Here is a 220,000-nt window from a genome sequence, read left to right as displayed (position 1 = left end):
AGAGAGAGAGAGAGACAAAGAGAATATTCAGCCCTGATTCAGTAAGAACAGGATGTAATGGCCACTGCATCACTAATGCACAACACAATTTACAGTTCAGGGATTTAGCAAATGCTCTTACACAGAGAAACTTGCAAAAAGCACAACAGTCGCTGTGCTGACTCAACAATCATAGACTGTTAACCGCAAACAAATATCAGATTTTTCTCAAATACCAGTAGGTTGACTTTTAATGATACACTGTCTGTGCAGAATACTAGCACATTTCAAAACACACTTCTCAAGGTTGTGCTAACTGGTATTGGAAAATGAAAGACTTGATTAGTAGTAAAGATTTTTTCACATGCACATGGAAAAAAAAACGTTTTTACTTTCATATCCCACCGTAACTTTTACAGGTCTGTTCTACAAACATTTCCATCTTAAAATACATGTATGAACATGTTTAGCCATCAAATACTGTCGGTCAATTTGAGCATAAAATGTCTTAAATCCAATGAATTAACTCATAAACAAAGCCAGCAAAAGGATGACACAAGATTAGTAAAGATTAGAGACACCCACAACAGCCAATGTTTCATCAACAGGGCCCATGAACCTAAGCGTCCTAAACTGAATCTAAACTGAACCCCAACCTGCTCCGTCCCTGTAAACTGATCTGGATGAGAGTGTCAGCTGACTGGATGTAAATGTAAACGTGGTGCCAGACTGTTATTACAGCTCGGACCTTGGAAGAGAGAGAGAGCATGTTGTGACTGATGCAGGTCACATTCCTTGGCCTTGCATGTGATGTGTAGCACTGAGAATATGAGGTATATGCCAGGCTGTGATCTGTTGTCATGTGCTGTTGGTTTTACTATAGCTCAGACTAGAGGGTCAAGGTTACGCCCTTTACTGCCTTTTGCCTCCCTCACGGAGGTGCACACCGCAAGCATTCATTCATATGCAAACATACACATGAAAACACAGGCACACAAACATACATACAGACTACAGGGTTAGTTTGCAAGTTGATTGGCTCGACTATACATGTATATATGAGTGTTAAAACTCAAAAATCGACTGGACATAAGAGTGGTACCCTCCTACAAGAAGGATCAACTGACAACATAAATTTGCTGTCGTTAGTAAATCTTTGTTTACATGTGTTGCCTTCAGGTGCACACACAATTTACAGATCAGAAAGAGAGATGAAGTGCAATTACTTTATTGATGTTCTGTTTTTACCAGGTTGCCAACATCTTTAAAACTGATGATCAGTTATGCAGCTTTGAAACAACCTCTAGTGCTGATATCTTCTGGTATTTCAGAAATGCTGGAGGGTCACATGGCTGCCTGAATTAAGCAGCCTCAATGTTTTCCCAGTAAAGTGGTGAATTAATGGTGTGTGTGTGTGTGTGTGTGTGTGTGTGTGTGTGTGTGTGAGAGAGAGAGAGAGAGAGAGACAGAGAGACAGAGAGAGAGAGTGAGTTACAGCCCCCCCATGAAGGGATATCCCACTACTGAGTCTGTAGAGGTCATTAAAGCAAAAACCGAAACACATACACACAAACACACACCTTTGCAGCCTCACTCTCATTTATCACCTTTATTTATATCCAGTGGTTTGTTACAACTGTGGGGGAAGGGGAAGAGTGGGAGAAAGGAGGAGGGGGAGGGAGGATGGGGAAGAGAGAATGCAGGGAAATGGGACAAGAGGAAGGGTGGGATAAACAGGATGGCAGAGGAGAGGGAGATAGAGGGGAGAGGGGGGAGGAAGGAGTGAGAAGAGTGGGAGGGTATATTGGGACAGAGAATATGAGACAGAGAAAGACCAAGAGACACAGAGAGACAGAAGATAGATACAAGGAGAGGCAGAGAGGGAGGGTGAAAGAGAGCGGCAGAGATGGAGAGAAGGGTAGCAACAGAGAGAGGGAAAGACAAACAGAGGCAGAGAGAGAAAGAGAGAGAGGAGAGGTCTGTAGGATTCTGGGACAGCTAAGATCTTGTGGTACAAGATGACATCCTCTGTTGCTATGACAACTGCTGCCTCCACGTGAGCGATCACTCTGTCCCATGCTTACTCGCCCACACACACACACACACACACACAACTCTCGAAAATGCCCTCAAACTCCCACGCTGCCTGGCAACTTCCCTCTCATCCGCCCACCTTCCCCCCACCTCCCTACTCTCCAACCTCCCACTCTCCATCCATCCATCCATCCATCCATCCATCCCATTCTCTGCCTCCCACCTCCTTTCACACGATCCTATGGCCCATCCATCCTTCCGTCTCCTATCACACCACCATCCCTCCTTCCCTGTACCCCCGTCTGCCTTCCTTTTGATGACACATGCAGGAAGTCCTCCTTTCCTCCTTTTAGTAGCACTTTAATACCCTTTACCCATTTACCAATTATATTATTATTATTATTAGTGGTACTAGTAGTATTAGTCATAGCCAACACAGTAGTAGTAGTATCAGTAATGGTAGTAGTATCAGTAGCAGTAGTAGTCTAAGTATCATTAGTATAATTAATATTATTATAGTTAACTATACTCTATATACCCATAGGAACTCTGTTAAACTACTCTAACTGTATTAACTGTTCTTGTTTAAGTGTAAGCCATAAAAAATAATGAATTATATGAACACATACATGAAATCACATCCACATCTCTCTGTTTGGTAGATGGGGGTGGTGCTATGGAAAGCCAAACCAGGGTCTGACAAGATTAGTAAATTAACTTTGGCAAAAATACATTTGTGAAATGGTTTTAAATTAATTACTATGAACCTTTCTTGACTTATCAGACAGCTGTGATAGACAAGTTTATGCTTAAGTGCAGGTCTGCTAAAGCATCTTTCATATTGTTATACTATTCAGTTATAGAAAACAGTGCTGCCATTAAACTTTTTATTGTACACCAATAAAACGATATAGTGTTGTTGTTTGGTATTCTTATTCATGCTTTCAATATATACATAGTATAATATAATTGGAGATTCAGCACTGGTTGGAGATTAGAAAGGCGAGGTGAGGACACCATTTCTTTGTTTTCTATACAAAGGATAGAACATGAACAGTTTTAAGTTGTATAGCGTATCTGACCATGCAATATGTGCGTGTGTGTGTTTGTGCTGCTAGTGTGTGATCAGAGCTGCATGTTGGTGTGTTTGTTGGTAGTGTGTGTGCAGTGCTACATGTGCACTGCTAGATAGCGCTGTGAGGCAGAGCTGACAACACAGAGAGGGTCACAGCTGTTAAACTGCATCCACACATACACACAGTTTTTTGTGTGCGTTGACCCATGTAAATAAAACATGCACACACACAAACATTAACACACAAGAACAAGCATACAAACACCCACACACAAACCCACTGGCACTTACCATACTTAATAATTGCTAAACTGAGAGCAAGGGTAGAACACACTCAGTGCAAGGTCACATTACACACTGAGTTAGAAACATGACCTTGTGTGTGTGTGTTTCTGTGTGTCTGTGTCTCTATGTATGTGTGTGTGTGTGTGTGTGTGTGTGTGTGTGTGTGTGTGTGTGTGTGTGTCCACATCCGCCAGAGGAGAGTCAGTTGGCACAGAGGGGAAGGGCATTGCTGACCAATACTCAACGTACCCTCTTCTCTGCCAAGGCGAGCCAGCAGACATTCTATTACCACACACACAAACACACCCACACACACAAACACACCCACACACACAAACACACCCACACACACACCGTGGCCTTGGCCAGAAGACCCATCCCAGGGACAGATAGGTTGCAATAACAATTAACTTCGTGAGCCAGAGAGATACTTGCTATAAAGCGGTGGAAGCATTAGAGCATTAAAGTTATACTGACTCTTTCCAACTTCTTCTTTTCACAACATAAAGAGGGTAAACTGGAAGTACTGAGAGTATTTGTGTGATAAAATTAGATTAAGAGAAACTTTATTGCCCCTACAGAGGACACTGTAAAAAACAGTGCATGAAAAACAGCAGCATAAGATAGAAATACATCATGTACACATAAAATCAGTCCAGTAGGTAAAAGACACATCATACACACATTTTGGGACAAAAACAAACAGATCAGTCCATGGAAATATACACATAAAGGACAAACAAGATACCATGTCAGTGGAGGGGATGTAGGTGAGGGAAGATCCAGGCTGTAGTTTTGTGCTAAATCAGTTTTATTAACAACAAGGGAGTTTTAATATCTGTTGAACCTTCACCACGGGACACTATCGTGTCTACTTTAGCGAGGCTGGTATTCTGCTGTGATTTCCATGGCCTGATCGTTCATTTTCTTTACCCACTTATGCCTTTTCAGGGACACGGAGGGCAGGAGCCTATCCCAGCATGCATTGGGCGAAATGCCACCAGTCTACCCCAGGGCTAACACACATAGACAGACACTCACACCTAGGGCAATTTAGAGTCTTCAACCTGCCTGACTTGCACGTCTTTGGAAAGTGGGAGGAAAGGGGGCACCTGGAGGAAAACCATGTAAACAGTACATGTAAACTCACAGAGAGAACTGGGGATCAAACCTGGGTTTTTCTTGCTTTCTTGCTGTGAGGTGACGGTGCTAACCACTGAGCCACTGTGTCACCCTGTGTAGAGACAGTCTGTTCAAATACTTCTTGTAGCGAGACGGCTGATCTTGTGGCAGAATGGGCAAGAGATAAAATTTGTCACTTTTGGGGAGTTGCCAAGTTTCCAAACCCGGCAGTGATCCAAGAGCACACTAGGCTGTCTGAGGACTACAGGACAGCCTCTGATGCATCGAGAGCACAAGCTCTCCACATGCACATTCCAACACAGCTTCCTATCTATGTGAACCCCAGGGTATGTGACTACCTGCTCTATGCCTGTATTGTAGATTGCCACTGGCTGGTTGTCTGCCGTTTACATGTAAATGTACTGAACTGAAAATCATCTCGTTTGTTTTGCTTCCATTCAGCAAATTTGTGGAAAATTTCAAATCAAACATTTAACTTGGCAAAAAGAGCAATGATACACTAATCTCCACTGAATTTTCAGAGATTATTTTTAACAATGCCAGGTCATGGCATTTCTTCCTTATTGTAGAAAGTATACTGTTATCAACACTTGTAATGATCACACACAAGGAGGCAGTTCTTGTAGTGGTATTCCCTAGGTCTATAAGCTATGGTCTATGTGGTTAAAGATGCAATGTAATGTAATGTAATGTAGCCACCTAGCAAACCCTGGTTCGGACTTTAAAAGGACTATTATAATGTGAAAACGCCCTAAGACTTATTGGTGCCAAAAAAATCGGAACAATATCAAGTCCTACTTAAACATATCAAAGGGTATCTAAGAGTAAACACATCTGGAAGTCTGATCAAGTGTGTTTGTGTGTGTGTGTGTGTGTGTGTGTGTGTGTGTATTGAACTGGATTCTCTCTCTGAGAGAGTCTGGCCAGAGTGAGTGAGTGAGGAAGAGGAAGAAAACAGCATTTATGCAAACGAGACAGAGAGAGAGAGAGAGAGAGAGAGAGAGAGAGAGAGAGAGAGAGAGAGAGTGTGTGTGTGCGTGCGTGTGTGTGTGTGTGTGTGTATTGAACTGGATTCTCTCTCCGGTCCAGTTGTGAACGATGAGTCATTCAGAATGGGGCTTTGATATTCCACATAGCACTCCATTTAGAACCTGGGTACCCTTTAAAACTCACTGAGACTGCTGCTTCTGCTGCTAGGTCACACACACACACACACACACACACAGATAGACACATGCGCTCACACATGCACAGACATACACGCATATAAAGGTGCATACTCACTCTCATCGATCAAAGTTGGAGGTGCAGTCGCTATTTTCATTCATTCAGAGTCTCCCCTGGCTCCTGGTATTGATTCTCTTTTAGTGTGTGTTTAATTCATAGCCAGAGTATTCCTGCCACAGCCTCCACTTCCCACACCTCTCTCAATGTTTATCGACCATATAGTAGCACTACAGCTGCGCTCAGTGCTTGTATTTTTACTATGGGTGTTTTATTGCAATAGTGATAATATTTTATTATTTATACTTAAGTATTACTGCTCTAAGTTCATGCATTTTTGAAACTCTACAACAGGTTTTGAATGGGTTTCTTGGGGCCTAACTTTTTGGAGGTTGCTCAGTGCCTGAAGGACAATATACACTTTTAATAGCCTAGCAGTGTGTGTGTATGTGTGTGTGTGTGGTTGCGGTTAAGTCATAATGAAATCACGTGTAGCTGATTCTCTATCCTGTATAACTGAGAAGTCTTGTGATTATACCCCCTTGTTATGATCTCTCTCTCTCTTTCTCTCTCTCTCCCTCTCTGTAAAGGAATCAAGGAGAACTACAAGGACAGGGTCTGGAAGAAAAAAGAAACTATCACTCTCTCAGAAGCTTGTTGCCGTAGAGACCAGCAAGAGATGAATCTGTGGAATCTTCTGATCGTGTGTGTGTGTGTGCTGAGGGGGTTGCATGTGTGGGTGTGCAGAGAAGGGGGTCGGCTCCTGACACATAGCAAAGGAAAATTCCCACATAACTCCACAGTGCACAACCTGTCTCCCTTTCCTCCTGCCCTCCTTTTCTCGCACAAATTTTTACATGAGCACTGAAATTCACAACCAATTATTACCAATTAGCAAGTGGCACCATCCTTCTCCCGCATGTGCTCTAACCTCTAACCAATATCCAACAGAGTTTCAACAAAACAATGAATTTTCTCTTTCTCTCTCGGGGACCAAAAACCCACAGTGTTAAACGAGGCACAAAATGTTATCTTTGGAAGCATGCAATTAGACAGAGAGTGCATCAGAGACAGAAGGAAAACAGAGAGCGCTGATGGAGGCAGAAACAGACTGATAAAAGGGGTTGGTTAACAGGACAGCAATGGGGTTTTTTTAGACTATTTTTTGGGCTTTTTCGCCTTTACTTTGATAGCTGACATTAGAGATAGACAGGAAAGATTAGGAGAGAGTAGCCCCAAAGGGATGCTAGATGGCATTGCTTCATATGCCATTACTAGTGTGCCAAAGACTTCCATACAAAACAACCTACCAAGCCCTTTATTTTCGTGTGTGGTTTCTAAACGGCTACTCCATGGTGGCTCAAACTTTCACCCTTCCTCCTAGGCCATAGCATCGTTTTCTTTTTTCCTTTCGGAAATTTTCAATGCAGGCCTACCATGGATAAAATATCAAATGTAGGTCACATAGTATCAAGGTTATAAATTTTTGCCATGCTTGCCAGTGGCTATTACTAAATTTGAACTGAGGTCCACGGAGAAAGCAGCAAAATAACCTTACTGCACAATTCTTTAAACCAACAAGTTCCCTCCCTGCAAAGGATAAAAAAAATCTGATACATCTTGAATCCAGCCTTTGCTACTATTAGCTAATGCTAGGGCAGGAACAGGTCCGGGAGTGATGCAGTAAAGAGAAAAGGAGAAGAAGATAAGAGGAGTGGAGAGGGGAGGATGAGTACTTTAAAGCATTCTTTAAAGAGAGCCAAGCAAATTGAAAAGGGGATAAGGAAGGATGTCACTTTGATCCCCTCCACTAGAACCACTCAGTCTGAGGTATATAAAAGGAAAGACAGAGGTACAAAGAGCAAGATAGAGAAGGATGCCTGGGAATCTCCATTCCTGCCAACACTGGCCCCATCTTCATTCTCCCATTGGAACCAATTTACCTATAGTAGATGTAGAAAGATGAGCATTTTAACCATTTCCAGGACCTATAGTAGAACTCACCCCAACAAAGGTGCAGCTTTCTGGAGCTAGGATGCAACTCATAACCAGAGAGTATTTTCCTAACTCAGAGATAAGATTTAGAGATTTTTAAAAAAAAGTAGCCTATCTGAATATTTAAACCTTCAATAAGCAATATCAGACCTTATAACCAATCCTGAAACTAATGTGTGCTATGTGGAGATTTCATTGAGACATAATGATATAAACCAATATTCACACAGCAGCCAGCTGTGAGTTTTTCATAAGCGCCGGCTGTCGGCCGGATGGCCGGACATTAAAACATTTCCAGCCGACTACTTTCTTACTGTTTCAAGTCACGTCACCCTCACTTTTTAGATCTTGGTCGATTTTAACTATATCTTTTAACCGGATTAAGGATTTTAGTCATTGGATTTCTGGATCTTAAGTTATCGGAGAAACAAGTTGAGCAAACAGCTCAGCTTGCTGAGCACCTAGAAACAAGCTGAGCTAACATTAGCGGCAGCTCGGCTTGCAGCCCCTCCTGACGTCCTGTGTCCGCCGAAGATCGTCGGAGAAACACTGATTTTGAACGTGAAACTGCTTTATTCAGTGTTTTTACCGGTTTTAATTATTGGGTCCATTTGTTTTGGAGAGGAGGAGATCTCTGCGGATAATTCGGCTCCCGGTAAAAACCTCCTGAACAATGAACACTGAAGGAATCCTAACCTAAAAATAAAACGGCAATGGTTGTTGTTTAACAATGAAGACAACAACTCCCATGATCCCACGCTACTTCACGACATCATCAAACTCTGTCTTTTGTTATTGTTTTGATTGAGAGACCCCTAGCGGCAGAAAATTACATCGGTGAAGCCCATGTATTTTTATTTCACCTGTCATGCTCTCAAATATGTTGCCTTGCTTGTTAGATTATATTGACTGGAAAGTCTTCCTTTTTCTGAACGAAACGAGGTATAGCACTCCAAGGTTTGATATACATTTGATTTACAAAACAGGCGTTGTAACCATGAATGCTTGTGATTCAATGCCGCAAACTACGTGGGAAAATCGCCTCGAACCATTTGGAAAGGCACTCAGAATTATCCATGCACTGTGTAGTCTATAATTTAGCCTAATCTATGAAAATTTCAAGGAAAGAAAACACCCCTCATTATATTGCCAAGTACCACATCAACCAAGCCCTAAAAGATCTGGCTATGGATGATGATGATGATGAGGAGGAAGTAGATGGGGAAGATGACTAAAGGCTGAAGAAAATTGAAAAGAAAATGCAAGTTAGTTCAAATTGATCCCCAAGTCTTGGGGGGTCCCACCCAGAAAGAGGGGTGGGAGGACTGGCAGATGCCTCTCATGAAACTCAATCTGATGATTTCTGAAGGAGATTAGCTACAGACGCAACAACAACGGTATTCATGGATGGTATTAATTTATGAGGAAATTACTTGTTCATGCTAAATTGGAACTAACTTTACCCTGACCTGCCACAGCACACAGCATTATATCTACAGGGCTGATGCAGCAGCTGATCCTGCTGCCTATGGTCATATAAAAGGTGAAAGTCACAAATCCCAAAAACCACAAAACTTACAGTATTTATGTGCTGTTGCTGGGCTAGGAGGGTCTGGTCTAGTGCTACTCTGTACTGCCCTGATGCTGAAGTGTGTTGGGTTGCATTACAGAGCTAAGATGCTGCCGCTAGGTTGAACTCTACAAGATGAAAATTAAATATGTTTTAATGAGAGTGTTGGTTAATATTCATGGTCCATTACATTGTTTAAAAAAACCCCACTACATTCATAGCCTAACTGAAGCATAAATACATAGGCGTAATCAGCGGGGGGAGGGGGGACACGTCCAATGTTCAAAGTAGGCAAAATTGTACCCCCCCCCCAATTTTATTGGGGGGGGGGTACAGAGACATGAGAGACACCACTATACTGTTGCTCCTGCTCCATCTTTTGGTGTCTCGTTCCGGTTTTTTATAGGATTGCGATCATTTGAAGGCTTGTTTTCACAGGGTCCTCATTTCTCTCAGAAACACATTTCAGTGAACTATTAACTTAATATAAGAGAAAGTTTCCAAACACACCCATCAAGCATCCAATAGCTATTGGTCTGAAATGAGGACCATGTAAAAATGTTCCCAAAGAGAACCTCTTGCCGTGGTCCAAGCAACAGTTGTACCAACACCCAGGGGAATATACCTTACCACACCAGGGCTGTACAATGCGACATATATGTCGCACGTGCTACGAAAAAATCAGTCTGTGCGATGAATGAATTTACCGCAGTAGCACCCGTGCGATACAGTTTTGCATGTGTGTGTGGAGCCGCTTGTTTGTGTGAAGTGAGGGTTTGTGTGCTTGTTTGTGTGTGAGGCGAATCGATGGCGCATCGCTATTCTACTTGGTAGTTGTAGTCTATCATGCGACTAAAAATCATGTCCGCGGCTGCGTAGAGGGGGACTGCCCATTGTTCCGACGGCCCATTATTCCGAAACCCCAATAGTCCGAAAAATGTACCATTGGACCGCAAGCCCGTTATCCCGAAAACAAACGCCCATTGTTCCGAAAATACACACTGTCCCTGCAGTTAGAAAGATTCATGGTCTGCAATCAGTCAGCCCTTCCTCCTAATGTTTCACACCCTCTTTCCCCCGGTTGATTGGGAGCATCTGTGTATATATACTGTATATGGCTGTCGGAACTGACGTCCGGTAAGGTACCAACTACACCACTCGGCTGCTCCAAACATCAGACCATGTGCGCCCATGAAGAAAACATGAGTAGCTTGTTCTTCTTAGGGGATTAAGCCCTCACTACTATCACTGCTGCATGGAACGCTGCAGAATTCTAACCAGGGAAATAGGATTGTTAAGCCCCTTTCACACTGGTCAAAAAACCCACTAACACCCGCTAACATCCGGCTTTTGTCTTCAGTGTGAAAGGGTCCAAGCGGCATTAATAATTCCGTTGCACTCGTCCGATGACGTCATTATGCATAATAATTAGCCATGTGCTTCTGTTTGTTTGAGAGGGGGAGAAAATTCGGAATAATGGGCTGTCGGAACAATGGCATGGCACCATTCAGTCGGCATTGAGTTTGAAAGAGAGACTGAAGTAAAAGATATAAAAAAAAGTAACCACCGTAACATTGTCACAGGCCTCCATGCTTTCTACTGTTTGCTAACCCTGTTTTCCGGGGCGCGTTCGTGACGTCGAACGTGACACAGCAGAAAAAAAACAGAAAGGCAAACTCGTCTACTGGCAATGTGAAAGGAGTCAATCGCCTATTTTTAGCGAGTTTACCCGCGTTTAAAAAACCTGCATATACGTGCTAATTTTGGGTGCTTCCTTGCACCCGGGAAGGTCCGATGACGTCATTCTGCATAATAATTAGCCATGTGCTTCTGTTTGTTTGAAACCTCTCTTTCCCATTTCCCATCCCAAGTTAGCCTTAGAAAATACAACCTTCAGTAGTTAGTTAGCTAGCTAGGCTAGACCTAGCAAATATTAGCTGTGTACCCCAGTTGGTGTATAACAGTTAGGTGAGGTAGCTAGCTACTTTAAGGAAAAAAATAAATTTTTTTAATCAATATAAAAGTACTTACTAAAGTTATTCACGCGCGCCAAACAGTAAGCTCGACTGGCCTTGTGTAGAGAAGTAGTCACACTCGCACAAGAATTCGTGCGATGGTGCCACTTCATTGGTTTGTTCATCACGTTACCGACGTGGGAGATGTATGTTGCATTCATTGAAACTCGGAAATTTGATTGACGCTGCATGCTGCATTCGCTTAGAAATCTAGGTTCTATCTGATAACGTGACATGGGACACCCGTGGAAAGGAAATTCTTTGAAAGGTGTTTAGTACCAGGCATTGTATTTTAATCTTCTGAGCTCCACAAATTGAGGTTTAACAGAACTAATAAGATTATTTCTGCCTCAAGAGCAGCTCTGCCTCTGAGAAATGTTTGAATAACTAAAATTCCAATCTGCAAATAGCCTGATCTACCAGATGAGATTTTTTTTAACTGTGTTTTCTAATAACTAAAAGTAGGCTATTTAACCAATAAGCACCAGACTCTTGACATCTTCTCCTTCCAGGCTTTTTGCATTTCCATGTATCTCTATGACAATTCAGCTGTGACTATGTGGCTCTAACTTGTAGTTGGGGTAAATTACAACCAGTAAACATAGGGTCTGAGTTATCAATCCAGCTTCAAAACATCACGCTCCTGCTGCAGAGGTTCATTCCTAGCATTGACAGCTGGATGTCAACAGTCTGCATAAACAAGGGTCCACTATATTGAATTATACTGGAACAAATATGATCTAAGTGCCTAATGACTTTTGGGAAACCAAACCACTGTTGTGTAAAAATCTAATGCTGTTTGACATTGACTGTTTGCATTTGACTTCTATCAATTAAAAGTTGATGGAGCCCTGAGTTTGTAACATTTTTATTGATTAAAACTCTAATTTCCAACAACTCCACATATTCCTCTGATTTTATAGGTTAGGATTAGAAAAATACATTAAAAAAATATACTGATGTACTAGAGTGCTGCCTTCATTGAGAGGAGTCAATACATTACTTGTGGTGTTAAAATGTGATGATAATACAGATTAATTTAGTTGTAGCTGTGAATTTAGCCTACTGTATGAGAGTGAAATAGCTATTATAAGGTTGAAAAGCACAATTCCTGGTTTCTACACATGTAGGACTCAATTATACTTAATTTAATATACTCAATTATATTTAATTTCATAAAGTCACATCCAGGCACAAATGGACAAACAAAATATAGGCACTCAGTTGGGAAAGCTATGGTTTATTCATATTAACATGTCTACCACTGGATACATTTTTGGTTCTATAATCTGGCTAAATATATAATATGTACATGTGTATATATATCTGTATCATCCCATAATTACAAATATTACAAATTATGAACAATGGTGTAAAAATTGGAGGTTGATATACAAAACCATAGAATTAAAATGGATAAATTGGACATGTCCTTGTTTTACCATGATGTTCTTTGATAAGATGTTTGTCACAGAATTTTGAGTATGTTGCCATGGAAATGAGTTGATTTATGTCTACACAGAATGTTGACTTGGGTGTTCTATCCATTCTACTTCTGTGTCTAAAACAGAGACTGATGCAAAGTAAGGCGGTCATATAGTTAAGTATTGCAAGTGCACTTATAAATAAAATATATAGTGAACATATCTATTGAAGACATTAAATAAAATGGTTTGCATTATAAAAGCCACTTTAATTACATCAATATAATCTGCTATACATTAAGAACATACAATACTGGAGCCAGACGTTGTACACAAGTAAAGACAAGGAAAGACTGGCCCCTCTCTGCAAAATGACAGTGCCATAAAAAATGACCATGTGGAATAAAATGAAGCCAGTTCTAATGCAACCATAGCTACAGTAGGAATGTAACTCAACACTGTAAGGACTGAGAGGGAATTACTTTGGATTATCGGACTGGAATGAGATACAGCTTTGTTTTTTGTCTGCTGATTGACCCAAAATGACACAAAACGAAGGAGATGCGGGGAGAAATGGGAGGGATGAGGAGAAAAAACAGGCAGACAGAAACTGAGACATAGAGATAGAGAGAAAATGAGTGGGGGGAGAAAAAGAGAGATTAGAAGAGCGTGAGAAAAAAGGGACAGAGACGGAGAGAGAGAGAGAGAGAAAGGAGAAATGGTGTGGTTTGGAAATAGAGATAAACTCCCTTGAGTTTTACTACGGATACTGTGTGCTGCATTCTGTGTGTGTGTGTGTGTGTGTGTGTGTGTGTGTGTGTGTGTGTTCATTAACTGTGTCTCCATGGTTACTGAAGTGGCAGAATCAAGGCTTCAAGTCGCCTTGAGGGTGACCTTGCCTTTGACAAGCACACACAGCTGCACCCATCTCTCTCTCTCTTTCTTTCTTTCTTTCTTTCTTTCTTTCTTTCTTTCTTTCTTTCTTTCTTTCTGTCTCTCTCTCTCTCGCTCTCTCCATCCATCTGTCTTTCTCTCTCTCCATCCATCTGTCTCTCTCTGTTTCTCTCTCTCTCCATCCATCCCTTGAGCTGGTTCTCTCTCTCCCTCAAAATTTCATTTTATCTCAGTCAAAAGAGAAGCACATTCACATTCATATACACACACAACACACACACACGCCCACTCACCCATCCATCCACCCACACATACACACACACACACACACACACATACACAGAAATAAAAAAAGAAACTTAAGCAAAGGAGTCAGGCTGTCAGAGGAGGGAGGTGGTGCTCCTAGATTCTTCCTAACAGCAAAAGTTGTTCTCTCTCTGTCTCTTCCTCTTTCTTTCTACCTGCACACACACGCATACCCACACACTATTTTGTGTGTAATAAGATACAAAAAAAGGACATCCGATTGTCACGAGCTGTTACTGGGATCTGTAGCAGGAGGAGCAGGTCCCGCCCTTGCCCTTCTCTAATTGGGGGGAGATGGTGTCGGGGACTTCTGATTGGAGCATGTCGTTCTCACTGGCGATGATGTGCTTCACCAAGCAGTTGGCTGCTTCATCGATGTTGATATTTTCCTGAAAAGAGAGAGAGGGGAAAAAAAGGAAGGGGGAGAGAGGAAGACAGGGGACAGAAAGAGAGAGATAGGATGATGAAGAGGTGAAGGGAGAAAGAGGAAAAGAGAGAGGAGGGGTGGAGGAGACAGAAAGGGTGAGGGGGGGCAATTAATGTAACATATTTTGAAGGCCTTGAATAAGGAGCAATAAAATGGGTGCAGCGAGAAAAACCTGCATGGGAGAGTAGGTGAGTGAACTAAATGAACCATTACTAAACTGAATAGATGGTACCAAGTACCAACCAATCTTTTTGATTAATGCAATGTAAAAAGTCATAGGAATATTAACACATTTGCAACTCCAGGATGCATCATTTTACTTTATAACTGTTTCATCTGTGTTCAACTTTATAGATCTATTTTCAACATCCCAATTTAGGATATAGGGGCTTGTTTGACTAAATAAATAAACATTACTAAACACAATGACTTTTTGTTAATTACATAAAACAAAAATTACATGCTTGAAGTGCATTTTGCTCTATTCATCGGTGCCACTACATTATCTTCCTGCCTCCAGTGGAAATATTCTTATGAGATTTTAATTATTATGAATCAGTTATTAAATAGTTATTATGAATAAACCAAATTAATATCTAAAATTAATATACATAACTTGTTTTTAATCAGTACTTATTATTACATTGAAAAGTGTTGTGGCCTCTTCCAAATAGATATCGAACATCTAAGAAGAACTTTGCAAGTCTGAATTAGGAACATCTATGTATGGTACAGTATTTTGGGAAACCCCACCTCATGTGCAGCTGCCTAAGAGATTTTCTACCAAAATAAGTCAGAGATTTGAAATCTGACAAACAGTGACATGACTTAGAATGGAGCTGAGACAGACTCAGAGCGGAGTTACACTGGGGAAACGGCCCTGGGCGTTAAAGTGAAGGTTCACATGAGGAGAAAATCAGCAGTGATGTCGCTGTGCTAATATATTGATGAGACACACACACACACACACACACACTTTCCCAATCTGTGAGTTGTAAAGCAGTAGCAGCAGGAATATTGAATATCCATAAGGTCTTTTATCAGTGTGCTCAGCAGGATGTGACATGGTGCCGTCTGCAGCACACTAAACCCCACACTGCTAAAACACAAATACACACACATACACACACTACCTGTCTGTTTCACATGCACACACACACACACACACACACACACACACACACACACACACACACACACACACACACACACACACACACACACACACATCTGTCTCTTCCTCACACACATATGCACACTCACACAGAACTGTTGTGATCTATAACTCTTTCAGTGTGGAATTGGGACAAGAGATTTTTCCAGTACAAATAAAACACAACAAACAACACCTTCACTAGACTTCTACAAGGTTTACTGCATGCTGCTGACACTCTTGTGCATGCTGAGCATGTCCAACGTTGTTTAAGAAAATGGATTGGAATCATTCCTCTGGCAGAAATATTCTCCCCAGCTCATTTAGGAGTGGGCTTTTTAAATGGCTGAATATATCAGCTATCTATCATGCTGAGGACTCTTGGGTTTGACACTCGCCATACACTCACTCCAAGACGAATCTGTATCCTTGCTAAGAATAAATGATTGGATTATTGATATTGTTATTTATTTTTTAATTATCATTAGATGACAACTCTAGCTGCAGAAATTCTATGAGATGCATTAATTGAGAGTAGAGTCTGAGTTGCCTGACTATAACCTGTGTGTGGGTGTGCACATATGCACGTCTCTGTGTGTTTTGCTCCCTCACCATCCAGCTGTGAAATTCCCGATCCCTATTACGTGCTATAATCAGGGCTTGTGGTGGTGTGTTAGTGTGTGGGCGAGTCCTCAGCTGACCTCACTCTCAGAAGCCCATCAGTTCATACTTTCATCTCTGTGTGTATGCATGAGCTTCAGCTTCCTTATTTTGTGTGTAATATATATCTTTTGTCATTAAAATTTGCGATGCATGTGTTCTCTGTTTTTATTTGTATTTATCTGTGTGCTTTGTTGCTCTGTTTTACATAGAATCAAATGAAAAACATGAATTGACAACATGCCTTTGGGACATTAATTTGATTACATAAATGATACAAATAGAAAACATATATATATATACTTTACAAAATCTGAAATAATTTAAGATATTTTTTTACATCAAAAATAATTTTTATATCAAAATATGAGTTTCTTGACATCTGCTTTCTACTGAAGTCACCGACAAACCACTTTCCAACTGCATCGCTCATTGCATTGAAACTTTGCACAACCGCTTGTTATAGCCACGTCTGCATCAAATACTAATTGAATGTCCATAATATGTTCAATCACTTCATGATACTGTTGAGATCAACGTTTTTCACCTCTGAAAGTAGATTGTACATACACTATTTAGATTCCATTAGGCAAGAAGAATCAACTTAGTGCATGATGCATGTTTTAAAGGTGAGTCCTATGATTACGTTCATGAAATCTAATCAGTTCTGCGCTGCTCCCATCCGTCAAGCTCAGCACACACACACGTTGACCAGTGTGTTGTGTTTTTGATTCTTGTTTTATTGAATGTATTTTTTATTGTTGAACTGTTATGACTATTGATAGTCATTATATGATGGAGTGCAAACCCAGCACACACACACTCACACACGCACACACACACATGCACACACACACACAGACGCACACACACACACACACACACACACACGCACACACACACTCTGTACCTTCATGCTTTGGCAACATTGTTTGTAAACTTTCATGCCAATAAAGCAAATTGAATTGAATTGAATTGGGAGCGTTGCCTTTTCCTAATCAGATTCCTGTATTTTTTTATTGTGCACTCTGACGGTCACATGCATAGAGTCGACGGCACTGATGATGTTTGGAAAGCAACATGATAGAATCTGTCCTTGATGATGCATCTTTGCACATCAGTGTCTGACAAATATATTCTTTGGTGCCTCTGCTCAGTACCATTAAGAGCTCTGCCAGGCAGTGGGAGACAGCAGACTGAGATATTCCAACATCCCCGTACACCCTGTCTAGCTGGTGCAGCACCTGATGCCAAGATGGAAAGGGTACAGTTTACTCAACACAAGAACAATGACCGCTGTGCGATCTGGCTCTGCAAATAAACAGCGCAGCTCAATGGTCAAGGTCCTATTCATGTGCAAAACGCTGGGCATACTGATAGCCTGTTAAACTCAGCAAATTTAAAGGATTTCTTCACACCCTGAATGTGCCCCTGTAGTGCCACCTCCTTTGATGATAAAACCTTCAGAACATAAATACTAGGACACATCTTGTTTGCTTTGGTGTGTAGATTTGTGAAATTGATTTAAATCCAATTTCAATGAAGAAAGATACTAAATAACCGCAGGCCCAATGGGAATGCTAGACATATTGGGTGTAGCGGGTAAGGAAAAGAATATACAAATGGACTCAAGGCACATTCAGAATCCACATAGCATAATGTGAAGGTTGACATGCCTTAATTTACATATTCATCACTTCAAGTGTGCATCTTGCAGGAGGCCGCGCATCCCCATGTGTAATTCCAGAGTTGGAGGCGGTGGAGTTGGGCGTGCATAAAAAAAAAATGTGAAGCATGAGTACTTAATAAATGAATTTAACTTGATGTGTGTGTCTGTTCATACATGCATGAGTGAACACTTTAAAGTGTGAGTGTTCCTTTATGTATGTCTGCACACATGACAGTTTATATCTACAAACCTGCTTGTATGCATGAGCATTTCTCCCGTTGTGCATGCTTCTGTGTTTGCATGGATATCTTCCTGCCTAGGTGTGTGAGTACTTGCCTGTGTCTGCCTGATTGCATTTTTGCATTCTGTATGTGTGCATGTGTATAAGTGTGTTTGTGTGCCTTTCTTCCTGCTGTGCTTAATCATAAGGTGATACTTTATTGATTAAAGCAGGGATCTCACTCCACAGGAACATCAGAGTGCAGGGTGAGCTACAGAACAGCTACAGCTACAGCTGGTAGGGATTCAGTTCTTGCTGAAGGACACTTCAGCAGGGAAGATATATTTGCTGACACCTCAGTACTCTAGTTGAAGGGTGGTCTCCCTACTAGTCTAGTCTTGTTTATTTATATATATATAGCGCTTTATCACAGTCAAGTCTCAGAGGGCTTTACATACCATCATATACATGTTATATGCCATACTACATCATACATATACATACACAGACACAAACACACAGACATCTTACACTAGGTCATATACACACTTCATATACAATATATTGTTTATTACATCATATACATACTACACATCATATACTACTAGATTATATACATCATATACCATACTACACACAAACGCCTATCGGTAGTTTAGAGTCTTCAATTCATCTGACCTGCATGTCTACTCACAATGCCATCCTCCTGCCCATGCTACTGTTGTGTGCCTGTGTGTGTGTGTGTGTGTGTGTGTGTGTGTGTGTGTGCGCGCGTGTGTCCCCTCTCTCTCACCTTAGCGGACGTCTCGTACCATCCCACAAAGCCGTTCTCCTGGCAGAACTGCTCCATCTTTATTCCGTTGTTGGTCAGCACGTCCCGACCCTGGTCACATTTATTAGCCAAAAGCACAGTGGCCACGCGATTCCCGTTGGCAAGTGTCAGTTTGGAATCCAAGTCCTCCTTCCATTTGGTGACGGCCTCAAAGGAGGCAGGCCTCGTGACGTCGAACACGATGAAGGCGCCCATGGCCTCGCGGTAGTACACGCGGGTCATGTTGCCAAACCTCTCCTGGCCTGGAGGACAGAGACAGACAGACACAGACAAACGCATACATAGACAGGCGTAGACACACACAGACAAAGAAAAGGATTATTACCTGTGTGCAGGTATACACACTATACGCGATACTTTTGTCAATCCCTATAGGGAAATGAATCTTCTCACTTCAGACTGCAGTGTCAGCAGCAAAACAGTGCCCCTAGAGGTGAAAGCGATGCAGGGCGGATGCTTACCAACACAGGGGCTTGAACACGACTCCTCCGATTACCCTACTGCCTCTTATGCATGCACACACACCCTACGCCCCCCGCCCCCTCTCTCTATCACACATAACACACACAAATACACGCATGCAAATACATGCTCAAAGTAACGTATGGGTTGGACTGCTGAAACATGAATAATTACTATGTGAGAGCACTAGTCTAATCAGAGGAAGTGAGAGCACAGCAGACAGAGAGAGAAGCGGGACACAAAGAGGATGAGAGTTATGGAAAAAGCAACAAGAGAGGAGGAGAGCAGAGACGAGTGTCTGCATTTGTGTGTGTGTGTGTGCGTGCCTGCATGCTTGTCTGTAAAAATTCCTGAGGGTAAAATTAATTTGATAAGCCCAGTTGGAATGTTCTATCCAGACTGATTTTCCTATCCATAATTTCAGTGAGAACACCATCAGTACCAGCAATTCAAAGTCTTTACTTTTTGAGGACTACATTGACTACACTCACTAGCCCTAACCCATAAGGTCCCTTTCCAAACTGCAGACCAGCCAAAAAGTCCTCACTTCAAAATCCCAAAACCCAAACTGGTCCTACTAGTACACAACCACTAAAAGACAGCTGGTGTGGTGGTAGTGGTCAAGGGCAGATTTGAGAGGGAGGTAAAGTTAATATTAGGTAGGAAAGTTCTCTTTTAGCTTGCTTTCCTGCACAGGGAGATCAGACAGCAGGTTCAGCTACAGAACAGCTGGGAGGGAGTGTGTGTGTCTTGCTCAAGGACACATCAGCAGGGCAGATGCTTGCTGAAACAGGTCTTGACCCCGGTGCTCTTGTTGAAGGATGGCCTCCCTTCTCACTATGCTGCCTGTTGCATGCACGTTAGACCGAGTCATGAAAAGTCACAATGAAGGAAAATCACGACTTACCAACCCATCATTCCCCTTGTTAAATGTGAATAAAATCCACCTACTGGAAATGGGTTTACTGTGATCCGACTGTGTAAGTCAACTGTAACTGGACTGATAGCTTTGCTCTTTTATCCCCAGTGAAACAGGTTTACATATTCTGTCCGTATGTCTGTGCATACAGTGCTGGGGCTCCATAAACGGGGAAGAAAGGTGATAATTAGTTGGAGCCAAGCTCGACCGGGCCCCAAAAAGTCTGGATTAATAAGGTCCTTTCATGGTTCTATGAATAATATTGTGTGTCTGCAGACCTTGCCAGGGGCCACAGAACTCCATGTAAAGTCCATGTATTCATGTGATATGTGAACAATATTCACATTGAGGGTGCAATACCTTCAATAAGCCCCAAACTGACCTCGCATCCACCCCACTCCCACATCGTCTTGGTACCAGGCCCCAGCGACTAGCCCTTTCACCCTTTGAGCCCAGGCCATAGAGGGATGGCAGACAAAAATAGAATGGTCTGAATTTGTCTTGGTAAGCTCACAGAAACAGGCAGTAATTTATTATATCTGAAGCATGGGAAAACTTCAGTCCATCATCAAATCCCCAACCAACCCGCGTGCAATGAATGAGTAAAGTAAAATGCAAAAACCACAGGATATTGATTGGATGTGCCTCATAAATGCCCTGCCTCAAACATAATTATTTCTGTAGAAACCTTTAAGCAAGATTCTTCATAGATGCCTCGTCTTTAACCAGTGTTTCATCAACTTACTTACAACAACCAATTCCCAGGCTGTGTGATTAAAACCAAATGGAGCACCCATATGATACTGATGAATGAACCACATACAGTAACAGACCGGTTTTCTCTTAGGGAGTCTGCCATCCTTAGTTCACAATAAAACCTTTCTGTATACAGGAGCTTGGGCCTCAAATCTCCCTCACATGAGTTTGAGACACATGACCGCTTGCACTCACTGGGAAGGACGCACGGGAGGGGAGCGAGCAGCAGGTCAGAGGATTCTTCTAAACCTCAGCCGACACTCATGTGAGATGAGACCGCTGTAGCCTGTAGGTTTATATCATTACCCAACGGTAGCCCATTCTAAGCCTTTATTATTTGTGATTTCTGTGTTCCCCAAAGGCAACTGAAACATTAAATCTTCCCAAGAACAAATAATAGAACTTGTCATGGTGGAAAGGCCAAGGCATTTTCTATTTTCTTAGAAAGAGCTTTACAAATTTGCTAGTTGTGCTCCTCAGTTCTGACTAGATGAGGCACATTTGAAGCCGTTGTAAAACACCCAATAAATGCAGACTGTATAATTTAAAAACTGCATTAAAAGTCACCACTCATACCAGTGCTTGTGTCACTTAGCAACCACTTTGTTTAGCTACTGTTCATGAACTAGCTTTTTATTTAATTACTATTTCATTGCTATTGATTAGAAATAAAATATTTCTTGAACATTTGCGTTGTACCTTACACTACGTTCAGACTGACCACACAAATAAGCGAGATGGAAGCAACTTCGCTCTAGGTGGCACGAACTGAAGTGAGTGAAGAGAGGTGCTGTAAATTTCTCCCTCCACCTACAGCAGTATTTACATATGTCCACTGGGTAGTTGTGACCAATAACACTGACCAATGACATCTGCTCAAAAACCTTATGAAAGAAGACATTAGTTCTGCTGGCTGCCAAGCCTGGAGCAAAAGATTAAAATGCAAGCATGATAGAAAAAACAAGCACATAATTTGTGATAAGCTGCGACCTATTTGGCTCGGTGAAACCAAATAGGATTAGAACCCAGGACCCACGCATGACACTCTGCTGCCCTACCAAGGGAGCTAAAGTGCCAGCGTGGCTACCTGATAAACCTATAGGTATCGTATCTGTATCCCTGCACAGTGGGGATTTTTGAGATTTGACAGACCAACCAACCATACCAACAGAGTTATACTTATACTAGCTGATAAAAAATATAATGCTGAAGCTTCAGTTTCAAGTAATCTGCAATGTCTCATCATTCCTCACCTTTAAAAAATTAAGTCAAGAAAGATGTTGACCAAAAACAGTGATCATAATGGCTGTGACTGTCGCCCTGGCTGCTTGCTGTTGAGTCATGTGGTGTTATCAGACGTGCTTGCATGCCGTCACGAGACGCCACTCGCTCGCTTTCTGTCAAAACGCTAATGACGATTCATTCTTAGCCGTTTCAAAATCTTTGTAAATCACAGCCTCAAGTGGCTTATTGCTTAAATAACACCGGTAACTGCCCTAGAAAGGCAAGCAGCAGTAACTATATTTAGTGTTTTTAAGGTCAAAGGTCACAATTAGGGTTTAGGTGTCATATCAACAAAATATTACACCCTTAAATGTTATGAAATGATCTATAGTCCACTTGTGTACCACCAATAGTTTTTGTGGGGCAGGAGATAAACTCTGAAGACATTTTTCATTTTGTGGCAGTAAAATAAGAGTTGGCCTATGCTCCTTTATGAATAGAATATGAATGAGGAGAAAAATGCAATGTCTGGTCTGCGTAGCCAAGTGATTTGAACTGTATAATGCAGACAGGTCAGCTGATGCACATGTGGAACACTAACCCCTAACCCTAATCCTCCATCTCAACACTCCCTGAAAAAATAGGTTATATGACAACTCTGGGTTTCACTTTTGTCAATATATTTCTGTTCGTCCAACACAATCAGATATACCTTTTCTGGACCACCGTGTCTTCATCCCTAACCTCAAACTATGTGTATAAGTAATGCGTCTAGAGTCTGGCATTCAAATCAAAAATCAGCAGTGTCTTATTTCCTGGGCCCAGTGCTTCTCCATCTCTAACATTAAACTATGAGTAACTCATCACCCTCCCTGAAGGATAAACTCAACTAGTTTCCATTTGAACAACCTTAGTCTGGTAAAAAAAAATGTCATTCATCATTTGGAAAGCTCTGTATGTAACCTAAAAAGTCATGCGTAAAGGTTGTGAAAAATGGAGTGGAAAATAGACTTTCATAATAGCCACCTCATCATGTGCCCATTGAGCTGGTGATGCAGTAGGCCCACCTGCAAGCACGTAATGCTTGAAGAAAAAAAAGAAGACAACTCTAGATCTCATCTGAACAACCAAATTATTGTAAAAAAATATATTTTCATCCAACACTATAATCAGTTGTTCGACAGGCACTGGCACTAATGGATTTCCAAATCTTCTTCTTCTGCTGCTACTTTATAAACCATTACCAATAGACTATATGCATTTTAATGCATTTATAGGCCAATGAAATATTTTCCATTCCCGAGGTTTTCGTTTAATTTGAAAAAGCTATTTTCTGGTTAATTTCATCCAGCACTAACACCTATTATTCTGTAGGCACTACAGCATTTTCCAAATTTATCCATAAGCCTTGCGTCAAAGCTGATCCTACTTTAAAAATCAATGAATTGCTATTCTTTTTTATTTACTAAACACTAAAAATAGCTTATTAATATTTTGTCCACTTTCAAGGCTTACTTCACTCTCCATCTTACGTCAAAATCCATGCGTAAAGTCTAGATTGTGAAAATAAACGGATAACACCAACCAGCTTGTAGTGGTAATTTCAATTTTGTTAACTCTAAAAAAAAAAAACCCACAACGCCCATATTCGTTAGGCCTGCTGCGTATCCGCCTTTTCACATGCTGTGCGTAAAAGTTAAGACTGTCTCCTATACCTGCAATGTCCCACAGCTGCAGGCGCACCGTCTCCTGGTCCCAGTTGAGCACTTTGAGGGCGAAGTCCACCCCGATGGTGGCGCGGTAGTTAGGGCTGAAGTTGTGGTGGACGTATCGCTTAATGATGCTGGTCTTTCCAACCCCGAGGTCCCCTATCACCAGAATCTTATAGAGATGCTCCTTATGGTGGTTGTTCTGCATGGCGACCGAGGAGGGCGAGGGCTGAGCATTAATACACCGTAATGGAAAAGGAGCGAGGGGTGAAAGGGGGAAAGCGCAGGACAGGGAAGAGGGAGCTGGAAAGCCTTGGAAGTGAGTAGGGCAGTGGAGTATGAGAGGGGGAGGCAAGGTACGCCCTGGCCCACAGAGGGAAGTGGAGCAGACAGATAAGAATCCCTCTTGTGATATTACTAAAAGACCTGGAACGAGCCATGTCCTTTATTATGCTAATATGAACTTCTGAAAGGCAAACTACAAGATTTACTAAAGAGAGGTCCTTGGGTCGTTTTTTATATCACTTATGACCTATAGGCTTCCTTTAATATGAGGTCTTATGCTATTTATATAGTTTTTACTCTCTTGTGACGCATTGTTTTTTATGAGAATGTTTTGCATTTAGTTGATTGAAAGAAAAAACGAACAATTTTAAATAAGTGCGATACGAATAGTTTGTTTCAAAGTGAATGAATCTTCTAATTCCCCCCGCCCCTCCACACAAAAAAAGTACATCTTAATTGAAAACCAAAGCTCCAAACTGAAATTATCTTTATGGTAGTGGTCTTGTCATGTGACACATACACACACATACACACAAAGCACAACAGCAAATATTTCTAGAAGATTTTATTTTCTCTCAAATTTGAATTCAAACATCAGAATGGGAAACTCTGCCTACATTGAGATGGGAGGAGGTATTGAGGCACTAAAATCAGTTACATCCCTTTCACACATGATCAAGAAATCCCTTTTAGATGCTCCCCAGAGAGCTAACAATTGTCCCACAAGGAAATATGGCAGTCAAGAAGGCTCTAAATTGATGCGAGGACAGATGATATGACTCATCTCCATTGTGCTTCCCTGAGACATGGAATTGAGGCCCTCAACCTGACAAGCAATCAAACAAAAATGATAACACTGAGTAGAAGCTACCAATTCCAGTTCTTTACACCCACATCAATTCCCTTTAAATGTTAATTGAAAGAACTTATTACCCGTCATGATTTAGGTCACAGACATGCTAGTCCATTTTGATTCCAAGTATAGCTTGTATCTGCAGTTACAGCTTGAAGAAAACAGTCCACTTCACTGCCAACAGAGAAGTGGTTGCCGACATCAGGAGCCATAACAGCATTTGGCTTAAAGCAACAGGTTATGCTGACATGGTAAATTTGAAATTCAGTCTGGTACCAGACTCAGACATTGCATCAAGAAGCAAGAAGAGAGTGGGACCGAGAAAAAAAAAAAAAAGAATCAAGAGTGCAGAGTAGCTTCCTCCCTCTAATTCAGATGCATTCTAGGAGCTACAGACCCAGAAGCATGTGTGAATACTGAAAGGGGAAATGGACCCTAAAACAAAAGTCTCCATGTTATGATTTTGGCAAAAAGGCAGCAGCAAGGCTTTGAAATAATGTAGGTTTATATTAGCCTTGTTTTAGAATCTCTGCAGGGGTTGCGGTTAATAATAAAACTGATGCTCAGCTAGGTCTTGCCCTGAGTTACATGTTTTATCCCCATATTAGCCAGAGTGCCACCTGACACAAGACTCTCCTAATCAAGGTCTAGGTTGACTAGAGGTGACTGGGCAGGTTTCAGGTTTCTACCCTTTTATGAATCTAGACTAATCCAAGAATGCTCAATTGGATCTACAAACACTGTAAGGATTTGACAGCTGCTGGACTGACAATAAATCAGAGAATTTAATAACATGCTACTTCTGTTTTAGGGTGGATTTCCTTTTGAAAGGCAGTTCATGGCCATGCAGTCTGGGAGAATGCTCCTTGAAGGGACATTTAAAGATCAAAAAGATCCATGTTCTTTTTACGACTGGAATATGGGTCATTACATTTCTAAGCTCCCCAGGAGACACGGGAAGCCTGAAATCAAATAGGGAAGAAATCTATGCTGCACTATTGAGACTCAATCAAGATTTCCCCCCTCCCACCTTGTTCCTCAGTTTACAACTTCTACAGTTTGGGGATGGGCTTGGCTGCCACGGCGAGGCTCTCGATGGCACACTCGTCACTTCCCCTGCGGGTTTGGAAGAAGCCTTCCTTGCCCCAGCCGGTGCCCCAGCTGTTCTTCACAATCCAGTACTTCTGCCCAGTTATGTTGTTGTGGCCATACCCCACCAAAAGCACAGCATGGTTGGTCAGCTCGAAGGGGTTAAAAGCGCTTCTGACAAACGTGTGGTGGTAGATGCCCTCCTGATAGTTCATGAAGTCAGGGTACGCCTGCAGGGGGGGGGGGTTACGACACACTGAGTTGAGTGTCTGCATGAAATCTCTGTCAAGGCTGTTGTAGTTTACTGAAGCTGAACCAGATGTAAAGTATACATGAAAACACTAAACTGACAAAATTAGAGTGAGTATAATTTCTTTGCATTTACTGTGTTCTTTGAAGTCTTCCGTTAAATCAAGCTACACCTATAGAACATTTATGTAAAAGGTCAGATTTACTATGGAACACATTACACATGAAACAGCTTAGAAACCCTTTAACCGATTTAGAAAACATGTGCATGCATATAGGAGCAGCATTTAGGTGTAAAATAGACTGAGTGTGAGATACTGAGCAACTGTTGTGTTTGTACCCACCTGAAATGCCACTGCCATGGGTCCATTCTGGACCAGTTCCAACATCATGGCCTTCTCGCTGCAGCCACCATAAAACCCACCGACGTAGCTGTACTCTGCTGTGTAAAGACGGCTGCAGTTCTGAGGAACGCTGCATGGAGAGTTCTTTCCAATATACGGGAAGCATGACTCATCCACAATGCCAAAATCCTGGATGTACTTCCCAATCAGGTATGGGAACCCACCATCACAACCTTAAGAGGAGAGAAGTTGAGCAGTAAATCCGGTTTGAGCAAAAGCCATGGGATTTTAATTGAGACTTGCCATTGCTGTGGAATTCTTGGAAGTTTGTCTCAACCTTTTTTTTAAGAGTGAAATCTCTGAACTAGTCCAAGATGAAGAAATTCAAAGAGAATTTTCCAGGACTCTTTAAAATAATTAATCAGAGTCAGAAATACCCTAATCAGAGCAGTTATGAAAGGCTTCACTTTCCAAAAACATTGAGTGCTACTTGGTCTGATTAGGCAGAAAGGGGGCCAGAGTTCTCTGCACGGTTCAGCACTTTTCCATTATTGTCATGACTTGCACCAACAGGATCCCAGTCAACTGAGTTAAATCAAATTAGCATTTTCTAATTGTCTAACTGTCCATTTGCCACCTGTATTGACACCTGTTTGGATGTAATGGAAATTGAATCTGCTCGGGAAACCAGATGAATTTTAGACATATCCGATGTTAAGTCCCATATCAATTTCAAAGAAACCTGTTTGAGGGAAAGATGAAGTTCGTTACCTTGGGAATACTGGGAACAGGAGACCACTTGCTGTGGGCTGAAGATGGGCGTCTCACTGTTGTTGGTGAGGATTCGGACGCGAGCCTCCAGCATTCCCATGATGGCAAAGGAGTAGCAGCTGCCACATGATCCTGAAACAGAACACAGAGGTTTACACTTGGGTTAAGAGAAATCACACTGCTGAGCTCGTCATTTTACATTTGTTTGTAACGTAGTAGTACATTAAACAAGTTAAAGAATACTTACTATCAGTCTGTACTCAACTTTTTGCCATGTTCCTAATGTCCAAGATAGTTCTCTGTATGATCGCCATATTGCATGACAATGGAACAAGGCACTGGGAAATTACAGAAGGCCTGAGAGACATACTGTATGCACTGCAATGAATGTGATTTTATATTCAGGGCCTGTTATAAAGACCCTGGTGTCTTACACTATGGATTGGGAACCACATTTGGTTACAGGCTTAATGCTGCAGGAGGGTAGGGGTGGGGGTTAATTGTAATTGTAGTCATGATTTGTCTGGGTGACATGGTGAGAACACAATTTTCATTTGGTCACAAACTTTTTAAAAAGGGAGTTCCCTTTTTAAGAGTGACATCTTATGTAGAGACAGTTCAGTTCTAGAGCTCCACATGCCAGAGTGAAATCTTAATTAATGGCCTAATTGTTGGGCAAATTAATGTCCACCTTTATAATGGCCTTAAAGGATGTAATCAGTACATTCAGTTTCTGAAAGGAAGATTCAGGAGAAAACAGCATGATGGCCAAAAGTTTGTGCTATCTGACCCACAAAAGATTAAAAAAAAGTCAAAGCCATCTCACAGGACTTGTGCTGAAGCATCAATTTTTAAGTGCTGTTACAATGCCATCTACTCCTGCAGCTTCCCATTACAGGTCAAATATCATATTATAGGGTCAAACCTGGGTAGCATGTGATGTTAAAAAAAAAAAAAAAAAAAAAAAAAGGCAATGTTCCTATGCAAGTTCAGCCTAAGACCAGTGAGGTCGCCTTGTAAGCCATCTCAATCTTGTGAGTTTTCATGAACCGAGATGGAAATCCACATGATTCATAGGGTTATGGCAGAATAATAAGCTCCACATACAGTGGCTTTGAGGGGTGCTATTCAAATACTCCAGCCCTCTCCAGATCCTTAAATCCAGCCCTGCAGAGGCCCTCTCAGACACTCCAGCTACTCAGTACGCGTAATCTCTCCACTCACACACTAGGCTGTGTAGAAACACTGGAGGAGAGGAGAAAGCATTACTGAGGCAGACCCTGGACAGCCAAAAGGACAGCAAAGTAGCTGGCGAGCTACTGTTCACTGTCTGCCTTTATTGGCAGCTGCTCAAGTGTAAAGGTGCTGCTTTGTGCGTCATGGATCCAGCAAACTGTTTAGAACATTTGCATCTTTGGTGTTAGTCTTTGTAATCTCTTGTGTAGGTGTACAGATCAAATATTGCATCTCCAAAAAGTCCGCCTTTTCAGGAACTGAGAGAGGCAGAGTAATTTTCTCCACAGACAAATATTACAATGCTTTGGCTGGGTCCCAGGGCCACGACATTTCCTGCATGTCAGTTTATAGTAAGAAACACACTGGACACTACTCAACACACTGCTCAGGACCCTAATGAAATGTCACCTTGGTTTCGGACGGGGCTGATGAAGTTGACACCGTTGACGTCTCTCCAGTCCCAGTGCTCAGGTAGAGCTGCTGCCTTCTTTGCTACGTCATCTGTCACTTGGGCGGGGGAAACACGACTGGGGTATAAGATAAAGAATCATATTCAAGTGCATTTTACTTCAGACAATTGAAATGGTCTGAAAAAGCTCAATTTTATAATAAAAATTTAAAAAAAAACACTAAGAGCTATGGAGATTAAGGTGGGATTGATAGCTACAGAAGTAGTGTTAAAAAAGTACTGAACAAATGAGTTTAGTTTCCGCAGATCTTTGTATGCACTGGTTGGGTCCTCCATTGTTGGTATGTGTACACTGTGTGTACTCAGATTTCTTGGTGGGGTTGAAAACTCTCTGAAACAACATTTAGAGCCCATCACACAAACTCTACACTGAAACTAATACAAATGGTATTTAAAAAGGAGAGTGGTGGATCCTCTTGGAAGAACAGCTGCCATCTTGCCATAAATCAGGGGTATTCAACCGTGAAACATGAGGGCCGGGTGTATGCAGGTTTTCATTCCAATCAAAGACAACAGCAGTTGATTTCACTGATTAGCAAACCTTCAGCCAAAGATGAGGAAGTAATCAGTGAAATCACCCGCTGTAGTCTTTGGTTGGAATGAAAACCTGCATACTTGGCACACAGTTATGTTGAATAAGGGTGCTTTCACACCAGCCTTGTTTAGTCCATTTGAATCTAAGCCCGGAGCATTTACCCCCTTGGTTCGGATGGTTTGGGGTGGTGTGAACACCCTAATCGAAGACTGGTGCGGACCAAACAACCGCTCTCTGGTCCGCCTCAAAGAGGTGGTCTCAGGCCGCTTCCAAGTGAACTGTGGAGCAGTTCATTTCTGGTGAGAATACCATTCGAACCAATTGTGTCTTCTGTTATAAGATTGTCTGATTGCAGAGCATCTTCCTCGAAATGTCCATATTATTAAATTATTTAATACCCGCATTCTTGACAGTTCATATGCGTAATCCTCTAGAGTCTGCCAATCTGGCTCCAAATCAAGACCGACATGAACAGAACCTGACGTTGCTCCATGATGTAAGATATAGTATAGTAAACGAACTATGTATCATTCTCGCATCAGGTGCGAACCAAGGAAGTGGACTATCAGGTGTGAAAGCGCCATCGATATTGGTTTTGGCATCACATTGTCTAAATGCAGTTTCATACACCTCCCCACCTAGTTAACAGCATGGGAAATACTGGTCTAGATACTCACATGGGGATACGAGAGGCAGGCCCTCCAGCTCTGTACAGCAGCTCCTCCAGAGTGTAAGTCTCATGGTCTGGGTTGGAGGCAGCCTTCCAGGAGCTCTGGGCTGAGTTGATCGAATCAACAAAGTCAAGGTTGTTTTTGTATGGACTCGGCGGCGCCGTTGCTAGTAGTGATGCTCCTAGCTTACACATCTCTCTCTCTCTGCAAGCGGGCGAAGGACCCGAAAAGACAACAGCATTCATTGTAAACATTGTAATACAAAGTTGAAATACAGTACGACTACAAGCACAATGAAAGGGAATGCAGCAAGATTCCCCAGGCTGGCGAAATTGGCGCGAAACTATTTCTGCCTCCCGACCCCGAGACATTTGTTCTATCAGAGCGTGTGTTTCAGCGGCCAAACTTACTGTCAACAGGCTGCCCACTGAACTCATCCCTGACCATGTAGATATGGTGTAATTCTTAAATAAATAAGTAGTTTATGGTGCCATTGTTTCCAATACATAAACTGTGGCGCAGCGCCAGAATATCGGCACGGCCATTAATGCCTCTGTAATGTGCCTAATGTGTACATCTTGTCATTTGGCGATGGACAGTCCAGTAGCATTGTACTTAATCTAACAGTCTCCGTTGTGAAAATGAAAAAAAATTATTCCAGTTTTCTCCAAATTTGCATATTTTAGGTATTTGTAAAGAGTAACTTGATGTCCTTGGTTAAAATGAATATATTACCAAAATTACTATACCCTATTCAAATGACTCCTGTTATATTTTCAAATAAGGTAATGAAAGACCTAAATGGCTGGCTAAGCTCCTTTATATGGAATAAGCGTAGACCGAAGCTTAAGATGGATGTATTAAAATTACCTGGTTGTGTTGGGGGATTAGATTTACCAGATATTGGAAAATATCAGCTATGTGCTCATATGAGATATATTTTTGATTGGATTACTAGTGACATTGACTCTATCTGGTTGGATGTTGAAGCCTCTTTGTCAACAGTTCCATTGAGGGATCTATTATTTTTTAAGGATTTTAAAATTATAAAGTAAAATTGTGATAACCCTATCACTCTTAATACAGTTAGAGCATGGCGATTGGTGTCTCGACTTGAGGGAAGGTCAAAATTGACATCAGTGTTTACTCCAATTATAAACAACCCTGATTTTCAGCCTGGATCTACTGATGCTGGTTTTGCACAATGGAGGGATAAAGGCATTAATAGATTGAAAGATCTACTTTCTGAAAATACTGTAATGTCTTTTGAACAAGTAATTGAGAAATATGGTGTTTCCAGGCAAGACTTCTTCCGTTATCTACAGATAAGGCACTACATAATATATAGTACAACGTTAATTAACAATCCCGAATCATCATCTATTGAAAGAATATTATTTCATACAACCAGAAAATTAACAATGAGTCTGTGCTATAAAACCTTATGTTCAGTCTCATCTGTGGGTAAAGAGGGAAGTAAGGGCAAATGGGAGAAAGAGCTATCTATCAAAATTAATAATGAAGATTGGGAAGATATTTGGAGACATGCAAACTCAATTTCAGTTTGTAATCGTAACAGAGCAATACAGCTCAAAATTTTACACAGAATGCATGTGTCGCCTAACCGTAGACACTACTTTAACTCTTCTTTTTCTCCCATGTGCCTTAAATGTAAAACAGATATTGGTACTTTAACCCACTGCTTCTGGTCCTGTTGTAAATTGCAACTATATTGGTCCAATGTGTTAAATGAAATGGAAAAAATATTGGGTTTAGAATTGGAATTGGACCCAGTGTCTTTGATACTGGGCCTTCCAAGCAAGGGTATAAAATCAATTAATAAAAAAAGATTATATTGTATCCTTACCTTTGCGGCAAGGAAAAACATTCTGTTACAGTGGATTAAAGACAAAGTACCAACAGTTAAAGGCTGGCAGAGAGTATTGTTTGATTTAGTACCATTAGAATACCTCACATGTATTTTACATACTAAAATGGACGCTTTCTTTAAAATATGGGAACCATTTCTGAATTATGTAGAGCCAGGTGTGGCTGCTATACTGCTGCAGGGCTTTTCGTGAGCTACTAATTGTACATAACTGTGGTTACTGATTTATTAAGCTGAGCTTTGTTTTGTTTTGATTTGGGTTTTTTTTTTTTTTTAAAAGAGAAAAAAAAACCTTTTTAATCTGAGATTTCTAACACTGCTCAACACTCGGAAAGTTAACATGAGTGCAGTGCAGAGACTTCATTGCATACTCCTCCTGATCACCAGTTGGATTCCATTGGACAAAAGGTAAAGACAAGTAATTAACCCTAAACAAAGTAAATTGTCAACCTGTGGGAAACACAGAGGTCCATTGTTGGGAGTCCGGATTTTATTTTTTAAGTTAATATAAGCCTCAGTTGTTAGATGGCTGTAAATAGAAAAATGTATGTTTATTCTTTGTCTTTATGTTTAGTGTTTACATCCTCTAACTAGAATCTTTTCAAATTTGGCATGGACATTGATGACCCCTAGAGGAAGAACTCTATTAATTTTTATGTGTTTATGATTATTATAACTATTATTAGCGCTATAATTAAAGGTAAAAAAAATATAACGTTTAAAGGGCTGTATCTCCCACACCGTTTGTCCGATTTACATGAAACTTGGTACACATGTCCACCTAACCGTACACTACAAATTTGCCATCAGGACCCTCAAAGTTCACCTGGAAAATTTTGAGATATTTTGAAATATTTGAGAAACATTTTTTTTTCCATATGGATATTGATGACCCCTAGAGGAAGAACTGTATTGATTTTGATATGTTTATGATTATAATAACTATTATTAATTAACTGATTAAATTAATTTCCATGCTATTTGGACCCATATCTCACCAATGATGCATTATATTTTATTGAAATTTGTCAAGAGAATTGCTCAGGCAATTATGGAGATTTGTATGAAGTTTGCACGTTCTGTGATTATTATTAATAAATTAATCAATACATTTTTGTACTGTTACTTTTTATTATTATTATTGTTGTTCTCTTTTGGCTCAATTTGCTAGAGCCATGAAACTTTGCACTATGGTCTAGTATGGTTTCAATTAGACCCACAAGACATATGACCCCCATCGGCCTGATGGTGGTCTGAAAATTGGTCAGCAGCATCTATGGACCAAGCTTTTTAAATTCTGTTTATAGATTGTTGATATCTACTGTAGTTTTGAAGATATTAACTCTTAAAGTTGTGAAGGAGGCGTGGCCTATAAGCTAAATTGTTATAACTTTGTGATGCCCCGAAGAGAAAAACAACAATAAAAAAAGTACCAGTACAAAAATTAAACACATAAACACATCAAAATCAATAGAGTTCTTCCTCTAGGGGTCATCAATGTCCATACCAAATTTGAAAAGATTCTGTTCCAACAGAAAACTGTTCCAACTCGCGTTCACACGAAGGATCTGCGGCGGATGCGGTGGGAGTGATGAATCCATAATATCCCTGAAATGAGTTTCAGGGATAATAATTAGGCCTATACGTTCTGCATAATTATTACGGCTTCTTTTTTTAATCTTGCTTGGTTAATTAACTTGTAGGCGTAAAGACAGGTGGAAAAACACACATTTTCTATTTTCTATTTTCTATGTCCAAAACTGTTTTTTTACATGATGATTAATTGGTTAATTGGTCGTTAACGTGACTGCCGATCGATTAAAGAAATTGATTCAAATGCCCTTCTTCAGGGACACTTCAGTATTAATAAAATGGGTACCAAGGATCAAACCAGCGACCCATTGACAACTTGTCAGCAACACGCTGCTTGCAATCGCCTGGTTTAAATCAAACTTTAACCAAAGAGTCTGGGAAGCTCCTTTTATGTTGCCAGTAACTCAGTCAGGAAGTTCACTGAGCACTGCTTTTTCAAATCAAGCATTTTTGTATTGCCTGTGGATGAGTCCGGTGTTGAGCAATGATTGTACTTTAATCTCAGATTTCTGATGTGAATTCAGTTTGCCAGGCACATTTCCACAGGACATTAGAGGGTGAGGTCTGTTCACATCAAAAAAGGACAAGCAAGAAAAAAAAGGTTAGATTAAAGCAGAGATGCCCAAAGTACATTGTACACTGAAAGGAAGGATCATCAATACAGTCTGCCCTGACATTATGAGTACAAACAAGACACTCTTGTGTGTCACAGTCCACTGATGTCTTGCTTACTCTGTGTTTGTTAGCTTTTGTTTCTCCATTGCACACTTTGGGGATGTACTGTTACTGCTATCAGGCCAAACCCAGGCTAAAATACAGGCTTGTTTTGGGACATTTTCCTGCTCTGTCTTAAACACAGTGGTAATTTTGGAAATTTTCTAAAATGGTACAACATAACTATTAACCTGCCAGTGAGGAGCATGTTGTCCTCTGTTCGGGATGGCAATGGCTCCACTTTCTTGGCAACAAAACAGGCCCAATTGTGTCCCAGGACGTCATGGACCCACCCTGGCAGAGTCTGGTCACAGTAGCTGGTCACCTTACAGCCCTCAGTAGTGTACTGGAAGATGTAAGGACACAATTAGTCATAGTTTGTGTATTTGTAAAAAGAATGTGTGGTGCAAGTAAGGGAAGAAACATGAAGTTGACAAGACTCAACGTTCAGAAAGCAACAGACTACTTGAAGTCAAATTATTCCACAAGGCGAGCTAATTTCATCAGATAATGCAGTACAAGTTTTGAAAATAAATGTAAAGAAAAAGCAACAGAATCTCAAAAAAAAAAGTGAGGAGAAAAGTAGCTGTCAAACATTGAAATGTATAGGAAGAAGACCACACTAATTAGATGCATGGTGTACTACTATTATGACCCCAGTGTCACTAGGGACGTCATCCCTGTCATCTCTGAATTTTTCCAGAACTACTTAAAGGATAACGCTGGTGTTTTTTAATACATTTCTTACCGTCAACAAATCCTATGAAAATAACAAATCAACAATGCGTTTGCCCTACTCCCATTACTTTCTGACTTCCCACGTACCATTTTTAGCCGTCAACCCAGAAGACATTGGCTCCAATTGTAAGCTAAAAACCTTGAAATACAACTCACAAAGACACAGTTTCAATTTTAAAAATCGCTAACTGTTACCACAAAAAGTCAGGCTGTTGTAGTTATTACCAAATCAAATTCAAATGGGAACAAATTTTTCATTAGGCCGGGGACTATTTTCTGTGCTATGGAACTACTTTCCTGAGATCGTGTTTACAGCCGGCTTTATTAAGTTGTTTGAGGAAAAGGTCGGCTGGCCCGGTGCATCGCGATGATGAAATATGCTGCCCAGAGCAACGGCATGGCTCTTTGATGTATTTTAGACTTGTTGGCAAAACAAGATCATTGCTGATTTTGTTATTTTCATAGGATTTGTTGACGGTAATAAATGCATTGAAAAACACCAGCATTACATTATCCTTTAAGGCAGCAACACCATTAGGGCAGTGATGAGTGAGAGGGTGAAAAGTTTGGGGGCTTTCAAATCCTACAAGGAAGAACGGGAAAGGAGAATTATCATAGGCAACAAGAAATAGAAGTAGACTATGAGTCTTCTTGGTCTTCTGGGATTCTCATAAATATTCATTACTGGGGGCAGGTCTTCAGGTCAACATGAGCTGTGATTAATCAGTCCTCAGTGCAGGTAATTGTGCCTGGAAGCCAGACCCCCAGTCTCGCTCACAGACCACAACACTGAGCTCAGCCAGGTCAAGACAATGAGGAAGTTGAACTAGATGTGAATAAGTCATGTGTCACGTGGGTTTTGTAGGCAAGACAGGCCATGACACTTGCTTCTACAAAGCATCATGTGAGTGAAGGGGAAAAACACTAGACAGCATTAGAATAAAAAAAAAAAGGATAAACTAGCCTTGAATGACACAGTTGCTGAATATTGTATGGTTCAAACAAGTTTAGTTTCTGCCTTGTGTAAATGCACTGTGCTCATGCTCTCTCTCACCATTAACTTATCTACTAAGATCTCTATACTCAGCTATACTTACCCTTACGTCACATGAGTGGAGAGGAAAAACTATTCATTTTGAAAGTAAACCTTGAATGCAGCAGCACTCTCAAAAGTAGGTTTTGTTTAACAATGTAACTTGTAACTTGGCACTGAAGTCCACAGCGCAAATTCCTTCCCACGTTTTTTCAAACGCAGTAATTTGCCATTGCTTAGAATGAGGAGTTGAACTGTGACTACACAAACTAGTTTAATGATTAAGCTAGGTAGCCTGATATTCAGACTGAATCGCCATTTCATTTCCACTCCATTATTCAGTCTGACATTGTCTCCATGGTCGTTTTCTGGGTGGAGGCAAGGACGGGTTGATTTTCCCTGAACCAATCAGTAGTGACTGATGTTATTTTCAGTTATTTTCACACTGTTGCTGGGCGTAATTACTAACATTATCAAAAATGTTGGTAGTTTTTGACAAAATATCGTCTTTGAGACAATATATTGGTTAAGGAATGATTCCAACAAATATTATTATGTCGAAGCCAATGAAAAACCGTTGCATGAACGGTTCAAACGAGTGGGCGGGTCGCGATTCAGATGCCTGGAACCAGGCTAAAAGCTAGGCTAATTCATGAAAGATGAGTGGTACCATAATACAATAATTGTCTATAATATAGCTCAAATAGTTGTGGGAATGAGAGTTTCATTAGCCTGCAGCGAGTATTTTCAATCTAGAACAGTGCAAAATGTAACTTCACCAGCCAAAATGTGAAAAAGGTAGCCACAGGCTTTTTCTAGTGATGAAATATAAGTAACTGGGGCAATACCAAGGCAAAATGACATAAGCCAAAAATGAACTTCATGTCGTCCGTGCATCTTTTACCTTGAAGAAAGCAAACCATTTGTAATTGTTGATGACCACTTCAAAGCCCTGGTTGTAGATGAGGGTGAAGAAGCCGCTGTTTCCCAGGTTGTCTTTGGCCGTAGACATTTTCTCCAGGGTCAGCGTCACCGTACGCACACCTGTGGCTGCAGAGAGGAGCAACACAACTAAGCATCAGTGTAAAAGAGGATAACTGAATGCAAGTGATTCACCTATGTACCTCATCTTGTACTAAAACAGCCAGCAGCTTTCAGATAAAATTAAACTGCAGTGCACTGTGTATTTAATTGTGTATTTCAGTACCTAGTTAGACTGATGCAATTTACACCAGTGTTGCCAAAACTGGGGTTCAGAGACCCCCAGGGATCCCTGCAGAATCTGCAGAGTTTTCATTCCAAAAACAGAGTCTTTGGCCCGGATCTACTAAAGGTTTGCGCCAGTGCAAATGGCATTGCGGGTGCTAAAAACCTTGTTTTCTTATCTATTTCTTATCTAAGACAGCGCACAGGGAATTTGCGCCTTAAATCATGGGTTGATCTGGGTGCGCCGTTTTTTGCAGTTTGGTCTAATTGCATTTGTGGGTGTTCCAAGGCTGAGGCGCAATGTAAAGGGAGGGATTTGTGGAAATTGGCAGTGGATGTGATTTATCAAGAGGCGGTGGCCGTAATCATCTGTTTGCGGACGGAATTTAAGACCTAGGGAAAGCATGTCTTGGCCAGGTGTAACATGTCGCAATTCCAGGCGCAGCTCAAAAGCAATTGTGGGTGCAGTTTGTACCACCAGCGCATGGTATTTACTAAAGTAGCGCACGCAAATGAGCGGAGGCGCAGAAAATTAATTAGAATTGCGACTGCGCAAATTTACTAAAGTAGCGCACGCAAATGAGCGGAGGCGCAGAAATTAATTAGAATTGCGACTGCGCAAATATAAGGGACAAATGCGCACAATAGCCCATTAGCGGCAACATAATGATGGGCAAAAGAACTGCAAATGTCTCTCCAGTGGAGCTGGAAGTGTTGGTGGCAGAGAAAACCCCAAAGAGCTGCAGAGAAGAGATGTTTTACCAGCGCGTAAAAAGTCACTCTGGAACGAGATAAAGTGAAGTATGCAGTAGTGCAGTTTGGCACCACAAGCGCGATTTAGCGGAGGTAAAACGCGCTGGTATGATATGAGGAGCTGAGCCAAAATGCTCACCACAAATGAAGCCAAAGAAGAGCCTTAATTCCCTTGGAGGAGCAGCAGGAGAGCCTGACTGATACACAGGTACCAGTGTGTGAGGGATGGAGACCTGGTGAAGGTATGAAGCCGCACACACCTCTCCACTGTCCCGACAGCTGCATTGTTTTCATCAAGGCCGCTCAGATATTGGCTCATAATAAGCGTCAGCAAATCCAGAGAAGAGCGTGCGTTTTCCTTTTTGTATATTTAGGTAATAGTCTGAATATTGAGTGCGCATTCTGCTACTCTGCCAATGACGCTTAAATTGTGTATTTTTAAATCAGCATACTTTAATTATTATATCGAATAGGGATGCCATCTAATGGCTGCATGTCATGATGTGTAGATGACTGTGTCACCTTGATCTTGGAGTCGGTTCAAGAGCCAGTGTCAATGGAGCCATTCTGTGCGCAAAATGATAAGACATGCTTTTCCTGCGTCTTAAATTCCGTGCGCAATCAGCAGCCGTTAACAGCCACCGCTTGATAAATCACGTCCTCTGACAATTTCCATAAAACCCTCCCTTAATTTTCCGCTTCAACCTTGGAACACCCACAAATGCATATGCAATTAAAAAAAAGCAAAAATAGGCGCACCCAGATCAACCCCTGATTTCAGGCGCAAATGCCCAGTGCGCTGTCTTAGTAGATCAGAGAACAAGATTTTAGCACCCGCAATGCCATTTGCACTGGCGCAAACCTTTAGTAGATCCGGGCCCTTCTCGTTTTGCGCACAGGGTGGCTCCACCGAGACTGGCTCTGGAAGAGGAACACCGGTCCGGCTCCAAGATCAAAGTGACACAGTAAAACGCACTCAGTATTCAGAATATTACCTAAATATACAAAAAGGAAAAGTCGCAGGCTCTTCTCTGCATATTCTGACACTTGTTATGAGCCAATGCCTCCGCGACATTGCCTTGATGAAAAAAGCTAAAAACGTGTGCGTAATAACTGTCACGACAGTGGAGAAGTGTGTGCGCGGCTTCTGTAAGTACCTTCACAAGGTCTCCATCCCTCCCCTGGCACCTGCGTCCCACTCAGGCTCTGCTGCACTTGCTCCTCCAAGGGAGTTGAGGCTCCTCTTTGGCTTTAAGCATTTTGCTTCACCTTCTCATATCATACCAAGGCTCTTTACATCCGCTATATCGCGCTTTTGGTGCCCAACTGTATTCACTTTGTTTGTTATGTTGTTCCAGAGTGACTTTTTACGCGCTGGTAATTAACGCATCTCTTCTTTGCTTTGCGTTGGGATTTTCTCTGCCACCAACACTTCCAGCTCCACTGGGGAGAAATTTTCACTTCTTTTGACCATCATTACATTGCCGCAAATAGGTTTTTGTGCGCATTGTTTTGGCCCTAATTAATTGCGTGCCCTACTTTAGGCCTACCTTGCCTACCAATTTCAATTGCTTTACGTGGAATTTCGACATGTTAGTAGATCGGGGCCTTTGGAGTGAAACCCTGCAGACTCTAGGCTCTCCATGGCACACAGTTTCCTATCTCTGCATTATTACTTCATTCAGGATAACTTAACCTGGGAGAGAATGATGACTATTATGATTAGAGGTGTCACTTTCTCTGTTATCTCCCCACCTACAGTATATACACTATTGTCAGTTGGGTGTTCCTGGAACAAAACTTTGGTGGTCTGTGGTGTTCAGTGTCTCTACCTTCACTGGAGCAGTTGACAGTCTTGTCGTGGCCTCCTCTAGACACCTGGAACTCCCATGTCCCCAGCAGCTCCTCATAGGTGCAGTTGGCAGGTGTGTCACCCAGGGACCCCTCTACCCACAGCAACAGCACACACACCAGCACACCACTCACCCTCATCATAGCGACACGCAGCTACACACACAAGAACTACGCAGCTAAGGAAAGGCTTCAAGTCTTCCCGTCGGTCTGTATTTTGTACTACCTGTCCGACTTTAGGTGTAGTTGTGCCCCCTGTCCGCTATTTATACAACCTGCTTGGTGAACATTCTCCAAAGATCATTGCTTCAACCGTCAAGATAGTTCACTTCCTACTCAGGCCTGTGGAAACGCAACAGCATCATGCACATGCGTACAACTACCTACAGTTATATTCTAAACGAATAATCAGCTAGCAGGATAGCCAACGCATCCAGCAGTTAAAGTAGGATGCAAAACAATGGATATTCTGACATTACACCACCTAAGTGCAAAACAGTAGGTCCTGTTAAATGTTTTTATTTATTTAAGCGAAGGCGGAAGTAGGCAAGGGTGAAACCTACCCCTCTCCGGTCCAGTCGTTGCTGTATAAACTCGCCTGCTAACGTGTCAGATAGCTACCGTTAACATTAATGGGCAAAGGCTGTTGCGTCCATGTTTTCCCGAGAAGACGCACTTGAACGCGTTTAGATCGGAGGTCGGTATAGTTCCAACTCGGAACTACCGACCTCCGACTTCCAATGGAATGCAGCATATGACTCGACGTCTTCTTTTGTAATTAATAGGCCTAATCACAAAGCCAAAACATACTTGATGTTATTATGATTATTATTATTATTATTATCATATTTGATTTTCAGGTGTGGGTTGGATTAAGTAGACTATGTCTGTGTGTCTCCTTGGAAAACTGAAACTTCATTAAGTTAACACGGCTACTCTCCAATTCCAGAGAGATGTCTCATGTCTTTGTACTCTCATATATCATATTAAACCATGGATTATTGATCAGATAGATACTTCTTGGCTCCAAGTTTAATTCCTTTGCTACACATATCAAATTCCAAAAATAACAAATGTAGCTTCCACTTAAGGCATGAACAGACGCACCAAAAATATAGTTTTCATTTAAGGCATGAATGGAAGCACCAGAATAAACGATGGAAGCAACTCCCGCACTTGCAATGCAACACCTGTTTAATACAAAGTAACTGTTGCGGTCCAACAGGACCTTCCTCAGACTAGTAAGTGGATCTTGTCATGGGTGTCTTAAAGGATAAGGCTGGTGTTTTTTAATGCATTGCTTACCGTCAACAAATCCTATGAAAACTACTTTCCTGAGATCGCAAACGTGTTTACAGCCGGTTTATTAAGTTGTTTGAGGAAAAAGTCGGCTGGCCCGGTGCATCGATGATGAAATATGCTGCCCAGAGCAACGGCATGGCTCTTTGACGTGTTTTGAATCTTTTTTTTAATACAATGGAGTTCTATGGCTGCTGGGACATGGCTTCATTGAGCATCGGCTACATGGACGAGACTTGTTGGCAAAACAAAATCATTGCTGATTTTGTTATTTTCACAGGATTTGTTGGCGGTTAGCAATGCATTAAAAAACACTAGCCTTATCCTTTTAATAGATGAAGCCCCACCCCTCTCTGTGTCCTCAGCTGTGAAGCAATCATGGCAACAGTAGGGTACAGGGTCAGTCAATACAACATCTTATGGAATCCAGTAGTCAAAAGTGCAACAAATTATCCCAATAACTGCATATTAGATACAGAGCTATACACAGTATGTATAGATACGATTGTAATGGGACACGGGTCATACTTGACTTTCATAAATCATTACAAGGGTCTAATCTAGCAACACAGAGAATGAGACTCAATTCTTGTTACAGCATCACATGTCATGGTATCTCATCATTCAGTCAGTTCGGTGGGAGGGTTTGTCCAATATACTTCTCTCTGGTTTAAGATCTTTTCAACTTTGCCACCTCTATCTGGTGGGTTCAACTTTTCTATACCACAGAACCTGAATGATGAGATGCCATGTTTACATGCCACTGGGTATTCTCTATCATTTATCCTGATAGAGCTCTTATGTTTGCTTATTCTGTGTTTTAGAGGATGAGAGGTTTCCCCACTTCATCATATAGATGTCATGAGAAGTAAAGCATGTTATTACATCATTCATTGGAAATATTTTGCCAGTATGAGGATGACAGAAGTATTCACATTTTATCATGTTGTTGCTTTGTGCACATCCTCTGCATTTGTAGCAACCATTGCAGAGTGGGCGTAGAAGAGTTTGAGTGACACCCTTCCTTGGTTTGCTGTTGGCATGTGTCGTGGAATTTCTTCAATAAATAACTCAGTTGACTGCTGTTGATTATGCTTTTATTTTACATGCACAGGAGAAAGGTAATCACTGAAGTAGTGAAACGGTCCTTTTCCCCGGACATCGGGTATTGGGCAGTATTTACACTTTGCTCGGGGGTGGAGCTAAAAGAGGAAGAGTAGAAACTTACATACAACCAGCCTGCAGTGACACCTGCAGGCCTAGTGACACAGAGCTTATATAGGGCTATACAATTCCACACATGCACCAATCTACCCTTTAGATTACGTCTCCTTCTATATACTATAATGGGAGGCTCTCTGAGGTCAGCTGACACTGTAGGATCTGATGACAGTATATGGCTGTATTTTTTTTACACTAGTGCCCAATTTGTGAGCATTTGGGGTGTGTGTAGTGCTGAACATTACTGAATGGTTCTTCTTTTTGGGAAAAGTCTTTTGCAAGAGTTCTTCACAGGGTCTATCGAGGGCCATTTTAAGGGCCTCATCCAGCAACTGAAGGGGATAACTACGTTCAGTAAACCTGTGTTTCATGTCTGTAGCTTTTGCTATGTAGTCATCAGTGGTCTGGCAAATCCGTCTGAGCCTGCAAAACTGCATCTTGGGAAGACTTCTTTTTAATGGCAAAGCCTGGAAACTATTTGCCACCAACAAATTGTTTCTGTCCGTTTCCACCTATTTTTTTTCCGACCCACCTGAGATTGGGATCTTTCATTCAGTAACCTTGTAAATTCATGTAGTTCATCCGCTGTTCCCAGAAAAAGGCAGTAAATGTCATCAATATAGCGATACCATTTAAGAATATTCCTTTAGAATGGGGTCTCAATAGAGTTATATACAAATCTCTCTTCAAAAAGACCCCCTCATACAGATTAGCTTGGTGCTAGGGGGATCCCTATAGCTGTGCCACCTACTTGAAGATAATACTCATCCTCGAATTTGAATACCAGAGAGAAGTACATTGGATATATACATTACAAGCCCCATCACCAAACGGACTGAATAATGAGATACCATGGCATGTGATGCTGTAACAAGAATGGAGTCTCTTTCTCAGTGTTGCTAGATTAGACCTACTTAAAGATCAAACACATTGCATTGCAAAATGAAATTATGTATTTAGTCATTTGTTGTAGTTTGTTGGAAATATTGCTCTACATTGAGGATTTCTTTAAAACTATAAAATTAACCTACTGAACTCTTATTTTGACAAGGGAAGGTTGGATGAACCGGATGTAGCTATGACCAATCATAGGACTGGCCAATGAGTGGCCATGGGTATTGAGCTGTCTCTCCCCGAGACAAAAAATTACAGAGCTGGAGGGTAGGATTACCTTGCTACATCAAATTAAGGAGGATGAACAGCTTTTTGACTCCCTTGCTGCTACTGCTGAATCCCTGGATGTGACCCGGAAGAACGGCTTGGTTGGGCAAAATGAAACAACTGTTCCCTGGCTAGGCAACACTATTGGGGACACTGAGGACCCTTAGGTGCATCTTGGTGCTAAACCTGGCCTGCTCCACACCCCTCATCCAGGAGCCTTGGACCTGTGTTTGGAGTGGAAATTGGAAGGTCAGGTGTTCCTTTTGGGCCCCTCCAGCAAGTTCCAGGCTTTGGACAGGCTGTGTCAGCTGAACCCCCTCAACCCTCAACTAAGCCCTCTAAACCCACTTCTTGCTCTACATCGCCTTGCATACAATCCTCCTGCACTCCACCTCCATCCTCCCATGCTGCAACTCCTTCTTCCCGATCTCCCCCAGCTGCTGTGGAGCTCATTAATAGGACTGCCTCAACCGTTGGCCCACCTCCATCCCATCTGCACTCAAAGTCTCATCCCAATGGATCCAATAGGCCTACTCCTCCCCCTAAAAGTGCTCCTCCCTCTATTCTCATAATTGGGCCATCTATGGTCCATCACGTCACCCTCCCCAAGGCAGAAAGATTCTGCTACCCAGGTGCTAAGGTCTGAGACATTGACGCCAAAGTACCATTGGTACTCTGTGAGCACCCTTCAGCATCAAATGACTCTAACCTCAAGTAATCTGAGCAGCTCAAAAATGACTTCAGAATTCTCATTGATACTCTCCTGGTCTCAGGGACACAGTGCATCATCTCTGGACCAATGCCCTCCCCCTGCTAATGGTGATATGAAATTCGCATCCGTCAACTCCACATATGGCTGAAGGGTTATTGCAGTTCTTTGGGAATTTGTTGACAATTTGTTGACTCTGCATTTTGGAACAGGCCGGAGTTATTCAGACAGGATGGTAGTCATCCCAATAGAGCTGGCTCTCATCTTTTAGCCTTGAACATGGATCTTGCACTGCATTCTGGTAAATCCTTAAGTACCTGACAGCGTACATGTCTGACCCATAATAGTGATGCTATAAATTCACCTGTATCTAGTATTCCTGTATTACTGAATCATACGCCTTCTGGACATTTTTCTGGTGCAGTAGTCAGCAGGAATCAAATTGCGGTTCGGACTACATGCTTAACCCATACTGTACAGCATAATCCCACTGTCAAACCAGTTTCCATAGATAATCCTGGTATTTTTAAGTCAACAATTGAAGAAGAATCAATAGAGCCGGTAGAGGAGCTGGTGTAGCCATCTATGTAAAATCCAGGTCCACTGTTGCTGTGCTCAAGTTTGTCTCACTCCCCAAATATTTTGAATTCATTGCACTGAAGCTGGACCTGGGTCATAAACCTTCTATAACAGTGGTGGGGATCTATAGGACCCCTTCGCCTGTAGCTGATTCATTGCATTTGTTGGCTGAGCTGCTTTCTCCCTTTGCCAAAACAGAATTGTTAATCCTTGGGGATTTCAATTTGGACTGGTTGACAGATTTATCTAATGGTCTAAAGGATATCTGTGGTGATGTTAACTTAATACAACTAATCTCTGAGCCAACTAGACCAAACCTTAAAAATCCATCAAAATCCACCCTCCTTGATCTCATTTTGACCAATAGGCCAGATAAATGTACTGCCAATGGTGTATTTGGTCTCGGCATCAGTGACCATTGCCCTATTGCCAGCATCAGAGATGAGAGGCTGGATAAATCTACACCACGAATTTTAGTCAGGGCATGGGCCCTGGCCAGACATTTAGGGGACCCCTCCCACTGGCTGGCATTCAGACAATTGTGAGAAAAGCAAAATCAAAGTACTATGTAAATTTACTTGATAGTCCTCACACAAACCCCAAAACCCATTGTGTTTTTAACTTAGGAAATAAGCACAGCCTTCAATAAGCACTCTGTTGCAGCAGGTCACATCTTCGATAATTTGTGCATGAAAACTAATGCCACTGTAGATGGTGAGGGGCTATCTCCCGTGACTATGGACAGCTCTTCGGCTGTAGTATTAGATGCTCTTTTTACAATAGATACGAAGAAATCAATTGGTGAGGACAGTCTGGATCCCTTCTTTCTGAAGGTCTCTGCCCCCCTGATTGCAGAATATATTGCCCATATTTTTAACCTATCTATTTTATCTGGTATAGTACCCCTAGTCTGGAAAATAGCATGTTTTACCTCTGCATAAAGGTCCTAATAAAAGTGATCCTAATAACTATTGCCCAATCTCTAAATTGTCCTGTCTAGCCAAAATCTCGGAATCCCTGGTGAACAAACAACTAATGGCATTTCTTAACAGTCACTCTGTTCTTAGATCTTATCAGTCTGGTTTCAGGGCCAATAGTATATCTCAGCCACTTCCTTAGTTTTAAATGACATTGTATCTGCCCTGGATAAAAGTCAAGACTGTGCCGCACTCTTTGTTGATTTATTTAAGGCATTTGACACCGTTGATCATTTCCTTCTTATATTGGATTTGATTCTGCTGCCTGTGGCTGGTTTGAAAACTCGAAACTTCGAAATCCTTGACAGCTTGTAATGTCCATCTCTAAGCAGATGACACTATTCTTTATTGTTTTTCACATCTTGTAATGTCCATCTCTATGCAGATGACACTATTCTTTATTGTTTTTCACATTCTGTACAAGCTGCCATTCTTCATCTGCAACATGCCTTTGATGCCTTCCCAAAACCACTGTTACATCTTCAAGGAATAGTTCACCCAAAAATGAAAATTCAGTCATATACTCACCCCCATGCCAGTAGAAAATTGGGTAAAGTTTTTTAGTCCATATAACAGTCCTAGAGATCCCCGGAAGAAGTACATTGCAGCTTTCTCCAAAACAACTGAAGTTGCTGGAGACCTGTCTTCAGTCTTTAAAAAATAATAGAAAATAACCATAAAACGGCTCCATGCAGCTCTTACAGCATACTCCAAGTCTCTTAAAGCCAACCAATCCGAAAGTGACTTGAAAAGACCGACATTTACACCATTATTTAGGTAAAATCACCACTCTAGCTGATTATTTCAAAATACGCGGCCCAGTAGGTAAGATTAGCTTGAATTAGCAGAAACAAGATGTCCGGTTTGGCAGTTTAGCCTTCAAAATAAAAGCACAAGATTTGAAAATGGATAGAAATACTGTTTTAAACCAATTACTTTGTATTTAATCATCAAATTCAATAAGTGAGCACACATATTAATGTTTGATGTCATAGTAATAATACAAAATGCCATAAATGTGCAATTTTTAACGCTGCATGTATTACACTGTGCAGAATATATACAGAACAGAGACTAAAGTGGACATCAAACATTAATATGGGTGCTCACTTAAACTTTACCCAATTTTCTACTGGCATGGGGGTGAGTAGATAATGACTGAATTTTCATTTTTACGTTATTTTTTAGAGCAAGAGATACTGATTATAATGACTTTAAGATCTGCACCTTGAATGGCACATGTATTGAAGAAGTTCCCCATTATAAATACCTTGGAATTTGGTTGGATGAGAAATTTTGGACTTGGCTTCTATCGAAACAGATCCTATTTTGGTCTGCTAGAAAGAGACTAATAGAGGTGCTATTCTTTTCTGTTCTGGATTATGGGGACATAAGTGTGGTAGCGGATGCATTTCTGAAGATTAAGCCATTAGATGCAATTTATCACTCAGCTCATATTATAGCAGGCGATAGTTACAGTACCCACCATTGCATCCTCTAGAAAAAATTTGGTTGGCCCTCCCTTTGTATCAGGAGAGACCAACATTGGTATACGTTTATGTACAAAGCCCTCCTTGGGAATTACCATTTTATTTTAATTCACTTTTACATTGGAATATTGGAGCCTACCACACACGCTCCCAGCACTGCCTAATGCTTGAGGTTCCACATGTCTCCATGGACCTCGGAAAGACTGCTTTTAAGTTTTGTGCTCTGCATACTTGAAATATCTCAGGGTTTGCTGAAATATGATTCCCTTGTTCCCCTGGGACTTTTTCAGTCGAAGATATCAACTCTGGTTAACCTTAATTGCACTTGTTTTAAATTATGCATCTGTGAGAATGGACCGATCTGTGTGATTGTCTTTTATAATTGTCTTTGTTTATTTATTTGTAATCTCGGCACCACTGGAAAAGAGGGTCCCAACCCTCAGTGTGTCTTCCGAGAGCTAAATAAAGGTTGATTGATTGATTTAATCCGACCCACACTTGAAAAGCAAATATTCAAGGTATGTTTTGGTTTTGTGATTATTAATTACAAAAGGAGACTTAGAGTCATATTATCGTTCCTGCGTCTTGTTAAAAACGAGCCGTAATCTCAATCTCTTTCCAGTCTAATGCAGAAAACAAACCTCCCACACGGGAAAATCAAATAATCAAGTTGTGTTTTGGTTTTCTAATATGAACAAGACAAGTGGTATTATAGTATTTTCGTTTCTGCATCTTGTTAAAAACCAAAAAAAAAAAAGTTCTAGTTTTGCCCACTTTTGATTTAATGCAAGAAACAATCTGTTAAAAACGTACACGGACCGTAGTTTTGCCACGTGACACCCGCAAACACACACACACAAAGCCCAATAGCAAATATTTCTAGATTTTATTTTCTCTCAAATTTTAAAACATAGTGCAAACATCAGAATGGGAAACTCTGCCTACATTGAGATGGGAGGAGAAATTGAGGCACTAGAATCCATTACATCCCTTTCACATATGATCAAGAAATCCCTTTTAGATGCTCCCCAGAGAGCTAACAATTGTCCCACAAGGAAATATGGCAGTCAAGAAGGCTCTAAATTGATGCGAGGACAGATGATATGACTCATCTCCATTGTGCTTCCCTGAGACATGGAATTGAGGCCCTCAACCTGACAAACAATCAAACAAAAATGATAACACTGAGTAGAAGCTACCAATTCCAGTACTTTACACCCACATCAATTCCCTTTAAAATGTTAATTGAAAGAACTTACTACCCGTCATGATTTAGGTCACAGGCATGCTAGTCCATTTTGATTCCAAGTATAGCTTGTATCTGCAGTTACAGTTTGAAGAAAACAGTCCACTTCACTGCCAACAGAGAAGTGGTTGCCGACATCAGGAGCCATAACAACATTTGGCTTAAAGCAACAGGTTAAGCTGACATGGTAAATTTGAAATTCAGTCTGGTACCAGACTCAGACATTGCGTCAAGCAGCAGGAAGAAGAAAAGAAGAAACCAAGAGTGCAGAGTAGCTTCCTCCCTCCAATTCAGATGCATTCTAGGAGCTACAGACCCAGAAGCATGTGTGAATACTGAAAGGGGAAATGGACCCTAAAACAAAAGTCTCCATGATTTTGACAAAAAGGCAGCAGCAAGGCTTTGAACTAATGTAGGTTTATATTAGCCTTGTTTTAGAATCTCTGCAGGGGTTGCGGTTAATAATAAAACTGATGCTCAGCTAGGTCTTGCCCTGAGTTACATGTTAGACCTTTTATCCCCATATGAGCCAGAGCGCCACCTGACACAAGACTCTCCTGGTCAAGGTCTATGTTGACTAGAGGTGACTGGGCAGGCAGTCCAAGTTTTTCACATCTCAAAAACATTTATGAATCTCGACTAACCCAAGAACGCTCAATTGGATCTACAAGCATAAACATACATAAGGATTTGACAGCTGCTGGACTGACAGAATCAGAGACTTGCATAACCTGCTACTTCTGTTTTAGGGTGGATTTCCTTTTGAAAGATAGTTCATGGCCATGCAGTCTGGGAGAATGCTCCTTGAAGGGACATTTAAAGATCAAAAAGATCCATGTTCTTTTTACGACTGGAATATGGGTCATTACATTTCTAAGCTCCCCAGGAGACACAGGAAGCCTGAAATCAAATAGGGAAGAAATCTATGCTGCACTATTGAGACTCAATCAAGATTTCCCCCCTCCCACCTTGTTCCTCAGTTTACAACTTCTACAGTTTGGGGATGGGCTTGGCTGCCACGGCGATGCTCTCGATGGCACACTCGTCACTTCCCCTGCGGATTCGGAAGAAGCCTTCCTCACCCCAGCCGGTGCCCCAGCTGTTCTTCACAATCCAGTACTTCTGCCCAGTCATGTGGCAGCGGCCATACCCCACCAAAAGCACAGCATGGTTGGTCAGCTCGAAGGGGTTGTAGGAGTCTCTGAGGAACGTGTGGTGGTAGATGCCCTCCTGATAGTTCATGAAGTCGGGGTACACCTGCAAGAGGGGGAGTGGGAGGGTTAAGCGGGGATTTGAGTGTGTGCATGAAATCTGTCACGGCTGTTGTAGTTCACTGAAGCTGTACCAGATGAAAAGTATACATGAAAACACTAAACTGACAAAACTGGAGTATAATTTGTTTGCAGTTTCTGTGTTCTTTAAGTCTTCTGTTTTGTTTTACAATCAAGCTACATCTATAGAAGGGGAAAGTCTAGTTAGTTTGAGAAGAGCAGAGAACATTTATGTAAAGGTAAGATTTACTATGGAACACATTACATTGGAAACCCGTTAACAGATTTAGACGTGTGCATGCATATAGGAGCAGCATTTAGGTGTAAAAAAGACTAGATGAGTAGGAGACACTGAGCAACTGTTGTGTTTGTACCCACCTGAAACGCCACTGCCATGGGTCCATTCTGGACCAGTTCCAACATCATGGCCATCTCACTGCAGCCACCATAAAACCCACCAACGTAGCTGTACTCTGCTGTGTAAAGACGGCTGCAGCTCTGAGGAACGCCACATGGAGAGTTCTTTCCAATATACGGGAAGCATGACTCATCCACAATGCCAAAGTCCTGGATGTACTTCCCAATCAGGTATGGGAACCCACCATCACAACCTAGAGAGAGAGAGAGAGAGAGAGAGAAATTGACCAGTAAATCCGGTTTGAGCAGAAGCCATGAGATTTTAATTGTGACTTGCCATTTCTGCGGAATTCTTGGAAGTTTGTCTCAACCTTTTTTTTTTTTTTTTTTAAAAAAAAGAGTGAAATCTCTGATCTAGTCCAAGGAGAAATTCAAAGAGAATTTTCCAGGACTCTTTAAAATAATTAATCAGAGTCAGAAATACCCTAATCAGAGCAGTTATGAAAGGCTTCATTTGAGTGCTACTTGGTCTGATTAGGCAGAAAGGGGGCCAGAGTTCTCTGCACGGTTCAGCACTTTTCCATTATTGTCATGACTTGCACCAACAGGATCCCAGTCAACTGAGTTAAATCAAATTAGCATTTTCTAATTGCTGTCCATTTGCCACCTGTATTGACACCTGTTTGGATGTAATGCGAATGGATGGATCTGCTCGGCAAACCAGATTAATTTTAGTCATATCCCATGTTAAGTCCCATATCAACTTTAAGAAACCTGTCTGAGGGAAAGACTGAAGTTCGTTACCTTGGGAATACTGGGAACAGGAGACCACTTGCTGTGGGCTGAAGATGGGCGTCTCACTGTTGTTGGTGAGGATTCGGACGCGAGCCTCCAGCATTCCCATGGTGGCAAAGGAGTAGCAGCTGCCACATGATCCTGAAACAGAACACAGAGGTTTACACTTGGGTTAAGAGAAATCACACTGCTGAGCTCGTCATTTTACATTCGTTTGTAACGTAGTAGTACATTAAACAAGTTAAAGAATACTTACTATCAGTTTGTATGTTTTGCCATGTTCCTAATGTCCAAGATAGTTCTCTGTATGATCGCAATATTGCATGACAATGGAACAAGGCACTGGGAAATTACAGAAGGCCTGAGAGACATACTGTATGCACTGCAATGAATGTGATTTTATATTCAGGGCCTGTTATAAAGAACCTGGTGTCTTACACTATGGATTGGGAACCACATTTGGTTACAGGCTTAATGCTATAGGGTTGAGGGTGGGGGGTTAACTGTAATCATGATTTAATGAGTCTGGGTGACAAGAATACATTTTTCATTTGGTCCCAAACTTGAACCCCCTTTTTAAAGAGTGATATGATATGTAATGTAGAGACAATTCAGTTGAATTCTAGAGCTACACATGCCAGAGTGAAATCTTAATTAATGGCCTAATTGTTGGGCAAATTAATGTCCACCTTTATAATGGCCTTAAAGGATGTAATCAGTACATTCAGTTTCTGAAAGGAAGATTCAGCAGGATGACCACAAGTTTGTGTTGTCCAACCCACAAAATACAAAAGTCAGAGCCATCTCACAGGACTTGTGCTGAAACCTCAATTAAGTGCCGTCAACAATACAATCTACTCCTGCATCTTCCCTTTTAGGTAAAATATTATTAGGGTCAAATCTGGGTAGCATTTGATGTAAAAAGGCTATGTTCCTATGTAAATTCAGCCCAAGACCAGTGAGGTCGCCTTGTAAGCCACCTCAATCTTGTGAGTTTTCATGAACCAAGATGGAAATCCACATGATTCATAGGGTTATGGCAGAATAATAAGCTCCACATACAGTGGCTTTGAGGGGTGCTATTCAAATACTCCAGCCCTCTCCAGATCCTTATATCCAGCCCTGCAGAGGCCCTCTCAGACACTCCAGCTACTCAGCACGCGTAATCTCTCCACTCACACAGTAGGCTGTGTAGAAACACTGGAGGAGAGGAGAAAGCATTACTGAGGCAGACCCTGGACAGCCAAAGGACGGCAAAGTAGCTGGCGAGCTACTGTTCACTGTCTGCCTTTATTGGCAGCTGCTCAAGTGTAAAGGTGCTGCTTTGTGCGTCATGGATCCAGCAAATCGTTTAGAACATTTGCATCTTTGGTGTTAGTCTTTGTAATCTCTTGTGTACGTGTACAGATCAAATATTGCATCTCCAAAAAGTCCGCCTTTTCAGGAACTGAGAGAGGCAGAGTAATTTTCTCCACAGACAAATATTACAATGCTTTGGCTGGGTCCCAGGGCCACGACATTTCCTGCATGTTAGTTTATAGTAAGAAACACACTGGACACTACTCAGCACACTGCTCAGGACCCTAATGAAATGTCACCTTGGTTTCGGACGGGGCTGAGGAAGTTGACACTGTTGACGTCTCTCCAGTCCCAGCGCTCAGGTAGAGCTGCTGCCTTCTTTGCTACGTCAGCTGTCACACGGGCGGGGGAAACACGACTGGGGTATAAGATAAAGAATCATATTTAAGTTCATTTGACTTCAGGCGACTGAAATGGTCTGAAAAAAGCTCAATTTTATAATAAAAGAACAAAACAAAAAAAACACTAAGAGCTATGGAGATTAAGGTGGGTTTGATAGCTATAGAAGTAGTGTTAAAAAAGTACTGAACAAATGAGTTTAGTTTCAGATGATCTTCAGATGTTTGTATGCACTGGTCGGCTCCTCTATTGTTGGTATGTGCACACTGTGTGTACTCAGATTTCTTGGTGGGGTTGAAAACTCTCTGAAACAACATTTAGAGCCCATAACACAAACTCTACACTGAAACTAATACATATGGTATTTAAATAAGGAGAGTGGTGGGTCGTCTTGGAAGAACAGCTGCCATTTTGCCATAAATCAGGGGTATTCAACTGTGGAGGGCCGGGTGTATGCAGGTTTTCATTCCAACCAAAGACAACAGCAGTTGATTTCACTGATTAGCAAACCGTCAGCCAGAGATGAGGAACTAATCAGTGAAATCACCTGCTGTAGCCTTTGGTTGGAACAAAAACCTGCACACTTGGCCCTCCATGACACACGGTTGAATAGGTGTCATCGGTATTGGTTTTGGCATCACATTGTCTAAATGCAGTTTCATACACCTCCCCACCTAGTTAACAGTATGGAAAATGCTAGTCTAAATACTCACACGGGGATACGAGAGGCAGGCCCTCCAGCTCTGTACAGCAGCTCCTCCAGAGTGTAAGTCTCATAGTCTGGGTAGGAGGCAGCCTTCCAGGAGCTCTGGACTGAGTTGATCGAATCAACAAAGTCACGGTTGTTTTTGTACGGACTCTGGAGCAGCCTGGGGAGGGCAGAGGAGATAAAACATGTATGTGTATGTGTACAGCCACATTACAAGTAATTGGCTGTTATCTTGGATCACAGTATACAGCAAACATTATCTGGTTAACTCTACCTGTCCGAGGAGCAGTTTGGTATACATACACTGGGGGGGTACATGCCTTTGCTCAGGGACACTTCAGTGTTAATAAAATGGGTATCAAGGATCAAACCAGCGACCCATTGACAACTTGTCAGCAACACACTGCTAGCAATCGCCTGGTTTAAATCAAACTTTAACCAAAGAGTCTGGGAAGCTCCTTTTATGTTGCCAGTAACTCATCAGGAAGTTCACTGAGCACTGCTTTTTCAAATCAAGCATTTCTGTATTGCCTGTGGATGAGTCCGGTGTTGAGCAATGATTGTACTTTAATCTCAGATTTCTGATGTGAATTCAGTTCAGCCAGGCACATTTCCACAGGTCATTAGAAGGTGAGTGAGAGAGCAACTCAAAAAAGGATGAGTGAGGAAAAAAAGGTTCGATTAAAGCAGAGAGCACTGCGCTCTGCATTGTACACTGAAAGGAAGGATCATCAATACAGTCTGCCCTGACATTATGAGTACAAACAAGACACTCTTGTGTGTCAGTCCACTGATGTCTTGCTTACTCTGTGTTTGTTAGCTTTTGTTTCTCTACTGTGTACTTTGGGGATGTACTGTTACTGCTATCAGGCCAAACCCAGGCTAAAATACAGGCTTGTTTTGGGGAATTTTCCTGCTCTGTCTTAAACACAGGGGTAATTTTGGAGATTTTCCTAAACATACAACAAAACTATTAACCTGCGGGTGAAGACGATGTTGCCCTCTTTTCGGGGTGGCAATGGCTCCACTTTCTTGGCAACAAAACAGGCCCAATTGTGTCCCAGGACGTCATGGACCCACCCTGGCAGAGTCTGGTCACAGTAGCTGGTCACCTTAGGGCCCTCCTCAGAGTACTGGAAGAGGTAAGGACACAATTAGATTTGGGCTTGTAGTGTAGCTCACAAGTCAATATAGTCATATTTTGTGTATTTGTAAAAAGAATATGTGGTGCAAGGGAAGAAACATGAAGTTGACAAGACTCAACTTTGAAGAAGCAACAGACTACTAAGTAGTCAAATTATTAAGTTAATTATCAAGTTAATGCAGTTCAAGTTTTGAGAAGGAATGTGAAGCGCCTGCATAATACAGTACAAAGTCAAAAGCAACAGAATCTCAAAAAAACAAAAAGGAGAAAAGTAGCTGTTAATTTAAATGTATAGGAAGCAAGACCACACTAATTAGGCGCATGGTGTACTACTATTATGACCCTAGTGTCACTAGGGATGTCATCCCTGTCATCTCTGAATTTTTCCAGGACTACTTAAAGCAGATGAGCAAGTGTGTGAAAAGTTTGGGGGCTTTCAAATCCTACAAGGAAGAACAGGGAAAGGAGAATTATCATAGGCAACAAGAAATAGAAGTAGACCAAATAGACTAGTCTTCTGGTCTATAAATATTCATTACTGGGGCCAGGTCTTCAGGTCAACATGGGCTGCGATTAGTTAGTCTTCAGACTATAACACTACATATATTAGACCCTAATATGCAGGCAATTGTGCCTGGAAGCCAGACCCCCGGTCTCGCTCACAGACCACAACACTGAGCTCAGACAGGTCAAGACGGCACGGTGGCTCAGTGGTTAGCACTGTTGCCTCACAGCAAGAAGATCCTGGGTTCGAACCCTGGTCCGTCCCAGGTCCTTTCTGTGTGGAGTTTGCATGTTCTCCCGTGTTTGTGGGTTAATACTCCTGTCAGTGCCCCTGACCAAAAGAACTGGAGTTGGTCCCCGGGCGCTGTACTACTCCTAGTGCTGTGTATAGGATGGGTCAAATGCAGAGGACAAATTTCTCCATGGGGATAATAAAGTATACACACAATGAGGAAGTTGGACTAGATGTGAATAAGTCATGTGTCACATGGGTTTTGTAGGCAAGACAGGCCATTACACTTCCTTCTACAAAGCATCATGTGAGTGAAGGGGAAAAACACTAGACAGCATTAGAATTAAAAAAAACAAAACAAGAAAACTAGCCTTGAATGACACAGTTGCTGAATATTGTAAGGCTCAAACAAGTTTAGTTTCTGCCTGGTGTAAATGCACTGTGCTCATGCTCTCTCTCACCATTAACTTATCTACTAAGATCTCTATTCTTATCTCTATACTTAGCAACCTTATGTCACATGAGTGGAGAGGAAAAACTATTCATAGTGAAAGTAAACCTTGAATGCAGCAGCACTCCCAAAAGCAGGTTTTGTTTAACAATGTAACTTCGACACTCGAGCCCACAGCGCAAATTCCTTCCCACGTTTTTTCAAACACAGTAATTTGGCATTGCTTAGAATGAGGAGTTGAACTGCGACTACACAAACTAGTTTAATGATTAAGCTAGGCTAGGCTAATTGATGAAAGATAAGTGGTACCATAACACATACATTTTCTATAATACAGCTCATGGGAAGTGGGAAGTAGTTGTGGGAATGAGAATTTCATTAGCCTTCAGCCAGTATTTTCAATCTAGGTCAGTGCAAAATTTAACTACACCAGCCAAAATGTGGAAAAAGGTAGCCACAGGCTTTTTGCAGTGATGAAACATAAGTAATTGGGGCATTGCCATGGCAAAATACTGTACATAAACCAAAAGTATCGCTCAAGTTAATGAACTTCATTGCGTCCGTGCATCTTTTACCTTGAAGAAGGCGAACCACTTGTAGCCGTTGATGACCACTTCAAAGCCCTGGTTGTAGATGAGGGTGAAGAAGCCGCTGTTCCCCAGGTCGTCTGTGGCCACAGACAGTTTCTCCAGGGTCAGTGTCACCGTACTCACACCTGTGGCTGCAGAGAGGAACAACACAACTGAGCTTCAGTGTAAAAGAGGATAACTGAATGCAAGTGATTCACCTATGGATCTCATCTTGCATCAATACAGCCAGCAGCTTTCAGATGAAAATCCAACTGCAGTGCATTGTGGATTTCAGTACCTAGTTAGACAGATGCAACTACACTAGAAATTCCAAAACCCCCAGAGATCCTTCAAGGGGTCCCCAGCAAAATTATAAATATTACTATCACAGGAATAGACAATCATGTGCCATGTAGGGCAGAGAGTCTACAAGTTTTCATTCCAGCCAAAGACTACACACTGGTGATTTCACGGCTCTAGTCTTTGGTTGGAATGAAAACCTGCAACCAGACTCTCTGCCCTCCGTGGCACACAGTTTCCCATTTCTGCACTATTACTTCATTCAGGATAACTTAACCTGGAAGAAAATGACTAGGAATGACTATTATGATCAGAGGTGTCACTCTGTTATCTCCCCACCTACTACAGTATATAGAGTACTCTCAGATGGGTGTTCCTGGAACAAAACTTTGGGGGTCTGTGGTGTTCAGTGTCTCTACCTTCACTGGAGCAGTTGACAGTCTTGTCGTGGCCTCCTCTAGACACCTGGAACTGCCATGTCCCCAGCAGCTCTTCATAGGTGCAGTTGGCAGGTGTGTCACCCAGGGACCCCTCTACCCACAGAAACAGCACACACACCAGCACACCACTCACCCTCATCATAGCGACACGCAGCTAGCTACACACAAACAAGAACTACGCAGCCAGATGTGCGTCTTCTAAGGAAAGGCTTAAAGTCTCCCCTAAACCCGTCGGCCTGCTAATTTGTGCCACCTGTCCGACTTTAGGTGTAGTTTGTCTCCTCTGCCCGCTACTTATACAACCTGCTTGGGGAACTTTCTCCAAAGATGCTGGCTTCAACCGTCAAGATAATTGACTTCCTACTCAGGCCTGCGGAAACCCAACAGCATCTTGCACATGCGCACAACGCATTTGGCAGTTAAAGTATCCAAACCATGGATGTTCTGGCATTTAAGTGCAAAACAGAGGCTCCTAGTCAGTCTCACAAGAGTATCAGTGGCTTACCGAAACGTTACATGTTAAGCTGTTTCGCTAAATCAAATAAACCCCTCGTAGAAGAAAAGATACTGGACCACCGAATGTGAGAAACTTTCACTGATTCACAGCCAAAAAGAAACGGTGTAGTCGGTCTAACGGGATTTAAGCGAAGACGGAAGTACGCAGGGATGAAACCTCGCTTCGACTGGTGTCCTTCTCGCTTTCTGGTTTCGCTTCCCTGGTCATATGACCCGCCGGCAGTTTGGAGCATGCGCGGCACATGCGAGACTCGAGGAAAGGGAAAACCGTTAATAATACTGGTCTACCCGAGTGGGTGGAGTTTGTTCCTAATGCTGTGCTTCTCTCGGCCTGAGATCATAACTCCACCCACGCAAGTTGCCGTGGAAACAAAAACGTGCACTCGCGTCGAAATGTCCAGCCTGTCCAGTTGTTAAATCAGAGGTAAATGCAACCCAGGTGTGGTAAATAAAATCTAGTCGAGAGGTCTGTGCGCGGAAAATGGTTTGTAGACATTTTTTCCAGTGAAGGTCATACAATTTGAAGATGGTTATATAGATCTATAGAAGCCTAATCCTGTCGTGAATTTTAGAAGGACATGATACAAATATCACAGCAAAACTGTATGATAGGAATATAGGTCCACTCCTGCTAATATTTAGAGCAATATTATGGCACCATATAGCAGATACAAATTTCCGTTACCTGTAACACTGGTTAACTTGGTCTAGTAAAGCAGAGAAATATAGGACTTGATTATACTGAGAGGATAATATCATAAATCTACTCAATCAATCTACTTAACATGTGAAGTTAAACATTAGCCCACTCTGTCACTGTGGAGGGTAGTGTAGAGCTTCCTCCATAGAGATACTGTTAACTGTTTTATCTCTATGACTTCCTTCCTGAATGACTCACTGAAACACAGTTTTTGGGCTGGGCCATATAGAAATCCAAATCCAAGAATGCCAAGTCAATTCTTGTGTCCTTGTTGAGAAAGTTCTTCCCAAATTGTCTTGGAGTGAACAAACTTGAACTAGACCTCTAAAAAACAAGCACAGAGAAGCATCCTTACAGTTTGAGATGGACTGTGTGCTTGACGTTGCGTGCATGATCAATGTAACGGTCAAGTCCCAATCCAGTGCATCCTCAGGGAACAAGTAGACTTCCAGGATATTTATCCATCCTCTGTCTTTGCATTCTTCAGTGGGAGTAAATTTAGAAAGAGACAGCTCAGTTGGTGACAAGAAAAGTGTTTGGATCTAGTTCATAACGACGGGGGGCCTACTGATTTGATGCAGGCCCGAAAATATTTGCTTCTGTGTACACAAAACCAATTGGTGGCAGGGCACTTCAGTCACAAAAAACACCTCCAGAATTCACAGATTTTCCACAGATGTTTAGCCACAAAAAACACTAAAACTGAATGAAATGTTAACAGGTCTGTATTAGTCAAATAGCCATTACCCAAAGCTGAAATATTATTGTTATGCTTGCTGGTCGGTGTTGCCCTGTGGGACAAGCCAGGAGGACCAAATGACATCACATCAGGGGCTTGTCATCTTGATGGAGTAGCAGCAACTTGTCCTACAGGTGGAGAGACTGACAAATAGCCCAAAAGTGAGCTGGTGGCTGAGGAGGGGTGGGGGGTAGATTGTATAACATGTATGGTGTGGTATTGTTGTTGCAGAAGTGCCCTTGAGCAAGGCATGGAGCCCCAAATCTGCCCCGCAGCTGCTGTATTACAGCCAACTCTATACTTCCAGGTACTTCATGTCAATTGGACAATAACGCTGCTGCCTTCATCTGTTTTCCTTGCTCATAAACCTTGTCCGTACAGTTCATGTCTGCCACTTTGTAATCTTGTTTACAATGTTGTGGTACTTTATTGATCCCTGTAGGGAAATTGTGTTTTCACTTGCCTCCTCCCAGGGGAGATCAGAGTGCAGGATCAGCGACAGAAGACTTCAGCAGCTCTTCTGGTTGGAGGGCAGACTCCACCGTGTGTGTGTGTGTGTGTGTGTGAGCGTGCGCCCGTGTGTGTGTGTGTCATTGTGTCGTGTCTGATAGGTCTGTAGTTAAAGGGCTTAAAGGGCTTATTTTAGCCAGTGGGCACGTTAGGGAAGTGCTGGAGGCTTTGATCACCATAGTAACCATGGCAGAGACTGACTCATCTGCTTGACAGACCATAATAAGCACTCATCTGAAGAAGCGACTGAAGAGGTATTAGTCATGTAGTCTCATTAGTGCCATTACACTGTGTTTTTGTGTGTGTGTGTGTGTGCGCATATGCGTCTGCTTTCCATTTATTTGTGTGTGTTATTGGATGTTAGTGTGTGCACGAACATGTGTGTACAGAGCATACACAAGTGCATGCCTATATATATGCATGCATATGTGGTGTGTGAGTGCCTGCAGTAAGGCAAAAGAAAGGAGCAAGGGACAGGGAGAAAGAGACGGAGGGATGATGTTATGAATGTTAACAGCCTGAAGCGAGTGAGCTCCCTCTAAGAGTGACTCATTGAAACCCCATGTTTCAATCTTGATATTGTTCTCGCTTCCATTGGCAGGAAATTAAAACTCAAGTGACTTTCAGTCCTGCTACAGTGGAACCCACAGATTCAGTCCACGCTTGCTTGGTTTCTCTTTCTCTCTGTCTGTCTGTCTGTCTGTCTGTCTGTCTGTCTGTCTGTCTGTCTGTCTGTCTGTCTGTCTGTCTGTCTGTCTGTCTGTCTGTCTGTCTGTCTGTCTGTCTCTCTCTCTCTCTCTCTCTCTCTCTCTCTCTCTCTCTCTCTCTCTCTCTCTCTCTCTCTCTCTCTCTCTCTCTCTCTCTCTCTCTCTTTCTGTCTGTCTCTTTCTCTGTCTGTCTCTCTCACTCTCTCTCACACACTCTTATTCTCTGTCATTCCTTTTCATTTTCTCTCTTTGTTTCTCTCTCATTCTTTGTCTTTCAATCCGTCATTGTCTCTGTATTCTCTGATTTTTGATCTTTCATTCCTTGTGCAATTCTTCCTCTCTCACGTACACACAAACTCAGTATCTATTTTACATGTGCGCTATTGCAGACATGTGGTAAGAAACATTTGTGTACCTGTGTGTGAACCTGTGTTCAGGTACACCTATATACAGATCTGTTTACTGTTTACTGATCTGTGTGTGTGCGTGTGTGTGTGTCTCTGTGTGCACGCGAGCATAGGCATGCCTAGATCTGTGTGTGTCCCTTCTTTGTATTCTCTGCACATTTCCTCATCCTCCACAACACTTCCTTAGAATTTTCTTCCCCATACTATGTACTAACAGTAATAATAATAAAAAGAAAAAGAATACCTATTTGAATTAGGAGACCAATCAAAAACATTATTTAAAACAGGTAACACATAACAACCACGACTAACAAAAAGTAGCAATAACAGCAATAACAAGAAGTTGTAGAAGAACACAGAGTTAATACATTTATGCAAAATGTATAGGTAGAATGAACTACGAAAATGAATGTTAGTGGAATGTTATGATAAAAGTAATTTATGAAACAGATAGTTCCAGTCTTCAGTACTAATTAGCTGAGTCACATTCAAAGCTGTTGTAAAATACCTGATAAAAGCACACCTGTGAGCAATCACTTTGTTTAGCTACTGTTCAACAAACTAACTTGACGGAAGAATGAATTATAATTGCAAATTAGCTATCATCGATTAAAAATAAAATGGATTTATTGGTGCGTTACCGCCGTTTTAAAAGAGCAGTCCACTTGATGCAGTGCTTTAAAAGAGCTAAGAGGGTTTTACTCCCCTTGTATCTTAGCTGCTCTACAGTCACCGCCTTTCACTGCTTGTGTGTGTTTGCGCCCACATCGATCCGTCTGAAAAGCAGGCGAGAGCAGTATTCCATTAAATTGCAGGTGTGGGAGGAGCCACTCCAACAGAGAGCCTTGGGGTGTTAATGTTACATCCTTCACATTTGAATTAAGTCCTCTGGAGTGGCTTCACGGTCAGTTACTTCAGCCATACACTCTCTGTCACACTCACACACACACACACACACAAAACTGAACCTTGTGGACGGAAATGTCATCACTTTGCTCATACTTATGTTCATGCCCACACATATGTAAAGTCATGCAGGATATATATACTGTATATGCACACACACACACACACACACACCACCATACATAACCACGTGCTGCCATGACACTCCTCGCCCACACAGGCTTTATATATAGGCCCCATCTGACTGTACCAAACCCACAACATCCCATTTACTTGGAACAAACAACACCAATTACAGGCATGGTATGGGTATAATTTGGACACTATATGTGGATTATCCATTATATTACCTGTTTGTTTGTTTTTTCTTCAGAAATGTGATGTAAAAACTCAACTTCTCATATGAGGCATATTTACTGATTTTCAAATGTAGTAAGTGAAGCTACTGTTTGCGTATGGATTGGACATAAATCCTCTGATGCATTTTGAGAGAACAGTTGTACTGTATATAACCTGGGTTAGTGGGTCTTTTGGGTGTCTTCAGCATCAGACACACTCACCCAGGCGACCCAGCTAGGGTTCGATCAGCCTTGTGTTGAGCAAAATAAGTTGAAAGTGTTTTTTTAATCACTTGAAATGTGAATAAAACATGCCTGGTTTGCTCCAAAAGTCTGAAGCAGCACTCTGACTTCTCTGGTTAAATCAAGTACAGTATATGTTGAGACAAACAACACAATATGCATAATAAGACAATTCAGGGATCTAAAAATTTTGAAGGAAGGTGTATGTGTTTAACCTTGTGGAAAACCACAAGCCGTGTTACATATAAAGTTAAATTACTTTAGATGAACATTTTCACAGTTTATGCACACACTTCATAACAGTTCAGCAGCAGTCAACCCCTAACATGAGGGGGTCTGTGGTCACCAGCATTAAGGTTTATTCCCAAGTTTTCAATATCAGTAATTGCGAACAGGCAGAATTACTCCCTGAAATGTTTGATCCAGGGCACGGACTCAAATCACTTTACCTGGATCTTCTTTTAACATTTTAAGTCATTTGGAAAATGAAAAGAATGTGTATTGGGAACTACTGTATATCCCAATATATCAACGGTCTCAAAATGCTACGCCTTTGTTGAAGAGAGTTGTGTCGTATAATGATGCCACTTCTGGTCTTAAAATACATTAATAATATAAATTATCCCACAACAATTATCAGTGAACACAAGACTTGTTTACGGTGCTGGTAGTGAATTAGCAGGTTGGTGGATGCTTAAGGATGTAGACAGAACTCTTGAGATGCAGTGGCAACTATGGCTATGTTTGAGGGGGTAATCAATACACAAACACACACCCAAGAGGCTAGTGAACTAGTTATCGATGCAGCCGTGAAGCTTAGATAAACCCAACAATGATTGAGCAGCAGCACCAGTGTGTGTGTCTGTGCACATGCATTTATTTGTGTGTATGTGTCCCTGTCCCGATTGACTCCTGTTGATAGCGATCCATTTTCTTCCTGCTTGTCTTTTCCTCCTGTTTTTTTTTCTTTCCTGTCTAGCTCCCTCTCCACTTCCCTCTTTTCTTACTGCCATTTTCTCATTGCCGTTTTCCTCCTTTCCATTTATTTCAAGTGGCCTCTCAGTGAGCCGTCTGCAACAATATCACGCCGAATCCATTTTGGAGAGACCAAATAGCTGCATTGAGATGTGGAAAGAGAAAGAGAGAGAAAGATAATGGGCGGACAAGACTGAGAGAGGGAAAGGAGAGTTGGAGAGAGAACAAGGTGGAGAAAGATAGAGTGAAAGACAGCAGGGTAATTCCATTGTCCTCTTAAATTGAATGAATGAAATGTATTTTGGGCTGATTCATAGCAGAGCCGTGTCAGTCTGTCATATCAGCTGCCATGTCACTGTGACTGAAGGCAAAGGTGGAGGAGGAACAAATATCATTGTCACAGTATCTGTCAAGGAGCCGTCCATCAGCTTCCACTGACTGGGTTCAACACACAGGCTACAGACCCACAGACTGTACAGTTCATTCATGCAGGAGGCAGGAAAATGGTATTTTTTAACGGTTGGATGCAACATCAACGTTGACCTAACCAGCAGAGACAGCTAACACAAAAAGTTGAAGAGGACAGGAGTCAGTAAATTGAAGGGTAAAAAGGTATGGCTTAAAATGTATGGATATTAAGTCCTAACAGCCACTTTTCCCCCCACATTTCCCCAGATTCCTCCTTACCATCTATGGACTAGCTAGCCTCTCTTCACCCAAACCCTGTAGAAGGTTTTATGAAATATATCAATTCCACATATTTGTTTCTAACTTTTCCAAGAGGATCTATCTGCTATCTACTTCTATCATCTTCTATCATCTCAATTGTTATCATATTAAATAAAATTATATTGTGGTGAAACATAGGACGGAACCCAGTAATATATTTTATGAATATGATCCTTGTACAACAGTTATTTCTTAACTCTGGTTTGGCATTCAAAAAGTCATTTATAGGCGAAGCCCCGTATGACAAGAGTAATATTTTGTATCCACGAGCCTGAACCTCAGAGCAAGAGAATACATGTCTTATTTAAACTGAAAAAAATGAAAGATCCACTTACACCGAAGTACCTTCACTGAACATGGGGGAATTACTGACTAAAGACAGGGAAAAGACAACAAGGTCAATTCCAGGTTTTTTTTAATAATGATTTCAATAATGATTCAAAGGTACTCTGTAGTACACTTACACAATGGTTTATCAATGGCAAGAAAACAAAAGCAAAACCTTTTTTTTTTTTTTTTATACCACATCCCATCTCCTGTCTGACTCCACAGCACTGCTGTATGTTGGTAAGATTGGCCGGAGGCTTCCAGAATTCTGTTGTGTTACGACCCAGTGAGAAAAAACGAGAAGAGGACCGCGTCGTCACGAAGAGCCAGAAATTGGATATGATGAATGCCCTGTGACATTTTTCAACACAGTGGTTCATATTTTCCATAACAAGTATGCTAGCGCTTTCTAGGTGCCCGGGTGGAGTGTGTGTGTGTGTGTGTGTGAGAATCTCCATCTGCACAGTGTTGTTGTAACTAAGAGAATAGCTGGACAAAATATTTAATTAAAGCATTGACTTAGCCAATACAGTTAGAAAATCTTCCTGATATGTGAACGCATCGCACACCAGCCTAGCTCATGCTTGTGTGACTTCTACCGTACTGCCTGGTGTATGAGCGCACACTGTATTTCCCTTATACATGGCTCTTGCCAGCTCTGCGTGACCTAAAGAGTGCATACCATAATTCCCCTAAGCGCTGCGCATTGCAGAAAGTGTTGCGCATTGCAGAAAGTGTTATGAACGAACAAAAGAACCAACGAACGAACACACAGAGCCCGGTTCAAACACAGTGCTCCTAACAGCTGTACCCAGAGCCTGCGTCCACTGAGCATCTATTTTCTGTTGGGAGTGCAAACGCCTGGCTGAAGCACTAGTCTCGTCTCCCACTGTTGCTATGAGACTGTTGAAAGTACAGTTGTGCAGATGTAGCAGATGCAGCTTTTCCATTTTAAAACAACAAACAAAAGAGGCTGACACTGTAGAGGTCCCCAGTGGATATGCAGGCTGAAACATGGCATGATGCATGTGTCCTACCCACAGTTCTGGGCTCCGTTGACGTCCTGTGACTGTCTTTCTCTTGTTTTTCCCTCTAGGTCTTATCTGTTGTGACCCACCAAAAAGCCTCTAACAAGGCCCCAGTTTCAGTGGCAAACTATTAGGAATCCAATTGGCTCCCAGCACCATTTGAAGTGAATTAATTTAGTTATTATACCATTCTGGGAGTGAAACATCTTGAATTGCCCCCACAAACTATGATCATCTGGCATTCCAGGCAGGTTTAAGCAACTGTTGGATTTGTAATCAGTCCAGCTGTGAGGTTAGTCTAAGGCTAGTTAGTGGGCAAAAACACTGATCGGCATAGAAAATCTGCCCGAGGCGTAAAACCCCCCCACCCTCACCTTAAGCCTCCCCACCACCCCACCCCGCCACCCCCACTAGAAAGCCACTTACAAACATACTTTCCAAACAGCTAGAACCATATATTCTCACATTTCACATGTTACAAAGCTGAATGAAAATATTAAATAGATCATCAAATATCAACATAAAACCATCTTTCATTATCACACCAATATAGCATCAAATTACATTCTACAGTTCTGGACATCAGAAAAAAAAAGCCAAACCAAAACAACACAACTCAAAAGAAAAAGCTCAGAAGTTATGTTCTCAAAAATAAAATTGTCTTTCAGCTAGCTATAAAATGCCCACAAGGGTGGATAAACACTGCAAGGTTTCTTTTACAAAATGATGAATTAAGTCATATTTGTCAAATTTACAAAAACAGGGTGCTGTGAAACAACTTGTGAAAATTGAAATTTTCACATCAATCTTTTGAATTTGTGTTGAGCAGCTCATTCGGGTCTAACTCCAATCAAATAAAATGTTTGTAGTGTTCATCCACCCTGACTAAGAAATGTGGAAGCAGTTGAAATAACCAGGTGAGAGACTATAAAGTTGGCACTGAGTGGAGGAGCTTATGTCAACGACACTATGATGAAACCCCACTGGAGTCTGGGCCTCATTTAATCTGGTCTTACACTGATGTTTAAGACTATGACTCTTTTGCACAAAATTTTCAATAACGGGCTCTTCTACAAACGTTTTTTTTTTTAAATAACAGGCCCACAATCTATTGCTATAAATAAGAATATGTTTTCATCATCAAGCCTGGTGAAATGAGGGTTAATAACACACAGAAGTACTAATATGTGAGTAAGACTGAATCTAAACAATTCTCAGGACAAGAAATTCATGTAATTCTATGCTACTAGTGATTTACCTGTAATGTTTTCTGGTGGTGGGTGACAAAGATTTTGGTCTTGGTCTTAGTTTTAATTGTGGTGTAGCTTTTAGCACTGTTTCAACTGTTCTCATTTAGCTACTATATTAAAACAAATCTCAAATTCTAAACTACTATATTTTGGGGGGGAAGTTTAGCAAAATAATGAATGATTATCAATGATAATAATAAAACTGTTTATTGTTTCAAATTTTTGTTGCAGTGATGGTCATTTTCTGTCCGGGGTGGTGAAATGCTGCTCAGAGAATATTTTGGGGAAATAAAGCCTTCTACATTCAGCGTAGTGAATTCGGCACATTCCACCATTAGCTTTACATAAATAGCTCCTTTAAGTAAGTTTTTGGTAACTTGTCATCATTTTAATTTTATCAAAATGAGGCCCAAAGTAAGCGCTCCAGTGAGCTCAGTTGTATTAGTGTTTTGATAAATCGTCCGGGCCCTGAAGAGATTGGAACACAACACAGTGCCTTAATTTATATGCAGATGAGCTGCCTTCGTCTAGAATGAGTGAAATTTGCATTCTAGTCAGGTCATCCACCTCAGTGTTCCTGAAAAACACAAAACACGTATTGTATGTTTGCTTACAAGCTTGTTAAATAATCAGCACAACAGAATTCAACAATAAACATTATAACCTTGATTATCTCAAGTGAGCAGTAAGAATGTAAACATCACTTCTATAGGCAACATTCATCTCCTTATTGACATCTCTAACACTCTACTGAAAATAGAATCTCATCAGAATTAAAAACAGGGTTATAAGGGGATTTTTGTTTGTGTTTGTGCGCACAGCAGTAATCCAAACGAGACAATCTATGAAGAATATAAAACACACACAGCATAAAACCATGATTTCTGACTTGCCAAAGAAATCACCCATTGAGTATTTCTCTGAAACTTCGTCACGCCCTGTAAGGACATTTCTGTGTCGTATGGCATGACATCACAGTTGAGTTTGGTGTTACTCTCTTATGAATAGAAACATGGGATTAATTTGTATAAATAAATATATTTCACAAACCCACGATAGGCAATACTGGAAATCCTGCAACGTGCCTGCTCTGTATGTAAAATACCAAATCCCCACTGACACTGACAGACCTGCTTAATAAATTATTCCACTTTAACATAAGCACTCATAAACTCTGAAATCATCTAGATGAGTCCACAAACTCCTCTCTTACCTCTAATCAATATAATACAGAACCTAATTTAATATGCAACTCCCAGTTCTGTGCAATATAACCTATACTGATTACCTTGAATCAGTAGTTTTAGTCTGTTGGCTGAGGAAACATAACTGCATATCAAAAACACAGGTGCTCTTTACTTGGTTATAAAAAGCAACATTCAGATCAGCAGCTTGAGACAAACATACAAAAATACTGTTGATGAGTTATAAGACATCTAGTTTCCTTCTGGCCCATGCTCTTCCAGGGCCAAGGGTTTCATGAAAACCAGCTGCAGCAGAAACCCCCGAGGAATTAAATATTCAGGATACTGATACAAACACATCCTGGAATGGTTTATATAGTGTCGTTTGTAGTCTAAATGCCTTTAGTCATCTCACATATCTAGAGAACTCAAACAGCACAACCACTAGAGCACACTTTCACAATGCCACCCTCTCCTTTTGTTCATTCAGTATATCGGTTGGTTTGGAAATACTTGGTTCTCTCTTAAAAAGGATGTTTTCAACACCTCTCTAAGTGTAGTTTGGGATGACACATCTTGTGTTACATTTCAATCAAGCTAATGGTGATAACATATTGTGTTAACATGTGGTTATTAACTCATATCACACATGATGAAAGGTAACAAAAGAAAAGTGCTCAGCATGACACATTATTTATAATGACTATGTGAGAGTCTGTGGCAGTGGCTTGAACAAGCTTCTCCCAGCCCGTCCTGACACAGTATGAAATCATATGTCCAGTGTGGTGTTTACACAGTAAACATGGTTCTGTCGTCTGTACCGAGCTAAACAAACAGGCAGGCAGGACGGGGGGAAAGTTGTTCCATCTCACGGGACAAGAGAGACCTCTTGAGATGGACAGTCAAACTGCTAAAGCCCTAAACCACCAGTTTTTGAGATACTTTTGTGATCCCCAAGGGAGAACTTTCTGTTTTCACTTGCGTCCCTCCACTGGGAGGTCAGAGGTCAAACTCAGCTATACAACAGCACTCCTGGAGCTGAGAGGGATTCAGTGTCTTGCTCAAGGACACACAAGCAGGGCGGATGCTTGCTGTCACAGGGAATTGAACTCGGGTTCTCCAGTTGAAGGACAATCTCCCTCATCACTACACCACCCTGCTGCCCACAATTTGCCCAATATTGGGATCCAAAATTGAGGAAATAGTACTGCACCCTGAGACCCAGCCTCTTAACAATGCAGTAATAAATAATACTTTCTTGGAGGGAATCATGAGAAACAGGCCGTGACCAATTTTGGATCCTGAATCATAGTTTAAGGACCAGAGGAGCCTCTTGATCGCCAGTGGACTGTTTAAAGCCCTGAATATTTATGTCCCTTTATTTTGATCCAAAAGATATAATAAATGACCTTGGGTCTGTTTTCCTCCGATCAGCAGATGAGCATGTTCGGATTAAAAGTCTGTTTGAGCACAGGGATTATCAATCTAATTCTTTAGAGTGCATTTACTAAAATAAGTCAGCCAACTGCATTTTGGGTAGACATTACCATCAGGAGATCATCTTTCTGGCGAACATAAGATTTTACTCTCATCTCTGTTGTTTACTTTAGATTTTGGATAAAACGTGAGGGGGAATAATAATTTAGCTGAAATCACCCCTGATTGTTATGACCAATAGCTTCCTGTGATCCTTGAGGTAGAGTTACAATGAGGATCAATAGTATTAGTGCAGATTGGTCACAGTTTGTCAGAAAACTATCCTGTCTGCATTCCTAGCTTGTCTTCTTTCATATCCAAATAGGCTCTATCACTACACATTTTCTATGGAAGATGTAATAGCCCCCAGGTTCACCTTGTATCAAATTCCCATTCCAGGTAAAGATGACTGTAGATTGTGTCTGGATTCAAATGCAGCCAAGACTGCCTGGAACTGTATTTTGCCAAAATACTACAATAGATTAATTGGCAAGATTCGTTTTTAGCCCCTCCAGTGAGTTCACATTTCTCTTTAAAAGTGGCATGGTCCTTCTTCTTTTTTATCTGCACTGTTGTTTAATGGCAAATATAAACGAGACCATAATGCTTTTTAATGTTTCTTGCAACTGCAAAATCCCAAAACAAGCTTGCTGAACTCTCTTAAAACCAATATTCTTGTTAACGACAATATATATCTGTTAGATCCTAATTTGGTCATGTTTGATTCTACCATAAAGTGATTTCACAGAATCGAGCCCTTAAAGAGAATAAGATAGTAGGAGATGTAAGCGTTGATCCTGTCTTTTTCTGCACAGGCAGCACACAACTGTCGAGCATCACCCAAGGGGCCGATAACACACGGCTGAAGTGCTGAAGCAAGCTCCCTGTTACAATCTCAGCACATTATAAACACTGCCAGTGACAACGCACAGACAGTAGCACGTAAACTAGCTCCTTCCCAATAAAACCTCCACAAAGCACCGGCTAGTACTCTGACAACAGATCTGGGCCCGGTTTCCCAAAATTAGATGAGCATTATGAAGGCAATGTTTTTCATTATTCTTTTGTTCCTCATAGCCCACCATTTTAACCATTTTAACTTTATCCCTGTCGTAAGCAATAGTGCCCATCTAATTATCTCAAATGTTGCTTGTGTCTCTACCTTGCTTTATGTGTGGAATGTTTTCAGTCAGGCACCCAAGAAGAAATGCATTCTCTTGCCCTGGGATGCAGAGTCATTAAAACATATTATGACTACTAATGGGGGACCCAACAGAGCTTAATTTTGGATCCTAACCCGTAGATTGAAAGAAAACATACTGTCATGGCGACATTGCCTCATTATGTGTCAATAGGGAGAGATGATTTGCCATTTAGCTGCTTTGAGAACACGAGACCCAGTTTGGTTCTTCATTAAACAGCGCAATAGCAAAAAAGAAAATTACACTGCACAGCAGAAAGAAAGTTATCTCCCTATCTATCTCAAATTGCAGCTAAGTCATCAGTGGATCAGACTCTAGTCTGACCGGGGGTTCATGTTAGAGAGTGAACTGGGGAAATATGCAGTAAAAAGCTACAGGCCCAAAGTGAGACGATAATGAGACTACAGGCAATTGCAACTTCTTTGTTACCACAAATTCTTAAATGCACCCCTCTCATTAACAACAGATTTTAGAGAGAATGTGATTGAAAATGTCAGTTCATCTCCCCACCACCCTCCTCATTTGAACTAATTGCCCACTAGAGATAACAGAAGGACAGTGAGGAACAAGAATCTAAAACATTGTGTTTATGAGTTAAGAAACCCCTCAGATGTACACCATGGATACTTATGGATAGTATTGCTTTTACGTTGGAAAATGTGGAATATTTATATAGAAAATATCCAAAACAATAAAAACAGTTTTACATACAGTTTTTTTTTTCTTTTTTTTTTACGAAACCACTTATTTACCCACAAGCTAGTTAGCTATACCCTCCCTAACCCCTTTGGCACAATAATCATATTAATGTTAATTGTTATTATATTGTTGAATTACAAGACGTTTGAATAGGAATGGTCACTCACACATTCAGCGTAGTAACACAGTTTTTGTAGTAGTAACACATATTGGTACTGTATGATGTTATAACATAGTTCAAAAACATCTCTTGATGTACTTTTTTTTCCTTTTTTCACCTTTGTTGATATGTAAATAAATTTACTTTCATCTGAAACAAAACAGAACTGTCTTTGCATGCCCTTATTATTTACAGAATCACTTTGTCTGAGTTTGTTCTTGCTGGCTACCATAGAGCAGTAATACTACACTCACAAGATATCAAACTATGGAATAGTTGCATCAGTCAGTTGTCATAGTGGACAAATGCTTATGCTATGGAAGTTATGGAGATCAATATAGACCATAATACACAGGAAACTTTTTTTGAAGCATTGATAATGGGTAATGTTATCAAGAATTACAACTAAAATGATTATCGATACCAACAGTCCAGTTATCCGCATTGATTTAGTCATATACACCAATCCCTGTCCCTTGCTGCAGACAACATTGCCAATCTACAATGTCTCAAAAAATGTGTGTATGTTATGCATCGCAACCTTTTGACTTTCAATTTACCGTTTTTTATTACTTGTTAGTATTTCTGCTCTAGCCAGCTCAGTGTTTTCCTCTGTGGAGGGAGCTGGCACAAAACCAAGGCCCCATTTCTCGAAAGCATCTTAGTGAAAATGCATTTACCGGCACATTTACATTCCAATATTATTCTGAGTGCTCAAGTACAGTATTCTTTTTACGTGTTGGCACATGTAAATACCGTATCCCATTTAAAATTGCTGGGATAAACTCTTAGTCCAAATATTAAAAGGCCAAATTTGATAATGTAGGTTTTTGCAGTTCTGTTTCCATGGTAATATTTGAAATACTCCATGAGTACAGAGACCTTTATGATCAGGATATGAAGATACATATAAACATCTAATCCTGAATTTCACTTCAATCCTTATATTAGCTAGTAATACTCTTACAGGTGTCATTCATGCTGGCAAAGACTATAGCCAAGGGAGGGAGAGGTTTTCTCCCTGCTTGAATCTGCCAGTCCTGCACCTGCAAGCATTATAGATGGATGTGCTATCAATTAATCCAAAAGCACTAACAATTAGCACTGAGGTCAGATTAATGCCAATAATCCAACTGCACAAGACTTTTATCACTAAGATGGTTGATGGTAAAACCAGGCCTGGTCTTGTCAATCCCTCCTCTCCCTCTTTCTAGAGTCACAGACAGAGAGGTACAAAAAGGTTTGGTCCCAACTGCTTCAGGAATCATGTAGAAAATATACATTCAAACTTCTCAAGAAAACAAACAGAAAGAGTAGAAAATATCAAAGAAATACTGGCAGGATAAGAGAAAGGAGCGAGAGAAAGAGGACTGAGGAAACGAAAGAGCTGTGTGGAGGCAGTGGGAATGATGGGTGAAAAGAACAAACGGAGAGCTGAATCAATAAAAAGATGCTGTGTGAGTTTTTCATAATAACATACTGCATGGTATGTTAAACAATGCACTTTTGTCAGAAGCATGTTGGATTTTATCACTCAAGAAAATCCATAACCTCTCATATATTTACATTGTTTATCCGATAGAATATATGTGTTGGTGTGTGAGCGCACATGTGCGTGTTTGTGTGTGTTAGTGTGTGTGTGTGTGTGTCTGTCTGTGTGTGTGTGTGAGCAAATCTATATGTGCCCTTGATAGCCACTACTTAGTCCGCACAGGCTCTAGGATTCTTACATACAGTACCTCATCAGTACCATTCATTGTCATTGTTTCATTATCCGTCAATAGCTAAGATACACCAAACACTGTCTCACACACTCTCTCTCTCTCTCACACACACACACACACACATACACAATCTCTAATTAGTTGATAGCCATGTTACCTTAAGGCCACTACCCAGTCCTACATCATGGCTCTAGACTTCTAGAGAATGATTTCTGGCATTACAGACACTGAAAAGTTATAGTGGCCATTTTTGTAGTCCTTGAATCCTCGCTCTTAAAGAGACAACACTAAAAAAAAAAACTACAATGCCGGCGAGGGTCTTCTACTTGCATCTCACTGAAAACATGTAAACACAAACACAGCAGACTGTCGCCGTTTGATGACCTCACAGATGAGTCCTTTGCTTCACAGTTTTGCCTTCGCCGAGTGACGAATGGATTTCAGTCTGTCCATCTTCCCATACTCTTTTTCTCGCATTGGCCTATGACGTCTTTTCAGCTCTCCTCTTCACTCCTGCCTTTTCCTTCACCTGTCCCCCCCTCCCTCACAGTGAGGAGGAACTCTGGCTGTAGTTTCTGAGGGTCAGTCTGCTGTACCTGGGCGAAGGAGGAGACGGGGGCGGGTGGGAGGGGGCCGGGGGCAAACACAGGCCCGACTCCGAGATCGGTGAGCCGCTGCTGGACGCCAGGGAGTCGCGGAAGGGCGACGGAGGAGTCAAGGCCATAAGCTCCTCTTCTAGCTCCGCCCTCCTCAGGGGGGAGTCGGACAGGCAGGCGACCAGGCCTCCTCGCACGGGAGAGAGGGAGGGGGAGGTCTGGGGGTGAGGAGGCGGCAGGGGGTAAGGAGAGTGTGGAGGCGGCATGGGGTGGGCGAGGCAGCCGCCCCGCCCGCCCAGGCTGGACTCGACGGGGGGCAGGGGCTGGACGTCAGCGTAAGTGGTGAGGGTGGGGGGCATCTGGAGTTCACGGGGTAACAGGTACGGGTCGGCGGGGTGCGGGGGGGACGGCGCGTGTGTGTGCACGTGCGAGTGCGAGTGCGTCGGAGAGGGCGAGAGCATCATGCTGTTGAGCTCGGTGATGTGGCGGTGAAGCGGTTGACTACGCAGCTGATCTGATCCATCAGCGAACTCTGACACTCCCCTGGGTTGTCGCATCCGGTAACTATGCAACCGTCGCCCCCGACAATGACAGCACCACCGTTTCCACCGCCACCACCAGCGCCAGCACCGCCACTGACACCGCCGCAACCGCTGCTCATGTACTTCGGCATACCAATCACCTGGGGCTCCTCCACCAAACCCGCCCCCAGTCTCTGGCTGACCGTGCTGATTGGCGAAGGGGTATGGGGCCGGTACGTGATTGGATACCTCTCTTCGGCCTCTGAGAGCTCGTACAGCGTCTTGTCGGCGTCGGGATGGGTGGGCAGGATGGGCAAGGAGGGCATGGAGGGGAGGGAGGGCAGAGGGACGTGGGGCGGCAGGTCTCCCCCTCCGCAGTAGCGTCCCTCGGGGGTTTTGGAGAAGGGCTTGATGACGGCAGTCTGGTTGTTCTCCTTCTTCTTGATGTGGAAGGACAGCCGCTGCCACAGGTGGTTGCCACGTGAACCGCTGCGTTCCGTCTGTGCCCAGGACACCGACTTCCCATTGGAGCTGGAGGACAGGAGGGAAGTGGAGATGGGGAAGTTAGCGTGGAACAATACGCAGTGTTGGGGAGTGGGGAGTAGTTTCACCACATGTATTTAAAGTAGGTTAACAAAAAATGTTTTGTTAACTACATTGATTTTATTTACATATCAGATGCTACAAACACTCTTTAATTTCTTTATTTTCAGTTTACATGCAAGCAAAAGTTAACATTCCTTCCAGTTTTTTCTGAATCCAAATTGGGTTGCTTGTTCAGGTTTAGGTCCAGACTGTAGTCTGACAGCCAGCTGTCTGAGTGAAAATGTAGGAGTGATGGACATTACATTCAAAAGAAAGTTAACACTCCTTGCACTTCTTCCTGTGACACCTAAATAGGGTTATTTGGTTTGCGTTTACATGCAGACTCTAGTTTCTGGCAGGCAGCTGTCGGAGTGTGGACAGTATAAGCACAATGAACATTTATTTCCAAATAAAATTCATTTTTATTAACATACTAATCAGTGGGATGGTTTGCAGTCATGTGATTTTGCATTATATCATATGACATTGCAGACATTGATCTGATTCATTGTTTATAAAATAGTTTGTAAAAAATACTTAATCTATGATTGCTTTGCATTTAGGCTAATTTAAGATCTAAAATAACTTCTTCAAATGGAGGCTGGACTCCAATAGACTTTAAGTAAGAAAATACTTTAAGTAAGAAACCACATGGACTTAATATGCTGAGTATTTCATTACAATTAATTTTCTGTTCTATTTTTACCCAACTTCATATTTCTCTGTCATTTTCTCTCTTCCTTTCCTCTCACTCTCATTTTCCACTTTTCACCACTTCCCATCAGTCAGCACCCACCCCAACCTCCCCCCAGTCCTTCTTTTCTTCCTCTCATCCCTTTGTAGGTTAATTAGTGTGATTAATCTATAGTGGAACTTCTGATTAAACCACACACCACCGTGGCTGGGGGTGAAAGAAACCTCAAATGACCCAGGAGACACACACACACCCACATGCACACCCACACACAGACTGCGTGACACTCACTCACTCACACACACACACACACACACACACACTGCACATTTCCACATATGTCTGTATGCTGCACACACCCACAGGTGCCTATTCATTCGTCCGGTGCTGTGATCTTCAATGATTTCCAATGTGATCTCTTCCCCTGATCCCAGCGGAAGAGTCAGTCCTCTGGCGCTACAGAAGGCTGGGAGTGAGACCGTAGCCTCAGGCCAGACCTGCTAGGCAATGACTAGTGGAAATGCATGTTGCATCTGCAGGAGCGCTTGATTTATCTTATCTTACAAATGATGTATCCACTTCTGAGGCTGATTTGAATGTCTGGCAAGGTGAATCAAACAGACCTCGGTATAGTTCAAACATTTGAAACCATATATATGTGCACTTTCTAAATGTAAAATATTCCGAATTGGAAACATATTCAGATTTAAAATTCTGTATGTCTTTCTTTTTCGTTCGCTGGCCTGCTGGCTTCATGTCTGTCTGTACAATGACAGCATCTCAAAAGCAGCAGCCTCCAGTCCCGCACTGAGGAGACAGACAGCCCTGCCAATTACCACCGCACACAGAGGAAGACAGGAGGAAAAGAGATGGAAAGGGGAGGAGAGGAACAAAAAAACCCAAGATGTGAGCATTCCTGACACTTCTCATAAGGGTGTGATTGAAATCTTGCTTGCCAAGCGGGGTGAGCTGGAGTAACCTGCTGACAAACGAAAATTTGTTCTGTCTTTTTTCTCTCTCTCTCTTTTCATTCTGGGCAAGTGGCCGGGCGTCACTCCCTTTGTGTCCGTTTGATCGGTTAGTTGTCGCTGTAGATGACTTGGGGATGGTGTTAAGATGGGCATGAAAGCTATTATTTCTCTCCTTTTCACACTATTCCTTTTGCCTTTTCTCTCTCTTTCTTTTCCATCGCTTCCACTCTTCATCTCTCTACTCCCCGCCTCCGACCTTCCCTGTCTCTATGACTCCTCTCTCTGTCTCTATAGATTTCTCTTTTAATTTCCTCCTTATCTTTCCCTCACTTCCTCCCCGTATCTGTGTCTTTCTCCATACACTGCCCTCTTTGCATCATCCCTCTCTCTCATGCTCTACCTTGTTTCCATTAGGCCGTTGTCTGCAGTTCACGCTAGGGTCAGAGGAACAGTCAGAGAGACTCGGGGGAGTCCAGAGAATCAATCTTTCAGAGAGCTCAAACACACATACACACACACAGACACATACACATACACACCGTAAATGGTCTCAGAGAGGGACCATTACTGAAATGGTCCCTTGGACAGTTACTGAGAACTAACCAGGCATTAACCTGGCCAACAAACCTGTAGCATACACACACACACACACACACACACACCTGAGTGTCTCTCCAGCAGAGCCCCTGCGTTTCCAGAGGTTGACCAGACTAGAGGAGCGGCTGGCGGCCGAGGATGATTTGCCGTCACCCACGTGCATGCGCACCACTGTACTGGTGGTGAAGGCACTGCGCACGTTACGCTCTGGCTTGGCCAGGATGATGTACACCTGATATGAGATAAACACAAAGATAATATAAACATAGCTAAACCGTCCTAAAGCAGAATATTCATTTAAGTATTTAATTTAAAAATTTACAGAAAGACCTTTTTCTCTAGTTGCTTGAGCACAAACTGTCTCCTTGAAGATCCACAGGAATATGTAATATTAATATGTATCAACGAACATGATAATATTTTAAATGGAATTTCTTTCTCCACTTCAATGCATAAATTTCATACAGTGTATACTTGTGTATACTTAATGCATTGCATGTGCATCTCCAATCCAATGGCAATCTCTTTACCAGCACATTTTAGTATACCTGCACCAAAACAAACTGTGCTGTACTGTATTAAACCAAACTGTGCAAACAAATATGATTGAAAAACATACCATACTGTGGTAGCATTAATATTAAATGGTACAGTTATGCAGTGGAAAACCATAAATGCTTCCTTCTTGCTTCTGGCTATGGGAAGAAACAGTAAATATTCACAAACACAGACTAACCCGCTCAAGAGTAAATTCCCATGACCCTTCTAACCAGTATCCAAATGGTATTTTCCTCGAACCAGGGGCAGCAGTAGCTTAAAAGTTAGAGAAACTTGAAAACTCTGGATTCGAACAGTGAATGAAGTACTAACAGTGGATGTTAGCTCCAGCCTTACCTTGGGTACGAACATGCAGCAGAGAGCCACGGTGGCGCTGAGGCTGACACTGAAGCACATGGTGATAATCTTGTAGTTGGAGCCAAAGTAGATGGGGACAAAAGCCAGCCAGATGATACAGGTGGTGTACATGGTGAAGGCTATGTACTTAGCCTCATTGAAATTAGCTGGGACGTTACGGGTCTTGGAGAGAGAGACAGGGTGAGAGACAGAGAGAGAGAGACAGAAAGAGACAAGGTATATTTTTTGCTGTTGAATTATATTGATTTAGCCTCAAATGATGAACATACTATAAGGCAAAAGAAGACACTGTTAGCTTTTGATTACGGATCTTTACAGACCCAGACTAGAGACTACTACACTGCTACACCACTGCTTTTACACTGTAGCTGTAATTTGACTGCTGACCCTTAACATTGTGTAGAGAGGAAGTGATGTAAGTGAAAACATGGCGTCATAACCCCACATCACCAAGCGTGTTACCAGAGTTCTGTCGCTTGGCTCTGTCACTACTGCTGTCTTCACTGCTAATTTATTTGCATGAAGTGCAGTGGATTTCTCTTTTAGCTCTTCACCGCTGCTGCCGTGCTTTCTGCTGCTGTCATTATACTCTACAGAAAATGGATGCCAGCAGGCTGCTGACAATCAAACATTCACTTCAGAATGAGTCTGGTGTAATGGAGTTTGATTCGCTGCCATTGAAAGATTGCAGAGCCCCTCCAAACAAAAACAGCGTGTAAATCATGTCTCTTCATAGTCCTGTTTTAGTGCGTTTAGTATAACACTGGGATGCCAAGGGTTGGACTCAATACCCAGACGGTCTTAATTCATATTGCTCATGTAATGCGAAAATGTGACTTTATGTGCTGAACAGGTTTCATGTCCCTAAGCTGAAAACCCATTCAAAGCATATTGTATAATACCAAAAATGCATAGTCATCAATTACAAAACACATCATTACAGGATATAATGTCACACAGGGTGTCTCACCAGCAAAAAACATTTAAGGATGAAAATAATCCTTAGGGTTTTATTATGTTTATCCTTTGAATGATATCTAATAGGAATATTGGGTGCGTGGCTTGGAGGACACATTAATTTATTTTCAATTGCCAAAACCACAATCAGTCCAGCTAGTACCTTGAAGGCATAGAAGGTGCAGCTGAGGATGAGCAGGCCATTGTATCCCAGTGGCGCCACCACCCCCAGGTTATTGGTATTACAGATGAGGTTGACCTGGCGGATGCTGGGGTAGTCATGGATCACCTGGAGAGACAGAGGAGGGAACGTCAAGCACAGCCATTGGGAGAAAATAAAATTTAGAAGTTATGGTTCAAAATATGTAACAATAGAGCCATTAAAAGAGAGAGTTTGACCAAATCACTATGTGACACTGCCATCCATTATACTGCCAGTGGTATTTTCAAGTCTGTTGGCATAGAAACATTACAGACAGCCTTAGAGCAGGACTGTGGGCCTGCTACTGAAAACTGGCCAAGCTGTCATTCTGTGCCTTTGCATAAACAGAACAAAACTTGGGGTTGCATTAATAGAGCTTCCATAACTAAATCCCCAAGGGAAAATCCCCATAAGCATTCACGTTGTCCACAGCTACTCTAGTTTTGTTCAGTGTACCGATGTGGATCATTTCTCGTTTATCCATTGGCGTGTAAACATGTGAAGTATAATTCAACTAGAAATAACCGCCTCACGGTTGTATGCCTCCGCCAATAAACTTTGTTTTATCATTGCAGGACAGTCTTTATTTATTGAACATATATAATTAATGTGATTATTAGGTCAACTTAAAGGATTTTGGTGTCTGCAAAAGTAAGTGACAGCACTTCCACCGTTTTTGTAGAATGACACAAGATTGTTTTCTCAGCTACAGTGGTAAGCAAAACATTATGATGTCACAGTGAAGTTGACCTTTGAACTTTTGGATATAAAATGTCATCACTTCATCATTTTATCTTATTAGACATTTGTGTGAGTGTATGACTTCTTGACTTAAAAACGTCTTTTGTGAGGTCACAGTGACCTTGACCTTTGACCTTTGACCACCAAAATTGAATCAGTTGATTCTTGAGTCCAAGTGGACGTTTGTGCCAAATTTGAAGAAATTCCCTCAAGGCGTTCCTGAGATATCGCGATCACGAGAATGCCTCCGGCCACGGCTGTCGCCTGCACAGAGGCATAAAAACTATGATATTCTCCCAAAATATGTAGGGTACAAGAGTGTGTACTGACCGTCACCGGCCAGAAAACAACATACAGTATATCCTGGATATCCTGGAGCAATGAGGCAGCGTGTAGACCAATCAAATAACTTGGCACGCAAATTTCGCATCTTACAAGTTAGCTAAATTTCCAATGTAGCTGCAATGATTTTTACGCCTCTGAATACTCCTCATCTTGTCCTTAAAAAAAAACCACATTAGGTCACTTCAAGTAAGAAGTGAAGTCCTGGGTGCTGGCAAATTTAGATACGTTTAAAACATAGCTAGACTGCATGGCTAGCTAGAGCACACCCGTGTGCGCTCACTGTGCTAGATATAGAAGTGAGCTATTTGATGACGCCCTAACGAGACCAAAATTGTAGCTCGTTAGACAATAACAATATTATGATTCAACCTACAATCTGGAAATTTGAGCGTGGAAAAAAATGTCTATTACAGGTTTGAATGAGAAATTTTATTATGGCACCAGTGTGACGTCAGACTCCTTAAGTCTATATGATACCTGATCTATTAATTGATCTGCTATGTCATATGGCCAAAAAACACCAATGTGACCTAAAAAAAGAAGAGGTCTCTTAGATAATTCATGAATATGTTTTTTTAACTGCCATTATTTTTCCATGTTTAAACAGCCATAATCAGTAACACAGGGTCAAACTCAGATTTTTTTATGCTTGGGTAGATTATGCTCAAAAGGACAATTGTCCAAAAGGAAAAATTAGGAATACAAATAGCTTGGGTGAAACATCACAGAGAGATATGCAAAATAATAGATAGATGATGTAATAAATTGGGAATCATGATTCTTTGGAGATTAAGAACGTTCTGCATTATATGGTAACTTTGATTTTTCCAATTCAGCTCGTGTCTCGGTGTGTCTGTGTTTGTCTGTCTGTCAAGGACCAGACCCACCCATGCACACAGAGAAACGCAGACACAGGGACACACACCGATTCACACACACAGGTCTACCTGCGGTGGCTCCATGAGGAAGAGAGCCACTATGATGCCCAGCTGCAGCAGTATGAGAAGGAAGGCAATGATGAGCTGAGCGCAGGCAGACATGAAGCGAGGTTTCTTTGTGCAGATCTTCTTCTTGCTGCCTGCCAGGATCCGTGCTATGCGGTTGGTCTGGAGTCACAAAATATACACCATCAGCACCCATTTTATAAACAATGAATTGAACATATCTGTACTCGGCCCTGTGCTTCCTGATACTGCTACACTGGAGATTGATACAAATTAGTGAGAAGCACATAAGACATAAGTGCACAAACACAGCTCCTACTCCCAACACTTCATTCCGATTTCACTACCCCTCACCCCGCTCCCTACCTTGGTGACCAGGGCGGAGTAGCTCATGGCAGGTGACAGGCCTATTCCCAGTCGCTGGAGGTAGCAGTGCATCACATGGGGCTTCGCTATGAGGCTGAAGGTGCACAGGTAGCCCAGACAGATCCCCGCCAGTATTATATAGCACAGCTCCCTGCTGGACGATTTCACCACTGGGGTGTCCCGGAACCTGAACACACGCACAGAAATGCACACAGTATGTATAGGGGATAATATCTCTGTCCAATCCAGTAATGTTTACATTGTTCTCCTCATCTGCTATATTTGTGAAGACAGACAGGAGAGAGATTTGCTACCTGATGAAGATTGCGGTGACAAAAAACGTGGCCATGAGGCCCAAACAGGCAAAGACCACGGCAGCAATGGGCTCAGGGTCGCCCCACCGCAGGTACTCCACTGGGATGGGGTCACAGCCTGGGGGAGGGGGGAGGGTGAAATAAGTAAATAAAGTTTGTTGAGAGAAAATGACAAAAAAGGACAGCTGATTGTACTTTTACCTGCTTTGTGTGAAACCTAGCTATAACATAGAATCTTTTAGACTTAAAAACATTTCTCAGACATTTCTGTTTTTCTCTATTCTATGGTATGTTCATCTGTTCTTCTCTCTCTCTTGCTCTCTCTCTCTCTCTCTCTCTCTCTTTCTCTCTCTCTCTCTCTCTCTGTAAAAATGTGAGAGAATAATTCCATTTGATTAGTTACCCTGAGTTTGTAGTCATTGCATTAATAAGATTTTAATATGGTACCCATTACACTTCATGTCTCCCTCATGATCAACTGTTGCCCTTCAAGGCAACATCTCACTTTTTCTTTCACATTGTTGCTCTCTCTCTTCTCTCCCTCTGTTTCTCTTTCCCTCCCTCCCGTCCACCCTCGATGTCCATCTTTGCCTCTGTCTCCCTCCGTCTTCCTGTCCATCTCCTCTCCCTCCTTGTTTCCCTCGCTCTCTGTCTCCCTCTCTCCTCTCTGTCCTCTCTCCCTCTCTGCCCCCCCGCTGCCTCCCTTCTTCCTGTCTTCCTTCTGTCTGACTTGCCTCTCCTTCCTTCAGTCTGTCACTGCATCCCCTTTTCCTTTCAAGATGTTTCTCTAACTTCCTCTCTTCTTCTTTCTTCTCTCTCTCCCTCTATCTCTGTATTCCTCCCTTTCTCCTCTGTTCCCTCTCTCTCCCTCACTCTATTTCTCCATAGCCCTCTCTCCACCCTTCAATCCCTTTCTGCTTCCCTCACTGTCTCCCTCATCCCTCCTCATCCTCAGCCCTCCCTGCTTGTCTCCCACCTTTCTCCCTAATTCCCTCCCTCCCTCCATCTCTGTATTCCTCCTAGGCGAGGAGATAAAGTGTCATTAATTAAAGGGACAGTTCTAATTACGATCCGTCGTAACACTCGCTGAAATTACCACCCAGCTGTTCGGCCTAGACATAGCACCAGGGACACACACACACACACACACATACAGACTCTCTCTTCCTCTCTCAAACTTTCTGTTCCTCTCCCTTTCTCCCTTCTTGCTTCTCTCTCTCCCTCTGTCTCTCTCACACACACACACACACAAACACACGCACACAGACACGCACACACACACACACACACACCTCAGAGACAGTAGGAGAGACGGTGCAGTCATTAAAAAGAATGTAAGTGAAGTAATTTAATGACTTTGTCTTTAACACGGTCAATAAAGTTTATTAAATCAGTGATGTCGTTAAGTTTAAGGGCATAAACAACAGCCTAATTGCTGAATGGGAGCCAAGGGGCCAATAAGAGACAGACAGAAACTAAGTCAGGTGCCTGCAGTCTGGAGAGGATGCGGCTCGCTTGCGGGCATTAGTCATTATAAAGCTGAAGGATCCATTTGGTCAAAATTGTCTGAAATATAGCTAAATCATAATCATCTAAATTGTTTAAGGTGCTGAGCAGTTTGTCACATCATGCTGTGTGCAAAACAGAATAATCAGCCAAGCAATTTTATGTCAAACCAGAAAATGTGCCAATATTCCTGCAAAATGACCCTGGGTGCTGTTGGCGTATACAAAACAAGTTTCTTATTCATTTTAAATGGAGAAGCTCCAGTATAAATTCATTGTTCACAATCTTTGCCTCTCTTTTTGCTGACCTGTACATAAATTTCAATAAAACTGCCCAAGATCATGGAAGTAGCATGTGAAAGCTATTTTAAGAGATGGGAACTAACTGTCCTGCCTTGTAGTCGGGGGTGGGGTCCACTCTAAAAGTTAAGGGTGGGAGGACACTAAGGAACTTGCTGAGACTTTAGCTCCAGTTAATCCTGCCCACATAAATTTAGAGATCGGGGTTGAAAATCCCTCATCAATTTGTTCTCATGGGTTTTCTCAAAGCAGTCTAAAAGTATTAGGTCGGCAATTTAATACTTAATTAGTTCACAGAATCTGCAGGAAATCTTGTAGTGTTTGACCCTAGGCCAAACTGCTGCACTGAAGGGAGGGGACCGCTTGGAGGGTTTAGTCAATATAAAGTTTCGAGGCAAACTCCTTCAAACATTCTCAAACTCAGACTGTGGAACTTTACCGATCAGTGGAGAGGCTCAAATCCCAGAGCTAATCCTCCTTTTTTCTGCTCCTTGCACTCTCCCTGGCTGCTGCTTCTGTCAGAGTCTCTATTCATCTCCATCCCCCCCCCCCCCCTCCCCCCCTCTCTCTCTCTTTCTCTCTCGGACCCACTGTTTCTGAGTCACTCTTCGCTCACTCTTTTTCACAGCATCTTCTTTTATTGTGCTCTGTCTCCCAAACCGTTTCTATTGCTCTCTGTGGTTTCCACTTCCCCTTTACCTTTATCCCTGCCAGCTGAGACCCCGCTGTATCTCCTCTATTCCCCCTCTTTCTCTATCTCTCTCTTTCCCTCTCTCTACCTCTCTCACTCTTTCTCTCTTTTCTTTTGGCCTAAGGGAGACACATCAAAATATCTGCTGGAGGAACGGGGCAAGCAGTTTGTTTACACCTAATTATTATTGTTCCATTCAGTCCCGTTGGGGGACACACACGGCACTTATTGTTGATGGAACGACTCACACATACTAACACACACATGAACATGCACGAAAACACACATGCACACACACACGCACGCACGCACAGTAGTGCACCGATAAGCCTGCTCACCCCTTCTTTCTCTTCTCCTCTGTCATCTGTTTCTCTTTCTCACTTCCTCACTAGTTTGCTCCCTTTTTTACTTTAAGGACGCTTCCTTCTGAGGCGGTGACGCTAAATCTGAATTTTCAGCAGGGCTCAGTTCATGTTTTAATCATAGAGCTTGGAGAGAAGCTAGCAAGCAGTATAATGAGCAGTTGAAAGCATAACAGAGCAATATCCAACAGCTTCGAAAGCAATGGAGGGGAAATAAATTTTCATTGCCACTGAAATGTATTTGCATTGAAAATTGCTCTTGATGCAGAATAATTAAAACATTGGTGACCATGTCGGTAACAAATTAAAGGGATGGGAGGAGGAGGAGAGAGGGACGGGAGGGGAGGAGAGGGTGAAGAGCAGGCGCTGTCTCTATTTCTCTCTCTAATATAATTGGTGGAGGACTTATAATAATAGGCTCTAATGGTGAACTGTATCAGGGAAAAACACAGCTATCTCATTCTGCTAAACACCATTTATCCTATGACAGCACACACACACACACACACACACACACACACATACATACACACACACACACACACGCACACACACACATACACACACACACACAGGCCTCTGAAACTGCAGTTAGGCGTTATGTGACACTTAAACTCTCCATTGAAACCAACACAAATGAAATTATTTTATGTTGGGCAGCTAGGCAGGAAGGACTAATCTGTAAGAGCAGGGGAAAGAATGCAAGAAGTATACACACACACACACTTACACACACACACACACACACACACACACACACTGACCTGTGAGGTCGTCAGTAGGCCAGGAACCGAGCTCACAGGCTCGGCAGGTGTACTCATCAAATACAATCTCGTTCTCTTTACAGGGAGTACAGGTCCAGCAGCAGCTCACCTCACCTTTACGGATCACCTGGAGGGAACAGAGTGAACACACACACACACACACACACACAGGCAGACATACAAACACACGGACATTCACACATGCATGCACAAGTGAGTGTTTCTACAAGGGTGTGTGTGTATATGGGCATGTCTGTGTGTGAGTGTGTGTCTACTATGTTTGCACTGATGTACATGCCAGCTCATGTGCTAGCACGCACATGCTTGCATTACTGTATCTGCAGTCAGCTACCTTGATCTGGCCCTTGGCACAGGGTTCACTGCAGACTGACTTCATGATGCCTTCTTTGCTGGACCAGATTTCATCATCATCTATCTTCAACCCTCTGTTGTCCCAACTTCCCACGTTAATGTAGTCATAGTAGTCCTTCCCCATCTTCTTGAAGTTCATTATTTCATACCTGGGGATGAAAGACACATCACATCGTAAGAATACACACAAAACACATAACACAGACACATGTACACACATACTGTACATACACTACACTGCATTGCTCAGCAGAGCAGTTCCAGGCAATTAATCTAACTGGTGAAATAGGCTTTTAATTTGTGCTTTATAACCGTGTAGGCGTATAAAGTATACGCCCTTTTTGAAAATTGAAATTGATTACTATTACTTTGTTAACTAGTGAGCCGGTTAACCATCTTTTTTGCTCTTCACTGTTTTACTTGTATCCTTATGCATCAACAATACGACAAACATACAGGACATGCATTGGCAATCATTCTGTAGAAGCCATTAGGTACTTTGGTCATGTCAGAAATATTTGGTGCTGGTACCTCTTCTGCAGCCGTATCGCCTTGGCAGCCATAAAGACCACACTATCTCAGGAATTGGAATGACAATGTTTTTGCAGAAATAAAAGTCAGTGGCATCGTTCTTGAATGACATCATCATTCCTCAACCCTCCTCCATCCAATCACAGTGCCTACCTGCCAGGTGAGTCTCCGTTCTCATCGAATAGGATTCCCTCCCCAGACACGCCTGTGAAGTTGGTTTTCATCAGGAAGTCCAGCAGCGTGGCACCATCTATAGGTCGCATGGCATCACACAGGCCCTTCCACCCAACAACAGAACCAATCAGAATGATCATTCAACACAACATGCAACGCCTAGGTTCTTCATTTTTCTCCACACTTGAGAAATGAACAACTGAGCCACACCGAAAGCGACGTATTCGCATGGAGCCACGGCTGCTCCCTCAAATTGGTTGCTTCTGGGCATGCCAACTAGTGGTAGCAAGTTATATTTTGAAAATATATTCAAAGAGTTTAGATAGCTGTGTAAACTTTTAATTACCAGGACATGAAGTTGGAGAAATAACATTCAATCAATCCAAATCAACTGATGAAAAAATATTACCAATGATTACTGAATTTAGTAGTAAATCTGTCTTAATAGTGGATGAAAGCCAGTAGAAGCATTGCGCTATCAACGCCATCTTCTTTGGCCAAATGGATTGGTTCCCACATGGCAAACATCACACGCATTTGCATAAAAGTTAACTGAATTTCAAATGTTGTCCCACACCTTTCCCCCCCATCGCGTGCTTGGTTTTGCACTGCAAGCTATCCCAGCATGCACTGAACAGAGAACTGCTCGCTTCACAGAGAAAATGAACGGAGGCCCATGGAATATATTGTTCCATCTATCCATCCCTCTCTCCCTCCTCGGCCCCCTTCCTTTGTCCCACTGTCCCTCCATTCATCCATTCATCCATCAGAGCAGTACCTACCTGATAGCCAGGGCAGAGGGCCCGCTGCATGTTATGCAGGCCGTACGCCATCGAGTAGATGGCATTGATGACAAACCCCATCTTAGTGTCCTGAGCATATTGCTGCCGAAGAGATTCACGGTCTGCAGAGGTGGGTGGAGGGGGGGTTGGTGAGGCAGGATGGAGAGAAGGCAGGTGTATCAGAGCAACACATAATTTCACGTTTCTCTCCTGCTTTTATAAAACACAATTGTTTTTTTCCTAACATCAAAGTCTCTTTCCTCTCATTTCTTCTCATCCTCCACTTTCCACCTCCGTGTCTCACTCCTTCCTGCCACTCTTTCTCTCTCTCCCTCTCTGTCCTGTTCATTTCCATTTCACGTCTCCTTTCATTAGAATACATGAGACATGAGTCCCTTTGAAGCGGCTCTCACACACTGTTTTGCCTATGAATGGGAGGAACGAAACAGAGAGAGAAGCAGGGGAGGAGATGAATAGAAAGAAGAAAAGAGAGAGTACACTCACAGACATAAGGGATATCTCCAGATGAACTGGAAATCTGTCCATATGGTCTGTGTGTGTGTGTGTGTGTGTGTGTGTGTGTGTGTGTGTGTGTGTGTGTGTGTGTGTGTGTGTGTGTGTGTGTGTAAGCCAGTCAGTATGTATGTTTGTGTGTGTATGTGATTTGCATTAGTATTGGCTGTTATGAAAGCCTGCAGATAAACATGCAGATTCATCTCAGCCCCATTATCTAGACAGCAAAATGATGCAGCCTCTCTCTCTCTCTCTCTCTCTCTCTCTCTCTCTCTCTCTCTCTTTCTCTCTCTCTCTCTCTCTCTTTCTCTCTCTCTCTCTGTCGCTCATGGCTGTTTTGATAAACCATTTGAGGTCATAATTGGCCATGGTCAAAACAGCTGTTGTACACCTCTGACTCATAGGTCCTGTGTGTGTGTGTGTGTGTGTGTGTGTGTGTGTGTGTGTATGTGTGTGTGTGTGTACATGCACCTGTATTCATGCCTGTCTGTCTGTTGAGTTCTTCCACCAACTGTGTTTGTACACAAATGTACTTGTTGCTCTTACCTGTGCGTGTTTATGTGTGAGGCTGAAGCTTTATCTTTGTCTATACTCACTCCTGCAGGTGTGATTTTACATGTATGTTTATCTGTGTCTATACTCACTGCTACAGGTGTGATTGTACTTGTATCTTTATCTTTGCATCACTGCTACAGGTGCAGTTGTCCTTGTATGTTTATCTGTGTCTATACTCACTGTTGCAGGTGCGGTTGTACTTGTTGCTCTCCTGTGTGGAGCCTTTCAGTCGGCAGTGGAAGCGATGCTGCCAGAATTCTGGGAACCAGGGGTTCCTCTGGTTGTTTTCGGGGCGAAGTTTAAGGTAGTATTCATCAAACCACTTCACATCAGCAGACTGGAGCTTAATGGTAATACCGCCGGCTGCTTCCCTAACATATCCATCTGTCACATCATACCGGTCCGCCCAGCCATCACTGCAGGAAGAAAGAGAGACAAGGAAAGATGGAGGGAAGGAGAGAGGGAGGAATAGGGAGAGAAACAGAGAGATATGAGCAATTTATAGAAAGAATCTGGCTCGGTTGTCATGATCGGACTTCATCGGGGTCTTATTCACAAGACAAGGTAAAAGGGATCATGAGATTGACCGCTACTTAAGTGCAGCGGCTGCAGTAATGCGGACGTGAAGAGAGAATGTGTGCTCTCTCTTCAGAGAGAACTGAACAACGAAGTAAAGCTCCTGAATTGATGATCTTCATTCTGACCCACACCTGTTGTAGGGTCAGGAGCTTTAGGTAGTGACCGAAAGAATGAGATTGTGTATATAAGCGTCTGGTTTATGACCGATTGGGAGGAGACCCCGGGGCAGACCAAGGACACACTGCATCTCCCAGCCGGCATCGGAGCACCTGATGATCCCCCAGGAGGAGCTGGAGGAAGTTGCTGGGGAAAAGGACATCAGAGCTACTCTGCTTGGCCCGTTTCCACCAACCTGACCTGGATAAGCGGCTAGAGGGATGGATGGATGGATGGATGGATGGATGGATGGATGGATGGATGGATGGATCTGAGCTCAAATTCCATCCTTGGATAACACGTTATGTCTCTCTCTCGCTCTCTGTCTCTCTCTCTATCTCTATCTCTCTCTCTCTTTCTGTGTGTGTATGTGTGTGTGTATGTGTGTGTGTGCGTGCACGCAGAGGGCAGCTGATGTGCCTGTTATTGGGTGAAATTAAATGTTTGGGTTGAGAGGTGAAGCGCAGGGCCACCAATATCTCGCTATAAAAAATAAACTCTAACACATACAGACACACACACACACTGATGAAAACATTTACTTGCTGAGTGCTACAGTTTTCTCAGAGGAAAGGCCCAACATGAAGAAAAAGAGCGAGTGAGAGAGAGAAAAGCAGAAATAGAAAACCAATGAGAGGGAAAGGAGGCAGAAACAGAATGATTGGCAGGGAGTCAGGGAGAAAGGGAGGACATGTGGGACGGAGCTCTTACATCATTATGGGCAATGTCCAATTTTCATCAAATCACTGACAAATAGGCATAAACACTATGATATGCACACACTCACTCACAAACACACACACACACACACACCAGCCGGGTGCTGAGATAATCTAGGTCAAATGGAGCATTTTGGCTGCAGCTCGGCAGCCATGCCCTGTCAGATACCAACAAGATGAATATAACTACCTCCCAACACACACACACACACACACACACACACACACATACACACACACACACAAACTGCGAAAACATATCACTTTTGTTTGGTGTTCTATAAGGATTTGGGTTTACTGTTCCACAAGGAAGCACAGATGGCAATGTGTGTGTGTGTGTGTGTGTGTGTGTGTGCGTGCGTGCGTGCGTGTGTGCGTGTGTGTGCGTGTGTGTGTGTGTTGTGTGTGTGTGTGTGTGTGTGTGTGTGTGTGCGCGCATGTGTGTGTGTGTGTGTGTGTGTGTGTGAGAGAGAGAAAAAGAGACAGGTGGAAGTGAATGAGAAATCTTCTCCCTCAACAACACCTGCCAAAGTGGCCTTGAGCAAGACACTGATCCCCAGCTATTCCAGCAGAGGGTTTCGGCAGCCAACAGTACAAGACTGTGGTTGTACTGGTCAGCTCCCTGTTGTGAATGTGTACTCACCCTCCCTCCTCCTACAAAATACTCCCTCACACTTTCTCGCTTTCTTTCCTTGCTTCCTTCCCTCCTTATCTCTCTCTCTCTCTCTCTCTTTCTCTCACTCTCTGAGCCCCCAGAGAACAAAAACTCATTTTCTCCTACAGCAGTCCCGCCAACTACAGGCTGATTGGAGACCCAAAGAGTGTGTGTGTGTGTGTGTGTGTGTGTGTGTGTGTGTGTGCGCGTGCGTGCATGCGTGTTTGTGTGTCTGAGTGTGTGTAAACCACCTTCTCATCGTCTGTCTGCCTCTTTTGTCTGACTAACTGTCCCTCTCTCTTTCTTTCTTTCTTTCTTTCTGTCTTTCTCACTTCTCTTTCTTAATCTCTCCCTCTGACTCTCTCTCTCCGTATCTCCCCCACCTGGCTCTCATCACTGACCCCACCTCTATCTTTCTCTCTCTTTCTATGTCTCTCTCTTTCTTTCTCTCTCTCCATCCCTCTTTTTCTCGCTTTGGAGCTGTGGTCATAAATCATGGTGGTGGCGTTTCTAGAAGGAGAGATCCATCACATGTTAGTCCATGCCTGTAACCACCCAAATACATGTCTGTGTGTGTGTGTGTGTGTGTGTGTGTGTGTGTGTGTGTGTACATGATGTGTGTGTGTCTGTGTGTGTCTGTGTGTGTGTGTGTGTGTGTGTGTGTCTGTGCGTATGTGTGCTGTGGAATTGGGGTGGGGTGGGGAGGGGGATTCTGTCACCAAATTCGTTGTTAGTAGCACTCCTCCCCATCCTTCAGCAAAGGAAAAAGACGTTGATGGATGGAGAGCAAATCAAGAAATGGATAAATATCTGTGATTGTCTTGGAGAACTATAAGCAAAGAAAGTCAATACGTCACACTACATTATCTCTGGACACCTGATATCTGTTCTACTGTGGGTTCTACTTATGGAAGGTAGTTTGAACATTGTGGACGCCTCTAGCTTTGACAGTACCAAGGCATGTACCAATTACATTTCATATTGAATGTGATGATGCTTTTCTGACTGTATGTGTTACCAGTCATGCAATAGCAGAATGTAAACACAATCAGTCGGACTACATAATAGGATATTTTACTTCACAGTATTCCCATGATGTCACATGCATTTCCTATCAATATGGTGCTTCACCATATACACAGCTCATTGGCTGTAGCTGTCATTTGATTATAATCACCTGTTAGTTTATTACAATTACCTGTTATTTTCCTACCAAGATGGCTGTTTGGTGATGTAACAGCATACTATGAATATACAACTGTCAAACTGGGATTAGATGACAAATGCACTTTATCATGTAATGATCTCTATTTCTCTCCTTTGGTTAGAAGATATTGAAAGACTTGAAATATGTTCCAGAGAAGCTGGATTCTGCATGGCAAAATGTATCAACCTAATCAAAACTTTTCAAACCGCAAAGCCTGGATAAACCGCCAATGGACTTTGCGTGATACCTGAGTTTATTAAGAAATCTGTTTGTTCAAACACATATTGCAATGTGATGTTGCTGTGCTATGCGCTCATTTGGGCTGATGACCTAGAGTGCACTGAAATGATGAAAAATCAAATCAAATCAAATCAAATCAAATCAAATCAAATCAAATCAAATCAAATCACTCAGATCCAACAGAGCAGCATCACTGGCAGGCAGGCATTCGACACTGCTTGAAACCAAATCACATCCACATTTCTATTCACCATGAAATCATTCCTCTCCTGTATTGTTGCTTAATGAACACTGGGAATTTATCACAGCAATTGTCAAGGTGGTTGTTGATGCTTTCTGAACCATTTCATTAACTGTGATAGTGTTGAATTTGTTACATTAACGTTGCCACTCGACTGGTTGGCTGATCACATAATGCTGTATATTTTATGTCAGGCTTAGAGTGAAAATTAGTATGGGATGTAAAAAGTGAATCAATAATGTAGTTCTAGACCCCTCACTTTTAAAGATCCACTTTGTTGCTCAGGCTATTGACTATTATTGTGTCTGGTCCCATGTAAAGGACGGCGTCCCATGCAGAGCAACAAAGTGCTGTCATCACTGTAAGCTGAATGTCCTTTTGATGGATCAATCAGTAGCTCCCCTAAGGGAAGAATGAATGGGATGTTTGATACTTGCTCCTAGTCTGTGTTTAACACAATGTTGCATTGACATTATGAGACAGAGTGGGTGGAAGAGAGAGAGCGAGTGAGAGAGAGAAAGAAGGAAATTAAGTGAGAAAAGGAGAGAAGATAGGAGAGATTCTAAAAGTAAGCAATCAATGATCATTAATCAGTGTTCTCTCTCCTCTGATCAATAGACTTCTTCTCTCTCCCTCATACACACACAGTTTTCTCTCTCCATCTGTCTCTCTCACCCTCTCTCTCTCTCTCTCTCTCTCTCTCATTTACACCTTCATCCTTCCCTTGAGTCCCCTCCGTTTTTCTATCCTTCTCTTCTTCCCCGTCCTCCAATTCTGTCACATTCCACCGCATCCGTCTGTCAATATGTCCTTTCTCTCTTTTGCCTGCCTTTCTCTCCTTCTTTCTCATGCACTCAATGCACTCTTTCTCTCTCTCTCTCTCACATAAACATACAGCGCACATTTTCTCCTCTCCCCATTTCTCCTGCCACATCTTGTTTTTTTCATTTTCAGTTTCTCAGTAGTTTCCTCTCTCTCTTCCTCTCTCCATCTTTGTCTCACTTTCTGTTTTATCTCTCTCACTTTCTGTCTGTCTCTCACTCTGTCTCTATCCATCCCTTTCTCTCTGTCTCCTGCCATCTGTTTGGCAGGCTTCCCAGCAGGTCACACCTGCAGCTCCTCGGAGGCCAAACTAATACAACACATTGGCAACACACAAACACACACACTCAAACAGCACACACTCACAAACACATACACACACCCACTTGAAAGTAGATATCTTTCTGAAAATGTCTCCTACATGCTATAACCCAATATATAATCCAATCTGTGACTTTTGTCATGATTCATCTTCTCACTCTCACCAATCATCTTCATCCCCACTGTATTCTATTGAGTATGACAGAACTGCCATGAAAATATTCATTTAAAAAGCGTGTGACTCAGTGCCAAATGTGAGGGGGGAAAAAAACAGAGTCACTGCTGGAAAAAATCATGTTCTACTGGCAAATTCCTAACTGCCACCTCTGGAAAAGTAATCTGTTTAGTTAACTCTCCAATATAATCACTGCAAATTGTATCTGCTCTGTCCCCTCTGCCTTTCACAAATGGCATGAGAAATGTAATAACTTGCCAGTTAGCAAGTTATTAGCAGACAATAAATCTCAGGTCTGTGCCCTGTGGTGCTTTTATTTGGATAATATAACATAAAATGACATGTTTCGACTCTTCATTGTGGCTTCTGTTTTGAGAGGGTTTGTTTTGTTGAATCCTCTTTTCCTAACATTTCTTCAAACAGCAAAAATTCATTTACAGTCATGACCCACCAGTGCCAGATGAGTGTAAAGATCACTGATATAGGGTAATATCAAAGGAATGTTTTCTCCTATACCAACAAGATACACTTAAGTGTACTTTACATATGTGCCTTTTGTGCTGTAGGTACAGACACTGCATACAATACACACACACACACACACACACACACATACACACATATACACAGATGTTTATGGATCAACACTTATGTAACTGTGTGGGCGATGCTGCCATGTGAAGGGCTCCAGAAAAGGTCTTCAATGCATATGTGTATGTGTGTATGTGTGTGTGTGTGTGTGTGCGCGCGCGTGTGTGTGTGTGTGTGTGTGTGTGTGTGTGTGTGTGTGTGCGCGTGTCAGGGTGTCTGTGGTTGCTTGTGCCTGTGTGAACACTCATCATTGCTAGGCTGATCAATCACTCACTCTCTTCTTGATCAAAACAATTGATCTTAATGACATCATCTCTCTCTCTCTCTCTCTCTCTCTCTCTCTCTCTCTCTCCCTCTCTCTCCATGTCTAGGAGCCCAAGGCCGTTGCCATGGTTTCCAGCCCACGCTCAACTTGCCGTCTGTGCGTTGTGTCTCGTTAGAGTACATTGCATTTAAAAAGCACGCACACGCGTGCGCGCACACACACACACAGAAGCACCAGAGCCACACACCTATGCATTTACTTTTCAATAATCTCTGTGCTGGAAATGCTACCCACATAATAATACAGTATGCCAGTCTTTTAGGGCAGTGCAATATCTTAATCAGAACTTTACAAACCAATTCTACATACCAAGGCCTGAGGCAATTGACTTTCCATTCAGTTAATTCAGAATATAAATAGAAAGTAGAACTCATTTGCGAAGGAGCATTCATTTTCAATTAGTTCTTTCTTGGTTATGAAATCCCTCTCAAGCCTTATGTTCTTGAGTCTTTGAATTCCAAGGAAATTCTGCGATGGAAATTTGCTTAAAGTGATGCTCAACACACTTAACTGATGCAACTTTAATAAAAAGGGTATTTTCCTGCCCCTATTCCTTCAATCAGTTATTAAACAGCTGCAAATGCTGTTTGTTCAACCAGCTGTTATCACAACTGGAGACAAGAGCATTCCTGTTGAACATTTTATCTGAAACAAAGACCAGGTTGGTCATATTTGATCAGAGAAGGAACCAAAGGGTTTTGGATGTTCCTCTGTGTTCTCATATCATTTTCATTAGACCCCATTCACACTCTGCTTAGTGAGGACACTGCTGTAGTTGCCCTGGCAGGAAAACACAGCTGTTTTTTTGTTGAGCGGTGGCATGCAGTTCAAGTTCAGTGTGGTTTTAAAATAAGTTAGAAATTCAGAATGCTCTGCTGTCATTGCAGTTGAATTGGTTTCAGCGGGGAAAATAAGGTCATAGATTTTTTATTGCCAAAATATTTGGATATGATCTGGAGCCACACTGCCAATAGGTCACTTTAGTAATTAATGTCTGGGTTCAATTACAGCATGCCACCCGACCCCAGCCCACCCACTCTCTGGCTGCCATGGCAACCTGGCAGACATTCTAGATGAGCATCTGCTGCTTACAACCATACATATTGTGCGCACACACCACACACACACAGACACGCAGACACACACACACACACACACACACACACACACACACCAGCGCTCCACCAACAGAACCTGAGAGCACTAATGAGCTGCAAAGACAACACAACTATGAAAAGGGAACACAGAGCACACACACACTCCTCCGCAAATCGTACACAAACACACAGCCACACACAAACACACTGCAGGCATGTCAGAGTTTAGCTGTGTCAGATGTGTCCTCTGTCCTTAAAAAAATCATCAAAGATAATGCTTGTGTGATATCCCACATACTGTATATATCAATGTCAAATGAATTGTGAAAATGCCCACCTAATGACTGCGTTCTCTTGCCTTCGTGAGCTTTCCATTAGCATATTTATTTGTTGTCCCTGCTGTGACTCCCATTCCTTTAATCTTAGATGTGATTCAATTTTAGTGATGATTTATGTTGCTATTACCAGAGGTTGCGATGGCGGCATTGGAAGCAGTGTGCATGGTTATTCTTTTTATCCTACTTGAGCATCTGTGGGTAACACTTTATTTTCCGGGTCCACTGCTTCCTAGTAATTTCCTAGAAAGGAATTGATATGTAACTGAATTTCTTAGGAAGTTTCCTAGAAAGAACCGTGACATTATGTACTAATTATAAGGAACACAGCTCAGTTGTGGGAGCTGATAAATTCCTTGGTAATTCTTCTTTATGAGTTTCCAAAGAAGTTGAAAATGGAAGAGGTCAGTTTGGTGGATTTGATAAGATACTGTAAATTTCTAACTACAAAATTATAAACTATTTATTGGGAAAATAGAGGCAGAGACCAATTTGGGAACCCAAGTAATTATTCACTTAGAAGGAAATTAGAGGAGGATGATACTGTACGTATATGTTGAATTATTTAATTATCTGTAATTTATTATTATTATAATTATTAAACCTTATTTAGACAGGTAATCTCATTGAGACACGGGGTCTCATTCACAAGAGAGACCTGGTCGGGCAACAGCAGCAGCACAACACAAAGTTACAGACAGACAGGACATTCAATACAGAGACAAGATAGAACACAATCATAAAAGTGATAAGTGCCAAAGTGCCAAAGTGGTAGCCAGATTTTAGGCACTATGTACAAGAGCAAACCCCCACAGACGCTCTCTCCATATTTCTTACAAGTAGTTTGGCGTGTGTGGAAATTGCGAACCCACAAAATAAAGCATTATCCATCTGTGTTAAGGCACCTGGTAAAAGTTTTTATGGGAAAATGCAATTCTCCTCTTTTCTCACAAGAGGTTAAAACCATGCATTCCCTTTTCCATAGTCCATTTACTGCTGAGACAAGTCTTGATATAGTATTAAAAAATGTGATAATCCTTCTATTCAGGGAAGGTTTATAACTTCATATGGTTAGGGTTCGGGAAGAATATGATGAACGTTGACATTTTTTTTGCAATTTTTAATTTGAACGGAAAGTAACAAGCGGACTCAAGCCACAACGCCTCATCCATCAGCCTCAGACAAACGGAGGGCAAAGTTCACCATGACAACAGCAAAACTCATTAAGCCAAATGTCAGAACTGTCTCACACACAGACACAGTGGCGCTAAACAGTGTGTGTGTGTCTGTGTGTTTGAGAGAGAGAGAGAGAGAGAGAGAGAGAGAGAGAGAGAGAGAGAGAGAGAGAGTCTAAGGCCTGTGTCCATGTGTGTACCCAACTGTGTAATTATGTGAGTGATCTGACCACTTTACACGCCTGTCATTCAATAACACACACACACACACACACACACACACACACACACACACACACACATACACACACACACACGCAGCATCCCACGCCTGCTTACCTTGACAGCAGACTCATCTATCGATGTCACACTTCATTACTCTCTGTTTCTCTCTGTCTTTCTTTTTCTCTCACTCTATCATCCTTTTTTCCATTTTTCTTTTCTGTCCGCATCTGTATCATATCTCTCTTCCTTCCTCTCTCTCCCCATTTCTTTCACTCTATACATCTCCCGATATCTCTCTTACTGCTCTCCCGTCTTTCTTGTATTCTCTCTTCATCTTTCTCTCCCATCACTGCTCTTCATCCTCCCTCTCTCTGTCTCACTCTTTCAGTCTGTCTTATCTTTTGCATTCTTCCTATCTGTCTCCATCTCTCTTTCTCCTATTACCCCTTTCTCTTCCACTCATCTGCCTCTCTCTCTCTCTTGCTTTTTATTCTCTCTCCATTTCTCCATCGTTCCCTTTACCGAGCAGCCTTTTCTCTGTCTAGCCGGTGTCTCTGTCTCTGTCTGTTTATTTGGTCTTTCACAGAACCATAATTACGTTGGCAGACAATCATTGAAATTCAGTTAGTCTTCCTAACTGCCTGGGAAAAATGAGAAAAATTCAACTAATGTGTGAGACAGACAGCCACACACAAACAAAATGCACAATGCACAGACAAAACATATCGCTGTTGTTGGGTGAAAGTCTCGTATCTCCAAAATGTCAACTCCTCAGGGACTAAAAAACTGCCTTGTTTTTGTCTTGATGACAATGCATTTTTGAGTTTATCCAGTGGGTTTTAAAAAGGTTTCATAAACACAAGGTTTGCAGAACTTTCTCAACCCACAGAGCAGCATGTAATCCTTCAACTGAAGTTACAATAAAACATGAAAATCATCAAAATTGCAGTTAAGAGGTTTTCAGCCAACAGTGACAATATTATTATTCTTGTGAGAATATTCCATTTACCTAACAGTCAGACAGTGTTACACCTAAACTACGCTGCATGTGTAATATTTGCGTATCGGAACTTTAAAGCTTTTTAAACTTTTACGCATTTTAAGCTGCTACACCAGGTCCGTTCTTCTGCTGTGGTCTGCTGGTTGTGTTGTGCCAATCTACATTTATGGGTAAGTGAACACAATTATCTAGTTTTGCTTATTTTTCCATTAAACAACTCAAGTTGTACCTGAGGAACATTAATGAGCCATATAGGAGTGTAGGCGTACTGTTGCCAAATAGAAGGCTTCTCAGATAACCTCATCTCCAACATTTATTTAATGGTTTATGTATCCTCTATTTGTTTACTGACATGGTGATCAATGACTATAATGAGCAAAATCTTGCCATTTATATACATTTATATGGCTCAAATATGCAACAGACCATTGCGTGGTCCAACAAATAAAAAAAAAAAATAGAAGCCATGCATTTCTCCAAACTTGCAGCTCCGATTCGGCTTAGTTTCAGATCCGGGAACATGCTGCATACCCAGCCAGTGCAGCAGGCTGCAGCTGAAGTAAATAGCGTATCAGATCTGACCCTTCCAACACAAACGGACAGAACAGAAACTCATCTGGTGTAGTTGTTGAACCGTCCAGATTAATTTATTGACAAGCCAAAGTGCAGTTGTGTAAGGTTCCTCCTGTAAGAGTGAAATGTTATCTACTTTCCTTTTTCTGAAAGATCGTTACTTTGGTCTTCTCCATGTTTATTGACAACTCCCACTTTTTACAGCAGTCCTCGAGTACAGACAGTTTTGCTGCAAACCTTGTTAAGTAGGTGACAGTATTACAAGGTTGTCTGCATAAAAAAGACATTTAATCTCTGGGTCTCCAAGAGGGAGTCTAAGGGATGTTGATTTTTCCAGATGCTCAGATTGCATCCCTGTCTTACACCTCTATTTTGACAAAAAAAACTGCATTCTTTATCATCAATTTTTAACACAGTATTTGTTTTCATTGTAGATCCCTTTGATAATATCGTAGACCTTACCTCCCACACCGTTTTGAAGGAGTCAAATCAATGAAACAGGAAAATATTTCAGGTTCATTTCATTAATGTGTGGAGAGCATATATGTGGTCTGTGGTTCTATGTGTGGGGAGGAATCCAATTTGGCTTTTGTTTAAGGTCTTCTGCTCAGAGAGGCAAGAAAGCTGGCATTGATGATGCTACAAAAAACACTGCCCAAGGTATTATTTACACAGACACCTCTGTAATTACTGGGGTCCATGTTGTCACCATTTTAAAGAAGTGTTAAAGAAGGTGTTATAAAGCCTGCTATATATTCCAGATCTCAGGAAAGTAGCGTGTCCTCATCACCATGTTGAATAGTCGGAGAATGGCCTGTCTCAATTTGGGGCTGCTGTGTTTCAGCTCTCTCTCTCTCTCTCTCTCCTTCTCTCTCACACACATACAGACACACACATACACACACTTTGTTCAGGCTAGTTTAGGCATACAGAGTGTATTTCAGAATAGGATAACTCTAGTGATTTCCCTGGGCTTCAGACACCAGACACTGATTTGATATGTGACAGGGGGACAGGAACAAAACTGTCAAGGAAGAAGGGAGGGAGACAGACAGAGAAAAAAGACAAAAAGTTAAGGAACAGAGACGAGAATGTGCAAGGGGGAAAGTCAGAGAGAGAGAGAGAGGCAGACAGATGGATAAGCACAGAGAGGATAGGAGAGGAAAAGTGGACACATGATAACAGACAGGGCAAGAGAAGAGAAGAGAAGAGAAGAGAAAGAAGAAGAGAAGAGAAGAGAAGAGAAGAGAGAAGAGAAGAGAAGAGAAGAGAAGAACAAAGCAGACCAAGGAAGGACAGGACAGGACACGGAGTGACTGCACAGGCAGAATAGTAGAGCACTGGCTCCTGGATTAGTCTTTGTCTTCCTTCAATTCACACACACAGCAAAAAAATTGCTGTCCATACATCCAATTCAATCCATTCTCACTGCTGGACTGACTCAATGGAGCAAATTACCGCTGAGAGGAGGACACAGCGTGAGGGAACGGAGGGGAGAGGTGATGGAGATTCAGAGTAACAGAAAGCTCCATCCTGGCCTAATGGAGAGTAATGACTGAAGAGATTTGTGGAGGCAATATTACACTTTGGTACAACGATTTCATTTTCCAGCATGCTAACCTCAAGCAATGTGTATTCACCTTCAGGGCCTGTTCAAACTGTCTCTATCAACGTTTGCAATTAGGAAAACTTACCTCTTGGAAAATATGTGAAAACAGTTGTTTAGTATATGTCAGAAGTAGGATTTTCAGCCTATTAAATTGTAACAAAAACACATTGGGTGTCATCACTGCAGCTGGAGACTTTTCATGAGCCCACAAGGACATATAGCTTCCAAAAACTATAAATGTTGCACAAATGTGAAATTTTACAACGGTCTGGTGAAGCAACACAATGGAAAAAATTATCCCATTCAATTTGTTCACGTTACTGGAATGATTCTTCAATGGAGTGAACTATGGCTTAGAGGAAGCTAGAAAGAGAGAGGAGGAGGAAAGAGAAAGATAAAGAGGGGAAGAGAAACAGAGACAAGCTACAGCAAGAGAGAGAAAATTACTATATGCGGTTTGGTGGACGCTTTCATCTAGAGCACCTTACAGTACTATGAATGCATACATTTTGATCATGGGTGGCCTCAGAGGGAATTGAGCCACAAACTCTGACATGCTCTACCTATTGAGCTATAAAGGAAAGAGAGAGAGAGAGAGAGAGAGAGAGAGAGAGAGAGAGAGAGAGAGAGAGAGAGAGCAGGAGGTAGGAGTTAGGAGGGATAAAGAAAGACAGAGAGAGAGAGAGAATGAAGATAAAAAGAGAGGAGGGAAAGTGTCAAGGGTGGAGAGGGAAATGGAAGGAGGGTATAAGGGAAGCAAGATGGATGAGTGCAGATAACAGACATTACTCCTCTCCAGCTGGGGTCTTTGTCTGGACGCAGTCAGCTGTGAGAACACCACACACACACACACACACACACACACAGATATAGATACACTAGTACACACATACATCAGTTCCCTAAAAATCTCTTCTTCCGTTGAGTGTGTGTGTGAGAGAGAGAGACTTTCACAACACACTAAGTTCAATAGTGTCTACTATGACTTTTTATATCACCATAATATTTTGGGGGCATCAAGGTGGCCTAGTGTTTGGAGAAATCAGAGAAACCCGTATCTAGCAGGTTCCAGGTTTGATCCCTACAACAGCCAATTTTGTCCATCAACTGCCACATCTTGTTGCCTGGTGTCCAGCCCCCATGAATCACAGTCTTTAGCCCTTTTTCAATTTGCATGGTGATTCATAGGGGTCTGGACTGGCAGTTATTTCGGACAGATACTGTCTGACATAGCTGATTGGATGGTCGATGTAGGCGGGACAAACCTAATTATGACACACACACTTCCAAAATGGCAACACCGGAAAAGGAATTAATGGCATCAATGAATTAAAACAGGAACAATCAGTATGTTTAAAAGCCCAGAAGTGAACGCCACCATGATGTTGCTCTGAGGCATTTCCAGATTACGTCAATCTGCTTTGCTGCTGTGATTGGTCAAAGGCTTTGATAACTGACGGCTAACACCAACCAATCAGTTGTGGATAGACTTGCGTCCAGACTTTTATGAATCGCCAAGCAAATTCAAAAAGTGCTAAAGACTGCAATTCATGAGGGCTGGACACCAGGCAACATGTCTCCTGCCAAAGTCTCTTGTTAACTAATTTTGGATAAGAAAATCAGCCAAATGCCTTAATTAATAGTAGGCTTGTGATTGGAAGGTCGCTGGTTCAAATCCCTGAGCCAGCTTGGAGCGCAGATAAAGTACATAAGGACTGTTCTCCCCTCCAGTTAAACCCCATTTGCTCCAGTGGCCAACCATAGCCCACAAGACTGTGGTTGTACTGGGCAGCTCCCAAGTGTGAATGTGCGTAACTGTATGAATGTGAAGCAGGGCGTTGCAGAACAAACCTTCTACGGATATAGAGAAAGATGTGGAACATTAACAAATATAGGTCAACCTAAAATGCCTAAAATCAGGGATGGAGTGGGGGAGACTGAAGAAATGGCGAAAGAAGCAAGACAGAAAGAGAAAGAGACAGTCCGAATCATGAGAGAGAGAAACACTGGAAGGAGCGGTGAGGTTAAAGACACTTAAATCCGGAGAGATAAGGAGGGATTGAGAGAAAGAGGGAGAGAAGATAAAGTGATACAGATAGGATCTCTCTGGGAGAGATAGAAAGACTGAGAGAGGTATGGAGCCAGAGAGAGAGAGAGGGGAGAGAGAGGGGAGAGAGAGGACAGTGTTTCAGGAGGTGGGATAAGCGGGTGGTCTTAGTGAGGTCAAGACAGAAAAAGAGGAATAGTGTCAGGGTGAGGAAGAGAGAGGAGGGGTGGAGTAAGGAACAGAGAGAGAAATGAAGAAAGAGGAATGATGTCAGGGAGAGAGAGACAGAGGCTGTATATCCTGCCGATACCTCCTGGACCTGCCTCATCACTTTTTATCGCTTCACACATAAAAACGTCATTTCTCATATTCAGCACAGCGGCCAATGTATCAGCGGCTAAGGTATTACACCACCAGTGTAACATTACTCTCTCCCACTCCCTCATTTCTCCTCTATCCCTATCGCCACAAGGGCCTTCCTGTCTCTCTCTGTCTTACTGCCCATTCTACTTTCCCATCCCTCTCTCCATATTTCTCTTTCTCAGCACCCCCCCTCTGTCTCTTCTGTCTCTCTCTCTCTTCATATTCAGATTCAGTTTTTCAATACAATTATTCAAGTTAAACAATAGAAATTCAAATTATGTGATTCAAATTCAGTTTTTTAATGCAATTATTCAAGTTATGCAATTCAAATTCAAATATAAATAATTCAATTTCATTTTCTAGTGACACATATTTCTGCCCATAAACAAAAGAGTAAACCAGCCACGCGTTAAAATGAATTAAAGAGGTGAACTTGCCATTAAATGTTGCTCATAAGATGATGCCTAAACAACACTAACAGGTGAAAATGCCAAGTTGAACAGTTCAGTTGAAGTCCAGCCACAAACCATCCACATTTGAGACAATGTAATGTCTAATGCCAAGTCTCAGCACACACACACACACACACACACACACACACACACACACACACACACACACACACACACACACTAATGGACAATCTTGTATAACCTAATGAGAGCCCAGTGGCATAGAAGCAGCAGTTGGGAGCTATTCCCTGCTCTACAAGATGGCAATAATTATACTGGTTGGGCCTACACACACACACACACACACACACACCCAGCCTGCCTGTTTGACAGCAGGGATTAGCAAGAAGAGGTGCAACTAATGCCCAGTAACGAGACCTCCAGCTTATCGCCCACAGAATCGTGTGTGTACATTTGTGTGTGTGTATATCAGAGAGAGAGAGAGAGCGAGAGAGTGAGTGAGAAAGAGAGAGAGAGAGAGAGAGAGAGAGAGAGAGAGAGAGAGAGAGAGATCTACAGTAAATTAGCTGCATGTTATTCTGAACTTTAATGACTTTCCCACATCTCACTGGTGCTACATACCTCAACCATTGCCCTCCCTTCTCTCTCTCTCTCTCTCTCTCTCCCTCCATGTCTCTCTTTCTGTACCTTTCTCGCTCTCTTCCTCTCTCTATCTCTGTCTCCTGTGTTGCTATGGTAACAAGCTGTGCGGGGGCTGTGATGCGGCACACATCACACCCATCTCACTGAGCTCACCGGAAGAGAGAGAAAGCGAGAGATAAAGAGACAAATGGGTTGGTGGGTGGGTGGGTTGGTGGTGGTGGGGGGGGGGGGGGGGGGGGGGGGGGGCTGTGATGGACTGGATGAGACGGGCAACCTTAACTGGTCATTGTTGGTTCCATTTGAATACCAGCTGAAGCCATTTCAACCTGTCCCTGCAAACATTTTGACATTGAATAAATGTTTATTCGACAGCCTGCGCCAACGTTGAAAACCTGTGTAAATATAGCAGCAAAGTAAAAGCTGAGGAATTCAGTCAGGACCCAAGTATCTTCCTGATATCATTATAAAATGGTTTCCAAAGCAAATTTTTAAATTATTTTTTACTGTGCCGTAATATAATATTGTGAAAAGTTTGTGCTTGTTTGGGTTGACGTTGAACTTGGCCACCAGCTGCACATCGGCATCTGTCAAAACCTTGCTAAGGTGCATAGAGGCACTGCCTCTATACATTGGACCAGAACTTTTAAGCTGCCATAAACTTAGCTTTATGGCACTTACTCTCGTTGTTGTCTCCTAGATCATTGCTTATGTTGTATTAAAATCTCATATGTACGTCGCTTTGGAAATTGTAATTGTAATTGTAATTGTAAACGGTTCCATATTAAAACCAACCACACAGTCTGACAGAGCTTCATTAGGTCAGCCCACACAGATCGGCTTAATTGTTGATTAGAGGATAAATAGCTCATGAGTCAGAGTTCTACATGTTTTACATTTAAATGCAGTGTGATAATGAACTGGGTTATCCTGGCTGACTTTGTTTTAATCAGAATCTTTCATCAAAGAGTTTTAAGTTACGGACACCAAGTTGTCGCTAACATCAAAATGTCTTGGTGAGAGCCTAGGAAGTGCTACCTTGAAGGTTCACTTTGTTCCTTTCAAAGACTGGAGGTGCCTTGATGCAGGAGATAGGAGCATCTCTTGGGTACACCGGGAAGAAAATATAATCAAATGTGCTGCTCTTTGATAGGGATTAAATATGTATTTACCAACAAAGAAAAGATCCAAGGCACTCGCCCAAAGTATATTTAAAATGCCTTTATTTAAATGGCATATCCAAATGGACTATTAAAAACATCTGGGAGTGGAGGTACCTTCTCAATTCCCCTTGGTCTCACAGGCTATGTTGTCATGGTAAAGTCTCCACTTCTTCTTCCAGACTTGGTGCACATATGACTCATATTACCACAGCAAGTTCTGATAAGGCTCTTCCTTGCACAGTGGGTTACTACGCATTGCATTTTTATTTAAAGCTATATGCAGGAGCTATGGTGACCCATGCACATACAGTGCCATATCTGAACTGCATGGCTTCACATCTCGGCTCATGGTATTCTGTCCACCTTTCCTGTATTTCTCTGCATGAGTGACTCGTGGCTCATGAGAGATTTATTAATTTTGAACCGGACAATGTCATGCTAGAAGCCAGAGTGCAGTCGGTCATTGCTTCAGACTGAACAGATTTGAGAATGACTGAATGACTGAGAGCCAAGGAAAACCCATTTTCATGTATTGATGACCCAATTTCTGCCCTAACCCATAAACATGTTAGGCAGCTGAACAAAGTGACTATGATGAATCAATGAAATCCTCCCTTTTACTAAGCAAAAAGAGAAAGGGAAAGAGCAGCTCCTTAACAATTGGATGATAAGACAAAAGCAAAAAAGTTAATGAAATACTGAGCGAGTTTGGGTCTGTTTCTTGGCTTGTGTTGCGTACAGTAATCCAATTTCTTCAATTTTTCCTGTCTTTTCCTGCTGTTCACACTGAAACAAAGCAGAAAAATAATCTCAAAATATGGTAATTGACAAAACACCCAGCAGCTTCTCAGCTTAATTTTCCCTCTATTTTCACATCTTTTGTTTCACCAGGCATCTGCCTTTTCTCTGCTGCACCACAGTTCATATTGCTCTTAATTACCTTTGCCTAGTTCGGAGTCTAGCTGAGCTAAATTAAGGGTCAATTCATTTCCTGTCCAGGCGCTTCGGGAGAGAGCGGTGCCATTCTTTACTGATAGCCTTTCAAATGTGTGATGGATGAAAAGCAAGTGCATTTAATGGAACGAGATAAAGAAAGACAGAGAGAGAGAGAGAGATAGAGAGAGAGAGAGAGAGAGACAGAGACAGAGAGCGAGAGCATAGACAGTAGAGACGGACAGATAGAGAAGGTCAAGTGTAGAGAGGGAGAGACTGAAGGAGGGATGGAGTGAAGATGGAGGAATGCAAATATCAGACATTACTCTTCTGTTGGGATTCGTTGTCTTGGTTCATTTATATAAACACAGGAATCAGTGTAAGAAAAAAAGTAAGAAGAAAATTAAATGAATATTAAAAACATTGCAATTTTTTCAAAAATGAGCAGCAAAGGGAAATCAAAGGGGATATCCTTCAGATTCCTGAGTGGAATACTACAAAAAATATTACATTTGTGTGTGTTCGTGTGTGTGTGTGTGTGTGTGTGTATGTGTGTGTGTGTTTGTTAGTGTGTGTGTGTGTGTCTGAGCGTGCTGAACCAATGCTGACATAAAAATCGGTTTAATTCTGCAGTGTAAATCTCAGAGAATGAGCAGCGAAATGCTGAACTGAGAGCTCACAACAGACTAACCGCACAAACAACATAGTTTATCGTACAAGCACACACAAATTCACACAAGAACAGAAATATAGACACTCGTTAACCTTCTCTCTCCCTCTGTCCCTTTCCCTCTCTCTCTGTCTCTCTCTCTCTCTCTTTCTGTCTGTCTGTCTGACTCTCGCTGTCTCTCTCTCTCTCTCCCTCCGATCCTCTCTAATTCCCAGCACTTCCCATCGGAGTGCTGTAAGAGGATAAGGCCATTCCCTGGGAGAGCAATAAGAGGATGAATGTGTGTGTGTGTAGGTGTGTGTGTGTGTGTGTGTGTGTGTGTCTATGTCTGAGTGTGTGTACACATGCACTTTTTGTATGTATGTGCACATGTTGGTCTGCAAATGTGCATTTCAGTATGGGTGTGTCTGTGTGTCTATCTCTATGTCGTTTCTGTGTGAGAGTGCATCTATATGTGTCTATGTGTGTTGTCGTTTCATCTGTGTGTGTGTGTGCGTGTATGTGTGTGTGTGTGTGTGTGTGTGTGTGTGTGACACTATACATGCCCTGGGTCTGCCCTACATATGGAAAACCTCTTAATTCCCTGTCAAGAGACTCTGAGAGTTGGAATACCATGAAAAACTCCTCTGCATGCTTTTTTTCCCTTCCTTCATGTTTTCCTCATTTTTAACTGCAGAGTGATCACTGGCAGCCATTAATCAGCCCATCTCCTACAATGGGAATAGAAGAAAAAGGTGAGGTGCTGGGGTGGCAAAAGCCTATTAATTTTAAGAATATTTTGAAAGCAGTCAATCATATATTGATGTACTCAGCACGTGGACTGGTATGGAAGCAGGCTGTCTTCAGCCTTTTGAAGGTCCCACTAGTATTAATTTGAATTTTTATTCATTGATTCATTTTCTGGATCACAGAGGGCTGGAGCCTATTCCAGCATGCACTGGGACAAAAGGTTTCGGTCATGGTCAAATAAAAAAAACTTAAGCAAAAATTTTAAATTAAAAACTTGATCCTTAGCAAGCGTTGGGAATCAAACCCGGGAGTTGAAGGCAAATGTTTACACCCATCTACCACCACACTATGTCAGACTTAACTGTTTCTAGTTGTGTCTCCTTCACATAATCTTTTCATGGTGGGAAAATTTATTTCTCTCACTTTTCGTGCACGAGGCATGTATTTGCATTTTAAGACGTGCTCATTTCACAAAATTTCAGGAGATGGCACTGTTTTTTTAATAATGTTACAGTAAAGTGTCTTATGGTAGGTCTTTCCTTTAAAGTCATAATGAAATGAAAAATTACTTTTTCACTTTGTTAGCTATCATAAAGTACACTTATTTCACAATTAATGCCCAAACTACACCAACTACAGTGGGTATGCAATGGACTTTGTTGTGGTCCAACCTGCCCACTTTTGAACATCCCCTCTCCTCGTGTTATGTCCCACCCAAACAGCCGGTTTCAACCGGAAATATGTTATTCCATCAAAATGCCATTTCCTCGTGACTTTAAAGAGATTCATGGTGCACTGTTCACATTGTAAAAAAGCTTTTGGCATTGTGAGGTAACAGTCAACCATATCGGCAAACTGTCACCTTGTTGCAAAGTTGATTTTGATAAACAAGAGGTTCCTCAACTCAAAAGTTGTTCTGTTAAATAGTTTAATATTTCATTTCAAAATGAGGTTATATTTTGCAGAAACTAAGTATGACTCTCACTGTACAGTAAATGAGTAGGAAGCCGAGCACAGAATTGGAATAGTTCAGCCAAACCTAAATTTGGCAATACACCTTTTTTCTCCTGGGCTCCACAATGGACAGTCAGAGTAAAAAAAGCTCTGGTTTATTCTGTACTTCATCTTCATTGGAAGAGGAGACAAGAACAGCAGGTGCACAAATATATCTGGATACATCCATTTTGCTACTTGCCAATATGTCCTCACCAACTCATTTTTCATCAGCATTTGTGGAGTTTATTTACATTCTCCTATTGAAAACAACCAACACCCAGTTTGCATTTTTCCACATCCTAGTACAAGGAGAATGCAGCATTAGGTTCACTGAAGGTTTTGGTGTCACGTGGTATAATGCCATTTCATTGGCTCCTCCATCTCAATAACAAACAATTCAAGGCGGAAAAACTGCAGCAGGCATTCACATATTTATATCCACATGAACACACTGCACCCCTGGTATAAAATACTTGAACGGAGCTGAACTGTCAGCCTCAAATACAGACACACACACACATACACACACACAAACGCACACACAAGCATATCTCCCTCTCACAGCAAAACAGACAGAACAAGATAAAGTAAACAAGAAAAGTAGAGGCAGGAGAGAAAAGTAAAGAGTCAGAAAGACACAGAGGAGGAGAAAAGGGACAAAAGATACACAGACAGGCGCCGAGCGCAAGAGACAGACAGAGAGAGAGAATGACAGAAAGACCTGACAGACATCTGAGAAGAATGTCTTTGATACTCTGTAGTTTCAGTTCAGCAGCCTTTTGATCGGCTGTCTTAGAGGACTTCACCCGAACTGACAAAAGAAAATGAAAGTCAAGGTTGTGTTTCATTGGGGTTTAAAATGTAAAGACAAAAACCTGCTGACAGTGCTCTTTGGTATGTGGTTGACACTTTTGACACCAAAGAAGAAAAGAGATCCAAGGCACCTCGCCTCATGAATTTCTTCCTTTGTCAAATTCACAGAAAACGTCTTGACGTTGTACAACAAATGAATGACAATAAGGTTGAGAAAAACAATGATTCTGGGTGTAAAAAAAGGAAAAGAGAGAGAAAAAGAGAGAGATCAATATACAGAGAGAGGGGGAGAAGAAGAAGATGAAGAAGACAAAAAGTGAAGATTAGAGCAGAGCAATGATGAGATATCTAGAAGAACCAGACCATGGTGTAATGTCAGACCTTTAACAAGAATTTTAAAACTTTAACAAGTAAACATGCCGACATGATGCAGACACACCTTGGACCAGTCAATAACAAGAAACATCATCCCTCCACGTTTCATCAAAATGGGACTGGTAGTGTAGCAGTTCCAAAATTTTCTGTTCAAATTTTGAAATTTTGCCATTTAATTATAGTGTCCCAGTCAGGCAAAAGATGCATCATCCCTCTATGTGAGAATCAGACCAGTGGTGTCTGAGATACCATGGACAGACAGACACAGTCCAAGATTTTTTGCCGTGTAATTTTCACACCCCAGTTACTTTACTTGCACTAGCATTGCTAACACATTCTAGCAAGAGGCTGGTGCTGACTTTGAGGAATACAAACCCTGTTGGGAAAACGTTTTGAACATCCTAAGAGTGGGCTGAATTAGTGATCAATAGGATAGGCTTCCAAAATCCTGAGCCTTTCCTTTAAAGGCAGAGACTAATCCAGTCCCAGTGGCAGATCTCCCTACTCACAATGGGCCTCATGCAAGAACATTTTCGTATTCTTATCTTAAATTTCTCTTACTTTTTTCGTGAGGTGGACTCGTACAAGAGTGCCACGTCAGATTCACCAAACGCTCATATCTTCAGAAAACAGTTGTAAATGACCTGCGTAAACATGATGAATTCCACCTGTTCTAAATGAATGCGCATTCATGAGAATTGTGAATTTGCATAATTGACGCCCCAATAATGCCATATAAGGTTAGGCGTCCGGCCCATATGTCGGGAAGCTTCATTCATAAAAATGACACGGAAGACTAAGAAGAAGTCTCCCAGCTCTGAGACTGAAGTCAGAAATAAGTCAACCAAAGCATATATTATTTAATATAATTCAATAGTGGCATCAAAGGCCCTGCTAAAGCCAAGGAATGGGAGAAAATAACTATGCGTTCCCTTATGAAAAACAACTATAGTATTCCTATACATTTTAGATGAATACTAAATAAATATCCCAACAAAGCTATAATTCCCTGTAGGAATATTATAGTGATACTACAGAAGACAAAAATACCATGATAAGGTCACTATAAACTCACTATTGAGTATCACAGACACTCTAAGTCCATATCGGAGTATTATAGGAATATTATAGGACTATAGTGATTTGTCGTTAGGGCACCGTCACAGAAATAAAAAAAAAGAAATGGCTTGACATGAAATTAGATGCAAAAAGCAAAGTGATCCATGACTGCAACAAGAGGGGGCGAGGAGGAATTCTCCGTTACACAGACAGATGAAAGAATAGGCCTACACCTGCCATAATTGGCGATATAGCAGTGTCAGGTGGACAGCGACTTGCACCTCAACCTGGTAACCTAAAGCCATTTCTCTTTTTAAAGTTTAGATTCACTTGCACCCACATTAACGTTATCAACTGGAGTAAAATAGCCTAGAAATCAGATTTATCTCCCTCTATAATGTATTTCCTCCATACAATCTAATCTTGCCTTTGTCTCATCTGAGTGTTTGTCAAACAACCTGGCAAATTAGTGTTTTTTGTTTTGTCTTTGTATTGAGCGCACTTACAGGCTATTATGTAACCCACATGGATACATATGAGATTTTATGCGGCTCTGGTAAAATAAATTACGCACTACCTTCTTTTGAAAAAGCCATCAGTGCTCCTTTGATATTTTCCCTGTTGCTGTAACCACTGTACTGGTTAATCTCAACATTTTTTTTTACTTTACAGTGTCATTTATATATTCAAACTCAACATTTCTTCAAAGTGACCGAGATACAATCCATTAGTCAACAACAAAGTTTTTTTTTTTTTGCTTTGGAGAACGGCAGGTTGATTGTATGTGACTCGTACGACAGGTCTGGACCACTCGTACATTTTGTTCATACCTAAGAGAAAACTGCAAATATGAGAAAATTGGTGAATGCGGCAAGTTCTCTTAAATCGCTCGTACGAGTGATTTAAGAACGAATCTGTGCGTACGAGTGGTTCTTGCATGAGGCCCATTGTATGGAACTGGAAATTATGCAAGAATTGCATTACCAGGAAACAAGTTGGAGGTTGAGCACAGTGCTTCAACCTGAAATTAATTTTCACTGTTATGTGTGTGACAGAAAAGGTGTTTGAGTGTGTGTGTGTGTGTGTGTGTGTGTGTGTGTGTGTGTGTGTGTGTGTGTCGTGCGTGTGTGTGTGTCCTTTTAAGTGTCTGTCTCTGTGAGTCTCCAGAGAAAAGCCATAGAGACACAGACCTTCTATTGATTGCACAACCTTTACAGATGAGACCACACCACAGGGAGACAGTCTCACTCTCAACACACCTATGCATGTACAACATACACAGACACACACACACACACACACACACACATGCATGCATACATGTACGTACTGTACACACACAACCAGCACTATCATACGCACACGGTCACATTTGGTCACACACATACAATAATACACACAAAAAACACAGCAGCACTCCTTCCTTTTTCTTCCCCCCCCCCCCCCCCCCCTCCATCTCCCTCTCTCCCTCCCTCTCTATCCATCCATCTCTCTCCTACATATTCCCCTGTGTTTAATTACAAGCAGTCTTTTATTGCAATGCAATGAGTAGAAAGAGCAGAATGAATTTCCATCATTTCACCAATTAAATGACATGAAACAGCTCTTGTTTTAATCAAGAGTAAAAAAAAACATGATACTAGCAAACATTACACAACCCCATTGCCACACAGGCTAGAACAGACCCTGTGTGTGTGTGTGTGTGTGTGTGTGTGTGTGTGTGTGTGTGTGTGTGTGCGTGTGTGTCCTTATGTGTGTCCACGGGTGCCAGTGTGCATGTGTGTGAATGTTTGTTTGCAAGTGTAGCTACATCCCACACCCAGCAGTGATGTGAAAATTACGCTCCTACTGTGAGTGATTTGCTTTTCATGTCTGACAAGAAATATTTTATTACCATGATATATGAATGCCACACACAGACACACACACACGCTAAACCTGTCTCCTCTCCTCACCCCACTGCTAATCTCTCGTCTCTCGTCTCTTCAATCATCCTCTTCCCTCGTTCCCATTCCTCTCCGTTCTGTGTCTCTTCACTCCTAAGGCTCTTCATTTCTCTGCTCTCCTCTCGCTTCCACGCAGGTGTACTGCAGGGATGAATCCACTGAAAATCAATTTCAAAGACGGCTTTCTTTCGAGACAGCGTGAGCCCTACAAAAAGCCACTCTTCTCGGACAGTTGTTTGACCACGAGATGCCGTGTAACCTCTCTCTCAAATTAAGACCACAAGGAAGCGTGGCCTTAATAAACAGCTGTGGTGTGAAGCGGGGCGCTGTGGGGGTCTGACCTCGGTTAAAAGTTCAGTTCAGAGTGTCTGTTGTCACACACTTGTACCTTGGCAGAACGCAAGCAGCTGGATCCAATGAGAGAGAGAAGCAAAGGTGGGGAGAAGTAGGAGAAGAAGAACAAAGAACAAGAACAGGAAGAAGAAAAGAGAAAGAGAGAAATAGACTGAGAAGAGAGCGACAGAGAGGCTGTAACAGAGATGAGAGATGTGACAGATCCAGACTGATGGGAGATGTTGAGACTCTGATTTGAAGTTCACTGAAATGGCCATTAGCAACTGACCTCACCAGCTCACTGTCACTAAACCCTTCCTCTAACAGCGCAGAATGCACTTCAAAGAGCTCTCAATACGACTTTAGCCACCGTCACACACAAGCCGCACATTTACTGACACACACACACAGACAAAAACACAAATACAGATGCACCCACGCATGCACATACCCATTCACATAAACACAAGCGCATGCGCCGCATATCACCCCAGCTGTATGCTGGATTGGTCCAAATATGGTAGGGGATATTTCCATGGCAACAGCAGGCAGAAGGGGTGCAGAGTTGTGCGGGATGATTTCCAGAGAGATTCTGCGAACACTTTTGATTCAAACTATTCACCTTCTATTCATTCTATTATATGTCTATTCATTCTTTTGACACAGTGAGGGCATCTACCTCTGATGAAAACACAGACCCTCCAGCCCCTGTTACTGGCTGCCTTTGCAACACAGATAAAAAGCTAGTTTGAGCTCTAATGTTGGAGAAGATTTGGTATTTATTGATTTTAACCTATTTGTATGTGTAGAATTTGCATTTAGCCAAGTTTATAACCAACAGTTGCAAACCAGACAGGGAAAATACAGCCATTTATTATTAGCACTAGTGGAGTTGACGTAACACTTAAAAGGCAGACCGTGATTGAGAGGGAAACATATATTTCACACTGTAATGACTGACCAAAAGATACAGAAAGATGTTACTGCTGTGAAACCAACTGTACGGCAAGTTATAACAAATATTATTTAATGCACTACATGGTTTCAGGATTTTATATTAAGGAGGGAAAGAGATATGTTGTGTGCACGTGTGTGTGTGTGTGTGTGTGTAGAAGAAGACAAATACGATCTAAATCTCCTCTTTATCTGGCCCAGTTGTAATGAACCACAGACTACAGCCTAACCCAATGAGCCGTGCAACTACACACCCACTCCCAAAAGTAACACACATAGTGTTGACCTATACACACAGTGTAAACACATATGAACACACACACACACACACACACACACACACACACACACACAGACACACACAATCATTCACTAATAAAGCAAAGAGAGATTCAAACTGAAAATGCAGCCAATCTATTGGCATGACAAATAATTTAGAGCCAGACAGAACAAGGTATTAAGTTGACGCAGAGAAAAACTAGAATAACAGAGAGAGAAGGAGAGAGAAGGAGAGAGAGAGAGAGAGAGAGAGAGAGAGAGCGTACAAATCACTGTCTTTTAGCAGCTTGGTCAGTGGCGTCTTCTGTCTCTATGCTGTGTGTGCTGTCATGCACTAATGTGCATTTGTGGTTCCATGTATCCCTATATGCACTCGCTTGCATGCTGCTGGTGTGTGTGTGTGTGTGTGTGTGTGTGTGTGTGTGTGTGTGTGTGTGTCCCATGTGGCTATAGATCTTTATCTCAGCCCAGCTATTCATTAATGGGTCTGTAGCCTGCTGGCACCATGAGGAATGGTAGGACAGAAGCAATCAATACATGCAGGCTCCAAACGCAGACAGTGTGTGTGTGTGTGTGCGTGTGTGTGTGTGTGTGTGTGTGTATGTGCAGGGTGATTTGACAACTGATTCATGACCTCTAACCAAGCCACTATACACACACAAACAAACCCACAGGCATGTGTCAGACCGAGAGTTTCCTTATGATATGGCAGTTAGCCCCAGGACTTAATGTGGGAATCCAGGAACATTTCTAGAAGAATGACATCTAAAGCAAGAAACGCCCTGGAAGCACCAGACATGTTTTCAAAAGCACCAGTTCTTTTTAACGGCCAAACACACACTCAAGGTGTCCAGTGGAGCATCAAACTGTCTTGATGCATCGCTCTGAGCTCGGTTTGATTTGGGGCTTTGGACATGACCGACGAGAACAAAATGGAAACCCTGGAAAGATTCATTGTGAGAACAACACATCACGTCCAAACAACGCCATAGTCATTAGCATGGAGACGGTTGAATCAGCTGAGAAAATGATTATCTGTGTGTCTTGATTGATCATGCGACATCAAGCGCACAGCCCATCTCAAACTGATTTTGTTCTCACTAAGACAACCTGGGAAGAACGTTTTCCACAAGGACGCAGTTATCGACTCGGCATTCTTGGAACACAACATCGACTTTTCCAATTTGTGTCACCGTCTCAGAATGATTGACAGATTGTTCAGATTCAGAGCATCTGATCACCAGAGTCGAGAGAGATCAGAGTGCCAGGTCGGCCTTTAGCGGCAGCCCTGGATCAGGCAGGGGTTCAGTGTCTTGCTCAGGAATTAAAGATGAACACACTGACTGTGGCGAGGATCATTCAGGTCACCAGACTCTCTCTCACTCTCTCTCCTTCTCTCTCTCTCTCTCTCTCTCTCTCTCTCCCTCTCTCTGTCTCCCCCCATCACCACACAATACCTGAATTAGTATTGATCTTAACAGAGGATCCACTGATGTGAGGGAAAAGAAGTCACTCTATGGAGGACTGAATCCTGATTGACTGATACCACTCATCTCCTTCTTTTCTATTCTTTTCTGTTCTATTCTACTAAATTCTATTAACTCCCATAGTTTTCTGCCCTAGGTAACTGAATCATCTTCTTTGTCATCATCTGTGTGCTCTTGTGGTAATGTAATTATCCTGGTGTTAAACAGAGTGTGTGCTCAACTGGGATAATCAGAAGTTCCTTGAACAGACCTCCAGTGAGCAGAGCACCCACCCATGACCATCTCCAATTTACAACCGGGGCCGTTTGTAATACTGATGCTAACGAAGGCTGATATTCAATTAACCAGCCTAATCAGAACTGACTCTGGCCAGAGACAGAGCAGTAGAAGACTATACTGCAATAAAAATCAATTTTAACAAGTCATTTAGTTTTGTATTCAGCCGTAGAAAATGATTTTTCTTCACACAAGTGGAAATGCCAATAGTGTGAGACAGCTTCATTTTCAATGTTTTAAATGCAGTTTCACTTTCTTCAAGAATTTTAATGTGACAAGTGACCATACAGTGTGCTTGAGGCAAATGAGGCAGATTGCTTCACTAATAACAAGATGATGTTACGTGATTCAAGACAATCCTTGAAATAAGTTGATTTGCTTTGGAAATTAGCTTTTTGAAATTGGCATACCTTATTGGACAATTTTTAATTGGTTCTTACAAAAATAAGATATCAAGACTGAATACCAGATAAAATGGCTATGTTTTGCAGTGTAAGAAGAGGAACCAATGGTATTAGTTGTGTGGAAGTTCAGAAATTACCTACCAACCATAAGTGGTTGGTACTGCCAAGGTAAGTCAACATTTTTTTTATCGAGGGAAGGTTGGCTGAGAATGGTTGCTCTTTTCCAGCAACACTCTGCCTTACATTCAAGAGGTTCCACACAACTGGGAGCTTCCCAGTACAACTACAGTCTTCTACTGTTGATCACTGAGCAGCTTCACTGGACCAGTTGGGGTTTAAGTGCCTTGCTCAAGGGCACATCAATCATAGATGTTGAGGGAAGAGAGAGCGCTACTCTATCACTTTCCACACCCACATCAGTTTAGTGCCTTTGGACCAACACTAAAACTAAAACAGATCTCTTGCTGTGTAAAATTATTTGACCTTACTCTTACCATCAAGACCTTGGCATAAAAATAGTCACAACTTAGACACAACTTAACCCTTGACTGGACATCAACGTTATGCAAACTCTACCTGGTGCCACCCATTCCAGAAGAGGAGTTGTGAGGACGGACCTGTCTCTCTCTCTCCCATCTTTCTTTACCTGCTACTGTTTTCTTTCTCTCCTTCCACTGTCAAACATTTCACATGGCGAAGTAAACACAATTAACAACGTATTCAGTACGGCTCTAGACTTTACCTCGCTCCCTCAGTGGACAGCATGAGGATGACAACGACGAAGGTGATGAAGATGATGAAGATGACGATGATGTGCGTGATGATGGCAATGATAGTGATGATGATAATGATGATGGCGATGATGACACAATGATGCTGCCAGTGATGATTGAATTACACAGGGCAGATAACTGTGGGAATAGAATAGAATAGAATAGAATAGAATAGAAGATTTGTAGCATTTTAATGGTAATGATATGATAATGATCCCAATCTATTCCAAGTCTATTTTTTCTCTGCATGTTGGCTGCCATAGGTGCTAAAATCATTATTCATCTTATGTTAATTACACAGTCGGCATGGCAACCAAAACTCAAGAGGCTTAGAAGTAAGTTTAACACACACACACACACACATACACACACATACACAGATGTAGATACAGAGAGTGCAATTGGAAGGTTATTTTTGCCAGCGAATTGTGGGAGGAATTCATCTAAGTGAGAACAGAGCTTAATGTGAAAACCACCTCCAAAATTGTGTGTGCATGTGTGTGTGAATGTATATTAAATGCCAACAATGTTTGCCACTGTACAGTATGGATGTACAGTTTTGTTAGTGTGTAACAGCATTTGGCACGCATCTCTGTGTGTCCATGCTGTTGGGGGATTACTGCTCACCAAGGCATGAAACTAACTTTTTCACTAGCCAGTCACAGTGGTTTCTCGGCTCTGAATTTCAGCCAATTAATTTTGTGGAAACATAGCTTTTAAACAAAACAAGACTGATCAAACACAAGTTGGAAAGTACAGGGGAATGGGCAGACTTAAGACATTTTGCTGATGGGTTACTGTTACTGGTGGTAGCCCTGGCTACCACAATACACCACTGTAAATACAATACAACAGTACAAAACTTTGTCACTCCACTGACCTGCCGATAAGCAGGAACTCTCCCACCAGCCCCTGGCGTCTCATGGCCATGAGGATGTTGCGGACGGTCATGCCTTCGCAGAAGCAGGCCACCACCCTGGCTTTGGGCAGGTGGGCCCGCAGCCTCTCCAGCAGCCGGTCAAAGCTCTGCTCCCCGGCATTACTCCAGATTTTGCCTGGAGCAAACATGTCAAATAGACACAAACATGGGAATAAGTTTGTGACTCTCTTGTTATAGGCTTCACCCTCTGTTGCTTCATGTGATACCCTGGACAAAGTGTCAAGTTTCATGTGTTTTAAGTTGTCAATAAAACCAAAATGTGAAGCCTCTCAAAGTGCATATTATATGTGCTGTATGTATAGTTCACAATCTTTTCAAAACCCTGGTACACACAGGATAATACCGGTGTTTTTTCTTTCAGTTTGTGTCAATTGTCTGGGTTGCCCTTCTCCTTTACATTATTCCTGTACAGTATGAAAAACAAGTTCCACAGACTTGATAATTGCCCAAGGTTGGTGATCCATCACAGTAAACATGAAGCCTTAATTTGGTTTTGTCACAATTTCTCTGTTTTATCCTTATTTCATTGTGCTCAAGTTGAGTGTTTTCATATCAGTGTGTCCATGTCTTCTTATTTGGAGCGTCTCTGTTAGCCAGGACAGCAGTTAATTTCAAGCTAGGTTTGACACTGTAAAATTTGTATTATGAAAATGTCAAGAAAGAACAAAAACAACAAATCTAATTACATACTTGCTTACATGCATTGCGAAATGATTGTGGGAAATGTAAACGAGATGCAGGCAGTAGTCAATGGGCTGTGACTCGAAATGACACTGGTATTTCCCTTTCAGCAAGATACAGAAATAATCCAAGGAACCCCATGCTGCTGATTGTTTGAAAATGCCAGAGTACAGTAGAATATTAGTTCACATACACTGTGTGTCATGGCTACACCTGCATCTACCTCCATCTCTCCCTAGTCTTGTCTCTGTGTTCTGTGTGTCTGTGTGTTCCCATTGTTTCTCCCAGGCCCTGTAGTTCCCGCCTTGCCTTCTGGGTTCCCTCCTCCTGCACCTACACACCTGTCTGCCATCAGCCAATTAGTCCTGTGACTTTGTTCCGCCTTCACCTGCCTGCTATCAGCCTATCAGCTCCCAGACTCATCCCATCCAGCCAGCTGTTCCCTGTTCTTATTAGTGTCAGTGTGTATATATAGTATGTGTTCCCCAGTAGTATTTGTCAGATCGTCTGAGTTGTATTAGTGTTGTTGTCTTCTAAGACCTGTTACCTGCCAGATTTTTGATTCACTATTGCCTTCGCCTACCTGCCGATTTGGATTGTTTGCCTTTCGGATTACCGGTTGTCAACTGTATTACTGCCTCAAAACTACAAGTAAAGCTTTCTGCTTCAGCCTATGTACTCTGTCTATCAGTGTTTGCATTTGGGTCCAGACTCTTGAGTTCCTCCCTCACACTGTGCTCCCTTTCTACTACTTTGATATATTTAAGTTAAAGACCCTATAGACAACTTTTTTGCTTTAACTTATCATTATGAAGTAAATGTTGATTGCACAGTGTAATGGCTATAGAAAAATGATACCATCAGTGTTTAGATCGGTTCCCTATAAGCCTCGCTTTCACTATGCAATTCTGTCTGCCACCGGGTACGATCTCCTGGGAGAATGAAGACTCGATTTACAGCACAAAGGAAGTGCGTCATTCATTGCGCAACCAAAAGAGGAATAGGATAGGTTTTCCCCAGTAGCAATCGGTAGCTATCCCCAGTAGCGGAAATGGCAGACAGTGGAACAACCGAAGTGACAGTGGAAACTACCCGGCAAGAGAAAAAGAACCCCGTTGACGGAGGAGGCAAAGAAGGCGAAGAGGGAGAGTGATAGAAATTGAGGTAAAACAAGAGTGAACCTCGGACGGGCATTCACTCGATGGAGACAGCTCCGGGACTTAAGAGGGTTCAAAACCGACATTCAGTTGGCATTCTTTCTACTGGATCAGTAAGTAACACAACCTGCCTACTTATTAATACTACCAGATGTTTTACGCTGCCTTTATCATAGCACTGAGATCGGGGTTTCTAGTTCAAATTGGGATTCTTACAGTTGTTTCTTGCTTTGGACAGCCAGGCTGCTGGCTGTAGCGTTAGCCATGCTGCTAACACTACCGCTAGCAGCAAGAAAACGAACCAGGAGCTACAAGGAAGCCAGGACCAGCCAGAAACAAACATCTATGTTTGTTTCTGGAACAAAAGAAACAAACATTTAACTATGTGTGTAGCATCATAGTAGCATTAGAATTGTAACATACATTTATGCACAAGGAGATGCACTGTGTTTAGTGTTTGTAGCGAAACGCTAATTTACAACACCTGTCCACAGGAGGTCTTTTTTTTTTTTTTTAAGTTAAAATAGAAAAAAAAAAGAAAGAAAAAAAGAGGACATACAATACACCCACAAATACATCCACAAAAATACATCCAAAATACATCCACAAAAATACATCCACAAATACACAAAATACAAAATACAGGTGTGTCTACAGGAGTATTAGGTGTGAGAACAATGTTGTTTCTCTTTTAGCCATGATTTAATACCTCTATTAAAAACATTAAAATTGTGTTGCATTTTCAGCACAGTGGGCAGACAGTTCCATAGTTTTGCTCCTTTAACTGAGAAGACTGATTGTCCAAATGAAGTTTTGCGTATTGCGACAGTTACCGTTTATTGAGGCCCGTGTGCTAACTCTACTGGTGTGCTGGTGTCTTGTAACAAATTCATTAAGCAAGGAAAGAGCATGACCATGTAGGCATTTAAAAGTAAACTTTAAGCTGGAATAGCTTATGAAGCTTTTGAAGCTGAACATATTGTGTTTCTCCAAGATGTGACAATGGTGCCACCTCATTGGTTTTTTGTCCATGATTTTTATTGTCTGGTTATATAGTGATATGATGGGTTTTATAGTTGTTTGTGAGGCTTGTGACCAGGTACTTATGCAGCATGATAAGTGTGAGAATATCGTGGCATGCATGTAGAGCTGGGCTGTGCTGGATACTGTGGCAGATACTTTCTGATGAGTCTGAAGCAGTTGAGATTTGATTTAACTTTTTTGCAAATATTATTCACTTGTTTATCAAATCTTAGATGTGAGTCTAAGATGATTCCTAAGTACTTGACATTGTCAACCTCACTGATGACCTCATTCTTTATTTTTACCACGAATCTTTCATTTTCGTGTCGTTTGCATATAGAAAAACAGATTGAAACAGTTTTTTTTACATTCAATGTTAAGTGAGAGGACTCCAGCCATTGCGATACAAAATGTAAGGATTCGGTAAGCTGGTCAGTGGCCTTGCTAGATGCTCTGGCAGATGTATAAATGACCGTATCATCGGCATACATTTGGCTGCCAACCCTAAGACAACTCTCAGGTAGGTCATTGATATACATGCTAAATAGCAATGGACCTAGAACTGACCCTTGGGGTATCCCCTTTTGGCACAGAGGGTGGACATTTCCCCATTGACTCTCACACATTGTACTCTTCCCCTGAGGTACAAGTCAAATCATTGTGAGGCATGATCAGAAAATTGGAATTTAGGAAGTTTGGATATCAACACACTGTGGTTAACAGTATCCAAAGCCTTTTTTAAGTCTAAGAAAACTGCTCCCACAGCATGACCTTTATCCAAAAGACCTTTTATCTTTTCAATTAGATAGCAGTTTGCAGTCTCAGTAGAATGTTTGGGTCTGAATCCAAATTGTTGTTGATGCAGTAACTGATTTGTCTCTAGATGTATTATGAGTTGCTCTGCTACATTTTTTCCAGTAACTTGGAGACAACTGGGAGGGTGGCAATGGGTCTGCAATTACATTTCAAGTCATGCTCACCAGATTTAAAGATTGGACTGATAACGGCTGTTTTCCAGGTCTCAGGGAAAGTTCTTGTTTTATTTGACAAGTTCACAAGGTGTGTTATTGGCTCAAGTAGTTGGGTTCTGTATTTCTTTATCAATGCAGAATCAAGATTATGGATGTCTTTGGCCTTTGAGTTGCTGAAGTGACTCATAATTTTGCTGACTTTTTCAAGATTAACCTCTTTGATGTAAAATCAATTTTGAGTGTTCTGTTCCACCGTGTTGGGTGTCAGCTCTACTGGTTTTTGCAAGTTCCTGAACTGACTCTACAAAAAAAACATTGAATTCATTTGCAATTGTTGCATTATCAAACATAGGTTCATTGTTTATTCTCAATCCCTTTATTCTCTGATGCTTATGGGTGTTTGAGTTGGTTAGACAATGGATGTGCTTCCACAATTTGGAGCTACTACCCTTAGCCTCTTCAATAAGTTTTGAGAAGTAATTCATCTTAGCTTTGCGTAGTTCAGTAACAACTTTGTTTCTTAGGCCTGTGTAAATGAGATGATCAGTATCAGTCTTTGTGACTAGAGACCTTTTGAGGGCAAAGTCACATTTTTTCATTAATTGCCAGATATCTTGACCAAACCATGGAAGTGAGCTCCTTTTAAGGCTACTCTTCCATGTTTTAGTGTATCTGTCAATTAAACCATTAATAGCTGTCATGAAATTATCACAGCAGGTGTTCAAATCATGTGTTTCTGTTACTGTATCCCAGTTCATTTGCATCAGTTCTCTTTCAAAGTCTGCTATTTTACATTTTGGTATCCCTGATTTTACAGATTTCATGTCATTCTTTGTATGATGAACCAGTCGTTCTTGGTCAGCTTTCTAACAACCAATGTCATATTATGATCTGATAGGCCTGTGATCAGGTTGTATGTTTTAGTTATTATTTCTGTCCTGTTCGTGAAAATAAGGTCAATCAGAGTTTTACTTGAATATAAATAATATTTGAATCTAAAATGTCTAGCTGTTCGCACTAAAATATATTCTGCTCTCAGCTTTGGCGACATATTTCCACATTCTTCTGAAAAAATCTTGGTTAGTTTGTTGTGGGTATTTTGACCTGATTCCATGTCAGGAACTTGTCTCCTACCAGAGTGGGCGATGCAGATTCCCTCCTTGGCTGCCATGTCCTTGAACGCTTCCATCCCACTTTCACCATAGTTGCCTGGAAAACCATAGAAAGGGATGGAAAATATATTTTGAAAATGGCTCCAAACAGGTGAGGAGAAGAAGATTTTTTCACTTATTTTAAGAAAATTACGATTTTAGGATTCAATACTAGACTAAATGACTTGTTAAGATGGATATTTTTTGCAGTGTAGATAGATAGATAGACAGATAGATAGATAGATAGATAGATAGATAGATAGATAGATAGATAGATAGATAGATAGATAGATAGATGACAAGGGATTATGAATATGATGGACTGAATCAAGTAAATTGCCATTATTGATTCATTGCTGAATCTGGCAAAGTGCTGATTTGAGAGGAAATTTGCTAACACAAATTATCTAATGCATTTTCCCTACTAAGGACAAATTTTAGGGTAAAATGTGATGCAAAGTGATTTACCTGTGCATTATCCCCTGTGGGATTTTAATGGGTTTTAACTCGCCCGCTGCAACAACTTGCCCACTACTGCACTATTCATAAAAGCTAAAAAATTTGTGTCAGAAAGCTACAAAGCAGGCTACTAAGTGTGTCTCCCCACTGTGGAACCCTTTTCTTTGCCAGAGAAAGTGGGTGACCTGGAATTTATGCTAATGAAGAGTTGTACACACTGGCAAAGAATATGATAGGATTCCCCTCTTTCATTTCTCTTTCTCTCCCTTTCATCTCTCTCCCTCTTTTCTTCTATTTTTATTGAAGAAAATATCAAAACTCTGCTGTTCTCTTCCTTTTTTCACAGTCTGTCTCTCTCCTCTTTCCCTCACCCAAGAGTTTTGTCCCCTTCTAATGTTTCCTCCTCTTAATCTGTGTGGCATCAATAACAGAATGCTCCCTAATTAGGTCTCATCGATCTGTGCCTTGTTTAAAGAGAAATAGAGAGAGAGGAGCAGAGGAAAGGGCATAAAGAGAGAGAGAGAGAGAGGCAGAGAGGAGGGGGAATGAGACAAAGGGAGGGAGAGAGAGAGAGTGAGGGAGAAAAAAGCAAGACAAAAAGAGAGAGGGAGGGACACAGAGGGGAAAAGAGAGGAGAGAGAGAGGAAATTTACACAGAAAATAGAAGAGGTCCCACAATCCCTGACCACTGCCGCCAACTCTCTGTGTGTGAGTGTGTGTGTGTGTGTGTGTGTGTGTGTGTGTGTGCAGCCAGGCCACTGATGAGTGTGGTGAGCGAAGTGTAAAGTCCTGTAATTAGTGTCTCAGTGAGAGGAGTGGGAGACAGATGGCACAGACCGCCCTTCCCCTGCGTGCACACACACACACACACACACACACAACACACACACACACACACACACACACACACACACACACACACACAGGCACATTCATCCACTGTTGCCATCATCTAAATCGATAAAGCTTGTAACCTACTTCACTCTAGTCAACTGGGATTTATGTGTGAGACATCTCTCTCTCTCTCTCTCTCTCTCTCTCTCTCTCTCTCTCTCTCTCTGTGTGTTTCTCTTTCTCTCTCTCTCCATCTATCTATCTCTCTGTCGGTCTATCTGTCATAGCTGCTGTCTCTTTATCCCTTTCTTTGTCTCTATCTCTGAATCTTCCTAACACATACACAAACAGGCACTCTCTGCTAGTTTATTTTACAAATTCTCACACATACATACACACTTGTCATCCTCCCCACCCTCTCTCTCTTTCATACACAAACATGCCTACACACACATTCATCAGTTTTAGGTGGGCTGGAAGCAAACAGTAAGTAAGAGGGAGTCTCTCTCTATCTGTCTCGCTCTACTGCAAACTAAATGAACTTCTGATTTAGTTGTTATTTATTTTTTGGTAGGGTACTTTCCAAATGCACACACGCAAACTCAAGAAAATTATAATGAGAATAGACTCATGACAAAATACAGCAAAGTGTTGATCTGAGATCAAATGAAAGGGGATGTCACCCCCCTTGATGCACAAATCATCGAATGCCTTCATTACCTTTGAGGTGGACTGTAATCAAACACAAAGGAAAGTGAGAAGGAACAAAAATTCTCACCTTCATATTTCATACCCAGCCATTATTGCATTCACAGCCGCACCGTGGCAATTTCAGTTCAATTGCAGCTTCAAAGTTCAATTCGGAGCTGGGCTTTCTCCTTGGGCGAAAATACCTGCTGCACCCCCTGCTCACTCCAATTCACCCCACCTCCCAAATCTCCTCACCCACTCATCATCCCAAATTCACTGGCCTTTCTCCCTCACTTGTCTCTCCCAATGCCAACCCCTCTCCCCCATTTTATTCCACTATTTCTTTCTTCATTTATTTTAACCCCTCTAACACACACACACACACACACACACACACACACACAGGCTAAACCCTCTACCGCAGTTCACTTACAGATGTAGCCATCATTTTCACAGTTGCTCCTTAGTGACCATCTAATTTTGGAATAAAGCTTTTCATATATATTTGCCTCTTCTCCCACCTCTCTTTTGATTGCTCCCTTTATTTCATCACCTCCCACTGGAAGACCAACGGGGATCTCTTATAATAGCATCCACATCACACATTCGCAGATTCTCTCTCTTCTCCTCATTCCCTTTTTCCCTCTCCGCTTTTCTCCCCTTCACCTCTCCTCTTGCTGCTCTCCTCTACAAAGCTACTGTGTTGTCTCTCTTTCATCCCTCCTTTGGAATCCCTCGATTTCTCACCCACCTAGAGATGATATTTTAGCATTTAACAATTTTTAGCAACAATCAAAAAAACAAAAAAATGTTTTTTCTCTTTTTTGGAATCAGCACTGAATCACATTTTCTGAGCTGCCAACATAGTTGTGTGGTCTCTAGTGACTAGCATTAATCCTTTGCAGAAAGTGTTAAACTGCTCTCTATGGGCTGAAACTTTCAACCGTGTTGCACATCTCAATCAGTGATGTCAAGGCAGGTATTTTGCTTTTGGCAACGTAAAATGCTTTACAATCAGGATACGTTTTTGCATCTTTAAAAACGTTTGATGGAGACAGGCTGAAAACAGTGTGTTTTCAGTGTGTGTGCACTCTTTGAAAAAGAGCAAACATGAACGGAAAAACAGACAAAAAAAATCCCAACATGTCTTTATTTCACTCCTCCCCCCTCACTGTGTTCTGCTCCCATTCATGCCACTCATCCCCTTCCCTCCATGATCTTTCCTCTCTTTCAATTTATTCATCTGGTATATTACAACATATTACAACATGCACTCAAATGCAAATCAGAGAAACGGTCCTCTGCCTTCCCTGTGCCCTGCTCCCTCTCCTCCTCTTCTAACTCTTTGCTTCTTCTCCTCCCTCTTTCTCATTCAAGTCAAGTTCGCTTGACCCTTCCTGGAGGTTTACAGCATGCAGTGAAACAGACACAGAGGACTTTCTGTCTTCTCTCCCCTATTTTCCTCCCATCTCCATCACCTCTCCCTCACATCCCTCTTCTCTCTTTCTCAATTACCCTCCTCTTCCTCTCGTCACTCATCGGGTCAATTGCACGCAATCAGATGTAAAGTAGAGAAAAGGTTTCCTCCCTCTCCTATTTTCCTTTTTTCTCCTCCTCTGACCCCTCATGCCCTTCATCTGGTGAATGGCAATATACAGTGAAATTTCAAGCATTGTACAGTAAAGGGCATCCTCTTCTGTCCTCTCTCTTTCCTCATCTACCCTCCTCTTTCCCTCCATCTACCCCCCCCCCCAACATTCTCATCTAGAGTGTTACAACATGCAGCTAAATGTCAAACACAGAAATGCCCCAGGGCAGGCTGGCACTCTGAGACTCACACTGTGTCAGACACAGAGCTAAACAAGATCACTGATTTACATGCATCATAAAACACACACACACGCACACACACACATCCAGGTATGGTAACCCACTAGCCTATACCCAACAGGCCAACAGTCCCTCTGCTGCCCTTACTGGCTGGCTGCAGAACAACTTGAAACACCACCCACTTCAATGTAAATCAGTGGGACTATCTTCTATGTAGAAATATGAAGTCAATACAGTTTCTCTACAAGAAATATTTTGTAAATATAGTTACAGTAGTTAATTTTGTTACTGATAATGTCTCCCCTTATGGTGATTTAAAACAAAAAATAATAATTATGCCATATTACAGAGATATCTGTGTGAATTTCAGAACATAAGGGAGCGTGTCTACATAATCCTGTTCTTGGTAATGATGCTGGCTCTGGGCTACATGTGTGTTTTATGATCATATAGAGCAGTAAGGGCTGCAGGTGTTGGTTTCACCCTTGCTCCACCAGCTCCATGCTCCATGCTTTTACTCTACTGTGCAAACTCTGGTTCCAAAAATACACCATTTTGGTGCCCAGAAATCCCACTTTCCAGCCTTCAAACAGGCAACTAGAAAGTCAACATCACAGTCACTTTGCTCACTGTTTTCAACAGTCTATGCCTATAACCAGAATTTTTCAGTCCAAGCATGTGTAAAACAACCCTCACTAGACTACAGTTTGAATGGGTCCAAATGGAAATGGTTTAGAGATTGTAACACAATCAGTATACTAGGCTAGTGGTAAAAATCCTTGAAGTTAAAGCCATACAAATAAACACACACAGAAATATATAGGCACACATCCATACGCACCAATACATGAATGTACTATATGCATGCATGTGTACATATACAGGTGCAGGTGGTTGCGTACCTCCTATATTAATGTATTACCCTGCAAATCTCTCCTGCCATAGATGTCTTTAACCCTTTTTACCATGGCAACAGCTCAAAAACATTACCATAATCTCACTAAATGACCTTACAAACATCTGTGCACCGATAGGAAATCTCCATTTAATACTCCCGCACTGGGCAGATAACATGAACAGCTAGGGGCCGGGCAGTGGGCTGTCTGTCTGTCTATCTGTCTATCTGTCTATCTGTCTATCTATCTATCTATCTATCTATCTATCTATTGTTATTAGCAGAAGTTATTAAATGGATTCCCTGAACGGCGGTTCTGGAACACTGCCAGCCTGGGATTCAGTCTGAGTAGATGTAGTCGTGTGACCCAGGCTCATTAAGACACAGCAGAGCTCTTGTCATATGGGGACCCACCAGAAACTGGTCCGTGACCCACTTTGGGTCTTCACCCATAATTTAAGCAACGCTGCTAGAGACTATAGTGAAAATGTGAGAGTGTATTCTGTCATTCTCCTCTTCCCCAGCCATTTACACCCCTCTCTACACTGCTCCTTCCTTCTCTATTTCTCCCCCATGCTCTTTCATCTTCCTCAGTCCTGCGATGGCCATCCCAGTTAAGTAGGCAGAAGACTTGTCATGCTTCACACACACACACACACACACACACATACACACACACACACACACACACACACACACATACACAGAGAGAGAGAGAGGGATGATGGAAAAAGGAGAGAGAGACAGAGAGGGTGGAAGGAGAAAAAGAGGGGAGTGTGTGGGGATCAAAGGAGCCAATAAAGACAGAGGAGAGAAAGAGATGAAAGAGAGAGACAGAGGGAAAAAACAAAGGAAGAGAGAGACAAAGAAAGACAGACAAAGAGAGAAAGAGGTGGAGAGACAGAGGGAGCATGTTGACATCTTGATGTATTGAGAGACTGATCAATTTCTGCTGCAGTGTTGCTTCGGTGACACATGTCATGTCAATAAAACCCACTGGGCTGAATTGAACTGAAGTGAACTGAGCAACAGATATATATATATATACTGTGTATATATACTGTATATAGAAACAGAGAGATAAAGTGGAGGATGAGAATGTTGATTCTCTTCAGTGAATTGCATAATAAAATTGAAGCCCAAACTATCGAGCAGCCGTGTGTGTTTGTGTTTGTGTTTGTATGTGTGTGTTTGTGTTTGTATGTAAGTGTGTGTGTGTGTGTGTGTGTCTGTGTGTGTGGGTGTGTGCATGTGTGTGTAAGATTGATTGATGTGAGTTGGGGGCTAAGCTGCCTCTCACTGCTGGGATATGGGTGGAGATCCTCTGAGCTCTTGAATCTGTTCCCATGCCCATCACTGTCAATGGCATGCAAACACACACACACACGCAAATCATCAGTGTTAGCAAAATATGCATTAATAGAATATATATAGTAGTAATAGAATACAATAGTAACCTCTCTGATTCTGTCTCTCTCTCTCTCCCCCTCCCCCTCTTTCTATCTGTGGTTTGAAATTGACACTGCAACAGCAGACAAGCAAGGTGCCAATATAATGACAATCGAAGCTGATGATGAATGAAGACATTAGTCACTACTTGGTTGTACTTTCCCTGGTTCTCATCCATCTCTTTCTTATGTCTCTGTCTTTCACACACGTAGATGAAGCAACAGGATTTGCATCAGTATTGGAAGGAGAAACTCACAATCAGATACGGATGCATACACACAGTTTCTGCCGTTTCTGCTCGCAATAGGACACATCCTCCAGTATAATATAATTTCATTACTTCAATGTAATTACTGCACTGATATTACATGTATTATTCAGTTTCTTGCATAATATCAGTTTCCATCGTCTCTTGCCTCAAGATGTGAAATATATTGCAGAGAATTAATGAGTCTCTATAAACTTCACCCCCCCCCCCCAGCCCCCCATCTTTCCCTGTATCTGCAGCTCTTTTACTGTCTATCTACAGTATCTCAGGCACTCCCTGTTTCACAGCACAGCCACCCACCAACCCACTTAAAACACACACACACACACACACACACACACAAGCACGCACACACACACACCTTATCCTGTGTCTTCTGTGTTTTCTTCTGGCTCTGTTATCATCGCCTTCGATATTCTCCCTTCCTCCCTCCCTCCATCTTTCCTTACACCACCCCCCCCACACACACACATAAACATACACATACACATATACACTAACCCCCTCTCTTCTCCCCTTCCTTCCTCCCTTGCCTGTCCTCCTTGTCCTCTCCCTTCTCTCCCTCCTTGCCTTTCCTATCCCACTTCCCTCCCTTCCTTTTCGCTCTCTCTCTCGTTCTCCCTTTCCGATCCCTTTCTAATTCTTTCCCTCCTCTCTCTCTCTCTCCGCCACCCTCCCACTCTGCCTCTCGCTGTCTGAGAGCGATTGTGTTTTTGAGGAGGCAGCAGCCGTCCTTGAAGACCGATTCCAAGGTCAGAGCCGCCGTCTGAGGCTATACAAAGACTAATACTTTCCTGACAAACATACGTGCAATCGTACACACAAACACGCACACAGTCTCTACACACACACATGCCTGTACACATGCACATTGTGTCGGAGAAAGGCCAACACTGCTTCTTCGCTGGCTTGTCACCGAGATAAATAGTAGCACACACACACACACACACTCATATAGAGATCCGTATCATGAGGCAAAAACAAATGTCACACAGCACACAAATGGTCAGACACTGCATTTTGACAAAATAAATGCAGAGTGATTTGTATCTGTAACCCACGATTTGAAAAATTGTAAACGTATTTGTAAATATGTAAAAAGATGTAAAAAAAGTGAAATGCTTTTCAATTTCCATTAATATATTATAATCTTGGAATTATACGCTTCTATGCAAATATTCTTAGCCTCCAAATGTTTCTTCATGCTTGTGTGGTGTTTTTTTTTCATAAAGAGCATTTGAGGATTAAATATTTAAAAAGATTTTTTTATCTCAAAAACTGCATTTCAGCTCAGTACTATAAGGTTCTTTTTCCCATCCAATCACAAACCTCAGTGTTTCAGTTAGGACTCTCAGCCTCATCCTGTCAGAGGCAAGCTAATGCAGCCTGAAAGGGTATTAATATTGAGTCAGAAGATAAGTCAGAAAATAGAAAAAATTTTAATGTTACTGACCAATATCACTCAACTTTTTCATGATAATAATGAAGGAATGAACGGCAAGTGATTTTCGTGCAATTGAGGTTAATTGCTGTTTTATCAACTAAATTGTTCTCTTTCTGATGCACTAGATGGCCTAGAATAACAATTACTGTTTCCTAACAAGTTATTTGTCTTTATCTATATAGTTTGTGGATGTAATGTCAACTAACTCCTGTCCACTGCTTGTGACACACTGAGTTAACCAATTGGATGTTGAATGAATATCCTATTCCATCAGAAACATTGTCTAGCTATGATGGGCTTAACCAACATGTGTAGCTTAAGCTATATGATGAATTAGCGTTAATTGCAGGTTGAGAGCAGCAGAAGCACAGAACAGCAGAGAGGAGCGAGACAGATGAGCAGAGGAGAGCAGCAGTCTCATCAGAAAAACAAGACGAAAACAGACAATGAGGTTCAAGGGAGAAAAAAGGTCAGGAAGAAGGTTTCCAGTCCATCCTTATGGAATTCTGTAAGATGCAACAACAGCGCACAAGGAAAATGACACAAACGTGTGCAGAAAATTAGATTAGTTTACTTTGGGGTAAGTAACAGCAGCTTAACATAAATTACATACTGGTCAGTATATGGTTGACTTGATATACATTGTTATAGATTGTTAATTGTTTGGAAACTAACACCATTACAGGGGCTTGTGATGTAACTGAAGGGTTAGGGTTTCAGCCTTCAAAATAAAAGTGCAAAGGTTTAAATGTGTGAAAATATAGATTTAACCTAATATATTTTTATTTAACCCTTAAACCCCTATACATTTTTAAAATGTTTGTGTTTATGTACAAATCATGACATAGTGAAAATTGAAAATAATTTATTTTTACATATTTACAAATCACTGCAGATACAAATAAGTCTGCATTTATTTGTGCAGTGTGTTCTAAACCTGGTGTGATATTTGTTTTTGCCTCCTTACAAAACTGTTTGATCTCCATACACTGCATACACCAAGCCCCCCCCCCCCCAACCAACACACACACACAAGCTTACTCACAAGTATGTAGACACGTAAACACTCACGTGCACAACACACAAAAAAGTGCACACACATGCACGCACGCACACACACAAACACACACACACACACACACACACACACACAAACATTTACATTTAAAACATGAACCTAAAATCAGATGTGGAAGTAATACCCTCAAGCAATGCTAGAGGCCAGCATCTAGTGTGTGTGTGTGTGTGTGTGTGTGTGTGTGTGTGTGTGTGTGTGTGTATGTGTGTGTTTATCACTCTTCATCACGCACACAAACAACACTTTGGCAGCAGGTTCAATAAGCCTTCTCTCTTTAGACTCTCTCACACTCTCACACACACACACACACACACACACACACACACACACACACACACATTTACAGCATTGTCCTCCAGTCCCTGCGGCTGTCACACTATCGGCAAAATCTCCCACCAGTACACCGAGCAACTCAACTCACTACCAACTTCCTTATACCGCAGAACAGCAGGAGGAGAATGGTGAAAGCAATCTCGAGGATGTGTGGATGAAGGGAGAGATGGGATAGAGAGAGAGAGAGAGAGAGTGAGTGAGAGAGAGAGAAACTATCCTCTATCTTCTCTTCTACTCAGTCCCCCTCCATGTACTTTTCTCTGAGAAGAAGGCTGATGACCGATGGCGCTCCTTCTTCTTCTAACTCTGTTCTAGCCCCCTCAGTCCCTCCTCCTTTAACCCCATTTTCTCTGGCATAATGTGTCTTTCTCTCCTCTCTCCCCAGATGCTTATTTCTGGCAGCATGGCGACCACCTGCCCTTGTGACCCCAATCAATCCTCCAGGCTGCAGATCTGCTCTGCCCCTTTTTGGAAACTACAGTATCATCAACTTCTCCTTGGCTTCTAGCTGCGCAACATCTGCTTTCAAGGCAGCTAGCGCAATTCCTCTTCTATATCTCCCCTCGTAACCTGAAGACTTATGTCTTCAAGAACCGCTTCCCCCTCTCTGCTACACCGTTGCAACAACCCCTCTCCCCAATTACATTCCCCTCTCCCATATTCCCCTCCTTTATTCTTGCCCTTGCACTGAAAGTACTCCTGTCTTGTATAAAATGTTCCTGTTTTTTCTCCCCGGCTCTTATTTCTCAAATAGCTCCTCTCTGTCGTACATCACATTATAGGGACACAGGAATATTTGTTACATTTATTGTCAGTCACTCTGGATAAGAGATTCAGCTGAATAAATGTAAAATGTAAGCCATGAGGGGGGAAGAGAGACAGGCAGAGAGCGAGAGGGAAAGAGAGAGAGAGAGATAAAAAAGACTATGTGCATGTGTGAACATGCACATAGTAGGAAGTACGGTTTAAAGTGAGACACAGAGACAGAGTGTGTGCGTTACCTTCAGTGTGTATGGCAGACACGTAGCTCCAGTTGTATCTCTTGACAATGTCCACCATAGCTCTAGCCTGCTGGGCGTCTGAAGGTACCACTCGCATAAAGTACTTATACAGGCTCTGAAACAATGGAAATAAAAAATGAAATGCACAATTATCCAGGACTATCTTGAATGATACACTTCAACCTATCAGTGAGGCTGCCTGATTAAATTAAAGTTAAATAAAAATAGCACTAATGCATACATAATAAAAATAGAGGTATACTCCTAAGTGCTTAGACTTAATTAGAAGAACTCTGAGATGTCTTTATTAAGTGCATATATAACTTGAATAACAAAACAATGTATTCATAAAGCACTAAATGACTGCATTAATATGTATGCATACACAATATTAAAACCATAGTGAAAAGCAATACTTTAGATGGTTCATTATGTACACACAATAGCAGAGAAATGCTCCTACCTTATCACTGAGGTCCATACTGGTGGCAGAATAGGCGATCTGCGGTATGTTGAACAGCTGTAGAAGGTTCTGGACCTGGATGGCCACTGAGCTCGATCCCGGCCCAATCAAGCCCACAATGGGTTTCTTCCCCCTCATAGGGGTGGCCGAGGGGTCTGCACACCTCAGCCCCCCTCCTCCTCCTCCCCCTCCCCCTCCTCCTCCTCCTCCTCCCCAGGAACTGCCCCCCCACTCCTCAGCCTCATCGGATGAGACCAGGGAGTCTCGTATGAACTCGATGCTCTGCTCCAGAGCCACGGCCGAGTGCCAGCAGGAGTCGCGGATCTCGCAGCCCAGGGTGATGTTGGGGAGGATGCGCGGGTCGGCGTTGATTCGGTCCAGCGTGTGCATCATGGCCTCCACCCGCTGGATGCCATACTGCTCTCGCACCGAGCCGCACTTGCGCTCATGCACCTGTGGGTGGAATCAAGTCAAATCAAATGGAATCAAATTAGATTTTGTTTTTATAAAATCTGGCTAGTTATGCGTTGAAACAATATTTGACAATGATATTGTCAGGGGTTTGAAAAAGGTGACAATTCAATGGGTGATCATGAATATAAATACAATTATATGATCACATTTGTTTCACTTTTGTGTCTACTTTCAGCCAAAATGTTGTCCAAATGTTGTCATCATGCCATTAAAGCACATTATTTTGGCTCGTTTTCATTTTTCAGCAAACCTATCTCCATATGACTTGATGAACAGGAAACCACATTTTAAAAGTTAATCTCAACATCATGCTTTTAACACATACTGTTCGTGCTACAGTGTGGTGGACTTGGGCAATGTTTGATTCTCTGCTAATGCTTGCCATGTTCAAAGGGTTATTTTTCCTGTTTGCAATTATCCATAATGAGTCAGAAAAAAGCCTGAATGTCAGTGGGAGACTACAGATCCCTGGGGCAGCTAATTGAGGTTGAATGTTCATGGACTCACACAGTCTCACATTCTAAAAATTGAATATGTTCCTAGGGTCCTAATACATACAGCAACATAATAAAGCTCTGCTGATGGGCGGTTTTGCCAATAATTATTTCCAACCTTGTTTTTTGTTGTATTTTTTCATTGTGCTTCCTTCACATTTGCCAATTGTCTATTCCAGCTCCTATTTACACCATTACACTTGTGGATCTGGTGGGAGTGGAATATGAAAATGAATACTCACAAACACTATATCCCTATCATTCCATACCTACCACTTTTATTCCCATACCATGACATCTACACATACACACCTAACACACAAATCATCCCACAAATATACACACACACAAAAACAAACACACACAAACGCACCTTGTCAGCAGGAGGCTGATGATGGACGGAGAACAGTGCTCCAATGATGATGTCACCAGGAATGTGCGCTACGACTCGCCGCTCGTTGGACTGGGAAGAGTCAGCTTGGTCAGGACCCACCCAGATGGGCAGAGCGAGCAGCAGCCAGAGCATTTTATTGGTCCGTTCAGGAAACACAGGAAAAGATCTCAATGTTGTAGTCTAGAGCTGTCACAGAAAACTACTCATCCCAGAAACACTGTTCCTTGCCATAGCAAGAGTTTGCAGCACACAAGGGATTTTGAAAATGGATGATTTTACTCTTCCTGTCTTCTTACTTTTCTTCAACAGTTCAAGGCGGGACCATCACTGCACCAACTGAGACAGGTGCTACAGTGCAACCTGGGAAATTCATAAGAAACTTTGGGCTAACTCTCATTGGCTGAAATAGCTCCTGGCTCCAGAGTTGGTCTCCATAGTAACAGGTGATGGAGGGTTCATATAACCTGTGAGCAGAAAAGAGTTTATTAGAGTTTGAACAACACCTGCGGAGCTGGTGCTAGATGCACAAGCACAATGATCGCCACACAGGCTTGCACAATACCTTGGCCCATTTGCTTTTCTATTATCACCGTCTAGAGCCAGACATATACACTCAACCTCTTATCAGTTTAGCCTTTATTATAACATGCAGTTTGACGGACCTTTAAGAACACATTTTTATTTATACACATTTATAAATGTATGCATTTATAAACCTTGATTAATAAAACTTGACATTAATTGAGTTCCTACAATAGCTCTATACCAGCTCCCAACCTGGCTGCCAAATGGGCACATTTTCACATGCCAGTGCTATTGTATTGTAACAGAGGTGTGATTGAGACAATGCCACTATATATATCAGGATATGTTTAGTTTACTGTGTTGTACACTCCACTGCAGAATAGGAAAATCCTTGACTGCTGACAGTAATTGTAGGACATTTATAACGTGGGCAAGTGAAGCCTATTCAGATGAAGTCAAGTGCAGGCACAAGGCTGTCTGCATACAGGTTTTTCACCTAAAGTGCTTTGTATACATCAGGTGCTTGTGCAATTTGAAAAGTCATTTTCAGTCAAGTTGACAATTAAATATATTTGGATAAATGAGACCCATGGAGTTCATTTCTTCTGTAATCCATTTCCTTAGCATAGCATTATGTTTTTCCAACTATTAGTATAAAGTAAGGAGGAACTGGGTAATAAAAACCTGGCAGTATATCCTTCACTTCATGTGCATCCATTTCACAGCAGAATTTTTATGTCCCTCCTAGCAAACAAAGCAACAGCATGACCATTATAATGGCTAACATAAGGACCAATTACCATTTTATCCAATTACCATTTTTTCAGAATTAAGTTTAATGTGATGACCAGACCAGTGACCCTAGACCAGTAGGCTTTACAAGCCCAGTTCTCCTCTGTTCTTCCTAGTGGCTCTAAGTGGCTCTAGGCTCTAAATCACAGGGACAGGGAAGGCTAATAGCCAGGCAAGGAAACCGTCAGTTACCACAATATCAATAACACAACCACAAACACCACATCACGCCTCCTGCTAGGAATAATTGGTCCTCTGACCAAGTATTTTACAGCACTCAGTCACATGAAACCATGGCACCAACAAGATGGCCCAATTTCCCCCCTTTATTTCTTTTCTTTTTGAACTCAGAAGATAGACTGAGTTGTTAAAAAGCCATAATGAGCACCAAACATTCATTAAAATCTGTCACTCATCAAGTCTCGGCCCCCAACGCCAACCAAATTAATCTTAATCTATTCTACCCTTTTCTCCCACTGTTCTAACAGCACCCCCCCCCCCCACACACACACACACACACACACACACACACACATTGTTATCATTACATTGTTTCAATTGTTTCAAAGATTGAAGCAGACAAAGAAACTTCCTTCAGCAAAAAACCTACATTCAGGGTATTTTGTACTCCCTTTGTATTGGGAAAAGAGGGTATTGCGTGCACCTTGTAAATTATGAAATGCATCCCTTTAATTAAGTGCAGAGGTAAAACTGAAGCATTCCCCTTGCAAAACGTGAGCAAATCAACCACTAAGTGCGTGATTAAAAAAGATTTACAGCACACATCTAGATACGAGAAATACACTGAGCAGACATCAGTTTCTTCATCGTCTGTCAGCTACAAAACTTTCAAGTAACCATCCATGTGTTAGTGGACAAGTCTTCTAATTTGTTTAACCTCAGAGCTACACAAATACACTGCTTCACCACTATGGAGCAAATGAATTGACCCTAAACAGCAGGGGAGCTGGGACAGTTTAGACAGTAAAGGATGACAACCACCACAAACGGCTGACATCCACCGCTTATGCAAAACAGGATCAAGGTCATGGCAGGGATGATGGTGGTTAGCGGAGTGGGGGAAGGGGTGAGAGAGAAAGAGGAAGAGAGAGGTGGGAGATAGGGAGACTGAGGCGGAGACGGAGAGAGAGAAAATATATTAGAGAGGCAGGAGGAAGGAGGGAAGGGAACAGAGAGCAACAGAGAGGGACAGACAGAGGGCACATGAAGAGAAAAGATGAAGGGAGAAGAAACGAGGAGAGAGAGAGGCGAGGGAAGAGAGGCACTGTAGCAAGAGAGAAAAAGAGAATGACAAAAAGGGAAGGGAGAGAGAAAGAGGGAGAGATAAGAAAGGAAAAAGACAAAGAGGGGAGCAGGGGACAGAGAAAGTCTCAGTGGACATAATTAACATGACAGTGTCACGGTGGTTACAAGGCCAACTGCTGCTCCAATAATGAACAAATCAGACAAAACTCAACTCTCTCTCTCTTTCTCTGTCTCTCTCTCACTGTCTCTCTCTCACTGTCTTTCTTAATGACGCAAGGCTGTCTCTTACCTATCCTCTCTACCTCTGAGTAGTTTAGAATACAAACTATCCAGGTGTATAATTGTCATTTGCAAACCATCCTCAAATATAATCCTGCTCTGAAATCCATGTATACATTCAATTCAATTCAATTCAAGGTGCTTAACATTAACTCAACAATTAACATTCTCTCTCACCAAAAATCCTTTTACAACTCTGTTCTATCTCTCTAACACATGACACTCTCTTTCATTGGCAAACCTCGTCTTTTTCTATCTCTCTCTCTCTCTCTCTCTCTCTCTCTCTCTCTCTCTCTCACTCAATTTCACTTCTCAATTTCAACTTGCTTTATTGGCATGGCAAGTACACTCCTGTGTTGCCAAAGCCAAAGGATGAAAAAGATAATCAATAAAAGATTTCAGGGAAAACAAAACTCTCTCTCTCTCTCACACACACACACACATAGACACACTCTCTGTCGTGCTCCCTCTATGTCTTACTTGCTGTGTAGCTGTAGCTGAAAGGAAAAAAGAATCAAATCCTCATTCCCTAAACAAGCATCTAGCACACTCCATTAGGCGCTTATATCTCTAGTTCTATCAACACTTGGCACAAGAGCATTATACAACCTCCCACATCGACCTTCACTAGCAGAGACATAAACACGCAACATAGGCACACGCGAACATGCTCACACTCTCTTTCTCTCTCTCTCTCTCTCTCTCTGTCTTTCTCTCTGTCACACACACACATACACACAAACTCCCTCTGTCCTTCTCTTTCTCTGTCACACACACACACAAAACACTGGGTTAACAGCTAATGATGGGGGCAGGGGGTAGCCTCTGCAGTCGTTAAAATGGATTGTATCCCCTCTTTTCATCATCAGAGCGGCTTGACTTTGACAGTAAAAACTTCACCGACTTCATAATTTGACTGGCGAAGAGTCAAACAGAGAAAGAGAAAGGAGCCGAAGACAGACACACATAAGGACACGCGTGCAGTACCTTCACCACACACACACATTCACACGCACAGGCACACACTAACACTCTAACAGAAGCACATGCACACTGCATGACACACACGCTAACAGATGCACATACACTCACAGGTGCACTCACACACTTATAAGAGTGAAGAGGCCACCAGCTCACTCTGCTATCACCAGTTTTTGCTCAGATCAACAACCATTGTCTCTAAGTGTGCACTTCTCTCATTGGTAGCCAATGCTAGCAGTAGACGATTTGAGGATATATGGAATAACGACTATTCACACCTATATGGATGTAACACAGTCTTTCTCTCGGCATGTAGAATATACACACATCTTCCTCTGTGTATAATAGAGTACACTAGTTCTTTCTTTAGATATAATATAGAACATACCCACTGTCCTGCCACACTAATTACCATAGGCACATGTAATTTCCAACAAAGACACTATCAACAGATACCATATCACAGTCTTTCTCAAACTTTTTTTGCTGAGAACCAAAATGAGGTCACAGGACTTTTTCTGGCATGTACCCATTTTAGGAAAGCAGCAGTATTTTTTGGAACCTTCATTTATTCAGATAAGGCTTTCGCTGAGTGTGCATGTGGCAATGTGTTTCCATGTGCCTTTTGATCCCCATAGGACAAAAGCACTGTTTTCATGCACCTGGGCCCCCGGAAAAAGAACACGTTTCGAAAAGTTTAAAGGTTTATCCTCACAGCCACCAATATGGTTCTAGAAATATCAGTGATGGTATTTGTCACTCTAGTGTGCGCGCGCGCGCTTGTTAGTACCGCCGGGAGCTGTCCCTGGTGCTCAGACCAATGACATCACTTAAAAGGCTGGTAGACGCCAACACTCACCATATTCAGCCCCAATTAGGCCGTCTCACACGAGTGTGAAAGATTTGTCCCTCCATATCGTTTGTCTGATAATGACATCTGGTTTAGTTCATTTTTTCCTGTCTGCTACCGTCATTTTTTCTCCTCGGTCGGCCTGTCTGGTTAAAATTAAGGGTCAGTAAATGGATTAAATATGGTGTTGGTCAACCTTAACGGTTTGAACAGTTACAGTACAGGGCGTGAAGTTGTCAAACACCCCAAGAATCTGTCGACAATTTAGACCAATGACAGAACCAACACCTGCAGCGGTACGATTAGGTCACTATAAACTCACTGTTGAGTAGCCTACCACAGACACACTAAGTCCCTATGGGAATATTATAGGAATACTGAAGGTCCCAGCACGGTGTCAGAAACGATACCGGCTGCAGCAGCGACTTCAAACAAGGTGTGATGAAGCAGTGCCTGCAACCACATCTCCCCCAAAATATCTCTGACCAAAAAACACTAGGCTATGGTATTCATATAGTATTCCTGTAATATTCCTATAGGGACTTACAGTATACTGTCTGTGGTACTCAGTAGTCAGTACGACCGTATTGTACAGTAGGGTACTTTATGATATTTTATCTCCTATGGTATCGCCATGATATTCCCTTAATGTTCCTACAGGGACTTTGCAGTATTTTATAGTAACCCTCTAAAATGTATTATAGGATTGCTGTAGTTGTCCGGTGACAAACACAATGTCTGGTCAATTGCCCCAAAAAACCCAGCGACAACAACAATGCTTGGCGCAGCGCTGCATACCCATCACCCGCAATGGGAGATCAGAGTCCATCATTTGCACAGAACCAGATAGACACACAGACACGATATATAACGAGCGAATGGGGCAAAACATGACAGAGACACGGTCTGAAATAAGCATGGCTACAGCATGCACCGATGAAACGCCGGTTTCTGTTTCTTCTGTGTTTAAATGGCATGACTATATCAATGCCATATAGGCTGCTGTCGTCAACTACACCGTTACAAACTATAGAATCCTATAGCACAATATATAAGGACAGCTACTCTGCAAATGTCACCGCAAAAAAGTCCGTAGGCTACAGGAATATTACAGGAATTGTCTAGAAATATAATGGTAATATCACAGGAGATTTAAAAAAGAAATACCATAAAGTACGAGAAGGTCACTATAAACTGACTACAGAGTACCACAGACACACTATTAAGTCCCACTATTAAGGAATATTATAGGAATACTACAGGAATATTATAAGAATGGTATATTTCTGCGAAATCTAACCAGTAATCTTACCTTATTGAAACCTATCTCTCTCTGACGTCACGGACACGGTCCCATTCGATAATTAGGTTGCAAGTTATTGTTGATATTAAGATATTGATGGTAATGTGTAGTCCAATGTCAAATGTGCCGGAGCTGCCGCCGATTGCTGTGCAGCTTTCCAGCTTCCTCCGATTTCCAGTCACGCACACCTGAGCCTCTCACCAAACCCCTCTCTCCTTCACCCCACCCCCTTTCCTCTCCTCTCCTCCCAACCCCCCCCCCCCCTCCAATCCTTCTCTCCTCTCCCGTCCTCTCCTCTCCTCCTCCACCCCCCCAACTCCTCATCTCCTCTCCTCATCCCCTTCTCCTCCCCTCCTCTCATCTCCTTTTGCCCTCTTCCCCCCCCCCTTTCCTCCACTTCTCTCCTTACCTCACCCCTTCCCCTCTCATCTCCCTTTGCCCTCTCCTCCTCTTCTTCCCCCCTCTGCCATCCACATCCCTCCTTTTCCACCTATTTGACTGCTGTGTGTATATTTAGAGAATGGGCCTATACGTGCCGGGAAGGGGGGTGCTTTATTTTTTTTTATTTTTTTACCCTTTCTTCCACCTCCTCCTCCTCTCTATCTCCCTCTCCTGTCTCTACCTCCTCTCCACTCCTTCGCCTTGTCGCCTCTCTGCATTGCTCTGCATGCAGCCTACCTGATGTGGTGACAAGAAGTGAAAACACAATTGGGAAAACAAGTAAGCTAGTCTAGCCTAATAAAAAGGTTCTCCGTTTGACATTAAAAACAATAGGTTTTGGCTCTATAATAGCCTTCATGGTTTCTTGACGGGATACATAGCAAAACTATTGTGAAGGTGAATAATATTTGATTAATTGTTTTGCTCTTATTTCTTACCGTATCGGGATCATCAAGCCACACTGTCCCCATAGGCTAAGTCTTGTGATTTAGGCTATGTTGCTAGGTTAATTTAAAGAATATGCCACAAATGTTTTAAAAATAAAAAACTTTCAAAGTATAAGCATGTTAAGTGGTGTTCTTCCGCCAAGCAATTGCCTAGGTCTATCTGAACAGTAGCTAAACAACATGGTTGCTAAGCGACACATAGCCTAACTATGTAAGATATAGGCTACTGTAAGTAGCGGTATGAGTGGTGGTTGTGGGTGATTGAGCGCGTATTAATTACTGCCGCAGGTGTGCGTTTACCTTACAACGGTTTCGCTTCGGAACGTGACTCAGCCAATCAGAGATGGGGACTGGTTTATAAATGGACAGACTGTTGGGTCTTGGCGCGAGCTTTGCTGTCACTGCCCCACGCGCCTCGCTACATCCATCTAACTGCAAGGTGACTACCTCGTGTCCTTCTCTCTCTCTCTCTCTCTCTGTCACTTCACACAGTCCGTGCACACACAGACACAGACATATACGCGCGCGTTGGTGTCTGTGTGTGTGTGTGTGTGTGTGTGTGTGTGTGTGTGTGTGTGTGTGTGTGTGTGTCTAAGAGGGAGAGAGGTGGAGAAAGAAAGAAAGAAAGAAAGAAAGAAAGACAGAGGGGGAAAGAGTGGAAAACAAAGACAAATTGGTAGTAGAGAGAGACAACCGACAGAGGGAACAGCTAAGATAGAGACGCGGGGAGAGAGAGAGAGAGAGAGAGAGAGAGAGAGAGAGAGAGAGAGAAACACTGGATGAGATAACGTGTGTCGGTGTCAAATAGAGCATATCGATCTGTGTGACTACCGTCTTTTTTTCTCTCTCTCCCTCTTTCCCCTCGCGTCCTTAACTCTTTCTCTCTGTCTCTTTGACTCTATCTTTTGTCTCTACCTCATTTTTCTTTTCCCCCACCCCTCTCAATTTCAATTCACATATCCATATGCTTCTTCACCCCGGCAGGACAGGAAAGGGACCAACAGGCTTTGTTGCAAATGTAATGTAGCCTAATGCCCTATCAGTTGTTCAGTTCAATTAATTAGGCTATAATATCCTTCCTATAGGGCTAGATATGTAGGATGGACATGGGTCTCTCTCTCTCCCTCTCTCTCGCTCCCTCTCTCTCTCTCTCTCTGATCAAATATCAGACATCAGAGGTGATACTGTGGGCTGGAATAATGATGCCGCGGAGCAGGTCGACAGCATTGAAGTTTCATAACGGTCGCAGGAGTAAAGAGCCATTAACCTACAGCCTCGTCTAGCGTTCACTGAAGAGACCCACAAAGATCAAACCATTAAAGATTGATTAAAATCAATACAAATCTAATGGAAACATACTGCGCCTCTACAAACGTCTCCAGCCATAACACTGCCACTAACTGCAATCGCAAGATATGACGGTCTGCCTATATATAACAGCTTGTTTGGATTTTTTATGCATTGCAACAGAGTAGGGTATTTATGTGCTTATTATTATTTTAAAGTATTCATTATAATATTTTATTTATATATGTTTTTGTTTTTTAAGCGAAATATTATGGACGCATGCGTAGCCTTGGGGAATTGTGGCATTAAAAGACTAATTCCGTGATGGCACAAATTATATAATGAGCTTTGATGAGCTATCCATATTATCTGATATCAGCAAGCTCTCACTTCTCTCTTTCTTTCCCCTCTCTCTCTCTTTCTCAATGCTTTCAGTTCGCCACTCCATCTGCCAGTTGGGAAAAAGAAAGGAATGTGTTGGATGGGAAGGAAATGTGACTTTTATGACAGCGAATAGGCTACACCAAGAATCCCATTCCTATTAATTTTAAGAAATATCACAGACACACTGCAAGTCCCCATAGGAATATTATGGGGATATTAAAGTGATTGTTCGTTAGCCTACGGTTGATGTTCTCCTAAGTAGGCCTATGAGACGAAAAAGACAGGTTATCTGAGGTGGCGTCGCCCTTGCTGTCACTTTTAGATGCAGCCCGTCTGCGAACTTAAATGTCTTTTGGTAAAATCTGAGGAAATTTATTTATTTATTATCCTATTCTAATTTGAACGGATCCGCCCACGGCTGATAAAGAAGGGAAGTTGCAGTCACATACCTTTGTTTGCAGGACAGGTGAATGTTTTTGGAGAAACACAACATCCCTCACGCGTCCATCAGGGCATCATGCTGGCGGTGGTTAATCCACTTTTTCACCATGGCAACAAATGAACCCCCTCTCCTCCTCTCCTCTCTCTCCGCCGCGCCACAGCGCTCCAATAAGGAGGCTCCGTGCGCGTCACAGGTCATCCATCCTCCCTCTCTCTCTCTCTCTCTCTCTCACTCTCACTCTCTCTCTCTCTCTCTCTCAATATCACACCTACCTCCAAGATACCATCTGGAGATGGATACTGATAGAGAATAGCCCGAGAGAGAGAGAGAGAGAGAGAGAGAGAGAGAGAGAGAGAGAGAGAGAGAGAGAGGAGTATGAGATAGAAGGGGTTTTAAAGCTTGGCCATGACAAGGCTTGGATTAATTTGCCAGCCAAATGCATTTGGGATTAGTAGACCATTAAAAGAGTACACACACACACACACACACATACACACACAACTGCACGAATTCACACACCCTGTTTCTCTCTCACACACGCACAGGTTTGATGCTCACAGCTTTAGCTGATGCAGTGATAGCCTTACTAACCCTGACCTCTCTCTCTCGCTCTCTCTCTCTCTGTCCAGCTTGTATGATCTTGTTTTGACATGAGCAAATTAACACACACAAACACACAAGTACACGCAACATAAACAGTCTCCTATACTCACAATTTAACCCCTTCTCTCTCTCTATCTCTCTCTCTCTGTCTCTCTCTCTCTCGAGCTCAAGTTCCTCATATATGTGTGTGTGTGTGTGTGTGTGTGTGTGTGTGTATGTGTTGACAAAAAATAAAGTGTGTTCAGGTGGCTTAAGTGGCCTCCTCCTCAGACTTCAGATAGAGAGCAATAAAACTTTCTGGACCTTAGAAGACTGTAAAAAGACTAACAGGTGTGTAGTACATTTACTAACAAACAACCTTTCTCAATCACTCTCAATTTTTCACAGTGCTGGTCATAAAATGTTTACACCATTTCACACTAGAAGATCATGCAGATTTTGTTCTGGTGAAAATCAAACTGTTATGATTTTATGAGAAAACGCAGGATGGCTCGAAACCTCGCGAAACAGCCATGAGTGATGAGCAGCTCTGGAGAGTAATTACATCACATCTACACTTCACACACTTAACAATCCATTGGATTACACAAGTCTGACCAATTTCACTATTTATTCAGTCATTCAAGGCTTTTTGATTGCCATCACACCAACAACTCAGTGTGTTGTTGTGTTTTTGAGTGTCATCAAAGTGTGCCATGGCTCTTAAAAGAAAGAGCATTGCAGGTTGAGTGTACACCCACACACACACACACACACACACGCACACACACACACACACAAAATACATGCTATAGCGTGGGATTTCAGCCTGAAACCAAGAGAACCAATAACCGGAACGCAAGGATCTTCAACGCTTCACATGACACACGGATCTCAAAGGATCTCACCCAGTGCTTAAGTTGTGCCGGATCCTGCCGGAACAGGATCCGACACTTCGTGGTTTTGGACTACCTGCATTCCGGTACCCGGCACCTGGTGGCATGAAACGTTTTTGTTTTTTTGTCTGCCATGTAATACTCCCAATAGTTGACTCTTCTTTCCTTTCCCCTCCCTTCCAAAAACCTGTCTCATTTCCATATGAAGACAGGTGATTACCCAATGAGAAAGTAACAACAAGCGCATAGTAATCACATCACACATGAGTGAGCTGCTCTGCAGAGTGTGTTATGGTAAACTTCAGACAGCGTCATGGCTAAAAGTTGAATTTGCTGTCCATATGTCCGCTGTGTGGAGTATTTTGGAAAATTAGACAAGGTAAGCAAGGTTTTTGTTTGTAAACATGTTAGCATATTCTGTAATCTATTAGGTCTCTGCTGGGACAATTGAAATTCATATTTGCATAGATGACTGTGAAACAGAATTTTTTTGGAGTGCGGACGTGTAAGTCCCACAGTTAAATATGCAGGCAATTGCGCATGTTATGTTGAGTGTCCAGAAATAATTGGTAGGCTAATAACATGAGAATTGGTTGACATCACTGTGGGCATTTAAAAACCAGCGCGGTCCAGCTGAGTGTGCACATTTAGGTCTAGGCTACTTCTAGCTGCACCACGACACGTTTTATTCGCTGACATTGTTTCCTACATTCAAAATCGATATCCTATGAAAGTATTTGTATTGAATATTGATGCGTAACTACTCAAACCAGAATTTCTCTGGTAAATGGTTGAAGCCATTGTAGTTTCCTTTATGTATGATTAGGATGTCTCATAGTAGCCTATGTGGGCATTTATATGTTGTGCACAGTGCAGTTATATCTTTAGTCTACTACTTGAAGGGCAGGTTTGTAAAAATGAGCATTATGTAGCCTATACAATAATCAAATATTGTTATAGGTCCCCAGTAGTCGGAGCTCTAAGGTCATATAGTCGGTCATTTAGTAATGTTTAGGCTGTTAGGTCTACAGTAAGCTATATGGCTGCACTGAGCACCACCGTGCCTCCAATGCGCTTGTTTTCCCTCCACACCGACTCGCGGGAACACAGACCACTTGGTGTTCCGGGACCTCATCATTTACAAATTAAGCACTGATCTCACCACATTGAAAGTTTTCTTCTTAGTAACTTTTATTATGGCACTTGTCTTCTCTTGTTTCATGCGGGACCTTGCCTGGGTTTGGGTATTTTTTTAACACAGGTTACACATGCAGACGTTCGTAAGGAGATAACAATGGGACGACATTCTCTCACACATGAATGTGTACAAAATAAATCTAGTGTGGCGTAAGTGTAGTGCAGGCATCCATTACACGCTAAGATAAGGCTATGTGAATGTCACACGAAAATGAAGGACATTAGGCCAACACTGCACCTACTCTACATGTGCAAGTCTATGTAAATTCTTAATCTTGGAGGTTTGGTCAGATTTTACAGGTCTTGATCAGACGTCAGGTATACGCGTTCCAAGTGCTGGTTCTCTAGTATATTGGTGTGGCTCCCTCGTCATATTAAATGCATCCTTAAACACACACATTTCCAGGCATTTCTTCTTCACTCTCTCACACACACACACACACACACACACACACACACACACGCTGCATACCCACACTCCAATGCACAGGAAGTTTCTGTCTCCTGTCACATCACATCTTATCCATGATTTCTAAATAGAGCTGTTTGGGCCAGAAGAAATGCCAGAATGATCTCCATGGTAACCATTCACAGCTGTTGTAGTAAAACGGAAAATTAACAAGCTGCCAATGGATCAGCTAAGCTCTGTTTGTCCCCTCTGATGACAGTCAAACCTTCACACACACATACACACACACACACACACACACCAGATTCCTCTCATTAATCACTAACAGGGATACTTGACATTTGATTGATCCAAATTTGGATCAATAAGTGAATTAATTTAGATTGAGTTGAGCAGAATCCATGACATGTAATAGAGCAGAGTGAGCAGGATCACAGGGAATTGCATTGGAAGGTTTGATACGTCAAAGGTATCCAGTCACACTGTTTGTGCTTAATATCCAACTAGCATTGTCAACAGAGTGTGTAGGCTTCAGTGGAGTGCAGCGCATACACAGATGGAAATATGAGTGTAGTGACACACAGTAACAATAGCTACAACAAGGACACCCTATGAAACACACCTGCACTCTGTGCTCGAGTGTGTGTGTGTGTGTGTGTGTGTGTGTGTGTGTGTATCTGTGTTTAGAGTGTGTATACATATATGTACATGTGTGCAGCTGAAAACTGAGCAGCACGTACATAGCCTATATATCTATATGCTAAAATTTTCTTTACACACACACTCCTCCGCAAATCACAAACACAACAGAATCAGTGTCACAGTCTGCAAATCAATTATTCAACGGCATTTCAGAATAACATTGGATACCCACGGTTGCCATAGACACATAGCTGATTTACAGGGTTGTCACTTGTCTGTGATATTCTCACTCTAAGTAGGACAAATAGAGAAAAAACTACAACCACAAATGCCAACAGAGAAATTAGGACGTCAGTTATGAAACGTTTACTCTCATGTAATCTGATTCTCATTTCACTGAGCCACATATTTGTGCTTTTTCCTGTATAAATAAAACTATAAAAATCTAAACTAAGCAAATATCTTGGGACATGTAATAAGGAACATTAACTCTCTGGTAATCTAATCCTAATTAGCCTAATCAGCTTGATATCAACAAGCACATTTGGCAAACAGAAGTTTTCTGTACTGGAAAACAATTTTGCTACAGTGGCTGGGGAACGATTTGGATGTTTGTGCTGATGTCATTGTCATCAGAAGTAACATTTAGACTCTCTAACCCTTTTCAAGAGAACTTACATTTACAAGTATGTGCATTTTAACACATCTTAACACATTTCTTACTCAGTTTTAATATCTTATATTTCCCAGTTGGGTGAAATAATGTCATTAACGTCTAGATTTTTCATGCGACATCTTGAGGTAGAGCAGATCATTCTACTAACTTCACTGGAATCAAGTGAAGATGTGAAGAAGTGAAGATAGAGATGGGCATTATTTGCAGTGTTGGAACTCGTTATTTTGCGTTCCCACTGAAACACAATATGCAATGTACAGCAAATTCCTTCAGAAGATGAGCAGGAAGACTGCGCTGGAGCAGATGGAGGTTCAGTGTCTTTCTTAACTTTCAGCATGGGATGACAGGCTGTCACAGTGTGTCAAACCACCAGGACACCCTGCTGCTCTATTAGAGGGACAGAACACAAACTGTTGGATGCTACATCATTATATGAAATATTAATATAGTCCTACAGCCAAGAAATCACAAAATTTGCACAATCTCATTGAAAATTTAGGGCATTTCCATATAAAATAGACAAGACTGATCTATCTATCTGTCTGTCTCACTCTCTAACATAGATGAAGGGTGGAGCATTAGGTCAGAGGTCAGAGTTCATACCCTCTGACCCTTTCTGTGATTCTGGAGCCTTCATGCCAAATCATGTCAGCCAGATCAATGAAGTACACCACACACACGCATACATACACACACACACACACACACACACACACAAACACAGTTTAATGGTGAACACCTACGAACAACCCTTCTTCTGACCTGTGAGCCCCCTGGTAGTGAATGTCCAATATAAGACCAGGTTCGACTCAACATGTTTTCAACACTGGCCCAAAAAGCACAGTTTGCTCATTTGAAGCTACAGCTAAGAGACAAATCATCTCCTTGGGCATAACAATGCAAATTTTGGCTTTCCTCTGTAGTGGAAATCAGGCAGATTTATCCTTCATCTGTGCAGGGAGCAGGGTAGTGTTTTTTTAATGTGTAAAGCCTGCTTAAATGACAAAACCAACAAAGCACAGTCAAACAGCAGTAACAGACAACAACAGTGTTTCAGACCATTAAGACTCTCCCTCCTCCCCTTCCTTATTACAACTGATGAGGAAACCTATTCTAATTGCATGCAATAACCATGCTGTGATAGGCAACTCGCCCTGTGGTGTCCTGCGGGCAAAACAGGTGTTTTATGCTATGAATGGGTTATACTGCCCTCTTGTGTTTCGTTGGAGACATTCACGAGAAGGCCTCTATGGCTTCATTGTTGGAAATTGTTGTGTTTGTTGAAATATTCAGGAGGAGTTAGTGGGATGCACAGCTTGAAGTTGAACGTTTTTGGAACAGTTAAACATCTGCAGAAACCAAGAGTTCAGAAAATAAATTAGGTACACAAACAATGGAGGCTACATAATACTAAAGTAATTAGAGAAAAAGTTCAGCTTAATTTGGCCTATTGATCCATCTCTCTCTCTCCCTCTCTCACACACACACACACACACACATTCTCTCCCAATTCAATTCAATTGGCTTTATTGGCATGAAAGTTTAGAACAATATTGCCAAAGCATTGTGCGTGTGTGTGTGTGTGTGTGTGTGTGTGTGTGTTGGGTTGACAATCCATCATATGACTATCAAAAGTCACAACAGTCTCTCTCTCTCTCTCTCTCTCTCTCTCTCTCTCCCCCCCCCCTCTCTCTCTCTCTCCCTCAGGAGTCCTGTGGACTCGGTTTATCCTGTGATGGTCATTCCTGTGCGCTCCACTGCCTTCCTGCAGTGGGATAAGCTGCACCCCGTGCCTGGCTACAGTAGCATGTGACCGGCTTATGATCCCGAGGTTTGCGCAAATGACTCTCCTCCATGGAGAACCCGACTGTACTATAGTCTAGGAAACCTAAGGCACTACAGCACATGATGAAACTCTCTCTCTCTCTCTCCCTTGTAGTTTCCACGTACTGTGCATTCTCCCCATTCATTGTTGTGTGCTTGTGATCAGTCACGCTGTTGCTGAGATGGAAGGATAAATGATAGAGAGCTTGGGTAAAGATCAGGATACTCTGTCAAAGCCTTCTTGTAGTCTTAAATTGTAATAAATACATATAAAAAAATCTCATTGCATTTTGCAACATTATTTTAAAAATTGCTTTACAAATTTAAATGTATGTAATTATTTCCCTTTAAGTGATTAGGTATGGCATTCATAAAAATTTAATTTAATTTATAAGTGAAGTTGCTCATAATTAGCTATAGCTCCAAACTAAAACCTTACCCTCATCCCATTAAATGTGACATGGGTAGGGGAACTTCTCAGCCATACAAAACAATACAAAAACACAAAGTACAAGAGGCCCTTCAGCTGCCTAATGTCACGCCATAATCACCATTATATGTTAAACTAACCAGTTATGCTAATGAGGTCACCATGATGACATAATGGTGGGACATAAAAGTATTCAGAATATCAAATGTAGTTGTTAAGGCACAGAAAGCAGCACACATTCTGTAGTACACTGTCAGAAAAAAAGGTACACTCTTGTACTGTTATACTGTGATACCTCATTGATCCCCATAGGGAAATTCTCTTGTCCACACTTCTTCTTGTCCACATGACAGGGAGGTCAGAGGTCAGGCTCAGCAGAACAGCAGTCCTGGAGTCCCAGGAGCCCCTGCTGCTCAACTTTTTTGACCACATGGGACAGCCCCAGTGACCAAAAAACGTACAAAGGTGTAGCTTTTGTTCTGACGAAGATGAAAGTTTTGAATTTTATCTTCAACATTTTAAAACCTGCAGTGACATCAAATGCTGCTTTGAGTGTAGAGCCATCAATCATGGTTTATTCTATCGTTCAACTTGTGTTTGTTTCTGCGTGTGTTGGTTTATATGTGTCATGTGTGTATATGTGTCTATGTCTGTATTTGTGTTTGTTTCTCTCTTTGTATGTGCATCTGTCAATGTGCATCTGATCGTTTTCTGCCATTTGTTTGTTTGTTAGCAGGATTACGGAAAAACTACTGGCCTGATTTTCATGAAACTTTGTGGAAGGGTGTAGCATGGGCCAAGGAAGAACCCATTAAATTTTGAAGCGGATCCGGATCCGACTCACGTACAAGCAATAATAGCACGAACCTTGGCGGAGGTCTGCGCTCTCCGTGTGCCCTTCTAGTTACCCATGTTTCTGTGATGGAGTAAAATCAGAGGGATTTTTCTGTGTCCTTTTCATTTATGTGGTGTGAAATGGAGTTTTAACACGTCAGCATGTACTACATGTAATGCCCCTAAATCAAGTCTATAATGTGGACACACTCAATTACTCTTGACAACGGTGAGCTGGTGTGTGGGAAGGCGGAGGTGTCCTCCCCTTAGTCAACACAAATTATAGCATGCATCCTCCTTATAGAAGAGAAAGATTAAGAGAACTCTTCCTCTCCACTATCCTTGTAGGTTTTTAACAAATTGTCCCATGTGTGTATAGCTTTTTTTTAACAAATTGACCACTGTGTCAATTGATGGAGGAATTTATACAGTTTCCAAAACATTATTTATCTAGCTTGTCCTATCCACTTTTAGAAGCTATTTCACTCACTTCTACTCATTTGCTGTAAATATTGTCTGAAACAATAACTGTCAACTCTCAACTTCCAGTCTTTAATCCGACCTAATAAAAAGGCAATCCCACCACAGAAAGCCAAAGCATGTGATTCGAGAATTTTTTTCTGTTCATTCTCAAAGTACACAGACTTACACAATCTCAGCTGTGAACATAAGCTACAGCTAGGCTATATTTTGAAGTTTTATTTTTGAAGTTCCTATGCTATGGTCTATTAGCATAGCAAAGGTTCGTCAGCATGTCTGTTTTGTTTATACAGTACATTGCCTGATATGGCACCATGACTGATGTTTTTTGAAACCTCAGTATCCACAGACAGCACTGGTGTTCTAAAATGTCATTTATTGTGAAATATCAAAATGTTAGGGCCATGTTTCATGTTGTAGTTCTGGCTGTCACTTCCCCGTGAGGATCTATGAACTAGTCAGCTAGTCAGTGAATGGCTGCCCTTTAGTGATATAGTTGTTTTCATTTTATTCCGTTAGTCTGAAAATCATTCCTCTTGCACATTAGTGAGCAACATGTTCTGTGGTGCCTTTGTCATCATGCAATTTGGCTGTTTACGATGATCAAGGGTCTGGAAAAAGTCTGAATGGGAGTGGTGCATATGTATTCCGGAAGCAGCGAGTTTAGGAGAATGCTGCAACGCTGTTTTGCTGTGAAGCTCCAGGGCTGTTTTGTGGACTAAGAAACTTCACCTGACTTTCCATCAGCATGGGGGTAGATAATGACTGAATTTTCATTTTTGGGTGAACTATTCCTTTAAGGACATTGAGTGAGTGACCATTTGCATGGATGCTGAAAGAAATGCAATGGCAACATCTTAATAATCAAATAACCATGAGGCCACCTGATGTAGCTTCATTCAAGGTCAACATGCTTCATCATAGCTTCATCTTATGCCTTTCATCATAGTTTTGTTTCAATAACAAATGTGAATTTACAATGTAAATCAAACTGGACACAGATGCAAATCCTTCAGCACAAACAACTAGTCTACCCTGACCTAGTCTGTCTCTTGTTTGTCTGTTCAGCAAAATCCTCTGTACTAATCTTTTCCTGATGAATAATAAAAGTATAAATACGTGTGGCCTACCAAGATGGAAATCACTCTCCATGGTTTCCTATCTAAAAGGCAGATATTGTTGATGTTTCTCCAAATGAATGCAAAGTGAGTTTTCTTTCTCAGTTTGCAGGTGAACACCGATCAGAGATGAAACTGTGTGTCTGAGTCTGTGTTATGGATAATCGCTCCTTTATGACACTGACATTCTAAATTCTATTAACTCTGCTGCATTCTGTCCAGCTGCATTATGATTCATGAGATGAAGCTCAGGCCCCAAACTTTGATGACAGAGATGTCCCACTTCATACATGGTTTATAAACCACACATGATTAAATACACATAACTGAATATTTGGAATTTGTATTTAGATACAGAATTTCTTTTTTCCAGAACAACCTGTGCATCAACCCATGCAGTTAATAGAAACATGGGTAGCACTTTACAATGGGCTTTTCCAGTGAATGAACCTTTAAGCATTGATAACATTTGTTTAGTCCCCCCTAATTAAGCTGTTGTACCCTGTAATTATTTTTTAAGTATGCAGTAATTACTTATAAATCTCTCATAATTACAAAATTGTTACCCCTTAATTCCCGGACTTCTTGTTTTGTTACCCTGCAACTACAGCATTGTTATTTTATTAGTACCCCATAATTACAAACTAGTTACACCATAATTAACGGGCTGTAAAATAAAGCGTTACCAATTTTTTTTATTGTTGTCTCTGCATCCAAAAAAATTGAACCAAATTGAACCATTGAACCAAAAATATAGTTATAGTTATCGTTTTGGATATAGTTATTGTTGTAGATAACTTATAGTGATCTTTATGGTTGTCATTCTAGACGTGAATGAGGTACTATCAAAAAGATTAAATCAGAGTGAAATATTATTTTAAAGATACAAGAGACTAATTTATATAAGATCAGTGGTCTTCAACCATGTGTGGCCCAAGAGCCTGAGGGTTTTCAGACCGAGACACTACAGCAGCTGTATTCACTGATTAATTCAACTGTCTCTGGTTGGAGCTGTGCTCATCAGCTGTGTTGGTATTCAACTTTGTAGTGTGCTCTCGGGTCACAATGGCACATGATTGAAGACTTGATTTAGATATACTGTTAATATACTGTGAGATATCAATTTTAAACTCCCTCTGTCTCTGTCTCTCTCTGAAACACACAACACTTGATCATGCACACATTCCAGGCCAAGCTTTGCCATGAGGAGGGGGGTGGTGTAGTGCACACACTCAAACACACACTTATACACACACACACACACACACACACACACACACAAAAACATTTCTGCCTGAAGTGTAGCAGAGCAGAGGTCAGCTGGTCTCGAGACAAAATGAAAGCGGAATCAGGAATATTATCCTGAGCATGTGATGGTGTGTGAGTGCACGTGTTTGTGTATGTGTGTGTGTATGTCTCACTGAGTGCGTGAGATCACAATGAGATCACACACTTTGTCAGAGGACTGCCCCTAAACCGCTCAGCGAGTGCAGACAGAGAGCAGGAGAGTCTTTGGGATGCTGGCTGTGTGTGAGAGCGAGTGTGTGGAGGGACGTGTTAGTGGGTTAGATGGTAGCATAGTGGGGTATTAGCATTGAGGACACTGACTATTAACAGCACTTGAAACCTACAAACTGTAAATAAGACAAGGTAGTAAGTAGTAGCTTGTGGATAAAGCAATTACACAGGTACAGTGTCGAGTTATTTTTTGTGTTTGTTCTTCAAGTCTACTGCAGCACCCAGCTCTTGACCATAGCTGGTTGGATGTGCACTCCTCTATTTCTCTGCTTCTACAATTGGAACTAACTTCTGTGCAGTGAATCTCATGTTGAACTCTGCTGTGTTGTTTTGCTGAGTCTAACTCGCTCGTGTAAGCTGCATTGTCTGAGAAGGCATCAGGGTCTGCTGTGTAGAAGGCACAGGGAGAGGATTAGTAGTTTTCTCAGTTCCTGAGACAATCAGTGAGTTAGTTAATCAGCTATCAGCCATTCATCATTTCAACAGAAGTTTATTTTCCCACTGAGATTGGCGAGGCTCTCACTGTGGTGACTTTTCATCATGAGGAGCCTGTGTGTGTCTGTAACTCTGCTGCTGCAGCTCCTCGGGTCTTGTGTATGCCAATTCCCCCGACCATGTGCCAACTCCGAGGGGCTACGGACCAAAGAGTGTTGTCCGGTGTGGGATGTGGACGGCTCAGCCTGCGGTGCCCTGTCAGGCCGTGGTTTCTGCACCGAGGTGGTGGTCTCAGATGAGCCCCATGGGCCCCAGTATCCACACAGCGGAATCGATGACAGAGAGCGCTGGCCCTTGGCTTTCTTCAACCGGACGTGCCGCTGCGCCGGAAACTATGGCGGCTTCAACTGTGGTGAATGCCGGTTTGGCTACTGGGGTCCAGGCTGCGCTGAGTACCGGGAATCAGTGCGCCGGAACATCATGACACTGTCAGTCGCCGAGCAACAGAAATTCATCTCCTACCTTAACCTGGCCAAGAACACCATCAGTCGTGACTATGTCATCTCCACAGCAACACGGGCTGAAATGGGTGAAAACGGTGAGAACCCCATGTTCTCCGACATCAGCGCCTATGACCTGTTTGTCTGGATGCACTACTATGTGTCCCGGGACGCCTTCCTGGGCGGGTCGGGGAATGTATGGACAGACATTGACTTTGCCCACGAGTCTGCAGCCTTCCTGCCGTGGCACCGCGTCTACCTGCTTCACTGGGAGAACGAGATAAGGAAGTTGACGGGAGATTTTAACTTCACCATCCCATACTGGGATTGGAGGGACGCACAGGCCTGTGATGTGTGCACTGATGCTCTGATGGGCGGACGCAGCCCCTTCAATCCCAACCTCATCAGCCCTGCTTCGGTCTTCTCTTCATGGAAGGCAAGAAAACTTGTGTATTTGTCTGTATGTGTGTGTGTTTATGTGTATGTGTGCGTGTGTGTGCATACATGTCTATGTATGAGCAAATCTCCCTTTTCCATTCTTTAGAAATTGAAAAAATCCCTTTCTCCAACAAAAACACTTGTATATTCCCACTTCATTCTGCAGGTCTGCAGTCCTAAAGCTGCTTTAACCTGCTAATCCAAAAAGCTGAGAGATAGGGTGGAAACACACAACCAAATTTGTCACGATTTATCCTTAATTGATCCAGCCCACATAAATTAACAAGATCAGGGTGAAAATCCTACTTCAGAGGCTTTCTTCTCCACATCCCAGAAAAATTAGCTAAGACAGCAACTATGTTCTTAATTAGATTGAGGAATCTGCCAGAAATCTTCTAGTCCTTTTCCACGCTTCACCCACCATTCACTTTCTGCTACTGGGTTTTAACATCATCCTATTTGTCTTCACTAAAACAAATGACACATGTACCCATGCGTACACTCAAAAAAAAACAAAAAAACAATTCACATCTGCCTCTGTACGTCATGATATATGGTACAAATACATTACATTATAGATACATTGTCTGTTGTATAGGTTTAAAAAAAAAAAAAAAACATTAACAGTGTTGCACTTCATTTCCATTTTACGCTTACTAGCGCTTCCCTCTACTATTAATTTCAGTCCCTCACCCACTGTAATGGAACACAGCCATATGAAAGCCTGTATGAAAGCCTGTTGATACGTCTTTAAAAGACTCTATAGGCTCTTTAACCATAGTAGCTCACAATGTGTGTGTGTGTGTGTGTGTGTGTGTGTGTGTGTGTGTGTGTGTGTGTGTGTGTGTGTGTGTGTGTGTGTGTGTAGGTGATCTGCACCCAACCAGAGGAGTACAACAGTCGAGAGGCATTGTGTAACGCTACCGGAGAGGGTCCACTGTTACGTAACCCCGGCAACCACGATCGAGGCCGCGTGAGACGACTCCCCACGACGGCCGATGTGGATTTTACAGTGGGTCTCACCGAGTACGAGACCGGGACCATGGACCGCTTCGCCAACCTGAGCTTCAGAAACGTCCTGGAAGGTAGCGGTGCTGCACACAGATCCATGCAAGAACACGCACACACACATTTGTATTACTATACTTGAGGACCTTATTTCCTTACATTTTAACACACACTTTTTGTCTATATAGTATTGCTAGTGTGTGTATGTGTATGTGCATGTGTGTACACAGACACACACACACACACACACACACACACACACAGATACACATGTACATAGACAGATGCACATGCAAAGACAGAAACAAACACTTATACAGACATACACATATATGACACATAAACCAACACATGCAGAAATAAACACAAGCAGAAATATTTTCACTCACAAAACACTCAAAATATATGTCCAATTAAATTATCGCCTCTTTTAATCGCTCATGTGTAACTGAATACTTTCATTGTTTTCACTTGACAACATCAGTCAGTCCCTTTTCCTTATGTAAAGTTATGACAGTTATGACATCATTGACATCATCATTGCCTCAACGTGTTGAGGCAATGATGATGGGCAATTTAACAAACAATCATGACAAAATGACATAATGATAATGATACTGTAATATTGCAAATTCCTGCGAGCCAAATGTTATCCACATTGGTTTGCGTATCAAATTCGTCAGACTTCAGCCCTCTTGGTTGAGTTATTTCAAAAGTTTGTTCCTGATTGAGAGAAGGATTTAAACACAGGGAGTATATGCACATTTTCTCCCTTTTCCCTCTCACCCTTTTCTCTTCCCATCTCTCTCTCTCTACACCTCAATCCCTGTCACTCTTTCTTTCTCTCCTTCTTTCTCTCTCCCTCATACCTCTCTCCTCTCTCCCTCCCTCCTGCAGGTTTTGCCAGTCCGGAGACAGGTATGGCAGTGGCAGGCCAGAGCACCATGCACAACGCCTTGCATGTCTTTATGAATGGCTCCATGTCCTCAGTGCAGGGCTCAGCCAACGACCCTATCTTCCTGTTGCACCACGCCTTCATAGACAGGTACAGTAACACACACATACGCCGGACACACACACACACACACACACACACACACAAAACACATACTGAAGCACTCACATACAAATATGATTCACATATTGCAAAACTGGAAAAATAAAGAAGCACCTACACTTCAAAAATGGAAAACATTAATGAAATATTACTTGAGTATTCAAAGGACAATGTCGGAGGACAACAACAATGAGAAACAATTTCACAAGATATGGAGCTCAATTTACAAAGCTCTGTAGATTGAGAGGAGCCGCAAAATCACAATCACCCAGCATCTATAAATTTTAAGGAACCCTGTTTTCGTTTTTATTATGTTCTGTTTTGGTGTGTGTGTTTGTGTTTGTGTGTGCATGTGTGTGTGTATGTGTGATAAGTGTATATATGTTTGTGTGGTGGGGATGCTATATTACCTGTGATGACAACCGTATGTGACTGTATGATACTTGTGAATGAGCAACTCAAATCATGGTCAAATCATGAAATTTGATTTCTTGAAGAAATGATGATTATGTAACATGTTGAAATGTTAAATGTATTGTATTCAGACCCTTACTCACGCAATAAAAAAAAAAGAAAAAAAAAAAAAAGATTCACGTAGCACATATGAATCCTAACACAAACTGATACATACGCACAATATTGTTATAAAATGCTTTACACACATTTACTCAAGCCAAATTGGCAGAATGACAGAAATTAACCAAATATTTTGCCATTCTAAAGGCCAAACTCATTTGTAGCATTCAACAAAAATGCATGATTAGGAAATGAGAAAGAGGGCGGGAGGCAGTGACAGAAACTAAGAGAAGGGGGAGGGAGGGAAAAGAGAGAGAAGAAAGAGAGATAAAAGACAGTAAGAGAGGCAGGCAGCAGAAGACAGTCAGAGAGAGAGAGTATGGGAATAGTGAGATAGACAGGGAAAAAGAGAGAAACAGCGACAATGGGGGAGGGAGACAAAGAGCAAGAATAAGTGAGACAATTACCAGTAATGGTCTCTCATACTCAACCTGGCAAGTTGCTGTGTAAATGCCAAAGCCATTCCTCTGTTTTATCTGTCTATTCAATCCCTCCCTGCAGGAGCAATACCCCTCTCCTCCCAGGAAAGGAGAGACAGAGATAAGCTTGTGGATATTTAGCAAAACCAATGCTGCCTTTGGGTATCAGTGAAATTAAAATAAGATTTTCAGTGAAATAAATAGCTGTTCATAGAGATGCCAAGACAAAATGTTTCTCCCAACCTTTCCAAGTTTCAGGCAATTTGTGAGATCAGCCTCTAGATATTTAGTAATAATTACAAATTGATTTTACGGCCAAATGTTTCTAAAAAGCAGACACACAAAATACAAGCTGGAGGACCTGTGTTTTTTTAATTATTAGACATTCACTACATTTCTATTGGCAGACAAAAACAACACATCTGCAAAACTGACTGTTACATTTCATCTTCATATGAATTCATTTAGAATTTATCAATTTTATTTTTCCTCCCCTTTCTTTCTAGTAATCCCTTTTCCCTAATTAATATTGTCCTTTAATGTTTAAAATCTTTAATATTTATATGCAACTGCATCTCTGATGTATGGTGGACAGCTTATTTATTCTCCTTTTCTCTTTCTCCTCCCTCTTTCTCTCTTTCCTTGTCTTCCTCCTCGCTCCCTGCATTCCTTCCTCTCATCTTTACCTCCCTTCCTTTTCCATCTTTTTCATCAACCTCCCTCCGTTCTTCCTTTCCCCCTTCCTCCATCCCTGTCTTTTCCTGCTCCCTCCTTCTCTCGCTCCACTTTTCCATCTCATCCTTCTCCTTCTCTCTCTCCTTTCCACCTTCCCTATTCTCCTCCTCCTTCATTCTCCTCCTCTCTTCTTACTCCTTCTCTCCCTCTCTCCCACCTATCCATCGCCTTCCCTCCATCTTTCCCCCCACTCTCTTCTTCTCCAGCATCTTTGAGCGCTGGCTGCGGGCCCACCAGCCAACCCGGACCCACTACCCACGTGCCAATGCTCCCATTGGCCACAACGACGGCTACTACATGGTGCCCTTCCTGCCTCTCTATAGAAACGGAGACTACTTCCTCTCCGACAAGGCTCTGGGATACGAATATGCCTATCTGTTGGACCCCGGTCAGTACAAAAAGACACATCCAGTAAATGAGGTGTTCTTTAACTTTTTCTTCATATATCAAAACAGCTCATCCTCTCTGTCTCCACCCCAGGCCAGAGGTTTGTCCAGGAGTTCCTGACGCCCTACCTGCAGCAAGCCCAGCAGATCTGGCAGTGGCTCCTGGGGGCCGGGATCCTCGGGGCGCTGCTCGCCGCCGTCGTCGCTGCGCTGGTCGTTGCTCTGATAAGGAGGCGGAAACGCAACCAGAGGAGGAAGAGGGCGTCGAGTTACGGAGAGAGACAGCCACTGTTGCAGAGCAGCTCAGAGGAAGGGTCGGCTTCGTATCAGACCACACTGTAACATACACAGATGCATACACATGAAGGAACAAAATATCAGGGACTCTTACTCTTTTCATGAAGTGCACTGATGAGGTGAATCCAGGTAAAAGCCATTATCCCTTATTGATTTCTCTTATTAAATCTCTACCAATCACAAAGGACGAGATGGAGATAAAGAGAAGCAGCCAAGTTAGAGGAGGATTTTTAAGCTTTGAGATATATCAGGAAGACATCCCTAATATTTTGTACATTCAGTGTATACATACACACACAACCATGTGTACCTGACACTTATATGCAAGTACACGCAAACAATCAGTCGCACATATGCGTGAGCACACACACACACACACACACACACACACACACACACACATTTCGTAAAGACATTCCAACACAATTTAGATCAAACAATACATCCAGATCAAATCCAATAAATCCAATGGTCCTGAATGCAACAGACATTCAGGACCATTGTGTATTCATTAATACACTACAGCACATGTTCAAATATACACTACACAGATCCAATAGCTCACCATGGGCTTTAATCATATTCACATGATATGAGCCACTCTGCACAGTGACAGAAGGGCTGTTTGGATCAGCTGACTGAATGTGACCTTTTCCCTTCCTTGGCAACTTTTCCTTTACTTTTCTCATTGATCTGGAACACAACTGTATTTTATGTAATTTATTATTTAATTATATGTTTATGGGATAGACCTGTAAATAAGAGCATCACTCTCAGTGTCTTCCCCTGTAAGTTTACTGAAGTGAGTTAAAATGACACAAGTTCAGTACAATAAAGCTCAACTGAAATGACTTTTGCTCAAGGAAAAGTGACAAGGGAAGGGAAGTGTTTTAGTCTGTTTGAGTCCAGGCCAGGTCTGTTCGGGCAGTAGTGTCATAACCTGCTGTTCCAGTCGGCGCTGTCTCAGGTTCAAACAGAATCACATAATCTGCTGCCTCGTGCTGAATAAACCAGTGTTGGAGCAAAACCCTCCACTCCCCGATTCCCTCTGTTTCTCCCTAAGGAAAGACACATTATTTCAAGATTTCTAGAATTAATTAAGCACAAAAATTGCTATTCCAGATATAATTTCAAGATCAGGATTGTTCTGAAAAAGCTGTGGTGAAAAACTACAATGTAGGATTTGTATCGCTTTGTTCTAATTTGGCATAAGATGGCCTATGCAGGGCTGCATCTTTTCAAAATCTGTTAGTGTGAATTGGCAATGAGTTTCTAGCACTTCCTTTCATCCCCTCATCCCTTTCCCTCTCCCTCTCTAAATCCACTTATGTGCCTTATTTGGGACAATTTGTGTCTTTCAGCACAAAAACTGTACCCCGTTTTCTAAATGTGGACACGTACCCTTTGACCCACCCAAACTCCAACACACTGTCTTGTGTGTTGTCACTGGTGCTACAGAGCCACTGTGTACTGTAATGATTGTGACCATTTCACTAAGCAAAGAAAATATGGGTGGTGTCATGTTACCACAAAAATTATGATAATATGAGTTTGTATATGGTGCATTAAAATCAGACTTGATCTGAAGTGTCCCTGTGATCTTTTTCATTCCTTTAACCATGAATGTTGACTAAGAACGCATTTCCAGGTGAGTCGTTGCAGCCAGTGATATATTGGAAACTAAACTCAATTCAATTCAAACTCATTTTTTTCATTTGAATAAATGTCAGTTTTTCTACTCTCTATCACCAGTTGATACCACACAATAGTGATTCAACCCAGTTTATACCCAGTCTATACCCAGTTCATGAAAGCATTTACATTTGCTGTCCTAAACACCCAGTACCAGGTAGAACAGTTTGTGAACTGAAAAGACTGTACCTACAGGACCTCAAACTTCATCTACCAAAAACGTAAGAAATAAAATGTATCGCTCAGAGGAAGGCAGGCCTGATAAAATGGAAAACGGTCAACTACAATGGAAACGGAAAACTACAGTGAACATCAGCATTGCCTTTCCAAGATGAAAAGCAGTTCAAGAGAGGACTGGTCTCACTATCGTTTATTAGCCGTAGTCTACACTGAGTAACTTTGTTAGTTGTCATTAGCTAGCTATATATATATATATGAAAAGCTGCAACTTATGTTGCCTAAGTTGCAACTTTTTATATCTATATAGCTAGCTAATGTTAGCTTGCCCAACTCGACTCCTGATAGCTATTTTAGTCTCTTTAGTCAAATTACTATTAGCCTATGATTTAATGTTATAAACATTAAACTTACAAAAGCGTTGCTTTTGATGACGTGGGATAACGTGGGGTAGCATTAGCTCTATCATATCTAGCTAACAATGGTGTAGCCAACTTTTGAAAGACAACTGTTCATTTTTGGGTAGTCTAGCATCATGTTTGGCTCAGTTTTGTAAGTTCAGTGATAGCTCGAGCAGGTTAAAAGTAGATCTGCTGCCAACGTTACTGCTGTCTTTTGTCATATAATGTTCTCAGTTGAGTAGCTATCTGTTTGCGACAACTGAATGCAATAGATATGCAGTAATAAAGTAACTAAACAGTTATCCCATCGATTTATAAAACGTGTTTGTTAAAGTGTAGATACCGTTTGGTAGACATGGTCGCTTTTAGGCACCGGCTGAAATAAAGTCTTTCAGTTACTTGTAGAGCTTCATAGTCTCAGTAACGTTACAGCTCATTCCTGTTTGATTGGGTGGGAGCTGCTGTCAATCAGTGATGTCAGTGCGGTACAAAACACTAAGAAAATGGCCACTTAAAACCAACGGTGTTGCCAAAATCAATAAAAACAAGAATGTTGCAGATTATCACGTATTTTTCCCCCCCAGATAATGTGCAAATCTTTCTCATCTAAATTCAGAAGCTACATTGTAGTAGAAAGCAAGACACTGACGCAAGTTGCATATGAAATAATTTTTACTCTTCTGAAAAGACACAAAGATGTATTTTGTCTTTTGGTGGTTAACTATAGTTCACTTTTTTATTTAGCGCTGTGTCATTGGTTGCATGGGGAGAAAAACATTTCTGGTTTGTCTGGATACCTGATCATTTTAACATTAGACATCCCATCACTGTAGCCTACACATCTACAATAAATAATGTGATTGTAACATCCCAATTACTACATGCAAGTAGTCAAAACATAATAAATACAAAATCTCTTTTATTTCAGGTTGTGCTTTGCTCTCACAATCCTGTAAATAGACATAAAATATCGAATTAGAAAAACATTTAAATACATATTTGAATTGCTAAATAAATGGTTGTTATTTATGATTTGGTAGAGACTAAGGTTGTTCATAAGATCCTAAACATCAAGTATTGGTGCTTTGCAGAAACCTTGTATTTCCAGTTTTGTCATTTATGGGTTTTGTTGTAATCAGTAGCTGGAATTGTCCCAGTGTGTAGAAAATGTTGCCAATGTATTGTTAAATCTTACAAATTAATTGTCAAAAATGGGAAAATCCACATTTTTTCTTGGTTCTTGAAAACTTTAGAAGAAATTTGTAGGACACTGACTTTGTGGAGAAATGGCCAAAGACCTGCAGAAAATATCACATATAATATACAAATAACTTTAAACAATATAAATAAATTGAAATACCAACTAACTAGAAATACTGGCTTGAGGTGTAGTATAGATTTTAACTTTTTACACTCAAGTGGACATTCCACAGATGGGGAGGTGAGAGAGTGAAAACGAAGACTGAATGAAGTTTCTATTGTATGTCCATTTTCGTTCCACTCCTCTCCTCTGTTGAAAGCGAATCACCTTACAGATCCAGGTGAGTGACAGTCTCAGAGACCAATCAAATCCTTAGTTCTGGTTCTGCTCTCCCACCTCCCAGTTTGGTACCAAGTTGAGGATAAAGTTGAGCCAAGTTTTACAGGAGTAAACCAAGTAATCTACCTTATTTTCTGTCCATTCTGTTTGTTTGAAGTTTGAATAAAAATAGCTTGGCTGGTCCCTGCATGAAGGATTTCCAGTTTCAGCCTTCGTCCCCTGAAAGATCAGTTTCCTCTGTGTGATATCATTGTCTAGTTGTCCTCTTTCTGGCCATGGGTTTGGTGCATTTTTAAGATTCTGAGAATTCCAGGTTGTGCCTTACTTACTTTCGTATTAGACTCCAACCCAAATAATGACATTTAATCCAAAGAGCGGTGCTTCAGAGTGGGAGAGAGAGGACAGCCAACTCCAACTGAGGTGAGACAGAGCAACAGATGAGTGGAGAATCAGTGCAGTGAGCTGGTCTCTTCCCACTGGGTTGGACTGTCTGGTTTCTCTCACTATCCCAGAGGCCAATCAAACGCCTAATTCTGCATATTTCTGAAGCTTCTGGAGCAGAGGTTGACCATGGGCACGGATGCATATGGAATACAAATATAATCCATATATATTCCAATTTCTTACAGTTAAAACTTATTGCATAATTGGCCAAAGGATTCATAGAAGTATACAGTATTTCAAGTAACCAAAATTGGTAAAATATATTTGGAAATGTCCTTAAAATATAGGAAATTTGCCCAAAATATACAGAAATACATGTTGTTGGTTTTTTTTTTTTTATATATGACCATGAGGTGTAAAGGGCCAGGTCTGAGGTCTGAGGTCTGATCTGGTCTCAGCTGAAGGATTCCTTGTTGAATTCGAAGGTGGTTCCAGAGTAGCGGGCTGAGTTACACAGTCTATGGAGAGTCCTGGAGATGCCCTTAGGTCCGCAGCAGAACACCCCGACTCGATTACTGACACCACACACACACACACACACACATAGATAGAGACAGTAACATATTAGTGCAATATTAATAGTATTAATAGTATCAATAGATCAGTAGTAATCTTGGTACCGGTTAAACATGTGATGACATCCTCTAACATACTTTGAGCATCACATCTATTTATTCCATCCTGTCTGCCTGTATCTGTCCTATAGCCTCGCAAATAAGGAAAGAAGGATGGAAGAAGGAAAACAAATAAAAGCCCCACATAGAGCAATAATCATCAGAAATGTTTTACTAGCCCATAAGGTCAAGGTTAGCCTTTTTCTGACCAAGCCAGTGTAAAACTATCCTCACTAGCCAGAATTTAAAAGGGGCTGACAGGATATACACTGAATGTTCAAAATATTATGGACATCTTCCTGATATTGAATTGCAGCACCTTTTGACCACATCTAAATCCTTCTCTAACTCTCTGCTTCTCCATATCTACATCACTTCCTCTGTATTTGGTATAGATTTGATAAGGGAAATCAATAAGAAATAATAGCTTTTACCTGGATTCACCTCATCAGTGTACTTCATGAAAAAAGTAAGTGTCCCTAATATTTTGTACATTTAGTGTAGTAGACCCACCAGGCTGCTGCCCAAACTCTCTACACTCCAGCCCTGAATGTTGCCATTTTACTCACTGCTTATTGGTCTTCCCAATCTCATCAAACAGTAACTTCCACCTGGGTCGACCAACCAGAAGCCTCGAGCTGAGCGGGCGGTATTTCTCCTCAGACATGCTCTGGGAAAAGGGAGAAGGAAACAGCAATATCAGCATTTAAAAACAAATAACAAAGAAATTTAAATCTGAATCACACTCAACAAAGAGATTTCAGCCTTGCAAAGAAAGAAGAAGTCACTTACAGACTCACTGAAGACTGTGATTGTGGAAGCATATAATAAAGGCACATGTAATTGTAACATGTGAGTGGAAAAACTACCAATCAAGTCAAGAATAATACCAGGAAGTCCCATATCTAATTTTCTAAATTTCCATTGATTTAAAATAAGAGTCAAAAGTCAATCAGAGTCACTGTAATCACCAAGGAGACTTGCATGTACCAAGAATTACCAAGACCCAGCCTACCAGCACAGTTAAATTGCAGTGCTGTTTTATTTCAAAGCAATCCTCCAGAGTAAAACTGATGATAAAGGGAGCGAGAGTAAATCTACATCTGGCCAAAAATATCCAATTGTACGTCTGTAATTCAACAGACTGAAGATCAGTGTTCTCTTGTTCAAGTTCTCATCTGTTTCATGCAGACTGAAGAAACAACATCAGTGTCTGATATAAATCTCATATCTCTTTTACAAGAAAGATCGGGCCAAGACCGCAACAGCATTAAGTTTCAGATGGAAAGTTTTTCTGTCGTTCTATATCTAGCATGTGGTATTATGGTTTTGACCAAGTCTCTTTTGTAAAAGAGATAATAAATGAATTAAAATATATCCAAAATGTCACAAATAGAGGAAGATTGCTTCCCCTTGATGCCCATGTAGATTTGACATTTTAAATACACTATCAAGAGTTTGGCTCGATCTCAAGGTCATGAAACATCTCATACACATTGGAGGAAATGTCAGTTTTCAATTACAGCTAAAAATCTAAAATTTGAGATTGCATTATTGATAAACAACACTTGATAAGATTAGTGTCAGCGTTATGAATTGTATTGTTTTCTAGCTCTCTGTTATGCCTTTTCTTTACTTTTAAGTTACTGTATGATGGCAAGTAAGTATTCCTATGAGCACATGGCAAAATTGATTCTTGTTTCCTAAACTTTCCAATCTATGGACGGTGGTTCAGAATGAGGGAAATAGCTCTGTGCCTTATTTCCCTGGAGATACCCTGATTTTCGAGTCATGTCTCATAAAGATTTTGATCTTTTTCGATAGATTTTAAACAGACTAACTGGTCCAAATGGAACTTTCCCATAAACTCAGTGAAATACGGCCATCCTGGTAGAGATGCAATGTTTACAAAGGACAGCAGAAATAAACAACAGTGTAAAAGACTCCTCTTCTTGTCTCTATCAGCTGTTTCCTCTGCAAAGCTACCAAAGCTAGTGAAGGTGAAGAGAGTTTGAACATGGATGGAAACACTATTCAGATGCTGCTGAGACAGTCTCAAGGCTGGACGAGCTAAACAGAGAGAGTCCATGCACTAAAGCAGTGGTTCTCAACGTGGGGTCCGGGGATCACCAGTGGTCCTTGAGGGGGTTCCAGGGGGTCCCCCAGCAAATTGATGAATTGTTAAACTTCATCATCATTTCATTTACAAGAAGTTAACACAACTAGAGAATGTAGAAGAATGACTGTTTTGATCATAGTTTCACTGTTATCTCTCTACCTACAATAGAGATAGTCATGGAATTCTGGACAAAATCATATCTAACAATAAAAATATTCTCAGATTTGGGTCCGAGAGATAAAATCTCAACAAATGGGAGTCCGTGGCCTTTATTTGTACTAAATTAGGGGCCCTTGATATGAAAAAGGTTGAGAATCACTGCACTAAAGAATGTAGTTTATATCAATACACACTCAATTACATTATACATAAATGCCTGCACACACACACACACAATACAGACAGAAGTTCTATACCAAAGACAGAAATAGACGGCGAGACAGAAACACTGACAGAGAGAGAGACCGGGGGAGTGACAGCACGGCCCATATGAGGCAGTGTGTATGGGTGTTAGTTAGCGTGGGGGCGCTGCAAATGACGGCACACCTTGACAGCTGAAGACAACCTGCTGAGAGAGAGACTGAATGTTTGCATGCAAGATGGAGCGAGACAGAGGGAATTTTGAGCAAGTTTTGTCCTTGACTTGATTATGAATTCAGCTCCAAGGCAACACAGCAGCATCCCGTCAGCAGCTTGCCCTGTGACCGGCCCGACACTGTCATCCTGTCCTGTGACTGCCCCGACACTGTCATATTAATTATGAGAAGAAGAGCAGGAAACAGAGAGGGGGAGAGAGAGAGAGAGAGAGAGAGATAGGACTTTGCACCCCAGTTTGTGGTGTTTTCTCTGGTGTGCACTGCCCTCTAGTGGATACAGTTTTAAAAGACTGACGGAAGGATGGATGAACGGATGAAGTTAATGGATGAACAGACAAATGAACAGATCACAGACAGACAGAAAAACAGACAGGTTAGCAGGTAGACAGATGGATAGTGTGTGTGTGTGTGTGTGTGTGTGTGTGAGTGTGTGTGTTTTACTAACCTGCAGGTTGTCCGTCTGACTGACATACAGTTTCAGATTCAGGTAGTCTGGTCTGTTCTCCCGCCACAGCTAAGTAACAAACACAAACATTAGAAAATTTTAGTTTTTATTGATGGTGGCTATAGTTTCTCTTGCTGTTTCTCTTCTCTGTGTCCTAACGCAACACATCATTCATTTTTCAAGTATAGGGACTGTGGTCTGAATATAGTTGCCTGATTGGTTGGTTGGTTAGTTGGTTGATTCATTCATTAATTCGTTCAATCATTTGATGATGAAGTTCAATTTACTAAAAGCATCAAACTACAACAACTAAAATGCTATTATATATAATAACACGTTATTGGAGTGAACAGGCACTTTGCAGGTGCGAGAGAAAGTTATTGAAACCTAGTATTAAGTTTTATGTATGTATGTATGTATGTATGTATGTATGTATGTATCTGTCTGTCTGTCTGTCTGTCTGTCTATGTATCTGTCTATCTATCTATCGAACAGCCACAAGATGGCGACACGTAACCTAAACAGTGATAAGTTGGTCAGAGCAGGGCCAGTGTGCATCAGGTTTCTGCAGGAACCAGCAGGGACGTTGATGTGTGTTTTCATTTTACTCCTTTCATTATGAAAACCTAGTCTAAACATTGTACATTAAACACATTATGTTCACATAAGACAAAGTAATCTCAGCTAATATGTCTTTCTGTGTCCATGGTCCTTCTCTCAAAGAATTCATTTATGTGGGGAAAAAGCCAATATTTCATGAAACATTGCTCCCCCCTCCTTGTTTTATTTAAGAGAATCTTTAAAACTGGGGGTTTTGTGAAACCAGGTGCCAAGATTTTAAATGCACAGGTGCCACAGCAGCATTTCCTCTGCTCATCTGTGGTCCTTCACTCTGTTAACCTCTGACCTTCCCCTTAAAATCCAGAAAACTTTCTCTGACCTTGTGACTGAGGGAACGCACACAGGAATGGAAAATTTGGTAGCCTGCTGGCCTGTGGAGAGTAGATTAGCCTTATTGGTAAATAGTCTTAACTTACCATCATTTGAATAAGGGGTAATGGAGAAGATGACCAGCTGATCATTTTAAGACATTATCCACCTTGTTCCAATGGCACAAACGAACTTCTACCTTTTCCATGTGAAGCGAGACTGCTAGATATTCATTGTTTTATCTTATTTCGTGACGTTCATGTTTTTGTTTTAGAAATTATTCTATATAATATTCTTTGAAAGCATCGTCGGAAATTCTAGGATGAAACCCAAGTAAGAAATCTTCTGACCCAAACCCAAAGTTTTAAGATGCTGGTCCCACAATCTTCCACAATGATGTAGTTTAATTCACAAATGTTCTGATTAATTTAGGTTAATTTCTGATAGTTGCGTTGTGCTTTATTGTTTTCTCATTACTGTCTCGACCTGATTCAACATATAAACTTCATCCTGACCTTGTGATGCAGGGCGCACAGCAGCTCAGCAAACCAGTAGAAGGACTGGAGCTCCCTGCAGACCCACACAAAGTACAACCGCCTCAACCTGAAACCCATCCAACCGTCACTGGATATATGGATGGAGAAAAAGAAAGAAAGAAAGAAAGAAAGAAAAAGAAAATAGTCAGTGTATAATAATCATGTATCATAAATCTACAGTTCATGTGCAGCAGCGAAGAATCTCTGGATCTACAGGTGGGATCGGGGGATGATTGACAGGGCAAACAGCCACTCACAGCAGAGCGTGCAGCACGCAGGCGAATGGCGTCACTCCAATTCCCCCCGCCACACAAAGACTGACCTCGTAGTTAAACACCTCCTCTGATGGACTGCCAAACGGACCGTCCACGTACAGCCTGCACACAACAAGGGACAGGAGCACAAAACTCAGTTAGCCAATTAAAATGCAGCTGGATAAAAACAAGATCACACACACGCACACATGCTGGGGCAGAGGGGATTAGAATAGTTTCCTCTGGGTCAAACACACATAAGCAGATAAACATACACATCCTGCATCTGAAATCCCACAGCCTGGGTGGAGGGGGGGGTGGGGGTGAGAGGGGTAGAGGGAGAGAAAGAAGAGAGAGAGAGAGAGAGAGAGAGAGAGAGGGAGAGAGAGAGCGAGAGAGAGAGAGAGAGAGAGAGAGAGAGAGAGAGAGAGAGAGAGAGAGAGAGAGAGAGAGAGAGAGAGAGAGAGAGAGGCAGGAAAGGAAGCAATTGAGACAGAGCGAGAGATGGGTAGAGAGAGTAAGAAAGAAAGAAGGAGAGACAGACAGATAGGGGAAGACACAAAGTCAAGAACACCCCCCGTCATCTCTGCAGCAGCTGCTCAAACACTTGCCTTGTCCAGGATACACACACAGGATACACACACTCATATAACACACACACACACACACACACACACACACACAGACATGCACACTCTCACACACCAAAACCAATCAAAATGTTTCTCTGCATTAAAACCTAAAACTATGTCTGTAAGATTGTTCAGCCAAAACTACAACAACCATGAAATTCACTCAGTGGATGAGATTAACATCCACTCCAATGTTAACATTAACATTAAGCTGTATGTAATGATATGCTCACTTTTCCACCACAGGGTCAAGTGAGGCTTGGCCCAACATTAATATCACATAATCACAGGCACTCATTACAAATCCCCTGAGAGGGAATCTCTCTTGGCAACAACACAAAAAAACTGAATGTATAAAAGTAAAATATTGTTTTGAGTTATAAAAAGGTTTAAACCAGGCGCCAGGACTTTAAGTGCACATATTGTTGCTCTTGGCAACGATATGATGAACCAATAACAGAACGTGTTTTGAGGTAGAATGTAAGTGAACAAAATGGCTCAATCAAGGAGTGGTGGGTAACGCCACCTGAGTACTGAGTTCACCCACCATTTTATTTGTGAGACAGAGTTTACTATATGTAGCTTTTATTTGTGAAATCAGACTTTCCTCCCCTCTTTAAGCTGACATACATTCTTTTGTTTTGGGAGAAATCTGAATGAATGAACCATGAGTGGGCGCTGTTGTCCACTAGAGAGAGACAGTGAGAGAGAGAGAGAGAGAGAGAGAGAGAGAGATGGGGGTTGCTTCAACTCTGCCTTACTGTCTTAAAACAAACTGTCCATCCCCCCTGACCCCACAGCGCTCTCTCTATCTGTGTCTATCTCTTTCCCCAATACAGAGCAGGAAGAGCGTGAGGTCAAAGGTCAGGGGGTCATGACCTCTGACCCTTCTGTGATTCTGGGCCTTCGTGGGAAATCATGTCAGGCCACTGAAGATATGCATAGACACACACACACACACACACACACAAACACAAAAAAAGACCCAAGCTATATGTTTAAAGTTTATTTAGTGGCTTGTTTCACAACCACACACACACACACACACACACACACACAGTTTGATTTCTGACCAATCTGAGAAAAAAACATCAAAGCCTCAGTTCACATTGACTCACTAGCAAATTCCACTCATTGTTTCCCCTCTCTCTCTTTCACAGATGTATATGCACACACACACACACACACACACCCGTCACTACACACACAAGGAACATCTAGTTAAGACACACACACACACACACAGGTTAAGACCTACTTGGGGTATCTTCTCTGTTGCACCATGGGGAGGATCTCCGACTCCATCCCTGGTTCAGGAAGTAACAGTTCTGTGAACTGCTCTGAGAAGAGAAGAGAAGAGAAGAGAAGAGAAGAGAAGAGAAGAGAGAGAAGAGAACGGCATCAAGATTGTATGTCAGCCATCTTTTCTGTACAGAGGATATCACCTTACACAACGAAGTGCTGTGATTTCCGGTGTTTCCTTGTGATATGAAGTCATGGCAGATTAGGGCGCCAACACAAACAGACACACACATCCCTTTACTGTATTCTGACAGCCGTGTGTGTGTGTGTGTATGTGTGTGTGTGTGCGTGTGTGTGTGCGGCAGGAATAGGAATGAGTAAATGGATCTGAATGAATGTTGGTAACATAGCAGACTTTAGGAAACAAAAACATTATGAACAAAAAAAAAATCTACAGTGTTGTGTGCAAAAGTTTCATAAAGCTCAGGTAGCAAATTGTGTAACGTGAGCTCACTTAGTTCTACAAATTGAGCAGTGTGTGTTTCATTAGTTCTGTAAATCACATAGTGTGTATGTTTTTGTGTGTGCACCAATGGAAAACACCCTCATGGAAATGGAGTTCCCCAGCCAGACAATAACACTGTGAGAGCCTTGCTAGCCTCCAGGCACACACACACACACACACACTCACACACACACATGCTCACGTACAAAATGCAGTCCTTGGGAAATGGGTCCTCCCCAGAGAGGAGAGAGGATGAGGAGGACAAAACAAAATTACTTCCATTCTGTCGACTCTGATATGGAACAGACCGTGTGTGTGTGTGTGTGTCTGTCTTTCTTTCTGTTTCTGCATGTGTGTTTCTCAGCTCCCTTGTCTTGTGTATGCAGCTGTGTGTGTGTGTGTGTGTGTGTGTGTGTGTGTGTGGACTCACCAGTCCAGTCTCCCACGACTCGGAGATGGATGCCAAACGTTTCCTTGTTCTCTGTGGGACACTGCAAGTTAGAGGGTAGACAGTGAGTCACAAAGAAACACACACACACACACACGCACACACAAGCACACACTGATACACAGAAATACAAACACTTACACACGCTCACAATTGCTGGAGTACATGCACGCACACATATACTTGCAACTAATACAAACACAGGCATGCACACAAACATAATCCAATTCTGCAAAAATTATATGCATTACATTCACATACATAAAGCTGACAAACAACATAGCAATGCACACAACTACGCACGCGCGAACAAACACACACACACACACACACACAGACACACACACTCATGGACACACACCCACAGCCTTCCTGTTGGCAGACAGCGTTACTAGCCTCAGGGGTCTGTCTGCTCTCTGTCAGTGTGATTCTCTGCCCTCCTCCTCAAAGCACTCCTAAAACACCAGGCATAGGCATGCGCACAGTGTGTGTCTGTGTCTGAATGAGTGCGTGTGTGTGTGTGTGTGTTCGCGCGCGTGAGTGTGTGTCTATCTTGGGAATGTGTGCTCACTGTGAAGTTTAAAGCATTTCTTTGTCTTCTGTTTTTGTCTCACACAATCTGGACTAAATCTGATGGCATTCTGCTAGGTAAACTATAAAATAAAAGCTACAACACTAACTAAACAATGTGAGATATGATATTACTGGAAGATCCAGCTGTCAATCAAATGCCAGCCAGTAGCATAGGGGCGGGACATTGAGAGAGACAAAGAACTGCATGTTCTTTGCCAGAGGGGAGAAAGTTTAAGATACTGTAAAAACATATGTGCGTGCTTGCGTATGTGTGTGTGTGTGTGTGTGTGTGTCTGTGTGTGTATACATGTATATGTGTGTTTGCATTGTGTCATGAGTGAGGAATGTGTTAGAGTGAGCTGGAGAGTTGCATAAAGTCTTACTGTTGTTAGCGTGAAGGGATGGTTCTCAAACGAAGAGACACCTGGACAGTTAAGAACAATATACTGAGAAAAAGAGGGACAGGAAAAGAGATTGAAAGGAGAGGACAGAGAGAGAAGAGAGAAAAGGAGAGAGGAGAGGGTTAGAGAGGGCCATATAAATGGAGAGAAAAGGGAGAGAGGGAAACAAAAGAGGAACAGCAGAGATTAATTCTGTAACTTGTGATGTACACTCTTCAAGAATTTCTCAGTTCATTACATCCTTACTAAAGCCTGTCTGCCTTGTTGCGTGTTGTTCCTGGCACAGTGCTAAAACAAAGCCTCGCTACACGTGACTACTTCACCCCCCGGGTCTAAGATCAAATCTCATCAGAACCTCATCTCATGGGTTTCTCCTGCTGTAATATCACCATAAAGTTACAGCAGTGGAATTTTCATTCTGCTTGGAAACATCATAAAGATCACAAAGATCAAATAAATATGAAACTATATAATAAAATAATGCAGAGGTTTAACCAAAACAAAATAAAAAATCTAGGGATGAAAGTTTGTCCCGTCACTCACCTGCCCTGGATGGGCCTTGAAGTCCCTCTTCAGCATGCGCAGCTCAATGACATCACAGGGGTGCCTGATGACTGTCACTATGGGTAACGGGGTCACTGCTCCGGATGTAGCGGTAGAGACGCTCGGCGCAGTACAGACAGAGAGGACCGGACACCCACAGCCAGGTCTACAGAACACACACACACACACACACAATTAACATAATTCATCTATTTTAACAGCAAAACAAGGACTAAAGGATGTGAACAATAAAGAACAGCACACATAGAAGAAAACACACCAAAGATACACATACAGGCATGCACACACACACACACACAGAGGGAGAGAGAGAGAGAGAGAGAGAGAGAGAGAGAGAAAGTGAGAGTGAGAGAGGGAGGCAATTCAGCACAACTTTTACAAAAAAACACCAAGAATTTTACCAAAACTACACTTTAGGATCAATAAACACTTTATGTTGATAGTCCATCACACAAACATTACCAATGCAAACAAGGTAATTATATTGTGTGTGCATGTGCATATATGTTTGTGAGTGTGTATCCTCCATTTTGACTACCAAGTAAATGGCAAAATAAAAAAAAAATACTCCTAAAAGCAGATGGGATCTATCTATCTATCTGTCTTGAGACTGTTCTCACATACTAAGACGCTGCATGTTTCTGTTTCCTTTCTTCAGGCAGCTACCTGCAGCAGACTAATTGCTCACAGCTCCGGTAAAGCCTGGGGAGCACAATCAGGTTTAAGGGGGATTTTATGGAACCACTCCGTCGCTTAACGACCATGTGCAAACACATAATCACACACGCAGGAAGAAGTGCGCGCACACACACACACACACACACACACACATACATTAACACAGGCCTTGATGTGTAGAGAGAGGATGCCTGCCCCTCCCTTACAGCACTACACCTCTAATAAACAGGGCCAACTCCTACAACACTTCCGAAAAACTCAGCACAGGGGTTTTTATGGAACCACTCCGTCGCTTAACGACCATGTGCAAACACATAATCACACACGAGAGATGTGCGCGCACACACACACACACACACACACACACAGACACACGTACACACACACACACACACTGAAAAACCAACGCAAACATGCATGAGTGATGAGTGTGCACTGCTTTTGTACCCACACAATCACATATCTACTCCCAACACACACACACACACACACACACAAACATAAACATAAGACACACACACAAAGCACAGGCACATACTTAGACATGCACCAAACCACACTCACCCACACACACCCACACACACACTCCCACACACAGACCTGGGGTAGTGGGGTTGGAAGCGAGCCTCCTCTCTGCATCTCCTCTCTTCATCCTCACCCTGCTCTAGCTCCTCCCCTTGCTGTTCTGGGCTGCTCTGATTGGCTCTGAGGCAGCCAGGGGGGTGGGCCTCGATGTTGGTCTGATACTTCAGAGCTCCGCTGTTGGAAAAGAAATAATTAAGTTCCTGTTACTTTGGTCATTTCAGAGGAACTGATTTTACTGCTCAGGTACTGATGCGGGAATGGACTCACACTGGTACATATGAATGTGTTTAAATTATACAATAGAATGATTTTGATTGCCTTTATTAATTCCCGCTTTCAGGCATGCTAATGTGAAAAACATAAGACAGAATAGATGGTCACAAAGTCAGATAGTCACGTCAGATAGTCACAAAGCAAACTTTATATTGTGTTAGTGGCATACCATGCTATGATGGTAGTATACTGACATTTGCCTTATTATGCAGCATTTCTTTCCTTTTTCAATTACAGTGTGCATTAAAGAGTATTACCTAACAACAAAGTGTAATCCAAACTGAGAAAATTAACTAAAATAAATTCTGCAATATGACAAGATAGGCATACCAGCATAACCAGATCTTCTGACTGCAGGTGCACTGAATCAAGTTTCAGAAAATAAGTAAAGGGAGTCCTGCACAATGCTTTGTAATACAAACCTTTCTAAGGGTGTAAGTCATTAATATGACATTTGTTTGCTTGCTCATGAAATGCAGATGTACATTCAACATGTACATTCTAGAGAATGCATAATTATTAAATTTCTACAAGTGAGGGTTACAAAGTTGATAATAAAAAGCTGAAGATGTCTCCAGCTGTAATGGGAGTGTCCAATATTTGGACATATATATGACATTTCACAAGTGAAGCAAACACATTTCTTATCTACTGGAGCTACTGATTGAGATGGAGACCAATAGTACACTGCAATAACACAAATACAGTCAGAAAACAATAAAAACTCTAACTCACTCTGACACACACACACACACACACACACACACACACACACATTTAGTGCTGTATCAGTGACCTACCCGACCATGTGCACCATAAGGATGATGTAGAAGACAATGAAGAGGTTGTGTGTGTACCAGAAGATCTCGTAGTTGGACACCCTGAAAAGGAACACACACACACACACACAAAATGAAGCCAGACAATCAGCCAATAGACTATAGCAACAATACATGCCATTATTTTCAAACTTACTTTACATCAAATTATATGGAAACCAAATGAGATAAGGAGAGTTCAAAAAGTGAAAAAGAGGGAGAGGCAGAGAGTCCAGAGTTTGTTCAGGACCAGACCGTCAGACTCCCAGCTCAGAGCCTGAGTAAGCAGACCATGGGAGGTCAATATTAAAGGGGTCATTACACACAACGACCCCCCATAAACATTGCAAACAATGAACACCATCAAACCCTGTATTCAACCTCTTTAGAAGTCCTATCCTTTCTTCTTTCATCTTTTCTTTGTTTTCTTTAAGCATACCTTGCTCCTATAGAAGGACTCCACAAAGACTAGGCAACATAATTAATTTTAAATTAACTAGGATGTGTGAGTTCATCCCTGTTAGTTAGTCACTGCCTCACATGTCTATGTAGAGATATTACAGCCCCACCCGCATGGGAATATGAATCGGAAAGGGACAACACTGAGGATCATGAGAGGGAGGAGTGTAAATAAAGGAAGAGCACAGTGAAGGAGTGAGTTAGTTAACCTCAGTCACATTGAAGTGCCAGAACAAATTCAACATATTCTCTGGGAAAACATGCCAAGAAAAGAAAAAGAAAGAAAACCACAAGTGTAGTGAGGTCCCTTTGGTCTACTGACAAAAAATCCATAAGAATGATTTAAGTTTTTGTCATTTTCGGTTTTCAGCATTATGATTGAAGAGAACCATTATGGACTTTAGGAGATTTAAAATTACTAAGACCATGGACAATTGAAATTACTTAGTTGTGGACTTTTGTGTAGATTAAATTGTAGCCACATGCCCTTTGCCAATGAACTGTGGTATTGCTGTGTTTTCTGCTGGTACAGGAGTACAGGAGCTTGTACTTGGACTGGTTCTTTTTCCTCAGCTTGGTCTTGAGCTGGGCTTGCTGGCTAAATAAAGCCCCTTCAACATTAGGACTCCATACCCATATGGACAATAATTAGCATGGATGCTTTTCATGTCAGCTTTTATGTATTCTAGTAACCTCCCTTACGCATCATTGTGAATGTATAGCAAAAACAAACCCACCGCCACTCCAACCACTAACCCAAACCCTTATCTAAGGCCTTTAGTGGCCTGGAAAAGCCTTGGATCCTCTGTCAACTACAGAAGAGAGCAAGAAGAGCACATGCACACACACACACACACGCACACACACACACGCACACATTGACACACACACAGTTGGTGACCTACTATGACCTGAGTAATGACAGAGTGATGTGTGGAGCACTCAGAGGGGATTTGCTCTGTACAGAGTTCTATTAGCATGTCTCCTTATCGTCTCAATCTTCCCTCACACACACACATGCACACACACACAAATGCACACACACACACACATACACACACACACACACATAGACAAGGTCAGACAGACACATGCATTCAGTCACACATAAGGACAAAGGCACACAGACATGAACAGAAAGACAGACAAAGAGACATACACACAGAGGGACAGTGATGCATTTATGTAGGCATGCGCGCACACACACACACATACACACACACACACAGTAGCATTTTTCAGCATCTCCAGACTGTCTAAGCAACCAGTATCTATCCTGAAGGGATAGTTACAGTCACAGTATTATGAGTATTAGGTAACAAATCAGACTGTCAGTTTGTGATTCTAGGTCTTTATTAGCCCCCATGCTACAATATGCTAAAACAACAACAGCAATAAAGACCTCCTTTAGCTTCAGTCCTGTAACTTCTATGATGGAGGATAACAGTTCTGTTGACTCACCGTATGCAGTGGGAGGAGGCTGTAAACATCAGGAAGAGGATGAGAACCAATATGACACCGGTGACCCCTGGGACTAAAACAAATCAGCCAATCAGAGAACAGAGACAGTCATCAATTACTTGACATCCAAGGTGACATACCAGTAATTAACACATAATGATATGACAGTTATGATTATGACGGTACGAATAATCATAATACTGTAAATGAATAAATGCTTGTAACCGGTTATAACAATCTCTCACAGAGAGCAAAGAGGCATGTTTCAGGAACAGAGAAGCTTTCAGGCTCTCCATAGCACCAGCCAAAATCAAAAGTTACATTAGAAGAATAAATGTCTGCTCACTGTTTTAATGCTCACAAATCTGCATTTTATTCAATAAACTGAGGAAGAAAAAAAGGAACTTTAGCACACCTAAAAGTCTTTTAGTGACAGGTGTGTAGGACAAAAACCAAAGAGGCAGTTACTGAAAAAGAAATATAATCCCACACACTGTCTACACTTGCATGATACTTTTTTGCGACCGGTTTTTCTTTTTCAATTCAATAAACTGACACATTACAACAGTGAGCGAGCAGCCCTGTTTTTCAACAGTTTCACCCACTAAGAAAAAAAGAAAAAGACAGAGAAAGAGACTTTCAAAGAGAGAGAGAGTGAGAGAGAGAGAGAGAGAGAGAGAGAGAGAGAGAGGCTAAAAGGAGCAGACACACACAGCATGATTTCCTCTCCTCTCCTTGGCATAAAGCCACTCTAATCTGTAACACATTCACCAGCTCATTGTTACCTTGGTTACACAAGTAAAAACATACCAGCACACACACGCACACATACACCTTGCTCTATATAGTATATACACTATACTGTGTAATGCTGGGTAGTCCTCCTCACCTGTCGTCAAAATGATCAGCCTGGGGTCCTGGGAAAACAAAACACAACAGGATTAAGTGTGTGTGTGTGTGTATGTGTGTGTGTGTGTGTGTGTGTGTGTGTGTGTGTCACCTCTCCTCTGTAGTGGGCCACATTGAGAGCAGGGAAGTCGTCAGAGTAGCTAACACTGAAGTTGACAACGTTCACCAGGTGGGCAGAAACATGCACAACTAGAGAAGAAGAGAGAGGGTTATGAAATACCTATATAGGTTATAGGACAATTTGTGTTACTTTTTAATACAACATATGTTAATAACAACATGTCTTGTGTTACTGTAATATGTTATGTGTGTTATGTTATGAACAAATGTTGTATTGAAAAGTAACACAAATACAGCATGTCATCCCAAACTAGACACACAGATGCATTGAAAATGACACAACCATAACCAGAATATATACACAGACAAGCAGATACACGCACACACACACATACAAACACACTGAATTTCTCTTGGTGTCTGTCTCTCTCTCACACACACACACAAACACAGACACACACACAGACACACACACACACACACATAATTACGCAGGTCACAACAAACTGCACGCGGACACACGTACAAACATTTCTTTGTCTATTCAGCGCAAAGTCAGCAAAACATCTTCCTGACTCACTGGCACACACACACACACACACACACACGCGCGCGCGCACACACACGCACGCCTCCTTGACATCATAGCCTAACCACGCAGCCGTTGGACAGCTGATAGAATTAGAGGGTGTAATCATGAGACACAAGGGTCCTTTTTTCTCTCCCATATCCTTTCTGACTCCTTTTGTTTCCTCTCTCTCTCTCTCTCTCTCTCTCTCTCTCTCTCTTTCCCTCCCCCCTTCTCCCCCTCCTTCTCTCTCTCTCTCTCTCTTTCTCCTCTCTGTCTATCGCTCTCTCTCCACTCCCTGCTCCCCGCTCTGTCTTCATTGTTATTGGTTGTCTCAGAACTTTGGAACTCCGCTATTAGAACATGAGAACTTAGCCCAAGGGGAGAGGTGTGTGTGTGTGTGTGTGTGTGTGTGTGTGTGTGTGTGTGAGTGTGTGTGTGGTGTTGATGGGTTGAGAAGTGAATGGCAATGGTGAAAAGAGTGCCAAGAGTTGATGTAACAGCGAACAGCAGGTACTCACAACCACTTCTGAAGGGAGATTCTATTGTTTGGTTAAACTTTGTCTCCCAGACTGACCTGGTGGTACAGATCTGGTTCATCCGCCTTGTTACATGTGATCCCATGTTTCCTCTCACTCTCCATTCTGTGCTATCCAATGGAGCAGAAACACTTAGATTTTTCTGTCATTGAAGGTTTTAAGTCAGTCACTTTAACTTATTGGCATTCTTGGCTGAATGCAAAGCTATTTGTTTTGCCTACAGGCCACACTGGCTGGTAAATCCCCAAATTCACCAGCCACTTTCACAATTTTACTAGTCAACTAGATCTTAACACAACAGCATATGGGTAGGTGGCTAGTGTTGACTTCCCACGCTGGTCCCTGATGGGGAAAAGGGTGGGAAAAAAACGGTGTGGAAGCAGGTTTCCCCCAAATCCCCAAACTACTGAATAAGAATATGAAGTAAGAAGCCAGTGCTGTAAAGAGTCCCAGCGGACACACAGCCGCTAGGAGCTCCCATGATGTCATGAGAGTAGACTCAAAAGAACACACACACACACACACACACACACACATTAAAGAAAGGCAACACACACCACCAGCTGGAAATCCATCACAGCTGGTACCCCAGGAATGCTGAGCCAGCCTAGGTCAATTTCTCCACACTACACCCACAACACACACACACACACACACACACACACACTCATTAATGGTGAATGTATACACATGCAGACATATGAGGCATGTAGGCATAATTCAGTTTTCCTAGTTACCAGAGAAGATGCAGATGGCTACTCCACACGCCACATGAAAGGTCTTGCTCTTGTCCAGCAGTCTGCGTGTCTTTCTGCTCGATACCTGCATGAGTGTGTGTATGTGTGTGTGTGTGTGTGTGTGTGTGTGTGTGTGTGTGTTGTGGGTGTAGTGTGGAGAACAGCAGTGTTAACTCTAAGTCTGGGATTCAACAGAAACAAAACTTTGCTTCTCCAAGTTCCTCCGACACCATATCACACCCTTGCTCCACTCATCCATGCTTCTACCCACTCTTCCATCCCTCCTTCCCTCCCTCCTATACCATGTTTATTCCACAGACGTGTCCCTCTCTCCTTCCTTCCTTTCATCCCTCCTTTCCATCTACCCCAAGATGAGCTGAGAATGAAATATGAGTAGCAGCACCAGGCTTTAAGTCACAATGAAATGAAAAATGTTTTAATTTTTTCACCTTGTTACAGTATTTGATTCTCCATATCATAACGTACTATTTTAACAATAAATGCCAAAACAATCACCAACATTTTCTTTTATTTTTAATTCCAGAAAAATGGGGCGTACTAGCAGGCGTACATAAAAATTCCAAACCTGTAACACCATCACAGATTTTTGTACAAACCCCTCCTTGCCTCTCCCATCATATAAAATTCAAACATTCAAAGTGACACAAGTGGCAACATGATACAGCGGTGCGTTATTATTATTATTATTAGATTATGCGCAAAGCATTTTTTAACTTGAACTGTCCCTCTTCGCGTTATGTCCCGCCCCAACATCCTATTTCAAATTACGGAAGAAAGACCCTATCGAAAATGTTGTTTCCTTGTGACTTTATATTCATCTCTACAGCATGTATATTGCTTTTAGGTGAGTGTGACGCTGATACATCCCTCCCTCACTTTCTTGCCTTCCTCCCTTCTTCTCACCAGTTCTTCCCTCAACCCCCCCCACCCCCACCCCCCACCCTCCACCCCCCACCTCTTCCATACCGTGTGTGTTCCTCGGAGGTAGGTGAGTAGGGAGCGGCACATGGGCAACAGCACCAGGCTGCAGTTGAGGTTCAGCACCGATGCAGACGCCCTGCTGATGCACAGCCCAAGCTAGAAAACACACACACACACACACACACACACACACACACACACACACACATCGTTATATGGGTTGCTGAAATAGAGCCTGATTCAGACTACGTAAAGTGATATGGGTCCGGTGGACTGAGATACACACATTTGAGTTGTTCCTATTCAAACCTGGACTATTCAGTGTGCACACTGAGGATATGGGGAGCGCCTTTTCTTCAGCACAGGTTTATTCAAAACCTTCTTTGTCCTTCTCATCAGTATGGAGGAAAACCGGGCCATGGACAGTTCATCTTTGCACTCGTCTCTCTGCTGTGGCATTGTCTTTAAATACCATGTACCTTTAATTCAGTTTTGTAAGGACAATGGCGCAGAAAGATTGAATTGGATTAATAAGATAAAATATAAAAATAAAAAATATTTAAAAATACTGTATACCTTACAAGATCTGAAATGATTTAGGTTATTCTGCATGTTGCCTAAAATAAATCACCGAAAGGTTTTGTTTTATATTCAAAAATAAGTTTTAGATTACAATATGAGATGATGTTTCTTTATTACTACTGACTTCTACACAAGCCACTCTCCAACTGTGCTGTTTCAGTGCATTGAAACTTTACGCAAACACTTGTTATGGCCACAGCTGCATCAGATACCTACTGAATGTCAGTTGGTCTTTTCCTATTCCTATGAATTAGATCTTGTGCACTCTGATGGTCACATGCATACAGTTGATGGCACAGACGTCATTTGTAAAGCCCATAACACGCTGGAATCTGTCCTTGATCATGGGTGCTGGCCAATACATATACACTGAGTGGACAAAACTGTTTCTATAAAACAGTCTGAGCAGGTGAATCCAGGTGAAAGCTGAAATCCTGTATTGATTTCACTGATCAAATCAGCATCAGTCATGAAGGGGAGATGGAGATGAAGCTGAGCAGAGGGTTTTAATCCTCTTTACAATCTAGATTGGGCAAAATGGGATGCAACTCAACAGTAGGAAGGAGTATTCTATTTTGAACACTGTGTACTTCTCTACACTGTAGGTAGTCATCAATAAAATTACATTTTCTTTCATTACATACATTCTTTCACTGTGAGATATTTCACAAGTATTGGTGAAATTAAACTGACATTTAAACACTTTCTTGGCACCATCTGTGCTCCCTGCTTGTGCCGTCTCTTCTGATTATCCCTTAAAAACTGAACCAATTTGTGAGAGAGATGAAGCTGTGCATGAGTGTGTCAGAGTGCGGGTCAGAGGAGTTAGGAATTGGGGGTAAAAGTACATTCCGTGATTTACATGATGGATTTAATGGGCTGAGATCATTATAATTGTGTTTTTCAACCTTTAGTTCATTTTAATGATATTGGATATCGCTTCAAGTATGCAGACTTATTGTTTTACATTATGGAAAAGATGGGAGCGCTAGACATACTGCTGGGTTTCGCTCCCTCACACACAACATGCAGGCACACACAAACACACACGCATAAGCATAATATAGATATGCAAACACACAAGACACACACAGACAAACACACTAACACACACAGACACACACACATTGTCATACAGGTGGAAACATAATGTATTTTCTCTGTCTAAGACCTTGACTTCATACATACACTGAACAGAGCGTACCATGCAGCATAAAAGCAGCTGACAGCAAAACCACAGTAGAAGCAGGAGATCTGATATCCTTCTTGCTGTACACACCCCCCCCCCCCCCACACACACACACACAACAAACCATATAGGTGAATGAGATAAGATGCTTTTTGTAGTTCTCTAAATCCCCATCAGCAGCATTAAAGTACTGAAATACACCCTCCCATCTTGCCCATCTTGCACACATGTACATACATACACACATGCATACACACACACACACACACACACACACACACATACACACTTAAGCCCTCTGGCAAGGCATTCAGTCAGAGCCAGTGGCATGCCCACACTTGCCCCTCACTCCCCTGTGTCTCCACAGTACAGAGGGAGCATGCATAGCTCACACATGCCACATGCTGCTTGCTGCCAGGTCTTATTTTTCACTTATTTCATACTGCATACATTTCTTCTTTTTTTTTGTTGGATTTTCATATTGTACATACTTTCATCACTTTTTTCATTGTCTAACTATATACTCTACTACAGTTATTTTACACACCACAAAACTTTTCATTTAATATATCCTGAACATGTTGGAGCTTGTCAGCTTGTGTTACGTTTAATACATCCCACTTGATATATTATTCAATTCTAATTTTCTGTGCTGTATCATTAAAGAGATTGTTAACATTACATCTTATCTTCTTATGTTGGCTAAAGAGATGACCCAAATACAGTGAAGAAGAATTTAAAGTTTTCTTCTAATTTACAAGATGTTGAAATGATACATGAAACTCCTCACATAATCTCTGGACCAAAATCATCTGACTGTGTATTTGGGAGTCCTTGGCAAGAAAAAGTTTAAGAATCCATGAACGTCCACACAGATGCACAGCCTATTACACAACAGGTTGTTTCATCCAAGCAATCTTATTGGTCAGACACGTGCTGACACGTGTTGATAACCATATAAAAGCATGTGACTGTTATCAACGTATGTGTGCTGACAGAAAAGTTTTCTTGACATTCATAAGAATAAAAACCAGGAGAAAGCAATTTTACTAATATTAATACTCTGGCTACCATAAGGTTGGCATAGCGATTAATAAAGCATGACTAGGTGAGCGTTATGGGTATTATCAGCACAGCAGGAACGCGTCTTTGACCAATCAGATTGCTTGGCTGAAATTACCCATTGTATAGTAACCATGAATGTAACAAACTAGATGCAAACACAAGTCTTTCACATGAAGGACCAAATGATTACAATCTGTCAAAGGAGAATCCTCTGGCCAAGGGAGATATGCGGGCTTACAAGGTCTCAGATTACAGGCCAATAATGTCAGCGGCTTTTGCATGATTTTCTCAGAAGACAAGGGTCTGTTTCACTGGCATAAACTCGCATCAAGAACACTCACACACACACACACAAACACACACACACACACACACACACCAACATTAACTTGTGACAACAATTACACCGATGCTCACATGGGTAAGCAAGCGTCACATTCCAGACTGACTGTGTTTGTGTGTGTGTGTGTGTGTGTGTGTGTGTGTGTGTGTGTGTGTCCACGCACATGCCAGCTAGTCAGCTAGACTGGCCAGGCAGAGAGAACACACACACGTGGCCGATGGCTGTCTCAGAGTTTATAGTCATAACTCAGACTCATTAAACCTGCATGTAACAGATGGCCATCCATTACAAAACCCCCTCCAATGATATAAATAGCCTGAAATCACCAAATACAGTATCAACAGGTTTCTTGAACATTTTCAGCCTGCAAGTCAAAGGGGTACTCAGTCCCTATGGTGATAAAAAAAAACATACATACATAAACTAGGATGCAACCAATGGAAATTCAGTGTATATCCTGCTCCTCTGTTATAAAAACACACTGTTGAAGTCTCTTGGAGCTAGTTGGGCCCTACTGATGGAGAACTTTTGGATATCTTCAAAGAGGCAATTACCAATCACTGATTATGAACAACTGAAGAGGCAAAATTTTGAGATGACAGGATGCATTAATGGTTGATTTATTCCATTTCAACAATAGCCTAAAGGTATGCATTTTACTTCTTTGTAAACAATTAGCATCTAGATTAATATGTTTCTATATGACATTATTGAAATCTACAAGCCTGTGTGGATGAGTCAATGCAGATCGTAAGAAGCACAAAAAATGTAAACACCATCTGACAATGTCAGCGTCCAAATTCATATGTCTGGTCCTGATAACTAGCTCCTTGGTGGATTAAATAGCTGGTAGAGAGTCACCAGAAACTTGTATCTACTGATCTAGGCTATCTAATCTTTAGATACAAGTGTTTGAATGTTGCTGCTGCAGGGAAGCTTTACTAATGCAATTCATGGCTGTGCAAGTACCAAGGAATGGATATTACTGCCAGCCTCAGCTGAACTGGACTCTGGAACATTAACTCTTAGATTATGGGCTGCAGGTCTGTGCTGTGAGGCATAGGCCAGATCCTAATGAGCCTGGGACCCAGGGAAAGACAACACTTATACATTTTGGGTCCTGGGTTAAAAAAAAAAAATTCTACAGTGGTTCCATAGTCACAGCATTATATTAGACTAAGTGTTCAACCTTATTCATTTCAAGGGAGAACATATAGATATTCATTAGGCTATGAACACCCATTTGATAAGATTTTGTCCCACATACTTCCTATCTGACAGATTTTTATTGTAATGGTAGCCTATAGAATTACATAACTGACTACAACAAACTTGAATACGACTGAAACTTAAAATCAGCGTAGACATTATTTTAGATATTTCCAGCTTCAGTTTGTTCAAATTCAGCATAGGGGATCCTGACAGAGCAAAGCAATGTTTTTTGCTTTTCTCTAAAATACTGTAAGTGGGATGCATGTCAGTGTTTGTGTTAACAGGGAGGATGCCATTTCCTTTTATTCCCCCCTCAAACTTCTTCCTGGCCTCTATGTAACTGCTACAGAATTAGAGAAAAAGAAAACAATAAATAAATGTGACGTATCCTTGTGGAGATGTCTCAGTGTCAGGTCTTACCCCCAGCATCTTGTAGAGGTAGTGATACTGCTGTCCAGTGGAGTAGAGCAGGAAAGTCCTTAGGAACAGCCAGGTGTTAGCTCCCAACCACAGGACCTACACACACACACACACACACACACACACACACATACAGTAGCATCAAAGACCCCATTCACAGGCAGCATAGTATCTACTGTAGGCTGCTGCTTTGTGCTTATCAGCAGGCTGTCATCAATAAATAAAATAGAAAAAAAGGCATCTTTTCTATTTCAACTGGGTCACATTTTCCTCACAGAAACATCACCTAAAACCGCAACCGTAAGCAAAACTGTAAGTCCCCGTAGAGTAAAATAGAAATATTATAGTGATACCATAGGAGATTAAAAAATATATATATATATAAAGATAAGGTCACTGTAAACTCACAACTGAGTACGACTGACAAACTAAATAGTTCATTTATGAATATTAAAAGCAAATTAAAGTGATTTTTCTTAAGGGTGGATAATAAAATAAAAAGATGTAGCCTATCACAGAATTTCTGAAACAAGTTTTCTGTGGCGCTGTCTTGCTACAGCAAAGTCGGTGCAATGGGTTATTGTTATCAACAGATGAAATAAATAAATAAATAATTATTACTCCCGTATTGAGTACTTTCTAAAGTCAGTAATTTTGCCTTTACTTGAGTACGTTTTTGCTGAAGTAAGAAGAGAAGAGTACGCTGCCTTCACTTTGTTTGTGCACTTTATTGTGTATTTTTTTATTATGTTTTATTTCGGGGTTTTTTTTTTGTTTTTTTTTCAATTAAAACAATCTAGTTTTAACTCTGTAGGCTACTCTCATCCTTTTAGAATTGCATAGAAAAAATCACATCTAATAATGCTTTCTTTTCTAAAAGGTAACTCAATAAATTTTACTATTTGAAATGAGCTACTTTACTTTTAAGTAGATTTTTACACCGGTAGTTTTACTTCTAGCCTACTTAAGTCAAATTTCAGCAAGATAACAGTACTTCTACATGAGCAGGATGATTTAGGTCTCGATCTGTCAGATAAGTTTCCCCACCAGGACCAAGTGCTTTCCTCCCTCGTTGGCGACCCAGCTCCGCACCGACACAACCATGATGCCTCCCCCGAAGTTTTCACCAAAGCCCCGTCTGGCAGAGAGGGAAACCCCCGGTGTCCCCGCAGCTGTCCGTCTGTCTCTCTGCTCCGTCCGCAGACAGGTCCGCTGTCTCTCAGGCTCACACTCCCGTTAGGTCGCCATTCCCTTCACCCTCCGGTCCTCCTCTGTGGGTCATTTCTTATTTCCATCCGCCCGGCGTCCCAGCGGTGAAGAGCTCACTCTGCCTGCCCGGTGAAACTACATCCCTCTCTCTCTCTTTCTCTCTCTCTCTCTCTCTCTCTCTCTCTCTCTCTCTCTCTCTTCTCTCTCTTCTTCTTCTCTTCTCCCCTCTCTCTTTCCAATTCAAATCACTTCAATTCAGTATGCTTTGTTAGCCTAGACCAATTTTACCAAAGCGTCTAAGCACAATGGAATAGAAATACTAAAAATAAACAACCAGCACATAACAATGCATGTCTCTCTACCACCGCACTGCACCGCTGTACTCTGTCAGTAGAGGGCGCCACCACACTTATATCTGAGGTTTCTTGCCTGTGGGAAATTTGTTCCAATGACACTTCACAGTGCGCCTTCAAGTAAGGAGCCTCTGCCTGTAGCTTTCGTAAAAAGTAGACAACAAAGTTTTATCACCGCTTCAGAGGAGGAAATGCTCTTTACAGTCTGACATGTTGTGCTGATCTGCTGTATGTTACAGGAATAGACCAAGGTCTTGTAGTCTAATAGACAGTCAAAATGGGGCGTACAATTTGCAGAATTATGCTTATAATCTGCTCAATTTGGGGAAACGAGCTGTAAATTTAAACGTAGACTTTCACATTTTAGTGAGCAGATCTATAAATGGGATGCCATCCTGTGGAGTATCAGCGCCATCTTGTGTCTGTAAGAAAAAAATGCAGCTTAGGCTATGTAAGAGAAGGTTTCCCTCTGGCCAAAGATTTTTTCTTGGGACAAAAAAACCCAAAATGTGTCTACATGAATCAGCACTTTGTCTACTGGTACAAAAAAAATTTAAAATTAAAAGGAAAAGTTAAATTAACAACCCAGATCTGATCTTCAGATCCCTTCATCAGGACCATGTTGCCATGAAAATTTAAGGCTGTTTGATTTCTCTACTTGCAGACAGAATGCATTGGGGGGTTTTTTTTTACCAGACTTTAGATTTTTTTTCCCACTGTATCTCCACTTACAATGCCCTTTATTGATAGAGCAGTCCACCAATGAGCGTCTGTTGCCTGTTGCACACACCCTGGCCAGATCCCAGCAGCAGGTTTTTCTCCTGGGATCTTCTCGCTCCACTCTACACACTGCATTCTCATTGTTTTAGATTTGTGAGTAGGATGAGTCTCTCATGTAATTATTATCTATAGAAGATTATCTATAGAAGATTATTGAGTGGTTGCTTGCACTTTTACATCTAAATGAGCTTTATTTAATTGCAATGCTAATAGGTACGAACAAGAAAATGTGTCTCCCCAGTCACGCCATGTGCTGTAAAGACATTCTCCCTTTCATTGTCAGAGGAGTCATTTCAAGATTTGTCTGCTGATGACGTCCTCAATGTGGTTATACTCCACCTGGCCAGAGGAAGTGCTGAATATATACATATATATATATATATTGCCCATATGCCTGCATACTCTCAATTACATAACTGGCATTGCCTCAAATAAATGCCATAGAAGTCTAGTTAAAAAAAAAAAAAAAAAGGCACATCCACATATTCAGCCAGTTGCTGGGACAAGGCAACAAATGGAACAAACAAAGCAAGATACCTGCACACTGGATCTCTGCTCCCTTATCATTGTATTTGTGGTGATGTTTCGACCAGAGTAGGTCTTCCTCAGGTAAATGTTGACAATGTTTATAGGGAGGACAATTTGTTTTAGTCTCCACAGGAAAACTTCCCAGTTTGTCTCAGATAACACAATAGTTTATAGGTTTAGTAGCAAGGTTTCGACCAGAGAGGGCCTTCCTCAGGCAAACATTAGCCTGAGGAAGGCCTACTTTGGTCGAAATGTCACCACTAATAAACTGATAAGGGAGCAGAGATCCAGTGTGTGGTATCTTGTTTTGTTTGTTCCATAGAAGTCTAGTTTCCCAGCCTGGCAAAGTAGGCCCCTTTATGACATATCTTGCAAGGAAAGGCTTAATCTATCATTACACCAAGTCATATACATCTCCTAAATGCCTTTGGTAAATAATTTGAACGCAGCAGGTGGTGACTGATGTCCAGCTGGTGTATTGGGGCGATCGAAGCAGCCGAACAACATCAACAAGCATGTGCCACAAATGCTCAGTTCAAAATGGGGATGATCCAATTAGATCAAAATCTACCTCCTCATTACTGGCCTCGACTGTTGGCTTCATCAAAGTATCTTCCCAGTCTCTTTGGTAAACCAGTGTGGTGGGGCGAGGGTGGGCTGCACCCCCGTCCTCTCCTGCATTCCAGAGGGCCGGGAGCCTCCTGCCTGCTTCACGCTCCAGCCCACCGCATGAAAGAGCCGTCCTCTGCCCCGCACAGCTGTTCACAGAGCCATAAGGGGTCAAGCGCGACCAAGGCCTGTCCTAGAGTGTGGGAAAATATGTCTGACTATTTATAGCAATATAGGGCAGTAACATAAGTTTAGGCCTATAGGCAAAGCTAGACAAAATAAGAGGAGTAGATGAATAGCTGAATTGATTGAATGAACGTGAACTGCACTAAGCCCTGGTGGACTGATAGATTTTTGACACCAGGTCTTCTTCAGTTTCCACTTTTCTCTCATCCCCACACCACCATTATTCCATCTATGTCTAACCAACTCAAACATACCTTCACATATTTATTTACTGATCAATTATCGGACACATCCGTTAACCGACTGTCATATCCATACCTTTACCACTAGTCTCTGTTCAAAATCTGTTTATAGGACGGATTTTGTTTTAGTCTGCACAGCAAAACCTAGACAAATTTTATTCCTGCTTGTTCCAGTGTGTATCAAATAACACAATACTTTATAGCCTTATATAGACTGATACTGGAATTAAATAAGCCTAAACACATTATCTTAATATTCAGGTAACAATTTCCCATAATCATTTAGCACTAAGATCACCTTTATCTAGGGATTTACAATTGAATGATTGACACTAAGGTCACATTTACACCTGGTATAAAAACCCCAGAGAAGATAGAAGATGTATGTTATATGAGTAGCTGTATAAATACACCCTTCTGCCTCTATTAAAGTGTGGTTTGATTCTTTCTCTTCATTCTAGGCTCCTTCTATATCCAGGTGTGAGATTTTAATGTCAAGTAAACATGAATCTAAGGAGTAGAATCAGATTTTCCCAAACTACTTTCATAGGTTGTTGAGGAATTTAAATTTCCAGTCCTTCTTATATCGTAAGTACATACAATACATTTGCATTTAAATATGATTTGGTGCCCCGTCAAGACAGTGTCAAGACAGTCCATTAGGATTTTATTACCAAAGGTGCATTCATCATTCTTCTAAAATAAATAGCTCTCTTTCTCATTATAAATCTCCAATAAGCTTGCTGCACTTTCTTTTAGCCAATATCCCATTATAGAGACTATATATTCATTAGAGCCGAACATCATGCTTTATTCTAGCATGCAAATACAAGACTCCTGGTGCACACAACTGAGCCTTCAAAGAGAATAGGAGAGCAGTAGATGTACTGTTGCTCCTGTGCTTTTCTGCAGAGACTTGGCTTAGACACTAGACTCACAGCTGCTATTTAATACTAGGTTTAATTAAGATGTATTTGAGGAAACTGTTCACTGATCAGGTTCAAAACCTTCTCTGCCATCTAGACGCATGTTGAGCAACACTGAGCCAGCACTGGAGCGGTCAAGGTGCACTTAAGGCCAGAATGCTTTCTCTTGCTTTTCACTCACTGCCTCTCTCTTGCCAGACAATGACTCTCGCCTACACACCCCCCCCCCCCCCCCTCTCTCTCTCTCTCTCACTCTCTCACTCTCTCTCACTCTATCTCTCTCTGCTCTCCGCTCTGCACTACTTAAACAAATTCCTCTCTATCTCTGCCAGCGTGTACTGCAGTGTCAGTCGTGTCAGTGTGTGATCCACCAAGCCACTGGGACCGCTTCAAAATGCGAAAGGAGAGCAGGCTAATTCGGTGGATCTGGTGGATTGTGGTTATAACAGCGTTTTTCCTGGTGGGGTTCATCATAGGTAAGTTGATCTTATAACATCACACAACTTAAACTGGGCAGAAATGTAATTCTGTAGCTCACTGAAAGTTCTCTCAATGGCATTGTTGCTCTATATATGTTTTTGAAAGAAAAGTCCCTCATTTATCAACATTAGAACAATTACAATAATGTGATACTTGTGTATAAATCATTGAAAGAAGTTGGAAACTGTTTGTCTACTGTATGAATGAAAATAAAGACAATATAGAGTAATATTCCTAATTTGCAATCATCCTGGTGAAGGCAGTGAGTTGCTGAAACATCAGTTCACACATAAAGAGTTACACAACATAAGGATATATAATAGTTTAGCTTTCATAGGAGTTCATTTTCTTAATCTGTAGTCTAATAGACTGTCTAGTCCACTTGTTGTTTAATGGGAATGTTGATGACAGTGCATTTCATATTGTTCCTTTGCTATTATATTGTCTGATGTCAGAGCCACAGAGCCCTTGGGGGTATTTTCTGTGGGGTATGAGGAGGGAAAGACAATGAGGGACATTTGCCCTGTATACATGTACTGTATATGATGCTATGTAAAGCCCTTTGAGACATGCTTCTGATAAAGGGCTATATAAATAGACTAGACTAGACTAGAATGCCCCAAACCTTGTGACTGTTATCCTGACTCATTTCTATCTTTCTTTCATTTTTTTATCCAAGAAAATCTCTCTCCCTTTTTATCTTTCATCCACTGTTTGTGTGTGGATATGAGCCTGGATGCATCTGTGTTTTTCCGTGACCTGTGGCTTGTGGTTTGTCACTAGTCTGCCAGATTTCACATCTGTATGCTCAAAGCAGGTTGCACATGCTGTCCATAACCACATCTCCATTTCTGTCATAATTTCAGTATGACACCTCATTTGGCGACATGGCGAAGTGAAGTGATTCTTAATTGTCTATTAAGACCTACCACAATTAAGTATCAAGCAGAAAAGGGGGATGACGTAGTTTGTATGTGCTTAGTCTGTCGATTTCCATCTGCTTTGTCTATCTTGGATGAATTTGTTATTAGAAAAGGTGTATTTTCACACATCGAAGCCATGTGATGACGACATTGTTATTGAGCGCTTCACTGGCCCTGACTGCCTGTATTGTGTGCCGTAGGCTGGTTTGCGAGGCCCACACATTCAAACTCTCCAAACGACGGTGCCTCCAGCCAGTATCTGAGGGAGTTCCTGGATGAAATGCGACCTGACCAGATCAGAAAGCATCTCAGGTACAAAACACTACCAACACACTGAACCTGTCCTCTCCATTAGTGCGAGTATTCAAAAGCAAATGAGGGAATGTAGTTGGGCAACTTTTCCTAAAACCACATAGGCTTTATTCCAGTGAAGAAGTTTGAACTCTACAGCAGGCAAGCTGGACCATTTCCCTTACCTCAAAAAGCTGCCCATGTATTATTATCTTTAGCGAAGGTCCAAATACTTCAGTGTTTTCCTTTTGTCCATAGCCGTAACTATTATGCTGTTTTCAAATATTAGTGGGAATTTAAGTCCGACATCTGGGATTTCCAAATATGCTGCAACCCGCATTGCATTGCAATTAAAACCCAGAAGAGAAATAATACAACAAACATAAACTGTTATGGGGGCTGCAGCTTTGCAAGTTGGAGAACTGTTCAGCATTGGCTGAGGTTTGCGCTCTACCGAGTGTCTTCTAGTTTTAACCTTTATTTATCCAGGGAAGGATGACTGTGGATGCTTACTCTTTTCCAGCAATACCTTACATTCACACAGTTAAAAACATCTAGCTGGGAGCTGCCCAGTACAACCACAATCTTCTACTGTTGACCACCATGCAGCTGGAGGTTAAGTGCCTTGCTCAAGGGCACAATGATGGTGGATGTTAAGGGAAAGGAGAGCGTTACTCATTCACTTTCCCCACCCACATTTTCACAGCCGAGCTGAAGATTCAAACTGGCCACTTTCCAGTAACAAACTCACTTCTCTAACCTGTAGGCTGCTGCTGCCCCCTCTCACTACCTGTTGCTGTCCTCTCCACAGGAAGTTTACACGGCTCCCCCACCTGGCTGGTACTGAGCAGAACCGGGTTTATGCTGAGCAGATCAAGGAGGATTGGCTAAGCTTTGGACTGGACTCAGTGGAGATGGTGCCATACGATGTCCTGCTGTCCTATCCCAACAAATCACAACCAAATTACATCTCCATCATCGATCAACTAGGCAAAGAGGTACATTCACACGGAAGACGTACTCAAGATGAAGGAAAATCTACACACATGCATAGAGTGCTTACACATGTTTACACACATGTTGAATGAACACACATAGAAGCACAAAACAAATACACAATCACGTACACACACACTCAGGAAGAAGATACACACAAAGTAAATGGACTGAACAAACCCACACAAGCACAAACTCCCACAGCACACAACAGCATATCAAAAAGATTAACTAGCAGGCAAAACATTCTTATGCCCACACATAATTTCAGTCTGCATGTCTATCAAATAACCTGACTGGCAAAAGTCCCTATACTTGTTTCTGAGGACTTAGAGTGCAGTATTGTTATTATTGTTTGCACCCATCTATTATAGTCTTAGATGGCACCTTTACCCTCCGAGGATAGCAATATTCATATACTCATCTACTAGCTAAATTATTTAAATGACCATGTACATGCCTTGTATTCACAGTGTGAAACCAATTTTAAAATATGTTTATTTTTTGCAACGATTGCAGAACAATTTGTGTTATTAACCTATTTTTAACACTGGAAGTCATATAGTAAAGTACTTGCTTCTCCACAGCACTTGCCCTGCTGTGACAGAAACTGTAATTTTCTTATGCATATGAACAGTAACACTAATCCAGTCCAACCCTCTGACTACTTTTCAGTCAGGGTGGGGAGATAACAGAGCTGCAGCCTGCATGTGAGCGTGTACAGTGCAGTGAAAACACAGCCACATGCTGCGCTCGGCCATCTCTCCCACACCGCTATTCTTCACTATAAAAAACTGCAAGGCAGCTCATTCAAGTCCAAGGTCCTTCTATAGCCTTGCAGAGAGATAAGAGCATAGTCACCCCAGTGTGTGTGTGTGTGTGTGTGTGTGTGTGTGTGTCTTATGAGTGAGATAATGTTATGGCACAGAAGCAAAAAACAGTCCAGGGTTTAATCTCACGGTAGAATGCTGTTGTTTTGCCACAACAGTGGGCAATTCCTACATGCAGTTTGGGATGCATTTAGGACCTTATGCACCAACAGGATTTTTGAAAATAAAAACTAGAATTTCAGCTAATAACACTTCCTGAACACTCACTGAACAGCAAGCTTGTTGCCAAGCAACAGACCCCCTCTCTGGCTGATGTCTTTGGTGATGGCAAGTCAGTCCGAGACAGTCATCCCAGTCAGACAGAGGGACAGACACTCAAGTCAAGTTTATTTCTATAGTCCTTCATCACAAACATGTCTCAAAGGACTTTACAGAGAACGAGCCTACCTAGACCTAACTCATCAACAATCAGTCACTAAATAAAATGATGCAATACAGTATGAAACAAAATAAAACACAAGGAAACAAAACAAAGCACAAGACACAAAATAGCATGTTGGCAACACATAACAGGACGACCTAAGCTACCTAGCTGAGACTAGCCTACCTGAGACCACCGACCTTAGTGAAGTGAAGGAAAACTCCCAAGTGCATCAGGTCAGAGGCTCCCCAGGACAAGCACAGTAGATACTGAAAGCCCTTCATAAACCCACCTCTCTCAGACCAAGGTGAAGTAGCACTTGCAAATAATTCTTAGTATTTGTTTTGACTTGCTTGGAATACAGATGGGTGGTATATGGGACACGTAATGTGAAACTTTGTTCTGAAACTTTGTACTTGCCAGTGATTCCGCTCTGTTTCACTTCGCAACCAATGGAGAAGAACTGGTTTGGGTTGGAAACAAATTTCAAAGAATTCAGATAGTGAACTGCCATCTCATCTCATCTCATCTCATCACATCTCATCTCATCTCATCTCTCTTTCTCAGGTTTTTAACACTTCCTTGGCTGAACCAGTTCCTGAAGGTTATGAGAATGTGCCTGACATTGTACCTCCATACAGCGCCTTCTCTCCCAAGGGACAACCTGAGGTACGCACATACACACAAATTCACATGCAAACACACACACACACATACAAGTAGAAAAGCAAATGCCCACCATCCTAAATTGAGACGACACATATTTATGACTTTATGACTTACATTTATCTTTTCCCATGCTGTAGCACAGAGTATCCGAACATCCACATCCTCTTGTCAGTGTGGAAATGCTGAGTTGCCCTTTAAGCTGTGTGATAGATCAATCCACAAGACTAAGTGCTTTACAAAGGATAAAAAGAGAATAAAGAACAAAGTGCTGTGCACAGAGTAAAATAAAAAATCTGCAAAGCAATGTGAGAAATATAAAAAATGAGTAAAATGAGACAAGAATCATAAAAGCAAAAACAAAATAGAAGATCTTTATATAAAAGCAAGTCTATAAAAATGAGTTTTGATAAGTGATTTAAAAGATGACACTGATGTGGCCAGCCTTAGCTCCTCAGACAGGCCGTCCCACAGCCTAGGAGTCCTGATGGCAAAGGCCCAACCACCTCTTAGTAGGAGCAATAGGAGCAGAACCGTCAATAGGAGCCGGCCTGAGGACCACAGGCTGCACTCTGGCTCATATGGGGTTAAAAGATCTGTGATGTAGCCTTAAAAGAGCCTTAAAAGTAATCAGTAAAATCTTCAAATCAATTCTAAAATGAACCAGAATTCAGAATAAATTGGCTAAAATTGGAGTTATATGATCTGTTTTTTCAGTTCTAGTTAAAACTCTAGCTGCAGCATTCTGAACAAGTTGGAGACATTTACGATTTAGTTACAGCAGTCAATATGAGAGGTGATGAATGCATGAATAACTTTCTCCAAGTCAGTAGTTGAAAGAAAAGATCTCATTTAAGAGATATTTCTTAACTGATGAAAACAGGATTGAACAACTGTTTGGACTTACTTCTCAAAATTTAGAACAGAATAAAAAATGACTCCCACATTTCTGGCCGCCGGCTTGATATTGGATGCCAGGCCACAAAGGTTATGCTGAATCTTAAGAGAAGCATCTCTGGGGCCAAAAATAGCAACCTCAGATTTGTTCTCATTTAGTTGGAGAAAGTTTTGAGACATTTAATTTCAGCATTTAATTTCTGAAAGGCATGATGGTGAGATGGCAAACCAGAAAGACAGGAAGATTTTAACAATACATAACAATAGCTCCACCCATCCAGGAACACAAGCACACAAAATGTACTCCCTCTCTCCCAGGGGGATCTGGTGTATGTGAACTATGGTCGTACAGAAGACTTTTTCCAGCTGGAGAGGCAGATGGGCATCAATGCGACTGGGAAGATTGTCATCGTCAGATACGGAAAGATATTCAGAGGGAATAAGGTAGGAAACTCAGCTGGTCATAACTCCACCTTCAAACCTGCAAGTTCGAAGAATAACCTAATGTGGCTAAATGTTCACAATCCTTAAGTTTATTGCTTTAAATAAGTTTTCTCATATTTACAGTAATGCAGTTCAAAGTAGTGGATTGCCATGATTGATCATGGACAGGACAAACAACAAAGACAAGAAATTCAGCAATAAAAATGGTACTACATCAAAATGGCCCCCCACTCTTCTCCATCTCTCTCTCTCTATCTCTCTCTCTCTCTATCTCTATCTCTCTCTCTCTCTCTCTCTTTCCAGGTGAAGAATGCCATGTTAGCAGGAGCAAAGGGAATCATCATGTTCTCAGACCCAGCAGATTACTGTGCTGCTGGAGTTAAGGTAGTCTGCATATTGCTAACCTGAACGTCGTAGTGTAGATTTGTGGATACATCTGTATACTTAGGAAAATTGTGTGTGTGTGTGTGTGTGTGTGTGTGTGTGTGTGTGTGTCTGTGTGTGTGTGTGTCTATGTACAGCCCTACCCTGATGGCTGGAACCTGCCAGGGGGAGGCGCCCAGAGAGGAAACGTTCTCAACCTGAACGGAGCCGGAGACCCCCTCACACCTGGGTACCCCGCTAAAGGTGTGTGTGGTGTGTGTGTGTGTGTGTGTGTGTGTGTGTGTGTGTGTCTGTGTGTGTGTGTGTGTGTGTGTTGGAGAGGAAGAAAGAGAGAGCGAGAGAGAGGGAAAGTGAGTGTGTGTGTGTGTGAGATAGACATAAAACAAGATTATGTGTGTTTGAACATGTTACATTTGTGCATACATTTGCGTGCATTTGTGTGTGCGTGTGTGTGTGTGTGTAATGTGTATACAAGCTGTATTTGAACACATTTGAGTGTGTGCTATGTTTGTTGTAGTGTGTGTGTGTGTGTGTGTGTGCGTGTGTGTGTGTGTGTCTAACATGGTTCCCTCTTCCAGAATATACCTACCGACACAGCCTTGAGGATGGAGTGGGCCTTCCCAAGATTCCAGTGCATCCCATTGGCTACCATGATGCAATTCACCTGCTGAAGTACAAATAAATATTTAATTTTATTTTGTTTTTGTTTATTTTATTTTAATTGTATTTAATCTTAACAAATGCCACAATACTTGTGATGATGCTGATGTGGTCGTTGTTGCCTACAACATAATGAAGTGATTCAAAGCAGGGTTTCTTCAATTATATTTACCTCAGTCTGGATCCCAGGGCAAGAAACTAAAATTCTCATTTGGGTCCCTAAGTGAAAATCAGCCCACAGATATAATGTAATGATCCTGTAACTGTGTCCTGTATCCTGACTTGTGCTAGCCATCCGCTTCAGGTTGAATTTGAGCTTTAGAGTCTCCAAAGTAAACACTGTCAAAACTAACAACAACTTTTAGTCCATATGCCATTCGCTTGCTAAATTTTGCACTGATGATACGAATGACACTTACTGCACTTTGCACATGGGTTTTTAACTGATTTCAGTACAACTCTTAATAAACAAGTGACCATATCTTATGTTTCTTGTGTTTTAGATATGTGTACTGTAACAATTATTGTCTGTTTTTTCCTTATGTGTTCATTATTGTTTTACCTGGCTGCACAACAAATCTCCCAACTAGGATAAAAAAAAAAAATTGATTGATGGATTGTACATTAACTTGTGAATGTTTTTCTATTCAACAGGAACATGGCAGGACAGATCCCGCCCAACAACTGGAAAGGAGCTCTGAACGTCTCCTACAGGACCGGCCCAGGCTTCGCTGACGACTTCAAGACTCAGTAAGTGTCCAGTGTCATGTGAGCACAATGTGTCCACTTCGACGACTTCTTTTTTTAATAAACTTCTCTCTTCTCCTCCTGTCACTACTCTGTCATTTACCATAGCACGGCTGTGTTTAAAATGCTTTAAAACTGGAGTCTTGCTCTTGCTCTCGTTCTCGGTCTCTCCCCTCTTGTTGCTCCTTTTCTCCTGCCCGGCTTTAATGACCCACTGGCAAGTAGCCAATAGAAGTATAAAGGAGGCCCTTGTACATCCTGTGAGTGAGAGAAACACTTGCACGGACACACACACAAACACACACACACACACACACACACACACACACACAAGCAGACCCCAAGTACGTAGTATGCACCCATATGCAACAGAATAAGGGGGTCCTTTTGTGCCCCTCAACAATAGTGTTTGGCTTTGGGTTCCTGGACCAACAACCCCCATAACAACAAGCAGGAGAGACACGGGCCTTGTTTACTCCATCCTAGGGACTACTGCTGTACAACTGATTTTAGTGGTGGGAAAACACTTCACGTACTGAACTTGTATGCAGCGGTTTCAGAGTATTGTGTCTTTCCATGTGAGTCTCTCCTCTCTCTGTCCCACCCTTCTCTGTCTGTGTGTCTGTCTCTTCTGTGTTTGTGGCTACTCTGCATAATAAGAATCAAAGATAATCTGTCAGTCAATGTTCTAATCTCTTCCCAGTTCTCATCCCCATTTTTTTGTTCATTTTTTTCACCTGGTGTGAAACTAGTAACTTGTAATTATGAGAGCTGCACTCACATTATCGATTGTAAATCTTACTTTTAATCTGTTACTCCTCTCTCTGTCTGTCTGTCTCTGTGTCTCTCTTCTCCCTGCGTATACCATTCCTCCCTTTATCTGTCTGTCCCAGGAAGGTGCGTATGAACATCCACACCAACAACCAGGTAACCAGGATCTACAATGTCATTGGCAGGATAAGAGGAGCTCAGGAGCCAGGTAGAACAAGCTTCAGTCTTAAACAAAAAAAAGAAAGAATAACCTTATATGACTTCTAATGCCAATACCAATGTGAATAGTCATACTGATATTATTATGACTATCATAGTTATTATTGTGATGATGATGATGATGATGATGATGATGGTGATTATTATTATATTTTGTTATTATTCTTAGATTATGCTGATATTTTCATGAAGATTCTCAACACTTTCTCTAACACTATTTCTAACACTACGCAATCTCCTTTCATCATCACTGTTTTTTTCTACCTTTTGTGTTTGCAGTATGTTCTTTCTGTTATAATATATATATAATATAACAAGAGGATAAAAAGATCAAAAGGTCTTTTGATCATCACAGGTTTCAGAAATAGCCAGGAATGTTCAGAAGATCAATAATTCAGGGGTATTATTGTTTACTGTATCAAACATTGTTTGGAGCTTTGTTCAAACCTGTCAACAAAAATAAGCTTTGAAAAAGCGTTTTTTTTTTTCGGGTTATGCTTTATAAGCTGCTCAGAGCACGACTGAAGCAACTGTCATTGATTCTCTAAGTAAGGCACATTTTTTGAAGTAAAAGTTGTGTGATAGAAATGACTTTTGTATGTCAGACAGCAAATATCTGATCCGAAAAGAGAAAAGAGGAAATAATGTCACTAATAGTCTCTCTCTCTCTCTCTCTGCTGGTATCCTGCATCCACTAACATTTCTGGTTCTGGTTCTGGTTTTGGTTCTGGATGTGTGTAGACCGGTATGTGATTCTGGGAGGGCACCGGGACGCCTGGGTATTTGGAGGCATTGATCCAATGTCTGGTGCTGCGGTGGTCCATGAAACTGTCAGGAGTGCTGGCAAACTGCTCAGTAGAGGTAGGTTTATATGTGTGTGTGTGTGTGTGTGTGTGTGTGTGTGTGTGTGTGTGTGTGTGTGTGTGAGTTAACAAGTGTGTGTGTGTGTGTGTGTGTGTGTGTGTGTGAGTTAACGAGTGTGTGTGTGTGTGTGTGTGTGTGTGTGTGTAGGCTGGAGGCCTAGGAGGACATTAGTATTTGCCAGCTGGGATGCAGAGGAGTTTGGACTGCTTGGATCTACAGAATGGGCAGAGGTACCACATATACCCAAATACACAGACACATACACACACACACACACACACACACACATGCACACACACACACACACACACACACACACACAATGAGCATACTATACTCTTGTCAACAGGATAATGCCAAGCTGCTACAGGAGAGAGCTGTGGCCTACATCAATGCTGACTCTGCCATAGAGGGTGAGTGCATAGCTTGTGTGTGTGTGTGTGTGTGTGTGTGTGTGTGTGTGTGTGTGTGTGTGTGTGTGTGTGTGTATGTTCTGTATTTGTGGTTTGCTAAATGAATTCTAAAGGAAGTTGAGTCTGAAAGAAGTTGAATTGGTTATGATATGGTGTGGTGTGGTGTGGTGTGTGTGTGTGTGTGTGTGTGTGTGTGTGTGTGTGTCTATGTGAATTCCAGGCATGTACACACTGAGAGTCGACTGCACTCCATCTCTGCACACCCTGGTGTATGACCTCACCAAACAGGTGAGCACACACACACACACACACACACACACACATACACACACACTGACAGCACATCTTAACTTGTGCTTTGAGTAAAGAGACAGATGAAATAGCTAGTTGATAAGTGAGCAAGTTCCTGTCTATCTCTGCATTTTTCTCTTCTCCCATACTCTACTGTCTCTATTCTCTCTCTCTCTCTGTCTCTCTCTCCTGCTCTTTCTCTGTATCTCATCCCTCTCTGTCTCCCTCACTTACCCTCTGTCTTCCCTCTCTCTCTCTCTCTCTCTCTCTGTTTCCATTTTCTCTCTGTAGATAGCCAGTCCAGAGGAAGGAGAGGAGGGAGTTTCTCTGTATGAGAGTTGGCATAAGAGAGACAACTGGACAAATGACCGTGACGCTCCCAGGTAAGAAACTACAAACCTTCACGCTTACACTTAGATGTCTGTTTGTTCCGGAGCCAGGGTGCATACAAAACAACAACAAAAAAACAACAAAAAAACATCAAAACTTCCTCAACTGCAATACAAAAATTGTATTCAAACATTAAAGCAGTACAGTACAAAGCAAGAATGATGCACACCGATGGGGAGCTAGTGTTTTAGAGCGGTTGGTCTCATGCTAGGCACAGATGTGTATTTTGTTTACAGTTGTTCACCTCAAAACTTGAATCCACATCCTATTCAGTCACCTCGGCAACTCCAAATACAAATGCACAGCAGAAAAAGAGTTGTCTAAATGATCGTGTTAATTCCATTGACAGCCAATACAGATACAGATTTTATAAACCAGCTCTATAAACCTCATCAGGTCCAAACTGTCAGCATGTTCATTTACCTTGTCAGACAGGACTCCTGTGATATTAGTTTGCAGCTCTCAGGGGGATTCCTTTGACCTCAAGCTTGTCAGAGTCTGTTCCAGTCCCCAGCTGCTCCTCTGATGCACCCAGGCAGCTGTGGTTGAGCTGATACTCTCTTGCCAGCGCAGACGTCACTCCCTTTCTGCCCGTTGAAGTTTGACTTTTAACTTCCTCAAACTTGTCCCAAAGTCGTGAGAACGATCTAAATATAATCCCTACATACTTTTAACTAATTGGTACCAAAAATCATGACTGTTCGCGCAGAGATGCCAAAAATGAAAGATAAAGAAAACCAGGTCACAGCCCAGTGTTGCCACAAATGTGAGGAATAGTTTTGGCTGACTATACAAGGGTGGAAACAGACTATGATAGGATTTTGAAAAGGTTTAGCCCCAATTATACCATCTCACACACATTTAAAAGATAAATCATTGTGTGGTGGTGGAGGACGGGATGGGTTTAAAAAATAGTTTGTGATGAGTATTGCAGTCTTGGCTGGAACAGCAACTTTGTTGGTCTGATTACTAATCAAGCAATCAATCAGTGAATCAATTAATGAATGAACCTGTCCTTCTCCTCGATGCTTCGCTGTACTGTAGAATCAGTAAGCTGGGCTCAGGCAGCGACTTTGAGGCCTATTTCATCCGCCTGGGCATCGCTGCCGGCAGAGCCAGATACACCAAGAACAAGGTGAGACATCCTGCTCCGCCAAGGATCAATCAGTCTGCATAAACATTACACCCAGTGGGACAGTGGAATGCTCTGAATGTAGTATTAATGTTTATGTTAGTGTGCACAAGTCTGTGCATATGTGTGTGTGTGTGTGTGTGTGTGTGTGTGTGTGTGTGTGTGTGTGTGTGTGTGTGTGTGTGTGTGTGTGCATATTGTGCGTATACAGTGTGATTCATATTCGTGCCTCCATGTCTATTTATTTAACTCTGAGTAAATTCTTGGTTTGCATGGATCTGGCTGCACAAACAGTACACTCAGTGGGAATTTACTATGCTCCCTGTGAATTCCAAAATATCAGTGAGTGTGTTTGAATGTGTGGGGAATGTGTTTTTATGCTTGCAATGTTCGCGTACGTGTGTGTGCATTATTACGCAAGCTTTTTCTTCCATGTGTTCTCAGCAATCTTGGGCTGAAATCTCCAGTGTTGTGTGTATGTGTGAATGCAAGTGAGTTTATGCTTGTTTGTGTATATTCATAAATCATTATCATCTTATCATGTGAATGTGTATAGTATAGAACACAGGGTTATTCAATAGCTCTCCTGTTTGCTGAAGTGTGGTTCTATGTGTGTGTGTGTGTGTGTGTGTGTGTGTGTGTGTGTGTGTGTGTGTGCGCGCATCTACATTGTCAGAAAACAGAGCGATACAGCAGTTACCCAGTCTATCACAGTGTGTATGAGACCTACGAGATCGTGGAGAAGTTCTACGACCCTTCCTTCCGAAAGCTCCAGGCAGTGGCACAGGTGAGGGGCGGGCTCATCTTCCTTTTGGCCGATTCCCGACTCCTCCCCCTCGATGCCAACCAATATGCAGTCTCATTGAGGAAGTACGCCCAGAGCATTGCCCAGCTGGCACAGATGCATCCTGAGGAGATGAGGATGTATGACGTGACGTTTGGTGAGTGAGGCTTGTTTATATCACTCTGCTGACAGAGGGGCGCGCTGTCGAGCTGTAGATGGGACAATATGACCGTAAATTTCTACTGTGCTCAGTGTATGGTATGTATTTTACCAGAGTAAAAAAAAAGTAGTAAAAGTAAAATGTACTACCAGAGTATATTTGGTGCACTAGTCCAAGCATTGTTGTTTTTACAAGGGTAGTGAAAATATCTGGCACACACTGTATTTTAGCATTTTTAACACAAATCTTGAACATAATACCCAGTGAATAAAAAAAATAGTCAAGTTGAAACCATTGGTTGTTTGGCCAAAGCCAGCCCACTATCTAATGTTACATGTGAATGAGTGAGTGAAATGTGAAGTGTGAGTGACGTCAAGTAGGCTATAGCCTATACATACCCAGAATTTTCTTTGAATTTTTAGCGTTTAAATTGTTCCTGTATGTCCAGATTCCCTGTTTTCTGCGGTGGAGAACTTCACGGTTGCAGCCAGGGACTTCCATGAACGCCTCGAGACCCTCGACAGAACAGAGTAAGTGTGTTTGTGTTTAAAGCTTTGTACATTTTAATTTAAAATATTGCCTGTAAAATGTGTTGGTGTACATGTTCTAATGTGTATCTGCATTTTAATGTTCATTTAGTCTTTGATTGCACATTCAACTGTGTGCATCTCTAAGAAGGCCAGTTGACATAGACTTGGGTGTGTGTGTGTGTGTGTGTGTGTGTGTGTGTGTGTGTGTGTGTGTGTGTGTGTGTGTGTATCAGCCCTCTGCAGGTGCGTGTAGTGAACGATCAGCTTATGTACCTGGAGAGAGCCTTCGTCGACCCCCTGGGCTTACCTGGCAGACCCTTCTACAGGTCAGTATCTCTCCCTCTCTCTCTCTCTCTCTCTCTCTCTCTCACACACACACACACACACACACACACACACACACACACATAGAGGACACACATAGAATCCTATTTTCCTGTACCTGGCTATCCAGACTATAGAAGAATTCTTATATTTAGTGTGAGGAACAGACAGAGCACAGTAGATATCAATACAATTATTTAATTCACTCCTTGTACATCCCCTGCAACTTCTTTCATTTCATCTGGCTGTTCACATTGTTCATATTTTTCACTGTCTATGTCCATTCCCTGCCACTAATTTTCAGTTTTGAACATAGTTTAAAGCTCTGTTTCATCAGCTGACCTACTTTTCACCACCCATACAAAACACCAAGCATCTACATACAAAGCCTCAAACAGCAGAACACTCACTTAGATAGAGATTCTCCAGAGCACCACCAGTGCTAAAAAGCATGAAAACTGTCTCAATAGTTACATGCTTGCCAGCTGTGAGCATCTTGGAAATAATCTCGCAAGTGTTAAGTGTTTTTCTTTGACAGTGTTATCTTCTACTTAATGAGATGACAAAGGATTTGGAGTAGAAAGATGTTACAAGTCATCTGTTTACAGATGACATCATGACAACTTTGACATTAATAGGTTTGGCGTAGTGAACAGGCAAACATATTGATCATTTCATTAATTATATTGCTGTTGAAATGTAATCATTATTATAAATAGGTTTAATAAAAAGCAGGTGGATATGTGAAAAAGTGCTTGAGTGGTTGTGTGGCTCAGTCTTCATTATAAATAAAGTATTAATAACTGTGCGTATTAGATGAGAAGAAGGTTATAAAAGTTTAAGTAGTTTGTGATTGTTTTTGTTCAACATTGTGCTGCATAGGCCATTTTATTTGCAATTGTGGCTATTTTCTCAAAGTTTTACTTGGGGTTACTTGGAGTTTTCTAAATCTTTCATGATAAAGTAGCATGATAAAGTTATAAATAAAAAATATTTTTACTTTCAAGATGTTTTCTGCTGCCAGGGGATGCAAGGGGAAATGAAAAAGGGGGAATTACCATCAGGGTTGCTAGAAAAACAACCTGCCTGAGTAGTTTAGTCTGACTAAAACAGCATCGTCTTTAAAAATCAGGCTTCCTAAAACACACTTTCATAGAGGTGCTTTTGTGAAATGTTTTATCAGTTTTCCTTGATCTCCCATTTTACTTTGCTTTGTAAAGCACTTTGCAGCTGTGTTTTCAAAAGTGTCACACAAATTAATATTAATCTGTAATAGCTACATTCCCTAGCTGTTGCATAATATCCTCCCTCCGTCTCCTTTCTCTCTCTCTTTCTTCCAGACATGTGATTTTCGCTCCCAGCAGTCATAACAAATACGCCGGGGAGTCTTTCCCTGGGATCTATGATTCACTGTTTGACATTGAGAATTCATCTAACCCAGAGGAGGCCTGGGAGGAGGTTAAGCGTCAAATCAGCATTGCAGCATTCACCGTCCACGCTGCCGCCATGACCCTTACACCGCCTGCCTGACACACACACACACACAAACCACAGATTCAAGCCATCAAGCAAGTGATAATTGCTTGCACACACTGACCTGATTCAACACTCATTTGATACACAGAGACTCAACCTGTCACTGGACAATTATTTATAACACCAGGATGTGGAGGGAGGGAGAAGACCCTCCCTTGTCTGTAACACACACACACACACACACACACACACAGTGATGGACAATCCCTATTTTCTGATCCAATCATGTTTCCAGGTTCCCAGGCATCCAGAGTTCACCTGTACACAGAAACCCTGAGTGTTATCCTCAAATTACAATTTCTTTTGGAGAAAATCGACACTGCATTATTATGAAGGTACAATGAAGTAATAACCTGGCAAATATCTGAACTGCAATTATGTGATCAACACAAACTTGCAAGAGGCGGAGGGGTTGAAGCTGGAAAACAAGACTGTCTGCTAAACATGAACTAGCGCAATGTACATTGAACCTGAAATCCTGGGAAGAAAAAAAGCCCTGATGTGTTATGGTTGTAATGGTCAGAAGAAAAAACATGACAAGACATGGCAAAAACTTTACTGGATGTATTTACATCCATGATGATATTTTTAATAAATTACTTTATTTCCTTGAAGGCACACCAGAAAATACAACAACATTTGAATAAGATAGCTGCACACCATAAAACGTCACATGCAACCTGCAGTTAATTCAAATGCACATCTATAAAACAGTTGCATATTTTTGGTTATGAAAAGGCAAGACAGTTGAATTTGTTTCATCTATCCATTTTGATCTTGAAAATGTTTGAGTGAGTTGTTGAAGTCATGACAAAGTACATGGGTAACACTGAAGCAATGAAGACGGGCACTTTGACCAACAGTTACGTTTTTTCCTTTCACTTTTCGTTCCTTGTTCACTGTTATCCAAATCGATTTTGTCCCATCTGCTATACTCTGAACCTCTACTGAAAGCATTATGGCTCACCAGCATTGTATAAAATATTTCCAATGTATCATGGCCTTTGAGATGGAAAAATCTTTGGGTAAGGCAACAAAAATAAGAGGATATAAGGCATTTAAAGGTAAATTATTATAAATGTAGGACATTTAAGAGAAAATAAATGGTGAAATCAGGTGAAGGTCAGACTTGCACAGCAAAACAAATGACAGTACAGATATACAGATACTAATGCAGTCAGGCTCTCAGGATGGAAAAACTACCAAAGGCAATGACAGAACATAAAGAAGTCAAAAATCTAATTGTGTGTGAGTGAATGTGTATAACCTCTAAAGAGGAAACAGTTAAGATATCGCCTGAAAAGCTTTTAATGCTTCAAAGCAACAGTTGGGTGCCCAGAGTGAGTGTTGTTACAGTCAGCAGGATCTTGGACGATCTCCCCTGGGTGCATTTGACTCTCACAAGAAAAATTAAATGTTACTGAATTTCCTTATTTGGCGGTCAGGGTCTCAATGTGATTGGAAATATACAGTACATAGTCCAGACACTAGACATCTTTAACAAACATATGAGCAATGTAAATGGACAAGGAGGAGTGGGGGACAGGTAATGCAGGCTAAGATTTAAAATACTATCTATATAGCCAACAGCGACTCATATTTGAGTGTGGGAGCACAGCAACTGACTCTTATGACATCTTATGATCAGATCTAAAAAAAAAATACACTGAAATGTCAAGTGTGCCCAGGTTCTTTGATACTTTCTCCATGAGGCTGTTATTACACAGGCCTAATTATTGCCAGGCAACATGGCCAAAAGCAATGCCTCAATGCTCTTACACTGATAATATAAAACCTTCTTGCTGCACAGGAAAATGTTAATACACCTGTTGCCCTGTGTTCAGCAAGTCTCTGAGAAACAAGTCAAATATCACTGAATTCTGCTAACTTTGGTCTAAGTCTTTACTAACTGTTGAGAAAAGCATTTGCCGTCACAGTATTAGTCAGTTCATTTCCCCAATGCTGGTAGCATTGCCAGAACTGAAGTAAAACTATGGTGCCCAATATTACAGCCTACATCGGGGTCATGAGTTGTCATCAGCGAGTCTTTTAATGCAACTCAAGTCCATCCTTGAGCTCTTCTTTTGACTCTGTCCTCCTACAAAGGACACAAGATCACCACATCATCAGGAATGGCCTAATATAGGCTCTGATGTTAAAACTTTATCTACACATTGTGGCTATCAAATCAACTTTCAGCTCATAGCAGCTCCAAATAACAGTCAGATGAAGGGACTGGGGCTGGATAGGCTGGACAGAAGGTGCCAGAGGAGACAATGGGCTCTATTTTCATGAATCAACAGCACATGGCGCAGGCACACGGGGCGTGGCGACTTATGTTTGGTAATTTTGTGGCCAGCGGCGCAGTTGGAGACGTGGTGGGATTAGGAAGAAAACATGAATAAGGTCTATCATTCTATGTCTATGTGCTTGACACACCTACCAAATCGACGTTGACACCCATTACGCGAGTTTGCTGTGCTAGCACCATAGTAACGACCCGTTAGGATCATGGATATTGTAATGTTTGGTGCTGTTTGAAACATGTAAGCGACAGAAAAACTTGAGTATCATTTTCTGATCTCAGAGAATCAGGGGGCTCTCTGTTGTGTAATATGGCGGCTATCAGTAAAATTAAAATCCCTCTGAGTCTGGCAGCTGGAGAATCTGAGTCAAAAGCGCTTCTGGAACCAAACATCTCAACTCTGTAGGCCAACATATCATCCACAAAAAGGGTTGCTAAGCTTCTGCATAGGATATGTCCATGTGTGCATCGCTTGGTAAAGCCATGAAAATAACATGGCTGCGTCTTGCGTCTTGTGCATTTAACCTGGTCTGAGCAGGTGGGCAACGCAATTACAAATCCTGATAATCCTTGACACCAAAATCGCACTGTGCTGCTTGTCACCAACACCCTCCTACTGCGCCTCTTATCCCACTTCAGCGCAGTCATGTTCACTGCAAGTCACCAAGATACCAAACGGGCGAGGGTTAAGGGCTAAGCCCCGCCATCCGCCATCATGAAAATAGAGCCCAATATTTTAATGGGTAGTAAGAACTGGGGGTACAACTCATACACAGTGCAAGTGTATTATGTCTTGCCCACAAGACAGCGTGAGATGTACTACAGGGATCTGACTGAACATGAGTGTACCCCCAGTTCTGATCCGCTTCAGTGACACTGGAGGGGAATTACGGAGACAGTTCTGCACAGCACAGATAAGAGGGGCTGAGTAGGGACACAAGCGGTAAGAAAGGGGTGAGGCAGCTATGTCTGTTCGGCTTCTCCTTGTCCTTCTCCCTGTGGCAGGGAGGGCAGGTCGAGGCGGGCCCAAGTGACTGGCTCCGCCTTCCTCATAGAGACCTCCATCTTGGCAGCCATCAGGTTCACCACACTGCTGTTCACCTCCACTGCCTGACAGGGGAGAGAAACCAGCATTAGGCTGTGTGTCCAACAAACACCTCTACTTAAAGATAACTGTGCTGAGGAAGCAATAATCAGGCCTCCTGTTGTTATGAGGCTGTTGAAGACACATGTGAAGTGCTTTCTTTTTGCAGAAGAATATACAGTTTGTGACCCAGGAGTTTTGGTTTAGGTTTTAACTATTTTATTATTTTTATTTATAAAATTAATGTTGCCCTACTATACTTAGTAACTAAACTAAGATTAACTAAGCTTGATCGGTTTAATCTCAATACATTTAAACCAACTCCTTGCACTGAAATCAGCAAATATTTGCGAAAACATGCATTACAGGTTAAGTGTGATGGCTTAGGTATTGGCCTTATATACATCAGCTCACTCCTGCAGGATCAAACATTTGACACATTTTCAGATAAAATGACTGGTATCAATCGACACTGCTTTTCTCATCTACAGTCTGGAAGAGGAATTAAATATCTTTTCTTCTGGCTATGCTAATACTACAAGACTTTCAGGAGTTTTGTTTTTCCTTACTCATCTGTCACAGCAGAGGTTTAGATGATGTCGCCTGAATCCTATTGAACGCCCTTAACTCGTCTTTGTCACAATGGAGCTCAGACATTCAGCAGAAATCGCCTAAAACTGCAATCTGAATGGTTTCCCTTTAACACATATTTTGTTTGTTTTATGTTCACTGCTTTGGTTTTACTTTGACTGTAAAGTAAGATCTTCACTTACCCCCCATAAGCTGATCTTCTGTTCAAACTCGTTATCTCCCTCAAACACCACATGGACTTTAACCTGGAACAGTCAGGGACAAGGTTAGGTGAATATGTGAATGTGTAATTGAGAGGGAGAGAGAAAGAGTGTGAATGAGTGCATATAATAATGAGTGTGCATGTGCTGTCATGTAGCTTTGTGTGTGTGTGTGTGTGTGTGTGTGCCTCTTGTGTTTTTACCGTGGTGCTGTTGGCTTCCACATAGCTGAGCTCTGGTAAGGAGTTCTTGGCGTAGATGGAAATGATGACCTGACTGCCTGTCTGGTGCCAGTCAAACCGACACGGCATCACCTTCATCCCCTAGAGACAGACAGAGAGAGAGAGAGAGAGAGAGAGAGAGAGAGAGAGAGAGAGAGAGAGAGAGAGAGAGAGAGAGCATGATGGAGGCAGAAACGGAGAGGCAGAGGGGGATAGAGTGAGTGAAGACACATTATGAGAGACAAAATGAGACAAAGAGGCAGAGAAGAGGGGAAGCAGATCGAAAGCAGAAAAGAAGGATACAGAATATTGAGCATTCTTAACACCAGTTCAGTCAAATTAGATCTTTAATTAAATGACCTTTTAAATAAGTAGACATAAGACTCTTTCTCTCTGACATGGGGCTGCAAATGACAACTTCCTCACCGCTAATGCTAGCATGTTTAGAGCAAAGCTGATTAATAGCCACTTTTCGTCAAAAGTGGGCCTTGCCAGGGTCAAATGAAAATATTTATGACATAGAATCATAAGCAGCATTTGTTCACTTAAAACCATGGCCCCCGGTCGGAAAAACATCTGTTGGCTACAACATGCAAAAATACATAACAAAAATGTTTTTTTTATAAGACACAGAAGTGAAGGAAATTAGTACTACCAATGAAATGTACATTACTGTTGTGTGGGAAATAACACAGGAACAATTACAATGTAATAAGAAAAGATAATGACGTTACAAAAATTCAAAGAAAAGTGAGGACACAGCATGGTCACACAGTCATTACCATGCACACAACACACAAGAAGTGAGATAGGAGTGAACCTGGTCATATCTCTTGCAGGCGAAATGTTGCAGTCTCACACTGTGTGTGTGTGTGTGTGTGTGTGTGTGTGTGTTATACCCTGGCTGACTGTGACAATATTGTCTCCCCCCTTTCCTAGCCCTTTGGTCTATGTCGGGGTGCTTCCTGTCTGACCTGGTTGTGTTTCCTCCAGAGATGCCTTCCTGTAGTGCAGCCCTGCTGGGACAGAAAGGAGTTGAAGTCAGATGTCTTCTTCCTGCAGCAGCTCCAGTACTTCATACTGCAGACAGACAGAAAAAGCACACATACACATTTATTAAAGGCAAATCAGCACAAATATTTCATAAACTACACTTAGTACAACTAAATACTAATGCCTAATTGATAAACACTCTTAATATCTTAATAGCTCATCACACACACAAAGGTTTCCAATGCAAACAAGGTCATAAATATGGTGTGTGCATGTGCATATGCATGTGTTTGTGTGTGTGTCCTCACCCCTCATGGAAAACAGGAACCCCAGGGTGGTGTTTGCAGACTTCCCCATCACTCTCTGGTCCAGAGTACGACTGCAGATGCCAGAGAGTCACAGAGGGTCAGTCACACATCAGACAAACCGACCAGAGCATTGCCTTTCTTCCGCCAGCCGTAAGAAACATTAAAATATGACCACCAACAAAGACAGAAAGAAATAATCTAAAATAAGAACTGGTAGGTATTGTGATATATGACCCCCTCCCCCTTTGTCTGTATTGTCAGTATTTATAAAAAACCTTTGAGTATTTAAAGATTCATCTAGTATCGGCACCATAACCACAGCGCCATCTATTGCACGTTCAGGTTCAGGTTCAGGTCTTTACTGTCCCACAGGGGGAAATTCATTTTGCAGCAAGGCACAATAAAAATGATAACACAATGTCACATAGTACAGTACAAATACAAAGAAATACAAAGATAAATACTGATTGAAATACTGACTGACTTACCTTAGAGCACCCTCCATTCTTACATGAAGTACCAAACTTCACTCCATCACCTTCTTCCTCTGTGAAGAAACAGAACCACAGTTTACACTTAAATCCTCTATAACATAATCATGTTACCAACAAATGTATTCAAATTTCAAAGCTGATGTGTGCACCTGTGTTGTCAGTGTGTCTACTGTCATTTAGCTGTAGTTTTTCCAAAGCCAGTGTCAATGATGACGCCACCTTCTGCTGCAGTCTGACCAGGGGCTCGTCCCCACTACAACACACATAAAAACATACAGTTTCCCATAATAAGAAACAAGGGAGGAGGAGAGAGCAGGAGAGTGAGAGAGACACCAACAGCGATTAGAGAAGAAAGAGAGAGCGCCGACCTTGGTCTGTGGATCTGCTCCAGTGGTTTGGGAGCTTGAATAATGTAAGGGTCTCCTCGAGGTTTCAGCTCCTCCCCAAACTCCTTCCTCTCCCCTGAGCTCTTCACCTCGGGATGCACCGCCTCAGCTGGCTTCTCACTGTTGTGGGGACCCCTGCTGCAGCCCTTCAACACACGCACGTTTCAGATGTCAGATAATCTATTTCAGATAAAGCTACATTATGCATGTTTTCATCTTGAGGCAGGACATGCATTGCTAGTCCCGCCCTCCTCCTCCACAGTTGATATTTAGTTTAAAGCTGCACTAGGCAAGATTTTTACATAACAATACACCTGTCTCCTTGGTTTAAATCACAAAGTGGGGCTGCAATAGAGAACAGCATCCTATCTGCACTAACTGAGATGCTGTAGCCTTATTTGCCCAAATTAATTCAAGGAAAAGGAGCAGAGAAACAACCCCTTGCTAAATGGGAACATATCAACAGCCTGATATTCAACCATTTTGCTGTGCTTTGTCAATATGAAACAATGGGCATGGTTAACAAGCGATTCACAGGACCTTGATCCAGACAAATGGTAGTACCAGTCAGTCTATACTCACTTTAATACTCAGGAAGTCTGAGAAGTCGGTTGTGCGTCTCTTGCAGCAGGACCAGCCCTGTAGCGGGAGACAAACAAAATATTCAGAACAAGAAAACAATATTCTGGTCACTATGTTTGTTTGTCTGCTGTACACTAGGTCTTAAATCGTACGGTAACCATATGACTATAACCTGCGAGTGACTAAAAAACTCATTTTGGCTTCATGCATTGATGTCAGATGCTGCTCCCTGGACTGGCAAGACCAGATGTTGACATCTGGATGCCTTCCACTGTGGGCAAAATGCTGACATCACACCAGGGAGACTCCATCTTTACGCACCTTGTCCAAACCAGGCAGTTAAGGATAGCACTTTTTTACTGCTGATTCCAAGTACTGAGCTGATCAATTACTTTTACTCAACAATACAGACTTAGACCATGAGCTTGAGGACAATAAAAAAGATGAAGATTATCCCTTTTTCTCCATTGCAGAGATGTAACCTTCTAAGGGTGAACATGGCTAGAAAGCAAGTTGTTTTCTTTTGATTAGTAACATGTAACTGGTATCAGAGCCTGTGCTTCCTAACAACTCACCTGCCTACAGATAATACAGATAATATTAGCCATTTATTTCAAAGGGCTGACCCACCTTGAGAGCATCGTGAAACACGGGCACCCCAGGGTGGAAGGTGCAGGCATCTGTGTGTGAAGAAAGAAACACGACAGAGCTCACTGCTTAATTCACAACAACAATACACCTCTTGTTAATGATCAGCATTACAGACCAGTATAAAATTTACCTGCACTGCAATGACAGGCTTCATATGGCCTGCCAATTTGCATTGCACCTGCAATTTGTTATCTGCCTTTGGAGTAAAAAGGTGTGTGTTCATCACAGTGTGTTCACAGCCAAATTGTTGAACATGTGTGTTTCTAAATAGTGTTAAATGACTCTAATCACAAATAGATAACATGAGCCAGCAAATTTTCAAAACCATTAATCCATTGGGGTCCCAAACTGGGGTCCAGGGACCACCAGGGGTCCTTGAGGGGGATCCAGGGGGGGCCGGCAAAATTATAAACAGTGTAATTTCACTTACTAGCGGTCAGCATAATGAGGAAATACGTACAGATGACTATATTGATGATAGGCTTGACTCTCCACTGTAATCTCCACATCTGCTGTACAGTAGATGCTAATAATCTATACCAAGTCATTTCTAACAACAAAAATCTTCTCAGATGGGGTTTCTTGGGACAAACTCTTATCAAACAGGGGTCCGTTGTTTAACGCCTATCTATCTGGGGGTGCCTGACACGAAAAAGTTTGGGAACCCCTTTACTAACACCAACAACAAGCAGGTGACAGCAGAGACCCTCTGAATATCAGCTCATGGTAGCTATACCGACACCTATCGCCAACGTTAAACTTGCCATTTTAACGAGCAAACCCAAAATACTAACTTTCAAATTCCAGTTACTATCAAATATAACGGCAGAATAAATATGTGAGATGTGTTTTGAGGAATGTAACGGTAGTCACCGTCGGGGTTGTTGTCCAGGTCAAACCGTTGTCCGCAGCCCTTGTTGTAGCACAACAAAGACATGCTGCTGTCCTGTCCACTGACCACTTCAGAAAATCATCAAATATATGCCTAATCTCTTAATACATTTAATTTGTATTTAAAGTATACCTAAGATTAGACTCATTTCATATTAAGTAACTGGTTAGCTGTTGTACGGCTTTGGCCATGTGGGACTTGCGGCTGCTGCAGCGGCTCACTTTCCACCCGGAAATGTCCGGACAGGCATTCGGGAACATTCGCGAACCCACAGACACGCACGCACGCACGTACGCGCGCTCGCGCACACACACACACACACACACACACACACACACACACACACACACACACACACACACGGCATTGCATGGTGTCAGTGTATTGGATTTACTCAATGCTTGCTACAGTTCAAAACACGTGGTTCATTACAGATACACGTGCAGCATAGCGTACAGCATAGAGTAGCCTACACTCATTGATAGACTACAAAAATTGAAACACACTAATCATCTTCATTGTCAGAAAAAATATTTGTACCTCCTTTGACTGCAACAGAAGTTATAGTCATAAGCAACAAGCATTTATTATCTCAACTTGTAGATTCATCTATGCTACAGTTAATGTCATCAGAGATGGTTATGTCAAGACAGAGGGGGACTTGGACTTGGACTGAAGGTGTGTTTGTTTCTTTCCAGGGTCCTCCAAGGAATCATGGGCGGTGGCAGGGCCACATTCAGCAATCCATGCATGACACTGCAGTTTAGGAAACTGTTGCCATTTATATTTGTGTCACCCTCACTGCATAGGTATAGCACTCTGCACTGCATATTATTCTAATAATGTCTGATCAATGTGAAAAAAAACATGCAAATTGACTAAGAGTACATGACATGGACATGCAATCGTGAATCCAACATCTCGATATTCAGTGGTGATTGTGGGCAAACTCTGTCAAAGAGGTGGGTATAGGTGGTATACTGTGATGCCAAGGCAAAGGCAGTTGGTTTGATTACTGGGTGTACTCACCAAAAGCAAATACCAAGTTATGCAGAACATTGTTGTGAAGTATGCCACTCTTCAACACAACATCTGCATTTTATGACAGTATATGGCTTTGCATGTTTTTGTTGGACTGGACAGTTTTGCATCAAATTTGGATGCGCTGTAGATTTGCAAGGGCACATCTTACATGGGCATAGCTTTATACTGACATACATGGGAACATACCTGATACACCTAGTATATTTTATTTTGATCTTTATTTTATTTATCCATTTTATTCTGTTATATTTACTGCACTTTAAAACCATGCTTTTTTTTAGTCCTTCCTCTTATTTTATTGTATTTTGTATCCAATGCTGAATTATTTTTATTCTGTTGTGTTTGTTTGTAAAGCACTTTGTAACTCTGTTTTTGAAAAGTGCGATAGAAATAAAGTTTAGAAACAAGTTGTTGTATTTGTTACAGAATATTCTCTGCTAAACAATTTTATTTTGAAAGGGAGGGAGTTTTTCAGTATTGGTTTGTATTCATGGGTCTATACTGCAAAAGTTCTGAAAATAAAATATTATTTAGCAAGTCAAGTCACAGGACTATAAACTTCACTATGACAAACTGGAAAACTGGTCTCTGTTAAGTACTATTTCTCTAAAACATTTGATACACTGGTAACCTATGGAGGCAATGGAGATGGGCAATTCTGACAAAAAAAATATGACCACCAGTATGTTTTCATGATATTTTGGTTGTTAGTAGCTCCCTGTGTTACCCACATCCCCATCTAAAGCAGACTAGGATTAATTAACTTCAGTGAAATTCAGCGGTATTCCCCCTTAAGACAAATAAGCGCCCAGGTCCAGGTCTGGGTGTGGTTCTCTGGTTAGAAAAGGGGAAGAGAAAAACGCCTCTATAAACTGATGTTCTGTGAAGATTCCTGTTCATATTTCCCTGCCCATCCATCCATCAGGTCCCGGAGAGGGAAAACAAGTCTTCATTGACTGGGTAAGTTACCCAAGGCACTAACACCTGCTATGAACTGTCACTAGAATGAAACATTTTGTATAATTACTTTGTTTCAAGTGATGTAAATTCAGTCAAGTCTTTTTTTCCATTAGAAGTAAGACAATTTCTAATAGGTAGCCTACATGGTAAAAAAAAAATACTTTTATAAGTATCCTTTATGGCTGTCTATATTCTACATTTTTTCTATGATATAAAAAAAAAAAAATCTCATGATACTTTAATCATTTAATTTCTACATATGTTAAGTGTCAATATCAGGCAATATTGCAACTGAAAAATATACATACTAGAGCTATGACAGTACATTTCTTATTAATTGCTTATTAATAATGTTGGTAGGGGAACATTATGTGTACTGATACACTGTACTCGTTTACTATTGTACTGCTTACAATCATTGTATTTTCCTGTGAGGCACACACCACCCATCTCCAGTTGAGGTCCGACTGAACTATCTTCTCTGTATAGCTGTTTAGTTTTGCTAAGATAGGCTACAGAAATACAGAAAACATCCACACTGGATATTTGGTTTGGTTTGAGAAATCTGGTTTAATAGAAGTGATTTGTGGCTCTTCAGGGCCAAAATACATCAGATAATGAGAGCATATCTGAGACCAGATTTGTCATGTGACCTGAATCCAGCCAGAGCTTTCTCCTCTGACCCTATACTGTCTGAATAAAAGGCTGACAGGACAGTCGTCTTTACCAGTTTAAAAAATAAAAAATAAAAAAAATAAAAAAGTGGTTAATAGTGGTTCCAAATAATTCTTAGCATTAGTTTGAACCCACTAAACTAAGGTTTACAGCCCTCTGATAGTTTAAGGTAAGATGTCACTTAGAGAAAATTATACTAAACTGACTTTCAAATTCTTTCTTTAGTCTTTTCTTTTCGTAATTTCTTGGCTGTCATTGTGCTGTCCTGTGTGTCAAGAAACTATTCTTATCACTTTAATTAAAAGAGTCAGATTATTTATTCTGACTCAAATTATTAAAAATAACAACCACTAAACATGGATAGTGTTTGCAAATGTTTGTATTTCTATATCTGAACAGAAATAAGCAGTACAGAGAAGCCTTTTTCAGTGATCAGGACCATGGCAACATTATTGAGATGAGCATTTGACTACCAAAGCACCTTTACACAGCCAAAACAGTCATACATTGCCTGATCATATTTCTAAATCCATGTACAATTCTGATGAATAATTGGAGGTATCAGAAAGATCAGGGATTTTTGAGTTGTTTGTAAGTTTGTGTATGTCTATGTTTAGAGGCCATGGCACAGTTGACCGCTCTACTGCTGCAGTTGGGTATGTTCCTCACTGAGTGGCTGTGATCAGTTTGTAGTTATTTTTAATGGGTGAAATCTTTTTATAAACCATTGTTTGTTTTTATCCCACCTACACACATTTGTACTTTTTCTTTTAATCACTAATCACTAATCACTGTGGGTTTTATATATATATATATATATATATATATATATATATATATATATATATATATATATATATATATATATATATATATATATATATATATATATATATATATATATATATATATATATATTATATATATATATATATATATATATATATATATATATATATATATATATATATATA

The 220,000-nt window shown here is 41.7% G+C and overlaps 8 protein-coding genes across 9 annotated transcripts; 2 read left to right on the top strand and 6 right to left on the bottom strand.

Moving 5' to 3' along the window:
- Window positions 1-14,177: 14,177 nt before the first annotated feature.
- Window positions 14,178-24,183, bottom strand: rab38a (RAB38a, member RAS oncogene family). The gene is made up of 3 exons (XM_071537489.1): window positions 23,982-24,183; window positions 18,867-19,147; window positions 14,178-14,333 (listed from the first exon to the last, which is right to left on the bottom strand). Exons 1-3 carry the CDS (start codon window positions 24,181-24,183, stop codon window positions 14,178-14,180), a joined length of 639 nt encoding a protein of 212 aa, XP_071393590.1.
- A 1,710-nt stretch (window positions 24,184-25,893) lies between these two features.
- On the bottom strand, window positions 25,894-40,397 carry LOC139659271 (dipeptidyl peptidase 1-like). Its single transcript, XM_071537487.1, has 10 exons — window positions 40,235-40,397; window positions 37,348-37,493; window positions 34,903-35,018; window positions 33,008-33,053; window positions 32,725-32,741; window positions 30,484-30,627; window positions 29,211-29,329; window positions 27,567-27,698; window positions 26,796-27,028; window positions 25,894-26,432 (listed from the first exon to the last, which is right to left on the bottom strand). Exons 1-10 carry the CDS (start codon window positions 40,395-40,397, stop codon window positions 26,166-26,168), a joined length of 1,383 nt encoding a protein of 460 aa, XP_071393588.1. The 3' UTR covers window positions 25,894-26,165.
- Window positions 40,398-48,558: 8,161 nt separating this feature from the next.
- On the bottom strand, window positions 48,559-57,767 carry ctsc (cathepsin C). The gene is made up of 8 exons (XM_071537488.1): window positions 57,385-57,767; window positions 56,672-56,817; window positions 54,744-54,898; window positions 53,770-53,925; window positions 52,957-53,075; window positions 51,368-51,499; window positions 50,585-50,817; window positions 48,559-50,192 (listed from the first exon to the last, which is right to left on the bottom strand). The coding sequence occupies exons 1-8, from the start codon at window positions 57,545-57,547 to the stop codon at window positions 49,926-49,928; spliced, it is 1,371 nt and encodes a 456-aa protein (XP_071393589.1). The 5' UTR covers window positions 57,548-57,767; the 3' UTR covers window positions 48,559-49,925.
- Window positions 57,768-73,769: 16,002 nt separating this feature from the next.
- grm5b (glutamate receptor, metabotropic 5b) lies at window positions 73,770-135,380 on the bottom strand. Its single transcript, XM_071537490.1, is given in 18 exon segments — window positions 73,770-74,305; window positions 74,308-74,873; window positions 77,255-77,421; window positions 78,084-78,266; window positions 79,225-79,350; window positions 81,297-81,455; window positions 81,660-81,846; window positions 81,974-82,091; window positions 85,596-85,722; window positions 85,948-86,116; window positions 86,652-86,776; window positions 87,455-87,576; window positions 88,703-88,938; window positions 118,100-118,274; window positions 123,126-123,200; window positions 133,424-133,538; window positions 133,887-134,339; window positions 135,228-135,380. Coding segments are annotated over 18 exon segments (3,792 nt in total).
- A 20,010-nt stretch (window positions 135,381-155,390) lies between these two features.
- tyr (tyrosinase) lies at window positions 155,391-160,746 on the top strand. Its single transcript, XM_071537485.1, has 5 exons — window positions 155,391-156,221; window positions 157,092-157,308; window positions 158,129-158,276; window positions 160,225-160,406; window positions 160,499-160,746. Exons 1-5 carry the CDS (start codon window positions 155,391-155,393, stop codon window positions 160,744-160,746), a joined length of 1,626 nt encoding a protein of 541 aa, XP_071393586.1.
- Window positions 160,747-163,675: 2,929 nt separating this feature from the next.
- LOC139659270 (NADPH oxidase 4) lies at window positions 163,676-188,758 on the bottom strand. Its single transcript, XM_071537486.1, is given in 19 exon segments — window positions 163,676-165,470; window positions 166,139-166,239; window positions 168,730-168,798; window positions 170,175-170,283; window positions 170,453-170,572; window positions 172,340-172,421; window positions 173,259-173,319; window positions 174,233-174,295; window positions 174,794-174,874; window positions 174,876-174,959; window positions 176,089-176,251; window positions 177,151-177,231; window positions 179,089-179,161; window positions 179,978-180,005; window positions 180,089-180,186; window positions 181,902-181,986; window positions 182,889-182,999; window positions 187,655-187,750; window positions 188,702-188,758. Coding segments are annotated over 19 exon segments (1,683 nt in total). The 3' UTR covers window positions 163,676-165,349.
- Window positions 188,759-192,842: 4,084 nt separating this feature from the next.
- On the top strand, window positions 192,843-207,736 carry LOC139659266 (putative N-acetylated-alpha-linked acidic dipeptidase). Its single transcript, XM_071537482.1, has 20 exons — window positions 192,843-192,963; window positions 194,091-194,202; window positions 194,993-195,179; window positions 196,996-197,097; window positions 198,310-198,435; window positions 198,739-198,819; window positions 198,957-199,062; window positions 199,398-199,491; window positions 200,134-200,229; window positions 201,120-201,205; window positions 201,958-202,077; window positions 202,228-202,310; window positions 202,430-202,493; window positions 202,714-202,781; window positions 203,076-203,167; window positions 204,219-204,309; window positions 204,983-205,247; window positions 205,699-205,780; window positions 206,014-206,106; window positions 207,445-207,736. The coding sequence occupies exons 1-20, from the start codon at window positions 192,882-192,884 to the stop codon at window positions 207,632-207,634; spliced, it is 2,220 nt and encodes a 739-aa protein (XP_071393583.1). The 5' UTR covers window positions 192,843-192,881; the 3' UTR covers window positions 207,635-207,736.
- Window positions 207,737-210,760: 3,024 nt separating this feature from the next.
- On the bottom strand, window positions 210,761-216,465 carry LOC139659268 (cysteine and histidine-rich domain-containing protein 1-like). 2 transcript variants are annotated; one of them, XM_071537483.1, is made up of 11 exons: window positions 216,329-216,465; window positions 215,435-215,484; window positions 214,805-214,861; window positions 214,205-214,368; window positions 213,986-214,089; window positions 213,831-213,889; window positions 213,343-213,413; window positions 213,016-213,121; window positions 212,024-212,143; window positions 211,799-211,865; window positions 210,761-211,051 (listed from the first exon to the last, which is right to left on the bottom strand). In XM_071537483.1, exons 1-11 carry the CDS (start codon window positions 216,390-216,392, stop codon window positions 210,909-210,911), a joined length of 1,005 nt encoding a protein of 334 aa, XP_071393584.1. In that variant the 5' UTR covers window positions 216,393-216,465; the 3' UTR covers window positions 210,761-210,908. The 2 variants fall into 2 exon arrangements, with proteins under 2 accessions (XP_071393584.1, XP_071393585.1); XM_071537484.1 differs by lacking the exon at window positions 214,805-214,861.
- Window positions 216,466-220,000: the final 3,535 nt, after the last annotated feature.

This window comes from Centroberyx affinis, unplaced genomic scaffold, assembly GCF_046629955.1.
Source record: "Centroberyx affinis isolate AG114_WGS23_722 - 3 ecotype Tasmania unplaced genomic scaffold, CSIRO-AGI_Caff_v1 ptg003057l_1, whole genome shotgun sequence".
Taxonomy (NCBI): domain Eukaryota; kingdom Metazoa; phylum Chordata; class Actinopteri; order Beryciformes; family Berycidae; genus Centroberyx; species Centroberyx affinis.
The sequence above is the reverse complement of the archived record's forward strand: the minus strand, read 5'-3'. Positions and strand labels throughout refer to the sequence as shown.

Bases quoted from the DNA above. Each gene is read 5' to 3' on its own strand.
- rab38a (XM_071537489.1), bottom strand. From the start codon at position 24,183: ATGCAGAACAACCACCATAAGGAGCATCTCTATAAGATTCTGGTGATA. The intron at 19,148-23,981 runs GTATAGGAGACA...TCTGTCCTCCAG, and splicing joins GCAGCTGTGGGACATTGCAG to GCCAGGAGAGGTTTGGCAAC. The intron at 14,334-18,866 runs GTGAGAGAGAGG...CTCTCTTTTCAG, and splicing joins GGTACGAGACGTCCGCTAAG to GAAAATATCAACATCGATGA.
- tyr (XM_071537485.1), top strand. From the start codon at position 155,391: ATGAGGAGCCTGTGTGTGTCTGTAACTCTGCTGCTGCAGCTCCTCGGG. The intron at 156,222-157,091 runs GCAAGAAAACTT...GTGTGTGTGTAG, and splicing joins CGGTCTTCTCTTCATGGAAG to GTGATCTGCACCCAACCAGA. The intron at 160,407-160,498 runs GTCAGTACAAAA...TCTCCACCCCAG, and splicing joins TGCCTATCTGTTGGACCCCG to GCCAGAGGTTTGTCCAGGAG.
- LOC139659271 (XM_071537487.1), bottom strand. From the start codon at position 40,397: ATGATGAGGGTGAGTGGTGTGCTGGTGTGTGTGCTGTTGCTGTGGGTA. The intron at 33,054-34,902 runs GCCATCCCGAAC...CTTTAATTATAG, and splicing joins GCCAAGAAAGTGGAGCCATT to CGCTAATAATAGTTATAATA. The intron at 27,699-29,210 runs GTGACATTTCAT...GTTCTGTTTCAG, and splicing joins CAGCCCCGTCCGAAACCAAG to GATCATGTGGCAGCTGCTAC.
- LOC139659266 (XM_071537482.1), top strand. From the start codon at position 192,882: ATGCGAAAGGAGAGCAGGCTAATTCGGTGGATCTGGTGGATTGTGGTT. The intron at 194,203-194,992 runs GTACAAAACACT...TCCTCTCCACAG, and splicing joins CAGATCAGAAAGCATCTCAG to GAAGTTTACACGGCTCCCCC. The intron at 206,107-207,444 runs GTCAGTATCTCT...TCTTTCTTCCAG, and splicing joins CCTGGCAGACCCTTCTACAG to ACATGTGATTTTCGCTCCCA.
- LOC139659268 (XM_071537483.1), bottom strand. From the start codon at position 216,392: ATGTCTTTGTTGTGCTACAACAAGGGCTGCGGACAACGGTTTGACCTG. The intron at 213,414-213,830 runs GTAAGTCAGTCA...TGGCATCTGCAG, and splicing joins AGAATGGAGGGTGCTCTAAG to TCGTACTCTGGACCAGAGAG. The intron at 211,052-211,798 runs GTGAAGATCTTA...CCTGTCAGGCAG, and splicing joins GATCAGCTTATGGGGGGTAA to TGGAGGTGAACAGCAGTGTG.
- ctsc (XM_071537488.1), bottom strand. From the start codon at position 57,547: ATGATGAGGGTGAGTGGTGTGCTGGTGTGTGTGCTGTTTCTGTGGGTA. The intron at 53,076-53,769 runs GTGAGTATTTAG...CTTATACCCCAG, and splicing joins CCTGCCTCTCGTATCCCCGT to TCGTGTTTCCCCCGCCCGTG. The intron at 50,818-51,367 runs GTAACGAACTTC...CTCTCTCTCTAG, and splicing joins CTGTTCCCAGTATTCCCAAG to GTTGTGATGGTGGGTTCCCA.